Raw genomic sequence first — 218,314 nt, 5'->3', positions numbered from 1 at the left:
TATAGGAGCTTGTATGACCTTAACATAGGGTGGAATGATCTCAGAGGTGGGGACAAACTTTTTCTTGACAGGACCAGAGAGCCCATCTCTTTGCCTTTATGGTCCAGATCTCCACGACTCGACTCTGCTGTTGCAGCGAGAAGGCAGGTGGAGACGATCCATCAAGGGTCGGATGTGCTGCTGGGTTTCAATGAAACTTTGCGACCACAAACAGGCTGCCGCACCAGGGCTTGATTTGTTAACCCCTGTTCTGAAAGACTGGCCACCTCACTGCCTTGCCTTAGTGTCCATATATGAAGGGATTGCAGCAAAGTAGAGGGAAATCCACTCCACTTCCTAGCTGTGTATCCTTTTGGGCAAGTCGTTTCACCTCTCTTGAGTCTCAATTTCTTCTCTGAAAATTGGGGCTACGAATGCCTACCCTGGGGCCATTGAATGCCTACCCTGGGGCCATTGTGAATTAGGCCGGGTAAGCGCTGTAATGCTAGGTCTCTGCGCCCACTAGATGAAGGATTCCGCAGAGAGGCCCTGCAGGCAGGGAGCCAGCCTGTCTCATTTGCTTCTGAATTTGCATAATAGTTGCTCCATGATGACTTGCTCAATGAATGCGACTTTTAGGAAAACTGCAGTCAGTAGAGCTGAAAGGAGTGGTAAGGGTCAACGCCTTAGAGTTGACCTGACCCCACCCGTTGCTGCTCTTCAGGGAAACACAAACAAACAAATCAAAAGCCCGAAGCTGGTCCCGTGAGAGTCTTTTCTTTGAACCACCAACCGTCACAGTGCTCAGAAGTGAGAAAATCGCCACCAGCAGGGGCGCTCCCAGGCTCCTCGCCCCAGAAGTGGCTGCTAGGCTCAGGGGTGGGGGTGACACCTGGACCTCGGGCAACAAGCCGCTTCCCAGCACACCCACACACAAGACGTGTGAAGACGGCGGGGACTCCCCACGTCACCTAAAGCCCCCAATTGCCCAAAGAACCAGGGAGACCACAGAGGGGGTGCACGAATGCATCCCAGAGGGGCGCCGCCCTGCGCTGGCTCAAGGCTAGAGGGGGCAATAATGGCTGTTCGAAGGGGTTCACCGTGGTCCTTCCTTACACGGCAGGCTCCTTTGCTGCTTTCTGGCATGGTATTAAAACAGGACTTCCTGCTAGCCCACTGACTTCTGCAAACAGCTCTTCCTGGTGGCTCTCCTCTGTACTCAAAAGACACCCCTTTATTGCCTTGGCTTTGTTTTAATTACTCTGTGCAAATTCTGGGGGGCAAAATAAAATCTCAGAGACACGTTAGAGCTGGAGGAGAGAAGGGTTCCATCGTCACAAGGCTATATGATGTACTTTATTTGCAGAGTTCTGACAAAGATAGTGTCTAGCCAGGAAGAGAGTAAACTATGGGGTCAGAACTGGCTCTCAGAGTCCAGGAGTTGGGCGGGGCTCACCGAGTTCATCTAGCTTCCCTTTATGGATGAGGAAACTGGGGCCCAGAAAATGAAAAGACATTTCTCAAGATTGCAGCAGGATTTGGTGACAGCATCAGGACAGGTTTTCCACATCTAGACCAATGCTGTTTTTATTTTTATGTATTAAGTAAACTTTAAGTACAACATATCAAAAGTGTGCAGCTCCTATGTGTGTAGCCCACTTGACTTTTTACCAGTCACATCCAGAGACAGGATGTGACCCACCCCCCCCAAGACCTCCTTCCACTCTCCAGCTCACTAATGCCCCAAATGTTACCAGTTTCTACCTTCTATAGTCATAGGTTTGCTTTTAAAAAATTAAATTTGTAAAATGTCCCTTTTATAAATTAATATAAATTGAACCTTACAGTATATATTCTTTTGTATCTGACTTCTTATGCTTCCCCTCCCCAACTTCCTATTTTGAAAAATGTCAAGCTTACAGAAAAGTTACAAGTCAAATGGAACAAATGCCTATATATCCCTCTGGTAGACTGTGAAAATCACCCCAGGCTTTTGTCTGATCTCAGGCTGGCCCTTTGCAGTGTGGCAGTGTCGCTTCTCCCATCCAGAGGCAGAGGCATCCAGCCGGTGAATCGGTGCTGTCCCCAAGATGTGCTTTGACCAACAAATTGCAGCAGCAATGATGTGCCAGTGAGCATGGGGTTAGGCCTCAAGCTGCCTAACAGGCCTTCCCTCTCTCTCTCTGAGGTTTGCCGCTGCTGTGCGAATAAGCCAGGACTACCCTGTTGGATGAGAGACAGTCACTACTGTTGCCCCGGCAACAACCAGCCTACCTGAAGTGCAAATCACCTATCTTACCTACAGCTGATCACAGACACATGGAATGCTGGCCGAGATTAGCACTACCTACCACCCAGGTGAGCCCAACCTAAATACAATACCTAGCTAGGGAAATGATTGTTGTGTTTGGGAGTCGTTTGTCACACAGCAGAAGCTGCCCAAGACAACATTTCACCTCAAATACTTCAGCATGTAGCTCTTAAGAATAATTATCATACTCAGGGGCACAATAATATTATCTAATATATAGCCCATAATCAAATTTCCCTATAATATGCTTGGTAGCTATTTTTCCTATCCAGAACTCATGAAGGGTCACTCATTGTATTTCGTTTTTATTGTCAAGTGTTTTCATCATCTTCAGAATTGAGTAGTTCCCTTCCCCTCCCTCCTCACTCCCTCCCCTTTTTTTGGTCTTTCATGGTCATTAACATTTTAGAAAAGTCTAGGCTGGCTAATTTGGCAGAATGACCTTCCATTTATACTTAAATTGTTTCCCCATAATTGATTTAGATTATGCACTTTGGCGGATAGTATTGCGTTCTTCTTAGTGCATCACATCATGGGATCCATGATGTCGACTTGTGCCATTTTTGGGAATTCTGTTTCAAGATTTAGAGGTCCTGGATCATTTTTGAGAGGTTAGGCATCAAGAGTTTCTGATCAAGAATATGTTGGTGTGTTGGACATATTTTTCTTATGTGGAAAGAGAGAAAAAATGAGTTCATCTAATTTCCAGGGAGTCAACTCTACTTTGTCTCAAGTTGTTTGTCAACTTTGTCCAGAGCCCCCAAGGCACTGGGCTGTGACCATATTGGAGGGTGACTATCCTCAGGGTGAACTCTGTGAATCAGTTGTTTTGGTTGTTCTAATCAAGAGGCATCATTAATTCATTCTTAACAGTTTAGCCTCAAAGTCTTTTTTTTTTTTTTGGTCGCAAGCCAGACTCATGTAAGACAAAGGAGAAATAAATACATTTGTTACTAATCAAAATTGCCTTCAATGATTTAAAAATAATATATACTTTAGCTTTAGCTTTATGATGCATTTTTTTATATATAGAGAGAAGGAGGCTAAGCGTACCTTAGGGAAGTTGGAAAGAGCTCTATCAAATGAAATGTTAACTGGAAATGTTAACTCTCTTAACAACTAAAGAGTGGTTGAAATCATCTTTTCAACAGCTTCAGGTGAGGTCATATCTGAAAGGAAGCTAAAACTGGTTAATTTGCATTTACAAGTGAATTTAATGACGGCGATTCCTCATCAGAGGAAGATCAAACTGACACCTCTAAAATGCCACATCAGAGATGTCTCCACTCGAAATAGCTTTGTGACTGACTGGTTCTAACATCTTTAGTATAATAAACACAAGATCTCATCACCAGTGCTGTGGCCTAGGATTTCACAATGATTGAGGGTGTAGTGCCTCATTTGTGAGCCAGATGTGTCTAAACTGAAATCTGAAGATTCTCACTCGGTAAATTCTAAACAAGATGATGAAAGTTACATGAGAAATAGCCTTGTGGAGGAATAAGCATGAAGGAGCTGTTTATACATTTTTGGAGCTCAAATTTGGGGTGGTTGTTATTTTAAAAAGGTTGGGATTTTCCTTTATTTACCTGCTGTCTAACTTGATTCTGAAATTCTAGTTCAGTAAATAACTGTAGGCTCTTATCCATACTAAATGGCAAACAAATAATAGTGTTTTGGAATAAAGGTTTTTGTTGGGACCATGCAAGCCAACTAATACTTTAAAGAGATATTTTGCATATTCTACAAAGACTGGAAAATAGACTGTTCTCACGTTTGTGTGTGTGTGACTATAGATATATGAAGGAGAGATCAGGCATAGTGATAACTGAAAAAAGTTTATACTTGTATTAGTCAGGGAAAGTAATGCTGGCTGCTGTAACAATCTCCAAAAGCTCAATATCTTAACACAATGCCTGTATATGTAAGTCTTGAATACCACTTTGGTATTCAAAAGGAAGCCTTCCTTTGATTTAGGGGCCCAGCCTCCTTCTACTTAGTGGCTGTGAATTTTCTAGAATCTTCAGTTAGCCAACAATAGAAGAGAGAAAGAGTATGTGGAGTATTGCCCAGAAAGTTTTGAGGACCAGATCATACTCCACTGACCAGAACTCAGTCACATGACCACACACAAGAAAGGCTGGGAAGTGAAGATCCTTATATGTTTAGGAGGAAAATAAAATTTACATGTTAAACACATAGTATTATTTCCACATCAAACTATCTCTGCCAGAATACCTCTCATTATCATCAAAATGTGAAAATAAAAGATTTATAGTGCCATGGATGGACTAGAGTAAGGGTCAGCAAATTTCTTTCTAAAAGTCCAGTTAGTAAATATTTTCATATTAAGGATGTTATATATGTATTTATATAACCATTTAAAATATAACCATTTTACAATGTGAAAATCATTCTTCGCTTGTGGACCATACAAAAACAGACATTGGGCTGATTTGGCCTGCCAGCTATAGTTTGCTCACCCCTGGATGAGAGAAATTCTAAAAGGAAACATTTGATGCTTCAGGATTTTCCATTTCTCAGATTCCTTCCTAAGTTGACTTTGACTCTGGTTGAGACACTCAGATGAACATTTGTGGCAAATTATATGAGAATATGGAGTTCATTGTGATTATGGAGATTATGCAAACTAAAGCAACAGTTGCAGTTTTAGGAGATAGCATTTAAAATAAAAGACATTCACTACAAACCAAACTGAATAGGAAAAATTAGGTCATATTTCAGAATCTGGCAATCCCAATGTCACTTAAAAAGATTCCTTTCTGCAACATAATGCACGTTAAATCATGCCTTTTAATATTTTCTAGAGTCTTTATTAATTATTGAGATTCACACAGGATGTCTGTTTTCTTAATGAAGCGCTCACATGTTGCCTTTCTCGTCACTTCCTTCTCTCCTTGTTATGGAATAGTTAGCTTTACTGCGTATGGCAACACTGAATGGTGAGACTATTAATGAAAAGCTGGAGTCGTGGAAACGGCGTAGCCCAAGCCACCTATATTTTGTCTGATCATCTCTCCTGACTCATTGACTGGAATGGTGAGGGGTTAGGTTTTATATATTGTTCATGTCAAATGCCTACAGTAAATAAAAGGAAGCACACTGCTAAATGTGGTTCAGTGTATAAGATTTTACTAATGAAGAAATTTCTATTATTAATTTTAATTTCTTTATCATTATTTTTCTAAGAATAAAAGTAATATATTTTTACTGTCAAAATCATAGAAAACTAATTTTTTTTAGTAAAATTATTCAAGATTCTATCACCTCGAGATGACCATTGTTAACTTTTTGGTATAGTTCTATCTTGTTTATACACATACACACCCCACATTTGTATACACACCCAACACATACATATGTACACACACATATACGTAGCTTACATACATATAGACACATTTTTATGTGGTTTGGGGACATAACTATAATCACACCAAATACAATAATTAAAATTCTCTAAAAGAAAACTTTGGTTACAGCATATCTCTTATATGACTATATCATCTATTACCTCTATTTTTTGGACACTCAGGTGTTACAAAATTTTCTTAGTGAAAATGCCATCGAGAGGTACATATTCAACAAAATCTGTGCCTATATCAACAAGAAGATATGCTTAAAAATATTCACAGCAGCTTTATCCCTAATACCCCACAGTTAGAAACAATCCAAATGCGTATCAGTTTTAGAATGGATCAATGAAAATGAATGTTGATATGTTCCTATAATGGGATACTAATCATAAATTGAAAAGAACTCGAGGCTGCAACACTATGGATGAATCTCAGACATAATGTTGAGTGAAAAAATCAGGTACAAGAAACCTTCCTCTTTAAGGAGGCAGACTTGGCCCAGTGGTTAGGGCGTCTGTCTACCACATGGGAGGTCCACGGTTCAAACCCCAGGCCTCCTTGACCCGTGTGCAGCTGGCCCATGCGCAGTGCTGATGCGCGCAAGGAGTGCCCTGTCACGCAGGGGTGTCCCCCACGTAGGTGAGCCCCACGCGCAAGGAGTGCGCCCTATAAGGAGAGCCGCCCAGCGCGAAAGAAAGTGCAGCCTGCCCAGGAATGGTGCAGCACACACGGAGAGCTGACACAGCAAGATGACGCAACAAAAAGAAACCCATATTCCGGTGCCGCTGACAACAACAGAAGCAAAGAAGGCACAGCAAATAGACATAGAGAACAGACAACCCAGGTGGGAGAGGAGGGGAGGGGAGGGGAGGAGAGGGGAGGGGAGAGAAATAAATAAATCTTTAAAAAAAAAAAGAAAGAAACCTCCTTCTCCTTCTCCTTCAGTGTCAGTCCATTTATATGGTATTCAAGAACAGGCGAAACTAACCTAAGGTGATGAGGGATCAAAATAATGCTTTGAGGAGGGGTATAGATGGGCAAGGAGCGTGAGGAAGCTTTTCAGAGACTGAAAGTGTCCTATATCTTAATCTGGGCAGTGATTCCTATCTATGTAAAAATCAGGTGAGCTGTACACTCCAGATTTGTGCGCTAATTGTTACTACATGTATAACATAACTCAATAAACAAATAACAATGAAAATACTGTTGTGATCCCTCTTTGTAGACAGGTTTTGACCACGTCGCTAGGTTCCTTAGGATAGAGTAATTTCATACTTTCTAAAACTGTAATTTTAAAGCAGTTTATTTTTTTCTCAAAATCCATGATTCTTTTTCCTTTATGGTATATTCTCATAAGCCAAAGGCATAATTTTTTCTGATAATGCTAACTAATGTTTAGACTTATCAAAGAATGGTAATCAATTGTGGAGCCAGGACTAGAACCCCTGTATTGAAGGCAAATGTCAATTGAACCAAACATTTGAATATATGAAATCTGAGTTCAAAAGCCATGTAACTGAAGATGCTGTCCCATGAACACCAGTTATAAAAGGGATTTATAAGTGTTCTTTGCCTTATAAAATTTCCTAGTACAATGAAGTTTTGATACAATCAATAAGCAATCACTTTATGTTTACAAGGATGTTGCTAGTTTATAAGGAAAGATAATATGTGAGCTATGAATATGATTAAGCATTTTTCTGTTCATTTTTTTTTCATTAATAAGGAGACCTTCACTATGTCATTTAACTAATCTCTCTTCATTGGTGTGTCTTTTTGAACACTAGAGGAACAACTCAGTTAGCAATTGGAACTAGATGAGATAAAAGAATGTTTTAAGAATAATGTTTCCATAACTTGTTAAGCTCCCTTTTTCTTTTCTTTTTGTGAATTTGAAATAAAGTTTGTTAATATAAAAAAACACAGATAATATGCATCCCATAGTACATTAATTTGATATGTGAGTTTTCTGGGTATTAGGTTTCTGTTCTGATAATGCTGCTTAACAAAAACATCAAAATCTCAGTGGATTACAAGAACACATATTTTAATTCCCACTCACAAATCTGCTGGTCAGCTGTGGTTTGGCTGCCTTGGCTGGCTTAGGCTGGACTATGGTTTCAGGGCAGTTTCGGGTCTGCTCCCCATGTCTGCACTCTAGGATCCCAGCTACAAGAACAACTTCTTGGGGCTTCGTGGTGGAGGCAGAAGCCCAAGAGGCTGAGCTGCACATGCACATTTCAAGCTTCAGCTCAGGTCCCACCTACTTACATTCTATTGGCCAAAGCAAGTCCCATGGCCAAGCCCAAAGTCACGGTCAAGGGGAGTGGGGAGACTGGGGTGAGTACTTCCATCTGTATGAGTAACTATTGCTACATAACAGAACACCCTACAACATAGTTGCTTAAAACAATAACAGTTTAAATCAGATTCTAAGACCAGCCCAGGTTCAGAATGTGGACAAATAGGCTCCCTCTCTTGAGGGGAAGAGTTGCAAAGTCACATTGCAAAGGGTGCAGATAAAGGGAGGGGTGAAGAATTGTCAGTTGGGGTGGAAGGAGCATTTGGAAATTATTTCAACTTAATTAAATTTCAATTCGGCATTCCTTTAACAGAGATGCCACATGGAGGAGAGAGAGAAAAAAGTCATCACAAGATGATGGCATTTTTTTTGCCCACTTAGGATCACACTGAGATCTTTGAGAAGGTTATTTATTAGCATCTTATGACAGCAGAGGAAGTTCAAGCATAGTACTGTGTTTCTCTCCATATTTTCAATATTCAGCATTCAATTAACTGTAGTTAGAAACCACATGGTCTGAGAAATTGGTGCCCGAGTAAGTTTTGACAATGGATAAAATGTATTAATAGGATGGACATTTTATTTGCATTTTTCCTATTTTGCCCCTACCCCAAGATCTCTCACCCCACCCCCCACCCCCAACCCCCAGATGTCTGAATGGGGCCTGTAGTAGATCGTATTGTTCTTCCCAGTTCTTCAAGTGGAGTATTTACCCCTGCCCCACTGCTTTGGCTGGTGGCGAGTAGGTGGACGTGACAGGGTGTCCGTCCTAAAGCTGGATCTTCTGTCCTGGGGCAGCTGCTGTTCCAGGGGGCTATGAACAGACCTAGGGCCAAGAGCCCAGCCTAGGGCAGCCACCTCCCGCCTGCTCTCCAGACCCGGAGTAAATGATTCTTGTTTGAAGCCACTAAGTTTCAGGGCAATTGTTCAGCAACGATAGTGTGGAACTACTTAACTGATTCCTATTTCCAGGATAACGAGGCTGACTCTGGGTCACATTAACCAGCACAAACTTGAATAGCACAGTCCATACAAAATCTTGCAATTGGTAGACCATTCCCATCTACCTTCACAATTTTGCCACATCTACATATCCCTTCCACTAATATATTCTCTTTGACTTCCCAATAAATCATTTTGAGGACCATTTCTACCTATGCACATCCAAGCAATAATGTCCGTGGAATTGTTAAGCTTGATGGGCTACTGATATTTTTCATTTCTGTATCTGATCTGTATCTATGTATACTTACACACCATGGCAGTAATCATTGTATGAGTGCATTCATCAAATCCCAGATTTTATTCTGCGCATGCAGGAAGATTTCATTTCCCAGTTAGGTGGAGCCCCACGTGATGTGACTACGTTCTGGTTAAGAGGTGGTCTGATGTATTCCTTTCTAGATCTAATTCCTGAAATCCCCTGCACTATCTGCTCTCTCTCCCCCTTCCCCTCTCCACTTCTGTGCCTACACGCCCTTCCTACTTTCTCCCTCTCCTTCTTCTGTCTACAGGCTTGATGCATATAGTAGCGTTTAGGACTCCAAGGTCCTTGAAAATAGCAGAGGTAGTAGGCAGAAGGAGCCTTGATTTTAAAACAAACTTTTAGATAAGAGGCCACCCTACCTCCCACTCCACTCACCGCACTGGACTGAAACCAGTGTTCACTGTGTCAAGTCACTTAAGATGTTGATGTGTATTTTGTTTCAGAATTGAGCATTACCCTGACAAATAACAATGTATAGCCCTTAAAATTAGAATATATGCATCCATTTACTACCTTAAAATTATCTGGGAGTGGAGGTGTCTCAAGTAATTGGGCACCTCTCTCCCACCTGGGAGTTCCCAGGTTCGGTTGCCGGTGCCTCCTAAAGAGAAGCCAGATACAGAGAGCAGACAGTGAGTGCAAACAGCAAGGCGCAGGGGGCGGAAATAAATAAATAAAATAAATCTTTAAAGAAAACAACTCTCTCTGCGCACCACCTGTGATACATATACCACCCTGTGGAAACACTGCTGTGGTCCCTCTCCCCATTTTACAGCCAAGGAAAGTGAGCCCCAGAGAGGGAAAGTGCCACCCGCACGGGCACGGCGTAGAGCAGGCCGGCGGTGCTCCCAGTCACATCCAGAGCACAGGTTAGTGCTCCAGGCCTGCCGCCCCCGGCTTGTGAGGGGGCTGCTCCCGGCCCTGCCCTGGCCCCCTGGCTTGTCACTCAGGCACAGAGGCGGAGGGTGAGCTCCCGGGAGCACCTGTGCCTCCGCCCGACGGGGGTCCCCAGCCACGGGAGGGGAGCTGCCTGCACGCGGGTGTTGAACCCGGGGGCCACCCTTCGCCCGCTGACGGGCCGGCGCTGGCGGACGACCCTGGGCGTGCCCCGCGCAGCCCCCGGGACGACCCTCAGTGCCCACCCGCCCAGGCGCCCGCAGCGGAGACCCGGGCTCACCGCCCTCCGGGATGAAGCGGCACAGAGCGCGAGGGCGGGCGGGCGGGGGCCTGAAGGTGAGGAGGCGCGCCCAGGAGAAGAGTTCAGGCCAGAGACTCCTCCTTCGAGCAGCCCCTGCGTGGGAAGAGGCCCGGCGTGTGCCGGGCACGGAAACCAGGCGGCGGGGGAGCCCCGGCCGCGGCCCGGGTCCCCGTGGGAAGGCCCGCGTTTCCCCCGAGAGAGGCGCAAAGCCAGCAGGGGTCGGAAGCATAATCCGAGCAGGTGTACGTTCCCAGGGATTGCAGAGCAGGGCAGCCCCACCGCGGGACCTGCGCCCCAGCCTTTTTGGCCGGAAGCTGCGCAAGGGTCCCAACTGGGTCCGCTCACAAGCCTGTGGTGGGAGGCAGGGGCTGGGGGGGCCAGGGGTCTCAGCTCCTGGGCTGCTCGCCTGCCCCTGCCCTCTACAGCCCCTTTTCACCTCCCTTTATCCATCCAGTCCGAAAGGGCTGGTGGAGGCGACCCTGGCTGATTGAAGGTGTCCTCAAGTCTTTCTAAACAGTTGTATCTTGGACTGCCTGGTACCTCCTACCAAATCTAAAGTGGGTTTAACTAGCTGGGGAGAAAATACAAGCCCATGATTAAAAAGGCATTTTCTACACACTTCACCTCCCCAACAAATAAATATCTTTTTGCACAAAACCCCATTAAAATTAGGAAAGGAGGCCCCAGAAGTATTTCCATGCCCGGGGGAAGAATGCTATTACAAAGGTAGACAAAACAGGCCCTTTAAAAACCCCGAAAAGGCATCCTGTAAATGGTGGGGAAACTGTGAGCTCTAGATGTGATAGAGTAAAAAGAGTTCTGACAGCCAAAACAATCCAGGTTTCCAAGAAATCCCTGTCACCAGCTTGCCTTCAAAGCAGGGGAATTCTATTGCAAAAGCAATTGGGTCATTTAGAATCGGAAGTAACACGTCTCACAATTAAAATATAATTTTGGAAATCCAAAACCAATTGGTACCCGAAAGACTGATCAAGTCTGCCTTTAAATATAGAGATGCTTTAGTAATATTATTTGAGTTATTATATTCATGAGGATTCGGAGAAGCCTTAGGATGTTGTTAATAACGTGAGATGCTTTTGCAAAGCTGTTTTGTGTGAGCGATGTGATGAGCACTTGGATGAATACTTTTTTCCTCTGAGAGGTGTATTTATTATAATTTCAAAATGGATTTAAAGAGTTGCGTGAGAAATTGTTTCGAGAGGTGAATTTATCCTTACAGGGTTTTATTTCTTACTCTAAATCACCCAGCCCCATCTCTGCTCTGAAGTTTAAAAAGATGGTTTTGACCTGAAGAAGACTTAAATAAATGGAAGGACATCCTGTGTTCATGGATTGGAAGACTAAATATCATTAAGATGTCAATTCTAACCAAAGTGATTTATAGATTAAACGCAATACCAATAAAAATCCCAAGAGCCTTTTTGACAGAAATCGAAAAGTCAATAATCAAATTTATTTGGAAGGCTAAGAGGCCCTGAACAGCAAAAAATGTTAAAAAAAGAACAAAGTGAGAGGATTCTCACTTCCTAACTTTAAAGCGCATTACTTAGCTTAAGGGGTAAAAACAGCATGTTACTGGCTTAAGGACAGACAGATTGATGAATGTAACCGAATCGAGAACTCAGAAATTGACCTCCAAATTTACAGTCAAGAGATTTTTTAAAAAATTTATTGAAGCGTATCATTTACGTGAACATACATAAACAATAAGTGTATAGTAATAGTTGTGAACTTACCAAACAAACATATATAACATCATACAGGGCTCCTACACCTATCCCACCACCAACACGTTGCATTGTTCTTAAACATGTGTAACTAATGATTAAAAAGCATCCTCAAAATATTACTGCCACCCAAAGTATTTTTCCCCACAACACCCTATCATCATTATTATTTTTATATCATTTATATTTGAACATACAAAACAGTAAGTGTATAGTAAAAGTTGTGAACTTACAAAGCAAACAAACATAACATCATATAGGGGGCCCATACATCAACCCTCCACAAACACCTTGCATTGTCGTGAGATATTTGTTACAAATTATGAAAGAATATTGTCAAACTCTTACTACTAATTGCAACCCTTATCTTACATTCATTGTGTTTCCCCCCCAACCCACCCTATTATTATTTTTTAAATATATTTTTATGACAGAAGTTGTAAACTTACAAAACAATCATGAACATGTGAAGAATTCCCAAGCAACACTCCTCTATCAACACACAACACCATGGTAGAATATTTGTTAGTTTATGAGAGAATATCATTTGATTATTACCAGGTCCATAGTGTATATTTGGCACACATTTTCCATACTCCCCCATTATCAACACAGTTCATCTTTGGTATGTATTCAAGAATATTAGATTATTACTGCTAACCACAGTCCATAGGTCACTCCAGTTGTATTTTTCCCATGCTTCTCCACATTCCTACCACCCTATAATAGTGAGGTTTATTTGCTCTAGCTTACAAAGAACGCTCTTGCATCTGTACCATCAAACACAATTCTCATCCACCTCTGGGTTTACTGTGCTATTCAGTTCCTAGGTTATTCTCTAGCATTCTGTAAGTTGGCATTTACATCCCTAGACTACCATTTTCAGCTACATCCCCATTTATAAACAAGCTCTTACTCGCTATATGTTACCATCAACTCTGTATATTTCCACACTTTTACATGAAAGCTGATTAAAACTTCTACATACATTAAAAATCAGTAGTCCATCTCAGTCCTCCTCTTATTTCCTCTTAAGAATCCACTAGCTATTACCTGGTCTTGAAGATATTTTCCTACATTTTCTTCTAGAAGCTTTACAGTTCTTGCTTTTATATTTAGGTATTTGATTCATTTTGAGTTAATTTTGGGATAAAGTATGAGATAGGGGTTATCTTTCCTTCTTTTGACTATGGATATCCAGTTCTCTCAGCACCATTTGTTGCATGGACTATTCTGCCTGAGCTTGGTGGGTTTGATAGGCTAGTTAAAAATCACTTGACCATACAGATGAGGGGCTTTTTCTGAGCCATTAATTTGGTTCCATTGGTCTATGTGTCTGCCTTTATGACAGTACTATGTTGTTTTTACCTCAATAGCTAAGTAATATGATTTAAAGACCAGAAATGGGAGTCTTCCAACTTTGCTTTTCCTTTTTAAGATGTTTCTAGCTATTTAGGACCCCTTACCCTTCCAAACAAATATGGTGATTGTACTTTCCATTTATTTATAAAATACTGGTGGAATTTTTATTGGGATTGCATTGAATCTATATATCAATTTGAGTAGAATTGGCATCTTAATGATATTTAGTCTTCTAATCCATGAGCATGGCCTGTTCTTTCAATTATTTAGGCTTTTTAAAAAGTTAGCATTGAGTTGTGATTTCACAGTTGATTAAGTTTATTCCTGAATATTTGGGTTTTATCTGCCATATTTTATTTCCACTATTCTTTTGACACTTCTAGTTACTCTTATTGATATAATCTTCATTTCTAGACTCTCTTCCAGGCTTCTCTCTCCTGTCTTTTCTTTTCAGACTGTAGCACACCTTTAGTATTTCCTGCAAATCTGGTCTCTTGGTTACAAACTCTCTCAGTTTCTGTTTATCTGTGAATATTCTAAACTTGCCCTCATTTTGAAAGACAATATAGTGGGATATAAGATTTTTGCTGTAAGTTTTTCTCTTGCAGTATCTTGCAGTATCTTAAATATATCAACCCATTGTCTTCTTGGTTTCTGGTGAGAAATCAGCACTTAATCTTATTGGGTATCCCTTATATGTTATGCATTGTTCTTCTCTTGCTTCTCTCAGAATTCTCTCTTTGTCTTTGGCGTTTGACATTCTGATTAGTATGTGCCTCAGAGTTGGTCTCTTCTACTTCTGGGACACCCGTGATACATATGTTTGCACCTCTCTTGCTGTCATTTAGTTCCCTGAGACCTCGTTTATTTTTTTCCATTCTTTTCTTCATCTGTTCTTTTGTATGTTCACTTTCAGAGGCCATTTCTTCAAGCTCACCAGTCCTCTCTTCTGCCACCTCAAATCTGCTTTTATATGATTCCAATGTTTTTAAAATTTCATTGATTGCACCTTTCATTCCCATAAGATCTGCTATTTTTCTATGTATGCTTTCAAATTCTTCTTTGTGCTTATCCAATGTCTTATTAATATTCTTAATCTCTTTAGCCATCTCATTGAACTTATTAGGGGGATTTGTTTGAACATCTATGATTAGTTGTCTCAACTCCTTTATGTCATCTGGAGGCTTATCTTGTTCCTTTAATTGGGCCATATCTTCCTGTTTCTTGGTGTGGATTATACTTTTTTGTTGGTGTCTTGACATCTGGCTTTCTAGAATATTTATTCTGGGTGCAGTTTTTTCTTTACTTTAGGGCTTCCTGCCCTTTCTCCTTTGCTGGTTGTGTAGTAGGAGCCAAGGATGTAGTCGGTGCCATAAGCTGTGCAGGCTTAAGCTGCCCTCATTGCCCCAGGGGCCAATGAAGCTTCTCCCAAATTTCTCCTTTGACAGAGCCATGACTGTGTGGAATCATCCAAGTTGTGCAGGCCTAGGCTGTAGTTGCACAGAGAGACTGATGAAGCTTCCTACTCCTTTCTCCCCTGCCTGGGGTGGGGATGGAGTTGTAGGTGTGGGCAGCAGTCAATGCCATGTGGGTCCCAGTTGACTGCAGTTGTCCTGGGAGATCCAATTATTCAGTTTATGCCAGCCAAATGTACCTGCAGTTATCAGGACAGGCTGGTGCAGGGCCTGTTAGCTTCCTCCTTACTAGAGGTGGGACTGAAGCTTAGGCTAGAACTGCAGCCCAATCTGGATGAAAGAAACTGGTCTCTACCATCACTGTGATTTTCATTCAGTCTGGCTTCCCCTCATGCTGGAGGCAGAGTCAAAATGGCAGCTACTGGCCTCTTTCTGACTTGGATAGGTTCAAACTTTAGCTGTCCTAGGGTTATACTTTAGCCAGTTGAATTTACTCATCAGTACCTGCAGTTGGTGCCCAGTCATCTCTTCCTCCCCTGTTTTTGGGAAATGGAGCTTCCAATTCCAGCTGCAGAACAGCTCCTGAGGTGGTTTGTGCCTCCAGGGAGGATGGGTACCAGCCACTGTGGCGGCTTGAGTGCTCTACTTATGAATCTTCTCTGCAGATGGGCAGTCTCCTTCTTCTGTTCTTTCAAGGATGTTGCAGGATGCTCTTCTGGTCTCCTGGAGCCCCCAAACAGGTGCTTTAGATAGCTTTGGGTGTTTACTAACTGCCCTGTAGCAGTAGCTGACTCTAGGAGCTCCTTATTCTGCCACCATCTTGCTGGTTCCAGTCAAGTGATTTTTGACAAGGTTGTCAAGCCCTCCCAGCTGGGCAAGAACAGTCTATTCAACTAATGGTGTTGGGAGAACTGGATAGCCATATCCATAAGAAAGAAGACCCCTATCTCACACCTTATACAAAAATTAACTCGAAATGGATCAAGGACTTAAATAGAAAAACAACAACCATAAAACTCTTTGTAGCAGTTTGATATAATTGATGAATTCCAAAAAGAAATATTGTATTATGCTTATAATCTGATATGTACCTGGGCATGACTGAGTTATGATTAGGGTGTTGGTGGGTGGGACTCACAGATAAAAGGCACAGAGAAGAACAGAGTTGGGATTTCTGATGTTAAAGTTTGATGCTGAAGACCTGGGAAGTCAGCACCCAGAGGAAAGAGAAGCCAGCACCAGGAAGGAAGGAAGCTTGAACCCAGAGAAAAGCAAGCCCCAGGAACATAGGAACCCAGGAAGCCTGAACCCTCACAGACATCGGCAGCCGTCTTGCTCCAAATAGACTTTGGTGAGGGAAGTAACTTATGCTTTATGGCCTGGTATCTGTAAGCTCCTACCCCAAATAAACACCCTTTATAATGCCCAGCAGATTTCTGGTATTTTGCATCAGCACCCCTTTGGCTGACTAATATACTCCTAGAAGAAAATGTAGGAAAATATCTTCAAGATCTTGTGGTAGGCGGTAGTTTCTAAAACCTTATGCCCAAAGCATAAGCAACAAAAGAAAAAAGAGATAAATGGGACCTCCTCAAAATTCAACACTTGGGCACCTCAGAGGACTTTGAGGGTGAAAAGGCTGCCAACGCAATGGAAAAAAATATTTGGCAACCACATATCTGATAAGAGTTTAATATCCATGCTATATAAGGAGATCATACAACTCAAAAATAAAAAGACAAAGGGTCTGATTTAAAAATGGGCAAAAGACTTGAAAAGACAACTGTCCAAAGAAGAACTATAAATGGTGAAGAAACACTTGAAAAAATGTTCAATATCACTAGTGATTAGGGAAATGCAACTCAAAAGTACAATGATAGTACAAAATGTTAATATCAGACAAAAAACAATAACATTATACTAAGTGAAGGAGACCAGACACAGAGTACTACATATTGTGGGATTCCATTTATATAAAATGTAAATATAAATCAATTTATAAAGATGAAAGGAGATTAGTTGTTATGTAGGTCTGAGGAAGGAATGCTAAGGGATTTGGAGTCTTTCTTCTTGGAGTAATGAAATTTGTCTAAAATTTTTGAGATGATAAATGTACAACATTGTGATTATACTAAAAGCCATTGATTATGCACTTTGGATAGAATAGCCAGAAACAGCAGCTATGTACAGTGGGGGAAGCATACAGAGATTTAGAGGTGAGGAATTTTCTTGTTTGTCTGTTTTTTGTTTATTATTATTGAAATAATGAAAATGCTGTAATAACATTTGAAGTGATGAATGCACAACTATGTGATTATAGCAAATACCATTGATTGTATACTTTAGAGGAATTATATGCTTTATTGATGTGTATCAATAAAACTGATTTGTTTAAAAAAAATCTCTAGGTCTTGGAAGTGTTCCAGCAGACATTAATCAATGATTAATTAAAAAAAACAACAACGTATTGAAAGTTTCTTGTTTGTGGCACTGTCTTGAGTCTCTCTGGGTACCAAATAAAATGATCCAATCCTCAAGATGCTGTATTATTTTGGAGTATTAGAAAGAAACAACACCAACACCACCAACAAAATTTACAATGAGATATCATTTCACACCTATTAGACTGGCTGCTGTTAAAAAGTTGGAAAACTATAAATGTTGGGGAGGATGTGGAGAGATTGGAATGCTTATCCACTGTTGGTGGGAATATAGAATGGTACAGCCACTGTGGGGACTGTTTGGCAGTTCCTACGAAGTTGAAATATAGACTTGCCTTGTGACCTGACAATACCATTGCTAGGTATGTACACAGAACTGAGAGCAGTGACATGAATATATATATGCACACTGATGTTCGTAGAAGTGTTAATCGTGATAGCTAAAAGCTGGAAACAACCTAAGTGTCCATCAACTGATGAATGGATAAACAAATTGTGGAGTATACACATGATGGAATATTATGCAGCTGTAGGGAAGAAATGAAGTCGTGAAACATATGGCAATATGGATGAACCTAGAGGACATTATGTTGAGTGAAGCAAGCCAGACACAAAAGGACAAATACTGTATGATTGCCCTTTTATTAATTAAATATATTATGTGAAATATGAATATGGGTAGAATTACATATGTAAGACCATTTTTCTTTGAAGCTGAACAAATGTAAGTTAATACTACACAATGTTAATATCAGGCAAAAACCAAAACAAAATACCTTATACTAAGTGAAGGACACCAGACAGAATACTGCATATTGTATGATTCTAATTATATAAATCATAAATATAAATCAATTTATAAAGTGGAAAGGAGATTAATTGTTATGTAGGTCTGAGGAAGGAATGCTAAGGGGTTTGGAATTTTTTTTTTTTAAGATTTAAAAATTTTATTTATTTATTCCCCCTGCCTCCCTTATTGTTTGCACTTGCTGTCTGCTCTAAGCGTTCTGGGGTGGCGTGGGCCAACAGCTCTCCTTGGCAGTGTGGCCATCAGCTCTCCCCAGCCCCCTTGCCTTCATCATGAGGTCCTGGGAATTGAACCCAAGGCCTCTCATATAGTAGATGGGAGCCCAATCGCTTGAGCTGCATCTGCTTCCCTGAAGTCTTTCTTTCTGGAGTAATGAAATTTTTCTAAAATGTTTGAGATGATGAATGTACAACATTGTGATTATACACTTTGGATAGAATAGCTAGAAATAGCATCTGTGTACAGTGGGGGAAGAACAGGGAGATTGAGAGGTGAGGAATTTTCTTGCTTTTTTTTGCTTATTATTATTATTGAAATAAGGAAAATGCTCTAATAATGATTGAAGTGATGAACACATAAGTATGTGATTATAGCAAATACCATTGATTATACACTTTGGATCAATTGTATGCTTTATTAATATGTATCAATAAAATTGATTTGTTTAAAGAAAAAATATGCCTTTGGCATTACTTATTACTTTCTTTGCTTTCCATTTAGCAGATCTTGTGGTTTTTATCAGCATATAAACTATTATTATAACTTAAATCTCTACAAGTTTTAGCATGAAGAGAAATAGGCAATTGCTGTAAAAGGAATGATAAACTGAAAATTAAAAATGTCTACTGAATGTGTTAACTGAACCAAATCATTGGTTTTTCATATTATTTAATTCGTTGCTCTTCTATCCATAGTGGCACATTTGATTAAAATAGACCATGATTTTAAGTGCATTGAGGCAGTTGAAAATGCAAAAACTTCCCGGTATCTGAACAGGACTCTCAAGTTTGATGTGTGGACATTAAGATGGGTACTTGCATATGAAACAGATTAATATTTACATGTGTCTTCATGAAATTGCTGAATGCAGACGTTTTATTTCATTATTTATCTTAACTTTAGAAGAGAGGGTTCAAATCATGGCATTATCGATCTACTAAACTCTGTGCTCCAATTTTCCTCATAAAATGGGAATAATAATAGCATCTACTTTTAGTGTTTCTCTGTGTATTAATTCAGTTAATAAACACTCTAAACCAGTGACTGACTTGCAGAAACATTGGATATATCTAATTATATTCCCAGCTCAATAGCTGTTTATTATTGAATGCCATGGTAAAACCGAACTTTTTCCGAATTTCTAGAATTTCCTTAGCTCTAGGAGGCCAGCGGAACTCATTCAGCTCACATCCATTTGCAGCGTGCTGAAGCTGGTCACAGAGGCTTGTGAGAGACGGCTGGTAAATTTCCAGGAATTTTGTGAGCTGGTTTGGAACATGGCCATTATTAAGAATTAAAGTACATAAATTCACAGTTCAAGAAGTTATATTAAAAAGTAGTAAATACTCAAAACCTATCACTTGTTAATTATTTTCCTACCTTTTATGTTTACCTATGCTCTTGAACTTACTCATGTCTGTCCTAACTATGTGGTGGAAATTCTCTATAATGGTGTATTTCTATGCATCTCTTCCCTACTCTTCTTTCAGTGAGGTCATGCTGGTAGTTTGAAATCAATCAGCCATGAGGGCATATTTACTCCACAGAAATCAGTGAACATTACAAATCAGAGCTTTTTTCCCCAGGTTAAGTATTTTCAAATACATTGTTAGAGAGGAGAGGGGTGTATCTTCAAAAAGACATACTTTTTATTGTTTCATCCCAAGTTTTTCTTCTTTTTAAAGGTTTTGCAGATTATCATTACATCAGGAAAAACTGAACCCAGACTTGATATTTCTGATTACCCAGAATGAACATCTGCAGGCATTGTCTCTCTTTTTGCCTCTCTTTGTATATCAGCCTTTAAATACTTGACTTTTGGTAGCATATAAGTAGTGTGTTAGTAATTGTTGTGCTAATTGGCAGTTATAAATTTAGTAACAATGTTTAAAGATTTGTGCTAGTACAGGTAGGTACCTATGGCACAGAAAATCCAAAATGGCAGCCAATGAAGTACAACCTCCTTCAGCCATTCATTCAGGTAGACTGCTTACCTTTCCTCTCTCAGCCAACAGTACCACCACCCACCCAGTTCCTTACGTTTATCCTTTTCCCTCGCCCTTGACAGCCTATACATCAGCAAATTCTGCTGATTCTCTCCCTCCACAACAAATCTGGAACTTACCCAAATCTCATCCCCTGGGACAGCCCTGTCAGCCAGGCCTCCACCATCTTTCAACTGGGCTCCTGCAGTCAGCCCTCACCTTGACCTTCGCACTTTCGCTCTTTCCCTGCTCCAATCCCTTTCTCCCCATTGCCCTAAGAATGCCCTTTTATAAAATTTGTATTTATTTTTAATTTTTTCCTTTTATTTTAAAGAAGCTTTAGATTATATAAATGTTACATTGAAAATATAGGGGATTCCCATATACCGCCCCCACACACCTTCCTCCATTTACACTAGTTTTCATTAGTGTGGTACTAATAATAAGTAATTGTTATAATTGATGAACATATATTGAAGCATTACTATTACCATGGTCTATAGTTTATGTTATAGTTTATACTTTGCACCACACAATTTTATAGGTTTTGACAAAGTGTATAATGGCCTATAACCATCACTGCAATATTATGCAGAACAATTCTAATGTCCCCAAAATGACCCATGTTACACATATTTTCTCTCTCCCTCCCTCAGAACCTCTGGTGACCACTGTCTTTATATCAATGTTACAAGTTCATCCATTATTAGAATAATAATAATTCTATTTTGGTCCACAGTTGCATTCCCCACCTTATGCTTGTTCATTCCTCAGTCTTGAGGGTTTTGGGATGGTGATACCCACTCTACGTCTGACTTAGAGGGGGCTTAGATCTATGGGGCAGATGGAAGGGACTGTCTTGCTTACAGTTGCAGTTTCTCTGTTTTTTTGGGGGGGATGGTCATAGTCCATTATCATCCTTTCAGTAGTTGTCCCCAGTAAGTCTGATGAGCTGGAGAGTAGGTATTGGCTGCAACTCTTCTGAAATTCAGGGCTCAACTGGAATAGGAACAGCTGGAAGATTTAAGTCTCTGTGGCATATATTTAATGGGTATAGTGCTAATTATAGGTTCAAATAAAAACAGCAGAAAAACCATGTGTGGGAAGTTATAAATGAGTCTAACTCTGACACATTGGGGAGATAGGTTATCATATATTCCTAGGTAAGGCCCACTGATAGGGTGCCAATTTCCTGGGGTTGTCTGCCCTACCTAGAGTGCTCAATGTCTGGAACCCTCAGGAACACCCCTGCTTGAGGCACTGTTTACTGTGGCAGTCAGTGATATCCTCCTAAGATGTACAGAAGCGTAACCTCTGGAATTACCTCCCAACTCACTTTGAAATCTCTTAGCCATAAAAACTCATTTGTATTTAACATTTCCCCTTTTGGTCTAGGTCTTTTTCCAAATGCCTCACTAGGTGGTACTTGGTAACAATCCCTCGGTGCCAGAGAGGCTTTTCCCCTAGGCGCATGTCCCATGCTGGGGGGAAGGCAGTGAATTATATGCTAAGTTTTGGCTTAGAGAAAGGCCACATTTGAACAACAAGGAGGCTTTCAGGAGGTAACTCTTATATATTACTAGGCTACGTTTCAGTTTCACAGATAAAAGGTTCACAAATACAAACATCAATATCAAGGACCTGGTGTATTGGTCTTCCTCCTTAACTAGGCACTGTTCTTATACACTAGAGATTGTTGCCATTCTATTAGAGAATGTTATAGGACTCACTGGGATGGGAATTCAATTTTCCATCAGTTATATTGTGTTGGTCTCCACCCACTGAGACAACACCCCATGACCACATGAACACCTTCTATTCCATAGAGTCATGCCCCAGGTGCACCCCTCTGCACACATGCCCCCCCACCAACACCCTGCACCCATGATCCTCCCCTGCCATAGTTGCAACCCTTCTGTAATCCAAAACCTCTCCCCAGACAAAGCCATAATAATAATAATAATATTTAATTTAATTTAAAAAATAAATAAAAAATTTGCATTACACCTTTCATCACCATAAGATCTATCTTTTATGCATATTGACAGTTTCATCCATATGTTCCCCCAGGGTCTTTTTTTTTTTTTCTTCACTTTATATTCCAAGAAGTTTTAGGTTACAGGAAAAAGTCACATAGAAAATTTAGAGGATTTCCATTACCCACCTCCCCCCCACATCCTCCCTACCAATAACATCCTAGTTGACTATGGTACATTTGTTACAATTAATGAACAAATATCAAAGCATTGCTACTAACCATGGTCAGTCGTTTGCATTACAGTTTACATTTTGTACCACACACTTTATAGGTTCTGACAAAATGTATAATGGCCTGTATCTATCATTGTAAGATAATGCAAAACAATTCCAGTGCCCCCAAAACGCCCCACGTTCCACCCACTCTTCCCTTCCTCTCTCCTCAGAACCTATGGCTGCCACTAAGTTTGTTTTTGAAGAATAAAGTTCATAGTTGCATGCACTAATATTGAGGGCTTAACATGCTGGTCTGCCTTCTTTTATTAGGCCCTGCCTATGTGTTTGAGAGATTCTTGGCCCTCTATTTGAGAATGTAGCAGGACTCCCCAGATGGGAATTTAACATTCTCTTGTTTATTATGTGTCTTCACTGAGCTAACACCCTATGACAAGATGAACACATTCATGTAAGAATGATTTTTAAAACATGCAAATCAGATCATGTCACTCCCCAGATTAAAATCCTGCCACGATTGTGCATTGTGCTTAGAATAATAAGCAAGCTCCGTGCCCTGGCCGACAGGCTCTGCAGTGATCTGATTTCACCTCTTTGTGCCGCCACACCCCCAGTCACTCTCCTCCATCACCCCTTACTTCCATCGCATTGCTCTTCTGATGGTTCCTGAAACATACCCAACTCTTTTCTGTCTCCTGGCCTTTGCGTAAGCAGTTCTGGATCACCTGTTTGGATCAGCTTCTGGCACCCCATTCCCCAAAGCCCAGCTCCTTTTTTTTCTTCAGATGGTAGCTGTAATGTCACCTCCTCAAGAGGTCCTCCATCTTCTATTTATCTTTACCGCAGGTCTGTATTGTTTTCATTTACTGCATTTATCATCATTTGTAAATGTGTATTATTTGTTTGCTTACTTGTCTTTTGTCTGGTTCCCCACTAGACTGTCAGCTCCGTGGACTCAGGCCACGTGTGTCTTGTTTCTTCAGTGTGCTCACAGCCTAGCATAGCACAGGCTGGGCATGCAGTAATATTGATGGAATGAATAAATGAAGTGTGCCCATGAGGACTTCTTTTAAACCCAGAGTTCCATTTTGCTGTAACTACATGTTTCAAATGGTAATAAACACTGACTCTAATTTTTCTCTTTTGATGTGATAATAATTTGTTTGCCAACATGTCCATGCATTTCTTCCCACATTTATTTCTTTTTTTTTTTTTTAAAGATTTATTTATTTTATTTATTTAATTTCCCTCCCCTCCCCCGGTTGTCTGTTTTCTGTGTCTTTTTGCTGCGTCTTGTTTCTCTGTCCGCTTCTGTTGTCGTCAGCGGCAGGCACGGGAAGTGTGGGCGGCGCCATTCCTGGGCAGGCTGCTCCCTCCTTCGCGCTGGGCGGCTCTCCTTACGGGCGCACTCCTTGCGCGTGGGGCTCCCCTACGCGGGGGACACCCCTGTGTAGCACAGCACTCCTTGCGCACATCAGCACTGAGCATGGGCCAGCTCCACACGGGTCAAGGAGGCCTGGGGCTTGAACCGTGGACCTCCCACCACATTTATTTCTTTAATTGTCCTTTTACCTTTTGCCTGGACTATCTGTTGCCCTGCTACTCCCTTGTCGCCTGTGGGGTCCCATCTCCAAGGCACCCTTCTCCAGGAGTTTTTCCCTGGTCTTCCCAGATGTCTACGGCCTTTATTCCTCTATTTTTGCCTTCCTAAAGGCTCTTACCTCTCTGGATGTGACTGTAAACTTGACTCCACACTTTTCCTGAGCAGGGCCCAGACCCCTCCAACTCCATCGCTGGAGGAACCCAGCAGCCGGCTTTGTAAGTAGCCCTGCCCTCAATAAAAGTAGCTGAATTAATTCGTTTATGATTAAAAGCGGGTAAAATGAGTTACCCAAATGTTTCCAAACGTCCAAATTTGTCTTCATGGAGGAGAAAACTTGGAGTGACTAATGAAATGTCTTCCTTTTCATCTCTGTGACTTAGAATTGTTTAAATACAACCCTGGGGTTAGTTTCTTATCTGCCCAAACATATTCTTTTCCTTGATCAAACTGAAAATTTGCCTCTACCTAGTGCTTCCTCTTTAAGGAAAGGCTGCAAAACACTAAAAATACTAATATTGAATAATCAATATCATTAAGTGAAATTCCTGCTCAAAGGATTGGTCATCTCACTATGCTGGGATCAAAGGGCAGATGACCTGGATGCCAGCCTGATTTTTGCAGTGTGGTATTTTTGCAACCCTGTCTCCAAATTCCAAAGAAGGTCACACTGAAATGAGTAGGGTTTGTGATGACTCCATATTCTTAATTTAAAAGGCATTCATTGCTTAATGGGTACAGAGTTTCTGTTTGGGGAGATAAAAATGTTTTGGTAATGGATGGTCTTGATGGTAGCGCAATATTGTGGATGTAATTAATGCCACTGATTTGTACACTTGGGTGTGGTTAAAATGAGGAATGTTGTGTTGGTAGTGATATCACAATCAAAAACAAAAAAGAAAAGGCCTAGAGGAGAATATGCCTCTCCTTTAGGGTGTTAACTCATATCCTGGTTTTATTGTGACCTCGTGTAGGTCTATCCCATACACTGGTTGTGCAAAATATGGGTCTGTGAGCTTTCTGGAGGGATGGACATGATCTCTGTCTGGATGGGGCTGTGTATTACCCAGGTACATTCACTCTTTAGTTCTCAGATCCCACATCTAAGACCCGTGTGCCTCACTCTATGGATACTAAACATTAATCTAAAAGAGGGAACGCTCAATGAAAAAAGCGGTACTGGAGAAGAGTCAAGTAGGACAGAGTTTGATAAAGAACAAAATGAACAATAAAGAAAATAACAGGCAGTTCTCACACAGTGGGTCCCTAGAAGGGCGGCATCCACATGGCCTCGGAGCTTGTTAGAAATGAAGATTCCCAGGCCCCACCCCAGACCTACCAGCTCAGGAACTGCATTTTACCCAGATTCCCGAGGTGATTGGTGTGCACTTTCAAGTTGGAGAAGCACAGTACTCTTCTACCTGCATTGGTCCCTTTATGACCTCGACTGCTCTGCCTACCTGGTATTCTGGCTGAAATGTAGCCCCTTGCTCCCTGTCCCCCACCGAGCCTTGCAGGGCGTGCCCTCAGCTCCTGGCGCGGGCAGGAGCCTGTTTCCCAGCTCGGAGGCTGCCTGAATGCCCAGCGAAACCACTTAACTTCTGTGCGCTTCTGTTTACTCTTCTTTACAAAAGGCATAATGAGTGCTGGGCTACCCAGAGCTCAAATTAATTAATGTTTATAGAGCACTTCAAGCCTCGGGGATAAAAGGCTCTTTGAAAGTGCTTGTAATTATCATTACGGCTAATGAAGCTCACTCCTAGCTCTTCTGCTCACTGGGGGTGGGGGAGTGCAAAGTAACATAATCCAGATTAGGTGGGAGTTTAACCCAAAAGTCATTTCCTTCTTTTGGTCACTCGGTGGGTGTTTTCAACTGTATATTTAACTATAAATTGGATGAAGATGAATTAAGTCGAGTGGGTTTATGATAAAATAATTGAAACAAGTTCTAAAAGCAGTGCTTTTTTCCAACCTTGGACACTGTGTGCTCACTGTTTCCTTCCTTGGAAAATGGGATCTAAATGGTCAGATGGGAGGGGGGGCTTTTACTAGATGACTTGGAGCTTTATAATGATGGTTCCATTGATGTTGAAGTTTATTATTTCGTCTTGGGCTGACCACATTCCAAGAACATATTTAGTGCTAATTGCAGTAGAGGAGACATCCATAGTAGATTCTCGGCTCTAGGAAACTTTACAGTTTAAAGGGACACATGTTTCTCCAAGTGGTGGGTAGTCAACAACAGACAGTGTTCAAAGAGAGACTTCTTAATTTCACACAGATCATGGCATTTGGCACTGACGATTTTTAATTACTGTGTATTCACTTGCACGGGTTATGTCTCAGATTGTAATTGTTTGCTTAATTTTATTTTATTTTATTTTTTTAAGTTTTATTTTAACCTTATTTTGTACATTTAATGATTGAAAATATAAGCAATTAAAAACTAAAAAAACACAAATAAAAACATATTTCTTAATTAAATGTACTGGATATATATAAATTTTTTTTAAGATTTATTTTTTATTTCTCTTCCCTTCCCACCCCCCACCCCCCAAGTCTGCTCTCTGTGTCCATTAACTGTGTGTTCTTCTCTGTCCATTTGCGTTCTTGTCAGCACCACCAGGAATCTTTTTTTTTGTTTTGTTGGTTTTTGTTTTTTATTTTTTATTTTTCATTATTTACTATTATTATTTTTTAATGTTACATTAAAAAAATATGAGGTCTTGCTTAATTTTAGAGATGATAAAGGAAGCTGATGAAGGAAGTCAATGATGCAGCCCCAGGCCTTTTGGGGATTTGTTTTCAAATTATTTATTATTTGAGGTTGGGGAAACCAATTCATGTTTTATGTGAACCAGGAGAAACTTACTACTTTATCTCTTTTCAGTCATTTTGAAAAGGGAAACTTGAATTCGAAATGATCTTGTAAGGATAAACTCACATCTTCATTCGCTTCCATTGCAGCTGGATGAGGCTGTTTAGGTGTGAGAGTTACTGAATCGAGCCCCCGGGCTGGGGCTGGTTGAAGAAATGTCCAGCTCAGATCACGCTCAGATGAGGGAGAACCACCGAAACTAAGGCACAAGCAGCGGCTTGACTTGTACATCCCAAGAAATCTGTCACTGCCCTAACAGCTCCGGGCACAGGGCCCCCCTTCGCCTCCTCTGTGTCTCTGCAGGGGGTTTTAGGAGAGCCTCAGGGACGATCAACAATTGTGCACTGAAAAACGGAATCAGAGTCCTCGGAGCAAATACACAAGGTCAAGTATCAGCATAAACGTCAGATTCACGTAGAGGGCATTGGTTAAATAAGACGCATCTTGAGAATCTCCTTTGTACTGCTGGATGAAAAGGGGCCCTAGCGCCCTCAAGGGGCTTGTAAATTAAGTATAGAGACTCAATAAACGCCTTCGTGGCTGGCTCCTCCACTACAGGACGCTCTTTACGAGGGTGGGAGCTGGGTTGGTTTTATTTACTGGTGAGTCCTCGTGCACAGTAGAAGCACAATATGTATGCGTTGAATGCATGGCGGAAAGGAGGAAAAAAAGAAGGAAAGGAGGGAGGGAGAAAGGAAAGAAAAAAGGAAAGAAGGAAGAAAATTATATAAACGGTGCAAGTTGTTCAAATAAAAGCTGGTTACTGTGGGCAGGTTTTGGGAGGAGAGCGTCGAACAGGCATCGAAGGGCCAGATGGGCTTAGATAGTAAGACGTGAAGAGGAAGAAGCTCCCAGCGGAGAGCAGTAACAAGAATTAGGATGCAGGTAAGTATGAGGAGGCTTGTGGGATGAGATGGGAATCAAGGGCAAAAAAGGAGGAACAGAGCTAGCAGGGCCCACCGCAGGCATATTGGTATGAGGGAGAAAAGCAGAGTTGCTTTTTATCAGATCATGTGCATGTGATACCCAGAATTAATCAAAAACTGCAAAAAAATAACTGAATATGTATGGAAAATATCAAAACATTAGTCTTTTGATAAAGACCAGTGGAAAACCTCAAAGGACTTTTGCTATTATATTTAAATATTGTTTATATGTTTTTGCTATATGTATTTGTATATATAGATGGTGAGTTTGTTTTTAGGAGGTACCAGGGCTTGAACCCAGGACCTCGTACATGGGAAGCAGGCGCTCAACCACTGAGCTACATCTGTCCCCAGTGAGATTTGGATTTTTTTGTTTGTTTGTTTGTTTTTAAGAGGTGCTGGGGATTGAACCTGGGACCTTGTACATGGGAACTAGGTGTTCAGCCACTTGAGCTACGTCTGCTTCCCTAGATGGAGAGTTTTTGGTTTAATTTTTTGGATGGGCATACTTTCATGTGAGAATCATGAAAATCAAACTCTTCGTTTTTCTTCATGGCAACCAAAGTATTTTGCAGTGGGCATTTCTGAAACCAGGAAATAGAAACAGAAAGCCTTTCTGTAAATCATTGGCCAGGATAGATTGAATCCTAGGCTCTCTGTTCCAAACTATATACCTTCTCTATTCTTTATTCTAGCATAGTGAAGGGGGAAAGCACAATGCGTCACACAACTCATAGAGCACTGGGTTGCCGAATCTGTGATCCTGGCTTTCTCTACACAACAGAGCCCATTCTGTAGTAGAGTGTGCGGGCAAAGTAAGAAGGTTTTGACTTGGTCTGGACAAAGTCTTTGAGTCTTCAGACAAGTGTTGCTGCCTCCCTTCACCCCTCCTCCTAGCCTTTGTTATCTCCCTTTTCCAGCCGTTGCTATCCTTCCCGCCAGTCCCATCCACTTAGCCAACTCATAATCTGCCCCCTTTCTTAATCACCGCCTACTTCATAGCTGCCTGCACAGTTCCGCCTATCCACTACCGCCCCGTAGTTTACCCGCCCCAATTCCTACCCCTCCCTTGACCCGACCTTATATAATCAAGTGTATTTCTGCAATAAATTGGACTAGCTCATTCTCACAGGCTGTCTCCGTGGTTTTTACCGCGCGTCCCCCACGCCTGGAGAACCTAGGCCTACGCGTTGGCCTAGGGGCTCACCGCCGAGCCGTGGAAGCCTGCCCGGTCCTCGTAGGTTGCTAACTTAGAGTAGCAGCCCACAGCAGGGGTTGCTAACTTGGAATAGCAACACTCAGCTGGGGGCTCGCCCGGGATCCTTTCCTTCCACCGCCCTCCGGCCCCTCTCTGCTGCTGCTGCTGCTGTCTACTGGCGACCATTTCAGCTCTCCAGGTAGGGACCCCATCGCCGTCTTTTCTTCTCCCACTATGGGCACCTCTCTCTCCTCACACCATACCCCTCAGGTTCGGCTTTTAGCCGCCCTGCTTGATACCAATGGAGTCCGCGTTTCCCTAAAACAGCTCCAAAAATATTGGGACCTGCTACTCCCTCTTAATCCGTGGCTCGCCACCTGCCAGCTCTGGAGCCCAGACACATACTCTCGACTCATAGATCGAGTCACCTCCGCCATAGAGCATGAAAAGTGGTCTTTTCCGCACAGCCTGCTGCCTGCTCTAGTAGCCATATGCGCCTGCCTCCTTGGTGCACCGTCAGAAGCCATCCGAGACAAATCAGTTAAGCAACCCAATGACTATGAGCCCGATGATCCTGGCGACCCAAATTCTCTGTCTGACCAGCTTGCTGCCGCTCTCGAGCGCGAACCTCCCCGCCCGCGCTCCCCACGGCCCGCAGAAGCCGCTTCAGTAGCTCCTCAAAATAGCGGACTTTCTCCTTTTTCTTCCACCTCTGCCCAAAATGGCGCACTTCCGGCTTCTTCTTCACCTATGTCCGAGCCCGCCGGCGGGAACAAAGGCGCCTCCTCTCACCTTTACCCGCCCCTCCCTGTCTCGTCATCTTCCGGCCCTGCCCCGGACATAATGTCGCCGCCATCTTGGCCGGCCCCCGGAAATGACGTGACTTCGCCGCCATCTTGGCCGGTCCCCGGAAATGACGTGACTTCGCCGCCATCTTGGCCGGCCCCCGGAAATGACGTGACTTCGCCACCATCTTGGCCGGCGCCCAAAAATGACGTAACTACATCGCCATCTTGGCAGGCGCCTAAAAGTGACGTCGCCGCTCCGCCATCTTGTCCAGCGCCCAAAAATATCCCGCCGCCAGTTTGTTGCCGCCTTGACGCTGCTAAGCCATCATTCTCTCATCTGTTTCCCGCTACCGTTCATCCCTCGCCACCACCGTATGGCAGCAGCTCCCCACCTGCTTCTAGCGAAGCACATTCTCCCGCCCCCCAGCTATACCCGCTCAATCCGCTGCCCACTCAGCAACGCCCTCAGACTTGGCTTCCCTTCACAGCCGAAGAAGTTAAAACTCTTCGCAAAGCTGTTAAAGAAGACGGCATAGGTAGCCCATATGTCCAACAATTAATAGAAGAGTTAGGGGTTCAACTTGCTCTTCCTTATGACTGGATTTCTCTAGCCCGTTCCATCCTTCCGCCAGGCCAGTTCCTTGAATGGCGTGCTTACTATCAAGTAGCTGTTGATAAGCAAGTGGTAGAAAATGTCCAGGCAGGTATCCAAGATCCAGCTGACGCCTACACAGGAATTAACAACTATGCTGACCCTCGTTCTTATATAAACATAGATCCAGGGTTTTGGCACCGAGTAAAAGCTCTTGTCCAGCGATCGTTCTCTTTAGTTTCTACCAAGCAGTCCACCAAATTTGCGCAAATGCTTCAAGACTCGCAAGAAACCTTTCCAGCATTTGTCGCACGCGTTTTAGAAGCATGCCAGCGGAAAATTACTAACGAAGATGCTCAGTTTGTGTTAGCAAAAGAACTCATTCTCGATGGGTGCCTTGCACCCTTCCGGGCCGTTATTCTTCCTATCCGTGATAAGCCAATACATGAATGGGTATTGGCTTGTCGAGATATTGACCCACAGACTAAAGCACTTACTGCTGCCTTCGCTTCCGCCATGGCTGTGTCATCTGCCTCCACTTCTGCCTGCTTTCGATGCGGTCAGCCCGGTCATTTTGTCCGCGAGTGCCCTCAACAGGCAGCTCCCCGCCCTGCTGTAGCACTGCACAGACCAAGAGGCCCCCCCACACCATGCCCGCGCTGTGGCAAGGGGTATCACTGGGCCCGCGATTGCCGCTCATCGCAACGTATCTCCCAGCCTTTAAACTTCCAGCGGGGCAGGCCTCAGCCCCTCCCCCAAGAGGCCCTCCAGAGAGCTCCAAAACCTTAATGTGGACAATGCCTATCAAACGTCACCAAAAACCTTCCTTAGAGCTTAAAATAAACAGACAATGGCTTGAAGGGCTCTTAGACTCTGGTGCTGAAATCTCTTGTATTCCCTTTAAAATCGCCGCCTTCAATCATTAGCCCCTCGAAACCGGCCCTCAAGTCATCGGCGCCACGGGAGCTGCTACCTCCTGGAAAACCTCCCAGCCTCTGCATAGGAGCGACCGAGAAGGTCACGAAGGCCAGATTCGTCCACTCGTCCTTTCTTCAGTCCAAACCATCCTGTGGGGAAGAGATGTACTCAGCCAGCTAAAAGCTCGAATCACCACAGAAGCCTTCATAGCTGCGCCGCCCCTCCCCCCCCTTATAGGGGCCACTGCTCCCATCTCAAGACCTGACCCTATCCCTCTGGAATGGGACACAGAAGAGCCCATCTGGGTCGAGCAGTGGCCCTTGCCAACTCATAAACTGCAAGCTTTCTCTGCCCTCGTCGAAGAACAGCTACAAGCAGGGCATATTGAGCCGTCTACCAGTCCCTACAATTCGCCAGTCTTCGTCATCAGTAAAAAGAACACGAGCAAGTTCCGCCTCCTTCATGACCTTCGAGAAATTAACAAACATATTAAGCCAATGGGATCACCTCAGCCTGGTTGCCCACATCCCACTGCAGTCCCTCAGCATTTTTATGCAGCCACCATTGACATCAAAGATTGCTTTTTCTCCATTCCTCTTCACCCGCGAGACTGTCCACGATTTGCGTTTACAGTCCCGCGTACCAACAATCAAAGAGCAGCACTCCGATTCCAATGGCGAGTACTACCACAAGGCATGCGGAACAGTCCAACTATATGTCAGCTCTATGTCAATCATGCCATTGAGCCGCTATGCTCTAAATTCCATCCAGAGCACACATACATCATCCACTATATGGATGACCTCCTTTTAGCAGCAAGTTCTAACACACTTCTCAATAATTTACTCTCTGCAGTTACGACAAACCTTTCAAGTCTTGGATTAATAGTGCAACCTGACAAAGTCAACCCCCAGCCACCTTTCCAGTTCTTAGGCTTTCATTTTCATCAATATATTCGGCCCACCAGCCCGCAAATCCATGTTTCTGATCACATGACGCTGACTGAGCTCCAACGGCTTTGCGGACAAATCAATTGGCTTCGATCAGCACTCCCCATCACAACAGCGCAAATGCAACCCCTTTTCGAGCTCCTGCAGACTAAGTGCAGTCCATCCGCTGCAGTCGTTCGCCCCATCACCATCACCCCAGCTGCCAAAGAAGCCATCCAACAAGTAAATGCTGCACTCCAGCAATGCCGCCTAGAGCGATTCTCTCCCGATCTCCCAATCCTTGCCTTAGTTTTGCCAACACCAGTCACCCCAACGGGTCTCCTATGGCAAGATGGTCCTCTTCTTTTTCTACACACGTCAAAAAGTAAACTCCCGAAAATCTGCCCATTTACAAGGGCTTGGATCACATTAGCCACTGACTTAGTACTTCTCTCCATACAAATGTACGGCGTCCCGCCACACACCATCGTTTGGCCCTTTGATGCAAAAAAAGCTACCTCTCTCATCATGAATAATGCCCAAATGCAAAGCCTAATAGAATTCTTTCGTGGCTCTTTTGACAATCACTATCCGCATCATCCACTACTACAAGGGGTATCTCAATTAGCATTTTCCAACCCGTTCCATCCGCTGCCCGCAAGAAAGCCAATTCCTTTTGCCATCACTGCTTTCACCGATGCTTCAAAAAAGGCATTCGCTGCTGTCATATATACGCCAAGAGAACCTAAGCCACGACAATTGGTGTTTGCTAATGACTTTTCTGTCCAAACAGGTGAACTTTTAGCTGTCGCCGCAGTCCTCAATCTCTACCCAGACCAGCCTCTTAACATCTTCACAGACAGCTTATACACTTTACAAGTGTGTCGCAGCCTCCCGCTTGCTACTTTCCTACCCAGTGACTTAACTATTGACCAAGCACTCGCTTTTGTACAGCGACTGCTTGAAAAAAAGCAACAGACAAGCAAATCTGAAAATAATAGTACTGAGTGGAGTGTGAACTTTCCCATTCATCTTAATGGGGTTGTTGACTCTGAAGCTTAATTATATCACTTATATAACACGTTAACTATTTGATGGCAGTTATGGGACTCAGAGGCCAGCAATTTGTGGTGACTTCTAGACCAATGCAGTCTGTACGTTCAGTTTCTCAATCATTGCAATGATTGTTCACTAACCAAAAGGTCAGTTAAAAAGTCTTTTTGATCCCCATCACCTTAGTTACGGAGCCATTAGCTTCCTAATAACCTGCAAATCCTCTAGTCAGCTAGATCTGTGGTAGTAAGGTGGGCTGGTCATTCCTACCAGACGAACTAAATAGTCTTTCATTTCTGATTGAGAAATCATAAAGAAAACCACGAAATGTCATTAAGTAATGGCCATTGAGCAAGTTGTCTTTTTTTTTTTTTTTTAAGATTTGTTTATTTATTTCTCTCCCCTTCCCCCCTGTCCTGGTTGTCTGTTCTCTGTGTCTATTTGCTGCGTCGTCTTCTTTGTCCGCTGCTGTTGTTGTCAGCAGAATGGGAATCTGTGTTTCTTTTGTTGCATAATCTTGTTGTGTCAGCTCTCCGTGTGTGCGGTGCCATTCCTGGGCAGGCTGCACTTTCCTTCGTGCTGGGCGGCTCTCCTTACAGGGCACACCCCTGCGTGGCACGGCACTCCTTGCACGCATCAGCACTATGCATGGGCCAGCTCCACACGGGTCAAGGAGGCCCGGGGTTTGAACCTTGGACCTCCCATGTGGTAGACGGATGCCCTAACCACTGGGCCAAGTCTGCTTCCCCACGTTGTCTTTCTTTTGTGTGGCCACCCTCTCCTCTGCATCCAGGGAGCTGGTCTAGTCCATTGACCCCAGTGAACACTCGAGTGGGGCCAAGTGGGAGCTCACAGTGCACTCGTTCCTTTATTCCTTCATTGATTCATTTCCTAAAGTATGATTTCACTGCCAGCCAGACACTGGCATCAAGTAAACTTGGCTGACAAGATCTCTGGCCCTTACAATATGCAAGTAAACAATCTATATTGTATTTCGTCCTTATGATTGCTTATAATTTACTTATATCCAAGGAGTGATAATGTGCTGTGATGACAATAAACCGGGGCGCTGTAGTTGGAGTGAGGGACTCCTTTTGATCAGCAATGATCATTAGAAATAGGATGTGGGCCAGGTGAGCCACATAGGCAATTTTACATTTTCTGGTAGCCACATTTAAAAAAAGTAAAAAGAAGCAGGTGAAATTGACTTGGCCCAGTGGTTAGGGCATCCGTCTACCACATGGGAGGTCCAAGGTTCAAACCCCGGGCCTTCTTGACCCGTGTGGAGCTGGCCCATGTGCAGTGCTGATGTGCGCAAGGAGTGCCCTGCCACGCAGGGGTGTCCCCCGTGTAGGGGAGCCCCACACGCAAGGAGTGCGCCCCATAAGGAGAGCTGCCCAGAGCGAAAGAAAGTGCAGCCTGCCCAGGAATGGTGCCGCACACAAAGAGAGCTGACACAACAAGATGACATAACAAAAAGAAACCCATATTCCGGTGCCGCTGACAACAGCAGAAGCGGACAAAGACGACGCAACAAATAGACACAGAGAACAGACAACCGGGGTTGGGGGGGTGGGGAAGGGGAGAGAAATAAATAAATCTTTAAAAAATAATACATATGTAACTCAATACATTCAAAATATTGTAATTTAAATTTAAATTATAAAAAAATAATTAGATATCTTCCACTTAATTTTTGGACTCCGTCTCCAAAATCCTCATGGCACATCTCAATGTGGACTAGTCACATTTCAGGCCATCAGTGGCCACATGTGGCTAGTGGCTTCTGGGTTGCACAGTGCAGTGTTAATGGAGGAAGAAGGCTTTTCTTTCACTCAGATGATGAGAAGGAGCCAACCGTGCAGGGATATCCACAGCAGATAGAGGACCCTGCAAAGACCCTGAGGCATGGTCAGCTTCTAAACAAAATTTGAGTTCAATTGAATATTAAACAAAATAGAGCTAGACATTCACTTTGATACTGGTATGCAGCCCTTCTCAATGGCTTAAAACCAAATTATTCTCCCAAAACGCCTACAGAACACAACAGGCCAAATTTTCCCATGAGCCTACATGAAAAGATTCATTTAGTTCATTTTAAAAACTTGGTTACAAATTGAAGTGAACTTTTTTGATCTTTTAATAATGACTAAGTACACCTTGAAAATATTCTTTATTATTTTTTTGCTTTTATACACAGTCAAATTCATTACAGTCTAGTGTGTATTTTACTGATAAATATACTAATTGTAGGTTCTAGGTTCTAATAGCATTATCTATCTTCAGGACAGGTCTTTGTGCAAAATACATCTGGGGACCATTTCTGGTGTTTTATCTTTCTCTGGAGGCAGGCCATGTTTGACCCCTCAGTTAGCCCTGAACATAATGAATTAATTAGAAACAAAAGTACTCTTTGCATAGAAAATGAAAACTCACACGGAAATAACTTTAAAAGAATCACTGAGTCTATTTTAAAATAAAACGTCTGGAATCCACTTTTCAAGCCAAATAAGCGTTCGCATATTCATGTGATACTAGTTTGATGTCTGTCTTTGTTTGGATTCCCCCAGAAGCAGACCCTGAAACAAGAATGTGAGTATAAGGAGTTTATTTGAGAGATGCCTCTGTATCTCTTTTTCACATTACATGTGTATAAGAAAAGATGTAGCCCTGTAATTGCTGGCAGCCATCATGTGAGTATGAGGCAATCTAGCTTTAGGGTGAAGCTGATATCAAAGAGGGGGAAAATAAAGGTAGGAAAAAAAATTAGGGTCTTTGGAGATATTTGGTGACTTACTGGGTCAAGGAAATCTTTTCATTGTTTAAGAAAGCCATTTGGTTTGGGGTTTTTAACTACTGGTTTGGTGCTCTTGGAAATACACTAAGATGCCTTGTGTGGTCCTAGAATGAAGTAACTTAAACCTCTCAACAAAACCTAGAGAGATTTTACAACATTTGTACAACAGGTGCACCTAAATTATGTCTTGTCAACAGAGGTATATGTCCAAAATCCATGGAAGCGTAAATGCAGTGCAGTTTTGGTTTGTTTTCCTGGAAAGTTGAGCTTTGCTGTGGAGGATGTGTTACAAAATTACCCCTCCCCTCCCTCTGCCAGTGACAAGAGGGAATCTTTCTTAGATCTTTGCCTTGGAACATGGTGGAGTTCCTAGAGGTCAAGCCCATAAAAGTACAGGGACCCCTCAGCCTGCGGCTCCAGGAGCTTCTCACTCTCATGCTAGTCCACACTCAACCACCCGCAATTCATGAATGTTTTCACTGAAGAGCTCCCACCGGTGTGAGTTCCCATGGCTTCATCCCCGGGAAGCAGATCTCAGCTGTGCCTCTCTGGATTCACCCGTCTCTCCAGATTTTAGGGTAGTGGTTTGCTCTGTGACCTCCGTTCTCTGATGTGTCCAGGAAAGTCATTTATTTTTCAGTTTTTCATCTTTTTCATTTTGGAAGATGGGGTGATGATTTCCAAGCTCTTATGTCTCAGAGCTGAGACTGGAAGCCCACTTACCTCTCCTTTGAATCTCACTTTCTTCATCTGTAAAACTGAGTATGTTTTTAGCTATCTTGCAGTGCTGTTGTCATAGTTTTTGAGACAATAATCTATGAAGAAGAAATGTAAGACCTGTAGAAGGTGCGTGGTAAACTCTGAGGTTCTGTACTGAGATTTTAGAGGGGATTCCTTTGTCATAGAGAAACACAGCAGAATTGGGTCACACATATGTTTAACTCCCAAGAAATCAACTAGATGTGTTCAACAAAAATTCATAAATAAAATAGAGAGGAAATAAACAGCTTAAATGATTTAAATCAGTACAGTTCTTCCTACCATTCCATGTAGTAATCAGATCTCCTCATGTGAACATGAAGAAAAAGATACTTAAGGAATGGAATATAACACGCGCAAAGCTAGGGCTTAGTCTAGTTCAGCTAAGAGAGGTCACAAAGGGGGAGGACTACAGGTGACATTTGGCTGACATAGGCTTTAAACAAAGAACTTTATTGCTTTTAGACAGAACATGAGCTCTCCTTTGTCATAGTCCTCACTACTCCCTTGTGTGGACCAGGGAATGGGCCTAGAAAAACTTTTAGCAGAGGGATGCAGGTGCTGGAGCTGGGAAGGTTTTGGAATGTAGGGAAATGTCCACCAAGCTACAGGTAACCTCCAAAATAGGCCAAAGGAACACAAACAGGAAAACAACATCTGCTATAAGAAGGTACTAGAATGTAGAGATTAAAATAAGTCAGAGGATGTTATAACTCTTTTCTTAAATAGTACTGTGAACCGGTCTTCAATAAATGCTGATTGGCGGCGGACTTGGCCCAGTGGTTAGGGCATCCGTCTACCACATGGGAGGTCCAAGGTTCAAACCCTGGGCCTCCTTGATCCGTGTGGAGCTGGCCCATGCGCAGTGCTGATGCGCGCAAGGAGTGCCCTGCCACGCAGGGGTGTCCCCTGTGTAGGGGAGCCCCATGCGCAAGGAGTGCGCCCCGTAAGGAGAGCTGCCCAGTGCAACAGAAAGTGCAGCCTGCCCAGGAATGGCACCACCCACACAGAGAGCTGACACAACAAGATGACGCAACAAAAAGAAACACAGATTCCCGTGCCGCTGACAACAACAGAAGCGGACAAAGAAGAAGACGCAGCAAATAGACACAGAGAATAGACAACCGGGGTGGATGGGGGAGGGGAGAGAAATAAATGAATCTTTAAAAAGATGTTGATTAAGTTGAATCAGCTCATTGGGTTAATCTATGAGTGTGAACATCTTGTAGGTAGGGCCAGTAGTGGCTTATCTTTCTGTTCTCATGTCCTAATATTTAGTTCAGAGCCTGACACTCAGCTACTCAACAAATGTTTGTTGAGGGGGGCAATTCAGGAGGTTAGAGAACACTTGGTTCTTGGGGTCTGATAGAGAGGTAGAGTCTCCTGGCTTGGTGGCTTATGTCACTGTATTCCAATGGTCAAGCTGTTTGTCCTTAGTCTATTACCTCGTCTTTAACATTGGAATAGTGATGCCTGACTCAGACTTTATTTTAAGGACCAAATGAGTGCGCAAATGCTCACTGGCTGATCTAGAATTTCTATACTGGGGGGAGGTGGCACCAGTGGTCAAGGCAGACGGGAAAGCATTGACTAGATAGCACTTTGCATAAGACTGAGAAAACATCGACTGGGAGAGGGCTGGTGGGGATAATGGAGGAGCTAAAGAAGCCCCCCAAAACACTTCCTTGATGCTGCTACTCTACCTGATAAGTACCTGGAATAGAGCTTGGAAGGCATTTAATCAAATATAGATGTTGGATGAGGCCTTGTGAGAGTGCCCAGGTTTGGAAATACTGTTGCAATATTTCTCAGTATTTGTATCTTGTAATGTGTAATTGTTATTATAACACAGTGATGTGTCTCCTAAATCAGGAAACTTACAGTTCAAGGCAGCATTTACCTTTGAACGCTTTCTCCTATATTTTTCTCTGGTGCGTCTCTAGATCCTTGGGAATGGCAATCAACCCCTGGAATTAGGATTCAGAATGGGGTGGGGAGCCCAAACCCAAACCCTAGTTGAGGGATGTCTACAGGGAAGGTCCGACTTCCCACCCTGGACACAGAAAATGGCCAATGGTGTCCCCGTAGAATACAAACTCCATACGGGGCTGCAGGGGCACGCAGGGAGGATGGTGTGTTGGGGAAAGCAACAAACTTACCTGACACCACGGGATGAGGTTCAGTTCTGTCCGTGTCCTCACCCTGCTTGCTGCCAGGAAGGTGGCTGGCTGTGCTGCAGAACTTGTAGCAGGCTCCCGAGGGAAAACGGCTGTGGGGACGAGGCACCTCGTGGCCAGGGGCCCCTGTAAAATCCAGATGCTGATCCTGTGCTGGCGGCCACTCCATGCCTGAGAGCCAGGCTGCACGTGCACGGACCAGCATGCCCCTCGGGGGGACTCTGAGCAGAGGAGACCACGAACATTGTCTTCAGGGCTCAGTGTCCGGCCAGCGGAGGCTTCATACTGAGGCAGGAAGCAAGGAAGACCAAGTTCAAGAGTGAAGCTCTGAGTTATTCCAGCATGCTGTTTTTTTCCTCTAAGCTCACTTTATTTCCTAATTGTGAACAATTACGTATCTATGTGCATAATACATGCAAAATAAGTGTAATCGTACTACTTACCTCGAGAAAGTGGGTAATGGGTAGAGGCATCCTCAGCATGCATATAAATAAATATATTTAATTAGCTTTGTGAAAATATTTACACTTTCAACAATACATTTATGCAACATCATTTAACATTAAGTTGCTTAAACTAAATCTTAAATAAAAATCTTAAAAATACAACAAATAAAAAATCTTTTTGGAAATGGTTACCTTATTTCCAATATTTTGATTTTACAAACAATATTCTGATGAAAATCCTTGTTGCTAAATCTTTGTGACTTAATTCATTCTTAAGCTCTCTTTCACATTTTCTATCTCTCTCTCTCTGGGCTACATTCTGAATAATTTTCTAATGCTCTCATGTGCTGTGTCTAAGCTGCTGTTTAACCCATTGAGATTTTATTTGCAATTATCCTATTTTGACACTTCTAAAAGTTTGTTTTCCAATTCTGGTCCATCTTTTTTTCATATTTTCCATTCATTCTTTATGCCCTAAAAGTACTTTTCATAGTGTTGCTCTGAGAGGGTCTTTCTCCTTGTTTCTGGTGTCTGTTGCTTGAGTGGATTATTTCCCCATGAGTTTAGTCATTTTGGACTGAGCTCCTCTTCATTGGGCATCTTGCGTAAGAAGATGCCCCTTCAAAGAGATTTTCTGATGCCTCTCCTGCCAGGCGCGCAATGGGGATTACCAGCCCAGAACAATTTTTATGTTAATGTCTTGATGTGAGAATTCTAGTGTAAACCTGAATGCATGACCATGAGGCCACCAGACCTCCGGTCATGAATTCTTGGCCCAATTTTTCCCCCGTCGGTGCTCCTGGCCTCGCTTCTCATCTCTGTTTCTCGCATGGCATCAAAGCCCACACGTCTGTGCTGCTGAGACTAGAAAACGCTGCCCGAGAGCCGGCTCAGCCGTGAGAGCTTACGCTTGCAGGTTCCTCTTATTTTTCATTCCTGGCGATTTCCCTGACATTCTTGCAAGCTCAGCCGTGCATTTAAAAGGCTCTTACATTTTATCAAGTATTCCCACTTTGTAATGAGATGGTTTCCAGTTATGTCGACCATCATGTTGTCAGGAACTAAAGCTCCTAAGTGTGTCTTTAGTGTAAATTCTCAGAGATGGAATTGTAAATTCCACAGGGATGTTTTTAGTGCATCTCATACATTAAAATTTGTTAAATAATGTACAAAATTGAAAGCAGCCTGTCCTCTTTGGAATATCTTCTGTGTATAGTTCAAGAACACAATAACAAACAGGACAGCTCTTAAATTATTTTTCAAAGTATATTTTTATTTTTAAAGAAGTTTTAGATTATATAAATTTTACATAAAAAATATAGGGAATTCCCATATACCCCACCCCCTTCCCACTCCCTTTCCCCCCATTAACAAAATCTTTCATTAGTGTGGTACATTTGTTACAATTGATGAACACATTAAATTATTTCTTACCTCTTTGGCTAACTAAATCTGTGTTTTATCATTCTCTCTTTTATTTTGTTAAATTTTTATTAATTTTTTCCCAGAAGCAAAAACAGCAAGTTTTCAAGTGTGATGCTTATTCTTAGATTTTCATTTCTGGTACTTTCCCCCTTTAAATGGAACATCTGTTTCATCATGAACTTTGGAAGGAAAAATCCCAAACACCTGCACATGAATGCTCATGAAATTCTGGTGAACAAGAATTTTCCAAAAAGGATGCCCCTGAATTCTTCCTCCTCCCAGGTGAGGGCCTGCTATATATAAAGTCTATTTTCACCTCACCCCCGCATTTTCATGTTGCAGTCTGGATGGTGAAAACACATGAGGCCCTGCCCGGGGAGGAGGCAGGATGAATTGCTCGACCTTAAGCTGTCGGTGAAGAGGAGCTCTGAACAAGCTGCAAACCCTGAAAGGCTGTAACTGAGGAGGGGTGAGGCTCAGGGACCGTGCACCAGGGAAGACACAGATGGATAAACAAGCTATAAAGTGCACGATATTTTCTCTACTCCACCATTTCACTGAAGAGTTGACCCTGGGCTATTGCCCTGTGAAAGTGAAATTTTTTAAAGCGCCAACCCCAAACAAACCAGATTCCCAGAGGCTTGCCTTCCCCGTCCTGATGAAACCCAGGAGGGTCCCGAAGAGAGGTGTGACCTGAGAGGCAGAGGGAAGCTCACAGAGGCGAGAAACCCACCACCTCTTTCCTACCCTGAGAAGCATATGGGCTCTGTGCGCCCGCGGTTCCCAGCGTCCCACCGCCTGGGCAGCTGCATGGAGATGGACACCAGGCAACACTACCTCCTCCCGGCTGCCGGGGCTTCTAGAAGGTGCCTCGGCAGAAAGCATTCGGCTCTAACTGCCATCTTGCTCCCTGAACAGAGTTAAGGATGTCATTTCTGTGGAAATAGGTGAAGACTTCCGTAGGTGATGAGCTTGAGGTGGGATGAGAAGGGACTGGTGTTGCCCGCTGACCAGCGGCCGAGGGGGCCTGACTCTGGCTTCTGTGACTGGAGTCTGGAGGGTGTAAGTTAGGTTGGTGTGGGAGCAGAGCTGGGGGAGGAGGCTGGGTCTCTAGGAACTGAGATTCCAGGGGGTTATCCTAGGTACTCTGGTTTTTTATAGGTCTCTGGAGACTCCCTTTGGATTGTAGGATCAGGGTCTGCCAGCCCCCTCAGATATGTCCATAGCATCGGATGAGAGGCAGGCTTCCTCCATGCTCACTTTTCCTTCTCCACAAGCTGAAACCTGAACCCTTAACCACATACAAAAGGACAAACCTAGGGGTTGGTAGGGCCCCAGGATGGAAGGACCTGTGTCCCTGAAGCACCATGTGGAGGAGAGGGCTTGCCAATCTGGCCTTCTCTAAGAGCAAGCAATACAGAACCTTTTATTATAGCAGCTTAATCTACTTTAATAAAATATCACTCTGGGATTTCTTGTCATTGTACTCCTGGATTAAATCTACTCTTTCTTGGATATCACATCTTCCTTTTGCTTGGAAGTGTTTATTGGAGTATTTTGTTAATCCATTTTTTAAAAGATAAGTTACAAAGGAAGTAAACTTCCTGAATTTTTCACGTAAAGAACAAGTCTCCCTTCTGCCCTTTCTTGATTCAGTAGATTTTGCAGGACATAGAATTTCAGATTCAGAATGATTTTCCCTCTGATTTCTGAAGACATCGCTTCATTGTCTCCTAGCATCCAGTACTGCAAATGAGACATCCGCAATAGGAAAAGGGGCGGGGGATACAAACAAGAATTATGCAAAAGACAATCAGCCAGTGCACAAAAGAAAAAAAGCTTGTTACTACTAACCAAATAAATGGACATCAGACATTAAACAGTACCCATTTTTTCACTACCAGATTAAGAAAGATTATCGCAATAACAATACCCAACATTGATGGAGATGTGGAGAAACAGATGTTTTTATGTCCATGGATGGATGTGTAAATTAGTATGAACTTTCTAGAGGCCACGTTGGCAATATCTAGTATTAAAGTTTTTTTTTTTTTCCTAGTTGGAAATTTTTAAGCTCTTCTCTTTATCCTTGGTGTACTAAAATTTCATAAAGATGTATTTAGGTGAAAATCTATTTTTACTCATCAACTCAGCACTTAGTAGATGATTTCCATCTTCTGTTTTGCTTCATTCTCAGGGAAATAGCTCTATTAAGTATCTGATTATTTCCTGCTTCATTTTTCTTGTTGCTTTTTTCTTAACTTTTTATAGGATGGATATTGGTCCTCCTGTCATGGATACTCTGTATCTTTTAAATTTTCTCTCATGTTTTCTCTTTTTTGTCCTTTGTTTTATATTCTCTGAGAGAGATTTAATTTTTTTTCTTCTATGCTTTCTATTCAAACCAAATATTTGAATGTTAATTACTTTTAATTTTCATGACCTCTGGTTCCTTTTTTTTAATCAGTCTATTCTTGTTTTATGGATGTGTTATCTTCATACAGCCAAGCTGCCTATAAGTATCATATCATTTGTGACTATGATTTAATGATGCTTTATGTGTGTGGAGATGTTTTTAAATGACTTGTATAAATTGAATGGAATTCTTTTATGAATTTTCTGTTCCTGCCAATGAAAGCTTTTCCTTTTCATCTTTGTTACACATTTGGTGTTTCTGGATTTTCCCAAATACCCTGTGATCCTTGGTTTTCCATCCTTATTGACAATCATGGGCCATGTTGATTTACACGAATAGCTGGCATATTTCCTTTCTGACTATTATAAATAACCAATGCCTAGTCAAAAATCAATGTAATTCTCAAAAGAGTACTAATGTTCATTGTAGTAGAAATGGACCCACTTTAATAAAATATTTTAACTTCTTATGCACTGTTCATATGGCATGGACTAAATATATATACCAGGGTTATGGCCTCATCTATATATGAAATCTTTAATATATAGCTGATCCCACTTAGCATTGTCTTTTTAACAAAATCCCTTGCAAAACTAAACTTTGAAGTTTTGTCTATGAGTGTTTTAGAGTTTAAAATTCTTCAAAGCTCTTTATTTGGAAATGTTTTAGGGAAATTGGATTATATATTTTTAGCATCAACAAACTATTTTATCTATAGAAAAAAACCATTTCGGTATCAGTGTCTATCATTTATGACTATGATTAAATGATGCTATATGTGTGTGGAGGTGTTTTTAAAAGACTGGTATAAATTGAATGGAATTAGTATAGACTCTTAAAATAGTTGCATGACTTAACCACAATTATTTTCAAAATAGACAAATTATGGGGTAGACTTATCTTGTTGGGAAAACAGGTTATTTTTCCCTTCTAAAAAACTCACAAACTGATTGGCTGCATCAGCCTGTTGCAAATTTTCATTCAAAAGATGCCAGGATCTCTTTCTGTGCTACCCATTCATTTTTCACACTCTCATACAAAGCCTTATTCATTTTGGGGATCAAGCTATAGGATAAATCAAGCTCATCAAAGTGAAGCCATTACACTTTTTTCAGTCTTCCTTACACATTTGCTCCATGCATGCTTTGAATCTGGAAAAACATACTTAAGGGCTGGAGAAACAAAGAAGTAGCAATTTCCTTGCCTTATTCCTTGGCCCGTGATGAAGTGGAGAGCGTGATGTGGTGATTGGAGCCAGGCCTCCTCAGGCCATGGGCATTGCAGCAGACACAAACCTAATTAAGAAAGATCCTGAATAAACTTGTGTGAAAGCCAAAATCACTAGCTCCTTCAGTCAATATTTTTGATATAAAACTTAGCATCTGGGCTGAATAAACTGGAGCGCTGTTATATGCCAGAGTGGGGGGTGGGAATACCTTCTTGCTTCTATTCTGACTGTCTGTTGTTGGATATTTTATTGATTTGTGTTTGTGATAATTTCTCAGAGGTGTTGACTTGCAACTGTCAGATTTAAGCCTTTGTTTGGACCAAGGGATGCAACAAAAACAAGCAGTGCTACCTGTAGCCCAAACCGGCAGGGGTGTTAGTTGTCCCCAAATGTGTATACTGGTCTTGCTTGTTCTCTTATTCCCACTTAAATTACCACTGCTAAGAGAATTTGGTTGACATAACTTTTTAAGAAATTGGATGTGACAAGGAAGAGGGCAGGCATTCCAAGGAAAAAACCATACACTGTCAGAGTCTTGAAGTTCACTTTATGCTCTGTTCATCCCCTTACAACTTCAACCCTGTTGCCTTCCAAGACCAACTCACGGTTAATCTGGACAAGAGTACCCGGAAGTTAGCGTATGTTTGAGTTCTTAGCACAACGTCTGGCACATGGTGAGTTCCCCCAAAATGATTGCTTTATTACCTTTCAAGACACTTCACATCTGCTTTGGAAAGAATTTCTAGTTGTCATCCAGGGGATTTTCTTGAAGGTCTTGAGATAGGGAAAAGAGAAAGTTAACATTTGGCTCATTTGGATGTCTTTGTTATCCTGAAAGTTTGGACTTTAATAAATTGGAGAGAGGAAAGAATTAAGACATACTTTGCCTTTTAAAGAGACTCAGTGAAATATTTACCAATGAAATGATATGATTTTTGCAGGTATGCTCAAAGTCATCTGGTGGGAGGATGAGTGAGGTGGATGAGGGAATTGTTGATAAAGACTGACTGTGACTTGAATTGCTGCTATTTGAAGCTGGGTGGTAAGTACATGTGGGCTCATTATACTATTCTTTTTATATATTCTATGTTTTAAGTTTTCCTTTATAAGAAATTTTAAGTGGATGGATTAGGAATAACAATTTTGTTTTTAGGAGGTACCAGGGATTGAACCCAGGACTTTGTACATGGGAAGCAGATGCTAAACCACTTGAGCTACACCTATTCCCCTGAAATAACAATTTTAAGTGGATGGACTACTTTCAGTTAACTGCTAAATTCCTCCCTACACCCCACCCCAGTATCACCTTCATCAGAAAAGAGTTATATTGCCCAAGGTCACAGCCTGCCCCTTAACTCTGCCCTGGAGGCCTGGTAGCTTCTGTTCAGTGACTGACAGGAGGAAGATCTAAGGGCCTGGTGCCTTCCTCAGTCAGAGATCACGCTCCCGGGCCATCTCAGTGCCCCAGCTCCCCCGAGCTCAGGCCTTTGCTTTGCTAACACCGCAGCACAACTTCTCTGACCTTCACTTCTGGCCCTTCTCCCCAATCGTGGTATTGCACCGCAGTACACGGGCTCAGGGATGTGCTGGTAAATATTTGACAACCAGTTCTCCAGACCCCTGGTTTTTAGTGTTTGCCACTTTCCACGGTGTAAACATTCCCACCAGGGATGAGATTTCAAGCTAGAAATGTGATGTCCCTGAAAGACGGGAAGAGAGATCCATAGTCGGTTCCCATGAACCCGTGTGAGCCAGCTCCAGTCACCCTTTTCTGTTTTCCCCAGTGAACTTTCTAAATACAAATAGTTAGAAATACTCAAATCTTTTCTTTCCCCCCAGGGGAACCCAAATTAAATCACAAAACTATAGATTATTTTTACAGTCAATTTTCATGATTTGTTTATTAAAGCAGCTAACAATTCAGAATGTAGTGAAATTGGTCACCTCAAGTGTTTCAGTAAAACATATTGCACCCCCACTCACCACACCACCCGAGAGAGGTCCCAGGACAGGCCCCTTGTGAATTCCTCAATGTCACCCAGCTGGGCAGGGTGCTCTGAGGGAACAGACTCCAAGGATGTTTTTCTCTCTGTTTCGAGACCAGGAAACATTGCCAAGAAATCACTCCATGAATTTAAAGTACAATTATTATTGTTATATCATTATTGCTTTAAATCAACGTACATATTTACGAGAGCCAGGGTTTCATTATCTGAACCTTGATTTTTAAGTCAGAGTAAGCAACTTCTTTTCTACCCGTGAAGAACAATACAGAGGAGGATCACATGTCTGAAGATGTTTGAAGTGCATGTTTGAAGAACATTCACCCTGTTCAAGAGCTGTTGTATAAATAAATAAATAATCATGGAGTGAGTTTGTTTTTTGAAGGCTGGGAAGAAAAAAAAGAAACAAGACACCACATTTATCACCTTGTTCAAAGGAACAAAGTGATAAAAAGGAAAGGGGGCATCTTACAGGAAGTGATAAGAACTGGAGAAGGATAATTTTACCCAAATGAGCGGCAGACTATTCTTGGCAATATCGGGTCAATTTCTGTAGAAAGGGCAGGTACTTGGAAAATGGGAACATAATGTTCCATTAAGGAGAAAAGGCTGGCCATGAAATAATTCACTTTCCCAGTTATAAATCCCCTTGAATATCAAACGCGAATCAGACCTAGGTTACTGTTTTGTTATTAGAAACAACCCGTCTATCAACCCAAAAGATCTTCCAGTGATGGTTCTCAAATTTTTGCATGGATGAGAATTACAGATTTCTGGGCACTAAAGCTACTTTGATTTAGTGGTGCTCTGTTGTGCATTTTAAGAAGCTTCCTAGGTAAATTCTGAAGCCCATGGTTTCTGTCAAAGCAGAACTTCCTGAATGGCAATGTGCCCAAATGTCTAAGATGTGAGAAGAACAGGATTGAGTCTATCCCATTTTCCTATTATGCAAATATGTCTTCCTTACAAATGTCAGTTTGTAACCTCTATATTCTGCTTTCCTGTAGTTCATTTTCTAGAATAATGTTTTCCATCTATCTAACAATCAAACAGATTTCATCTTTATTCCTTTATACTTTTGCTTGTTCTGGAAAGGGAAGGGAGAAAAGAGTATGTGTGTTTGGGTGTGTGTGCAAGTTTGTGTGTACCTAGGACAGATGGAGGTACAGAACATTATAGTTCTGTTAGACAATGCTTCCCCAACAGAGTCAACCAAAGAGACATTTTTGGCTCTGGTATAGTTAGCAATACAACAATCCCTACTGAATCTAATATTATGATCTTATTTACCTAGCAGTGGAAGATTTTTTCTTTTAAAAATGAAAAATTCTCTTTATTCAAAATCACTACCTTAACCAATTCATTCTGTATGACATAAACCAGTCCCCTGGGTTCTTCCTAATATGATCAGGAAGCAATCCACTTGGCTTATAGTTGTTTTCATGAGTGTATATTTAACATAGACGCTGACAGACAGAAGTCTTTGTCCTGTATGTGGGACTATAATAAATTGCCCCGGGACTTTTGGATCTTGATGAAAAGGGAGAAAATTCCTCCATACTCCCCTGCCCCCAGGGGGGTCAGTAAATTAGTATCCCATGATGAATTAGACTCAAAACTTTCCACGAAACTAATAATGGGGGATATTCCTGCTAATGAAGACACCCTTCTAGGGGCTTAAAACCCAAAGGGTAGGTGTGAAAGTGTGTGTGAAGATCACGGACAGATCCAGAATGGAAGGGGGTCATTTACTGCCCGCTATACCTTGGGGAAAGCCCAGCTTTCCTGCTGCCCTCATTGCCTCCTGTTCCTTTTATAGAACTCATGACATTCCTGCATTTTGGAAAACCAGGACCAATTTCATTTAAATGCACGTGTCTTCCTTTCCTCTGTACATCTATACAGCATATATTTTCTTTGCACAAAATGATACTGCACCATTTCACTGAGAAGGATTGGAAGTTATCAAAATCAGTACTGTTTCTCCTTTTCCATTAATCTTTATAGCTCTTACACATTCATAATGCACTTTATCTTTGTGATTCCCTTTTAAATTGATGTACTTACTGGGGATTATAATTTCCCCATAAAACTTTCTGTGCAGACCAACTTTATCCTTTTCAAGGCTCTGAGCATTGCGGCACATTGCTCCACCCAGCACAGGCCTGCAGGTTAGGCTTCTATCCCAGCGCACGACATGAAAGCTATGTCCATCTGTGTCATGCAAAGCCAAGCCTCTCTTGAAGTGATTTGTTTACAGTGTCATTTGATGGAGTGGAATGTTCTGTAACTCATTCGAACTGCTACAGAAGCTTTGCTAAAAGGTCACCACTGCTCTTTAGAGTTTCCAAATCTGGGCACCATCTGGGAGCTTGTTAAAGATAAGGTTTTCCACTAGCTTTTTGCATACCAACTCGATCCAATTAGCAAAGGACTACTTTTCCAGAGAAGTTTGTGTTCATAAAGAGAGAGAGAGAGAGCGCAAGAAAGTGACAATGAATTGCCCAAGAGTGGCCAAGCCCACTTAGCACCAAATTGAAATGCATGTGCTAGGTGGCAGTAGTATTTAACAGATAGTCGAATAGAAATTGCTTTTATGTGTCCTTGAATCATTACAATTTCAAGTGTGGTCTTGGGTGTCAGCTCTCAAGGAAATTGAATCTCACCACTTAGTTAAAATTCAGGAGGAAAATGGCAAAACACTCCTTAAAGTAATCAGTGCTGTGCACGCTATATTCACTCCACATGGAACCAACAACGTTCAAGTCGTTATAACTTTACAGTTTTAGCCTAGGCCTGAAATTAGCTTATGCTTGCTTTCTGCCCCCTTCTTTATGAAACAAAAGTCTTGAATTTTCCAAACCTCAAAAGCTCAGCTGTAAAACTTGAGGAGACCAGCAAGAGGAACAGGGGAGTTTCCTTCAGAGATGTCTCAGTCTCTGCTGGCCAGCTTCGGCCCCTCCCTCGAAACATTAACTGTGTCTTTTGACACCTGTCCTCGGAAAAAATCCAAATGTGGCAAATAGTAGAAGCAACCTTTCTTTCCCCTCCTGCCCAGAACTTCTGGTGATAGAAACAAGCTCTAGCTGGGACTTTCATGGGTGGAATGAGGAAGTCGGTGTCTGCCCACCATGCTCAGCCACGTCTGAAGAGGAAATAAGTAAACAGGTAGTGAGATTTACTGAATTAAAAAGCAAAACCCTCTCTTTGGGTTGGAACCCCTGAAAGGGCCTGGACCAAAGAGGCTGCACAGTAGCAGCTAAAACCGAGGCTCACTGCCATTAAAAATCAAGTAGTGCGTGTATTTTTCTAATAGTATACTTGGGAGAGGAGAAACGTAAGTCTGGAACCATATTTGCATCTCTGCAGCTCCAAAACACAACAACGTCTTGCCTAGTTCAGTAAAGCAGGTCTGGAAACCAAGATTGTCCTTAGAAAGGAAGAAATCCATGTGTAACCCTTTTGAGGCAAAGTCTTTCTTGCAAAGTCGTTATGTTCCATTCTGGATGGGGACACCTAATCGCGTGTCTCCTTGTAGAATTCAGGGCGCGCAGACTTCCCCTGACGGGCATATCTAAAGGACAGTAGATCACCCAGCTCGTCCATGGCTTCTAAGACCTGCAATGAGATTGCCTTCCATCAGTTCTCTTTAAAGCCCCGAGTGGCTCTGCTCTAGACACCAGGGTAATTGTGAACTCCACAAAGACCTACAGTCTTGTTCTACTAGCTTCTTTAAGTTTAAAGGAAAGGAGCAAGATCCATATTGGTAGGTTATGGCTTATGAGCCCTTGAAGAATGTTAGATGCTAATACTTTTTTATTTTTTATTTTTAGGAGATACCAGGGATTGAACCCAGGGCCTTTTACATGCAAGGCAGGCACTCAGCCACAGAGCTGCACTCACTCTACAGATGCTAATTCACTTTATTTCATTTTCTTCAATGGTCTGACTCCACACTATGAATGTTTATTTTGTAGTTTGGGTGTGAGGAGAGGAAGAAAAGCATCTGATCCATGCTTACCCTTTAAGGTTTTATTTTGAAGTTTAATGACTTACATAACCTTGTGGAAGAAGAAGATAAAGTTGCAGATTACAACTAATGTTACGTCATCATGACATAGCAAACCAACCTGGCCAAGAACAGAATGGAACATTGGGGTAGCTGATGAGCATCCTCCTGTCTTCACCCAGGCTTAACCCTCCCTCTGCCAGCTTTAAAATACTCATCTCTATGTTCCATATATTAATAGAACTTAAAACCACAAGGGACCAAGAACTTATCCGTTTCATCCCCCTTACATTAGGCAGATAAATGTATTCCCCATTTTACAAAGGAAACAACTGGGGGCCAAAAAATAAAGAATGTAATGTTTTAGTCCTGGTATATCAGTGATCCTGTGGTATTGGAATTGTTTTTTAAACTTTCTCATCCTGTTTTTCTTAATTTGCCAAATGAGGAGGAAGAAAACATGAGAGTCTAATACTTTGCAAAAGGTCAAATGAGGGTTGTTCGTATGAGCATGGGTGACTAGTGGGCTTATGGACATTCTTCTTTGGTAAGTCTTTCTAACTAACATCAATCAAGATATTCACCAACATGGTAAGAGTGGTTTATTTATGGGTGAGAGGATTATGGGTGATTGAAATATTATTTTTCCTTCTCTGTATTTTCTAAATTTTCAACATCAAATTGAAGTACCAAGAAAAAGTAAGAAAAGTTATCTTTTGAATGACATCTTTCTGGAATGGTCTCTATTTGAGCACTGCTGAAGGTGGGGGAGAGGAAGCTCAGCAGTTTCTAATGTAGTGTACCTGCACATTCTGCCCCATATGTGAGACAGTTCATTGGAGGGTGTGGGAGGAAAATATTAGGATTTTTATTCATTTTTATTTCAGTCTTCTTAACATCTATGTTCATATCTATTATATAATATATGTGATCTTTTGTAATAGTGTGTAGAATTTATAAAGAGATTTATGTTAAAGCCCACTGACCAAAGACCACTGGAACACACCTGTAGTCCAAGTTAGGTTTATTTATTTTAGCTTGCTGCAGCAAGGGAGTACACACTCCAGAAGAATCATGGGGGTTTCAGTTATAGAGGGCTGGAGGGGCTTCTTGTAGCATTTGACCTTGTGCAAGAAACAATTCCAAGGACCTAGTTCTGGGTTGGATGCCATCAAGAAGTGGGGGCAATTCATTGATTGGGTATGTTACCAGATCTTATCTGGAAGGAGGGGGGATTTGAGTGAAGCTAGAGTTGTCACTGGTAAAGGAGCAGTCACTTGTGTTAGAAGAGGGAGGTGTTAGGTCACTTTGTGCTTGTGGAGTGGCTGCATCTCATCTCTGTCTTCTTCCAAATATGGTCGTGGGGTAGACTTGTCTAAATGTCATTTACATTCCGTGAGTGGTGTTTATGTTCAGTTTCTACCTTCATGCCCTGGCTGCTCCCCAGGGTCATTTTTCACTTTCTCTTATTTGTATATTAAGAGACATCTAAAAAAATGTTATTGATCTGGTGCACGAGCTCAGATGTGTAGAGGCAACTGTCTAGATGTCTCATGCTCCTTTCAGACCAAGGATTCCATAGGAATTGAGAGAATCACCAGGCCTGATACTGACAGAATTAGTGGCTCATGAGTACCTCAGTGCTGTTTGGATCTTTCACGCGCATGCACGCGCGCGCGCGCGCACACACACACACACACACACACACACACAGAACTCGGCCGTCTTGTCTACCCCTCTGTCACTTCTCCCCATGCTTCCGGTGTCCTTCTCTTCACTGTCTGCTTCCCTTGATATAGACACACTCAAGTCTTTCCCCATTCTCCAGGGCTTTTCTTAAATCTTTTTTTCTTGCCCTCACAGTCAAGCATCTTGAAAGACTTGCCTACTCTTTCTCATCACAAACTCGTTCCAATTAAAATGAAAAAAAAAATCATTTTAGAGAATCTGGAACATATAAAAGGGTATAAATAACAATAAATAACAAACGAGTTAGCTCATTTGTTAACCTGTCATTCAGTAAATTTTGGCTGTGTACTGACTTCACACTATACGCAGGTGTAAGTCTTGCGAATGTAATGGTGAGGCGGAAAGGTGTGGGCACTCTGTGTGTGCGCACAATTTGATCTCCACCTGTCTTCTTCACTTTCTTATTCCTTGTATTCTTACATCTCTTCCTGTGTCCTCCTAAAACTGCCCTCTCTGAGAAGCACGGAACCTCCTACTAATTGCTGATGGTTTCTTCTCATCTCTCATTTCACTTGAATTTTCTGAAGTTTTGGGGGACACCTTTGATGATCTGCCTCCTCCTTGGAATTTTCTCCTCTTTTCGTGTGTTTAGCATGGTGAGCCCACTTGCCTGACTTCTCTAGCTCTCTCAAAGTCTAGCTGTCTTCCCTGTTACTCCCCCAGCCATGCTGGGGGGCAGGTAATCTGTAGAAGTCCGCTTGGCCTGCTCACTTACACTTGTATCTGGACAGTCAAGTCTTCTACCATTGGCTATGCTAACCCTTCAGTTCCCACAGCCCTGCATGATCTTCTAAGCTCTAGAATCTGATTTTGTCCTTCATGGATAGCCCATGGATGTTCAATCTCAATGTGTCCAGAATGGAACTCATTTCATTCTCCTTCTCTCTGAAGATTTGCCCTTCCTTGTTTAATTGCTTGATCATCCTTCCATTCACTGGGGGTAGAAACCTTAAATTATATTCGGTTCCCCCTTTGCACATGTGCCCTGCATCAGATCATTTGCCAAGTCCTGGAAACTGTGCCTTTTTGTAATGCCTGTTAACAGATCCATTTCTTTTATTTCCACTGCCATGGACCTAGTCATCTTATTTTGTTCCAATAGCTCTATTTTAGGTCTCCTTCCTCTTGTCTCCAATCTATTTGTCATTGTAGTGACATGATTTTGTCACTCCCTGGGTCAGAATGTTTGGTTGCTGCTCCACAACCTTTATAAAAAAGGCCTAACTCAAAAGCACTTGTCCTGTGAACCTTCCCCATTATAAGAATTCATTCCACCTCCATACTTCTGCAATTGCCTATATTTCTTTTCCAAGATTTCCAGGCATTTAATGCCAAAGTAGCATATTACATTGGCTTTTGCATTTAATAGGAAGTAAATAGCACAACATTGAGTTACTCTGTCAGCCTTTTCTATGAAACAAAAATACTGACTTGACTCAAGTCTTCACTAAACTGATTTCCTTTTCTATCTGTTGAATTGACCATATGGTTGGGCATTGCTGACATGCCCTTGTTTTGTTTTTTTTTCCCCCTTGCAGTTTCATTAGTGTTATTTTTCTAAACCACCCAAGAGAAACCCAGGGCACCCCAATTGCTAGTTCAGTGAGAGAACTTGCTCAGAATCGAAGGTAGCAGCGCTGGAGACCCCAGAAGGGGCACTGTGGGCTGTGGCACACTCACCGTGTCCAACATCTCCCGGGTGTGTGATGCTGAAACACAAAAGCGAGCCCGAGCTTCTGTGAGGGGAGTTGCTGGAAATCCGACGACCACCACTCCAATTTTCTTCTTTAACATATGCCTCGCAAAAGCCCTAAAGGAAAGGCAAAAAAAAAAAAAAAAAAAGAAATGGGCAAACACAGAAAGGCTGGTGCATAGAGACAGCCTGTAGGATATAAGCCACATAACAGCTCTTAGATAAAGGGTAAAGCCTTTTAAAACTATGATTCCTTGCCCTTAACTACTTAAAAAAAAATTTTTTTTTTTTAATATTTATTTTACTTATTTCTGCCCGCTCCGGTTGTCTGTTCTCTGTGTCTATTTGCTGCGTCTTCTTTGTCTGCTTCTGTTGTCAGCAGCACGGGAATCCGTGTTTCCTTTTGTTGCATCATCTCGTGTCAGCTCTCCGTGTGTGCGGCACCATTCCTGGGCAGGCTGCACTTTCTTTTGCACTGGGCAGCTCTCCTTATGGGGTGCACTCCTTGCGCGTGGTGCTCCCCTACGCGGGGACACCCCTGCGTGGCAGGGCACTCCTTGCGCTCATCAGCACTGCACATGGGCCAGCTCCACACGGGTCAAGGAGGCCCGGGGTTTGAACCGCGGACCTCCCATGTGGTAGACGGATGCCCTAACCACTGGGCCAAGTCCGCCGCTGCCCTTAACTACTTTTAACGTCTTTATTTTCCAGAGCGAATCTCAGTAAAGGTTCTAGAATATCGAGCTCTCAGGTCAGTGACTTTCCTGTGCTGAGAGCCAATGTCAGATAAAAAGACACGTATCCCCAAAGTGAACCTTTCGGCGGCGCTGTAGCTCTCTGCAGGAAACCTTAATTACCGAGTGACTCTCCCCACTATGAGGTAAATGCCTCAGATCTGTTCTTAGCATGAAGAAGTTGCTGGTGTTTTATCTTAGGCTGGAAGCCTGACAGCACCACGGAAACTTCCAGGCCTAATTCAGGAAGGATGCTTGACCCAGACCTTGAGAGTCGGCCCGATGACCCACTCGTGCCTCTGGCTGTTGAGCAGCTTTCCCTTGCGTTTCCCCCTGCAGGATACATGGTATCCAATGATGCAAGACCCGCACAACACGCAGCTCCCTCGGCCCCCTGGCTCAGGCAAGACAAGAGTTGCTCTTTGATTTGGGGAGGTTACGAGGAGATCAAGCTTTTTAGCTGAGAAAGCTTGAAAACAGACGCTGTTCTTTCTTTTTCTTGATCACCCTATGGAAGGCTGCCCACGGAACTGCGCAGGGTGAGTGCTCATAATTGTCTGAGAAAAAAGAAAAGTGCTTTCATTGCTGGAGTACAAACCACCTGACCCATGATCTCAGGCCAGTTTTCAGGATTCCCAAGTGACCATTTTCACTGTCTGCATGTAGCTCTTTGTACCAAAGAAAGCAAGTTTTGCCAGGAATGTGTAGCAAAATATACGATTCTGTTGATTCGTTAGGCTAATCTGGAGCCTCCCTGGAGTACTTTTCACTTTAAAACTTACACTACTAAACCTAGCCTCCTTAAGTTAATGCATGTGATTGCCCTGAACTTTTTATATAATGAGCCTCTGAGTTTGTACTCCCCAAAGGAAAGCAGAGCTGGCGTAGGCTGAAAGAAACTGAACTATGTGAAATGATAACAACAATAATAAGCATTAGCTCTGCATTGCGTGGAACATCACAGCATCGCATGTCTTGCCATCTTCTAAGTGTGTGACAAGGACTGTGGAAGAAAATGCAAACCATGTGCCAAGGTGAATAAAATGCATTCTTGATTATTACATGCATGTTTTGTGGATGAAATCACATAATACTGAACTCTGCAGAAGAGTCCAGTGGTAGAGTTGCAACAGGATTTTGTTCAAAGGATAACTGGCTTGTGATTATATTTTCATATAGATGGAAATGTGGAGAAATCATGATTCTTTAATGAAATCCAAGATTTAAAAATTAGTAAATGAAAGAATTTGCTTATTTTTAAGATATATTCTATACATTTTATACATTCTATAATACAACTAACTTCCTGTTACAAAAGTTTTTCTATGTGCAAGCTTTCAATTTAAGAAATATCATAGAAGGAAACAAAGTTGGCAAAAGGGCAGAGATTCTTGTCAGCAACTCCTGCCAGTAGTAGTTATTTGTTGTGAGACTTTTTGTAATTCAGCTGTTCTAGGTTTCCTTTACCTAAAAAATTGCACTTTTTTCCTTTTAGTAACTGATACCTTTTGAGTCATCAAAGACAACAGTAAAGAGAGTTAAACTTTGACTCCGTGTGGCCTTTAATGAGATGTGCATGTTTTCTATGCACTAGAGCTTGGAAGCTGTGCTGTGGGCTGACAAGAATTCTGGCTTGGGAGGCAATGGGAGGCAAATGGGAGTGGGTTTGAATTCTGGGCTCTGCAATTTAAAACGTGTGTGACTTTAGAAAGTGGTTTGACTTTTTTGAATCATAGCGGCCTCATTTGTAAAAAAGGGATAAGGATCCCACTGTCAGCGGGTGATCCGCAGGGTCCAATGGCCAGACTTAGAATAAGATCAGCATTCAACAGCTAAAAATGAGCCTAGGTTGGAAGGAACTGGATAGTTCCTCATATTATCCAATGTCAAATGCAGCCTAACTGAAGCAGGGTATAAGCAGAATCTTTACATTTTTTCAGCTCTATTTTTATTACCATAACCACAGTTTGCAATAGAGCCATGCAACCATGTTGCACTAAGTCCAAACAATAATAATGGTCATAGTAGCAGTAATAAAAAAATAGTAATGATGATAATGCTACAACTGATCGAATGCTAACAGGACCCTTTACACTGTACTAGGTATCTCATGTATACTGTTACTATTGTTAATGGTAATAGCTAACGCTGAGTAGCTCCTATTTAAGAAGCATTGCTAAATGCTGTATAGACGACATCTTGTTTAACCTTCACAATGACCTTATGAAATAGGTGCTTCTATATCCCATGTAATAAATGAGAAAACTGAAGCTTTAGGAGACTGGGTAACTTGCCCAAGATGTCCCAGATGAGAATAGGCAGAGTCAAAATTCAGTTTGATTCTAAACAACTCACTGCATCATAGAGTGTGAGTTTTCCATGAAGCTCCCTCTCAGTTCTACTTTTTTTCACATGAGCTATTGTCTAGCCAGGTCTCCAGGCTTATAAAGGATCAGGGGGACATCCCTTCTCATTCTGTTAATGTACAACTGAAATTTTAAATTTAAGTGCATTTATTGTACCACTCATGGATTCTTCTTAATAGGTTTTGTTCATTTTTCCAACCCATTGAGATTTTCATTAGGTTTTGTCATTAAAATAGAAGCTACTCAGCACACTCCCTGCTGCCATCCCTCCAGCTCTGCACTTGACCCCATCGTGAGTTTATTTTTGGCACTTTCATTTGCTCTAAAGATAAAATATTAGGCATGAGTTAAGCATTGTCTTTCTTCCAGAACACACCATCTCCCAACCACTCTGAATCAATGTGGGTTTTATTTTGTGCCTTCCAAGTCAGATGGAAAAGGGTTTGAGGATTATCTGCCACTTAGAGTCATCATCACCACCCCATGCTGGCATCAGCACAGAGCAGTACTGCATGTCACATGTCTGGGGTTCCCTGTCTTCTTGGGCATGACATGAATTGTTTTCCTGACCCAGCTCTGGGAGCAACGTGCTGGCTGAGGGTGATGCTGTGGTAGGCTAGAAAACTCTCGTGTCTGTTTTTAACTGCTCCTTATAGTGCTGTGGTGAAAAGGTACAAGAGCAAACTCCAAAAGAGCAGTCTCTTCAGGACTTGTAGCTCAGTTCTACAAACCACTGAGTTCTCAACTACTTGGCCCAGGACCTTTTTTATTGGTGCTTTTCTGTTCTTCAAACACTCTGCCAATCTATCTGACTGTTAGAGAGTCAGATGGAAAGTTCCAGCAAGGGAGACATGTTGGTGGAGAGTCAGAATTTCTAGAAAAGTAGGGTTTCTGAAAACTGTTAGGGTGCATATTACTTTCCACCATGTGATTGGTCAGAGACATAAACATTTGACATTAAGAAAGGATTTTACCTACCTTCCTTTTAATAACAGAGACAATGAGTCTCTAGCAAGTTAGAGCAGTGCTCCTATTTATAGTATTCCAGGCCATAGCAAGGAAAGTCCTTTTGTTTTCCTTTATGAGATTGTTAATGCTCAGTTTCGGAATTGCAATCAGTGGGAATACAATCCAAAATAGGTTTGTTTATGGTAGAGGCATTAAAGGCTGGTGTTAAGAGCATGAGCTTTTGTATGAGACTAGGTTTGGGCTTACTAGGATGGCCCTGAGAATTCAATGGGAGAAAGCAGAGAGACTGGTAACGTTTTTCCATGTTGGGAGAAAGGGTCTTCAAAAGTTCTCCCTGAGAAAGATCTTAGCCTAAATGGAGGCTCAGGATAAATGTTCCATCACCCTTTATTTGCCTTTGAGGCCTAGTGGCACTAAGTGACTTGTCCAAATTCCCAGAGCCAGGAAATGATAGTGGGGACAGATATGGACCTTAGCACCTGGCTCCTTTCCCATGTGCCCCATGCAACAGGCCCCCTGATGGGTGGCAGGTGACTTCTGAGAAGCTCTACAAGTGAATTATGAACTCGTGGATCCATTCCAAGTGCACACTTCAGTGACATCACTGAAAGAGCCCCCTCACTCCAGGTCTCCTTGGGGCTCAGTTACTACTGAGAGCGACCGCTGGATACTTACGCAATTTTACCAGGCATGTACAGGAGCACGGGGATAATCGGAGAGCTCTCATTGCCATAAACGATGAACCCCATTTCCTTCAGTCTCTTTCTGAAGTATCTTGTGTTTTTTGTAAGTTGCTGTAGTCTCTGTAACCCTGAAAGGAGACAGGCATGAACTCCACCGAGTATTCCCTATTAACACCTACACCATGGCGCTCTGTCTGATAGCAGCAATGGATGGCATCTGCCCAGGTGACAGGTAGTGGCCAGGACCTCAGGAGAGACCAGAGCTGGCAGGAGACTGGCTGTGCCAAGTCAGAGGTCTCCAGGGCTCGGGGCGTCCAGAGACTCTTGCGGATCTTTCCCAAACTTTGACCCAAGCACTAAAATTCTTCCTTATCTTCCCCTCGTCTCTAATTCAATAAAGCACTTTTCCTTGCCCTTTCCCCCCATTAGGATCATAATTAGCCCCAATTTTTCTAGTAGAGGCAATTGAGAGGTTGAAAGCTTTTGGCAGTCTCATGGAGTGAAGGGGAGGAAGGAATCAAGGACTAGAGACCAGAGCTTGCCAAAGGAGAACTCCCTCCACTTTGGATGGGTGACCTGGAATACTGTTGCCAAGGAGTATACAACCCCAAAGGACACTTTCTTTATCCAATAATCTGATATTTTTCACTAGCCTCTCTCGCTCCCAAAAGACCCCAGGTCTTCCTTCTAGAGTTAACCTCTAGTCTTATCCTCTGTGACATCTTAATTGTGTTAACAATATATGAGAAGTAGTGGATATTAATGCAGTGAAATATCAACCAAAAAGCAGGATGTTGAATACTCCAAGTATTTATTCTTGTTTTCTCTTACCACCCTTTACCCAATCACAATTCACAAAGACCCCTTGCCAATTTTGCCAGCTCCCAGCAGGCAAGTTGTGATGGAAAAAGCATCTCGCTATTGTACTTCTCAGGAAACCTAACCTCTCAACCCCACCATCCTGGCCACAGCCAACGAATGGGAGGCATCTCTTACCCAAGGGCAGTCCATTTGGGTATCAGCCAGAGAGATATGAGGTACTCAATTAGAGGATCTTTGCCACAGAGATGATAAAACAAATTAAACCGTTTACACTTGCTGGTTGAATGTGGACGTGACAGATTTAGAGAGCACCAGCATTTGGTAGTAAGATTAGAAACTAAGAGACACAGAAGGAAAATCTAATAAGCAGAATCTTATTAGAGATAAGATTAATAAGTTGTTGGTCAGTAGAAACTATGGCAACTCATAAAAAAGAGAGGTGAGCAATGCAAGGTTAGTTGGTAGCAAGAGGAAGAGATAGAACCAGAGAAGAGCTTATAGTCTAGTGGTGGAGACTGATATTAAGTAATCACACAAATGAATGTAAAGTTGCAACTCAATAACTGCTGTAAAGTAGTGCTATGTGGTGTTACGAGAGCCCATATTAGGGAGATTAAACTAAATTTGAGGAGTCGATAAGTGATGAGTGAGTTGAGATTTGATGGGTGAACACGTGTTAACCAGGTAAGACCCGAAGGGAAGCACTCTAGACACAGGAAACAGGTGCAATCTGCCTGAGGCTGGTAGGAGAACAGAGTGGGTGAAAATCAGGAAGAAACCAGGTTGAGAACAGATGAATGGATAAACAAAATGTGGTATGCACATAAAATGGAATATCATTCAGCTGTAAAAAGGAATGAAGTTCTGATGCATGCGGCAATGCGGATGAACCTTGAAAACATCATGTTGAGTGAAATAAGCCAGACACAAAAGGACACATGTTGTATAATCTCACTGATATGAAATAATTAGAATAAGCAAATTTATAGAGTCAGAAACTAGAATACAGATTACTAGGGACTGGGGTAGGAGTAGGGAATGGGGAGTAATGCTTAATTGTACAGAGTTTCTGTTTGGAGTGATGGAAGCATTTTGGCAATGGATGGCAGTATTGGTAGCACAACATTATGAATGTAATTAACAACACTGAATTATATATTTGAATGTGATTAAAAGGGGAAGTTTTGGGTTGTATATGTTACCAGAAAATTTTTTTTTTAATTCATAGGACTGTACCCTAATGTAAAATAGGCTGTAGTGAATAGTACAATTATAGTAATATTCTTTCATCAATTGTAACAAAGTTACCACACTAATGCAAAGTGTTAAGAATAGAGGAGTAGATGAGAACTCTGCATTTTCTGCATGGTTTTTCTGTAAGCCTACAACATCTCTAATAAAATATATATATTAAAAGAGGCAAGATGTGGTTGAGTATGGGGCAAGATGAGACTGGAAAGATAGGTGGCTGTCAGATCACATAGGATGATACAGGCTGTTTTGAAATTTTGGTTTTGGAGATAGGGTGGGAAGCAGTATATGTGGGGGAAAGGGTGGCATTATCAGAATTGTATTTGGAAAAAATTACTCTGGTATCAGTATGGAGGGTAGATTGGGAAGGAACAAAGTGGAAAGAGAATCATGGTAGGAAGCTGATGTAGAAATCCAGGTGAGAAGATGGCTGCTTGACAGGGATGAAGGTGGTAAATATTGGTAGAAGTGACTGGATATGAGATACATTGAAGAGGTAACGTGTGTAAGATCTGGTGATTGATCAGATATGGACAGGGCAAGAAGGAGGGGTCAAGAACGACTCCCAAGTTTGTGGCTTGAAACAACTGGATGAAAGCTAATGCTATTCATGGTACCGGGCCACACGAAGAAGCTCAAATTTGGAGATCATGAAGTTTGTCTTGTACACGATGTTGACTTTGTGACATTTAAGTGGAATGTCAAATGGGCCTAAAGATCAGAGTCTGGAGGTGAGAATTTGTGGGCCATATCTATGTATGTGGTGACTGAAGTTCTGGGCATGGGTTATCCTATCTTAAAAATTAAAAAAAAAAAAAGAGGAGAGAGTAAGGGGCTGAATAATCCAACATTTAATTATTGGGAGGAAGATGATGAGCTTATAACAAAACAGGAGAATCCAGAGATGGAGGAGATAAACCAGGATTTGAATGGTGCTCTTTGAATTTATCAACATGGTGGTCATTGATAATCTTACTTTGGGGCCTCTGGATAAGACTTCAGTTTTAAAGAAACTTGTAGATGCAAGTATGGTTTACCTTAATTCAGAGATCCTTTCTTTCCCATCCACTTCCTTAAAAAAAAAAAAAAAGGATATGTTCTCCCCTAAATCTTCCAGATGTGCACCATACATACAAATAAGGGATATGGAGAGCTGTAGAATCATCTGTATAAATTTTGCTGCACAGACACTGTCTCCTTGGTGCTTAAAAAATGAATGACTTTGGAATGTGCTGATGTGTCCCTTGAAAACTTGTACATGTATAGAAAGCAGCCTATTTTAAGTACAGCACTAGAAATTAGGGAGGAGAATACCTGCTTTATTTATTTTTAATTCACCCGTCCATCAGAATTGCGCATTTAGGGAGATGAGAACATAAGGAGTAGAGGGACACCGTGGACAGGAGAAAGAAAAGACGGACGAGGCAGAGAAGATGTTTTACAGAAGGCGACTGAAGCAAAGGCACAGTAGCCATCCAGCCACCGAAATGAGTCCCGTATGTCTCTCCCCTGGTGCTTTTGGCTTCTTTTGTTGTCATTAGTTGCCCAAAGAACAGATGGCTTCATCAGGCTGGCCGGAGGATTCCTAAATGCTCGCCCTCAAAGACTAGCAGGATTTCCTGGTCTGGAGGTGCCTGAATGACTTAAATTGCTGTCCCAATGGTATTACCTCTGCACTTGCCTGCAATGACTCATCCATCCCTGGTGTGCCCAGCTACTTCACTGGCCCTGCCTGTCTCTTCTGCCTTGACCCACCCAAGTAACTGGATCATCGGTTAAAGTCACCACTTCACTGCTTCTAGGTCCTTTGGAGACTTGACCAAGCAGATCCTAATACTGATCCGAGGGGATGATTGTAAGAACTGAATGTTTTATTCTTCCTGTCTTGTCTCTCTTTGAACCATTCAGCACAGCAAGGCTGACAAGACATTATGGTACAGTTTGTGGTTTCCGTGTTCTCTCATGCAGGTCACCATAAATGCCTCTGGGGCCTTTTGAGTTGGTCAAGCTCCTTTCCATGACTGTATTGCTCAGTCCTTAAAATTAGAAACATCCTCCTAGTCTTGGAAGGGCCTGGGGGCAGAGGGGAATTTGTACACATAAAATGCTACTCATCTAGACAGGATGCGGGTTGTTGTATGAATTACATTGTGCTTTGAGATCCTTGCTTGGAGAGTGCTTTGTAAAAATGGAAGCAATTATTAGCACTTGTTCTTTCTCTCAGGTATAAGTGTGCCAGGCTGGCACCGGGGCACTGCTGCCACGTCACCTTCCTAAGGCTTTGATTAAATAGGTTCTGATCCTTCTTTCACATTTTAGAGGAGAGGTCTCCACTCAGGTAAATAAGCCAAAGGGCTGTTTTCTTATGCAGGATTCCAGATAGAATGCTCAATGTTTATTTAGCCACAATCTGGGTTCTCTGATAAGATTGTTGAGGGGAAAAGGAGTAGGCTTTGCAGTTAAATGGACCAGGAATCAAATTCCACAGGGACAACTTAAGACCTTAAAATCTCAGTTTTATCTGTAATTTACAGATAGATAAGCTTATCTCTTTGGGAGCAATAAAGAGGTTAATGCAATAAACTTGTAGAGTAGGAAGTGTTTGTACTGTGCCTGCCATGAGGTAGGCGCTCAAAAGGTTAATTAACTTTTCCCAGATGATGGTGGTCCTCAACCTCGGTGGTATCTCAGAATCATCTGGGAGCTTCATAAAATTCTAGTCCAGGCTGCACACAGACCAATTTAATTGGGACCTCTGGAGATGGCATCAGTTTTGGTTTTCATAGGGGATAGCCAAGGAGACTTGGATGTCTCAGAAACAGACAGCTTGTCAACATGGCAAGGCTATGGTGTCCACTTGTTTGGACCAACAGTGGCCTGGATGTTGCTGTGGAGGTATTTTGTAGATGGGATCAGCATCTACAACCAGTCCTTTGAGGTGAAGGAGAGGACCCTTGATGAGGTGGGCTGGCCTTTTCCAATCCGCTCTCAGGAGCAAAGAACTGAGGGTTTCAGAAGGAAGGAAGCCTGCCTCGAGAAGATGCCATCTGCTTCTCGCCAACTCTCCAGCCTGCTGGCCTTCCCTTTGGCTTTTGGACTCATGACTTGAACATCACTCTCACTGATATCTCTAGCCTCCGACTTGCCCTATAGATTTTGTACTTGCTGGTCCCACCATCTGGTGAGCCATTTCCTTAAATAAATCTGATAAATGTATTTTGTTTTCAACTAATCATGCTGTGTTTGGATATATACTTATGTTTGTGTATCCTGTTGGATCTGTTTCTCTGGACATCCATGACCATATGGTGATGTGGCGGCCACCATGCACTCCCACCCCCAAGCCACCACCTGCCCTGGATTAGGTGCCTGCTGATATCCTGGATGAGCTGGTTGGATGTTAAAAGTAAAAGATGAATACGTCTTAGCTCCTTCTTTGGCGGGGTTAATCCCAGCAGTTTACCGAGTGCTTGAGCTTTCGGAGAGTGGATTTTGTGGCAGTGACCTGCTCCCCTGACTGCTCCCTCACCTTGAGCTCAAGCCCACTCGCCACCTCAGCCCCCTCGTAGGGGTGGGTAAGCCGCATGTGGACCTGCCCAGGCCGACGAGCTGGATGCTGCTGTCTCATCAGCTCGGATTTCAAACTCTGCCTGCTGCAGGGATCTGCCAGGTTCACAGAGGCCACAAATATTTTAACCTTCCCTCCAATGCTCTTAAAACAAAAACAGCTGGGGCAGGGGAAGGAAAACAAATAAAACGCCGAGCATCTGACTACAAAGCATTGCAGTCCCCTAATACAAACAATGGTCTGTGGCATTGCCAAAATTAGGTTTGGGACAATTCAGTCTCCAGGGGGCCCGAAGGAATTATGGACGGTGGGGAATTGCAGAACGATCTGTCACAGTAAAAGAAGGAAAATTCCTTCTCCATGGACCCATTGGTGTGCAAAATAGGAGAAAGGCATTTCCCCTTGCAAGACTAAGCGAGAGAGGCAGAGCTGCCCACCTCAGGGGCCAGTGCCAGCGCCACGCTCCATTTTCCGCAGACTCTGCAAGCTCATTTTCTAACAGAGGAAACATGAATATACCCAGTTGCTGTGGTGTGACTTATTTTATTATTTCCCAAGCATAAAAATATGCATAGAGAGAGACACGCTGCTCACTCCCTCCTTAAATTATTTAGCATGCCACCGCCGTGGGAATACACACTGGACGATCGAAGCCCGTGCCCAGGCGGCGTTGCTTGGACAACGTGGGGCCTTTTCTTTGGAGATGGGAAGTTTCTTTCCATTAAAAATTTCTTACAATTTAAGAAGTTGCTCTTTCTGAAAAATGAACCCAGAGAAAATCAAATTGCCCTTACAGAGTGCTGGCAGCCATCAGGAATGCCGAATCCCCCTGCCCCTTCCCCTCTCCTGCCTCCCCTGCCCCCTTGGCGCCTCCTTCGGGCCTGGGCTCCTACCCGATGGGAAGGGGCAGGGCCGGGGGCGGTGGTGTTGGGAGAGAACTTGGGGTAAAGTTTCAACGCGGCAGCAGGAACCTGGCGTTTGTTATTTTAAGCATTGGACACCAGACAGGACGTTTTGTTTCTAGCACACTTTGGGGGGGCAAGAGATTGATCTCAGGAAAGATCAAGAGGCGATGGTGCAGCAAGCATCGCAGGGCTCGCTTGGCAGTGACAGCCTTCCCAGTGGGGTGGAGAAAACAGGGTTTGCAGTGGTTTGCCGAGAGGAACACACATTCTTATCAGGCACCAGTGCGCTGCCTTTTGATGTCTGGCTTCCAAGCCTGCAGCATGCTTTACAGTCACAGCCATGTGCTCTGAGGACTCCCCTGGCGACTTAGCCATGTCCTGGAAAAGCATGGGGGAGCAGACCCTGGGAGCCAGGGTGGCCGCCTAAGAGTGTGGCCGGAGCTCCGGAGCCTTGGGAGGAAACCTCTGCCTCCCCTCTCCACCCGCTGCCTGATGAACCATTAGAGACAAAACCCACAAGGAGTGGGTGTGGGTGGACTTTGCTGTGCTGCCATCTGAGCCAGGGTCTGTGTTTTGGGGCCCTTTCACGGATGAGGAAACTGAGGCTTAGAAATCGTTACCATGTTGCCCAGCTAACCCAGGAAGGGGCTGTGCCTAGGAGGCTGCTCAAGTCTTGGTAAACTCATTCGTGATGAGGTGTGAATTCAAGATTCATTTAATAGCAGCTTCACACATGAAAAGTGCTAACTGCATACAGGAACTGGGCCAGCTATAAGGGTAGGAATATAAGGTAAAAATCTTCCTAGTTTGAAAAGAAAGCATCTAGTAGACAAGGCAGATATCAAATAATATACAATTGAAAATATATCATAAGACAGATGTACCCAGAGTTAGCAGGTTTTTCACATGGCCCTCCTTCATGAATATTTTTAGAATGAGTGATAAGATTTAATGTTAATCTGCATTTAAATAGAGAAGAATATTTTAGTAATTCACCAGCTATAGAACATTATCCATTAAATAAGGTAAGTAGGGGAGGGTAGAAACCTTCTGAGAATCTTGTAAATCAGTGATTCTTAAGCAGGGGAACACACTAGAGTTTCCTGGGGGTTTTTTGTATTTCTCCCCTGTCCTGAGATTCTGCTCCAGTAGGATTAGGGTGGACCTTTTACAAAATCTCCTTGGGTAACTGTAGTATGCATCTCCACTGAAAAACTACTACTCTTAAAAAAAAAAGAAAAAAATTACAGATATCTTTCATTGTACTGTACTTCACAGATACTGTTTTTTATAAATTGAAGGTTTGTGGCAACTCTGTGTTGAGAAGTCTATTGGTGTCATTTTTCCAACAGCATGTGCTTATTTCATGTCTCAGTGTCACCTTGTGCTAATTCTCACAATATTTCAAACTTTTTCATTATTATTATATCTGTTATGGTGATTTGTGATCAGTGATCTTTAATGTTACTCTAGCATTGTTTTGGGCTGCCATAGACTGCACCCTTATAAGACAGCAAACTTAATTGGTAAACGAGTGTTTCTGACTGCTCCATTGACCAGCATTTCCCTGGTCTCTCTCCCTCTCCTAGGGCCTCCCTATTTGCTGAGACACAACAATATTGAAATTAGGCCAATTAATAACCGTACAATGGCCTCTAAGTTTCAAATGAAAGGAAGAGTTGCATGTCTCTCACTTTAAATAAAAAGCTAGAAACGATTAAGCTTAGTGAGGAAGGAATGACGAAAGCCAACCTAGGCCAAAAGCTAGGGCCCTTGCACCAAATAGCTGCCAGGGAATGCAAAGGAAAAGTTCTTGGAAGAAAGTAAAAGTGATACTCCAGTGGACACACAAATGATAAGAAAGCAAATTGGCCTTATTTCTGATATGGAGAAAGTTAGTGGTCTGGATTGAAGATCAAACCAGCCATAACATTCCTTAAGCCAAAACCCAATCCCATGCAAGGTCCTAACTCTTCAATTCTATGAAAGTTGAGAGAGTCAAGGAAGCTGTAGAAGAGAAATTTGAAGATATCAGTGGTTGGTTCATGAGGTTTAAGGAGAGAAGCCTTTTCCATCACATAAAAGTACAAGGTGAAGCAGCAAGTGCTGATGTAGAAGCTGCAGCAAGTTATCCTGGTCTAGCTAAGATAACCGATGATGGTGACTATACTAAACAACAGATTTAAATATAGATGAAACAGCCCTCTATTGGAAGAAGATGCCACCTAGGGCTTTCATAGCTAGAGAAGAAAAGGCAATACCTTGCTTCAAAGCTTTAAAGGACAGATTGACTCTTTTGTTAGGGGCTAATGCAGCTGGTGACTTTCATTTGACACAAATGTTCATTTACCAGTCCAAAAATCCTAGAGCTCTTAAGAATTATTCTAAATCTATTCTGTCAGTGCTCTATAAATGGAAGAAGAGTCTGGATTACAGCACATCTGTTTACAGCATCACTTACTGAATATTTTAAACCCACTGTTGAGACCTACTGTTCAAAAAAAAATTCCTTTCAAAATATATAAATGGAACAAGGGTCTGGATTACAGCACCTCTGTTTACAGCATCATTTACTGAATATTTTAAATCCACTGTTGAGACCTACTGTTCAAAAAAAATATTCCTTTCAAAATATTATTGTTCATTAATAATGCACCTGGTCACCCAAGAGCTCTAATGGAGATTTTCAATGTGATTAATATTGTTTTTATGCCTGCTAATACAGCATCCATTCTGAAGCCCATGGATCAAGGAGTCACTTCAACTTTAAAGTCTTATTATTTAAGAAATTACATCTTGTAAGCCTATAGCAGCCATAAATAATGATTCCTCTGGTGGATCTGGGCAAAGTAATTTGAAAACCTTCTGGAAAGGACTCATCATTCCCAATTCCATTAAGAACATCCATGATTCATGGGAAAGGACAAAATATCAACATTACCAAATGTTTGGAAGACATTGATTACAACCTTCATGGATGACTTTGAGGGGTTCAAGACTTTGGTGGAGGAAGTAACTGCAGATGTGGTGGAAAGAGCAATGAGAAGTGGAGTCAGAAGATGTGACTGAATTGTTGCAATCTCATGATAAAACTTTAACATCTGAGGAGTTGCTTCTTATGGATGAATAAAGAAAGTGTTTTCTTGAGATGGAATCTACTCCTGGTGAAGATACTGTGAACACGGTTGAAATGAGAACAAAGTATTTAGAATATGATGTCAATTTAGTTGATAAAGCAGTGGCACGGGTTGATTCTGATTCTGAAAAGTTCTAATGTGGGTAAGTGCTATCAAACAGCATCATGTGCTGCACAGAAATCTTTCCTGAAAGGAAGATGCAGCAGATTTCATTGTTGTCTTATTTTAGAAATTGCAACAGCCACCCCAACCTTCAGCAACTACCACCCTGATCAGTCAGCTGCCATCGACATTGAGGCAAGACCCTCTACCAATAAAAAGATTATGATTCCCTGAAGGATTAGATGATGGCTAGCAGTTTTAAACAATAAAGTATTTTTAAAATAAGGTTTATACATTTTCTAAAATACATACTGCTATTACACACTTAGACTACAGTATAGTGTAGATTTAAGTTCTAGATGTATTGGGAAACAAAAAAATTCCTGTGACTTACTTTATTGTGATATTTGCTTTATTGCAATGGTTTGGAACTGAACCCGCAACTTCTCCAAGGTATGCCTGTATATTGTGGTTGTTGATTTCACAAAAATAATAAGATTGATTTTACTTGAGGGCATCAGATAGAAATTTAGTCTCAAAGTATTTTGGTACCCAAAAGACATGTATGTCAGGTTCATTTGCCCCTTATTCTGTGAAGATGAGCCAGCCACTCATTATCTCAATTTGCTGATCTGTTAAATGGGGATAATGATATGTGTTCCACCTATTTCCCAGGATATTTGGGAGGATGTTTAATTTATTATATATTTATAAAGTACCTATTATGTGCAGGGGGCTGTTGGGTTCAGTAGAGAATAAAAAGATGGGTGTATCTACTATTTTCAAGGGGCTTATAGACTAGAAAAGATACTTGAATCATAATAGAAGGTAGAAAATTGACTGTGCCCACATGGAGGCATGGACGAAGTGCCCTGGGAGTTTGCAGCAAAGACCTAGATGTGTCATTTAACATGTTATGCATGTGTGTTTGGGGAAGGCATGGACAGAATGGATAATGCAATTACTTAGAATGGTTGGACTAAAGTCAGGGCAAGATCAGTCGTGTCAGATCATCAAGAGCCATGAATGTCATTCGATGAGTTAGGATTTTGATTGGGTAATGGGGAGCCATGGCAGCATTGGCAACAGAGGAATGATGTGTCCCAAGGTGGGTTAGTGGGATGAAGCTCATGGTATAGAGTTCATGGATTGTGATGAATGCAAAACAGGAGGTGGCAAGACAAGTGAGGAGGCCAGAGTGGTAACAAACATCCAAAGTAGGTGAGGAGGTATGAAAGGAACACCTCTTCCCCTTTGTGGCAAGGAGGCAAAGGAGGCAGCAAAGGAGAGGTCCTGGATGAGGGACAGGTGTTGGTTCCCATGTGGGGATTCTGGGAAATGACATACATAAAAGCAGACCCCAGAATGCTGCACCATCTGCAGCAGCTGATGATAGACGTCAAACCCCTGGGTTGCAAAATCTTTCCTAAATGGAAGATGCCCTGAAGGACCCTGAGGGAGAGGGGGCAGGGAAAGCACTGGGGGAGAGGCCAGGCTGTGGCAAGAGCAGGCCCATCCCCTTCTCTCCCTACCCACGCCCCTGTTCAAGGACACACCAGCCCAATTTCCTGGTGTCAAAATCAATTTTAGTATCTTGGGCAAGGTATTTCATGTTTCTGTAACTCAGGTTCTTCATCTGTAAAGTGGGGAGAATGATAATGATAATCCTAATGAGAGTGCCCATTTCCTATTGTTTTCATGAGGATTAAATATTAAGCACACAATAAGCCTTGTGAGTATTAATAAAATTTTAAAAATATATGTTTTATATAATGGACTTCCATTTACCTTTCATTTGAAAAACATTCTGTGGTTCAAAAATGTTGAAACCATCCATCTGAACCAAAGGCTGGACCCAATTACTTGGGTTTGCTCTCTCAGGCCGGGCCCCTCGGATGGAGGTAACTAACCAGCCTGGCTGTCCCCATCCCCTTTGCAGTCTTCACGAAGCCCAGAATATGTCCTCCAATAACTGCCTAGCTCTCAGTTAAACATTCGTCAAAACAATTTTTATTCTCAGTGGCAAAGTTGAAGCAGATGATCACTGGGAATCTAACTATGAAAAGCCCTCCTATTTTACAAAGAACCTAAAACTTTAGGGGCATTAACCCATAGTTAAGACCTAATCAGGTGGGTCCTTAAAAGAGACTTAGTTCTTCCTGAAGAAAGAATTCCGAAGAGAGTGAGTGGGGACTTGATGTGAGGGAGATTCTCCATCACTGGCTTTGAAAATGGAGGGAGATACATGGCCAAGAAAATGAGTGGCCCCTGGTTGCCAAGAGGAGGTCCAGATGACAGCCAACAAGGAAATGGGGGCCCTGGCCCTCTAATCACAGAGAACTGAACCCTGTGACAACCACATGAACTTGGAAGAGGACACTGGGCTCCACATGAGAATGCAGCTGGATTTTAGCCATGTGAGAACCTGAGCAGAGAATACCCTGTGGCCAGTCTCCTGGCCCAATGAAACTGGGAGGTAATAAATGAGTGTTGTTCTAAGCTGCTAAGTTCGTGCATTCTCTCTACCCAGAGCACACTCTGGGCTTCCCTAGGCACAAATCCACCTGCCTTAACCCTCCCTAAGGAGGGAGCTGATTTTCTCAACAAACTTCTGCAAACAAGAGGGGCTGGGGAGTGGCAGCCACTACATTTGGGGCCTTTGCGGCTTACCTGAAAATGAACCCATGATGGGGAAAATATTTCAGTGATCTACAAAGACAAATGTGGAACCCTGTCTCCCCTCACCTTGAAGACGTCACTGATGGAATTAAGTTCTTTCCTTCTCTGGGCTGAACCAATGTGGAATTCCAAGTGTGCAATGTCACAACTCCCCCATCTCAGGGTCCACCCACACATAGGAAATGAATGGAAAGAGTAAACTTCTATAGGATTCATGTTGTAAAAGGATACCTTGTAGGACAGGTGGAAGGAGGTAGCCACACGACCCCTCTGCCCTAATGCCATCTAAAAGACAAACAGAATCTCTTTATGTTCTTGCTTGGGAAATTTTTTAAGGCTGCAAAGCAATTTGCAGAATTTACCGAGCAGCCATAACATTCCACCCTTGGCTGACTCATAAGGTGAAATAAATGACAGGGCAGCAGGGTCTGGAACATTTTGTTAGCCATTTCTGCCTCATCAGGCAACCTTTCCCTCCCAGCTAGAGCTCAGTTTGTTGGCTTAATTTTGTGTTTATTGGATAAATCCAAGTTGTCCTACATGTACGTAAGCAGAAATAGGGCAGAGGGCCAATACTTGTCACTGGGCTTGCTAACCTCAACCTCAGGTTCGCACACACACACACACACACACACCAGGTAGAACTTTTGTACCCACCCCCAGCACAGGTGGTTCATCATGGAATGAGGCGGGACCTCTGTTGAAAGCCAGCAGAATGCAGCGCTCGCCATCTGTTTGGTATTAGCTATTGCTGAAATGCCAGTGGCCTGGAACCGTTTAGAAAACACAGCTCCCCGTGCCCTCTGTCTCTTTCTCTGCCTCTCTGTGTCTCCAGCTGGTAACCAAGTGGCAAATTTATTTAGGGAGCAGCAGCTAACTCCTACCTGAGCAATACCCAGGATCATCAATGTCGGGGCCCCTTGGATGAGCATTTGGGTGACTTTCTCTATAGACTGCTCTTGCATTCATTGAGGGAACTCAGAGGGACAGAACTAATGACGTTTTGCTGCTGGCTCCGAGGGGAGAAAAGACATGAGGGGAAGCCAGTTTTGTATTCGCGGAATTCTCTACTGCAGTAGGCACTGAGAAATGTGAGAAGATCTTTTAAAACCCATTGTCTAATTTTCTTGTTTTCATCGCTCCCGATCTCAGTCCTTTTTGGTTTTCATAGCCTTCCTCAGAGAAGAGATAGCATTCTGGGAGAAGCTAAATCTTGGCAAGAACAGCAGCGTGTAAGTGCTGCTAACATGGACCGGTCAGTGTATTTGCAGCCAAAGAAGCTTGCATTGAAGAAAATCAAGAGTTTACAAGAGAAATTCGTAGATGTACCCCAAGTCAAATATAAAGAGTAGGAAAGTGAGAAAATTCCTCTTTTGAGAGCTAATTGTCATCACCTAGTGGACTCCTTTCTTCCCCCACTCAAGGTCCTAAATCTTCCCATTTAGTCACTCCCATTTTTAAAACCTTTCAAACACAAGTGTAAAAATATGTGTGCCCTGTTCCAGGGACCAGAACAAAGGTCCAAGGTCACAGCTGGAAGGCTATAGTGCCATTTCTCAAGGCCGTGCTGGGTTAGAAGTAAGGGGCAACACCTCACCTGCCAATCTCATGATAAAATTTCACAAATGAGCAGGGGAATAAAAAAATGAATACAAAATGATTTTGAAATGACGGAGGCATGATTGTGTTTTTTCTGTGGCAGTGCCTTAACTGTCTCTCCAGAAGATAAAGAAAAGAAAGATGGTTGAGGTTCATAAATTAATGAATTTACCTGAAAGACTTTGAAATTTTATTCAACCCCTTCTAATAATTGAACATAAATGACATATGAAAGCCTTAGAAAGTTAAAAAATCCCAGATAAGTTACAAAATTAATGATCTGTGATAAGCTTACCAACATACATATAACCACAGAAACAAAAGCTTTTATGCTTCCAAAATTAGATGAATTACTTAAAATGATGTTGAAGGGGATCATATTTTCATGATACCTGAGCCTTGATGTGAGCGCTCTAGTTTTATTTCTCTACCTGGGCTCAGAATTCAACTTTCTCAATGGCTGGCTACCCCAGTCAGTCAAGGGTTGGCAGCTAATGTAGTGAAGGTCAGTGACTCCATTCCTGCTCCAGCCCTTTACTTTACTTTTAGTCTATGGTCAAAGAACCCAAGGGTGGTTGAGAGAAAGAGAGAGTTGTAGGTAACAGAATAAACACATCCAATTCAGAGAACTAATCTAAATATCCATGTGGTTACACTGCACTTTATAATTTTCAATAATGACACCATTTTCTGTCTCATCATATCCCCCTTTCCAAGAAAATGTCCTTAGTGTCTGTAAATGTGTTACAATCTCCAGCCATATACTTTCTTCCCTGTTGTGGCCCAACTCCCAGACCTGTTCCAATTTTATGTCCTTTTTTATTTCTTCTGGGGAAGCATTATTCTCAGGGTTTATCTTCTGCCTTCAGCAAGTGCCCATCATTGGGGAGTTAGCAAAATAATAATAATAATAATAATAATAATAATAATAATAATATCAGTACCTATCATGTACCTGAGGCTACATTCTGTGAAAAAGAAGCTAGAAGTAGTTTGTGGTCAAAGCCAGACTAGTACCCGTGAGAGACCCTGTAAAAGGAAGCGAGATCTGTCGTCAGTCCTTTGGACTTATTTATCTTTTGTTCTTAGCTACTTTTACTCTATTCCCAGTTGAGAGTTTATTTACAAAGACAATAAGGAAAGATCGGGAAACTGCCTAAAACATACGATGTCTTCCTGCATTGCATGTCCATCAGAAAGTCTGGGGAATGAATATCTGGAACTGAGACTAAGTATTGTGGCAAAGACAGGCTGGCTTTTCACCAAGCTCACTTCTTCCTAGGATAGTGAACCTCTTTTCCCAGGCTCCTTTGTAGCTAGGTAAGGTCATGTGACTGAGTTACGGGCAGTGGAATATGGCAGAAATGAAATGTGCCTTCCCAGGCATGGTCCATGGAAACACCATGCACATTCTGTTCCATGTTCTTTACCTCTTTACTCCTTTGGTAGCAACCTCAGAGCCACATGTTGAAGCTGGAGGAGCTACAGAATGAAAGGAGCCTGCATTCCTGGTCATCAGGAACGCCCATTCTGGGCTTTATACAAGCAAAAAACAAATGTCCATTGTATTAAGCCACTGATATGTTGATGTTTATCTGTTAAAGCAACTAATTTACCTTAATCAGCACTGGCCCTGTAAGGAAGAACATAATGGAAATCTTTCAAGGATTCAAAATCCTAAGTGCCCCTCCACCTTTCAGTGGCTATATAGTGTAAAGGGAAACCTTAATTTTTCTACTGGAGTTTCAGTTCCTCAACCTCCCGTTACTTGTCATCAAGTAATATCTACGAAAACATGTCGTTTCTTGATTGAAAAAGAGCATACATGCAAATCATCATTAAGATAGGGGAGGGGAGAGAGGGAGAATGGAAATGCTCTTTTGGATGCTTAAGAATCAAGTTACCCTTCTCTATTTTATAAACGAACTTCAACTCAGACAGAGAGGACTGGCTGGTGCCAGGACCTCTCTGTATAAAAAAGTAAAATGCACTTTTGAGTTTTGGATGGTGTCTCCATGGGAAATCTTCAGTGAGGGATTCAGTTAACTGCTTGGGTAATTAAAGGAGAAACTCTATTTTTGCTTCTGCTACTTGGGTTGCCTGAATTATCCAGCTTGCTCACCTCACCTCTATATTTGAAGGTGTCGAGAGAAACCTTAGCATATGTAATCTAAAACCATTCACTTATCAAAAGAATAGAAAAGAAACTCAAGATTTTGTCCAAGGCTTGCACCCATTCATGAATAATTAAGACTACAGCAACTGAAGCAAAACAATTCTATAGTCAGCCTCCAGAGAAATGATGTTATGATTGTCTACAAATGGTGATTAGAATTCAAGCCTCCTGTAATAAATCTGCTTAGCCCTAAACTAAGTTAGTCATACTGATTTGTTCACATCTTTGATGCTTTTTGATGCTTAAGGACAATTAATTAACTAATTACTCTCTCCGACAGTTGGGAGTGAGGCGTTGACTAATGTAAAAGGAACTAAAACTGCAGGAGACCAGAGGAGGGAAGGGTTCTTTTCTGACTGGGGCCATCGAGATAGGGTGCAGAAGGCTGAACAGGGGATAAGAAGATAAAGAAGTAGGTATAGTGTGATGTGGAGAAAGATAAGGTCCTCCCAGACAGAGGAAATAGCATTAGCATGCCTCAGGGAGGTGCAAATGCCTTGTGAATAGATGATGAGATGTGGCTAAAATTTACGCTGAATGGGCTCATTCATTCCCTGGACATTTGTGGATTGAGTTCCAGGACAGTGTCCCTGTCACCCAAAGCACCCATATGCCATTGCAGGAGACAGACATTAAATAAAGAGGCAGATACATAATTCCAGGTGGCAATAACTGCTATGAAGAAAAAAATGTAGGATAAGGGAGCAGAGTAAACCACCAGGAAAGGGGTGACTTTTTAGGGATGGTGGCTGGATAATGTCTCTCTGGGTTGGCGGCACCTGGCATGAACCCCCATTCTGAGCTCTTCTGAGACCAGTGGTCTTGTGGGCCTCAGGTTTGAACTCTGAGGCTGTTCTGAGAGATAAACTTTGGGCAGCAGAAGGCACAAGGACTCTTGTGTCCGGAGTAGGGGTCGGGGCAAGGAAGGGCTTTGCGGTGGAGGGAAGGCTGAAAGGCTCTGGAACATCAGGGATGGCCCCGATTGTTATCTTTAATTTTGTTTGTGGTGGCTTGGAATGATGCACCCCAGAAAAGCATGTTCTTAATTCGTTCTTGTGGGTGTGAATCCGTTGTAAATAGGACCTGTTGGTGACTTCAGTTACGGGGTGGCCCGAATGAGCCAGGAAGGGTCTTAATCTTGTTACTGGATGCCACAGAGAGAGAAGCCTGAGGGAGCAACCAGAGGCTGGAAGTCTATGGAGCCCAAAAAGAAGCCAGGAGAGACCACCATGTCATTGCCATGTGACAGAAAAGCCGAGGACCAAGGATCGCCAACAGCCAGTCTCAGAATGCCACAGTCTTTTGGGAGAAAGCATCAGCTTGCTGATGCCTTGATTTTGGACTTTTCCTAGCCTCAAAACCATGAGCCAATAAATTCCCATTGTTTATGCCAACCCATTACATGGTCTTTGTTTTAGCAGCCAAGAAACTAAAATATGGGGCTGAGAAAATTTTTACCACTGGTAACTTTGGATTTATTTGTTTTAAAACATGATCTGAACTAACAGAATAAATGACCCCTTTCCCTTGCTTATTCCTTTTTGTATAGAAACCAGTCTTCTTTAGCCCCTTGGATGTTCTCAATGAATAGAATCAAAGATTTTTGTAGTTAAGAGACAGAGCACTCAGTTTTAATTTTAGAAGAGGCAATGCTAGCATTAAATAGAGACACACTGTATTATTCCCAAGTGTAGATTTATAAAACATCACCTCCCAGTGCAGGAATGGAGAACCTTTCCCCAGAAGCCAATAATCAAAGGAAAAAAGAAGAGCAACCACATCAGGTAAGAGCCTTCATTCCTTATTCTTCTAAATGAAGTGTGTTATCTACGGGCTGAAAGTAACAAGTTCCTCACAGATGAAATGTTTTGAATACTTCCCAAACCATTTGAGACATAAGCCCTCAGAAGGATTTAGTGTGAGGAGGTCCTCTGTTGGTAACCATTTCTATTTAATATTTCCTCCTAGGACTTGGGTCATACTATTTTGACTTTTTAAAGAGCAAAGGGAAATCAGTTTGAGGAAGAAGTCCTTGAAGCAGAGCCATGACTGAGATGTTTAGCTCTCTCAGTTTCCCCAGCCTCCTCTTATTGGCCCTCTTGCCAATGTCCACCAAAACCTGGGTTTCCATACTGATAGGCTTGTTAAGCTTTCTTCATATTGAAAATGGAGGGCTGAGGTAATTATCTGAATAATATCTATGAGTTATAGATAATGGCCAAGGTGATTGGGAAAGGACGTAGTAAAACTAATTCTGTCCTCTTTTTGCAGCAATAATTCATGCATTCAGAACCCAGAAAACATGTTAAAAAGAGAAGACACTATTGTCATTCCATCTTGTCAAATATTTATATTTTTGAGAATCCTATATAGCTGATTGCCATATTTCTATGAAGATCAAAATTCATTATTCCATCTTAATTTAGCCTTTAGTCTCCCCAACTACAGAATTCCAGACATATGCCCTTTTCTACCCAGAGACTCCTGTTTAAAGGCAGAGAGAGACAAGTGTGACTTTAAAGAAAAATAGAGAATTATATTTTTCCTAACTTTATTGTTTAAATACAGGCGATTTTATTAGCAATGATGTAAGTGTATTCTACTGAAATTGGATATTCTACATTAGGAATTGGAATTCTGTATTTATTTTCTTTGTTAAGTAAATTTCCACTACTTGTTTCCTTTGTAGGGACTCTCTTGGCCACCCAGTTATACGTAAATTAAATACTTTCATGCATAGGATAGCAAACAAGTGGTTGTGATTCAGAAAGTTGGCGATTACCCCACCAGTCCAGCCCTGAAGTAACTGCAGGGAGAAGGCTGATTAAATCACAGACATTATTTTCCTATAGTTGTTTTGTTGAAATAAGAAATGAGCTAGTCAATGGAGTGATCCAAATTTAAGTACTGCCCTGCTAATTATAGCTAGAAACATTCCAAGAGTATTCTAGTCCTTTGTATTTAAAAAGACTGATGGTACACAAAATTTCTAAAATACCAAAGATTTAGATCTTCAGCTAAATGAGCCCATATGTCTAAAAGCTTCACATTGTAAGTGCTTGAGAAGAGATATCATTGCCATTTCATTTTCATATAAAATTGAAAGTATCAGATAGTGAAGAGATGCATCAGGCTGAGCATGTTCTTCAAGAAGCGTGTTGATATGATTTCAACACAGCACCATAAAGAATTTTAACAATCACAGCAGGAAAATAAGTAGCCAAAAAAGGGTGAAAATTATAGTGTAAAAATTCAAGCAGATCCCACAGATATTAAAGTAAAAAGAATTCTTTCCATTTATGAACTTGAAATATTTTATTATGAGTTATTCCCATAATAAACCACTTTTAGCCATGTTGCCCACTGGGGATCTCCCTTCTCACCAAATTAATTCCACCTATTGAAGATGCACTGAAGAGATAAAGAATTTAAGTAATTATTATGTATATCGGCTTGTGCACCCCAAGAGACATAAGCTATTAGGGAGATGATGGTAGCTCTGTCAGATGCCTACAATCAAGTCAAATATAATCAACATCAGGACCATGAATTTGTAGTAGTTTTACATACTTTAAAAAGTTAAATGAGAAGAGGATTGTGAAAAGATTGCAGAGTAGGGAGCTCCAGGACTCAGTTCTTCTACCAGAACAACTAATAACAGGCAGGAACTTCAGGAAACTGACTGAAACAACTGTTTTCAAACTCTGAAGGTCAGAATTATACTGTACAGCATCCAGGGAAGATCAGGAGAAAGAGGCTGATAGCTTGCTGTTTGATCTGTCCCCAGATTCAGATCTTTATGCAAAAACTAAAACTAAAACAAAACAAAAGAAAAACCTGTCCTAGATGTCATTAAGTGTTCTGGACACAAGCAACATTTTTCTTCTTTGTTAGAACCTTACCACGTCTCTCTGATTGGAACTATTTGCTTACTCTCCAAGATAAGCTGTATTTTATTTTACTATTAAAAAATTCAGTGTCTAACAACACTGTTCACATGGAATGAGGTTTTATCATAGCAACCATTTATTCTTAGTTTTAATGAAGTCACTTGACCAATGTTACTGTGTTTCTAGTAGCTGACCGTGATAAACACTGTTTAATGTTAAAAGAAATGAAAACTTTCTTCATCTTTTGTAATAAGGAGGAGGAGGAGGCGGAGGAGGAGGAGGAGAAAGAGCTAAAATTGAAGTTCTAACTGCACACCTGGAGAAAATAGAAAAATAACAGCAAACCAATCCCAATGCAAGCAGGAGGACAGAAATAACAAAGATTAGAGCAGAAATAAATGAAATTGAGAATAAATTACAATAGAAAACACTAACAAAACCAAAAGTAATTTCTTTGAAAAGATCAATAAAATTGACAAACCTTTAGTTAGACTGAAAAAGTAAAAGAGAGAGAACACAAATTCAGAAATGAGAGGGGGGACATTACTATGACCCCACAGAAATAAAAAGGATCATGAGAGGATACTATTAACAACTGTATGTCAAAAAGAACGACAACTTAGATGAAATGGACACATTCCTAGAAACACACTAACAACTTATACTTACTTTAGAAGAAACAGAAGACTGCAACTGAACAATTACAAGTAAAGATACTGAATCGGTCATCAAAAATGCCCTAATGAAGAAAAGCCCAGGACCAGATGGCTTCACAGGTGAATTCCACCAGTCATTCCCAGAATTAACACCAATCCTGACTAAACTCTTTCAAAAGCTGAAGAGGCGGGAAGACTCCCTAACTCATTCTATGAGGCTTGCATTATCCTAGCACAAACTCTAGGTGAAGATACTACAGGAGAACAAAAGTACAGACCAAATTCTCTTGTGAATATAAATGCAAAATCCTCAACAAAATACTAGCAAATTGAATCCAATAACACATTAAAATAATTATACACCCTGACCAGGTAGATTTTATCCCAGTTACACATCAGTGGTTCAACAGAAGGGAATCAATTAATGTAATATACCGCATTAAGAAAATGAAGGGGAAAAACCCACAGGATCATCTCCACTGACACAGAAAAGGCATCTGACAAAATTCAGCATCCTTGTGCTCACTTTGACAGCACATATATGAAAATTGGAATGATATAGAGAAGATTAGCATGGCCACTACACAAGGATGACACACAAATTCATGAAGTGCTCGATATTTTTTGACGATGTTCTTTCATAATCTGTAACAAATGTTTAAATGCAAGGTGTTGGGGGAGGGGAGATGTATGGGAATTCTGCACAGTATGCATAATTTTTTTGTAAGCTCACGACTTCTCTAATAAAATATATTTTGAAAATCCAGCACCCTTTCTTGTGAAAAACACTTAGAAAAATAGGAATAGAAGGAAATTTCCACAACATGATAGTAGGCATATATGAAAAAGCCACCTCTAACATCATCTTCAATGGTGAAAGACTTTAAGCTTTCTCTCTAAGATCTGGAACAAGACAAGGATGCCCATTGTCATCACTGTTATTCAACAATGTACTCTAAGTTCTAGCCAGATCAGTTAGGCAAGAAATAGAAATAAAAGGCATCAAAATTGGACAGGAAGAGATAAAAACTTTCATATGACATGATGCTATATATAAAGTTCTGAACAATCTTCAACAAAGCTACTAGAACAAATAAGTGAATTTGGCAAAATAATGGGGTACAAGATCAATATGCAAAAGTAAGGAATGTTTCTGTACATTACTAATGAACAATTGGAAGAGGAAATCAAGAAAAAAATTCCATTGACAATAGTGACTAAAAGAATTAGTATCTAGGAATAAATTCAATCAAGGAGGTAAAGGACCTATACATGGAAAACTACAAAACATTGCTAAAAGAAATGAAAGAAGACCTAAGTAAATGGAAGGCCATTCCATATTCATGGATTGGAAAACTAATTATTGTTGTTAATTCTATCCAAAATGATTTACAGATTCAACACAATCCCAATCAAAATTCTAGCTACCTACTTTGCAGAAATGGAAAAGCCAATTATTTGGAAGGGTGAGTGGTCCTAAATAACCAAAAATATCTTGAAAAAGAAGAATGAAGTTGGATGACTCCCACTTCCTGAATTTAAATCATATTACAAAGCTACAGTGGTCAAAACAGCATGGTTTTGGCATAAGAATAGGTCTATTGACCAATGAAATTAAATTGGAAGTTTAGAAATAAACCCTCACATCTCTGGCCAATTGATTTTTGACAAGGCTGTCAAGTCTCTGCAATTGGGAAAGAATAGTCTGTTCAACAAATGATCCTGGGAGAACTGGATATACACATGCAAAAGAAAGAAAGAGGACCCTTATCTCATAGCATATACAAAAATTAACTCAAAATGGCTCACTGATCTAAATATAAGAGCCAGGACTATAAAACTCCTGGAAAAAAATGTAGGGAAGCATCTTCAGGATCTTGTAACAGGCAATGGTTTCTTAGACTTCATACCCTAAGCACAAACAATGAAAGAAAAAAATAGATAAATGGGACCTCCTCAAAAGTAAAAACTTGCGCATCAAAAGACTTTGTCTCAAAAGTGAAAAGACAACCTACTCAATGGGAGAAGATATTTAGAAACCACATATCTGATAAGGGCTTAATATAATGAAATCCTACAACTCAACAATAAAAAGAAAAACAACTCAATTAAAAAGTGGACAAAAGACATGAATTGACATTTCTCCAAAGAGGATGTACAAAAGGCCAAGAAGCACATGAAAAGATGCTCAATATCACTAGCTATTAGGGAAGTGCAAATCAAAACCACAATGATATATCATTTTACACCCACTAAAATGGCTACTATTAAAAATCAGAAAACAAAACTACACATGTTGGAGAGGACATGGAGAAATAGGAACACTCATTCCCTGCTCTTGGTAATGCATAATGGTACAGCCACTGTGGAAGACGGTTGTATATTCCTCAGGAAGTTAAGTATAGAATTATAGGCAGTCCTACTACTAGGTATATACCTAGAAGAACTGAAAGCAGGGACTTGAACAGTTATTTGTACTCTGATGTTCATAGTGGCATTATTCACAATTGCTGAAAGACAGAAGCAACAAAAGTGTCCATCAACAGATGAATGGATAAACAAATTGTAGTATATACATACAATGGAATATTATTCAGCTATAAAAAGGAATGAAGCCCTGATGCATTGGACAACATGGATTAACTTTGAAGACATCACGTTGAGTGAAATAAGCCAGACACAAAAGGACAAATGTTGTATGATCTCACCAATTTGAAACAATTAAAATAAGCAAACTCATAAAATCAGAATCTAGAAGACAAGTTATCAGGAGACAGGGTGGGGATAGGGAATGGGAAGTTAAGGCTTAATAGGTACAGAATTCCTATATGGAATAATGGGAATATTTTGGTAGTGGATGGTGGTCATGGTAGCACAACATTGTCAACCTAATTAACTGCACTGAAATATATATCTGAATGTGATTGAAAAGGAAAATGTTAAGATTGTATATATGGTAACAGAATAAGAATTTTAAAAAATCCATTTAACTCCACCATAGAATGAACCCTAAGTTAGACCAAGGACTATAGTTATTGATACAATTATAAAAATGTATCATCAATTGTAACAAATGTTCCACACCAATGCAAGGTGTTAAAAAAGGGGTAGTATATGGGAATCCTGTATTTTATGCATGATTGTTCTGTAAATCAGCTACCTCCCTAATAAAAAGTTAAATGAAAGATCACCTATTACATAATTCCACTTATATGAAACATCTAGAATATATAAATCCATAGATACAGAGCATAGATTGGTGGTAGTCAGGGGACTTAGGGGAGGTGAAATGGGGAAGAAACTACTAAATGGGTACAAGGACTTTGGAGTGGGAAATGTTTTGGAACTAAATAGAGGTGACTGTATGATGTCTGAACATACTAAGTGCCACTGAATTGTCCACTAAAATTTTTATGTGTATTTCACTTCAATAAATTATTTTTTAAGTTATATGGAAGCACCGATTTAAAGGAAAGCCTGTCGTGAGGTACATATATTTCATGAGGGCAAAAAGCTCTTTGCCATTGTGATACCAAGCATTCACCAGTATTGAGTGGGAACATGTGAGATGCTTGCAGTAACTGAGTGAAGAGCATTGAAGAATTACGTGGGTTTAAAGAAGTGGATGAAAACATACAGAAGCTTTTCTGGATGTCGATGGCATCATAATTAGCAAGTAACTGTAATGAGCACAACTAGACACGTTCATAGGCAGGGATTCCCAGCATGGAGACTGCTGGATGTACAGCTTGAGCATCACCTGGGAGCTTGGTGGAAATGAACTTGCGTTTCTGAACCAGCAGCTCTGGAAGTTGTACCAACAAACTAGTTGACTCATCCCTTCAGGTGATTCTGATTTACTGTCACATTTGAAAATCACATTTCCTAAGAAGGGGAAGGAAACAGGTGAGGGCACTTGTGCAAAGGGAAAGTAAAACCCAAAAAAGAAGAGCATCTCTTCAATGAAGGGATGATGGTTCTCAAAGAGAGAGAATGCTGTCAAATGCTGCAGAGAGGTCAAGGTGAATCTGGCCAGACAAGAGGCAATCAAGTAAGTGGACAGGGGTGACCTTGATGGGGCAAAGGGGCAGAAGACAGACAAGAAGCTGAAAACTGAGGGGGAAATGAGGAGGTGGAATGGGGAGAATAGGGCAGTCACTTGAGAAGATTTGCTGTGATGGGAGGGATGAGATTCAGAGGCTGTTTGAAGAGGAAGAAAGGGTAAGGGAAGCTTTTCAGGATGAAGGAAATAAACAAATTCGTGACTGAGAGAGGGGGTCATTGCCTTTAGAAGGCAGAAAGGGAGAGAATAAAAAACAGGCTGTAAAGGAGAAAGGGTTATTCCTTTCCTGAGATAAAAGGAAAGGAGAGGAATTTCATCTGCTACCCAATATTTGTTGAGAACCTATGCTGGCCAGGCAATGTTCTTAGTGCAATGACTAAAATGGACAAAATAGTTGTTCTCTGCAGTTTACATTCTAGTGAGGGAAGACAGACCATAAGCAGACACATATGTAATTGGTCAGATGGTCTCAAATGCTATGGAGAAGACCAAAGCAAGGCGAGGGAGATTAGAGGGACAAGGAGGGAGTGCTACTGAGGATAGAGCCGCTCCCCAATTAAGTCGATTTTGAGCAGAGACCCCTGGAAGTGAGGGGGTGGACCATGAAGATTTGGTCAGGGTAGCAGTTCCAGAGGGGTCAGCATGTGCAAAGGTCCCTTGGCAGGAGCTGCTCTACATGTTCCAGGGGAAGCAAAGCGGCCAGCTACCTGGAGCGGATTGAGCAAGGGGAGGTGTGAGAAGATACAGAGGACCATGTCCTGATGGCCTGGTCCAGACTTTAAGATGGGAAATCAGTGGAAAAACCTGAGTGAGGGGTGACACGGCCTGAGTTATATTTTCAAAAAGATGATTCTGGCTGCTGTGTGGAGAACAGGACATAAAAAGGCCAGGGTACAAGTGGAGATAAAAGTCAGGCAGCTGTTGAAGGAATCCCGGTGAGAGCTGATGGAAGGTAGTGTTGGAGAAGGTGAGGAGAGACCAGATTCACGATACATGTCAAAGCAAATGTTGCAGGATTTGCTGGCAGAGGAGGTGTAAGAGAATTCAAGGGTGAGTAAAGGCTATTGGAAAAAATTGGAGGTGGGAAGGGAAGAAAGCAGAGAATTAAAATAATGGTTACTGTTAACATCAATTGGGTGTTTATTGTGTACCAGCCATCATATATATGATGCAACCTCAATTTTCTCTGTGAAAGGAAAGGTGACCCAGAGTTGGGGAAAGGGCAGGGGATTGGGTATGCATGACCAAGATTGGGAGTTCAAAGAGAATGTTGACTGCTTAGTTGAAAAACATGCTGCAAAGATGGAATTAAAAGAATGTTGAGACATCTGTTGATGATGCTTTCTTTTGGGTACTCATTTGTGTGCTGGTGCTGGGTCTAGATGAAGGAAAGGGCCAATCTGCAAACACTTTGGCTGCCTTCCAGAGTGATGCCAGTCACTGGTGATCCCTTTAGCTGCCACCTGGATATGGAACCACTTCCCAGTTCTATGAGATGAACATCCCTGTGATCTCATGTAGCAAAATCGCCCCCTGAAATCAAGCGGGCTGGTGGAGTGGAATCGAGGCAGGACCTGTTTATTAAGCCCAACAATGCGTTTGACGCCAGAGGAACACCAAATTAATCCAAGGTGTATTTCTTGCCTGACGGGTCTTATGGCATTGGTTTGGGGGACCACCCAATATCCATTAAGTCAAATCTCCACTTTGGGTTCACTGGATGGCACAGAGGGGACAGGCCAGGAGCTTCGAAGGCCTCAGTGCACGCGGAATATCCACATGGCCACTGCTGTCAGCACGTGTGCCCTCGTTGCACACGCCATGCGCTGCAGGGCAGTGGCTGTGTGTGGAAACCTTGTCATTTCCCTGGGGCCACTGTTTCTTCTTTGCACCTTGGCGTCCAGGAACACTGACCTGATTCCTGTGGCTTGCTTCTCTGCGAAGCCCTTGGCTTGGTCATGCAGATTAAAGTGAAGGTTTTCATCGAGGGACAGATCTGGCCAATGGCTCCCCAAATGCAACTGGAGCCAAGCCTTGCAAGGGCCCAGTCCAGCGGGGCTCCTCTTCCCTGGTCGCGAAGACAGCTCCTGCACCCCTAGGCTTGCTCTGAGTGTCGTGCAGACCTGGGGGAGCTAACGGCGTACTCCCAACCTGCCCTCTGCCTTTCTTTGCAACAGGCAGGCTTGGCAACGAGGCTGGCACGGTCACGAGCATGCCTTTGCATTCTTCACAAGATGTGTCGGCAGAACCACCTGAAACCCGGCCGAGGCGTCTGTCCGTCTTCTCTTTTACAACCTTCCTCTCCTTTGTTCATTCTTTTGAAAAGCAAACTGTCCTATCTTTTTCACTGGTTCTCCTATCTTCACTCTAGGAAAGCAGACCATACACAAAGAATTCTCTGGTTTTTTCCCTTCCTAACAAGGTAAATGGTCCTGCTGCATATTCAGTGTTAAACTCAGATACTAGTTCTGCTTTTCCCTCTGTAAGGTCAAATGGGGCTCGGTTAGTTTCTGCTAGTGTTGAAATGAATCACTTTATTGCTAGTGGTCAGAGAGGGAAAATTAGTCATATGTGTTCTTGTGTTGTTGTGAGAGTAGATAGAGTGAATGAGCTGTTTGTTATTATAATTTTTTCCCCTCCTAAAATGGGGAGTTAAAGATAACATAAAATGATTCTTTAATTATAAGGCTGAAAAAGAGAACCAAGGAGAATATCTCCCACCTCAAAAGAAGGAAAATTGTTGAGATGCCCATCCAAGGACAAATGATCATTATCTTTAAATGTGATTTTTCTGCAGATCTTCGACTGTGATTAAAGAGAGTTCTGTGTGATGAAGAGGCACACGGATCCAGAGGAAGGAAAGTAATTGTGAAGCTGGGTACATTTAGATCAACTAGTGCTGATAACATATACATTAAAAAGTTTAAGAAATTCATGAAAATCTATAACAAGACGAAGGCTAATTTTCAGAATAACATTTCTCTTGTTACTCATCTTTATAATTAGTGTAATTTGGGTCATTATAGGTCAATTTACTTAACTTGCATTCTAGGTTAAATCTCAGATAATTGATTTTCAACTAATAAGTGCATGAAATTCAATTAATGTAGCTTCGTATGAAGCCTGTGGTTCCAGGTCAGTGTTTTCACACAACCTAAGAGCTCATGAGGGAATGGGTACAGTTCTATTTCTAGCCTCAGTTTTATTTTTATTTATTTACTTATTTTTTACTTTTTAGGAGGTACTAGGGATTGAACCTGCGACCTTGTACATATGAAGCAGATACTCAACTACTGAGCTACACCCACTCTCCAGCTTCAGTTTTAAAAGGATGAAAGATACCTGCTTACCCAATATTCATGTGCTCCTTTTACTTTACCAGTGTTCTACGTTGGGTGTGACCATGGGACCCCTTTTGGCCAGTGTCAAGGTGACAAGAGTCACTTTCAGGCTGATGCTCCCTCTTTTTCTCCACCATGTGTTGAGATGGCCAAGCCTCAAGCCAGGAGCAGCTCAAGTCACCGTTCACATGAAGGAGAGCTGCCTCGAGAGTTGTCTGACTTACATTAAGTGTGGTGTGAGCAAGAAATAAACCTTGGTTATGTTAAGCCACTGAAATTTTCAGCGTTTAATTGTCTAGGTGGCATAACCTACCCTATCCTGACTAATACAGGACCATCAAAAGAATCCTTCTTATAGCATCCCTGAGAAGTGTTCCAAAGACTTCTTGACTATCCCAAGCTTCGTTGCAAATAATAGGAGATAAAATGATATAATGCTTACTATATATAATTCTGTCCATGCAAAATTTTAAGTCCTTTGCATAGATTAATCTACCTAATTCTCACAATAATATTAACTTAAGGATACTGCTATTTCCCCTATTTTATAGCTGAGGGAATGGAAGCAAAGAAAAGTTCAGTAACTTGCTCAGAGTGGAACAGGTAAGTTATTTCCGCAAAGCCACATAGCTCATAAGCAGTTTCACCAGGAGTCAAGCCGAGGCTGCAGGCTTTGGAATCTGTGCCCTTGAAACATTGCACTGTCTGCCTCCCTAGACTGGAGTCTCATTTCTTTTTCAGACCCAGGATTCAAATAGATATAGGATTATAAAACTCTCAAGATGAGCCTGCTGGAGGAAAAGCCCCTTGCAGGCCAGCTTCCCAGTTAGTAAAAGGAGGAGAGATTTACCCCGAGGGCTTTCAAACCAGTGTTCTGGGGAGTCTTAAGGGTCCAAGGGACTGACAGCTGTGGGGGTAGGCAGAGACCCACCGAACCAGCCCTGCAGATCTGTTTCATGTAGGATTTTTATGTGAATAAATTCAGAAAATTTCTTCTGTCCTAATAAAATTGGAAAATGCTGGGTCATCCCATACTTCTACTAAAAGAGTAGGCTTGAAAGGTTGTAAGAAACAGTGCAGGGCTTCACATCAGCTGGGGGTGGAGGTGGGGTAGCGGGGCATATAGCCCCGATAATTGGTCATGTCCATAAATGCACTCACTAGCTCTCCTGGTGGTAAGAACTGCTGTATTATCACTGTTTCCTCAAGCCCCACTGGTGTGACAGACAGTAGAAGCTCTATAAAATGTAATGAAAGATAGATGTGGAGTGCCAAGAGGCTCTGATGAAACAATTCTTCAAAGAGACGATGAAGTTCGTTTGGGTTGGGCAAGGTGGCACATGCTGGCTGAGGTGGCAGAAGTCGAGGCAATGCTAGGACGTTACCGTTTGTCTGCTTTGTCCATACCTCCTCCATGCCCTGTGGTGGATTCCCCACCTCCCGCTCCTCCCCCAGTGGAAAAAAGATAAAAATCAAAATACTAAATGGTCTAGTTTGTCTCAGGGAAACATAATTGACAACCCCACAGAAGCACAGGCAAATGCATACCACTGTTCGCTTCAGTTTCTTTTTATACCAGATATAACTCATTTTGGCATAGCCTGTGGTTTTGTTATTTCATTTTTATTTTTTCAATTAGAGAAGTCATGGGTTTACAGATTAATCATGTATAAAATACATGATTTCCATATACCTGCCTATTATTAACACCTTGCATTGGTGTGGAATATTTGTTACAATTGATGAAAACACACTTTTATAATGGTTCTGTTAACTATAGTCCACGGTTTAACTTCGGGTTCACTGCATGGTGCAGTTCCATGGATTTAAACATTTTTATTCCAGTACCATATATATAACCTAACATTTCCCCCTTTTAACTACATTCAGACATTTTAAACACAAAATTATCTAAGCTTGTCAATCGTATATAAGAGGCAAATTTGAAGGTTTTCTTTGCTAAAACAAAGGCTACTTTTGTGCCCATGGCAGTTCTAATACTCTTAGCACATAATTTGAATTGTGCATTGAGTTACATAAGACAAAGGTGTATATTTGAGTCAGCAGGAGATTGATGGGAAGAAAGGGAGAGAGAGAAAAAGAGAGAGAGAGAGGAGGCTCTGGGTAAGGAGCTCATGGGAGCTGTGCTCTTACCTTGCGTGGTCCCATCTAGTCCCATGATGAACTTAATCACGCTGATGATTTGCTCTGCTATCGGGGGACTCATGGATGTGGCATAAATAGCACTATGTGAATGAACCCGTAAATGATCCACAAGGTCCTTAAATAAAAGGGAAACCCCAAACAGAAAGCGAATAAATTTCAGTCTTGGTGTGGAGAAACACATCTTTCCCCATCCCCATCCATCACAGCAAAAGACATTTGATTCTAGCAGCTCAACAGATGAATGTGGCCTGTTTTTCATTGGGCATCAGTGGACTGTTTATTTTTTCCATCCCCTTATTCCCAGCCTCTCTCATGCAAGCCTAGAAGCCATATAAAGATACAAGGGAGGCTGCAAGTTTGGAATTGAAGTCTCTAAGACAAGACTGGAAGGAAAAAATTCTCGAAAATTTATTGAGCATCTCCTTATGTGCAAGGACTGGCTAGCACTAGGGTACTCAGAGAATACACAACGTGGTTCTTGCCTTTGAGAATATTATATAAGATTATGGCCATGGAAAAGTAATAGGAGAAAAACTAGCAGTGCATGAAAATTAGTCCAAGCCCCAGGTCTACAAGATTGGAGAGAAAAGAGTGAGGGCATGCTTAGCCAGAGTGTTTAGGGAAGGTTCCAGTGAGGAAGTAGAATTGATTAAATCTTGAAGAATGAACAGATAAAGAGGAAAAGCAAATCTAGAGGAAGGGGGTAGCAGAAGGGAAAGACTGAACAAGGTGCAGAGGCAGAAAAGCAGAACGCATGTATTATAGACTGCTTGCAAAAAATGTCTAATTCTTCTCCCAGTACCCATGTCCCTTCACAATCCAGCTTTGTGGGTCCTTCCATCAAGACATAGACAGAAAACCTTGTGATTTGCTTTGATCAATAGAATGTGGCACAAGTGATGGTGCTCTAGTTCTGAGCTGTGGGCTCAAGAGGCCCTGGCTGCCATGTCAACAAGCCTGAGCTGACCTCTTGGAGGTTGAGAGTCATGGGGAATGGAGAACAGCCATCCTAGCTGAGGCCATCCTAAGCAACTGGTCCCCAGCTGGCTCAGCAACTGACCACAGCACTAGCACAGGCCAGCTGAGCCCAGCACAAAGTAATGATGCACAAAATTATGTGCTAAATAGATGGTGCTGTTTATAGCCATTTAGATTTTGGGTGGTTTCTTACACAGCAAAAAACTATCTGATACAACATGTTTGGAGGGCAGCAAAGCACAGTTTGAATGGAAGTTAGTGGGAAATTAGACTGAAGAATAGCTTAGGATTAGATAAACTCCAGGGCAAAGAGGTTAGAGGTTTTGGAATTTTGTGGAGTGCTGACTCCCACTGAAATGCTGGTCTTCAGTTCAACATAGAGCAATTCTTCACCTGCATACTTTACTCTTTAGGCCCAACACAACATCCCAGATTAGTGGTTGAAAGCCCAAGAAGCTCCACTAGCCCAGCACCACCATGGGGCCACAGAGCTAGAATCTGGGTGCCCTGCAGAAAGCTAATGGCCTGATGATAGTTCTCTGTATGAGCAGTGGGATTTGTAACTGATCAGCCACCCTTTCATCTAGGGGTGATGAGAGAGCTTAGAATCCCACTTAGGTGTCTTTTCCAGTCATTCCAACATGAAGAAGTTCCAGGGGAGGCACCAGCCTCTGTTCTCCAAGGGGGATCCTCTGCTTTGGGCAGGCCCATCCTCACTTGCCTTTCTTCACTGACCACATCCATTTCCACCTACGAACCCAGGAATGCTGTACCCCTCACTACTTCATCTCTCTTGGGCTGTGGGTGGGGCATGATTGTTCACAAAGGTTTTAAGGATTCAGTTCATCTTCCTCAGTGAGATAAGTTGCCTGATTTACAGGGGGCGGGTGAGGGTTAAATCAGTGAAATGATGCCTCTACCTGACCCACACGAGGACCCCAGTAGCTCTCCATTTCTGTCCTTCTAGCCTTCTTCAATACATCCTCCATTCCAAATTCCCCCTTTCACTCTGCCTTCTTTCCTGCCTTCCTTTCTTCCCTCTTCTTTCTTCTTTCACCTCAAACTCTTCATTGTTTTGTTCTATTCCTTTCCTTCTATCCCTTTTCCTTCCTCCTCCTTTCTACTCTTTCCCTCCTTCCCTCTTTTCACTGTAAATCCTTCATTCTGAAGTCTTTTATCCTCTTCATTTCTATCCTCTTTCCCCACTCCCCTCACTTTTCCTCCCTCCCTCCCTTCCATCTTTCCTCCCAACAAGTGGGTACTGAGGATGTATTCTGGGCTATGTCCTGCCATGTGTGGGAGTCCAAGAGGGGAAGGAGATAGAAAGGGCCATAAGGCTAGTCTCCAGCATCCATTATCCCTTTGTGTAATTAAAACTAAGTTTCTGTCCATCTCATAAAAACAGTTGGATGCGTTTTCATCAAATATGAAGAATCTTTGTAGGGTGATGGCCTGACTTAAGGTATTGGCCACGTGGCATTCAAGAAGTTCACTTGGGGGCTCTGGGAGCACCTCAAAGAGTAGCTACAGCCAGCCAGACCTTCATAGCTCTATGTTCAGCACTATGTGAGGAGCAGCCACAGGGATTAAATTTCTCTGTTGAGAGGAAATGCCTCCCCAGAGGATGCTTGGGAAATCACACAGGAGAGAGGGGTGGGGCAGGAATCAGAACGGTGTACCTTCATGGGGAACTGTGTCAGGAAAAGGGTGTTCTGAGCAGGTGACCTGGACTTGAAGGATGGGTGGACTTAGGTAGATGGAGAGAAGGAAGAACTGCATGGACATGTGCTAAAATTAGGAATGCGAATGATAGTTATGGGCAAGGACTGGGGGAGTCAGTTAGGAGTAGAGCAAGAAGCTACTGCTTCCGCGACAAGGTGATGTCCGAGTCTTCCCTTGAAGGGAGGTACAAGCCAAGATTGATGATCTGATTGCTTGGGTTCAGTTCCTGGCTCTACCTCTTACTGCTGTGTGACCTTGGGCAAGATCCTAAACTTCTTTGTGCCTTAGTCTCCTTTTCTGAAAAATACGATGATAGTAATATGTACCTCAGAGTCATTGTGAGGGTTAAAGGAGTTAATACTCTGTGTGTTGTCTAGAAAAGTCCCTGGTACTTTGTGAACACCTCATGAAGTCAACAATTTTTGCAAATGGATTACCAGCTCAAAGATTCTTAGAACTGGGGGCACAAGGAGGGAGAGGGGGACAAAACACAAAGGTGCACAGAGCATCTTTATTACACCTCCATTTTTGCAGATGTTGGGGCACTAGGTTATGCCCCTACACATTGGTAGACCCAGATGTCAAATCAAAGATTTTAAGCCCAGCTCTTCCTCTATCCTTATTGGGGTAGCAAAGGAAGAAAAGAAAAAGGGAGGCATTATAAAGAAGGAGTTCTTGGGATTATGACATTGAAAAACAGACAGGGCTAGAAGTTAACATTATAGCCAATATTCACTGGCAGCTTGAGGGAACATTTTAAGAACTTTACATGTATTAACTCATTTAAACTTCAATATAATCCCATGAGGTGGGCACTATTTTCCCCCATTTTTATAGTTGAGGTCCCTGGGTCACAGAAAGGTTGAGAAAATTATCCATCCGAGAGCGGTAGAACAGGTACTTGGACACCAAGAGTCTGGTTCCAGAATCCCCTCACTTAACACTGAACTGTAACTTCTCCAGACAAGAAGATGAGCCGGTTTGGTGGGGAATGGGACACGGGACCTAGGGGGCAGAGAAGAGACCACTCAACCTCTACATGTCCTGCAGGAACCGTGAATTCCTGCAGTATTCAAGTCATATAGTATTAAACTATAAATAGATTCACAGTGCATCATTCTCAAAATGTTTCCAAAGTATAAGGGAGAGTACTAAGCTGCATTCTTAGGAACAAGTGTAGCAGTATCCATTTAGCCTTGGGGCATCTCTGACAAAGATGAGACAAAGAAATGAAACAAAGCTTGTCATGATCCCTAAAAGGGCTCTTCCCAATGTGACCAACCCCCAATTTTCCGTCACAGATTGAGAAAGTTCATAAAGGTAAGGTCACGAGTGTTGGTAGCTTCAGCAAGTACCTCATCTGGGAGTATCGTTCCCTTTTAATGCAAGGACTTGCCTGCAATCTCCTTTCTTTTAGAATGAGCCCACTTCCTCTCCAGTTAGGAGCTTGTGAATGGGGGCTAAGTTGCATGCCTGGTCAGAAAAGGGGGTTCTGTGGGTAACTTGTGGAGAGCATCCAGGGAAGACTTGATTACTGGTTGCTGTGCCCTCCTTTCCTTCTCCGGTCAGGCTCCACGGGGGCCCATAGGCTTCGGTCTTTTGCAAGGCGAGCCTGGGTTGTGTCTCCCTTCAGTGAGGGTTAGAGCTCTCCTCATCCAGTGGCCTCCAAGTCCATGTATAAGCTGAAAACCCTGGAGATTTTCTCTACCCAGAGGCCTGGAGTTCAAGGGAAAGGGTGGCTTTTCTGGAGGAATTCAGACAGGAGGCTTAGAATAAACATCTTGGCGTGCACTCCATGACCCCTATTTACTTCAAAGGGCTGTTAAGTACAGCCAGGGCCTGGCGCTGCGGGCAGAGCCAGCGTCTGCGGCCTTCCCTTGGTGTCTGCTCTGTGGCATCTGGGCCCAACACAACACACCCCGCCTTGGCGGCAACTCCACGTCCCTCCTCCAAAATTCCAGCCCCGGCCTGTTGTGAGGGCACCTTTGTGTCATTTGTTTACTCGTCTCTGGCTTCCCTGAGGAGGCTGGGAAGACCAGTAGTTAGCACCAGGCATGCAGAAATAACTCAGGATCCAGGATTAGAGAAAAGCTCCGGCCCCAGAAGCCAGTCTTAACTGTTGACCACTCATCCTTCATTTATCCAGCAAGTGGAGAAACGAAAAACATCAAAAACCACCTAAAACTAAAAATAAGAGACCTAACCCTCTTCCCTGGGACGGTCTTCATTGAAGCAGGTCACCGCCGGAGCTCTGACAGGTAGGGAGTAATCACCTGACATTTCACCTCACAGGAAGCTCCACACTGAACTGTTCACAGCTCATCCACAGTAGCTCCAAACGCACAGCGAACACAATAGCAAAAGCTGCTGGCACTTGAGAAAGACCACTGAAGCAGTTCCCCGGAGGTGGGGAGAGAAGGGCTTAGCCATGGAACTAACCTCCAATAAGCAGAGACAAATTTGTAGGACACTGTGTGAGAGGAAGGTCCTGGTCAAAACAAACTGCTGTCTGACGTAGTGTCGTACCACTAACCTATTGTTTTTCTCCCCTTGTTTGTTTCTAAATGTTTTTTCTTACGTGACACATATGGTTGCTATCAGTAATGTGTATAGAGAGCTCTGACCTTGCCCTACTCCAGGAATATTTCTAGAGCCTCCAAACACTGTTTTGCGAAACATAGTTCCTTTAATGCCAATATTATCATTTTAAAAAGGGAATTAAGTGCCAGATGTTAATGACTTTCCTAGCTTTCCGACCCAAGTGATTTTTTTTTTAAAGATTTATTTATTTATTTATTTCTCTCCCCTTCCCCCCCACCCTGTTGTCTGTTCTGTGTCTATTTGCTGCATCTTCTTTGTCCGCTTCTGTTGTCAGTGGCACGGGAATCTGTGTTTCTTTTTGCTGCATCATCTTGTGTCATTTCTCCGTGTGGGTGGCGCCATTCTTAGGCAGGCTGCACTTTCTTTGGCGCTGGGTGGCTCTCCTTACGGGGCGCACTCCTTGCGCGTGGGGCTCCCCGACGCGGGGGACAACCCTGTGTGGCACGGCACTCCTTGTGTGCATCAGCGCTGCGTATGGCCAGCTCCACACGGGTCAAGGAGGCCCGGGGTTTGAACTGTGGACCTCCCATGTGGTAGACGGATGCCCTAACCACTGGGCCAAGTCCGCTTCCTCAAGTGATTTTTTTAAAGATCTTAATATTTACTAAGAATTCCATGAATATAGTGAAATTGAAATTATTTAGGGCTTCAGAAAAATGTAAAGTTAGAGTGTGGGTATTTTTTCCTTTTTTTGGTTAATTTTGATGCTTTTATATTCATAGATATAGACTCCTGGATATTTTGCAGTATCCCCCAATTTGACATGTTTAAAATGAAAGTCTGAAAACTATACTCTAATATTTAAGTAGATAAATAGAAATATTTTAAAGACATAAATCTTCACTATTTTACCAACCCTATGTCCTTTCAGCTAAAAAGCATAGTTTAAGACAAACTCAAAGTGAAAATCCTTCACAAAATGTCTCTAAGTTTGGGAATGGGGTGGGAGGACCTATGATTTAAATTGAAGCAAAGATAAAGATCAAAACTTAGACTTATACAACTTAACCCTCAAGAACCAAGTGATTCTTAAAATTTAAAATGATAATTCTTCAATGGGAGCACTTTTTAACTATTACTGGTGATGATATTAATGCAATCCTATTTGAAAACCCAATTTGAAGCTAAATTATAGGGATTTTGTGCAGCACAACAGGAGCCGAGACACAAGCTTCATTAAATCATGGGCTTGTTAGGCTACAAAGCAGACATAGTTTATCAGGCTTTATCATCATCTTACCAAATCATTCCAGATGGATGTGTATCTAACTGCTTCATTTTAAAATCCTCACGCAACGACACATACAGTTTCTCAAACACCCTCCCGTCTCTTGCTCACCTTCCATGTCTAGAAAAATATCCTGTGTTTTCTAGGTTTTGCATCGTGCTCTTTTGGGGCAGTGTGTCTCGGAATAGGCTTCCCAGCCTCTGCCTACCACTCTCTAATTCGTGCTGCCATCTCGTGGTCAGTTCAGAAACTGCATGGTAACTTGGGGCGCAGAGGAGAAGGGGGAGGGGAAAAGAAGGAGGAGAGGAAGAGGAAGAGGATGAATGAGGAATGCTGCAGCGTCTCGGTTCAAGTACATGTGCGCATAATGAGGATTTTCAAAGGCAATAGAATGAATGGCTTTGTCTGTATGTTGATTAGTGTAAAAATAATTTTCACTGTTGCACAGTATCTATCCTAAGATAAGTTAAATAAGTTATATAGGTAAGAACAAACACACATTAAAAGTACTCTAACCGACTCCAGGACAGAGAGTATGGCAGAGACCCTTAATGAGCTAGTCCTTACTTCGGGCTAGCCTCGGGCCTTTGTTTAAAGAGCCTCTTAGTTGAAAGAACTCTTTAGGGGTAAATGTGACATCTACCAAATTTGACAACATTTCAAGGATCTGCCTGCTTCAGTTTATTCAGGTGCCTTTGGTTCAGGATACAGAGTTATGCTTGGTTAAAAATACTGTAGCTCAGAACTGCTGCTAAAGCAATCATAAAACCGCAAGCCGACAAGGCATGTAGCCTGGATAAGGGAGCCCCTAAATTTGAGGCCTCCTGATGCAACTGCTTCGACAGTCATGGAACACATTTAACCTTTTGCCAACTTTAGCTGACTTGTGTGAGATTGTGGGCATTCCCTGCGTTTTTAAGGGGAAGAAGGAACGAAAGCAGTGCTTTGAGCTCTGAAGAAAGCAGCGCTTACTGATGGGTAAAAACCAGTGGAAGCTCCAAACATTCCATGCATCTGTGCATCTCACAGCAGAGCGAGTGGCCAAAATGCAATCTGTTGTTTTAAACCTAAGCTTTCAATGACAGGACTGCTGAATGCTGCACTCCCTGCCTAACTGGTTTACCAGGAGCCAGAGCTCTGGTCCTGCGGATCACAGGGCGTTAGGAATTGAGAATTTCAGATAAGCCTTTGAGGCCACCTGCCTGTGCCGGCTTAGACGAGCTGCACCCTCCTAGGACAGCCACGCCTGCTTTCACACTGCCTCTGGGGCTGGGTGTGGGCTTGGGTGAGATCTTTGTCAGGATTACAATGACACTCTCTTATAATGGGGCGCAGATAACTGGCTCCTTTCTCCCTCAAGCTTGGGTGTGGGTATTTGATTTTCCTTTTCTCCTTCCCTTCCCTCCCCTTTCAAGTTTCTTTCAAACTTCTATTGACCTCTATGATCGCCTGGATGATACAAGGGCTTTGGAAAGACAGGGGTGACTCACTTAGTCTAATCGCATCTGATCAGAATTTTTAATGACCATAATAAGAAATTAGATGAGAAGATTGGACCTATGGCTTTTTCAAAATCTTGGGAGAAAATGATTTTGCACTGAAAAGCTTTTCAAAGTACCTCTCTGATCCTACCACTATCTTGATTAAAACTCTAAAAACCCACAGCTTGAAGCGCAGGGTCAACCTCCTTACCACCTGGACTTTGTTTATTGCTACCATTCCCGTTGGGTTTTACATGCCAGAAAAACAAACTACGCACAGTTCTCCTAATATCCCCTTATTACTTCTGCGGCTCTGGATACATTATTCCCTCTTTCTGAAAGGTGAAACACACCCCGCCCCCAATAATTTGTCTACAAGATTGATATTCATTCTAGAAGTCTTCCTAGATTCTACCCTGCCCTGCAGGGCTAGCGATCCCTCTCCTTGGTCCTTGTCTTTGTGCACAAAGCCAGCACAGCCTTTTTATTACAATGTGATTCATCCCATGTGAGTGCCCTCACGTGCTGGCCAGCAGCCAGGCCACGCAGTCAAGGCGCAGTGAACAGCAGCTCTCACGGACTCAGAGAAGAGCCAGGTGCTGCGCCCCCAGATGTTTCTGGAATCCCCCGCTTACCTTCTTTCCAGCTATGTAACCTCCGCTGGACCCGAAGCTTTTGGTGAAAGTGCCCATCAACACGTCAACATCTCTAGGGTCCATTCCAAAGTAATCCACGACCCCTCGTCCAGTGGGGCCCACGGTCCCAATGCTATGCGCCTCATCTATGTAGAGGTAGGCCTTGTATTTCTTCTTCAGAGCCACAACCTGGGGCAGATGCACGATGGACGCTTCCATGCTAGATCAGAAGCAGAAATGCTGGTAACTCCCACGGCCCCTCCTGGAAGCATTACATCAGACCCCCTTTTAATACATCGCAGCCCACGCAGGCAGCGGGGAGAGGGACCTGCACTTCCTATCTTCTGAAGGCATCTTTGATGCAGCTAAGGCCACCCTCTCAACCTTAGAAAGATTACTCTGGCATTTCCCTGCTACTTGAAAATAAAAACTACATTCAATGAATCTGAGTGCTTTGAGTTGTTATAGCCAATTCCCAAGTAAACAATGAGCTCACTGTATTGTTGATCCAATTTATTTGTAAAGCTGCTTAGTATAAATAGACTGACCATTTTGGTTTCTGGGTATTTGGGTAGATTGAGTTCTATTCATCTATGGTGATTCACCTTTAGAGGACTGCCAATTCTGTTTGGCCAGTTCATTCTGACATAAACGCTTGAATTGCTAAAGATTAAAAAATAGAATTAAAAACACTTGCACAAACTTACTTTTCCCATGTTAGTTAAAGGCCAGGGGTCCTTAACCTTTTGTGTCCCATGGACCCCTTTGCCAGTCAGGTGAAAACCATGGACCCCTTACTAAGTCCACATTCTAGTGTGTATTATTTAATAAATACATCATGCCCACACCAATACATCCCCACAAGAATAACATTTTTTTTCAATTCAAGCTTGTGGACCCCTGGTTAAGAACCCCTGCCTTAGGCCCTCCTGTTCAGTGCTCACTGGAAGTAAAAAGCTCCTTGGACACCTGGTAGAGTTGCCTCTCTCGTTCCTTTAGGGCAGGGTTTCTCCAATTTGAGGAGTGTCAGAGCCCCCTCAGGGCTTGTTAAAACACAGCTCTCTGGGTCCCTGCTCTAGAGAGTTTTGGTTCCAGGAGGTCTGTGGGATGGGCTGAGTATTTGCATTTCTAGCCAGCTTCCAAAGAGACACTGCTGTCGCTGACTGAGGACCCTACTTTGAGAACCACTGGAATAGATGAGCCCTTTGGTTTTATCCCTACATACTCAGTTTTCATGGTATTGTAAATTGCAAAAACACTTCAAGTCCTCCTGCAAAGGGAAAACTATGAATAAGTAAAATCAAAATGTCATATTCATGTGACCCTTCTGGCACTCAATGGACATAATACAACTTTTGAGTTGACTCAGTTCTCAGAACACTTTGTAAACTGTGTTTGTCTATACTGTACACAGTTTTGACTGCTTTGCCAGCAGGTTCTAGGAAGACACAGAGACTCACACACACAAAGGAACGAGTCAAACAATTCAAACAGCCTATCCATTTAATTCAAGAACTGATCAGTTGAATCTATGAGCTGAATATCTCCCCTCTTCCTAATTAATGTACTCATTAGATTAAAGTTAATGTATTAAAGAACATGTTTGTTAGGCCGATTCCATCAAAACCATCCAGCTGGTTGCACACATGATCATCGAAGGCAGCACTTGCGATTTTCACAAACTCCATTTGAATGGTTGAGTTTATTTTTGGATGATTTCAAGACCCAAGAGAGTCTTCTTCTCTTATGTGAGTTAATTCCAAGATTTTCTAGATTAGTCGCTTGTTAAAGTCAATTCTATTGAGGGGGAAGCAGCACAGCCCCTTAACCTTAGATGGTGGCTACACCACTTACTGTAAACTTGGGCCACTTATGTGGCATCCTCTGCCTCAGTTTCCTCTTATGTAAAATAAGGATGATGATAGGACCCACCTGAAGGGGGTGGCTGTAATGATGACTCAAAATAAAGTGCCTGACACTTCAAGAGCCCTCTGACCACTGTGGCTGTTCTCAGGTGGGGGCGCCCGAGATGAGAAATTGGGAGCACTGGACAATGTTCTGTGCTGAATCTGCTGGTAATGAGCCATGTGAGTGCCATTGCAGTTGACATCCATAATATATGACTTTCTGCCCTCAGAGTTCTAGAATGTTCTTCTCATCTTTAAAATATTATAAGTTGGCAATACAAATATCCTGACAACCCGACCCATCACAGATAGCCATTCTTTGTTCTGGAACTGGATTTGGCAGGAGCCAAGGTTAATGTTGAACAGAGTTTGCCTACACCCAGGCCAGCTCATTAGGCATTCCCCGGGTGCCCAGCCCTGGCCGAAGGAAGGAGCCCGCCCCACCTGGTTTGTATTTCTTCCTCTAAGATTAATGACTCCACCATCCTGCGCGTTCTGGAGTCACTGCAGGGCACACTGGGAGTCCGAGGGAGAACTTTGCTTTCAGAAAGGGTTCTATTCACAAGCACCAAGTTTTCATTTTCCCAGTTTTACCAAATTTGACTTGAACCTTTTCCTTTTCCTATAATGTGATGTTGAGTTCATTGTGTACATCGAAAGGCTGTCTGTGAAATTCCCCGTGAATTGCTGTCAAAAAGCACAGTGCCAAAAACAATAAAGGAAACAAGAACAGCTTTTTATTCTTTCTTCCTGGATGGAAGGTTGTGTTTTCCTTTTGACTCTAAGAGAAGAAAAACAACTAAAATACAACTGTGGGTACAGATAATTCCACAAGTTTAATTTGAAGTTCTGTGCAGGGGCTTGAATTATTCTTAAACCAGCAAGCACTGAATAATTCTTTATATCTTTTCTATTACATAATGTGTTAGCTAAGTGACAGAACTCCTTTTTATAATCTCCCTCTCACCACCTTCCCCTCCACACATAAACCATATTACCCACTGGCAGGATTTGGAATTAAAGCACTGGTTTGCCAATGTACATGGTGGAAAAATCTCCTAGGTGGGCCCAAGTTATCACGTAAGACAAGAAAAAAGAAGCTAAGACTAATTAAAAATAGACACTATCTTCTTATTCTTTGTCTTTGTTTCAACTAAGCAGGTATAGGATAGAGTTTACCACCCAAGTTTTTATCCTTAACTTATACTATTTAGGAGAGAACGGCTTAAGTTCTTGGAGTAAATGGCATTCTGAGAATCCAGCGTATATTTACATATGTAGCTTTTGGATGGGCTGGCTATTTTTTCTTGATTCATTTTATTTTAAAAGTTTGGGCTCCAGTCATACTAGTTCTTGTCCTAGGTCATTTGGGAAACCCTGTCCCAGTATACTTTCAAGTAATTTTGAGATTTCTCAAGCATGAAAGGCAAGAGGTCTAGACTTCTCAGAGACACAAAATTAGAAAAGTGGGACCTCAAAGCAATACTTAAAGGCAAGTACAGAGCAGAACACTAAAATAATAGTACTGTGCTTTTGAACAGGAAATCACGGAATCGGAATTTTCAACTTTAAGTTTCAATGCCCTTATTTCACAGGCGAAGAACCCGAGGGCTGAGTGGCTAAGGTCCCGTGGGTGGCCTGCTATGCCCCTGGTTTCCTTCATTGGATGTGGACCCACGGGCTGACCCTCGTGTGTCCCTGGAGCCTCTGTCCTGCAGGGCCTCGTGGTCTGAACGCCAGCTCTGCTTTCTCCCAGTACGTGTCCTGGCGCTAGTTAGCTGGGTTTCCAGCCCCAGGTTCTTCATCTCTACAATAACCACGGGGTTCCTGGGAAGCTTATTCAAGATCGCTTATGTAGAAAGCATTTAGCAAGGATCCACAGCAAATGCGAGCTCCTGCCTTGACACCTGTCCTCAGGTGAACGCAGGGCAAGCAGCTCTGCTACGCAGGCTGCTTCTTGTTTCCTGAGCCGCAACAGCTGGGCTTCCCGTGGGCCAGGCCTTCTGCCAAGCATGTGCTTACATGACCCATTTAATATTTATGCAAGAACAAGATGAGAGGCACATGGCTGTGGGATTCGAACTCAGGTCCCAGGCCTGCCTCCCGGGTGCCTCTACATATTACATATAAATAATAATTCCTAGATCACCTATACGTGGTGATATTACAAGGAGTATGATTATGATTTTTACTATTGCTGCCTTTGTGGATTTACTCTGATTTTCCAGTCTCGGTACCTGGTCTTCTTCTACCTTGACAGGTGCCTGAAACTTTCCTCTTCAGGTAACTCCTCTCTTCTGGAGTTAGCAAAAAACCGATTTATGTGAGGCTTTCGGTGGCCAGGGATCGACCCTCTGCCTACACTGGCTGACCACAGGCAAGAGGTGAAAACAATCTGGCAGAGAAAATCCTAAGTGGGTGGTGTGTCTTTAATACACCTCTAAAAAGTAGGAATACAACCGTGAGCTACTGATTTCACCTTTCTAACACTGGCCCTTTGGAAAATCGCACAGGAATTAATTTCCTTTTCTGGCCACAGTAGTGAATTAGGAAATCCATACGCAGTCTACTGTGCTGAGGTTTACCACTCCAAAAGTCCACTCTAGTCTGGTCTTACTTTATAGATGAGGAAACCGGGGCCCAGAAGGTTCTAAGGCCTGTCCAGGACAGAAGGACACAGCCTCCTGTCTATGAATGATGCTGTTTATGTCATGCTGTCTTTTTTTTTTTTTAATATACCAGTTATTTAATTAGTTTTTTTGCAAGTTTAGCAAGACTGCTGAGCAGGGGAGGTTAAGAGTACAGTATCTGGGAAGGAAGTTCCCCGGAAGGAGAGACGTCACTGTACACCTCTCAGGTGCATCGAGCCATTGCTGGAGTTGCCTCCAAAGTCGGCTTCCTGCAGTTCTCCCAGCCCAGTCCGCACACGCCACTGCCCCTCACAGCGTGGTCTCTGCCCTCTCCTGGAGCCGGGGCCTGCCTGCGGCTGGCTCGGACTCGCCGAGGGTGCCGGACGTGATGCTGTCCTGGACCTGGGCCAGGCCTTCAGAGCTGGACAGCTTTCCTGCATCCGCTGTCTTGGAAGCCAGCGCCGTGTGGCAGGGAAGCCCTGGCTGGACAAGGCATGAGGAGTGGCCGGATGCAGAGAAAGCCGCCGGGGAGAGGACAGGGCCAGCACCTAGAAGCTGGGGGGCAGCCAGCCCCGTGTGGCTGTCCTGGCCGTCCCCAAACTCCCAGCTCAGTGCACCGCTCAGGTGACCCCGGCCAAGGCCACATGGGGCAGAACTGCCCACTGGGTCCAGACCCCCCAGGGTCACAAGAAATACCCCTCATCGCCACCTCAGCCGCTGCACTTTGGGGCACCTGTTACCCAGCGACAGATGGCCTTCGGCCGCCACGGCTAGCGCGGCCCAGGCCATGGCTGAGACGTCTAGGCCGGCCCTCCTGCCCTCCTGAGCTCATGGCTCGCCCCCCAGGCAGGGCCGCCAACAAGCCCTGGGAATTCTCCACGGCAAAAGGCCGGCGGCCCTCGTTGTGTCAGCCACGAGCCAAGGAACTTGCTCTTGGTGGAGCCCGTTTGGTTCTTCTGCGCGTGGACTCTGTGTATCCTGCCTGGAGGGGGCTCGCCTTCTTCCCCCAGCTGGCCCCCCCTCCACTCAGCCCGGCTGAGGGGCCTTGGTTCAGGTCACACAAGGAGGAAACTGGCGTGAGGCGGCAGCGAGCCCAGAGTCAACATGCGGTTATTTCCCCTCAAAGCAGCAAGTTCAGGGCCAGCAGGTGGTGAGCTGTGCTGGACCAGGGGTCCTTCTCCTCTGCACTCCCGACATTTGGAGCTGGGGGCTTCCTCCAGGTGGGAGGTCGCCCTGTGCTTGGAGCAGGTTTGGTCTCTAGCACCCCTCCCCCACCCCCCCAGATTCCAGCAGCACCCCCCCTCAGCAGGAACTAAACATTGCCACATACCCCTGGGGTGGGAGTGCAGGGCAGGACCGCCCCAGCTGAGAACCAGTTCTGAGTGATCTCTAGGAGTTCGTAAAAGGGACACAGGCTCAGGGCCGCCCTGAGCAGGTACTTACTGCTGGTGCAGGAAGCAGGCCCCTAGGAGCTCAAGAAGACCAACCGTGCCGCCCCACGTCGCACCGGGGCCACCTGGATGCCAGCCGCTGGGCGGTGACACCAGCGTTAAAAGGAAAACTAGAACAGCTCCGGCTTATCAGCTTTGCGGTCGCTGTTGTCACTTTAAAGCGGAGGGACTTCACTTCTTTTTACCAGAAGGGATGGAGACACATTTCCTCTGCTGCTTGATATGCATTCATCCTGCGTAAAGGCCGCAGCTCAGGGACTAGCCGGCTAACAGCAGCTCCTTCGGCAGCCACGCTGCTTGGAGTTGAGAAGTTAAACAGGCCCTCATTGCCGTCCTGTGACTATTTTTTCACTTTTCTATAATTCTCCCAGAAGGAAACAGTTGCCTTGATTCCGCTCACATCAGGGCTGGTTGTGTGGTAATGGGACGAGGGCACCCAATAGAAGAAATAGAAGGTAGAAGAGATGTGATGTGGGGACATTTTTGGGACCTGGAGTTGTCCTAAATGATATTTCAGGGACAGATGTTGGACTTTATATATCCTGCCATAACCCACTGAATGTACTGGAGGAGAGTGTGAACTACAATGTAAACTATTATCCATGTGGTGCAGCAGTGCCCCAAAGTGTGTTCACCGAGTGCGGTGAGTGTGCCGCAACAATGAGGGAGGTTGTTGGTGTGGGAGGAGTGGGGTGGGGGGGTGGGGGTATACAGGAATCTCATATTCTTTAGTGTAACTTTTTTTTGTGATGTATATATCTTTAAAAAAAATCCGATTTACAAAAATGATGTGATGGGGGTGGGGAGTGGGTTATATGGGAACCTCTTATGTTTCTTGTTTTTTAATGCTTTTTTAAATGTAACATTCCTTGTGAGCTATTAACTTTAATTAAAAAAAAAATAAAAAAAAAAGAAGAAATACTCGGGCGCAGTTTCCACAACGGTCATCACTCTAACGTCAGAAATGGTCATCATCTCAAACTGAAGCAAACTCAGGCATGGCCTGTGGGGTCACGGGCGGCTCCTGGGGCGCAGTGGCTGGCCGCCTGCTCAGCTCAGTTAAAAGCCCAGGAAACCTCAGGACTGAGGTCGCCTCCCATGCTAAGACCCCCTCTAGCCCCCCGCCCCCCGCTCGACCGCCTTGCAGGTTAGTCCCACCTTTTGAGGATGCCTCTGTGCCCTGGTGTCTCTCCGCCACCTCTGGCTGCCCCAGCCTTTTGGAGCTCTCAGGGGGCTGGCTTGCTTCTTGCCTTGAGGCCTGGCGGTCTGCAGCACGGCCTGCCCAGGTGCTCCTCTGGCCAGAGGCGCTGGAAACTGCAGCAGCCAGAGGGAGCAGAAGGCGTCACTGCAAGCTGGCAGCGCCCGCGAGGGCACTTCTGAGGATGTCTGCCCCAGCTTGCCAGCCTCCGGGCTCCTCTGCCCACGAGCCAGCAGCTTACATCGGTGAATCGCCCCAGACCCCCGTATGTAACTCACTTCTCACTTAGGCGAGGGCAGCCTTTCTCCATTTATCAGCTTTGGTGGGCCTCCGAGTATTAAAATCTCTCTGGTCATTTCATACCTGTAGACCCCCTCCACCAGGATGAGAATCTTTCTCCAAGCTCTGCGGTTTCGAGGCTGGCCGTAGATGACAGCTTCTCTCAGGAGCACCTCCAGGTTTTTCATGTCTTAAATAATAGCAAAAAAAAGACACTGAGTTATGAGAAGATTTTTTTTTTCTTCCTTATTTTCCTTCTCCAGAAGGCTTCAGATACTTCAGGCTCAAGCTCAGACCAGAACTTTAAAAGAGAAGCAGAGGACAACCTGACTCTGAGCACACTTGGAGAGAGAGCAAGCTCTATTATTATTATTATTTTTTGTAAAATGGAATTCTGGCAAGATGAAGAGTTGGGATTCATCTCTGTCCATCTTGGCTCCATAGGCAGAGGCACATGGTTTCCCAGGCTCCTAAAAGGCTCTCCTCTCCTCCTATGGAGACTGACGTCCTGCGTGAGACGTGCATCTTTTAGGAGCAGCCTTGGTGCCAGGTTAAAATGAACTCTGGGAGCTACGAGGAAGCCATACACGCCAACCGCGTAGACGTGAGTGTGAGAAGGGCAGTGGAGTGAGCCCGGGTCAGCACTGCCGGCGGCCGTCTCCTTACAGCCTGGGACTGCCCTTTCCACAGCCACGACCTCAGAGGTTTCAAACCTTTTAGGAAGTGAGACAATTATCGTTCCTCTGCAAATTATCTGGGGACCTCTGGACTCAATAATAGTAGCTCACAATTATCGAGCCCTTTCTGGGTGCCAGGCCCCCTTTGAAGCATATTCTTTGTAATTATTTATTTCACCCTCATGGCAACCCTATGGAGGAGGTAGCGGTAGTTTCCACATTTGTATATTCAGGGAACTGAGGCATAGAGAGGTTTGGCAAACTGCCTGAGGTCTACAATCATGAACAGCAGATCTGGAATCTGAACCCACCCAGTCTTGGACTGGGGCCCACATTTGCAACCACTGCCTTTTACTGCCTCGTGTGAGAGACATTTTCCCTTCTCAAACTCTCTGGTTATGTAGAACAAGGAAGGGTGAATGTCCAGCAAAATATTCTGGTTAACTTTTAATGATAAATCTAATTAGTAGTGGCTTTTAGTTTAACTGGGATGATTTACAGATAACTAGGCTTGAGTTGAGAGACCTTTTGGTGTTGAGAACATTTGGAAGGATTGCCTCCCAACCCAGCTGTGTTTCTTGCTTTGTCTCAAATCTCTAAAAGCTAGAGAGAGAGAAGGCAGGGCTTCAGGAGCATGTTTTTATAGACTCATTACATTTTTACGAGATTTCTTTACACCTCCTAAGCTTTCTATTTCTGAGAATCTGAAGCGGAATTACTTTAGATCTAGAATCCAGTCCTAACTTGAACACTTGGGGATGCAAATGAGCTGTTGGTAATGTTTTTGTCATGTAATGTTCACTAGGAATTAGAAATGATAAGATGTTCACAGAAGGAGAAATCTAGCAAAGATGAGTTTAAAACTGCACAGTCAGTATTGTTTTTTTCATTTAAACATTTATTGACGTATATCACTCACACATGAACTTACATAAACAATAAGTGTAAAGAGAATTTGTGAAATTACAAAACAAACATGCATATCATACAGGGCTCCTATACATCACCCCACCACCAACACCTTGCATTGTTGTGAAACATCTGTTACAAACTATGAAAGAGCATCATCAAAATATTACTACTAACTATAGCCCATATCTTATATTTGGTGTATTTTCCCAATCTACTCGATTATCAACACCCTTTATTAATAATATATATTTGTTTAGTTTGAGAGCATGTTCTCATATTTGTTCTGTTAATCACAGCCCATCTTTCACCACTGGATTCCCTGCGTTATACAGCCCCATGCTTTGTACAATCCACTCAGAGTGTACACTCAGTGGCTTTCATTTTCATAACAGCGCTGTGCTGCCATCACCTCAGCCAAGTTTTGAATGTTATCATTACTCTGAAAGGAAACATCCCATGCCCCCTTATCCCACTATTGTTGTCCCTTAGAACTGATACAATGTCTTCTTTGCCACTGATGTACAAATATTTCAATATTACTGTTAACTATTGTCCATAAATTACATTAGTTATAATTTTCCCATATATCACCATATTCTTAACACTTTGTAAAAGAACTTTCTGATATTTATATTATTAACCACAACCTTCATCTACCACCAAAATCATTATGTTATACAGTCCCCCTCTAGGCTCCTTTCGATTGAGGATTTACATCCACACACTACCCCTTTTAGCCACAGTCACATTTGTAAATCAGCAGTGTTAGTTATGCTCACTATAATGTGTTACCATCAACTCTATTCATTTCTACACTTTTATAATAAACCTTATTAAAGAGTCTACATACATTAAGCATCAGCTCCCATTCACAATCCACATTCTTTCTCCTAGTTATCTCTACTCTAGAGTTTACCTCCATGAGTTTACTCATCAAATCTAGTTCATATTAGTGAGACCATACAATATTTATCTTTTGCATCTGACTTACTTCACTCAACATAATATCCTCAAGGTTCATCCATGTTATCATATGCCTCCCAATTTCATTTCTTCTTACAGCTAAATAGTATTCCATTGTATGTATATACATCTTATTTATCCTTTCATCGATTGATGGATACTTGGGCTGTTTCCATATTTTAGCAATTGTGAATAATGCTGTTGTGAACATTGGTGTGTAGATGTTGGTTTGCGTCCTTGCTTTCACTTCTTCTGAATATATTTCCAGTAACAGAATTGCTGGATCATAAGGCAGTTCTACATTTGTTTCTTGCAGTACCCCCAAACTGTCTTCCACAGAGACTGCACCCTTCTACATTCCCACCAACAGTGAAGGGGTGTTCCTATTTCTCTGCATCCTCACCAGCATTTGTAGTATTGTTGTGGTTTATTTATTTTTTTAATAATGGTGTGAAATGGTATCTTGTTGTAGTTTGGATCTGCATTTCCTTAATAGCTAGTGATGTTGAATATTTTTTCATGTGATCTTTGGCCAGTTGTAGTTCCTCTTTGGAAAAGTGTCTATTCAAATCCTTTGCCCATTTTAAAATTGTGTTTCTTGTCTTTTTATCATTGATTATATGATCTGTTTATATGATACAGAAATTGAACCCTTATCAGATATGTGGTTTCCGAATATTTTCTCCCTTAGAGTATGCTGCCTTTTTACCTTCTTGACAGAGTCTTTTGAAGAACAAAAGTATTTAATTTTGAGGAGGTCCCATTTATCTATCTTTTCTTTTGTTGCTCATGCTTTGGATATACGGTTCAAGAAACTGCTATCTACCATGAGATCTTGAAGATGTTTCCCTACATTTTCTCCTAGGAATTTTATGGTTATAGCTTTTATATTTAGGTCTTTGGTCCATTTTGAGTTAATTTTTGTATGAGATGTGAGACAGGGGTCCTCTTTCTTTCTTCTGGATATGGATATCCAGTTCTCCCAGCAGCATTTGTTGAATAGACTGTTCTGGCCCAGCTGGGTGGGCTTGACAGGCTTGTCAAAAATCACTTATGAGGGTCTGTTTCTGAGTTCTTGCTTTGGTTTCATTGGTCAACCTGTCTGTCTTTATGCCCGTACCATGCTGTTTTTACCACTCTAGCTAAGTAATACACTTTAAAGTCAGGAAGTGAGAGTCCTCCAACTTCGTTCTTTTTATAGACATTTTTGGCTATTTGGAGTTCCTAACCCTTCCAAATAAATGTGATAATTGGCCTTTCTATTTCTGCAAAAAAGGCTGGTGGGATTTTTAGTCAATGTTAGTTTTGACTATGGCAAACAAGTTCTCGAGAAGCAGATAGTCACTGGTTTATCACTGGTCTAGGCTCAGGCCAGCCCAAATCCTTGGTGTCAATGGAGAGCGTCTCAACTGTGCTTTCAGCACCCAGTCTGTGGTTTGCTCTGTCTGAGGGATCCCTCAAAGCTGGGTCAATTCGTCAGTGGTGTATTCAGGTCTCTGCCCTGCTCCACCCAATGAGGCCACAGGGCTTTGTTTGAAATAGAGTTGTGAATGACCTCATAGTTTGTGGAGATACATTTGAGCAAACCACATTCAAATAAAGGCATTCTCATGAATTACAGTGGAATAGGATAAACATGAATTTGATAGCTCAATACAGAACCTCTTTACCTGAAAGGCCCCTGGTTAGAATCATGCCTCTCTAGCTGTCCCCACTAGTGACTGGCTCTTGGGTCTTGGCATTCAGAAAAAATGTATGAGGTGTGAATAGGGGTGCTGAGTTCTAGACATCTCTCTTAGATTTCTAAGCATTAGTGATAATAAACTCTTTGACAGTCTTTGACCTGATTAAGAAAACTGATCATATACAAAACAAAGGAAGGGAATAGTTCCCTATTCAAATATGTAAGTATTAAAAATATCACCCATTTAGGATGCTGTGAATAATATGACATAATGGGAAAGAACCAAATGACCCAAAAAGTGTCACTTTTAGGGAAGCGATATGGCTCAAGGGATAGAGCGTCCGCCTACCATATAGGAGGTCCAGAGTTCAGTACCCAGGGTCTCCTGGCCCGTGTGGTGAGCTGGCCCATGTGCAGTGCTGCCATGCCCAAGGAGTGCTGTGCCATGCAGGGTGTCCCCTGCATAGGGGAGCCCCATGCGCAAGAAGTGCACCCCACAAAGAGAGCTGCCCCGTGCGATAAAAGCGCAGCCCACCCAGGAGTGGTGCCACATACATGGAGAGCTGACGCAGCAAGACAGAAAGAGACAAGGTTCCCAGTGCTGCCTGACAAGGATGCAAGTGAACACAGAAGAACACACAGTGAATGGATGCAGAGAGCAGACAACAGGGTGGGAGGGAGGGAAGGGGAGAGAAATAAATAAAAATAAAACTTAAAAAAATAGTGTCACTTTTCTTTTTTTAATAATGAGCCACAAACGAATTTTTTAGTTATGTCGACTTTGATGTGGCATTAATCCATTTCACCACGGGATTTGTGGAAGAAGACATGGAAGAGACAGTATGTCTTTATATTTTTCATGCCAAAGTTTTTTTCCCATCTGCAAAACAGGCATAATAATAGTCCTGGAATCAGTATTACACCCTGCTCATAAAACATTACCTAATTGCTAAATTTTACTAGACTCTGTTAAGTCTTTATCCTATTTGACATGTGGGCAGCACTTGACATTGCTAAACACACACCTTTGTGTTTTAAACTTCAGGGCACCATACTTCCTGGGTTTCTTTCCTCTCCCTCTTGCCACTCTTTCCAGTATACTTTGAGGGAACCATTTCCTCTTTTCTTTTTCGGTGTTCCCCCAAAATCCTTTTCTTTTTTTTCTCATTTACACACCAGTCATGGATCTCAATCTTTAACATGAATATGTATTATCTGGGGGAACTCCCTCTCCCTGGGATGGATCCCTTATCTGTTTGCTTGTTGTTTTCTTGTTGTTTGCTCTCATTGTCTGCTCATTGCTTTTGTGTGTGTGTGTGTTTTGGCTTGTCTGCTTGTTGTCTTCTTTAGGAGGCACTGGGAATGGAACCTGGGACCTTCCATGTGGGAGATGGGTGCTCAACTACTCAAGCCACATCTGCTCCCCGCTCATTTTTTTTTTGTTGCTGTTTTTAAAAATTATCACCACCCCTCCCCCCGATGACTCTCTCACCTGTATGCTCATTGTCTGCTCATGATCTTTTTAAGAGGCACCAGGAACTGAACCCAGGACCTCCATGTGGGAGGCAAGTGTCCAACCACTTGAGCCACTTCTGCTCCCTGATGGTTGCGGCATCTGCTGCTTGCAGTGTTTGCTGGTTGCAGCATCTGCTTGTTGCAGCACCTGTGGCATCTGCTGGTTGTGACAACTGCTTGTTGTGGTGTCTTGCTGGTTGTGGCATCTGCTCATTGTAGTGTCTGTTCATCTTCTTTATGAGGCACTGGGAACCAAACCTGGGACCTCCCATGTGGGAATTGGGTGCTTGAGCCACATCCATTCCCCTGCTCATTTTTGCTTGTTGTCTGCTTGTTGTTTTTGCTTTTTGATTGGTCATTGATTTTGCTCCTTGTCTGCTCCTTGTTTATTTGTCTTCTTTAGGAGGCACCAGGAAACAAACCTTGGACCTTCCATGTGGGAGGCAGATGCCCGACTGCTTAAGCCACATCTGCTCCCAACTTTTTTTTAAAGGAATTACAAGGGTTTGAAACTGGGACCTTGTACATGGGAAGCAGGTGCTCAACCACCGAGCTACACTCACTCCCCTGGGGAATTTTTAAAATGCTGATTCTCATCAGAGCTTCTGAATCCACTAGTATGAGGTGGGGCTCTGAAATTTGCATGTTTGGGGTCTTGGGACTCCTGAATCCATAACTCAAAGCCAGACCACTATTTTGAACTCCATAATTATTTCCCTCCCCCCTCCCCCTCCCCCTTGCTCACCCTCCTGTTTTTGCTGTCTATGTCCATTCGCTGTGTGATTTCTATATCTATTTTTCTTTTTGTCTTCTCCTCTCGTCTTTCTCCTCTAGGATTCACCAGGATTTGATCCTGGGGATCTCTGATGTGGAGAGAGGTTCCCTGTCTATTGCACCACCTCAGTTCCTGGTCTCTGCTGCACTTCACCTTGACTGTCCCTTTTGTCTCTCTTTTTGTTGCATCATCATCCTGCTGCGTGACTCACTTGCACAGGCACTGGCTCATTGCGCAGGCACTCAAGCAGGACTCAACTCACCATGCGGATGCTTGGCTCACCACGCAGGCACTGGTGCAGGCACTCAGCTCACCATGTGGGCACTCATCTCATTGTGTGGGCACTCAGCTTGCCACATGGGCACTTGTGTGGGCACTTGGCTCACCACATGAGCAATCGGCTTGCTGCATGAGCACCCATGTGGGCACTCGGCTTGTCATGTGGGCCCTCAACTCTCCACGTGGGCACTTGGCTCACCGTGTGGCCATTTGGCTCACCATGTGGGCAGTGGCTTGCCACATGGGCATGCTTTCTCTTTTTCTTTTTTACCACGAGGCCCCAGGTATCAAACCCTGGTCCTCCCATATGGTAGGTGGAGGCCTGATCACTTAAGCCACATCTGCTTGCCCAACCACTTTTTTAGACAAATCCATACGTACCCCAAATTCAGCCTCTCCAAGTTGGAACTTGAGGTATTCTGTGTGGTTGGCCCCATTTCCTACCCCTTCTGTCTCTGAATCCTTAGCCCTGTGACTTCACAGTCCTTCTCACTAAAGGGGAGGAGTATATTTTCCCTGCTCCTTGACTTGGATTCCAGTCAAGGGACTTGCTTTGGTCCACAGAACGCATAGAGGAGATAATAAGCTAGTTCCAGGCTTCCGCCTTGTGAGGCCTCAGATATTTCTGCTTCCCCTTTTGTGTTTCTGATATTGCCATAGAAAGAACATGCTCAGGCCAGCATGTGCCCAGGAAAGGATGAGAGACATGCAGGGCATGCCTACCCCAGGCCACCTGCTGTCATAAGTGAGAAGTAGATGCTTACTGCTGTGTGCCCCTGATGAGTTTTGTTTTTTCTTTTGTCACTGAAAACAAATTTTTTTATTGCCTTTTTAAAAAAGATACATAGATCACATAGAATGTTAATTTAAAAATATAAGAGGTTCCCCTATACCCTACTCTCCAACCGTCTCCATTACTCCCACATCAACAACCTCTTTCATTGGTGTTGCACATTCATTGCATTTGGTGAATACATGTTGGAGCACTGCTGCACCACTTGGATTATAGTTTACATTGTAGTTTACACTCTCCCCCAGTCCATTCAGAGGGTTATGACAGGATATATAATGTCCTGCATCTGTCCCTGCAGTATCATTCAGGTCAACCCCAAGTCCTGAAAATGCCCCCATATCACATCTCTTCTTTCCTCTCCCTGCCTTCAGCAACTTCCACGGCCACTGTCTCCACATCAATAATAAAATTTATTCCATTGCTAGAGTTACAATAATTCTATAGTAGCTGTTTTTCAAAAAATTTTATTTTATTTACTTTATTTATCCCCTCCCCCAGATGGTTTTCTCCTCTGTCTGCTCATTGTTTGCTCACTTTCTCCAGGGGACACCAGGAACCGAATCCAGGACCTCCCACATGGGAGGCGAGTGCCCAACAGCTTGAGCCCCATCCACTCCCCGTGGGCTGCAGTGTCTGCTGGCGTGTGGCATCCGCTTGTTGTGGCAGGGGCAGCATCTAGCTCATCTTCTTTATGGAGGCACCAGGACCTGAACCGGAACCTCCCATGTGGTAGGTGGTGCCCAAGGGATTGAACCATATCCACTTCCCGTCCCTGAGGTTTTGAGGTTGTTACAGCAATACAGCCCCCAAATGCCCTTCCTGATCTAGCCCCTGCCTGTCTTTCTGACACAGTTTCTCAACATTCCCCCACCCACAGCCTCCCGACACTCCCACGTGCTTTCTCCCTCTGGTCTGGCTGGATACCTCTCACTCACCACTCAGACCCCAACTCAAACTCTTCCGGCTTTCTCCGTGGTGTCCCTGATGACTTATCAGTTCTTCCTTTAAGAACTCATCATCTTGCTCATTACTTGCTTTCATCCTTCTCCTCCATGTTAGAGGACCTTATCTTATTCACGCTTATCTTCCTGGTCCGAGTGCACAATGTTTGTGCAAAATAAATGTTTGATGGTTGATTCACTTTTCTTTCGGTAGAGAAAGAATATAGATAGGAAACAGGAAAGGGAATGAGATGTTCAGATCTAAGAATTATTAGAAAGGATAACTGCCTCATGTTTTCAGTAATACTCCTCTCATTAACTTTTTTTAAACCTTCTGAGAGTTCCTTTAATAATATTCCTTTACCTTTTTTAAACCTCCATGTGCTTTAGTGACACTCCATTACTGGCCACTAGATGGCAGTCAAGGAAACCAAAAGCAACTTCCTTGTCGGGAGCACGCGGGGGAGACTCTGTAGGGGCTTCTCTTTCATCTTTGCTGTCTGCCAGGTTCCTAGGATGTGGAAGGAACCTGTGATTGGTGGAAGGAACCTATTATCTACCACCGGCCCATTAGACACTGGGTGGAATAGAGGCCATGATGTAAGCATTCCTGTTGAGTGTTTTCCCTTCTGGGAGTGAGAATTTGTAAGTTTTTGTACAGCAGCAACTGATGGTAAGGGTCAGTCCAGTGCCATCGCAAGAAATGCAAACACGTGAACTAAATTAGCAGTCATTTCAAAATGAATATTCAAGGATCCCGAAAAATATGTAAATCCAGAGGCAGTTGTATTGACTTTGCATCATAAGGTCGTACATATTAAAGGATTAGTCCAGGATTAAGTTTAAAACACAAACCACTAATCCTGAAGGGAAGTTTCTCTCTGACCTTCTCATAACAAGCAGGGCATGAAAACAAGCCTTTAAATGGTCATGTTGTGTTTTATACATTTTGCAGATGGACTAGAAGAATTCCAGGCCCTTCCACAGCAGGGAACGAACCCATTGCGCTCCACTTGACTGGAGACTTCCACTGGGAGAGGCTTTTTTGGTGGAACTTCACAAAACACCCAGTGTCCACACACCATGCTCCTTGAGCGAAGGGAAAACAATCCAGAGTATTCCGCGTGCAGAACACGCACACACCGAATCACAGACACTAGACAGGAAATGACCCCCGCCGACCTCATGCAAGGTGGATTTTGGGCCAGTGTTAGCGTCAGGTCGTTTCCTCTCTGGGTTTAGGGTCTTGCTCTACAATGCTCTGACTGTGGATTACAGACCCGTAGAATTCAGGGAACTGTGATTTATGTTCTCCAGGCGTGCAGGATTCTATCGTTTCAGCAAGCCACATGCTAGCAATCGTGGTGTTTACTAAGGCACTTACATTAGCCTTATGGTCGTTCCCACAGCACTGCCGAGAAGTAGGAAAGAACCATCAGGTGTTTGTGTGTTGCAGACGAGCCAGCTAATGCTAGAAGGTCTGTAAAACAACTACAGGCTCTTGTTGGTTTGTAAGACAATTCTGAGACCGGGAAACGGAAATGAAAGAATAAATTTGGTGCTACCAAGGTGCACATTCACAGAGCTGTTGTACAATGTTGTTATAAGGCTATAATGACATACCATGGATGTGTAATCACTGCAGATATGAGCATTAACAAATCACACCCAGAGTCTGCCTCACAACCACAACTGGCCTATGAAAGCCCTGAGGGGAGTGAGCTGGAGTGGCCTTGGATGAACACATCAAGCTAGTCCTACCTAATGTTCTGGTTGCTAGAACAAAGCAGTTCTGGTCTTTCCTAAGCATGGCTAAGTGGATTATTGGTTTCCTGAGTACCTGGAATAATCCAACTGTTGGCTTAAAATACAATCAGGCTTAGTTACCAAATTCACTTTGACGGCTTGAAGCTGTGCCTGCCTTTAAATTCAAAGCCCTGATAATATCTTTGAGCCTTCTGGACCTGGGAATGCTCCAGGTAGGGTCCCTTGTTACCTAAGGAAGCAGGTATCTTCCCAGAAGGGTAGGTTGGGCATAGTTTAAAGAGTGTGATCCAGAAGATAAGAATCAGACACTTGGCTTCATTCTTGTTTTGCTCTGCAGTGACAGCACAGCTCCATCTGCCCATCCTCCTCCTCCTCTCTTGTGCAGTGGCGCCTTTACTAAAGGCCCAGATTTCACAAGACACCATCCCTAGCTGCCCCATTCTTCAGTGCTCATGCCCTCCTTGGGGGTCCAGAACCAGTGCTGGGGGTGGCAAGTCAACCTCCACTTCCCATGTGCTTTCTTATTTCTCCCTTGTCATTCAGCACTCCGTGAAATCTCAATCCAGCTGCATTTGGAGACAACCTGTGTGGTGCCCTACTCCACTGGCTTCTTGCCAAAAATAGTTTCATGCCTGTACATGGTAAGCACTCCACAGATGATTCTTAAGTGAAAGGATGGGTGGATGAGGAATGAATGCTATTTTTTTTTATTGTTTCAAACTCCTTTCTCCCCATCTTTATCCCTACTCCTTTTGTCCCTTCTCATACACCCAATTTTATCCTTTATGATTGTGTTAGTCCTCCAAAGGGCTGCCTATGCCAAGAAATCTGCTGGCTTTTAAAAGGTATTTATCTGAGGTACAAGCTTACAGTTGCAAGGTCATAAAAAGTCCAACTCAAGGCTGCTTTCTCGCCAAAGTCAGCTGCCTTGTGGTGAGGCAAGATGGCAGGCGATCTCTGCTGGGTTTTGGACTTTCTCTCTGGGCCTCCTCTTCCTCTTGAGGCTCCATGGACCCAGCTTCTTCTGATCTCAGTTGCAGGCTGGCACAGGGCTTGTCTCTCAGGGCTTCCTAGATCAGTCTCAACTCTCTTCCCAAGGTCAGTTGTAAGTTAGCAGGCAAACAGTCCATCTCTCCCTGGGGCTTTAGCTGTTTGAACTGCCTTCTTTCTATCACATAGCAGGATCAAAAATGACAAAGTTCTCTTCTCTGTGTGTCTTCTTGAGTCAATGTCATTTCTATCAGACCCAACAAGGAGGCAGGGACTCAACCCAAGTCATACCATCTGACCAAGTCAAATCTAAAAGCCCTAATCTTAACAGGTAAGCGAATCAAAGCCCCTCAGCTGAATTTAATGCAATCAAAGGGTATCACACTCATAGGAATAGATTAGTTTACAAGCACAGTATTTTCTCTTTTCGGGATTCAGTCAAAATGTAAAAAATGTAAAGTAGTAAGCAATAGGTAATTAAACATCTGTAAATGATGGTAAATCCTTTTAAGTTGGGGAGGGGCTGCCCCCTTACTTAGCCTTTGGGGCAAAACAGAATGACAAACTTTGGAAAGAAAAGCAAATATTTCACTCAAAGTCCCAGTTATGGAGTCTCTCCTCTAGGAGATCACTTAGGGCATTTCTGGTGCATGGAAAGTTTGGTGCTTTCAAGTTTTACAAAGCAGTTTGGGCCCATGCTTTGGTTCTGGTTTTCTTGATGGTTCTGTAAATATGTGGGCAGGTGTCACATGGTCTTTGGTAGATCAAAGAAGCAAGGTGATCTTGGGAGACTGCAAAAGGCAGCTGGGAAGCAGAGGATCTGGGCTGGGACTGAGGGTGAGGCCACTTAGGGGCAGGGCCTGCTGCCCTAGGGGCTCATGCCAGCAACCTCTGAGTTGGGGGCCATGAGAAGAGTGCTGTGGCTTGAATTGTGTGCCACCAACCCACTTTTTTCTTTTTTTAAACCACCCTGAATTCTTGGCCTCTGCAGCTTTCTGACCTCATGGCAACCCTCCTAGCTGAAGAGACTGCTCCTCTGCTCCGTGACTAGCTTGAGAAGGCCTTTTTGACTCACTCCAAGACTGTGAACTTGCCTAAAACAGGCTACTGAAAGTGTGGTCCTGCCCAGCAGCACCCCAGAGCTCCTGGGAGCTTCTTAGAAATGCGGTTTCAGGTGTCCCCCAGGGCCCTGAATCAGAATCTGCATTTTAACAAGATCCTCGGGTGACTCATGTGCATATTACAGTTTGAGAAACTGTTGCTCTAGAGTTTAGATCAGATGTAATTATCAACAAAGTGGGCAGATTATGGAAGCAAATCTGATGCTCCCAAATCTCAGAAAGAATATGTCCACCTTTCCAGAGAACTAAAGCTTTTCAGTGTTGGAGATCCCAGGATGACCCAGGGTAGCCACATGCTCAGCCAGCCCCACAAGATGTGCTTACAAAGGCATACAAGCACCCACATGGGCTCTTGACCTTTACTTCAAAAGGCACCAGAATCGTGGAGGAGAACAATCTTGTTAGTCCCTTGTTGGGGCTGACTCCATATCTCAGGCTGTGAAATGGGTTAGAGAGTCTGTTTGGTGGCAACCAACCGAGTCTGGGTTGTGTCACAAAAACAACCCAAGAACTGACCATCTGTCTCACTGGAGCTGCCCAAACAGAATATGCAAGGAAGTCGTCTTAGCTGTTAGGTCCCACAGCTGGGGACTGCCTATGCCTGGGACAGCTGGTTTTAGTTAGTGGTTGCAGAGTGGTAGCAAATGCTGTACGTGCCCTGCTTCTATCCCTGCAGCCCAGCCCTGTACTGAAAACACTGGCAATTTTTTGTCCAAGAGCTTTTTTCTGGCTGTGGGAGCAGACACAGCCTGAACACACAGGTTTCAACCCAACAGTGAGACCTGGGTAAATGCCCCGGCTCTCTCATGCCCCAGGTGGAACGACTCTGAGGTATGTCTACATTGGCTCCCGGAATTTCCCAATGGGATTGAGTTCCAGTTGTCTACTGTGGAAATCTGCTTGACAGCTCACAGTTTCTTGGTTGCTTTCTCTTCTGTCTCCTTTCTGCTCACCTATAGGTGCTTCCTGAGATCACTTCCTAAATAAGTAACTGGTGCTCAAATTCTGGGAGAACCACACCAAGAGAACAGACCTGGGTTTGAATTTTAACTCCAACGTCTATTATCTGCATTTAGTCACTCTGAGGATCAGTTTTCTCTTTTAATAAAATGGGATGATAATGATAATTATGTTTTCAGATGTTTGTTAAAATTAAATAAACTAATTATGGAAAGGCCTTAATGTTGTACCTGGCACCAATAAATGCTGAATAATGGATGTATGATCTCATTTTTAGTCCATATTTGCTAATCAGGAACAGTTAATCCTTGATGACAAAGGATGCTGGTACCCAGCCTTTTTTTTTTTTTTTTTTCAGGTACCGGGGCTGGGGATTGAACCCGGGACCTTGTATGTGGGAAGCTGGTGCTCAACCACTCAGCTACTTTGGCCCCCAGTGCCCCGTTTTGAATTTAGCTAAACGTGTACTCCTGAGTCCTGTACTCCTGAGTCATATACTTTTCCTTAGGGAGTAGTTTTTAGACGTTCTGATTTTGTTCCTTTTCAGAACTTTTCTTCTGTTTATTCTTCTCAGCTCCTCATTCTAATTTCATAGGAAATAGACAGAGAGAAATGATAAATAGCTTGAAGCTAGCAGCCAAGCTTGTTCACACAGGATTCAGAGTTTATTATGTTGGTCTGAGTAGGTTTAACAGTACTTTAGGTATATTTTCCCATTCAAAACTCAGAAATCCAGAGGTCCGGGCTGTGACACTGAACTGCGCAGACACCTTCCTGTGCTTCCTGACGCACGCATGTCTTAGCAATCCTCAATTACCTGACCACAGGCTGATTTTCCAGGCTCTGCTCTGATCGTTCAGTCCCACACAATCCACATTGGACTTCTTGCTTCTCTCTTCACACTCCAGATTCTTTCTTGTCCTTGAAATATCCCTTTCCTCATCCCCAATTAGAATTTTCTCAGTCCTTCAAAGTGTACTGCAAATACCATCCTTTCATGTACTCTGCATTCTTCTGGGTCATCATAATGTTTTCTGCTGTCCCTTAGTGGCATTGATGATGGCAATGATGAGGATGATAATAATAATTTCAGTAGTTTCCATTTCCAGGAACTTTACATGCCTCTGCTTACATATTTGAATCAGCTATTAAAAATATCCTTATTTTTGGAATAAGCAAGTTTTTTTTTTTGCTATCTTAATGATATTTATTTATTTTTTTATTGATTTTGTAAAAATATTACATTAAAAAAATATGAGGTCCCATTCAACCCCACCACCCCCACCGCACCCCTCCCCCCCCCCAGCAACACTCACTCCCATCATTATGACACATCCATTGCATTTGGTAAGTACATCTAAGCAAGTTGGTATACCAGAAACTTATTTGCCTAGGACCATATGCTGAAAAGCTATGGAATGGGTACACAAAAGCTTGGGTTAAAGCCCATACTTTCTAAAATAGCAAATCAATTGTTTTAGTTTTATATACTCTATCTGATAAAAATGATATTTTAGGTATAATTTGCTTACTCAGAAATGTATATCTCTTAAGTGTACAATTCAATGAGTTAAAAAAAAAAAAGGTAATCATTACCCCAATCAAGATCTCAAAAAATTCCATCACTCTAGAAGTTCTTTCATGCCTCTTCCAATTAACTCTTTTACAACTATTGCCAGGGATTGTTATAATTTCTATCACTATAGATTAATTTTGCCTGATTTTAAAATTTGTGATATGTGGACTCATATAATACATACTCTTTTGTATCTGTTATATTTTAATAAAAATAATGTTTCTTGGGATTCATTTGTGTTGTATTTATCAGTTTATTTTATGAGTATGCTCCAATTTTTCTCACATTCCCTGTTGATGGACATTTGGGTTGTTTCCAGCCTGTTTGGTTATTAAAGGTGCTATGAGCATTCTTGTGTACATCTTTTTGTGGACATATGCATTCATTTCTCTCGGTTAATTACCAATGTATGAAATTGCTGGGTCATAGTATAGGTTTATGTCTAGCTTTATAAGAATTTTCAAAGAGTTTTCCAAAGAAAACTCTGCCATGTCACACTCACCAGCAATGGGTATGAGTTCTAGGTGGTCCATACTTTCACCAACATTTGTTATTTTATTTTTTTTTAAGATTTATTTATTTCTCTCCCCTTCTGCTCCCCCCTCCAATTGTCTGCTCTGTGTCCATTCGCTGTGTGTTCTTCTATGACCACTTCTATCCTTATCAGTGACACTAGGAATCTGTTTCTTTTTGTTGCATCATCTTGTGTCAGCTCTCTGTGTGTGCAGCGCCATTCTTGGGCAGGCTACACTTTCTTTTTGCGCTGGGCGGCTCTCCGTATGCAGCGCACTCTTTGTGTGTGGGACTCCCCTATGTGGGGGACACCCCTGCATGGCAGGGCACTCCTTGTGCACATCAGCACTGTGTATGGCCAGCTCCACACGGGCCAAGGAGGCCCGGGGTTTGAACCACAGACCTCCCGTGTGGTAGGCGGACACCCTATCCATTGGGCCAAGTCCACTACCCCATTTGTTAAAGAACATTTTAGCTATTCTAGTGGATTTGAGAATTACCATGGCTAACGTCTGTACTCTTAACCACTGCCTAATATCACCTGGGCCTTTTTCTCTCTAACCCATGATACTGTAACTTGACTACACATCTGTCTCTCCTACAAAATGGTAGGCTCTTGCATAGCTATTACCTTATTATCTTTATAATCCTCCCAAGGCCTAAAATGGTGCTTGACTCAAAAGAGGTACTCAATAAATGCTTGATAAATTGTGGTTTAGAATAATTTCTCTGCATTTTTTACAACCTTTGCCAACTTTAGATGAGGGGTATTAAAGTGTGTTAGCTTTGGTGAAAGGAAGAGTGGGGATGGTTAATACCGCAGTGTGTGTCGGGCAAAATCCAGGGACAATCTAGAATAAGAGAGATTAGGGAACAAGATTCAATGTCCTATATCCCTGATTATGCATCAGAATCATATGGAAGCTCTGAGAGAATGCAGATATCTGGTATCTACCTCCAGATTTTGGTTTCAAGTCTAGAATTTGGCCCAGTCACTGATCTTTCATGGAGTTTTCTAGATGCCTCTTTTGTGCAACTAAGGTCATGAGTCACTGTTCCCAGTAGGGTGGAGTGATGAAATGAGAGGTTAACTTTCATAACAATCTAAATCTAGATAATAAACTGGATATGTCTGCCTCAGGAAGCAGGATTGTGATGTCTAAGCATATTCATGGGTGGAACTACAGCTGAATAATTGTGAATTATCTCTTTTACTCTTTCCCAGGTAGACAGAACCTTTGATCACTTCTCACCTCTCAAGATAAAGAATCAAAAGGCATAACACACTTGTGCTAAAACCAAAGGCATTTTCTGTGGTTTCTTAATGAACTTACTTCTTGAACCCCTAACATATGTCTACTTCAGAAAGGAATTCTCACACTGCCAAAGGAATTTGAATCTAGATGTGACAGTCAATGAGAAATTAAAGAGAACTAGAGGAATTTAGCTTAGTATACCGACGACTAAAGTCAAGATTAAGTGTTGGATGCAAAATTAATAAATGTCGTCAAAGCATTTCGAATTAAATTGAGCTAGATGTCAGAGTTGAGCTGTAAGTCTGAGGGGTCCTCAGTCTGGTTCATCCAGACAGCATGGTCCTGAACTCCATGCTAAAATATTCTCTGTCATACAGCTGCTGGAGGTATCTAAGTAAAGGCATAACTAGATCTTACCCCACTCAGAGAGAACAGATTTTTTATTAGAATAACTCTAGGTTGGGAAGGGGGTTCACGTTAGGACAGTCCCATGCCTTTGCTTTCCTCCCGCATGGGACAATTGTTCTTCGGTTTCAGATTGCTGGGGGGAGGACAGAACAGATCTGGAACAACTTTTCCTCACTCCTCCATCACAATTCTCCTCATTTAATCCTTGTTACCTCCTTGGAGGACAGAGGGTGGTGTGTCAAGGAAGAGGAACAGGAGAAAGTGGAGGAGATGGGAAAGCAGGAGAGTAATGTGGTGAGAATGAAGAAAGTGAAAGCAAGTGTGTTTGCATGTGTGTAGAGATGGGAAAATTAGCAAGCATGAACATTAGAATTTGAGTTTGAATTAGGAGGATTCTTACACATCACATAGTTCAGCACCCTCCTTTAACAGGTGAGGAAAATGAGTGTAAGGAAGACAAAAGGATTTACACAAAGTGGCACACTGCATCGGGGACAGAGCTGGATGACAGAGCTCAGATGTCCACCACCACGACCTTCAAAGTGCTTCCTAATCTGTGCCGCCTCCTTGACCCTCTAAGAATAAACAGCCTCTCCCTCCACCTCACCACCCAACCACACAACTGAGCCTAAGCATGTATTTCAATAGGGCTGAATAGATGGTACCTCTGTGTGAGCATCCTTGGGTGAGGCCAGTGAAAGGAGACTTTATGCTCAGGAACAAGATGACTTTTTACCTGACTAGAACATAAAACATAACAAGTCTTCAAACTTTCCCAAGGTGGAATTATAGAAAGGGGCAAGTCACAACACTTCTGATAATTAAATGGCAGTCCAAAGAACTCAGCCGTGTCTTCAGAAGCTGCTCTTAAGGACCACTGATAATATAATAAAAGGCGAAAGTGTTTGGGTTACACTTAGCAACCTGGAGTTTCAAAACACTTGAGCCATTTGTTCTGGGTCACCAGAGGTTAACAAGCCAATAGTCATGATAAACATAATTCTGTTTCAGTAGGCTAAGTTTCCAGTTTGAAATCCAGAGCAAAGCCCCACCAGTCATCTTCACTTTCAAGAGCAAGTTGGTTATGTGTTGACTAGACACATTGGTACTCACTGTTGTGCTTGAAGGTCCTTATGGTGGCACCTGAGAGCCGTGCCCCAAGAACGAGAGATGCATGGTTCAATTCATCACTCAAAATGAGGCATCCCTGTGCAGAAAACAAGCACACAAAACACAAAGCAATAAAACAAGGGGAAAACAATCACAGGAGCGCGAAGACCCTCTAAGATCTATAACACAGATTCCTCAATCCATCCTTAGCTGTAAATGGTCAAGAGATTAACTTGGTTTCTATATGGATAAAATCCTGTGTAGCAATTAGCTGATGGGCATGGAAATTGTTTACAGGGATGACATCTTTACTGAAACTTTTACATGTAGTCTTCTGCTGAGAAGCTCATCCAAGAGCACGGCTGAGCACCAGCTAGAGTCTAAAGATTGATGCTGGACTGGAAAACTGATTGACTGGCACACTTGCTGTGGGTCTTTGGCCCTACGCTGGATTATACCATTGGTACACTACTTCTAGAAGACATGGTCTTTTCTACAGGGCATTTCCAGTTATTGTTTTCTTCTTCACATTCTCTCCTGAATTAACATTATACACTTAGAGAAGTTCACTGCTGCACTGTTAAAAACTTTGGCTTTGGAAAGCACACCTGACAATTCAGGCTGAGGTAAGTAGAAAAGTTCAGTCTAATGTACTGTTTATAAATCATTGTTTAGAAAATGACTTTTCTGATTATACTTAAAATTTTCAAAATTATGAAATGAGGCAGCCATTTTAAAAATGCAGAGAGAAATTTTAGTGGACTTATAATTTGTCATCCGTGGCCACTCTGAAACTTTGAACTCTCCCTTCTATTTTGGTCATTTCACATGTGATATGTCTACACTTTTTAAGGCAAAAGCCAGCAAACCCCCCACATTTCCAGACTCCTGTTGCCAACGTACCAGGGGTCTGGGTTTCACCATTCACCCTTGGGTGAGAATTGATTTCCTAAGTGAACAATGTGAAGAGACAGCTGTGCACGGTTGTTGAGTGCTATGCAAGTACTGCAGTGGAGGCAGCTGGTTCGTGGTGCTGCTGTTTCAGGTTCATCAATTCACCAAGTGTTCATATTTTGAAGCCTCTCTGTCTCTGTCTGTCTGTATGTCTCTCCCTCTCCCTGAATAATTTTTTTTGGTGAAACATTTGAGAGTCAGTTGTAAACCTCATGACAGCTCATCCCCAAATCCTCCTTTATCCTTGTATGTCCTAAGAACAAGGACCTTTGCCTTCTAAATCACAATGCAATGACCAGACCCAAGGGATCTTAACACTCATACAACACCATCATTGAAGTTCAAATTCAGTTTCCCCTAACTGTCCTAATAATTTCTTTTATTGCGTTTGTCTTTCCTTCCTTCTATTTTTCAAGATGTAGAATCCAATCAAAGACCAAACATTGCATTTTGTTATTGAGTTGGGTTTTTTTGAGAAACAAAAATCTGATTATTGTTCTTGCTCCTTAAAAATGAATCAACCAACTCCTCATTTCTCTCAGGGTGAATTTCGAATACTTTAGCATGATTTATATCACAAGACTTTTGTGTTTTAGTCCCTGCCTTCATCTCTGGCCTAGAAAAATGGAATGGTTTTCCTAAACCATCATCAGGGATGGATTTTGACCCCTATCTAGGGCTGCACTTCCATACCTAGGTCTATAATGATGAAGAGATTTGCTGGATTAAGCTGGTACATTTATTCAAGAGGCTGGATACCCAGTCAGTTTTTCCTAAGAAATAATAGTCCTACTTATAGCTAAGGACCTGTTCAGCATTATAGTTCTTAGGAATAAGAGAGCAGAAGACAATGATGTTAACAAATTCTCACCTTTCCAACTAGTGCAGGAATATTCATTGAATTAGTTGCAAAGCCCATCCCAAAGACCATAGCTGCTTCCACATTCAGGAACTTAGCCAGAAGGTCCTCCAACTCTTTATGCTTATCCAAGGTACCTATTATTGAAATGATATAGTGAATGAGTCTTGTCTTTTCAAAAAACCTAAGACTGAAACTAATCCTAGTATATACCCACCACCAAACGTTATGTACAGGAGTATTCAGAGCAGGAATAATTGCAATAGCTCTAATCTAGAAACAACCTGGACATTCATCTAGATAGAATGGATAAATACGCTTTGGTATATTTATATAATGGAATCTGCCACAGCAGTGAGAATGAACAGACTACTGCCACACACAACATGGATGAAGCTCACAAAATTGATGTTGAGCTGAAGGGCCAGGAACTTTAAAAGGACAGACTGTATAAGTCCATTTATGTCAAGCTTGGGAACAAAATCCATTGTTTTGGAAGTAAGGATAGTGGATTATTTGCGGGGAGGGAAAAGGAGGGTTTTGAGATTCTGGAAATGTTTGGTTTCTTGATCTGGGTGCTGGTTACATAAGTACATTAGTTCTGTGAAAATTCTTTATATCTACAAACCTATTATTGGTGCATTTTTCTATATTTATTGTATAATGGAATAAAATTCACAAAAGCATCACAATTCCTTTCTGTCTCCCACCCTCCATCCCACAAGCCATTAATTAAATTATGGCCCCCTCAGAGGTTCCCCATGCCTAAATACAAGGAGATCCCATGACTTCCATATACACAAATAATACAAGTTGCAATTTATTGAACTGTTAGAAGGTATTGCATACTATGCTGAGCCCATTATTTAGGTTATCTCATTCTTAAGAGCCTAATAAGGCAGGTATTTGTTTTATTTAATTTTAGTTAACTTATACTTAAATTTAAACTGAAGCACTATAAAATATTTTCCAGTAAACGTCACTTTATTATTTTGGTGGGGTTATATTTCACCATAACCATTGAGAATTTAGTGTCCTGATTGAGATATTCTGTAAATGTAAAATGCACACCATCTTCTGAAGGCTTAGTACAAAAGAAAACATGCAAAATACCTCATTTTTAATATTGATTACATGTTTAAATGATTACATTTAGGATATATTGGGTTAATAAAAATGTATTGTTAAATTAATTCTACCTATTTCTTTTTTTTTTCAATTTGACTACTAGAAAATTTAAATTTATATGTTTCTTCACAAATGTTTTCTCCTTTATTTTTAAAGTTTTAGATTACATAATGTTACATCAAAAATAGAGGATTCACATATACCCCACGCTTTTCCCCATTAACAACAACTTTCATTAGTGTGGTCCATACAATACAATATGAACACATATTGAACATACCTTTCTTGCATTACATTTTTGTTTGACAGTGCTGCTCTTAGCAGAATAGAAAAATGGGCCAGTAGAGAAAGGCTGTAATTTGCAACCACAGAATGCAGGCACTGTGGCTGAGAAGCCAGTTAGAGGAATACTGTCAGCAAGTTCAGGACAATTATAGGCATGCTTCTTTTAGCCCAAGGACCAACTTACTTCACACCACTGAATGTGGTTTCAGAATTTAATTTAAATTGATTGATTAACTTCCTTACTATTCTAAAATGGGTGTAAGGTTGAACTTGAAGCATTGGGTGGTTGAGTCAAAGTTTTATTTTGCAGTTAATATCCAAGAGAACATTTGGTGGTAAACCCTTGCCCCTTATGGGTGGCTCTGTTATATAACACTGGCCAGTGACTTCTCCTTCTCAAACCAGAATATGCTTGTCCCCAAAGTTCTCAGAAGCCATAGAATACAACCATTTTATAAGGAGAGTCAGTTGTACTCAAGATTGTGGGGTGGAGTTAAAAATTTAAATTGTAATTTAAAACTTTCTATTATCAAAGATTAGATATTATCAAACATTATCACAGAGCAGAAAGAGAAACTGAAATTTAAAGGTAAAACACGAGTGTGTAATCACTTGTTAGATTTGCTTTTGCTAATAGAGACGGCGCCAAAGGGAGTGGTACCATGAACAGGTAGTGAAGAGGCCACCTGCCTGGGTATGAGGAGACTTGAGTTCTGGTGCCAGCTCTTCCACAATCTAGTTAGGTGGTGCTGGCTACTGCTCATTACACTTTCTGGAGGGAATGGAAGAGGTGCTCTTTTTAAAAAACATATTTTTTATTTATTTTTAAAAGATACTTAGATTACATAAAATGTTACATAAAAAAGGGGGGAGGGTTCCCATATGCCCCACTTCCCACACCTCCCACTTTTCCCCACATTAACAGCATCCTTCATTAGTGTGGTATATTCATTGCAATTGATGAACACATTTTGAAGCATTGCCACTAAGCATGGATTATAGTTTACATTGAAGTTTATACTCTTTCCCATCCAATTCTGTAGGTTATGGCAGGATGTATAATGGCCTGTATCTGTCATTGCAATGTCATTCAGATCAATTCCAAGTCCTGAAAATGCCCCCATATTACACTTCTTTTTCCCTTTCCCTGACTTCAGCACCTTCAGTGGCATCTGTCTCCACATCCATGATATAATTTCTTCCATTGCTAGAATCACAATAAGTCTGTAGTAGAATACCAGTAAGTCCACTCTAGTCCATATTTTATTCCCCAATCCTGAGAATTTGGGAATGGTGATGCTCACTCTACCTCTGAGAGGGGGCTTCAATTCCATAAGGCTGATGGACAGGAATCTCTTGCTTGCAGTTGTAGACTCTCTTGATTCCTTGGTGTGGTGGTTGTCCATCCTCATCTCCTTGTTGGTTGTCCTGGGACAGTAGGTTTTGCAACTCTGCTGAGGCTCAGGGCTCAGCTGGAACATGGACAGCCCAGAGATTCAAGTCTCTTGGACGTACGCAAACAAACTCTAGCACCAACTATAGGTTCAAATAAAAGGGAGAGAAGAGGCATGTGTAGAGAAATCACGAGAGTCCAACTCTGTCACACTCGGGTGCACAAACTCCAAAGTAGGGCCCACTGGCAAGGAAGAGTTGCTCTTTTAAGCTTCCCTGATATTGCAAATGCTCTTTCCTACTTGCTCTTCAAGGTTCATCCAAAATGTCATCTTTTCTCTGATGCTTTTCTCCATGTCTCCAGGCAAAATTAGCCCTTTTCTCTTGAGATTGCATAACCTCATCACATAATGATTATAATACTTATTAAGTTGAACTGAGGATGTTCATAGGGGCAGTGTTTTCTACTAGAGTCCCCTTGAGGTACAGATACTTGTGTGAAATTTTATCTTGGCAACCAGAGCACAGTACTGACACTTAGCTGGTGCTTGTAGAGTTGTATGCTGTCATTTGATAGAGAATGAAGCTGGGACTGTGGTATCAGCTGGCACTCAAAAAACTGTGCAATGCCAGAACAACAAGGCAACTGGGCAGTGAACATCAGCTTGAGAACACTCATACCTGAAGAAGATCTCTAGCATGGTTGGAGGGCATCCAGCCCTTGACAACTTGATAAGTTTTCTCACGAGCCTTCCTGCCCAGAGGGTCAGGGGACAACTGTGTCCTGGCCCAGTTACCCAGATGTGCATGAGTGGGATTTAATGATGAATCTCCCTGTAGATGTCTTCTCCACCCTTGAGGTTTCCAAATTTGGCACTCCAGAGGTTAATCCATAACAGTTGTGACACTAAAAGTCCTCCTCATACATGTAATTATTTTTCCGGATTGTTTAATAAATTGCAAATAAGATGTCCTATTTATTCCTAAATGTTTCAATGTGAATTTCCTTAAAAGAAGGAATTCTCTTATGGCACAGCAGTACTATTATCATTGATACAATACTATTATTTACTGTACAGATCTAATTCAGATTAAACTCTGTCACTTTTAAAACCCACCTCTAAATTGAAAAGGTAGGAGGAAGTGCAGTGAAGGAACATGTAATGACTGCCCACTAATGTGCTATAATTATTTAATTCAAGCCTCACATCCACTTTATAAGATATCCTAATTCTTCACCAATGAAGAAATAGACATGGAGAAGAAAAGACATCACTTACCTAAAGGAGACAAAATTAATCAGTGTAGAACAAGGAGCAAACAATGTGCCCTCCTACCATGCTGAACATATTTTAGGCCTCACCTCAATTATTCATCATACAACTATTATTACTCCAACTAAAGCTTGAGAGTTTGGGTCACCTGCCCAAGATCACAGAGTTGGTAAGTCTACAGCCAAGTTTTAAACTAAGTATATGTGACTCTAGAGAAGGTGCCCTTCATCATTATTCTGTGGTGCATTCCAAAGCAGTTAAGAGCATGGCAGCTGTGAGCCTATAGGTTGCCAAACATCCATACGTTTTTAAATATATAGAGATTTGGTGTTATGGACATCATAGGATAATTTATTGAAATATTAACTTGTGCATGTCCTCCTTAAGTCATTTTTCTTCCATCCTAAGTAGGTTAGCCACTATTGAGCCCTTTGCTTCTGGGGAGGTTCATGGTACAGGGCCCAAAGTAGAAATTGCACATAACGTGTTTCCTTGTCTTTGGAAACACTTACACAGGTTGAAAGGATTATACTAGTGCACTCAAAGGAGAGGAATAATAGTATCTGGGAAGCAAAACAAGGAATGGGGGTTTGGTCAAGATTAGGGTCAATGGATACATTCACATCACTTGATGGTAGTTGCCTGGGGACAGCTATGAGCTGCATGAGGATGGCTTGAATGCTAGATACTGGGATTTCTATCCTCACCAAAGACTCTTTAGCATGAGATAGAGCTGGGCTGCTGAATCACAAGGGAATGTGTTCACTGAAATGGTAGGCCACTAAGCATTGACCAGCCTGTTCTGAAGACCAAAGACAGGGAACATCCCCAAAATGTGGGAGCTGTATAATACCCCAGAACCTTTGCTCCATCTTGAATAATGGGAACCCCAACTCAGGCTGAAAGTCGAACAGCAGGATGAGCTGGAATCAAATTTAAGTGTTAAAAATAAAACCTGAATACTTCTGCATACTTTTTTATTAACTTATCTACATGACATTGGGAAAGTTAGAGAGATTTCTGCGTTTTTGTATGCTCTTTCATAAAAGAAGTTAGACTAAATATTAGCATCTTTACCAACACTCAGTTCTGTCATTCTATTACAGTTTTCTCTATTTTTTACTTCTGTTAAGTGATGGAGAGTCTAGAAATGGCTTATGATATGATGGCTAGACTCTATACTGTACCTAGGATGGAAATTAATATATAAGGCCATGTTTTCTTTTATTTCAAGCTCTTCATTGGCAAAGTTATTCTATTACATCTTGGATTATTGAAAGATAAACTATACAGTTTTTCCCACATATCTTTGCCCTATAGCATGATGACAGACATGAAATAATTCTAAAGAAATAAGGGAAGCCTGGGCAAATTCCTGGACTCCTCAACTCAAGAATTCTCATCTCAACTAGTGAACTGCAGGTGGAAAATCAGGTCAAACATTTAGAAGGAACCCAGGTGCCAAGAAGACCAGAAGTGACTTTGGTTCTACTGCTAGATCTTACTCTTTTGAATTACCAAGAGGGCTCAAAATAAATCATTTATTTATTCTGACAAGTAATTCTTTTGCCATTCCAAATGTTCCTTTTCCCATGGAGAATCACCTGAATGTGGGAAGTTAGTGGTAGACATTGTTATGTCCTTGATCTTCCTCAAGTTTTCAGTGGCTTTAAAAGATATATGCAGGTGCTGATGTCAAAGAAATTGAATCTGCATCTTTAGTATATTTGGATGCAGCAAGACTTTTAGCCTATATGAAGTAAAGGAGACTAAAAGCCAGTGTACACTGCTGCACACTGGATTGGGAAATCTGGACCACTGCCCTGAAATCTAGAGGAGTCTTCTGCCCAGATTGTTGTAATGGCAAGTACTTGTCTAGATCAGTACACTTCCCATATAGGCTCAGATAGTCTAAACATTTTAGACTCTGTAGGTCATATGGTCTCTGTTGCCACCATTCATCTCTGCCCTTGTAATGCGAAAGACAGTACAAACTTAAATGGGCGTGACTGGGTTCCAACGGGACTTTACTGATGGACACAGAGATTGGAATTTCATATAATTTGCATGTGTCACAAACTATAATATTCTGATTTTTTGTTGACCATTTAAGGCCATAAAAAACTGTTCTTAACTTGTAGGCAACTCAAAAGGGGAGTAGATTGGATTAGTTTGCTGATCCTGACCCAGATGTTCTTTGCTTTTAGCTACGAGCTATACTGAGCTATTCAGGGACACAAAGGAGAACTGGTGTCTCATCTTGACTTCAACCTATTGAACGTTGGCTGGAAGCCATTAAGCGTTTTCTAGACTACATTTGTCTCATCGATAGAATTGTATTGGGGTGGGGAGAGGAAAAGTAGTAGAGTCATAAATTCTATTAATTTCAATTCTGTTTAATCAACCTAGATAATACCTTGCTGGCAAGTACTACACCTATGTAAAGTTACTGGCATATCTTCTTTTTTTTTTTTTTTACAGTGGCATGAAGTTTATTTTCTTATCCAGTGATATATGGGATCCCACACTGTTTTTATTTTTAAATTATTCTTTTTTAATTATTTTTTTATTTTTAAAGAAGCTTTAGATTACATAAATGTTACATAAAAAATACAGGAGATTCCCATATGCTCCATTTCCTCCCCCTCAAACACTTATCTAAATTAACAGCATCCTTCTTCAGTGTGGCATGTCTTCTTGAATCATCATACTTCTTTGGCTTTGTTGAACCTATGGGCCAAGTTCTACAATTGCAAAATATCCTTTTTAGTTGAAATTTGGTTATGCTGTAATTTCTATCACTTAAGAGAAAGGCAGTCACGTTGTCAGAACTCTACCAGGTCTCAGGAAATTGCCAAAAGGCTCTCAGAAACCAAGATACATTCCCATTTTTCCTACACTTAACTCCTCTGAAAGGCCCCTTTCCCTTATTAAATACTTTTAAAGGGAAATAAAGAGGTTTGGGAGAAATGCAAAATAACTCATTAATCAAATTTACAGTAATTTGGTCTAAGATGAGCTGGCACTGTTTATGAAGAAGTGTTTTGCCATGTAAATTAAGAAGGTAAAATTAATTGAAGGGATGTTTATAGCCTACTTAATGGGACCCACTCCTTTGAAAACATGCTTATAGCTCTAATTTGCATAAAAATTTATTCAAAATATTTTTGGAAAGCATGATTTCTATCAGCAGCAATTTTGTAGCAACCACTCATTCCTATAGGAAATGCAAGGTATTGGTGGTGGCGTGAAGTATGAGAGCCTGTGTGATGTCATGCATACTTGTTTTGTGAGTTCACAACTTTTACTATACACTTATTGTTTATGTGTGTTTATGTATGAGTGATATATTTCAATAAATTTTTAAATAAAAAAATGCTTTACTTCAGACATTTTTCAAGTTCAAGCTGGCCCCTCTTTCAATTTTTCATGTTCATGAGACTGCACATTCCCTAGATACTGCTACAAATCACAGAGCCAAGTATTTGAGAAAGAAACACAGGAAGAACCTTGAAAATGTGAAGTAATGACAGCAGGAAACTTACCAGGAAGATCAGCAGTAGGAGTGGAGGGTGGGGTAGGAACAATCTAATGATTAAGGACAATGTTCTCAAAATGTGGAAAATAAAAAGAGAAATTTCAGCAAATTTACCCTTTACTGCTAATATGAAAGTCACACCTGAAACTTGAGAATGGAAAAGAATTTTGTATTACATCCACTTGCAAGGATTTTGAAGTCAATGTGTCCCTTCTGATGGGTTGAAGATGGGAAATATTGGGAGGCCACTTTTCAGAACTGCATTATAATTTGAATGAATGATCTCAACTAGGATTTCTTTGGGAGATGTATGTATCCTGTTCAGATATTGCTGATGAGACACAAACATGAGGCACTTCTTTTCAAAGGAAGAACAATCTCCAAGTACAGATAAGCTTTCATTGGCACAAGAATTAGTCTCCTGGCAATCTATGAGTTTGTTTTCTTAGAAGTGAACTTCTGATGAACAACTGCAGGGTGAAACCTTTGGCAACACAAAGGGTTTATAGTTTATATATACGCAAATAATAGACACATACCACACACCCCTGTTCTTATCCATCAGATCTTGGAAAGAACGACCGAGAAACCACGTATCTTTGTAGAGTGAAAGTGGTGTGGGGAAGAACAGAAACAAAAGTTTTCCAATGTTTTCTCTGAGTTTGTCTTTCTACGGAAGACCCACAGATGTGTGTCCAGAGATCAAAACCTACTTACTTTGCTGATTTTCTGGGATGTCTGTTATCTACTTTCCATTTATTTATTTATCGATTCTGTGTCTCAGGCATATGTGGTGCTTCCTCCACACAGAGTCAAAAGACTGCTGCATTTTGGAAGAGTATTTGGCTAATTCGATCAGGAAGGTAGCCATGCTGAATAGTTTGCAGTGGTTTCAATGTATGGTCACCAGAACCACAGCAACTTGTTTAAAACACAAATTCTCCAGTCCTATTCAAGACCTACCGAACTAGAACACTCCATACATGGGGCCAGCAACCTATGCTTTTAGAAGTCCTAGGTGATTCTAATAAATGCTAAAGTTTGAGAACCTCTGGATTAGACTAAAGAATACACACAGCCTGAGGCACAGCCCCTCCAGTAGACCAGAAAAACCAGTCAACTGCAGTATCTTGGAAGTGCCAGAACTCTTTTTATAAGACTGTGCGCAGAAAACTGACTTAATTTTAGGCTCCTGTTCACTTTTAAGAAAATAATTAGCCTAAGAAATATGAGATCATTCTGGAAAAGTTAGAAAATACTACCACGGGAAGAAGCAAAATAAAATGTAGCCACTTTTTCTTGATACAAATCTTCATGTATAATACATTTTGAAAATGGATTAATAATACACGTTCTGTTCTGTAACGTATTATTCTCTTAATAATACATTTTTCACTTTACAGAGGAAGAAATGGAGGACAACGGAAGGCATGTAGCTTGTCCTAGGCCGTAGCTAAGAGAAGGAGGAAGTAGGACTTGAACCTAAGTAGTTCCATCCCAGAATCTTTGCTCTCAGCGGTGCTAAGCTGCTACGTTATGATTGTGAATGGCTGAATAATAGATGTTGAACAAATTCACCAAATATATTTAACCAATTTCCTGTTGTTACACACTTTTTTTTACAATTTTTACTATTATCCACATTGCAATGATTATTCTTTAATATACATCTTTGAACGTGTATTCACATTTTTATTAAGAAGAGCCCCTAAAAACAGAATCACTGGTTAAATGACTTTGCAGATGATACATTTTCAAACTGCTCTCCAGTTTACTCTACCTACAGTATATAAGGGTGCCCTTCTCTCCACAACTTTGAAAGTGCTATATATTACTTTTTTTTTTTTTTTTTAATTATGCCATTTAGGAGAAAATGGTATCTTGGTACTTTTTCATTCTTGGGTCACTAATGAACCTAGTATTTTCTATTTTCACTGGACACTTGTAATTATTTTTTGAATTGCCTGTTGGCTTGCTGGATCCATTTTTATTTTATGTAAATTTTCATCAAATGAAAGCACATATAGAAAAAGGAAGAAATCATAACCTCTGTGGAGTTTCGTAAAGTGAACACATCCATATAACCAGGATCAAGATAAAACACAGAACATGACCAGTGTCCTGGAAATCTTCTGGAACCCCATGCTGGTCAAACATGCTGGTCACCATCTCCCTCCCCACAAAGGTAACCTCTATACGGGGCATTCTCAGTGGGGGTGACAGCACCCCTCAAAGATGTGAAATTGGTTCTTTGGGGTCAATGAAAATATCTTGCTCTGTTATGTATGAAGCACAGCTGTGCATATATTGCATAAACAGAAATTCAGGATGTCATACATGGGAAGCAGGCACTCAACCACTGAGTTACATCTGCTCCCCAATGACAGTTGGTTTTTTTTGTTTGTCTGTTTTTGTTTTTAGCAGATACCAGATATTGAACCCAGGGCCTCATACATGGGAAGCAGGTGCTCAACCACTTGAGCTATGTCTGCTCTCCAATCTTTGACTTTTAACTGTGTTAACATTGCTTTTGGTGTACAGAAGTTTAAATAACTTTATTTTGTTGGGTCTTTTCCCTTAAGGTTTCTGGGAGTGCCCACCCTGGTTGCCAGAATGTGAGGCCATTCCAGTAGATGACTGTCTGAATCAGGCTTGAGAAATGTAAAAGGCAGACAGCTGTGGCTGGCGGTTGGTTTGGAAGTGTGCTGCGGCTGCCATACGTAGTAGGTAAGGGCGCAGGTTTTCCATGGACTTGGGGTGGTTCCTGGGGCATGGGGTTCACCCATGAGGGCATCCTGCCAGGTGAGGTGAACTCAACTGAAAAAGACTGGAGTTCCTCACCGGTTGTACAATGGAGCAGGTTGGTCGTAAATGAAAGTTACAGAAGAAGAATTGCCTGCATGAAGGGCCCTTGCCAAGCAACACAAACACACAAGTGCGTTCTGTATCTGACTTTTTAGGTTAGTTTTAATTCTGTTCATTTGTTCATTCATTTATTCATTCAGCCGTTTTAAATTTTATTTATATAGTTATTGTCATTGGTGATTGTTCCAGGTTTTTATTGTCTTTTTCATTTCAGTCTCAAATACATTTGCAATTTATCTAGGTGTAACGTACCTAGATGTAAGGTGTGAGGTAGGAATCTGACTATTCCCCCATATGATCAGTGAGTTTCATCACGATACAAATTATGATCCTTTTCCCATTTATTTGAAATACTGTTCTTAGCCTATAAAAACGAGTGTGTAGAATTGTGTCTGTTTCTAAACTTTCAGTTTAGTCCTACCTAAAAATGTCAGTGGGATCATGTTCAATATGAGTATTAATTTGGTGAAGAATTAAAGAATTATGGTCTCTCTTTCCATTTTTTAAAGTCTTCTTTTAGGTCTTTTATGAAAGTTTTATAGTTTTCTTCAAATAGGTCCAATATTTTAAAAAAATAAGGTTATTCCCTAGGCTTTTGTTATATTTACTCATATTTACAATGATATAATTTTCCCCAGTATATTATTTTATGGATGATTGTTGATTATTGATCTTACTTTATGAGTTTTAAAAATTGATTATTAAATCTATCATTATTTCTAATAGTTTGTAGATCATTTAAATATGTAAAACAGAAGAAAATGAACCAAAACTCGGTTTTAAGTGACTCAGAGGAGAGGCTCTAAGTCCTACCTCCTCCTACCTCCTCAACTCTGTGATGCCCCAGGAATGGTTCCTTCAGGAGTCTCCCTTGTTTTCTATGATCACAGTTTGAAAATCAGAAAGGTAAACATTAGAGCATCTGTAAATAATGGTTATTTTACCTCTTCCTTTGTTATACATACATCTCTGTATCTCTTATTCTGTCATATGGGAGTTGTTTAATGTTTAAAAAAGAATGAATAATTATAGTGTCTAGTACTTCCAAAGGTTATTAAAAATGATGGTAATCTTTTTCATCTTCATATTTTTCCTGACTCGAAAGTATTTCTAGTGTTTTACCACAAAGATTAGTTTGCAGTTCATTTGTTTGAGGTAGATATTTTTCTTATTATGTTCAGGAGTCTCTTATTTTCATTTTATTTAAAACATTAGGAGGAAGGGATATGGAATTTTACAAATGCTTAAGCAGCATCTGTCAAGATAATTATGTTTACTTCTTTGAGCTTTCACTATTATGAATTATTAATATCTACCTGATAATTGAACTATCCTTACAGTCCTTCAATAGGATTCATATAGTCCTGTTATTTGAATACACTATTGGATTTTCAGTGCCAGTTTCTTATATAACACTTTTGCTGTAAATAATATTATTTATAATTTACCTTCTATTAAGTGTTTGTTTGTCAAATTTGGGCATTAAGGCGTGCTTGCTCAGCAGTTCTTATCTCCAGCTGCTGGTCAGAATTACCTCTAGTAACATTAAAAATCCAGATGCCTCGGCCCAGGAGAAATTTCTCTAATTTTTGAAAGCCTGCTTTTATCTTTAAGAATGCAATACTTTGCCTTTCTTTTATTCCTTGCTACTTAGGTTGTTTAGTGTATTAGTTTCATTCTTGTTTAGCTAAGGAAGACAACATACATCGCTCTGGACCCACAACTGGCCACATCCCATAGTAGTCTTATAATTATTTTCTGAATATGATGTAAATATAATTTAATTTCCCCTTTGCTTCAAGTCATTTAGGAGAGAGGTTTAAGACTTGCAAGAGATTTTTTTAAAAGAAAAGTTTGTTTCTAGTTTTGTTATTAATGTATAGTCTTCACTATCGGTGCAGTTTCTACTTTTTTAATTTAATGAGGTTTTCTTTGTGGCCTAATAGTTTTTGTAAAAATTCATGGCTGTTTACAAAGATGAAGTATTTAGGTAATATCATTTTCAGGTTCAGCATTTGTTACATAACTATCATTCACCCTCAACAATTATATTGCTAGCATCCCCCTGTGTTGGTTTATTTATTTATTTATTTATTTATTTTTGGCTTCATCAGGGTTGTGAGGCATTTTAGTCTCCTATCACTTTCATTTTTAGCCTCTCTTGCTTTTATTTCTAATCAGTCTGTGGAATGTTAAATCAACCCACATGATCATTAAAGCCTGACTTAATTTAATATCCCGCTAATTTCTAGTACAGAAAAATCAGCAGCTACAAATCTCTCTGCTACTACGTTATTTGATGCCTAGAAGATATGAGAGTTTTATCTTTATTATGGGCTGACTAATCCCTTTGTTCTGTTTAATGATTTATAACTTAGGCGTAATAACTTCTGCTTTCTTTTTTTGTTCATGTTTGCACTATAAATAATGGCCATTTATTTATTTGCTTTTAAGTTTCAGCTTATTCTTTACTTGAAGCTTAATTCATGTGAAAGAAGAACCAGCAATTAGGCATTTACTCACTTCTGTGGTTGCTGCAATATGTCTTCCATTGTTACACCAACATACTCACAGAGACAGCTTCTACTTACAGAAAAACTGATTACTTCTTTCAGATAAAAAAATTCAAGATTCAATGTGAAAATTTCTCCCACAGTTGACATAGTACTGATTTTTCTTTGGTGTTTAACATTGAGATATCATAAACAATTTGTATATAATTCTCAACTTCAGTGCTGAAAATCTAAAAATCCATAAAGTAGCTTTATAAATTCTTTGGCAAACAGTTATTCTAGTGACTTTTTAGGTAAAAATTTGGGGGTAAACAGCCTTAACAAGATGCAGATCTCTAAACATTTTGATGAACTGTTAGGTCTAGAGTTCGCTAATGAAAGCTGTTAGGTCTAGAGTTCACAACTTAATATACAATCCATGACTCAAAATTTTCTAAGTTTTCATAGCACATTGACAAAGTTATTAGGGAAAATTGAACTGTCACTACCAAAGATGTCACAGATAGCACACAATTTGAAAGACACAGCCAAGCTCAAGGATGTATTCTAACGAAATCAACACGACTCTAGAAGATGTGAATTCAAAACATTTAGGACATGTTAAATGCTTTACTATGACTGCGAATTAGCATTTCATTCTGGCTCATATTTAGGATTAAAAAAGTGCACGTCTTACGGAGCGGGTGTAGCTCAGTGGTTGAACACCTGCTTCCTGTGTATGAGGTCCTGGGTTCAATCCCAGGTACCTCCTAAAAACCAAACAAAAATGAAAATGCACGTCTTCCCCTCCCTCCCTCAACCCCATCATCCTGTGGAATGGTCAGTTGACCTACGACCGGCAAACCCTCCCTTTGTACCACATTCCCACAATTTCTAGTTGCATAGAAAAATATTCACTTCATTCTTAAAAAACAGCATTTACCCATTTGTACATATCTGTCTGGAGACATAGCCTATCTTATCTTTCCACATTTCACCCTTTGGAATAGTTTTAATTTTTTTTTTTTTAATTACTACAGTTGAATTTGGGTTTTTGGCTAAATCTCAGCCTTCTCTTTTAATAGGCAAATATGTCTTTGTTACACGTATTTTTTGTAGGTTTTCTATCTTTTTACTATGTTTTAAGTGCTTACTCTCAGTTTCCTTTTTTGTAAGATGATTTGCACCCTCCCCCCCCCCAATAAAAACATTGGAAACTATTTTTAAAAGCTCTGGGAAATGACTTTGAAGTGTTTAAACATTCTTCAGATTTTACTTTTAGTCTCTCAAGAAGCTATTTTGGTTACTAAAAATTGTTAATCCTTTACCTTTCCAGTTTTCCTCGTTAATCCTTTGGCGCTATTTAGCATTTTCTTAAGACTACAGGTTCCAAAGTTACTTGTGTTTCTTAGAACATACCGCTTCCAAAACCATGCTGCTCCTAACAATTGTGTGCTTTAAGATTATTAATGCTGCCAATTACTTTCAAACGTCTCCTGTTTGTTCATGTCCTTATTTTTCCAAGGCTCACCTACATCCTTGAGTCAGGTCCTTCAACTGCCTACAATTAGAGTCTTTCACTGTTTACTCAGAAACTAGTCGAGCTCCTCTCCTTAGCTCCCGCGCTGGCAGCTGCACGGAGCGCGCCGACAGGAAGTGGCCGGCACGTCGGGAGGAAGCGGAGCCGGGCTTAGGCCGCGGGCCTCCCAGCGGGGCTGCAGCTCCGCCCTGCTGTCTGGGGTGTGAAGAGGCTGCGGGGTCGGGGACCGAGTTCCATCCTGGCCTCGCCTGCAGGCCCCCCTGGCCGGGGCCAGCTTCCTCCCCTAGGCTTCCGCGGGTGTGACCGAGGCTGCTCGGCCCGCTGAGTAGGCACCACCCGCTCCCGTCGGGGTCGCCTGCCGCCCTGGGCTCGGGTGCCCAGTGCCGCAGGACACGCGCAAGATGGCCCTGACGCGTGGCCCTCGGGCCCGCGGGCGTTTTCTCCGTCCCTGCCCGTATCGGAATGACGGGGCACCCCGGGCCACCCGCTTCTTCTGAGCGGAGGGGACCCTTGTTCCCGGGCCTCGTTGCGTCTGCAGGCCTCAGGCCGCAGGAGGAAAATGGGCGAGGGGTTTGCCTTAAGCCCTGGGGGCCACCGCTCCTGCGCTCTGGAGCCCAGCGTCTCCTCAGTGGGTGGCTAAAATCTACCCCGTTCTCCTGAGCTGGGAAAGCCACACCCTGCCCTGCACCGACTGGTTTTCTCTGGGACGCCTCTGGGGTGCCTTACTCATCCACGGTTAATCGCTTTCTAGCAGGTTTACTCCTGATGTTGGGACACGCCTAGAACGGGCCTGCGTGAGCCTGCGCGAGTCTCCTGCGCGTTTGCTGCTGCGGGAGGAAAAGCCGGGGCGCGGCGGGCGGGGGTCAGCGTGGTTGGTGAACCGCCCTGGGAGGGCACGTCCCCAGACGCCGTGATCCCCAGGTCCTCCTTCAGGGACACGGGCGCCACCAGCCCCGCTGGCTCCAGGACAGGGATTGTGAGGAACGAAGGAGAAGCTCTGTCAGGAAACGGCGCGCCTGGTACCGCCGAGGGCCCTCCGGGTGGAGGCGGCTTCCCAGGCTGAGAGGAGCGGAAGTTTCCTTCTCAAAGATTTCGCTCCTCTGCCTAAGTGAAAAATGTCCTAGCTCCAAGAGACAGAAACAGGCAGTCTCTTCCACCCTGCCCAGGCATCCACTCACTCAACAGCTTTTCATCAAGAGTCTACTCTGGGAGGGGGACAGCTCTGGCTGCTGAGGCACAGCTCTCAACAAGCCTGGCCCCCCCCTGGCGAAGCGAGTATTTCTGGGGGTGAAGATGGAGGAATAAAATACGCATTCGAGTGAATTTACTGATATTCTACTAAGGAACTGTTGTGCCTAGTAATGGAAGAAACTGCACCATTGATCTGGAGAAAGTGGCCATGGTAGTTGCTGAGGGCAGGGAGAGGGAAGAAGAGATGAGATGTGGGGGCATTTTCGGGACTTGGGGTTGTCCTCAATGATATTGCAGGGACAGATGCTGGACACTGTATGTCCAGCCATAGCCCACTGAATGGACTGGGGGAGAGTGTGAACTACAGTGTAAACTATGATCCATGTGGTACAGCAGTGCTCCAGGGTGTATTCACCAAATGCAGGGAATGTGCCACAGTGATGAGGGAGGTTGTTGATGTGGGGTGAGGGGGGTGGGGGAGATATGGGAACCTCTTATATTTTTTTAATGTAACATTTTTTATTGTATGTAACGTCTCATATGCTCTATTAACTTTTTAAAAAAGATAATTGAAAAAGCAAGATGGTTTTAGCTAGTAGTAGGCACCATCATGAAAAATGGGATAAAGTCACAGAAGAGGACCGGGCGGGCGAGGCACAATGGTTCTTTTTAATAATCTGCTCTGGAAAAAAATCCATATTCATTTAAATTCTGGAGGATTGAATGTATGATTAATAAAACTGCCCTGTACCACAATAATGCTTGAAATTTCTAAAAGACTTTCCTTTTTTTGCACTTTATAAGAGATTTAAATTACACAATGTAGATAAGATCTAAAGTTAACATTAAGCCTCAAGGAATCTGAGGCCCAATTGGACAAAACAGTGAATGGGGAGTGTACCTACCCATTTCGCATCTGGTGCTGGCCACACCCGCGCCGTAAGTTTCTAAGACATCCTTTACAGACCGCATGGACTCATTGTACTTGGTTGTGACCCCGAGGAAGTTATAGGAGCCCATGTTGATGGCATCTTTGATGATTCTTCCAGTAAACCTGCAAGGACGAGGACAGCTGAGCACAAAGCACTTTCTCATTTAATATCAGCATAGAACCCTGGCAAAAACGCTCAAAAAAGAGAGGTCACATATTTTCTTTTTTTTTTTTTTTTTCAACTTGCACTGTTGTCACCACAAAATACGCCCGAGGAAAGAAAATTCCTATGAAAGTATGGCTTTGGCAAAACATTGGAGAAAATAATCCAAAGCTGTGGATTATTTCTTTGCCCTGATTTTCCTTGGATGCTTGCTTTCATGACACCCACACTCTGGTTTAATTTCCAGCAAGAGCCACAGTTCTTGCCATCTCCTCTGGCAAGAAGGAAGAGGGTGCAATTTGCCCATAAAGCTGAAAGGCCTCTCTCTAGCTGGCTGTGTCAGATCTGACATCTTTTGACACAGCCTCTGATTTTAATTGCAATATAAACAAGCCACTCTTGGCAACTTAGCTACTGGGAGTTGTTCCACTGGCATGAGGAGGGCTTGCAAAGCCAGAATGGTATTAACAGAAGAACAGCTGGTTGCAAGGCTAGGTGTTTTCAGAGCCATAATCTGCTGCCGGGCTAGTGGTTCCTTGACAAAGGCTTTCCCCCACCCTGCACTGAGTCACTCCAAGTGGCTGTCTCACCTAAATGTCCAATTGTAGTCATCTGATACCCTCTCCAGTAAGTCAAACTTCGCATCCGGGGCACTGCAGATGGGCCGGTTCCAATTGTCTCTTATTCGCATGTAAATATTCCGCTTGTAAAAATTCTCAAAGTCTTGATACAGCGGCACAAAATCCTGTTACGACACAGGCAGAAGGTTAGCTTTAGTCTCTCATTTTTATTTTTTAATTTTGTTTTTCACTTGCAATTGAAGGCTGGGAGTAAACCTGGAAGAGCCATACAAATTACCATTGGTTAACAATTTTTGAGCAAGACAAGGGTTAAGAGGTAAGGGGGCAGGTAGAGTACACAAACAATTCTGAGAAAGTTCCACCCCCCAAAAACTTAGCCTTCATCAGGAGAAGTAGAAATGAAGTAAATAAAGGTAGTAAAAGTAACAGGGCAATGAAAGATGAGTCCCAAAGCGAGTGGTGGGGACAACAAATTGCTACCATGTTCCTAAGGAAGAATCCCAGCTGAAGCACTACAACAGGTGGTGACATCCAACGTAGTTTAGCTGGTTAAGATGATTAGGATGTCAGTTTGGCCTTAACTATTGTGAGCACGAATATCTCCACTCATTGTGTTTTCTGAAATGTGGATGAACTTGAACTGTGGGGCCTGTTGTGCTAAAACTGCCCTTGGCAGGCAGCTGAATGGCCAGGGGCTGGATGCCACGCCGGGCAGCTGGAGCAGGCACCTGCCCTCTTTGCAGCTGGGCCAACAGCACTGTGTTGTTGCATAAAGTGTCATCCGTCCCGAGGGATTTGCAATCTGGTTTATGCTCCAAGAAATATAGACCTATATAATTGTGTTCTCTATCTTCTAATGGTGAATTTAAGGCAAGAAAATGGCAAACATCACGGCTATGGTCTGAGCAGAGAACTCTGGGCAGTCACCAAGTTAGTGCGGGAAGGAGGGCCCCATCTGGCTGGAGGAATCAAGGCGGCTTCCCAAAGGAGGGGCTTAGGAGATGGGCCCTGAAGGTGGATGGGGGTCGTTACGGGCTGCCTGGGAGGACACTCAGGGTGAACGGGGCCAGTGTACTGGAAAGTGGGGGACCTCTGAGAGGAGCAAGTAAGAATAGGACATGAGGCAGATCCTGTCACCGTCACTCAGAACCTGGCAAGGCTCCCACCTCACAGTGAGCCAAGGCCTGACGTGGGCTCGTGTGGGCGGGCTCCCATTATCTCTGAGAGCTCATCTCTGACCACTCCTGGCTGGGTGGGTGACTCTGCAAACCTTAGCACCGAGACAGGCATCTTAAGGGTCCGTGTGACAAGACCGGAATTTACACCGGCAATTACTGAGGCAATGAAGAGCTGCTGAGAAGTCCGGCAGGAAATCTTTGCACCCCTTTCCCTGGTGAAATGAGTAGGTTTCCTGAGGGAAGGCAGAGGACCGTGGGGACCTGGCCCCACTCGCCCGAGCCGGTCCTTCCAGAGGTAAATCCAGTGAAGCTGCAAGTTTTGTGGCTGGAGGGTACATTCAGGCCACAGTCCTTTCTGTCACTGCGGTGACAATGGCATCATTTCTTGGGGAAAAATTGTGATTACTTGTGGGAAAGAATGTTCATAACCACATACCCGGGGACTCTTTCTTGCATATGAATTTGAGGCACTATTCGGAGGATGGTTGGGCAGTTCTGATGGTTACTTTGTAAGGTGAACCTCTTCTACTAAATGCATTTGCTCTCAGCGTAATTTCCTGATGTACATTTTATTATGGTTTAAAGCTGAAAGGTTATGATAGTCAGCCATGCCCTTTCATGTCCTCACGGGGAATTGTACATATTTTCGAGTGCAAAGAGATTGAATAATTCTAGAAAACTCTTTTCCAAATTATTTCCTCTTTGGTTCATTAACATTTTGTTTTTGGACTGTTTACTGCTTCATGGATTATCCTATATCCCAAAATGTTGTTTGGTTCCCTCTCATTTTAATTCTTAAAAGCCTCATTTGAAATGATATTGCCTATGGGAAACGGACTTGGCCCAGTGGTTAGGGCGTCCGTCTACCATATGGGAGGTCCGCAGTTCAAACCCCGGGCCTCCTTGACCCGTGTGGAGCTGGCCCATGCGTAGTGCTGATGCGCGCAAGGAGTGCCGCCCCATGCAGGGGTGTCCCTCGCGTAGGGGAGCCCCAGGCGCAAGGAGTGTGTCCTGTAGGGAGAGCCGCCCAGCGTGAAAGAAAGTGCAGCCTGCCCAGGAATGGCGCCGCCCACACTTCCCGTGCAGCTGAGGACAACAGAAGTGGACAAAGCAACAAGACCCAGCAAACAGACACAGAGAACAGACAACTGGGGCGGGGAGCGGAATTAAATAGATAAATAAATCTTAAAAAAAAAAAAAAAAAAAAAAAAAAGAAATGATACTGCCTAAACTCATCCAATCAAGAGAAAAGTAAGTAGTTCTGTAAGTAATAATTGTAGACGGAGTGGAATTATAGTTTTATGAGAAATAAAGTAACAGTTCTAGGACAGAAGGAGGAAAGAACCAACCTATCCGGTCTGTAAAATTAAAACAGAAATTAATTTCAGGGAATGGTTGAGTACCTGCTTCCCATATACAAGGTCCCAGTTTTGATCCCCGTTACCTCCTAAAACAAAACAAACAAATGAAAAAACCACCGCTCGTTGGGGAGCAGATGTAGCTCAGTGATCGAGTACCTACTTCCCATATATGAAGTCCTGGGTTCAATCCCCAGCATCTCCTAAAAAAAATGAATTTCAAACATGGAGCCACAAGATGCACAAGTTAACAGGGGTGGAGGGGACATAGAGATGGCACAATTCAAAACCAGAGAGGTGAGAGACTTGAACTCATCAGCCTTCTGCCTCCTCACTCACCCTCACAGCCACTTCAGAGGGGCATCAGGTTGACTCCTGACCCAGCTTGTCCTGGACTCTGTATTCTGTCTACACCAGTGATGACAAAGAACATGACCCGCAAGATGGAAAACTTGGGGTAAAAGACTGCCAGCATATGGAGGAAGGCCCACTAGTCCTCAGGACTTTGGTGTTGATGGGATTAACACTACCCATGACTTGCCCATGCTCTGCCTCAGAGAATAGCCATGACCCCTCAGAGCCTGAGAGAGGTGGGAGAAGCCTTCCTCCTGCTCAAACTTTCTGCCTCCTGGCTCAGAGATCCAGAGTTGGTACCTGTGAGGCAATGCTCATATAGCCCTTTGTTGAGATAGTTGCTCTGAGGGAACAGACAGGAATTTTGACCTACTCTGGGGTCAGGAAAGACTACCTGTTAAGGAATGATCTTCAAATGCAATACAAATTTTATACATGAGGAATTGAAACGCCCCTGAAAAAAGGAAGGCAGATCTTTTTCACTACTCAGGACTGTTTCTCTGTGGCAGAAGTGGGCACTAACCCAGATCTGAAACACAAGCTTGGCAAGCTGATGCAACAAGAGACACATGGAGGAAAACATAATGAAAGACCCAGCAAAGCAGGGAGCAGAGGTAGCTCAAATGATTAGGTACCTCCCTCCCACATGGGAAGTCCAGGGTTCAGTTCCTGGTGCCTCCTTTAAAAAAGAAGACAAACGGACACAGCAAGTGCAAACAACAAGGGGGTGGGGAGAAACAAATAAATAAAATAAATCTTAAAAAAAAAAATGCATGTGGGATTGGCAGGTGGCACTGAGGGCCACATCTGGACTAATGGTCCTGATTTCAAAGCGAGACTGGTCAGCATGGTGGGTGTATTAAGTTGACAGGGTGTCAAGGACCACAGATAGGAGGAAAGAAAACAGGGTATAAGGAAGTGTAGGAGAATGAAAAGAGGCAAAAATCAAGGGCTTGCAGTTTTGAGGGACATGAAAGGATGAGAGAAGTTGGAGCAGTGCTGGAGGGAGTAAACTGGCCACTACAAAGCCTGGGGAAGACAAGGTGATTCCAATGTACAACCAAGGTAGAGAGGTGCTGAGCTAGTATTAGTAGCCCTCAAATTGCTACTTAATCTGCAACAGTTAAGTTCCCAGGGCCACCCCAATAAGTCACAGGTGGGCTTGGACCACCACTTGTAGTCCTCTTGTAGTCCTGAGAACAGGAGAGCTGTGCAGGGATGGGCACCAGGACCCCCGAAAGCAGGTGACAACAGGACTTCAAATACAGCACCTCTAGGTTAGCAGGGTTTCTCAAATTTCCATGTGGGTTGGCTTTTTTTTTTTTTAAGATTTATTTTTTGTTTGTCCCCTCCTTCCCCCAGATAGTTCTCTCATCTGTCTGCTCATTGTTTGCTCGCCTTCTAGAGGAGGCACCAGAAACTGGACTTGGGACCTCCCACACAAGAAGGGAGTGCCCAACGAGCTGAGCCACATCCACTCCCTAGCGATGGAAGAACTTTTATCATTGATGTGGAGGCAGTGACCACTGGGGGTTCTGAGGGGAGGGAGAGAGAAACATGGGTGTAATAAGGGGGCATTTTCAGGACATTGGCACTGTCCTGAATGACTTTGAAATGAAAAACATAGGCCATTATAGAGCTTGTCATAACTTATGATATTGTGTGGGAAGAGAGTTTAAACTATAATGTAAGCTATAATCCACACTTAGTGGCAATTCTCCAATATGTGCCCATCAATTGTAACAAATGTACCACACTAATGAAGGATGTTGTTACTGTGGGAAAGTGTGGGAGGGACAGGGAGTGGGGCATATGGGAATCCCCTACATTTAAAAAGTAACATTTATGCAATATAAGTGTCTGTAAAAAAAAATTTTTTTTTTCACAGTACATTAAAAATTTCTTTTCCATGTTCATCCACATGACCTGAAGATGGGTAAACTATTCTGCTTCCACAGCTCTGGGCTGGGGTGAGATGCTGCAGTTCTAACAAGCTCCCAGGTGAGACTGTGACAAGGCACACGTGTGGTTCCTGGACCAGCAGCATTGGCACCACCTGAGAGCTTGTTAGAAATGCAGGATGCTGGCCCCACCCCAAAGCTATTAAAGCAGAATCTGCATTTTAACTCGATCCCCAGATAACATGTGTACTAAGTAAAATTCGAGAAACACTGCTCTAAGACCTCGATTTGCAACTTTGGCTGCACAGGAGAGTCACCTGGGAAGGTTTTATAACTCCAGCTGTCCAAACTGCACCCCAAACCAATTAAATCTGAATTTCCCTGCTTGTGAAACCCAGGTATTAGTACTTGTTAAATCTTCCCAGGTGACTTTAATGTGTCACCAAGGCTGAGAAGCCCTGGTCTAGCATTATGGTCCCTCGAACCCCAGCTAATTTGTTACCTTCCTAGGAATACCCTGAAAAAGCTCCCTGAGCTTGGACCCAGCCAGTCCCAACAGGAAGACAAGTGCTTGGTCTGTTTGCTTTGGACAAAACCACATCTCATACCCAGTGACCTTAAAGGACTCTTGCCATCAGTTTACTTGGGAAAGTTGCTCTGGGCTAATCCTGTCCTTAAATCAGGATGCAAAATATGAGCACAGAAAGGTAAGTTTTAATACATGCAAACATTTGGATAGTTGTCTTAAAATTCTCTACACCTACAACTTGCTGAACACTTTTTGTTACATGTGGGAGTAAAAATGTTTGGGGAAGGGACAAAGATGTCTGGGATTTACTTGTAGGGGGACTGGGGAGCCTCTGGACGTAATGCAAGCACTGAAATGCAGCGGAAACGTTTCTTAACAGGCCAGTGCTGAGTGGGTGGGGTCTGGTGGAACCAACTGGATATTGGAAACGAGGACTTGCGATGTGAACCTCTAGAAAGGACTGTGCCTGAAGCTTTCTGAGTCTCTGATGATTCTTGACATCAATTTGGTTATATTTACTGACATCTGCTTCTGGATTTTGCAATGTTGTACTGTTACGTCACTGAGAAAATAATTTATCCAAAGAAATGGCAGGGGAATGGATGTGACTCAAATGGTTGACTGCCTGCTTCCCACAGGGGAGGGCCCAGGTTCTGTTCCCGGTGCCTCCTAAAAACAAACAAGCAACAAGCAAACACATGATGGTGCCAAGAGCTGATGTGGTTCAGTGGTTGAGAGCTGGCTTCCCACATATGAGGTCCCGAGTTCAATCCCTGGCCCTTGGTAGCTCAAAAAAAAAATCGCAGTTCAACTCAAGTTGCCTTTGCTAAAAAGAAAAAAAAAAGGATTTTGGTGGCCAAAATGAAGAGTTAAAAAGGAGAAGCTAAACAAAACAGTTCAACCTTGCATCCACTTATATTGTCCTTTTTTTATGGCTGGTGTCTCCTGATTATTAGCCTGGGCCTGTGAATTTTTTCATGCTCTCTTGGAAGGGGGTTGTGATTTTTCTTTCCCCTTAATACTGAAATGATGCAGATAAAGGGGACTCTCAGAGCCCTTCATGGTTTGGGATCTACTTCAGGGCGTTTGGGCCAGAAATCAAAAGAAGGAAGAAGCAAATAGAGATTCTAACGTTGGGGCAACATTTTAGTTTGAATGGATGGTTTGGTCTGAGAGAAGTCCTCCTAGTGAGATAAAATTCTTACTTTTGACTAAGAAAAAAATGCAGCTGCTGTGCTCCATCCCCACTTCGTGGAGGCCCCCTCTTTGGGTGACTTTCCTTGTGCTGGGTTTTCTTGTGGGACAGACCCTTCTGCGTGCCTACTGCCAGAGCTGAGCATAGAGTAATGCCCATTCCTTCTAGAAAGGACTGGGGGCCCTTGAAAAGTAGCACAACCTATGGCGCAAGTAAGAGAAATTTAAGACATGTCTCTGCTTATTAGCAGAAAGGAAGAATTATGCCCAAAGTGTGGGGGTGGGGGTGGAAAGTAGTGTTAATAAAGGGATAAAGCGGCAGCCTGAGATAGTCCATCCACAGGAAAATGGTGATTGGAGCTAACAGTAACCTGTTACTCTGTAGGGCTCGAAATCCTGAAGGAGGCTTAAAAGGGACAAAGAAAGGGGTGCTGCATCAAAGGCGTCCCTACTGAGGTGAGGCAATTGACTGATGTGTGCCATCTCACAGAGGACAAAGAGGATGCACACCATTGGCCCTGTAGAGAAATGGTAGGACTGATTATTTCATTCAGTGCCTTCCTGCCCTGGGTAGATAGAGTCATTCTTGTAGCAATAGTGACAAGTGGTTTGCCACGCACACCCCACCTTTAGGACAAAGCGCCCTCCCAGCTGCTGGGAGCACTGGGGGCTGGCCGTCTGGAGGATTGCCTGGGGCTATAGGGAGCTGCTTGGCCCAATCCCTGTCCTCCCAGGTGGCAACCCCCATCACGGCAGGAGTCCAATCCCCTACCCTTTTCCTTCAACTCAGTGAATGAATCTGAAGGGCCATTCCCCCTCCCCAACTCCCAGGGGGTTGGCTGGGGCTTTCATCGTGACCGCTTCACATCCAGTTCCCCTGCCCTTTGCGGCATCATGGCTGGTTCCTTTCTGGGCAAGGTTGATCTGCTTCTTCACTCTCTCACAAATGTTTACCCCACAATGAAGCCCCAATAACCTCCTGGACTCAAGCTTCTACCTCACAGCCTGCCTCCTGAGAACCAACCTGCAAAAAGTGCTTTTCTTAATTTTCTATTTGAAAGGTAAGAAATGCTTCAGGAAAACCAAAAACACTAGCTTGCTGGATTGATGCAGCAAAAATATTGAAACTCACATTAGAAAACTGATGACATCTCTGAAACCTAAGCTTGCCAGGGATGCCACACCTGAGAAATTGCCATTAGTCACTCTTAGTCCCAGTCAACAAGCTGAGTGTGTTGATTTATCATGCACCAGTTACTTCCACCTGGTGAGCAGGCAGTTTGGTGCTAAGAGCCTCTAGAACAGTCCAGATGGTGTTGGGAAGGACCATGAAGTACAGGAGGTGATAAAACTCCTTGTGAGACTGGACCAGGGGAACTGGCTTTTTTACCCCAATTTTCCAGTTTCATCATCAGCTCTCCTAGGATCAAAGAAACCCGCAACTTTCACTGGAGCATGCTGGGTTGTGTCCTCTATTTAACTATTTCTATATCCATCCCCATTCAAGAACCTTTATATTCTTAAGGCTGTCCATGGCCATCTTTTTGCCGATATCAGTCCACTCTCTTGTGATTGGGTAGTACTGCCATCCACGTGTCCGACCAGACTAGGAATCTGGGATTTCCTGTTTCCTCCCTTTATCTTATTTTCCTTCTACTTAACCACCAAGATTTGTTGATTCCACTTCCTAAATATCTCTAGAATCGGCCCCCTTTTCTGTATTCCACCTACCTCTTCCTTACTTGCAGCACGAATTGTCTCTTTTCTAAATTCTTAATTTAAGAGTTTTCTTTGTCACTTTGCTACTAGTTTTTGAATTAGAATTTCATCTTTAACATTCACAGAATTCTCTGAAGTTCTTCTCTTCTCACCCTTTCTTTCTTTCTCTATAGATTCTCCTTGGGGGATCTTGTCTACTACTGTGGCATTAATTCTAGTCGATACACTGAAGATATGCAGCAGATGCCACCATACCCATTGGAGACTTCTCCTGAGCTCCAGGCATCAATATCTAGCAGCCATCCAGTGCTTCCAACTCAATTTGTCCAAAAATAAACCAACCACCTTTCCCCTCCAGCTGGCTCTTCCCTCTCCACTCCCCATCTAATACTCCAGAGCCTAAGGCACAAACCTGGGCATGGTCTTTGTTCTGTCCATCTCCCTAATCGCCTTGTCAAATTAACCATTCAATATCCCTAACTCCACCTCTTAAGTATCTCTTAATCTCCTATCACCATTCCTATTGTCACTACTCTGTTCTCAGCCCTATAATCTCACTTAGATTTTTTTTTTTTAAGAAGGTGATTTCTGCATCAGCTTCTTAACTGGGCTTTGGTCTCTATGCTGTCCTCCTGTGATCCCTTTTTTCATAGGACAGGGAGCATAAGCTTGCCAGTCTTCAAATCTGCATTCCTCTGCCTGAAATCCTTCAATGCCTTCCCATTGTTCTTATAATAAACATTCTTGGTTTATAAAAACCCCTTATTGTCTTGCTCCTACTTGCCTCTCAAACAGTCTTTCTCCCCACACACTCCCACTCACAATGCTCCATCCTTGGAATTCCTTAGTTCCTAGAATGAAATGCTCTCTGACCTCTGGGCAGTCTCAGACCCTGTTCCCTTTCCCCGAAGACTCCTTTTGCCACCCCTTCTTGCCTCGCCCTTTGCCTTCCTACTTACTGTTCAGTCTTCAGATCTCTAACGTTTTCTTCCTCCCACAACCTTTCACCCAAGTTCAGGTTAGAAGTTTCTCTCCATCTTGCTCATCACCTCTTTAACTTGGCACTACTGTGCCTCTTACCAAATTCTATTACGATTGCTTGTTTCATGGTTCCCTACCCAAGGAAAAGGGACCATGTCTGCCTTGGCTACTTTTGCATCCCTGAATCATAGTGAAGTGCCTGGCACAAAATACATGCACAAAAGAAGAATGTGGCTTAATTAACAAACTAATGCCTTGGCACAAGCAGTTTCCTCTTCTGAGAATGTCTTCCTGTTGCACCCTATTTTAATTGGCAAACTCCTGCTCCCCGTCCAAGTCCTAGCACAGTGCTTTCCCAACTCCCTAAAGGAATCACAGGGAGCAGTTCCCTGTGTTCCCACATCACCCTCCACCCCATCATCACTTTTTATCACATGATTTGCTTGTCAGTCTGCTTGCACATCAGGCTTCAGATTCTCTGAGGACAGGACCTGTCTTTTTTTCTATGCATATTTCACACCAATGACCTGGTGTAGAACATGTGCTCACATGCTTGCTAAAGGTAGGGAGGATTGTAACAGTAAAATTGGGGCTGGTTTACTTCTGGAGATGCTCCCCTTGACTTATGCTAATTTGAAGAGAAGCATCCCAAACTATTTGTTCGTGGGCACATCACTGTCATAAGTGCTTATTTTACCATGAATAGTGATGACTAAATTATATCATTTTATGTCCCCTGGTTACATTCTAAGCAATGTTCTTTGCTTCAAAATATTCAAGGCTCTATCACATGGACTTGGGCATGGGCCCACAATGACATTGTTCAAAAGCAATTTTTTTTTTTTTTTGGAAAAAAGGGGTGCATGGCATCATGAATCCTTTGAACACCATTTGAAAAACATATTAGAATACAGGTCTTTGCAGATCTCTCAATGCTTCCTAGGTTGTCCTATTAGCTCCGTGTGAAAAGGGGACGATGAAGATTTTTATAGTTTAAGTAATGAGAATATCTAGAACCCTGGTTCTAAACTGGGGGTCATTTGCACCCCAAGGAATCTTTCCCAATGTCGGGAGGCATTTTGGGTTGTCACGATGAGGGTAGAGCTCCTCCTCGCATCTAGTGGGTAAAAGCCAGGGATGCAGTTGAATATCCTACGATGCCCAGGACAGGTCTCCACTCTAAGGAATTATCGGATCTAAAATGTCAGCTGAAATTGAGAAATTCTAACCTAGAGGAAATAAAAACCTCACATTTCACGTAGACATACTTTTGAATTCCAGGATAGAATGTATATAACACTCAACTTGCAACCAGACAAACAGGGTACAGTCCCACCCATATATACTTGCTCTTATATTTCATCTTTAAGGAAGAATTTTAACATCTCTCATGAGGTTGTTAGAAAAATTACATATGATAATGTTTGGGAGAAACCTTAGTTCAGTGCCTAGCAAATAGTAGTTAGTCAATAAATATTGGTAGACAGTAAGTCCATAAGCACACATAGGGTGGAGATGAATGGAATTTAGCCTGTGTTGTAAATAGGCATCAAAAAAGAGAATAAGCAGCAGACTTGGCCCAGTGGTTAGGGCATCCGTCTACCACTTGGGAGGTCCGTGGTTCAAACCCCAGGCCTACTTGATCCACATGTTCAGTGCTGATGCGCGCAAGGAGTGCCGTGCCATGCAGGGGTGTCCCCCGCATAGGGGAGCCCCACGCGCAAGGAGTGCGCCCTGTAAGGAAAGCCACCCAGCGCGAAAGAAAGTGCAGCCTGCCCAGGAATGGCGCCGCCCACACGGAGAGCTGACACAGCAAGATGACGCAACAAAAAGAAACACAGATTCCCGTGCCACTGACGACAACAGAAGCGGACAAAGAAGATGCAGCAAATGGACACAGAGAACAGACAACCAGGGTGTGGGCAGGGAGGGGGAAGGGGAGAGAAACAAGTAAATAAATCTTTAAAAAAAAATAAAGAGAATAGGCATCCATTAAGATCCAAGGAAGAGCACATACGTACTTTTTGTTGTTCTCGCTCTGTGGCTGAGTTGCATTTTTCAAATCCATAGTTTCTCAAAAAATCTCTGAAATAGCCAAACAGGGTTCCAATTCCATAACCCAAGTAAGTGAAAACCATAACGTGAAGAGGTGGTTCCTCGAAGGATTCAACCATTAGCTCATCATAAAAATGTGGCTGCCTATTTTCCTGAAAACACAAAAGAAAACCCAAGGTTATCACCCTCCAATTACAAATTGTACAATGATATTTAAAAATTTGGAATTTCAACTTTTATATTTGCAAAAGCCTATTTAAAGTTGTAAAAGCTGCTTGGAGAAAATTGGAATTTGATAGTTGAGGAGGGTAATTAGAAATGTAAATTATTTTACAATCCCCAAATCAAGAATCATTCAGATAAAAATTTTCAATAGATGCTAAAACCATTTGATGAAAGTTGATGAGGAACAGTGTTTGCAAGGTGTTTAAGTACAACTCCATAGCTTACTAATCACAGACCTGGGGCCACTTTTTTGCCAGGTGATCAAATTTATATCATGAATGGTGGGGCAACCTACATATGTTCCAACTGTGATGTAATATTCAATGCACAGTATCATTTATAAAATACTATTGCCAAAACCACTTAACCTGAATTTAGTCAAACTCTTACGTCTGAATTTCTTCAAACTCTTGCATCTAACTCCTAGTTTACAAGAAATATAGGGGATAGAGGAGCATATGAATGATTTCATGTGAAAATAATTAGATTATCCAGATGTAGAACTTCCTATATGACACATTCTGGTCTTTTAAGAAAAAGTTAATCTTCATAAAAGAAAAGAAGGATAGGGGAGGAGACTTGAGAGTCATAACATCCAAATGCACTGTAAGCTCCTTCACAGGATTCTCCTTTTCGTGTTTGCTGTTTTATTTTATTTTTATTTCTCTCCCCTCTGCCTCACCCTTCCCCCCGCTACCCTGGTTGTCTATTCTCTGTGACTATTTGCTGCGTGTTCTTCTTTGTCTGCTTCTGTTGTTGTCAGTGGCATGGGAATCTGTGTTTCTTTTTGTTGTGTCATCTTGCTGTCAGCTCTCTGTGTGTGCAATGCCATTTGTGGGCAGGCTGAACTTTCTTTCGCGCTGGGCAGCTCTCCTTATGGGGCGCACCCCTTGCGTGTAGGGCTCCCCTACATGGGGACACCCCTGCATGGCAGGGCACTCCTTGCGCGCATCAGCACTGCGCACGGGCCAGCTCCACATGGGTCAAGGAGGCCCGGGGTTTGAGCTGTGCACCTCCCATGTGGTAGACAGACACCCTAACCACTGGGCCAAGTCTGCTTCCCATGTTTGCTGCTTTTAAACAGGTGTATAAGAGACATATTAAGTGCTGCTGTGGAAAGTCAAATGTGGACCATGTCATATATGAAGGAATTGTTAATATTGTTAGTGAAAGCAGTATTACAGTTATGTAGGAGAATGGTTTAATCTTTGGAAATACAACATGAAGTATTAAGGGATAAACTATTAAAAAGCTGCAATTTTCTTTCAACTGGTTCATCAAACATTAAAGATACAAATGAAGTGATTTGGGGAAATTATTAACAACTATTGAATCTACATAGAGGTTATACGGGTATTCTATCTATATAGTTATATCCAAATATATTTACTTACTGTATATTTGAAATTTTTCATAATAAAAAATAAAATATTTTTCTTTAGGTGTCAACAAACCAGTGGAAAGTTTATTTGCACATAGTAACTCAATGATCAGTGGATTAATGAATAAATTATTTCAATGCTAACATTTAAATGAGTTTTTGTCTTTAGTAATTATTTATACACTCATTAGTTCATTCAACAAATATTATTCATACCCTAATATGCAATCCATGAATTCCCTATTACCCAATGAAATGACCCACAAGAAGTGCTTTTATGTGATTCCAATAGGAAGCACATAACTTTTAATGATTTACAAAAAATTGCTTAAATGTCTACTAATGGTTAATGTATTTAGCTTACATACATATATTTAGAATTTTATATAAAACAAAATGTTGAAGAGAAATACTGTTTTTGCTTCTCTCATAGTCTTTATCATTACAAAGTTTCTTATATTTAGGTCTTTGATCTATTTTGAATTGATTTTTTTTCTTTTGCTAAATGGTGTGAGGTAGGGGTCTGCCCTCATTCTTTTGAATATGATTATCCAGTTTTCAAAGTACCATTTGTTGAAGAAACTCTTCTTTCTCCACTCATTGAACTTGGCATCTTTATAAAAAAATCACATGGCCAAAGGTGTGAGAGTTTATTTTGGAACTCCCAAATTAATTCAACTGGAGTATATGTCTGTCCTTGTACCAGTATCATGCTGTATGGTTAATGTGGCTTTGTGATAAGTTTTAAAATTGGGAAGTGTAAGACCTCCAGCTTCATTTTGCATTTCTAAGATGGTTTTGGCTATTAAGGGCAGCACACCCTTACATATGAATTTGATGATTGGCTTCTCCATTTTGGTAAAGAAGTCTGTTGGAATTTTGATTGGAATTGTGTTGAATCTATATATCACTTTGAGTATAATTGATATTTTAATATTTAGTATTTCAATCCAGGTACATGGAATGTCCTTTCATTTAAATAGGTCATCTTTAATTTCTTTTTGAAATGTTCTGTAGTTTTCCATGTACAAGTCCTTTGCATCCTTGGTGAAGTTTATTATTTCATATTTGATTCTTTGTTAGTATTATAAATGGATTTTTTGATTTCTTCTTCATATTATTTGTTGCCAGTGTATAGAAACAGCATAGATTTTTGTGTTTTGATCTTGTACCCCACTACTTTGCTGAATTCATTTATTAGTTCCAGTAGCTTTGTTGTGGATCTTTCAGAATTCTCTATGTATAGGATCGTGTGGTCTGCAGATAGGGAAAGCTTTAATTCTTCCTTCCCTATTTGTATGTCTTATTTCTTTTTCTTGCCTAACTGCTCTGGCTAGAACTTCCAGTACAATGTTGAAAAACAGTGGTGACAGTGGTCATCCTAGTCTTGTTCCAGATCTTAAAGGGAAAAAAGGATGCTGAATTTTGTCAAATGCCTTTTCTGCATCAGTTGAGATGATCATTTTTATTCTGTTCGGAGTATGTTGCTCTCTTGGACATGTATATTTGTCTTTCATCAGAGTTGGGAAATTTCCAGCCATTATTCCTTTAAATATTCTTTCTGTTCCTTTTACCTTCTATTTTCCTTCTGGGACACCCATGACATGTATGTTTATATGCTTCGTGTCATCATTCAAATCCTTGAGACATTGCTCTTTTTTCCTATTCATTTCTCTATCTGTTCTTCTAACTGTATGATATTGACTGTCCTGTCTTCTAGTACACTGATTTTTTTCTTCTGCCTGCTCAAATCTGTTGTATGGCTCCAGTGTATTTTAATCTTCATTATTGTGCCTTTCATCCCCATACTTTACATATTTCTTGTTAAACTTTCAAATTCTTTATGCTCACACATTGTCTCCTTAATATCCTTTAGCTCTGTATTCATTTCTTGTTTCATCTCATTGAATTGATTTAGGAGCTTTGTTTGAGCTTCTTTGATTAGTTGTTCCAAATTCTGTTTCCTCTGAAGTTTCAATTTGTTCCCTTGATTGAGCCATATATTCCTGTTACTTTAGTATGACTTAAATTTTTTTGCTGATGTTTGGGCATCTGATTATTGTGATGTGTTACCTCTGAAGGTCAGTTTCTCTCTCCTGTCTAGGGTTTTATTATTGATTGTCTTTGTGTTTAGACTCTTCTTTGACACTTGGTCCAACTTATTCTGAGTCTTTAGAGTTGCCATGTTCTGATTTTCTCAGTTCTTCTTCATCTGTTTGTTGCCTTGAATATGTGGTACAATTGTTTCACTGCCAGGAGAAAGCTTCTGTTCCTCTCTTGCTTCTCTAGGAATCTTGATCTGTTCTGTTTGTGTTTGTGCAGTGTTTTCTCCCCGGTTCCTGTGATTTGTTTAAACTTTCTCTCTCACTCAGTGTCCCCTTTTTCCTTACACTATTCAGTATTGGGACCTGTCCTGTCTTACAGCAGCTCAATCCCCCTTCTTTTATTCCTCTGAGGCTTTTCTGCCTCTGGTTTCTTCCCTCAGGGACCCAGGTGGGGTTAATCCAGGAAGGTGAGTTAATCCAGGAAGGTGAGTTAATCCAGAAAGGTCTGTTTGGTGTTTAGGTGGTCCAGAGAACAGAGACTGTACTGAGTAAGTGCACCTCTTGCCAACAGTTCTGCCACCTCTTTCTCTCCCCCTCCCCCTGAAGGCCTTTTTTTTTTAGGTACAAATTGCCAATTCCAGTTCCTATTGTAGGAGAGGAATGAGAAGAGGCATTGCCCTTTTCAGTTAAGCTAAAGAAGATGAAAACAGATAAGGTTTCTTGAAGGGATGTCTGGTTTTCCCTCCCCATGGCAATAGGTATTTGGGCCAGAGTTAGAGGGAACAGCTGACTTTGACATAGATACTACTTAGCCTTTTCTCTTCAAGAGGTATTTCAGGCCACCCAATGACTGGCATTCATGTGTCCTGTCAGGTGCTTCTGGTGAGCTGGTACTTTCTTGGGTAGCTGGCTTCATTCAGGATTAGTGCACCAAGCTGGAAGTTCCTTTAACTTTAATAGTTGTGGGAATGATTAGAATTACAGGGCAAAGTTCCTTACATTTTGGCTTTAATTTAGAATGAGGCTTTTTTTCTTGCCAAATTTTGATCAGAACCTAGTTTGCAGGTCCTGGGTGAGGAAAGGTTCTTTAACTCAGTTATAGTTTCTAGTAAGTTTTTACCTTAAGGTGAATTGGGTACCTTTATTAACTAAGTCACAAGAATTTTATCAGTCACAACTTTGTGAAGTTTCTCTGCTTTTCTAGCAATTAAATAAATTCCACTTGTGATTATACATTAAATCTGCTCGCAAGGCAGTATTGACATTTAAAGATATATCTTTAGGTTACCTTTCCCCATTATTCATTTGTAACAGGTAAACCCCAAATCTGATTTCCTAGGCACAGGCAAACAGACAAAGTTAGACACAGATTTCAAAGTTGAACACAAAGTTAAGTACAGATTAACACAGAAGAGAGAATTTTATACCTTTAGCATTTCTAGGAACTCTTTGGTCTTAACTGAGGGCAATGAGGTTTCTTATCTTCCAGGAGAGGTTTAGTAACCTGTCTGGATCTTGATCTCTATTTACACATTTTATAGGCACAACTGAATTTAAACTGAGGAGTTTAAGGTTGATTTCCTCATTTCTTTAATGAGTCACAACATGAGGTTTCTGGGCCTGAGATCTATTTTTTCTTACACTGGTTTAATTGGAATTCAGAGTCCTATATAGAGGCTGCTTATGGCTATACTGTTGTTACATAGACCAGCAGTAGGCAGAATTTCCCGATTCTTGAGAAGATACTCTTATGGGGAATTTACTGGTAGGCTAGAGACTATGCCCATTATTCTAGGAAGAATGAAGAAGTACTTTTTAGTCAATTGATCTGGCATCTCAGAGTCTAGTCTGACTAAAATATTCACCACTCTACATAATTTGGAGCTGATGCTCTGTCCCAGTGCCCTGAGAATTTCAATTTTCAGAGCCTTCCTGGCCTATAGGCATCCCTGTGGGTGACCTAGGTCCTGGGGGATATCTGATGCTTCCTGCTGTCAGTGCACCCAAGCCAGGTTGGTGGGAGATGTTCTGAGCAGTTATCCCAAATCAAAACACCTGAGATGTGTGTCTCCAGGGATATTTGACTGCCCTCTGAACAGAAGGGCCCAAGGAATGGGGGTCTTTCAGAGTTTACTGCTCTGGTTTTTGGCACCTCTGACATTTCAGGGTCTGAGACTGACTGAATGATTACCCAAACAGAAGTTTCTGAGTTAAATCTTAGGAAATATTTGGTTGCTCTCTGACTCCCACCACCCCAGGACTCACAGAGCCAGGGCTCTGCTACTGGGCATTCTCAGGGCTGTTCAGGACTTGGGAGACAGGCTGGACGGATCTTGGGGTGGAACAGCTTTCAACCTGAAGCTCTAAGCCAAATATTGTTCATTCCTTGGAGAAGGGGCAAAGAGCTTCTTCATTTTCTTACAGAGGATCTTAAAGCCATTTTAGTTTTATGACTTTACCATCTAGGAGTTTCCCACTTAAACCAGCCATTAAGCCCACCCCACTGCAACCCTCCCATGTCTCAGCTGGGGGCCCCAGGGGCTGGGGCTGGTGTGGGTGATAGTGCAGGCAGCACAGCAGCCTTGGGGTGTGGGCATGGGGTTGCTGCTCAGGGCCATCGGGCCACTAGCTGTGGGCTGCTTGCTGTCAGGGGTGGTCGCTGGGGCCACATGACAGCCTGCACACCCGGGCACGCCACGGCAGCGGGGCCTGGGCTGGGCACAGCCTGAGGGGTGTGGAGGCAGGGCCATGTCTGGGTGGTAGGGACGCTCAGCCACTGCCTGCTGCTGGTTGTGGTGAGCGGGGCCCACGCGCGCGGGGCCAGGGGTGGCGGCAGGGCAGCAGCGTAGGACATGAGCATGAGGCGCAGCTGTGATGTTTATGTGCTGTTGGTGTGGGAGCTGCGCGCTGCATGGCGCCTGGTCGAGATTCTGCTGCTGGGCGTAGGAGGGACTGGTCCACCTTCCTCAAGCAGATGCATACCATCCATGCCCATCAATTTGACCAGAAGGAAACCATCTTCAACAACATTCTCAAGGGCTCAAAAGTTCTTGTTGATGCATGAGACAAGCTCAATATTCTTTGGCAGAAAATGAAAAGCATGGGATATTCTTAATGGCCTTTGAGAACAAAGCAGAGCTGCCGGTGGAGCCTGCCACCTTCCAGCTCTACACACCTGCTCTGAGTGCTCTCTGGAGGGATTCTGGCATCAGGGAACCCTTCAGCCAGAGGAGTGAGTTTCAGCTGGGTGAATCAGTGAAGTACTTCCTGGATAACTTGGACCAGATTGCCCAGCGGAATTATTTTCCTAGTAAGCAAGACATCTTGCTGGCTAAGAAAGCCATCAAAGGAATGGTAGAACATGACTTCTTGAATTTAAAAATCCCCTTTAAGATGGTGGACTTGGGGGGCCAGTGGTCTCAGTGCCAGAAGTGGTTCCAGTGTTTTGATGGAATCATGTCGATCCTGTCCATGGCCTCCTCTAGTGAATACGAGCAGGTCCTCATGGAGGGCAGGTGCACCAACCTGCTGGTGGAATCCATGAACATCTTTGAGACCATTGTAAACAACAAGCTCTTCTTCAAATTTCCATAATCCTCTTCCTCAACAAGATTGACCTCCTGATAGAGAAGGTAAAGATGGTCAGCATCAAGAAGCACTTCCCAGAATTCAAGGGTGATCCCCACAGGTTGGAGGACATACAGCGCTACTTAGTCAGTGTTTTGACAGAAAAAGACAAAACCGTAGTAAGCCATTCTTCCACCACTTCACCACCGCCATGGACATGAAGAACCTCTGCTTTGTGCTTCATACAATCCTGCAAGAAGTCTGAAAGATAATATGTTGCAATGAAAGAGAAAGCCTCCTTACTTTTGTCATCCTCAGCAGCCTAAGTGGCTATTGGTCAGAATTCCTGGTGCAGATTGTCTCTATGGTCCTTGAGTGGGTCCCTGGGATCCATGCCAGTGGTCACCTGGCTCTGGGGCGCTGGAAAGCCAGGCAGCTAGAAGAGCAATAAACTCCTGGTTGGCTCATGAAATATGTCACTGGACTTTGTCTAGGTTCTTGACTTTGAAAGCCAGAGTGTGATGAAGCTTAGCAGTTAAACATAGGCAGAGCTGTCTTCAAAGTTCATTGATTCTGCACTCCTTTGGGTTTCTCTTTTCTGTTCAGAAAGAGAATGCTTCTTTTCCTTCTATTGGCTTGATAATCTTCTGGTCTATTTCTGTTGGATCCCAAAATCTTGATGGTAGGAAATCCCTGAATACCATATTGACCTTCTAGGGACTGATGTTTATCTGGATCAACTGCACCAACTTTTATAACATCTTTTAAGGTGGTCAATATATTTTTCCATGCTGGTGTTAATCTTTGGCAGTGGTCACACCGAGCAGCAGATGAGCCATGCCAAGTTCACTGGTCGCACCACAAACCCACTCTGCCACCACCTCGGCTCCCCTGGGGGTCCTTTTGTATGTGGCAATTCTCAGTATCTGGTGTTCCAACATATGTCTCTGTGGACTTGTGTCCCTGTGTGTGGATACACATGGGTTCTAATGCACTGCTGAGAGTAGACCTAGAGTCTGCATCTGTGCCAGGAGGGACCCAGGCCGTGCTGCCTCTGAGATTCCCAATCTGCATGGGACAGAGTGAGGGGGAGGGCTCCAGACTGGCAGGTCAGGGAAGGAAATCTACCTGATCTTGGAGGTTATTTTTCTTTGATTCAGCATTTGTGGAGTTCGTCTCCAGTACCTATCTTCTCCAGAGTTCTAGGCAAGTGGGGTTTGTCCTTTTAGTAGTTGATTTTGAGGGGAGACTTTTCCAGGGGATATCTTATGTCACCATGTTGATGACATCACTGGCAGGGTAATTTTAGATTACCACCCTTAAGGGTAGGTAAAACTTAAATCAGCTCTTTGCTCAATAGAATCATCTACTTTTAGACTAAAACATTTGAGTGTATGATTAATTCCCCAGTTGCCATTTTTTTCTCTTCAAAATACTTTGGAATGTCAGTCTTATGTGGTTGAAATCATAGGGATGATAAAGTACCAAAGAATGATGTGAGTACGCAGTTCTATATTATTTGGAAGAGTATTCAATGCTTTAAAGCTGACTGGAGATTTTATCATCAACAGCCTTGTACTGTGTGTTTTATGGATATGAATGTTTATAAATGCTATATGAAACCTCTATCTCAGTGTAGAACATCTCATCACAAATAGTTGAATTGCTTCTAAGAATATGTCATCTGATTCAAATGTGCACAGGCATGTTCAGTAAATCTATTTGGACATAAGAACCTTCCAGAACAATTTTCAGATTCTTATGATACCTGGCATAATTAACCTTTAACCTTTTGGCAGTTTACTGTCAGACGCCATTTAAGACCCAATGCTGGTTTCATTCCTAAAAATGTCAGGTTGGACGATCTCTTTGTGACATCTTTATTATACTGTCCATACAGTTACCACAATATTTTAAAAATATCTTTTACTTTTTGTCCTTTTATTTATCACTTGTAGAATAATAGCTTTCATTATTTCTCAGTCAAGCCTTACAAATATTTCAAATATTTCAACCCTATTGAACAGGGTGGAAAGGACTGGCTAACTCACCAAATCCATTTCCCTTTCTTCCTCTTCATGGTTGGGCTACATTTCCCAGAATCCCTGAAGACAAATATGGACATTTGAATGAATTGTGACCATTGTGACATGGGTGGAAATGAAATGTACCACCTCCAGGTTGGGCCCATAAAAGCCACTCTCATGATCCCTTTTTTTCTCTCTTCTTCCTCTTGCTAACTAGATGTTGATGGCCAAGGCTACCTTGGAAGCCACATATTTAAGTTTGTGGAGTTGGGGAGCAGATGTGGCTCAAGCAATTGAGCACCTGATTCCTATATGGGAGGTCCTGGGTTCGGTTTCCAGTGCCTCCTAAAAACAGAAAAATAAACAACAAGCGAACAATGAAAAAAACAACTCAGAGGAGCTGATGTGGTTTAGTGGTTTAACACTGGCTTCCCACATATGACGTTCTGGATTTAATCCCTGGCCCTGGTTTGCAGAGTCTTTGTTAGCTTGGTTCTCTGAATAACTATGTGGAGCAAAATCCCTAAAACTACCAATTTCAGCCATACCTTGAGGATATGGGTTCCAAACCACCATGATACAGCAAATATCTCAATAAAAGCAAGTCACATGAATTTTTTGGTTTCCCAGTACATATAAAGTTACATTTGTATACTGTTATCATCTATTAAATGTGCAAAGAATTATGTCTAAGAAAACAATGTACATACCTTAATTTAAATATTTTATTGCTAAAAAATGCTAACCATCAGCTGGAATTTCAGGGAGCCATACTCTTTTTTGCTGGTAGAAGGTATTGCCTCAGTGTTGATGGCAGCTGACTGATCAGCATGGTGGTTGCTAAAGGATAGGGTGAATTCTCTGTAGCATCTGATGCTGTCTGACACGATTTTACCCATAGCAAAACTTCTTTGAAAATTGAAGTCAATCCTCTGAAACCCTACAGCTGCTTTATCAATTAAGTTTATATCGTATTCTAAATTATTTGTCATTTCAACAATATCCACAGCATCCTCACCAAGAGTAAATTCCATCACAAGAAACAAAGTTCTTTGCTCATCCATAAGAAGTAACTCCTCATCTGTTCACCTTCTATGAGATTGCAGCATTTTAGTCATATCTTTAGGCTCTACTTATAATTCTAGTTCTTTTATTATTTTCACTACATCTGCAGTTACTTCCTCCACTGAAGTCTTGAACCCCTCAAAGTCAGTCATGAAGGTTGGAATCAACTTCTTTCAAACTCCAGTGAATGTTAATATTTTGACCTCCTCCTGTGAATTGTGAATGTTCTTAATGGCTTCTAGAATGGTGAATTCTTTCCAGAGGTTTTCAATTGATTTTGCCAGACTTATCAGAGGAATCACTATCTATGGCAGCTTAGCCTTACAAAATATATTTCTTAAACAATATGACTTGAAAATTAAAATGATTCCTTGATCCATGGGTTGTAGAATGGATGTTGTGTTAGCAGGCATGAAAACAGCATTAATCTCATTGCACTGCTCCATCAGAGCTCTTGAGTAATCAGGTGCATTGCCAATTTGCAGTAATATTTTCAAATGACCTGTTTGTCCTGAACAGTAGGTCTTACCAGTGAACTTAAAATATTCAGTAAACTATGTTATAAAGAGATGGATGTCATGCAGGCTTTGTTCTTCCATTTGCAGAGCACAGGCAGAATAGATTTAGCATTACTCTTAAGGGGCCTAGGATTTTCAGGATGGTAATTTTCAGGATGGTAAATGAGCATTGACTTCAAGTGAAAATCACCAGCTGCATTCGCCCCTAACAAGAGAGTCAGCCTGTCCTTCAAAGCTCTGAAGCCAGGCATTGACTGCTACTCTCTAGCTATGAAAGTCCCAGATGCATCTTCTTCCAGTAGAACACTGTTTTGTCTACCCTAAAAATTTGTTAATTAGGGTAGCTACCTTCATCCGCAGATCTTCTGGGTAACTTGCTGCTGCTTCTATATCATCACTAGTTGCATCACCTTGCATTTTGATGTCATAGAGATGGCATCTTTCTTTAAACCTAATGAACCAATGTCTGCTAGCTTCAAACTTGTCTTCTGCAGCTTCCTCATCTCTCTAAGCCTTCATAGAATTGAAGAGAGTTAGGGCTTTGCTCTGGATTAGGCTTTGGCTTAAGGAAATGTTGATTTGATCTTCTATCCTGACCTTTAAAACTTACTCCATATCAGCAATAAGGCTATTTTGTTTTCTTATCATTTGTGTGTCCACTGGAATAACACTTTTAATTTCCTTCAAGAACCTTTCTTTGGCATTCACAACTTGGCTAACTATTTGGTACATAAGGCCTAGCTTTTGGCCTATCTTGGCTTTCAACATGTTTATCTCACTAAGCTCAATCATTTCTAGCTTTAGATTTAAAGTGAGACACACATGACCCTTCTTTCTACTAGGACACTTACAGGTCATTGCAGTATTATTAATTGTCTTAATTTCAATATTATTGTGTCACAGGGAATAGGGTGGCCCAAGGAGAGGAAGAGGGACACGAAATGATCGGTCAACAGAGCTGTCCGGACACACAAAATGTTTACTGATTAAGTTTAATGTTTTACATAGGTTATAGGTATGGTTCATGGCACCCGAAAACAATTATAATAGTAACATCAAAGATCACCATAATAGATATAATAATAATGAAAATGTTTGAAATATTGCAAGAATGACCAAACTGTGACACAAAGTGAGCATGTGCTGTTGGAAAATGGCACTGATAGACATGCTCAACTCAGTGTTGCTATAAACCTTCAATTTGTAGAAAATGCAATGTATCTGTGAAGCACAATGAAGCACAAGCACAATACAGGGAGTTTTGTCCATTGGATTAGTGAGAGAGACACTTGTATTGGGTTATACCAGTGAGATTTGGTTGTTCACTTATTGACACCCAGTATTATCTTAATGAATACATGTTATTAAAATTTTGTTGATATCCTTTCATTTCTAACCCTCCTTTAGGATGGTTTTACCGAATTCTGAGAACCAAGTGACCTCCCCAACGAAAGTTCTATTTTGGGGCCTGCCCTGGGGTTGTCCAAGTTCCAATTAGATTTCTGGGAAATTTAAGGCAGAAAATTAACCTGGTCAAAGATTCAACCTTGGTCTGCTGAGCATCTCCTTGTGTTAGGTAGTGCACGGTGCAAAAATGTACATTATAAGAGTTAGACTTCGGTGACCCCAGAGATAGAGAGAGAGGTTTATAACCTTATAAACATGGAATTTTTTTGAGGGAGCAAGTTTTCTATACATTAGCTACTTCAGCTCTTTCTTGAGAGTTGTGATTTGTCAAAATGAAAGAAGCAGACATGCCTGATAACTTGGCTTCCCATCACCTTTGCTTTGCTTTTCGCCACCTAAGAAATTAGCTAACAATCAACCCCAGGCCAAGGGGAGAGCCACAGGCTTCTGCAGGGAATAAAAAACTGGCATGGTGAGTGAAGCAGTCACAGAAAAGCAGAATTACTTTCTGGGGTCTAAAAGGACTTCCTTGCCCAGTGCACACCGAGTATCTAGTGTAGGAATGCGGGAAGGAGGGAGAACCAGTGTTGGAAAAGGTCAGGAGAAGAGATGATGATCTCCCAGGACAGGTGGTCCAACATGGGTGGGTGGAAATAGGGGAGAGAGTCTGGCAGACATTTGGCTGGACCTTACTTGTCACATACTTGGAGATGGGATGTAGAAAGCCCACTGACATTGAAGAATGGACGACCTGCTAGTCCAGGACAAGCCAGACTTGCCCTTGCAGGCCATGGTGGAAAAAAGATGTGGCTTTTTGGGGAGATGACCCCTTGTCAGAACCACAGGAAGAATGTGGGGCAGAGATATCTGTAACCTGTATTGCAACAATGGGATGGCAGTTGGCAGCTCCGAAGTCAAGTGGGCGTAATTCAACTGTGGGGCAATGCTGTAATCTTTTACTACCTTGCCAGTCTTCTGATTGAATTCTGATGTTTTTATGACTAGTGGAATCACTTGAGAAACAGTTTTTATCAAGTTACTGTGGTAAACAAGAAGAAACAATGCACTAGCAGTTTTAAATCACTGAGGATAATTACCGCCTTTTACTTTCTTGATCAGTTATGAAATGCCATGTGAGAGAAGTGTTTTGTCTCTGGGATGCTCAGAGGCTTTTGTGGACATGATCTTATTCACATGACATATCTAAGAGGTAGATGGTAGATAACTATAATGGAATTAGAGTTATCTTCATCAAGAAGGGAGACATGAGGCTATTAAGCAACTTGCCTAAGACTATAAATGAGGAAAAGTGTTTTGCAACCACCACTTCCTTCTCATCCCAGAACATTTTCATCACCCCTAAAGAAAACCTGGTAAACATTAAGCAGTCACTCCCTATGTCCTGACAACCACCAATCTGCTCTCTCCCTCTATGGGTTTCCTCATTCTGGATTTCTCATATAAATGGAATCAAACAATGTGGGCCATTGTATCGGACTTCTTTTACTCAGCACAGTGTTTCCAAGATTCATCCATCTTGTAGCATGTATCAGAGCTTCATTCCTGTAATATTCCATTCTATGGACGTAAGATAATGTGTTTACCCATTCATCAGTTGGTGGATACTTGGTCGTTTCCACCTTTTGGCTCTTGTGAGTAATGCTGCCATGAACATTTGTGTATGCCACTGCCTGTCTTTGAAAATTGTTATTGGAACACAGCTGCACATATTTATGTTTTGTCTATGGCTACTTTCCTGCTGTAACCACAGAGTGGAGCAGTTGTGACAGAGACTGGCCAGAAAAGCCAAAAATATTTACTATCTGGCCTACTGAGGCATAAATTTGCCCATCCCTGGTCCAGATGGAAATATAGACCAAGGAAAAGTACTTATAAAAAGGGAGGTGAAAAAAAATAAGCATTTTGTGTGAGTGGATAAAATGAGGATCTAACTTAGTTCGGGAGAGTGGAAAGTCTTCCCCCAAGAAGACGGGGTTACAACGAGAGCAGAAGAATCACAGGTGTGTCCCCAGAAGAAGGAAGAGAGCAGAGGGGAGAAGGCCCGGCATGGCTGGGGCACTGAGCGGGCAAGGGTGGGCACTGCTGAGTGTCAGCTCCAGGAGGGCGGGGGCTCTGGTGGGTGTGGCCCCCCGCCCAGCACAATGTCTGACTTCCCAAGCCTGCACATTGGTATTTTCTTTCAGGCTCGGCAGGTCAGAAAGGGCTCATAAACCAAGGGAAGGCCTGGAGCCTTGCTCTTCAGAATAAGGGAGGACTGGCGGGTTTTAAGCAAATGGTGACCTCATCAGAGATGTGTCCTCTCCCGGCTGCGGGGAGAAGGGATTTTCAGGGAGCTGGTGCCTGCGATTCTTGGTTAGTAATGTTAAAGTCTCTTCTGCTTCCATCATGGAAGATTTGGTGAAGCAAACTTGTTCAGGTGATTCTGTAATTTTAGCCTTAGGATCAGAAATGAAGGGGAAACAGTGTCCTCAACTGTACCGGACTGAACTGACAACAGAGTGCTCTTTGGCATTAGGGCATGTGAGCTGTGAGGCATTTTCCAACAGCCAGGTAGACAGTGACTCATCCTTGAGTTATTAGGAGCAATTTGGCTCCTGTAAGTACATAAAATGTGCCAAGAGTCCCTACACTAAGCTTGGATTGCAAACTATAATTTTTTTCTGTCATCCAAATTGGACCAATTTTTGCTTGTATCCTGGATGCAGAACTACTGCAGCTGGGCCCCTCCCCAGCGTCCTGCCCACTGAGGCCAGATGAAACATTGCCTGCCATTCAACAACAGGCTGAAGCAGAAAGCCTGCCTAGCCCAGAAGGAGAGCGATTTGCCAAGGACGCCACTGCTGCGCCCTTGTCTGCGTGTTTAAGAGTTGGTGTGCAGTGACACGGAACCATTCTCCTTGCTTCTCTCCTTTCCCACCTGTCACACCATAAAGCCATGTCCATTTTATGCATAGCAAAGGGCAGTCTAGGAACCTATAACTTGATTCATCATTTGCTTGCCTTTGGAAACAGAATGTGTCCTTAAGAGAAAATGCTTAGTTGAGTGTATAGATTCCTTGGTTAAAATCTTTTGCTCTTTCATAGAAGGCAGCACGTGTCATTTTCTTTTCCATGAAATCCTTTGATCTTTGGAAAAATAAGTATATTGTCTCCAAACCTATTCACTGAGAATATAACACTACAACAGTTTTTTCTTTCTTCCCGTAAAATTCGCTCATATACATGGTCACAGCTTTAATGATCTGATTAAATTTTCTTATCACGTGGCATATAATGTAGGAAAATGACCTCTTCCAGGGAAAGGCTAACCTTGACTAATTTTTAACCTGTACTCCTGATCAACCTGTACTCCTGATCAATAAATGCCTAGTGGACCCAGGCACTTATTTTCAGGTATGACAGTTTCTGAGCCCAAAGCAATGGGTAGGTTCAAGGCAAGAGTTATCTGAATGGGGTATCAAGGTTGTAGTAACTTTTTTTTGAGGTATGGGGCATTGAATCTGGAACCTTGTATGTGGGAAGCTGGCGCTCAACCACTGAGCCACATCAGCTCCCCTGAGTTGGTTTTTTTGTCTGTTTGCTTTTTGTTTTGTTTTTAGGAGGCACCGGGAACTGAACCTGGGACCTTCCATGTAGGAAGCAGGCGCTCAACCGCTTGAGCCACATCCACTCCCTAGGTTGTAATAACTCTTCAAACATCAGCTTTGTTGATTATTCCTACAGGCCACCACATAAAGTACTGTTAGCCTTGTCCCAGCCTATAGGTATCTGATTCAGGTGTCTTGCTAAGACTTTACCACCAAGGAGGCATGGCCCCTTAGAGAAAAAGTCAGGCCTCTTGTCATAAGCTGGAAAACCAAATCCTGAGGTTCATCAATTGTGGGAATTTCACAAAGGCCCCGAGCATTTGTGTGGGTTAACAAAAAAGTGTTAGCGCCAAGTGCTCCTATGGGGTTTGCTCTTTGTTGTGTAGTGGGAAAGGAATGTTGTGCAGAGTTGCTGGGGACTGGCAGTGGGCATAGGTGTGTCTTGCTGTGGATGGGGCATCTTGGATCTTGGGCAAGAGGCTTCACCTGTTTGAGTCTCGGTTGTCTCATACCTAGAACAAAACCCATCTAGTCCCATTAGCAGTAACAGGGTGTGTGTTTCACAAGGTTGTGTCCCAGGCCTGAATTTCAGATGATGGTGAAGAAGAGAAGTATTGAGGAAGAATCTAGTTTTTAAGGGAGGAGGAGCCAGTAATTGCTGTAGACTTTGGCTTTGACAGACTACAGAGTCAGTGGGGGAAAATCATTCCACTCTGTTCTTTCTATCCTTCTGTGGTTTAGTTTAACCATTCCCAAATGCCAGTCATAGAAAGATGAAGATATTTTCTAAAATTTTCACTGACTTATGGTGAAATGTGAAAAAAGTATGCATTTGTATACATGTGCCATATGTACACACGTCTGTGTTATATAATAGTATACACATCTTTCTTAGAGACTTTCCTTTAATTAGACATTATGTCCTCATTATCTTCTGGGATTGATACATAATTTCTGTTGTGGAATTATGAATGATGGTGATAGATAATTGGTTATGATTTTTTGAATCACGGCAAAATAAGCAGGCATACTAGGCTTGGTCACTTCCTATTTTGTGAAGATTTTATAGGTCTAAGAGATTCTAAAATCTTGGATGCCCTGAGCTGAACCAGAGTCATCAGCTCTCCGAGCTTTCACACTTTGTGAACAGAAACTTCAGATTTGACAGGTCAATGGGTTTTCAGGATCTGGAGAGTAAGATAACATGCTGATCTGAGATCTGAGATCAGTCCTGCCATTATTATTCTAATACACAAGGAGGGCTGGAGCCCACTTTCTTCAGCATTAATTAAACATGCTATGCTGCAAGAACCTAAGGTCCCCATATGTGTCATCCATGTGATTGCTTCAGGCAAACTCAGCAAAGGAACCAAGGAGCAAACTGACTCCTAGAACCTTGCTGGGTCTGGAAGCAAACATTCATATGCTACACACACACACACACACACACACACATATATGTGTGTTTTTTTTAACCCCCCAGAGATTGCTTCCTTGTCTGACTGCTCACTGTATGCACTTGCTGTGTGCTTGTCTTCTTTAGGAGGCCCTGGGAACTGAACCTGGAACCTCTCATGTGGAAGCAGGTGCCCAAATGCTTGAGCCACATCCACTACCTGGTTGTGTCAGCTCATTGCATTAGCTCATTTTCTTTAGGAGGTATGGGGAACAGTACCTGGAACCTCCCATGTGGGAGGTGGGCACCCAACTGCTTGAGCCACATCTGCTCCTATATGCCATATTTTTTAAAATGGAGTTGAAGTTGGTACAGGACTCAGGAGGTAATTCTGAGTAATACACATGCTATATACTAGAAGGACTGAAGACAGAGTCAAAGGCTCTTTAAAGAAAAATTAATAGGATGCTCTGATGAGTGCTGTGCCATGTAAAATCACGTTGCTCCCTGGTTAAGATTTTTACGATAAAAGCCAACATTATTCTTTAAGACTTTTAGCATTGTGTTTTGTTTTTGTTTTTTTAATTTACCAAGACTTTCACAAGTGTAATAACTGAGATGGCACTTTTTTTTTTTTTTTTTGCTGTGAATTAAGTCAGGGCTTCTTTCAGAAGTTTTATCCACTTCCTATTTTTATAAGTAGCAGTGATGGAGTTTCATGGTCCAAATAAGGGCTTGACAAATGCCTACTGCAGCCAGTCCTTCAAGACATCCCTGAACTTAGAGTCAGAGCATCCATCGTTATTTGGGGTCTTGGTTTCTTGCTTTTTCTGAGCTCCAATTTTCTCATGCCTAAGGGCTGGTCAGTAGCACTCGTTCTGTCCATTTCATACCATGGCTGTCAGGGTGTGTTTTAGAGTGCTAGGTTGCCGACAGGCAATATTCCAGAAATGGGCTGGCTTTTTACAATGGGAATGTGTGGAATGTATTAGTTTACAAGCTTACAGTTTTGAGGCCGTGAACATGGCCAAATGAAGGTATCATCAAGACAATGCCTTCTTACTGAAGGCTAGATGCTGGTGATCCTGGACTCCTTTGTCATAAGGCAAGGCACATGGTGGCATCTGCTGGTCTCTCCCTTCTCTTCCAGGTTTTGTTGCTTCCAGCTCTGGCTTCTGTGGCATCCTCTCTCAGTATTCATCCCATTTATAAAGGACTCTAGTAAGAGGATTTAGACCCATTTCAGGCCACACCATAACTGAAGTGACCTAATCCAAAGCTCCAGCCCACCATAGGGTCACACCTACAGGAATGGGCCAAGTTTAAGAACACGATTTTCTGGGATTCAGACCATCTCAAACTTCCACAGGGTCCAAAAAATTCCTAGATGTGAGTGTGATCATTGCAGTTGATGTCAAAATTAAAGGGATAAAGAACTGGCTATGTGTTAAAAAAAAGAAAATTATTTCCTTTGGGTTCCTTAGAAGCAATCCCTGAATAAAGGATTCAGGTGCAAGTGGTTCATTTGGAAGGTGGTCCCAGGAAGCACTGATAGAGGAGGGAGGATGAAATAGGGAACAGGGAAACGGACTAGGCCCAGTGGTTAGGGCATCCGTCTACCCCACGGTCCTTGACTCTTGTGGAGCTGGCCCATGCGCAGTGCTGATGTGCGCAAGGAGAGCTGCGCCATGCAGGAGTGTCCCCCACACAGGGGAGCCCCACGCGCAAGGAGTGCGCCACATAAGGAGAGCCGCCCAGCGTGAAACAAAGTACAGCCTGCCTAAGAATGGTGCCACCCACACGGAGAGCTGACATAAGATGACGCAACAAAAAGAAACACAGATTCCCGTGCCGCTGACAACAACAGAAGTGGACAAAGAAACAAGATGCAGCAAATAGACACAGAGAACAGACAACCGGGGTGGGGGAAGAAGGGGAGAGAAATAAATAAATCTTAAAAAGAAAAAAGAAAGAAATAGGGAACAAAGAAACCAACACAGGGTGAGTTGTCCAGTCAGTTCCCAGCATGGGTACCTGGAGCTCAATTCTCCCTCGGAGGTGGTGCAGAACTACCTCGGTAATTCCACCAAGGGCCGAGGGAGCTGGGGTCTGGATCCTCCAGCTCCCCTCGGCAATGGTTGGGGGCTGCTCCTGGGCTGTGAATTCTCTAGCACCTCCTGTCTGCTGTACACTAGGATGAAACAGGCTCCGGAGGCCAGAGAAGGCCTTCAGGTAAAAGGCAGTGTTGGCTTCTGGAAGGCAGGCTGCATGCGGGGGGAATGGTAAGAGTCGGGAGGGACGTCACGTGCGGCCAGGTGTGGATGCACAGAGCGTGGCCGCCTGGGAACCGCGTTCAAGTATCCTGCTTTGGGACGCAGTGGGATTTAGGGAGTTTCCTCTGTCCACAGCAGTGCAGGTGAAATTTGTCCCTGCAGGTTCCCAGCCTGCCAAGGAACTCCTGGAGAGGAAACGCTCAGAGCTCAGCAAAGGAGGAGGGATATCTAAAGATGAAGCCTTAGAAACTCTATGGATGATAAGCAGAGAATGACTCTTAACTATCCCTAGACCAGCTGGTACACCTGAGACAGGCAAGAAGTGGACAGCACTGGAGTTTCTCGAGCAGGGGCTTGCCCGGGGGGTGGAGTGCCCTTCCCTAAAACGACAGAAACATGGGTGTGTCTGGTGTTGGAAAAACACAATTATGTATGCAACTGGCAGCAGATACCAGAAGGTCTTGGAGCAGTGGCAGGTGAAGCAGTTTTTACCGATACAGAGGGAGGTTTTAGGTGGACAGTGTGGTGGACCTTGCTTTCAGCATCTCCTCTTAGAGCAGGACACCAGATAGCTTCGGAGGCGTTCCCGCTGGGAGCGATGCTTTCCCGTCTCTAGGATTCTTGTTGCCGTGATTTCCCAGAACTTTCAGCACCACCTTACCTCCTTCCAGACCACTCAGTGCTTCGCTTAGTCCTGCTTTTCCTTTTGGTCATGGCCTAAATGACCTTCAACTCGGAACTTGGTCATTGAGCAGTCCAGCCCAGCAAATGACCAGTCTTGCAAATGACCACAGATTATCTGTAATTTTAACCAATTGGATGAGAACAAAGTGGTAGAAATCAGGCCTCGCTGCTTCTTGCTTTAGGGGAAAGTTGGTGACCCACTGCTACAATAGGTTAATCTGAGGAAAGCCGAGTTACCACTTATACAATGGCAACATTATATAAATCCCCAAGTCAGAAGGCATCCCCCGTACTGTTTCAAATCCATCTCATGGATTTATGCTGTTGCTACTACATGTTCACTGCCAACAGAGTCTTCCTTGAACTCCTGGAAACAGTCACGAGAATCAGAAGAAGTAAAGAAATACAAGATTAATCTCAAAGTATGCAAATGTATTGATGCCTTGAGGACCAACGTGTACAACTGTAGACTCATTACCCTAAAATATAAATACATCCTCTGGCATGAATGAATCAGATATGTACTGACAGGAATGGGAAAAATAATTAAGGAATCTGATTCTCTGAAAAAGTTCTCTTAAAGCACTGTTCTACAATTTTATTTTTTTCATTTTCTGTAATGTTCAGTAGAGATGACATATGTATTGTGGTTCATAAATGTGGAAAGCTGGTCTCATGTGGCAAATCTGAATTTATCATTCAGAATGCCTGCCCCTTTGACAATTGCCTAGAAACTCTTGTTCTCCATTTTAAATGAAACTTTGATAGCTCTTTCAACTGGCAGATTTTATTATTTTAAAAGCAGAGATAGCACCATGAGTCAGTATATCATTATATTCAGTTTTATGGGTAAGATATAAATTTTAACTGACCAAACTGATTTTAGTAACCTCTATCCTAAAAACCTAGTCATTTGTTTAATTTTCTATACTGTTTAATTATATTAAAGGAAGGGCTTTGGAGCCATATCTTCCAGAATAGGTTGATAAACTCACAATTATTTATTCCTACATTTTTGAAACCTAGTATGATCCATTCTAGAATTTTAGGTGCATTAATGTTTTCCTTTAAATAACTGTAACCTTATCTGAAAATATTTTTCATTCTTAAAATTAAATATTGAAGTCTAGTTAAATGCATGCTGAAGGGCTTGGGGGTAAAATGTAACAATTCTACAGCTTTACTTTGAAATACATAAAATATATGGAGTGCTGGATGGAGGGAGGGATAATTAGACATGTAATAAGACAAATATATCAAAATGTTAATTATAGGATATAGGGGTGTGCATATGCATACTTACTGTAGAATTCTTTCTACTTCTCTACAATTTTGAAAATGTTCACAATAAAATGTGAGAGGAAAGTTTAAAAAAAGAAAAAGAAGCAATATTTTGTCTAATCATAAAGAACACAGCCCTGAGACCTGACTCCCCTATTAACTGGAGGTGTAATCTTAGGCAGATTCACTTAACTTTTAATTCAGTTTCCATAAAAAGGGGGGGATAGGAACTGTAACTTATAAGATCATTGTAAGAATCAGATGAGTAATTTGTAAAGGTCTTAGAAAGTGGCACAACTTAAAAGTTTGTTAAATAAAATTTAAAATATCATCTCATAAATGAGGTTATTGGTGGGAAAAGAGATCATATTATCTTTCTTGGTCATTCAACTCTGAGAATGCAGAGTTTTATTAATACCAGATGACAGGCCTATAACAGCCTTGGTGCATTAGTAATTTTCCCTCTAATCCCAGGCACATTTTTTCTTCTGTTAAGAGACAGCAAGAAGCACTGAGTTGAAATCAATAATATTTAATTGCTGTTTTTATTTTCTTCAATAAGTTCCATTTGCCTAAAGCATGTTTCCTGCCCTCAGGTTTAAGATATTTTACACATAATATCTAGATATCAAATATAAGCAGGTCACACCAAGTAGTCTAGTGATTTAGTGATTTCTAAAAGGAGGCCAATGGATGGTAGCCATGTTCTTCTACAATGGTTAGGAAACCTGTAAATTAATTAACAAGAAGTTATATACTCTGAAGTCTCCAAAGAATCCTGTATATCATATGAGTAGGGCTATTTTGGTCTTTTAAGGAGCTAGACATGTGGGCAGCAAATGGTAATTTAAATAAACAGGTGAAATGAGATCAGTCTCTGGTGATTCTTATTCATTCCACAAACATTATTGAACAACTACTATATGCAGACTCTGGTCTAGGGGCTAGAGAGACAGCAGTGAACAAGACAGAAATCTCTGCCCATGGGGAGATCATCCTCTAAAGGCAAAGGCAGACAACAGGCACAAAATAAATTAATGTGTGTGTGTGGTGTTAAGCGCTAAAGAAAAACACTTCAGCAGGAAAGGGGGCAGGAAGGGAGGAAGTTTGCAATTTTGTGAGCCTGTCTCACAGAGAAGATAACATCTGAATAAAGATCTAGAGGAAGGGAGAGAGCAAGCCAGGTGGATATCTGCAGAAAGAAGTTTCCAGGCTAAGGGAAGGGGAGATGCAAATCTCCTTCACCATTCCAGCCTGTTTCAGGAATGGTGACAAGTCTAGTGTGGCTGGAACAAAGTGAGCACAGGGAAAAGTAGCAGGAAGGGATCTGAGAGGACCAGGTTGGGGGTCTAACAGCCATTATGAGGACTTTGGCTTTTTTTCTGGATGAATTGAGAGCCATGGAATGGATATGAGTAGGAGAGTATCATCTATGGATTACAGTTCAACAGGATCACACTGGTTGCTGTTGAGAATGGTCTTGTGGATAATGGGGGTTGGAGGGGATGGCAAGGGTGGAAGCAGGTTATGATGGAAACACGGTCACCAATCCTTTGAGACTCCTACCACTGAGAGGTGGGCTTGGTCCCTTCCCCTTGAATCTGAGTCAACCTTGTGACTGCTTCCACCAATACAGTAGGGTAGAATGAAGCTGTGTGATGGGGATAGCTTATAAAAGTCCCTGTGACTTCTACGTGTGCACTAGAAGACCTGCTCTTGGAACCAACAAGGCTGCAGAGATCCAGGTAGCAGAAGGGCCACAGTCCCAGCTGAGTGCCAAGCATCTTGGAGATGGATCCTCCAGATACCACTGTTCCAACACCAGGCATATGAGTCACCCCCAGATGAGGCTCCAGGCATGGAGCAGGAGAAGAACTCTCCTCACTTAGTCTTTTCTGAATTCCTGACAGGTAGAATCCATTAGCATAATAAAATTATTGTTTTTTTGGTGTCACTTCATGTTGGGCTGGGTTTATGATACAATAATAGATAACTGGAACTCATGGAGAAGAGAGGGGCACCTATAATAAGTCAGGGAAGAGATAGTGGTAGCTGGGACCAGGGTGGCTGCTATGGGGTGAATGAGGAGTGCTCAGATTATAGATTTTGAAAGTAGGATCCATGGATTTGTTGACAGATTGAATGTAGAATGAAAGATAAAAATCATGAATGACTTCAAGGTTTTTGGTTTGAGCCAAAGGTAGGATAGAATTGCCATTTACTGAGATGGGATAGACTGTGAGGGGGGGGGCAGGTTTGGGGGCCAGAGGTAAATATCAGGAGCTTAGTTTTATAACATAATGTAAGTTTGAGATGCCTATTGATTATTCAAGTCAAAAGATCAGGTAGGGGAAGATGAAGAGTTAGAGAGGCAGAGAGATTACTTTTCTCCCAGAAAAAAAAAAAAAAAGCTAGAAGACAGACAGAGACTGCCTAGAGGACTGCTCTGGGGCTTAGGACATCAGAGGAGGATAAGTTGCCACCCAGAAGAAAGAGGGGCAAAGAAAAGGAATCTCAGCTGGCTGGGAAAATCCAGTGAGTAAAGCTGCAACAGCAGCAGCTTATGCCCATCTCCCCACCCTTGGAGCAAACAGAATTCTGTGGACTGCAAGCAGCTGTGGACTTCAGTGGCTGTGGGCTGATAGGGTAGCAGAAGTTCTCTTCCCCAGGAAAGGGGAGAGGGAGGGATACAACCTACAGCAATTTAAGCTATGGCAGTGACCTTGTCTACTGCCTTGGAGGGGTTGTGTACTTTCAGTCTGGTTGGGGCCATGACATTATTTGCCCTGACAGCTTGCAGGGCAGACTTCTCAAACACCCTCCCTACTGTCCTGGACTGGTTGCTAAGGAGGCAGAGGGAGGAAGAGTGAAACTGGCCAAGGGAGAAGAACAACTTCTGAGAAAATTTGTTTGTGAGGCTTGGCCAGCCTAGGAATTAGCAAAAAAATTACAAGCCATAGGAAGAAAAAGGAAACTATGACTCAGACAATGGAATAAATCAAAGTTCTAGACAAGACACAGGACTTGAAACAGCTAGTGAAGTTCATACAAATCTCCTAAATCAAATAATGGAGTTGAAGGACTACATGGCAAAAGAAAAAAAAAAATTAAGATACTGGGTGAGCACAAAAGAAAATCTGAACCTTGGATAGAAAAATAAAAGAGCTTATGGGAATGAAAGACACAATAAGTGAAATTAAAAATACAATAGAGGCACACAACAGCAGATTTGAAATCCTAGAAGAAAGAATAAGTGATGTAGAGGAAAGAACAACTGAAATGGAAGAGAAGGAAGAACAGAGAGAGAAAAGAATGGAAAAAATTTAGCAGAGGCTCAGGGAGTTGAATGATAACATGAAGCACACCAACATCTATGTTATGAGAGTTCTAGAAGGAGATGAGAAGGGAAAAGGGGCAGAATGAATATTTGAAGAAATAATGGCTGAAAATTTCTCAATTCTCATGAAAGACATGGATATACATATTGAGGAAGCACAGTGTACTCCACTTAGAATAAATCCAAATACATCGACCACAAGACACATAATAGTCAGAATGTCAAATACCAAAGAAATAGAGAAAATTCTGGAAGCAGCAAAAAGAAAACGTCATATACAAGGGACATCCAATAAGATTTAGTGAGGATTTCTCTTCAGAAATCATGTTGCCAAGAAGGCAGTGGTATGATATTATTAAGGCACTGAAAGAGAAAAACAGCTAGCCAAGAATTCTTTATCTGGCAAAACTGTCCTTCAAATATGATGGTGAGTTTAAAATAGTCACAGATAAAGAGAAACTAAGAGTTTGCAAACAAGAATCCAGCTCTGCAGGAAACACCAAAGGGAGTTCTGCAGCCAGAAAAGACAAGAGAGAAAGAAAGGCTTGGAGGAGAGTGTAGAACTGAAGACTATCAGAAAGGGTAACCAAAAGGGTAAAAAGATGAACAAAAATAAGATATGATATATGAAAGCCAAAGGATAAAATAGTTGAAGTAAATAATGCCTTTACAGTAATAACATTGCATGTTAATGGATTTAACTCCCCAATCAAAAGACATAGACTGACAGAATGGATAAGAAATCATGAGCCATCCATATGTTGTCTGTAGGAGACTTCCCTTAGACCAAAACACACAAAAGACTGAAAGTGAAAGACTGGAAAAAGATATTTCACACAAATAGTAAACAAAAGAGAGCAGGGATAGTTATACTGGTGTCATATAAAACTGACTCTGAATGCAAAAAAGTGATGAGATGTAGAAGGACATTATATATTAATAAAAGGGGCAATCTACCAGGAAGGAGTAACAGACATGAGTAGCTATGCACCTAATTAGGATGCTCCAAAATGCATGAGGCAAACTCTGGCAAAAGTGAAAGGAGAGGTAGACTTTTCTACAATACTGAAGACTTCAACATGCCACTCACATCAATAGGACAGAAAAACTAGACAGAAAATCAACAAGGAAATAGAGAACTTGACAGAAGATCAATAAGGAAACAGAGAACTTAAACAATATGGTAAACGAGCTGGACCTGGCAGACATATACAGAACATTGTACCCCAAATCAGCAGGTTATCACTCTTCTCAAGAGCTCATGGATCTCTCTCCAGGTTAGACCAAATGTTGGGTCACAACAGAGCTCTCTCAATAAATTTAAAAATATTGAAATTATGCAATGCACCTTCTCTGATTATAATGGAATGAAACTGGAAAAGTGGAAAATTCACAAAGGTATGAAGGCTAAACAACACACTCCTAAACAATCAGTGGGTCAAAGAAGAAATTGCAAGAGAAATTAGTAGATATCTTGAGATGAATGAAAACGGGAATACAACTTATCAAAACATATGGGATGTGGTGAAGGCAGTGCTGAGAAGGAAATTTATAGCCCTAAACGCCTATATTAAAAAAGAAGAAAGAGCTAAAACCAAAGACCTAATTGAACAACTGGTGAAATTAGAAAAAGGACAGCAAACCTATCCCAAAGTAAGCAGAAAGAAGGAAATAGAAAAGGTTAGAGAAAAAAATTAAAATGAAATGAAATTGAGAACAACAACAACAAAAAAGAAAATCAATAAAACCAAAAGCTGGTTCTTTGAGAAGATCAATAAAACTGAAAAACCCTTAGCAAGAATAATAAAGAAAAAGACTAAAAATAAAAAAAGATATGCAAATATATAAAATTAGAAATGAAAGTGGGGAAGGCATTATGACTGACCACCACAGAAATAAAAAGGATTATGAGAGGATATTATGAGAATCAGCATGCCAACAAATTAGACAACTTAGACAAAATGGACAAATTCTTAGAAATGCACAAATAAACTATATTGACTCTACAAGAAATACAAGAACTCAACAAACCAATCACATTTAAAGAGATTGAATCAGTCATCAAAAATCTTTCTACAAAGTCCAGGACCAGAGGACTTTAAAGGTGAATTCTGCCAAACATTTCAAGAAGAATTAATACTAGTTCTGTTTAAACTCTTTCAGAATATTGAAAAGGAGAAAATTACCTAAAACATTCTATGAAGCCAATGCCACCCTAATACGAAAGCCAGATAAAGATATCAGAAAAGAAAAATTACAATCCCATCTAATGAACATAGATGCAAAAATTCTCAACAAAATACTTGAAAATCTATTCCAACAGCATATGAAAAGAATTATACACCACTATCATGTGGGTTTTACTCCTGATATACCAGGGTGGTTCAACATAAGAAAATCAATTAATTTAACACATCACATTAACAAATTGAGGGGAAAAAAAAACACATGATCATCTCAATCAATGCAGAAAAGACATTTGACAAAATTCAGCCTCATTTCTTGATAAAAACACTTCAAAAAATAGGTATAGAAGGAAAGTTCTTTAACATAATGAAGGGCATATAGGAAAATCCCACAGCCAACATAGTACTCAATGGGGAGAGGCTGAAAGCTGTCCCTCTAAGATAAGCAACAAGACAAGGATGCCTATCATCACCACTGTTATTCAGTGTTGTACCAGAAGTTCTAACTAGAGAAAATATGGAAAAGAAATAAAAGGCATCTTAACTGGAAAAGAGGAGGTAAACTTCTGACTATTCGCAGATGACATGATCCTATATTTAGAAAATCCCAAAATATCTACAACAAAGCTACTAGAGCTAGTAAATGAGTTCAGCAAAGAGGCAGAATGCAAGATCATGTAAAAGTCAGTAGTGTTTCTACACACTAATAATGAGCAAGTTTAGGAGGAAATCAAGAGAAAATATTCCATTTATAATAGCAACAAAAAGACTCAAATATCCAGGACTTAATTTAATCAGGAATATAAAGGACCCATATTCAGAAAACTACAAAACACTGCTAAAAGAGATCATAGAAGACCTAAACAAATGAAAGAATTCCATGTGCATTGATTGGAAGACTAAACATTGTGGAGATGTCATTTCTACCCAAATTGATTCATAGATTCAATGCAATACCAATCAAAATGTCAACAGTTTACTTTACAGAAAGAGAAGTCAATTACCAAATTTATTTGGAAGGGAAGGGTGGTCCCAAATAGTCAAAAACATCTTTAAAAAAGAAGAGCAAAGCTGGAGAACTCACTTTCTGACCTTGAATTGTATTATAAAGCTACAGTGGTCAAAACAGCATGGAATTGTCTTAAAATGGAAACAGTGATCAATGGAACTGAACTGAGAGTTCAGAAATAGACCCACACCTCTATGGTCAACTGATTTTTGAAAAGTCTACCAAGACTACTTTTCTGTGACAGAATAGCCTCTTCAACAAATAGTGCTGGCAGAACGGGATATACATAACCAAAAGAATGACAGAGGACCCTTATCTCACTCCCTATGTAAGAATCAACTCAAAATGGACCAAAGACCTAAACATAAAAGCCAAGACCATAAAACTCCTAGAACAGGGGTTCTCAACAAGGGGTCAATGAGCTTGAATTTACACTCAAAAAATATTGTTTTTCTGGGGTGTGTTGGTATAGATGTGATATATTTATTAAATAATTCACAGTATAGTATGGACTTAGTAAGGGGTTCATGGAGTAAAATAGGTTAGGAACCCTTGTCCTGGAAGATAGCATAGGGAAACATTTACAAGACCTTGTATTAGATGGGGGTCTCTTAACCCTTGTACCCAAAGCACGAAGAACAAAAGGAAAAAAATAAATAAATGGGACTTCCTCAAAATTAAACACTTCTGCACATCAAAGGACTGTGTGAACAGGGTAAAAGGGCAGCCTACTCAATGGGAGAAAATATTTTTAAATCACATATCCGATAAAGGTCTAATATCTATGTGTAGCAGTTTGATATGCTTTGTGAATTCCAAAAATAGATATTGGATTATGTTTGTAAACTGATCTGTACCCGGGTGTGATTAAATTATGATTAGGGCTTTGACTGGGCACATCAGTAGGATGCTGAGTCCCTGCACTGTTGAGGGGTGGGGACTCACAGATAAAACTACACGGCAGAGCAGAGGAGTTAGTTGGAGTTTTGATGTGGGGGTTTTGATGTGGGAGTTTTGAGCTGGAGCCCAAGAAGTAAGCACACAGAAAAGCAGAGCAGCTGATCTCAGAAAGAAACAAGTCCCATGGAGAGAGACAGAGTCAGTCACCTGGTAGTCTATAGCTGGCCTTGCTGAGACCTGGGAAGAGAGGAACTCAGGAAGCCTGAACCCTGGCAGAAGTCGGCAGCCATCTTGCTCTAACATGTGGCAATAGACTTTGGTGAGGGAAGTAACTTATGCCTTATTGCCTGGTAACTGTAAGCTTCTACCCCAAATAAATATCCTTTATAAAAACCAACCACTTTCTGGTATTTTAAATCATCACCCCTTTAGCTGACTAATACACCATCATATATAAAGAAATAATACAACTCAACAATAAAAAAAACAAATGGCCTGATGAAAAATCGTCAAAAAACATGAATAGACTTTTTCTAAAGAAGAAATACAAATAACAACAACAACAACACAAAACCCACACACGTGAAAAAATGTTTGTCACTGAAAACTAGGGAAATGCAGATCAAAGCTACAATGAGATATCATTTCACACCTACTAGAATGGCCACTATTAGAAAAACAGAAAGCTACAAAATGTTAGAGAGGATGTGGAGAGATAAGAATGCTCATTCCCTTTTGGTGGGAATGTAGGATGGTACAGTGGAAGTCTGTTTGACAGTTCCTAAGGAATTTACATATAAATCTACAATGTGACCTGGCAATACTGCTACTACATATACCCAGAAGTACTGAGAGCCATGACATGAACAGACATCTGCACATCCATGTTAGTAGTGAAATTATTCACAGTTGCCAAAAGATGGAAACAACCCAGGTATCCATCAACTGACAAATGGATAAACAAACTGTGGTATATTCACACGATGGACCATTATTCAGCTGTAAGAAGAAATAAAGTTCTGAAGCAGATGACAACATGGATGAACTCAGGGGACATTATGTTGAGTGAAGCAAGCCAGGCACAAAAAGACAAATATCAAATTATTTTGCTATTATGAAGTAAATATAATGAGCAAATTCATGGAGTTAATAGCTAGAATATAAGTCACCAGAGTGTTTAGAGGATGGAAAGCTGAGATGTAATCTGTGCTGAATTGGTAAGAAGTTGTTTGTAGATGTTTGGAAATGAGTAGAAATGGTGAAAGCACATCACATGATTTATAATTAGTAGCACTAACATATGGGTATGATATATATATATCACTATGATATATACACATCCCTATGATATATATATATATCGTAAGTTTATGCTTACACTTGCACTTACATATATATTTTATATATATATAATATCTGCATATTATGTATATATTATATATCTGCATATTAGTATATTATATATACTACCAGGCTAGGTTAGGTCATCACAAGAGTCGTGCAGTTAGAAAATAGAAGTGGCCTAAGGACTGTCTTTGGGTTGCTCCATTGTTTAAAAGACAAGGCAATGAAAATCAACCAGGAATAGAAACTACAAAGGAACAGCTAGTAAAATAGGAGGAAAATAAAAAGTATCATGTTCTGGAAGCCAAGTGAAGAAAGTGTTTTAAGGAGGAGTAAGTGATTATTTGTGTTTAAATGCTGCTAACAGGCCAGGTAAAAAGAAGACTGAGAAGTCACCATGGAATGCAGGAATGCAAAGTTTTAGGACTATCATTTACTGAGCACTTATTATCTGCCAAGCATTGTTCTGAACATAATAGAACATATGTTCATAATAGAACAGTCAGGAATAACTAATGGCTAAGAGGATAATCATGGTTAGCAAGTAGCCTTTCCCTTGGGCACTGTTTGAATGTCCAGTTACACCAGATCCAGGGAACAAGCATGGTTGCCGGGTTTTATGAATATGTTCTAACAGAAGGGCTCTATGTCTTCCCAGGATATTTGGAAGATTGGGTTTGGCCAATAAAACATTGCAGTTCTACGATATTTTGGTGAACCCATTGGGACCTAATATTTGAAATCAGGGTAGTCCAGGAAATCTAGTCTATGTGGTCACTATAATAGCTCCTCAAATCTCAAACCAGGACCAGATGTTAATATACCAACTTAAGAATGTGAAGATGGAAGACTCATCTACAGCTTTTTATTATTAGAGAAATGGTGACTTTACAGAACCATCATGTACATAAAATTTCCCCTTTTAGCCACATCGAAATATATAATTCAGTGGTGCTAACTGCATTCACAATGTTGCGCTACCATCACCACCATCCATTACCAATTTTTTAAATTGTTCCAAATAGAAACTATATATTTTAAACCTAAACTCTCTATTCCCTATTCTCACCTCATCCTGGTACCCTATATTCTAGATTCTGACTCTATGAGTTTGCTTATTTTAATTATTTCATATTAGTGATATTGTACAATATTTGTCTTTTTTGTATCTGGCTAATTTCACTCAATATGATATCTTTAGGTTTCATCCATGTTGTGTCATGTATCAGAACTTCAGTCCTTTGTGTGTATACACCACATTTTGTTTACACATTCATTAGTTTGTGGATACTTGGGCAATTGTGAAAAATGGTGCTATGAACATTGGTGCAAAATATCTTTTTGAGTCCCTGCTTTCAATTCTTTGGGGTATATATCTGAAGTGAGATTGCCAGGTCATATGGTAATTATACACTTAACTTTCTGAGGAAATGTCCAACAGTTTTCCGCAGATGGTGCATCATTTTATATTTTATATTTTCTCCTCTGTAAAATGGGCATGATGTAACTACTTCATGGGCCTGCTGGGAAGGTACGTAAGGCTTCCATATGGAATGCCTAGCCTGGACCTTATATGTAACACAGGATTGATACATTTTTTTCTTTTATTTTCTCTGAACTTCTGTTTCTTAGTATTGCACTGCTCATTTCTTCTCAAATCTCAAATTGTTCTCATTTGTTCTCAAGAGAGGACAGCTCTTGTCCTTTGATAGTCTTTTAATTTTATTATAAGCTTTCTCCTAACAGCTAGTTTGCAAATTTCTTATTTATCTTCTTATGTCCTAAGGATAACATTCTTAATAAATATTGGTGAAAGACTTAATGAATGAGTGAAAGATAGACAAACAACTACCATGTGACGACTCACTGAACGTGGTAACGTTACACCATCCAGGGTCAGGAATGCAGTAGATGCTGAACTAGAAAAACTCTAATCCAAGGATATTTTTTTTTTTCTAGCAAAGACAAGATTAGGGAAAAGGTTACAAATTTTCCTCCATCCTACAGGATCAATTTAATAGAAGAAAATGCAGCTCTCATTGTGCTGAAACATCACCTCCAGGGTAATGCAGCATTAACAGCAAAAAAACAAAAACAAAACCAGAAGGTCTACCTCACTAGGTTCAGTTCTTCCTAATAAAAAGCTAAGGTCAGATCAAATATAATAAGTGCACATACAAAAGCATCTGTCTCTTACCGGGACTTGCTCAAGAGGCAGTAGAACAAATTCTTAAGACAATAGTGTTCTGTTACTGACTGAGTCCTCCTCTGTCAGAAGTAAGAGGTAGGATGACACACCAGAAGGGAACAAAGAAGTGGACTTGGTCTGTGATGAAATCCAGTTATTAGCACATCCTCAAAGCATGTGGAGTTTAAAGGTGAAAATAAGGCCACCTGGTCAAACACCCAAAAAGCTCCCGCAAAGAACTCGGGATGGCTTCTGAACTGGAAGCGCTCTGGCCTCCTTGCCTCCTGGAGGCTGGGGTACTGAGCCGAGATTCCGGCGCCAGCATGTTGAAAGCAGGGTTTGTTGGAACCAAGGGAAGTCCCGAGTGACTGCCTGATGGTAATCTGCGTATCGGATCTTAATGCCCTTTTTTCGACAGGTATTTCTAGGGGCCCCCCGTTTAAAGCACAGATAAATGCATTGCTCTATGGTTGCAAATGAGCAGGAAGAGAAAGGGTTGGAGGGCTCTTGGGAGGAGCAAGTGGGATTTGAGATGCTGCTCCACAGGACCTTAGGGTGGCCAGAATGTTTGAAGACCACGGGCTTGGGATATTTGTAAGCCGTGGGCTTGCTTTTATCAACAGGCATTTAAAAAAAAAATCAAGACCTAGTTTGATAGTGGACCCAAAAGTAAAATGGACTAAAAGTAGAGGCTGAGGGTGATGGCAGTACAGACAACTTCATTCCTGTAATGGAAGCGGGGATAGGCCCCTGCCTGCCCTATTACACTAGGCTCCCAGCGCAGTTTATTCGTAATCATGCTTTAAAGCTAGAGTTGAGGCTCTCAAAGGAAGTCATTTTCAGCTTAGCATCACCTAACTATACCTGAACCAACAGGATCTGGAAGGCCCTTCGAAAAGAGCTGTCAGCAAACACTCAGCAGCCCTGACATTTTCTGCTGCTTTTAGGAAGCTTCACTGTCCAAGGATAATTTAAGTCTTCCAGGAGCACGTAGTAATGGACTTAGGATCCTGATTTTCCTTCTTGTTTAGGGGTGGTTGTATCCTCCCACCTACGTTTCTAACCTCAGACACTGGAATGTGGTTATAAAGCCAAGAGAAAGTAAAGAGAGAGAAGAACCATTTTGAAGGCACCTCTGTCCTAATTAGACCTGTCGGGGTCAAACTGGCCCAGAAGGCAAGGAGGAATGTGGTATAGTCATTTTAGGGGCAAGGAACATCTTGGGTATTGGTTCGAATCAACACTTAGTGACTGATAAAGGGCAGATAATGAATGTAAATTGTGTCTTGTGGTATAACTGATGGGAGTTGAGAGCTTTCTCTTACTGAGCCGGGTTTCGTGTGCTCGGCTGGGAGAGGCCAGGTCTGAGGTTTCTGGTAGACACTGCCCGGTTAAGCTAATGCCTTTGGTTAAGAGAGGCTACGTTTTGGGACCAAGGCCATTTCACACACAAACTCCAGAGCGGCCCTCAGCTCTTCCACCTGAACACACCCCTTCATCTACTGACTGGAGGGCTGGCCCCAGCCAGCCTCCCCGCTCCTGGGACCTTACAACAATTTGACCTTCGCTCTGGGTGGATGCTGGCTCTCCGGGATGAACGAATGATGGAGGATTACATGGGGCTCCCTGGACAACTTTTCATTTTCTGTCAGTGAAGCTACTTGCTTGCTCCTGAAGCTGGTGAGCTCACCCGGCTGCTCAGAACAGAGCGCCAGGGCCTCATATAAGGAACGGAGCAGCAAGATTTGGAGAACTGCTTTTCCCCCACAAGTGTTCAGCAGACACAGGCTCCCTTTTGTATAAACTGATATCTTTCTTGAGTTCTTTCTCCTCCCTATTAAACATTCTGTTACAACTGGAGAAGAAAAAAGCATCCAATGGGAGAACAATTAAATGTCTGTTTTAAGATTCTGTTTTCACGTGTAACAACAAGCCACACTTTCTCAAGTGTCTTGGAAAGGAATGTTTGAGTGGTCAAATTACAAAGAACTGCAACTTAAAGTCGAGACATGAGCTATGAAATGTTCCACTAAGCACCAAAAGTTATTCACCTTTCAACCAGCGAGACATTTGTCACGAACCAGGCGAAAACGCCGTCTACACCACATCAAGTCCACACCATTTACTTTCCTCTGCTTCCTATGAAGCACGCTGAACATAACATGCTGTGGCTTCTTGCCAGACTGAAATTTAGCTGCAGAGTTTGAGTTTTCACAACTCTGCCCCAGAAAAAGTGCTAGAGAGAAAACAAAAGTGCTTTATGCATGTTTTTATTTTAGGGAGTTTAAGGCAATGGGGATCTGTGAGTTTCTTCTATTAATAGATATTATCGATGCATAATAGGTGCAAAGAGAAGAAATTCTCTGTTTAATCCACACCTAAGATTTTTGGCAGCCAAGCATTTGGAACTACCCGAACTGGAGCCCAAACACAAACCACTTTGTAAATGTAACCTTGAGTTGGGACCGCTTCAGACAGCTTTACGAGGAGATACTGAAATATTTAGCGCATTCAGAATACATTGGGTGGTGGGGGGGGGGGTCGGGGAGCAGGGGTCTCTTACCTGGGCTGCTTTCACAATCCCGTTCTTTCTGCAGTCTCCCCTCGGCGGGCCTGCGTTCCCCTTCTCGCGAACGCTGCGAGGCCCGTGGCAAGCTGCAGTCCCACCTGCGGCCCCAGCCATTCCTGGGAAATGATGAATCCTGGCAAGTGGCAGGTTTCCCCCAGAGGTTCTCGGCCGGCCAGGTTCAGCTTTCGAGCTGGTGAGGGGACGGACTGAAATACTTCAGGGCTGAGCCTCTGAAGGAATCCTACTAATCAGGCCTTTCTAGAAGAAGAGCACGGCTATCTTCTTGCCAAATCTTTGAAGTGGAAAACAAACAGTTGCCTTTCCACTCCTCACCTCCACCAAGTCAGAATGAGGACTCCAGGGCAACAGACCTGCTTCCAAAATTACAAAGGAGAGGGCTCAGGCCAGCAGCTACTGGGGCCTGAGGAAACCAGTGGCAAGCTGTGAGGAGGAGGGTTGGGAGGTGGAGACTCTTTTAAAGATACACCCCGGGTCCACAGTGCAGTCACACACAGTCTTCTAAATATGGTCAGTTCTGAATTGGCATCCTCCCCTCCCTGCCGCCTCATACAGTTAAGTACAGTTTTGCATGGAAACCAAGTTTAAAAGCCAACTTTTCTTTTTTGCTGAAGAATGAACAATCTCAACCCACCTATGCATTCCAAGCAGCAGTACAAAGAGGGATAAGAAGTCTGGGAAGTACACTGTTTGGTTTCTAGTCATAGCTGCATTACCTTGATCAAGTGGCCTTTGCCCTCTTCTTGCCTCAGTTTCCCTACCTCTTAAAAGAGACAAAGCATCTTTGGCGGGTGACTCGTGTCTGATGGGGTAGTAAAACAATGGGACTGTGGCTTGGGTTTGTTGCTGACACAAGGCAGCTGACACAAGGTGTCACGAGGCAGGTGTTGACCAGGGAACCTGAGTCCAGAGATGCCTCCGGTTTACTCATTAACTCTCGACACAGCAGATGACACTTCAGTTTCCTCCTATCACCATCAGATGTCAGTGGGGTGATGTGGACTGTGAAGAGTGTCAATTATTTACACCCTGTTTGTGTCTTACACGGTCCCCCAGGTGGAAATTTTTTTTTCCCTCTCTTTTCTAATGCTTTTTTATTAAAAAAAAAATGCTTTAGATTACATAAACATTACATAAAAAATATAGGGGATTCCCATATGCCCCTAGCCCTCCCACACTTTCCCACATTAACAACATCCTTCATTAGTGTGGCACATTTGTTATAACTGATGAACACATAGTGGAGCATTGCCACTAAGTGTGAATTATACTTTACGTTTCTTTACCATCAGGCCCTTAGTCCAGAAACCTGTTTATGGGTCACTGGGCAAAACAGCAGCAAAACCCAGAAATGGCCCCTGTTGCCAGAGCCACATTTCCTGGTGCTCAGATCCCCTGGGCAAGGTTCAGTTACCCTCCAGAATAATGTGGCTGGCAGGAGAGGCACTGCTAATGCTTCTCCTAGTCATGATTTGCATGTGAGGGCACCTTTTTCCTAGCCTGAGGAGAGATGAAAGAGTAAGGTGAGGTCCTGGGCCAAGGGGCCTGATGGCGTTTATTGCAAGTGGGTCTGCTCTGGTTTGAGTCTCAAGCTCAGAATTTTATTTCATCTTCCTTAATCTTTGTCACCAGGGAAGAACTAGCCTTCCACGGGTCTCTCTCTTTCAAGGCTGTGACACTGGGATTTGGGAGCTAAACCCGTATGTTTATTTCCTTTAAGGACTTAAGCAAAGGAGAGATGAAGAGGTAGGAGGGGCATTGGCTACTGTTGGCATGGCTGCCTCATGCTACTTAGAAAGATGAGTTTGAGAAATCATGTCTTGGCTGAGCTCTGTTGATAAGTACAAAGTTATTTTTTGAATAATCATTTTTGATACTAAATTTTGAATATTAGCTGTTTTTTCTCCTCCTCCTCTTCCTCTTTTTCTCATTTTCCCTTTAAACTTACCTGTAACTTTCCTCATTCTCCTCTTTTCCTTTTTATTTTTATTTTCTTTTTTCAAGAGGGCAAATCTCAAAACACAGGCTGAAACCTGCTTTAAAGTTTTACTAATCCTAACTGCTGAAGTTAGATAATCATGCATGGAACTTTAGGAAATACCTACTACCTGCTCTAACTCTTGAAGCTTTTCTAATTTACCTACCATATTGGAATATGTATGTGTGAATTGCTGTGTGCATCGACATCTTAATGTGCCAGCCATCTGGCACCAGGCACTGCTGATGCGTATAGGTGCCTGTTGTTCCACATCATCTCCAATCAGAACAATGGGGAAGTCTGAGGGAGGGAGCAGTTGTTTTGGGTTTAAGGTTAGGAATCAACGCCTAAACACAGAATAAATATTGTGCAAGATTTGGTGACTCTGAAAAATTAGGCATATTTCAGATCAACTTCTACATAGCAGGTTATTTGCTAGGTCTTTGGATAAAACAATGAACAAGACACATGGTTGCCACCCTTGCCAGCAACAGCAGGGCAGTGGTCTGCTTTACGTCCTGCTATTATCCTCCAGCAGTAGTGTCTGCTCGAGTCCTGGTAGTTGCAATTACCCTCAGAAAGTCCCAAGCAAAGAATAGATTGCTTCTCCCACACAATGGTGCCTCAGCCCTTTGCGTGCCTATGGAATGGAGCCTGGAGGAACAAAAATCCCAAACTTGTCCTGGGTTGATATTCAAATCGCTGAACTGGGTATTTCTTAAAGTATTCCGGAGCCACTCCTGTCATCCGGCTGTCCCAGATGCTCGGGGATGGACTCCTCAAAGCCATTCTTTTTTTTTTTTTAATGTGTTTTTTATTTACTTTTAACAGCTACTTAGATTACATAAATGTTACGTAAAAAAAATATAAGGGATTTCCTTGTGCCCCGCTCCCTACACTTTCCCCTTTTCCGCACATTAACAACTTCTTTCATTGGCGTGGTACATTCATTGCAATTGACCAACACATTTTGGAGCATTGCACTTACCATGGCTTATAGTTTACATTGTAGTTTACACTTTCTCCCCCTCCATCTGTAGGTTATGGCAAGATATATAATGGCCTGTATCTGTCATTGCAATGTCATTCAGGACAATTCCAAGTCCTGACAATGCCCATGTTACACCTCTTTTTTTCCCTCTCCTTGACTTCAGCACCTCCAGTAGCCACTGTCTCCACATCAATGGTATAATTTCTTCCATTGCTAGAATCACAATAAGTCTATAGGAGAACACAGGTAAGTCCACTCTAGTCCATGTTTTATTCCCTAATCCTGAGGATTCTGGGATGGTGATGACTATTCCCCCTCTAATTGAGAGGGGGTCAAAGTCATTCTATTTGGGGGGCAGGTACCAGATTAATCACAAAGACATTTTTATTTTTGTCAATATTATTTTATTTTCTTTAGAGTGTACTTTTTACATAGCAATGATGCTTTTTAAAAAAAGATTTATTTATTTATTTATTTCTCTCCGCTCACCCCCCCCCCCCCCGCACCCGGTTGTCTGTTTTCTGTGTCTATTTGCTGCATGTTCTTTTGTCTGCTTCTGTTGTTGTTATCTTGTTGTGTCAGCTCTCCATGTGTGCAGCACCATCATTCCTGGGCAGGCTGCACTTTCTTTCGCGCTGGCCGGCTCTCCTTACGGGGCACACTCCTTGCACGTGGGGCTTCCCTACGTGGGGGACACCCCTACGCAGGGGACACCCCTATGCGGGGGACACTCCTGCGTGGCAGGGCACTCCTTGCACGCATCAGTGCTGCATATGGGCCAGCTCCACACGGGTCAAGGATGCGGGGGGTTTGAACCGTGGACCTCCCATGTGGTAGACAGATGCCCTAACCACTGGGCCAAGTCTGCCGACGCTTAGCAATGACTCTTAAGTAGTTTTAAAATTAATATTTGTCACATTAAAGTTACAAATTTGAAAACTTAGTTAAGTTCAAGCTATATATCCTACAATTTTGTATGAAACAAAATCAATGATTTTCATGATTAATAACAACTTTATATTGCACACATCAGGTCAACAAAATTCTCCTCAAATAAACAGTACCATTTATAAGCTAAAATACATAAAATTTAGTTTAATTAAATGCCTTTAATCTTTAAAACATAAAAGCAATTTCATATCTTTTCTTTTAAATGCTTCAAGTGGCCATTGGGGAAAGCTTCTAGCCAACAAGCAAAACTTTGCCATGCACAAAAATAACTAATAAATTTAATAAATTTAAATAACTTGGAATGGCAAATCAAGTCCTCTTAAATATCCCAGTACTGCTTATAAATTAAATTGTGTTATGTATTATAACTTTATTCAGAAGACTACCATGTGCAAGCATCTTCAATATCATAGATTCTTTAACTCATCCACATAGATTATTCCTAAACTTAACAGAGTATCAATATTATATGTTTGATATGCTTTATCATCTCCCTACTGACTTGAAGCTTTTCAGGTTTGATAACCTGAGTGAGGGGCTCAAGGTCGTGTAATCCCGGAAGCTAAACTGCTGCTCCTATCTGCCACCACTGCAGTCAACAGGGAGTTCCAGATCACCTGCTTATTTGGATGGGCAGAATTCCTCAGCCCCCCACCCCTGTCCCCCACTAATCCCTTCACTGTTTTCTACATGTTTACCAGCTTTTTTTTTTCTATTTTCTTTTTATATTAGAGAAGTTGTAGTTTTTAAAACAGAAAATGCAAAAAAATAAAGAGGTCCCATATACCTCCCTGCACAGCCATTGTTTTCCCTATTTACACTTTGCATTAGAGTGGTAGCTTTATAACAATTGATGAAAGAATATTATTATTGTAATATTGATTATACTCCATGATTTGCATCAGACTTTTACATCTCTTTATTGCATTGTTCAGCCCTATACTGTTGTGTTTTACTTTTTAAAATATATATTTCTTATTTATTTTTAAAAGATACATAAAGCGCACAAAGTGTTACATTAAAAAAAATATATAGGGGAATCCCATATGCCCCACTCCCCACACATGCCCACTTTTCCCACATTAACAACTTCTTTCATTGGGGTGGTACATACATTGCAATTGATGAATACATTTGGGAGCACTGCTACACAACATGGATTATAGCTTACATTGTAGTTTACACTCTCTCTCAGTATTCTAGTGACATACACAACCTAAGATTTCCCCTTAAAACCACATTAAAATATACAAATCACTATGTTTTGCTACCACCACCACCCATTACCAAAACTTTCCCATTATCCCAAATAGAAATCTGTACCAATTAAGCGTGAAATCGCCATTCCCCATACACATCCTAGCCCCTGATAATCTGTGTTCTAGTTTCTGACTCTTATTTGCTTATTTGCTTATTTTAATTGTTTTTGCTTGAATTTGCTTATTTTAATTGTTTCATATTGGCGAGATGATAAAGTATTCTTTTTCCCATTGCGAAAAGTGTCTTTCCAGACTTCTTGAATGCAGAGACTGGCTGGGAAGCATTTGTGTAGTCTGTCTCCCAGTTTACTAGGCAATTTATTTGGTCTTCAAGCATGGCTGGGTCTTTTAGGGCCCTGCTGGGCAGGAGGTGACTTAAGTAGCCAAACCAATTCCAGATGCTTGAAGGACAAACCTGACCCGAAGTGGCCTGATCCCAAAGTTAAGTCCTGAGGTGATTCTGGCATCTTGGGATGGAGAAATTTCTAAGCTGCCAAGGGTTTGTGGCTGAGCCGTTTTGCCATTGACAGTAGGAGCTTCAGCAGGGTGGCTCCTCGAAAATACCAGCACTTAGCCTGCTGGAGGGTGGAATCTCCCCCACCGCAGCATTTGTAAATACAGGGCCTGGAAATCACAGCCCTGAATTCAGCTGTGTAAAAAATGTAACTTTTCCTGAGAATTTAATTTCAGTTTGGGGCCTCCACCCCATCCCACCACGGTGGCTGAGACTCTCTTAGCTGGTCTAGTTGTGGGGGGCGTTGGTGGAAGCAGGCTGCTCTGGGTACAGCAGGCCGAGCGTTCGGTCGTTGAGTTACGCTGAGGAGAATCTTCTCGCTCGGTCCTCCTGCCCGCTGCAGCTCTGCTGGCTTGTCTCTCGGCTTCCTCTGTGCCACGTGGGAAGGCCAGGGAGCTTGCTCTGCTCCCTTCCCGCAAGCCCAGGGACCTGGGACCCCTGCAGGGCGGCCTTGGGCCCTGTCCACCTGGGTTCCCTCTGCTGGTTTGTTCTCTCTCCAGGGACTTTCCACCTCTAAGGGGCACGGCCTGGGAAGGAGGGAGAGGCTCCTTCTCTTGGCCCTGGGTGCACCTTTGCTCTTGTCACTCCCCTTCGGATTGCCCTCCTCACCCCTAGAGGCCTCTCCCTTCCGTTTCCCCAGGAAGGCCCCTCTCTCGTCAAACCTACTGCTATCAGCATGGCTTAGAGTGTTCTGTATTCCCCCAAGAGTTTCACTTTTGGAATACAGAAGTTGGAAAAGGCTTTTGTTGTGTCGTGTTGTTTTGTTTTATTCCTCTGCCTTCTGCTTTGTAACTTCTACCGCCTGGTTCGATGAGAACAGAACAGCTTATGGGCTAGGATGAAGGGGGAGGGGAAGAGTGACAACGCGGTCAGTCAACACATTAGAATAATATTCTGCAACATTCTCTACCTACCTACTATCCTTGCAACGTAGAAACATATATATACAAAAAGCAAGCAAGCAAATGTATCGTTCCACTACAACACTTGACTTGGGATGTGTGCGAGCTTAGGCATTTCAAATTGTTCCCTTTTAACTGCAGATAACAAGTATTGAGTTATACTGTAGGTAATTTTGTAACAAAAAATTGTCTGATTTGGAAATGGGCAAGATATTACCAAGTGTCCTTTCAGTGGCAAGGCAGGACAACGTCTAATGAACCATCAGGGAGATCGTTTGATTTGATAGGAGTGTGTGCTTCTTGATTGATTTTCTATTGAGCGCTTTATAATTCTGTAGAGATAGAAGTTAATGTGTAGAAAACAGAGCAATGCAAATGAATTTTGACAGGTGAGATACAACTGATTTCTGCTAATTTGAAAATATAATTCCCAACATTATATTGTAATGCCATAGAGTACACTATCCAGTTTTACAGCTATTGGAAACTTCATTCCTGCTTCCCTGTCCTCTCTCCCACCCCCTCCTCATTCATCCATCTACATATGTCTGTTCTTCAAATTCTCCTTTGACCCAGTCTGATCATGTTACTGTTGATTAATTAATACACTGAATTAATATGTTGAATACAATCTTTGCCATGTTCATTTTATATTTGAAAATTAAGTCTTTTTAAAAAATTTTTATTGAAGTATATCATTCATACATGAACACACATAAACAATAAGTGTATGGTAAAGATTGCAAACTTACAAAATAAATATACGTAACATCACACAGGGGTTTCATACATCACCCCTCCACCCACTCTTTGCATTGGTGTGAAACATTTGTTATAAACTATGCTACAGCATTGTCAAAATATTACTACCAACTATATTCCTTATCTTATATTTGGTGTATTTTTTCCCCCAACCCATACTATTTTTTAAATGTATTTTTGTTACAGATATTGTGAACTTGCAAAATGATCTACAGATGTGCAGATTTCCCATACAACTCCACACCCTGGTGGAATATTTGTTACAGATTATGAGATAATATCATCAGACAATTACCACCAATCATGGTCCATAGCATACATTTAACACACTTTTTCCATACACCTCCATTATCATCAACACAGTATAACTTGGCATTAATGTAAGAATATTACAGTACTGCATTAACCATGGTCTATAGGACACACCAGTTATAGTTTTCCCATGTTTCTCCATATTCCCATCACCCTGCAATAGTGATGTACATCTGCTCTAGCTAACAGAAGGATTCTCTTGCATTTGTACCCTTAACCACAATTCTCAACCACTTCTTGGCTCACTGTGTTATTCAGTCCCTAGATTATTCTTTAGCTTTCTTTCTATTGACATTTACTTCCCCAGACTACCTTTTCCCATCACAATCCCATTTATAAACCAGTTGTTACTCACTACAATGTGTTACTATCAACTCTATCCATCTCCACACTTTCACAGTCAAGTTAATGAAAGCATCCATAGTTCTTCTCAACCCTTCTCTTATCTTCTTATAACCTATACTCTAGGTTTTAATTCCATGTGTTTACTATTTGTATTTAGTTCATATATATTTTTAAAAATTTCTCTCCCCTCCTCCCCCCCATTGTCTGTTCTCTGTGTCTATTTGCTGTGTGTTCTTTTTTGCCCACTTCTGTTGTTGTCAGTGGCACGGGAATCTGTGTTTCTTTTTGTTGTGTCATCTTGTTGTGTCAGCTCTCCATGTGTGTGGCACCATTCCTGGGAACTGAACTTTCTTTCACACTGGGCAGCTCTCCTTAAGGGGTGCAGTCCTTGCATGTGGGGATCCCCTATGCGGGACACGCCTGAATGGAAGGGCACTCCTTCCGCGCATCAGCACTGTGTGTGGGCCAGCTCCCCACATTCGTCAAGGAGGCCCAGAGTTTGAACCGCGGACCTCCCATGTGGTAGACAGATGCCCTAACCACTGGGCCAAGTCTGCTTCCTATTTAGTTCATATTAATGAGACCATGCAATATTTGTCCTTTTGTGTCTGGCTTAGTTCACTTAGTGTAATGTCTTTAAAACTCATTCATGTTATCGCATATGTCCCAGTTTCATTTCTTCTTATTTCAGCATAATATTCCATTGGATGTACGTAACACATTTTGTTTATCCACTCATTGGTGGATGGACACTTGGGTTGTTTCCATCTTTTGGCAATTGTGAACAATGCTGCTATGAACATGGGTGTGCAGATGTTTGTTCGTGTCATAGTTTTTAGTTCTTCTGGATATATTTCTAATAGAGGAATTGCTGGATCATATGGCAGTTCTATATTTAGTTTCCTGAGGAACTGCCGAACTGTCTTCCACAGAGGCTGCGCCATTTTACACTCCCACCAACAGTGAAGGAGTGTTCCTATTTCTCCACATCCTCTCCAGCACTTATTGTCTGTTTTTTAAATAATGGCTATTCTATGTGGTGTTAGATGATATCTCATTGTTGTTTTAATTTGCATTTCCCTAATAGCTAGTGATATGGAATATTTTTTTCATGTGCTTTTTGGCAATTTGTATTTCCTCTTTGGTAAATGTCTATTTAAATCTTTTGCCCATTTTTAAATTGGATTGCTTGCTCTTTTATGTTGAGTTGTATGATCTCTTTATATAGAATTGAAATTAAACCCTTATCAGATAAGTGGTTTCCAAATACTTTCTCCCATTGACTGGGCTGCCTTTTCACCTTCTTTATGAAGTCCTTTGAATCACAGAAATGTTTAAGTTTGAAGAGGTCCTGTTTATCCATGTTTTCTTTTATTGCTCGTGCTTTTGGTGTAAGGTTTAAGAATCTACCACCTACCACCAGGTCTTGAAGTTGTTTCCCGACTTTTTCTTCTGGGAGTTTTATTGTACTTCCTTTTATATTTAGGTCTTTGATTCATTTTGAGTTAATTTTTGTATAAGGTGTGAGGTAGGGGTCTTCTTTCTTTCTTTTGGCTATAGCTATCCAGTTCTTCCAACACCATTTATTGAATAAACTCTTCTGCCCCAACTGGAAGGGCTTCACAGGCTTGTCAAAAATCACTTGGCTGTAGATGTGAGGGTCTGTTTTTGAAGCATCAATTTGGTTCCATTGGTCTATGTGTCTATCTTTATGTCAATACCATGCTGTTTTTTTACCACTGTAGCTAGGTAATATGAAAATCAAATATTTTAAGTTTTGAAAATTACAATTTTGTCACTTGTTATATAAGCTATCTCTATGGTATCTAAACTGCCATGTCTATCCTCTCATTGACTCATAAAAAATGTGCCAGATAATTTCTCTGGGATTGTCTACATTTCATTGAGTCTTCACAATAATAGTCAACAAAGTTTTGATTTTACACATTAAGAATTTAGGTTAAGAGAATGGTTCATTTAATTATGAGTCTCAGATAATAAAAAGTACTACATAGAGCTGGTTTATAGTACTAACTAGAGCTGGGTTTTGAGTCAATGTCTAGTTTCTTTAAACCCTGTATGCCTCCACTGCATTTTGGACCAGTTTAGAGTAAAAGTTGATGAGAACCATCCAGTTCTCCTGTAAAGCAAAAGGATTGGAAGAACTTATGGTCTTCATTTTAAGCCTTTTCAAGGAAAAGCAAACTGTTAACTTTGGAGGTGTAAATTAAAGGGCACGTTTGGTAAGAAGTCAAGATTGATCGGCCAATAACTTTTGCATCTCTACTATGGAGAAGGTAGCCAGTAGGGCAGCGGATAGTGATTGTCAGTTACATCACGGAATATGTGACAATCGCAAGGCTAAAATCAGCAATGTAGTTGTGGAGGCAAGGCAAGGACATGTGAAATAAAAAGTGCCCATAGATTAAAAGATCTAAGAAGCAATTTTTCAGAAAAATAATAGAGAAGACATCACAATTAATCTTAATGAGTAGTCAAATGTATTATTCCTTTCCTTGGTGGAAAGAGAAAAGCCTAGGAAAAAATGTTTTATATCAGCTTGGTATAGAGGTTCAAAATTGGTTGGTCCATCTTGTTTATTTTCCTTTTTATCCCCTCTCCAAACCACAAGGAAGCAGTGATGCAAAGTCAAATGGTACCTGCAGTGGGGGTATGTTTTCTATAATGCCTATAAAATTTCTTGCCTTTCTTCAGACTGGCTTGTATTTGTACATTTTTTTCTGGCCCTGAACTCTTGATTCATGACACTTTGCAGAGCTGCTGTAAACATTTTCTCTTGACTTTTCAGACATAGCAAATCCATCAAACGATTCAGACTCTGGGATGGACTAGCTACATAATTTGCAGGGCATGGTGCAAAATGACGATGTGGACTCCTGTTTCACATGGTATTAGCTCTCTCCAGAGGGGACATCAGCGTGTTAAACCACATGCAGGCCCCTTCTAAGCGCAGGCCCTGTGAGATCCCGGTTTGCATGCCAGGCCCTGGAGGCATTCCTCTTCTGGAAGAAACCAGAGCTGGCTGGCTGGATCTTCACTGTTTAAAGGCCAGAGGAGCAACGTCAGGATAATTCAATGCACTGCATAGCAGCCAACAAGGATAGGTAGTCTCCCCCTCTCTGCTTCTTGCCCAAGGCCCACCCCAACGTTAGATGAAGTGTGTCTTACTAGTCAGAGCTATCCCAGTCCCCGAGTTACTGAACTCCAGTTTTTCTATGGTGTGAAAACCCTTTAAGGTGTGACTGCCCTGTACCATCAGCCCCTATCATGTTGTTGATGTTCCTGGAAGGAAAGCACCATTTACACCACAACCTCAGCTGGCTTCGCCAGGCCCTGCAGTCCTTCACTTCACCCACTGGGCATAAAAATGGCTTGGGAGGCTGTATGGAAAAATAGACTGGTAAGAGAGGGGAATTGTAGACTTGGATACTAAAATTTTGCTGTCGTATTGAATACACCATTTCCATTGCATGCATTTAAATATAAAGTACTTTTAAAAATGTGTGCACAAATCCTAAGCAGATATCTTAATGAAATGTTATGGGCTGCACACACATGGGTGAAGAACAGGACATTGTTCAGTCCCCAGCACTTTCCTTTGTCACAACTGTCCTGACTTCTATCAGCAGACATTCGTTTTGCCTCTTTTGACCTTTATCTCAGTGGAATCACACTGGATGCCCTTTTTTGCATCTGGCTCTTTTTGTTCAATGAGATTTTCCATATTACTGCATATAATTGTAATTTGCCCATTCGTATTGCTATATAGAGTTCATTTGGTATAATTTTAACATTATTACTACCAGTATTATATTGTTTCCCTTTTTCCCAAATCTTTTCTCAGATATGAACACACACACACACTACCATGAATTTAGTCTACTCTGAATTGAGGTGAGAAAGGAAGGGTTGTATATTAACTGGGTTTTGACTTCCCAGTAGCCACAATGGTTTATGTTTCCAGAGATATTATTTGACACATTTAATTGCATCTTTTCTTCCAAATGCCTTTTTTTTTTTTTTTTTTAAATTTCCCATGAGTGAGCTAACACACATAAGCTTAGCTGGTGACATACCAAATCTTTGTTCAACTCATTTTTCCTCTCTGGAAACATGACAACTTTCCCTCATTCAGTTTTCTACTGAGTGGCTTCTATTATAGTTCTTGCTATGTTACTACAATGAGCATGAAGAGAACATAGGCATATAGTGACATGGAAAAATTCGTGGAAATGAACCACAGATAGAATGTGCATCAATTGTACATTTGTATGGTTTAAATGTAAGTTTATGTCATCGAACATTTTCTTCTTATGTTTTTGAAATTTCCCAGATTGAATTTTATTCTTTTAACTTTTCATTTAATGGTTTTAAGATAGAACATATTTACAATTCATTCATTTAATGTATGCAATTCATTGTTTGTTTTTTTAAAGTATTCACAGAGTTGTAAAACCATCAATCCTTTTCTATCTCTACAGATCTGCCTAGTCTGGATATTTCATTAAAATGGAGTCATACAATATGTGAGTTTTGTTACTCTTTTCTTTTATTTAGCATGATGTTTTCAAGGTCCATCCATGTTGTAGCATGTATCAGAACATAATACTTTTTTAGGGCCAAATATTCCAATATATGCATATGCTACAATATGTTTATCCATTCATCAGTTGATGGACATACAGATTGTTTCCACTTTTTGTTTACTATGAATAAGGTGGCTATGAACAATCATATATAAGTTTTTGTGTGACCATATGTTTGCATTTCTCTTGGGTATATAATGAGGAGCAGAATTGCTAGGTCATATGGCTATGCAATGTTTAACCTTTTGAGGAACAGAACAGCCAAAGCGTTTTCTGAAGTGGATGTACCATTTTATGTGCTCACTAGCAATGTATGAGTACTCTAATTTCTCCACATCCTCACCAATACTTGTTATTCTGGGTCATTGTGACATTGGGATGTCATTGTGATTGACTTGCATTTCTCTGATGGCTTATGACTTTGAACATCTTTTCATGTGCTTATTGACCATTTGTATATATTCTTTGAGGGAAATGTCTATTCAGATTCTTTGCCTATATTTAAAGATGGGATTTTTTGCCTTTTTATAACTGAATTTTATGGGGGATTTATATATGACTTCATTATTTTATTATTATTATTATTATTAGAGAAGTTTTTGGTTTACAGAACAATCATGCATCAAATACAGGATTGCCATCTATCACCCTATATAAACACCTTGCATTAGTGTGGTACACTTGTTACAATTATGGAAGCATAGTTTTATAATTATATTATTAACTATAGTTCATGGTTTAACTTAGGGTTCACTGCTTGTGTTATATATGTCCTTGGATTATTTTTAAAATTTTCATTCTATTATGATATATACAGCCTAACATTTCCCCTTTTAACCATGTTTAGTTATATTATTCAATGCTGTTAATTACTTTCACAATATTTTGCTACCATCACCACCATCATTACCAAACATATCCATTATTCCAGATAGGAGCACTGTACATTTTAAGCCTTAACTCCCTATTCCATATCCCCATCCCATTCTCTAGTAACCTATATTCTAGATTCTGTCTGGGTAAATTTTCTTATTCTAAGTATTTCATATCAGTGGGATCATACAATATTTTTCCTTTTGTGTCTGACATTTCACTCAACAATATTCTTCAAGGTTCATCCATGTTGTCACATGTATCAGAACTTCCTTTTTATGGCTGAATAATATTCCATTGTATGTGTATATTACATTTGGTTTATCCATATATAGGTTACTGGGGAGGTGAGCTGTTTCTATCTTCTGGCAATTGTGAATAAATGTGAATTATGCTGCTATGAACACCAGTGTGCAAGTATCTGTATGAGTTCCTGCTTTCAATTTTTTTTGATATGTAACTATTGAAGTGGAATTGTGGGATCACATAGTAATTCTATACTTAACTTTCTGAGGAAGAACCAAACTGACTTCCACAGCAGTGGAAGCACTTTACATTCTCACCAGCAATGAATGAGTGCCCCTTTATCTCCACATCCTCTCTAACACTTGTAATTTTCTGGTCTTTTTTAATAGTAACAATTCTATTGGCTGAGAAATGGTATCTCATTGTGGCTTTGATTTTCATTTTGATTTTCATTTTCACTTCTCTAATGGCTAATAATATTGATCATCTTTTCAGGTGCTTTCTGGCCATTTGTATATCTTCTTCAGAGAGATTTCTATCCAAGTCTGTGCCCATTTTTTAATTAGGTTGTTTGTCTTTTTATTGTTGAGTTGAAGGATTTCTTTATATATTTTGGATATTAAACCTTTATTGGGGATGTGGTCTCCAAATATTTTCTCCCATTGTGTAGGTTGTTGTTTTAGTCTCATGACAAAGTCCTTTGAGGCACAAAAGATTTAGTTTTTATGAGGTCCCATTTATTATATTTTCTTTTGTTGCTTGTGCTTTGTGTGTAAAGTCTAAGAGACCATTGTCTAACACAAAGTCCTGAAGATACTTCCCTTTGTTTTCTTCTAGGAGTTTGATGGTTCTGACTCTTATATTTAGGTCTTTGATCTATTTTGAGTTGGATTTTGTATATTGTATGAAAGAGTTTCTCCTTCATTCTTTTGCAAATGGCGGTCCAACTTTCCAAGCACCATTTGTTGAAGAGACTATTCTTTCCCAGTTAAGAGGCCTTTATCTCTTGTCAAAAACTTGTTGGCAGACAACCAGCAAGATGGTTATAAGAGGTAAGATGTAAGATGTAAGATGGTTGTGGAGTAAGGAGCTCCTACAGTCAGCTCCTTCTACAGGGCAGTTAGTAAACACCCAGAGCTCTCTGGAGCTAGCTGAAGCACCTGTTTGGGGGCTCCAGGAGAGCAGAAGAGCATTCTGCAACATCCTTGGAGGAATGGAAGGAGGAGACTGCCCGTCTGCAGAGAAAACTCATAAGTGGAGCGCTCCACGCCCCAGAGGTGGGTGCCCATCCTCCACTGGAGGCACAACAGCCTTGGAAGCTGTTCTGCGGCTGGAATGGAAAGCTCCACTTCCCCAAAACGGGGGAGGAAGAGGTGGTTGAGCACCAACTTCAGCTACTGATGAATAAATTCAGTGGGCCACAGTATAATCCTGAGAAAAGCTAAGATTTGAGTCTGTCCAAGTCAGAAAGAGGCTGGAGCCGCCATCTTAACTCTGTGCCTGGCACGAGGAGAAGCGGGGTGGACTGAAGATCCCAGTGCTGGTAGGGACCGACGTCTTCCCATCCAGGTCAGAAATCAGGTCTAGCCTAGGCCCCAGCACCACCTACAGTAGGGGGTAAGCTGCGGGGACTGTGCCAGCCTCTCCAGGAAATTACCAGCCAAGCCGCAGAGGCAGGTGATTGTCCTACTCTGGTGGTGTGACCCGCCCCAGGAGCTAGTCTGTGGCTGGAATTGGAAACTCCATGTCCCAAAAAGGGCAGGAGGAGACGGCTGGCTGCTGATTTTGGCTACTGATTAGTAGACTCGGCTGCCTAAGGTATAACCCTGGGAACAGCTGGGGTGTGAATCTGTCCACATTGGAAAAAGGCCGTTGGCCACTGTTTTGACTCTGCCCCCAGCCAGAGGGAAAGCCAGGACCGAAAATCTCAGTGACAGCAGGAACCAGTTTCTTTCACCCAGATTGGCCTACAGCCCTAGGCTAGCCTTCAGCACAGAGGAGATTAGTAAATCTTTCACTACCCTATCCAGGTAACTGTAGGTTACCTGGTACATTTGACTGGTACAAACTGAATAATAGGAAGTCTACTGGGGCAACTGTCGTCATCTAGGACCCGCGCTGTATAGATTGCTGCCCACACCTGCAGCTCCATCCCCGCCCCAGGAAGGGGAGAAAGGGGCATGAAGCTTCATCATTCTCTCTGGGCAACTACAGTCTAGGCCTACTCCACTTGGATTATTCCACACAGCTGTGACACTTTCCCTACCTCTGGCAAAGGAGAAAGTTGGGAGAAGCTTCATAGGTCCCAGGGGCAATGACGGCAGCTTGTGCTCCACAGCTTATAGCACCAATTACATCCTTGTGCTTCTACTGCACAACCAGCAAGGAAGAAAGGGCAGGAAGCCCTAAACTAAACAGAAAAACTGCACCTAGAATAAATACTCTAATAATCCAGACGCCAAGACACCAACAAAAAATTAGAACCCACACCAAGAAACAGGAAGATATGGCCCAGTTAAAGGAACAAGATAAGCCTCCATATGACATAAAGGAGTTGAGACAACTAATCATAGATGTTCAAACAAATCTCCTTAATAAATTCAATGAGATTGCTAAAGAGATTAAGGATATTAAGAAGACTTTGGATGAGCACAAAGAAGAATTTGAAAGCATACATAGAAAAATAGCAGGTCTTATGGAAATGAAAGGCACAATAAATGAAATTTAAAAAACATTGGAATCATATAATAACAGATTTGAGGAGGCAGAAGAAAGGATTGGTGAGCTTGAAGAAATGGCCTCTGAAAGTGAACATACAAAAGAAAAAATGAAGAAAAGAATGGAAAAAACTGAACAAAGTCTCAGGGAACTAAATGACAGCAAAATGTGTGCAAACATATGTGTCATGGGTGTCCCAGAAGGAGAAGAGAAAGGAAAAGGGGCAGAAGAAATATTTGAAGAAATAATGGTAGAAAATTTCCCAGCCCTAATGAAGGACATAGATTTCCATGTCCAAGAAGCACAACGTACTCCCATTCAAAAAAATCCGAACAGATCAATTCTGAGACACATACTAACCTGAATGTCAAATGCCAAAGACAGAGAGAATTCTGAGAACAGCAAGAGAAAAGCAATGCATAATATATAAGGGATACCCAATAAGATTAAGTGCTGATTTCTCACCAGAAACCACAGAGTCAAGAAGACAGTGGTCTGATATATTTAAGATGCTACAAGAGGAAAACTTCCAGCCAAGAATCTTATATCCAGCAAGACTGTCTTTCAAAAATGAGGGCAAGATTAGATTATTCACAGATAAACAAAAACTGAAAGGATTTCTAAGCAAGAGACCAGAGTTTCAGGAAATACTAAAGGATGTGCTACAGCCTGAAAAGAAAAGACAGGAGAGAGAGGCCTGGAAGAGAGTCTAGAAATGAAGAGTAACTAAAAGTGTCAAAAGAGTAGTGAAAATAAAATATGACAGATAAAACTCAAATAGACAGGAATAAACTTAACCAATGATGTAAGGCATTTGTATTCAGAAAACTGCAACCCAATGTTAAAAGAAACATAAAAAGGCCTGCATAACTGGAAGAGCAATTCCAAACTCATGAATTGGAAGACTAAATATCATTAAGATGTCAGTTCTACTCAAATTGATATACAAATTCAATGCAATCTTTGATAAATATTCCACCAACATTTAAAAAAATGAAAACAAGATTATCAAATTTATTTGGAATGGTAAGGGGTTTTGAATAGCCAGAAACATCATAAAAAGGAAAAGCAAACACTCATCTCTAGACTTTAAATCATATTACCTAACTATAGTGGTAAAAAGAGCATGGTACTGGCATAAAGACAGACTCATAGACCAATGGAACCAAACTGATGGTTCAGAAACAGACCCTCACATGTATGGTCAAGTAATTTTTGACTAGCCTGTCAAACCCACACAGCATGGGCAGAACAGTCCACTCAACAAATGGTGCTGAAAGAACTGAATATCCATAGCAGAAAGAAAGAAAGAAAGAGGACTGCTATGTCATACCTAATCCAAAAATTAACTCAAAATGGATCAAAAACCTAAAAATAAAAGCAAGAACCATAAAATTTCTAGAAGAAATTGTAGGAAAATATCTTCAAGACGTGGTAGTAGCTGGTGGAGTTAAGAGGAGAACTGAGATGGACTATTGATGTTTAATGTATATAGAAGTTTTAATTAGTTTTGCTGTAAAAGTGTGGAAACCTATAGAGTGGATGGTAACAAATAGTAACAACTAGTTTATAAATGGGGATGTGGCTGAACATGGTAATCTAGGGATATAAATGCCAACTGACAGAATACTGGAGAATAATCTAGGACCTGAATAGCATAGTAAACCAAGAGGTAGATGAGAATTGTGGTTGATGGTACAGATGCAATAGTATCCTTTGTGAGCTTGAGCAAACATACATCACTACAGCAGGGTGTTGGGAATGCATGGGGAGAATAGACCTGGAGTGATCTATGGACTGTGGTTAGCAGTTATAATATTCTTGCATCTAAGCAAAAGATGTACTGTGTTGATAATGAGGCAGTATAGAAAATGTTAGCTATATGTACACTATGGATGTGGTAACAATCAGATGATATTATCTTATATGTAACAAATGTTCCACCAGTGTGGCGTGTTGATAGAGGAGTGTTGTTTGGGAATTCAGCACCTGCACATGATTGTTTTTATAAGTTTACAACTTCTGTCCTAAAAAAATATATTTGAAAAACAATAATAGGGTGGGTTGGGGGAAAAATACTCCAAATATAAGATAAGGACAATAATTAGTAGTAAGATTTTGACAATATTCTTTCATAATTGTAACAAACATCTCATGACAATGCAAGGTGTTGGTGGAGAGTTGATGTATGGGACCACTGTATGATGTTATGCATGTTTGCTTTGTAAGTTCACAACTTTTTCTATATACCTAATTGTTTACATATGTTCATATATAATTGATATAAAGATAATAGGGAGGGTTGGGGGAAAATACTTTGGTCAGTAGTAATAGTTTGACAATGTGCCTTAATCATTAGTTAAAAAGATTTAACAGCAAGCAAGGTGTTGGTGGTAGGGTGAGTTATGATGGTCTTGTATGGTGTTATATGTGTTTGATTTGTAAGTTCGCAACTATTGTTATGCACTTATTGTTTATGTATGTTTGTGTGTGGTGATATATTTTAATAAATTAATTAACACAAAACAAAACAAAACCAAACCAGTTGGCCATATATGTGAGGGTTGAGTTCTGAGCTCTCAGTTCAATTCCATTGGTCTATACATTTGTCCTTGTACCAGTACCATACTGTTTTGATTATTCTGGCTTTGTAATAGGTTTTAAGATCAGGAAGTATGAGTCCTCCAACTTAGTTCTTCTTTTCAAGATGACTTTGGCTATTCATGGCCCCTTTCCCTTTCATACAAATTTGATCTTTTTTTCATTTCTGAAAAGAAGATTGTTGGACTTTTGATTGGGGTTGCAATGAATCTATAAATTTCTTTGAGTAGAATTGACATCTTAATGATATTTAGTCTTCAAATCCCTGAACATGGAATGTCCTTCCATTTATTTAGGTCTTCTTTGATTACTTTTCACAATTTTTTGGTAGTTCTTTGTGTACATTTTTTTTACATCCTTGCTTATATTTATTTCTAGATATTTGATTCTTTTAGTTTTTATTGTAAATGGAATTTTTTTCATGATTTCTTCTTCTGATTGTTCATTGCTTGTATATAGAAACACTACTGATCTTTCTTTTTATAATTGAGTTTTAAAAAATGTTTTCTTTCTCTAAGTTTCTTATAAGATATAGGGTGTTCAGATATTTTCTTTTTCTCCATGGTATCATTTATAGCACAAAAGTTTTAATTTTGTTGAAGTTGAACTTGCCTGTTTGTCACTTGTGCTTTTGGTGCCATTGTACTTTCTTCTTCAATAAGAATTTAAAGCATTTTTGAATTGCTTATGCTTAAGATTCATTGTATATTTCCCCAGGAACTTGATATATTTACTATCTTTTTAGGGAAGAATCTCTGATGGCAATCCAGTCAATGATTTTTCCCACATCTCTGTGAGGTTGCATTCTTATTTGTTGCCTAGGCAGAGTTCAAATTCATTTTTTTCTAAAATAAAATGGAAGTTTATTTAACAAAATAAATAAGGGTATTAGGAGATGCAGGGCCTTGGAATCACTGGAAAATGTTTTGTGACTGATTGGCATCTGGTTATCTTGGCAACCCAAATAAGAGGACCTTAAGGTAATTAGTCTACTATTAGGGACTTATTGATTCTGGGCCCCAGGCTGGGTTAAGCATTGTAGGATGCTGGTGAGCAGTACAGGAGAGCTGTTTTGTTAAGATTCATATACACTAGCTGGAGGAAACACATCTAAAACACAGGAAGCAATTCATGTACCATCATTTTAATTCCCAGAACAGTTGAGCACTATTCAAGAAAGTCCTCAATAAATATTTGTCAAATTAATATAAAAATAATATAGAGTCAGACACTCAATTTTATGGATTATAATAGGGCTGTGATCATGGGCAAGCCACGGCATCCATCTGAAAACTTAGCTCAGAGAGATGTTAGGCAGAGGGAATGAGACACTGCCTATGCAGTTTGCATTGTAATTGGCAAGACTCATACCTCGGAATGCAGGAACATACAGAGGTTGCACAGAGAAGAGGGTAAGAACATGGACTTGGGAATGAAACCCATCTGGGCTAGAATTTAGTAGCTGTGGGCCTTTGGACAAGTTCTCATTTGTAAAACCTACTTTGAGATCATCATGTGGGTTTTTAAAAATAAGGTAATATAGACAAAGGACTCAACAAAGGAGGATCTTTTAAGAGAAGGAAGCTACAGGTGCAAACCACAAAAGTATGTAATTCTCCCAGGATGAGAATATGTGTTGGGCACTAACACAAGTGCAGGTTTGGGGATATCTTAGAGAGGAACTAAAAACAAGAAAAGGACGTAAATCAGGCCTTTGAAGGACTTTAAGAGACAACTCTTTTGTCTGAGTCTCATCTCAGGCCAGAGAAAAGCAACTTGCTACTTTGGAAAAAGTCCTGGTATGGAGGCCTGGGTTTAGGTCTACCCCTGGCACTAATTAGCTGTATGCCTTAGATCAGCCATTGAACGTCTTTGGGCCTTATCACCATATAAGTTCCTCAACATTAAGTTTATTCTGAGAAACATTAAGCTCCAAGTTATTAGATGGAGTTGTTCTGACAGTGCTACTCTCAGACCAATGCTGAAGTTTAGAAACCAAGCTTGGTTTGGCTATCTGGAACTGGGGCCAGCTTTCTGACTCCCATAGACTTAGTGCTTTGGAGCATCCTTGATGGCTTATGTGGCAAAATGGGTGAGCGTAGAGAGATATCCAACTCCAGGCCAAAGTGGTGCTTGGCAACACATTCCAAATTGCTCACGTCTGCTTGCAACCAAACTGACAGTCCCATGAAACTTCCGCAGTCCATTTCTTGAACTTTTTATTGGCATATGCATTGTAATTCATCTCTAAATGAGGATAATAATGCTTAGCTCAGAGGGAGGTCAGGCAGGGGGAATGTATAAATACATATAAAAAAGTGCTCAAAGTGTAAGTGTCCTGCTCTTTTAGTTGTCTCATTACACCAGATGAATCAGTCCCCAAATCAAGAAGCAGAACATGACCTGGCCCCAGAATCCCACTTGCATCTTCTCTAGTCATTACCTTTCCCCCAAAAGATAATCACTGATGTAAAAAAAAAAAAAAAAAACAACTTGTTAAAATTAAAGATTACTATGTTCAAGAGATCTCTAAATGCCATTCAGCCATTCAAGTCTACTCTTTTGCTTGTGCCTAGATAAGTAGGTACAGCACTTTAGAAATTAATTTGGTAATATGTCTTAAGATCTGTTAACACATTTATGTTTTGTTCTTGAAAATTTGTCCAAAGGAAAATTTGCTCAGATAGGATCATTTTATATTCATGAACATTTTTATTTGACAGGTATCTTTAATTATTAAACTAAAAAGTAACTTAGCTATCCAGCAATAGGTGAATCATTAAGTAAAATATAGATATAAACTATGAAACATTAAGCAATCAGTTAAAAGGAAGACTCTAAAACAAGGAAAGTACTTATGTTTGTAGAAAGTTAAAGGTCAATGATTTTCCCAAAGCATTTGAATACTCACCAATAATTTCTTTGACATAACACACTTCTCAGTGTAGAATTACTACTAACTAGATTATTTCATCTCATACAAAGTGGTATACGAACTACAAATGATTCCACTTGGGTAGTTTCATGAATCTAAGCATTGCTAAAATAAACATAAGATCAATTATGAATGTTTAAAGAATGCTCATTTTTAGTGCATATATGACCTTTTAAATTCTTGATTTCTTTAAAAAGTGTAATTATATAGCATCTTTAATTTTTTCAGTACATATAATGTTTTTCCAAATATTGTCCAAGGCAACTTTGTGGGAAAAGTGAAGGCGTAAAAAACCTTTCATGATTTCTGACATCTACACATATGGGGGCTTTGCTTTCAGTTAGTAAAATGCCACCAGCCCTTCCTCTGTTCAGGCGATCAGGAAGAGGCAGAAACTGTGACAGCACCCAGAGGCAGCTTCTGGCATTCCCTGATTCTCAGTCCTTTACACCTGCTCGACTTGCTTTGCTGGCAGGATGGGCCACCCATCAGTGTTGTCCCCAGCAACCACCTGCTTTGGTGAAAGATGAGTTCTAAGTTCTCCCACAGTGTTGCATCAGGGCAATGAAGAAAGTGGAGGATGGGCTTCTTGGATGCATCAAAATTGGGTGTCTGACACCCAGGATGGATCAAGCTTGATGCTCCTTAGTTGTTGGTTCTCTTGCCAAAGATCACCTGATAAAGGGCTTATGCAGTCAGCCAATGGGCTAACCGAGCATCTTGAAAGTGGGCCAGACCTTGTCACCTACAGGCACAAATGCAGTTCATGTTTTTAACCTACTTTTGTTTTTCAGTATCTACTAATCAGGTGAGAATGCCAATGTGTGTTTTTAGCCTCTTTATCCTTCAGGCCATATGGCAAGGACTTATGGTATATATTATACTAAGAAAAACAGGATTTACTGCCTCAATCTTGGGGAACATTAGGTCTAAATGCCCTTCTCCTGGCTCCACCAAATATCCCAGGTGGACTGTCTCTAGCTATGAGAAGTCTTTGCTCCCAAAGTTTGTTTGTAAATTACTTTGGAATTCAGCATTATGTTTTTCTCAGAGAAACACTATTTTAGGTTTTGAGAGAGAATCTTTCTAAATGAGCCAATTTAATATTTTTTTACCGATTTATATTTTTAAAGAAGGATAATCATAATAAAATAGAAATATGTTTGCATTATGATTTCTCACTTTATGTGATGATATCTTATAACCATCCTATGAGGGAGAGAAAGGCAGACATTTTTAATCTTATTTTACAAATTGGGAAGTTGAGCTTTGAGAGGTTAAGCTACTTCCTCAAGAACTCACCCAGTGAATGTTGGTGAACACAGTTTTACGTGGGTGTCTGAGAAGTAGTCTCCCCTGCTCCAGACCACACGGGCAGGGAGGACATTTCTGAGTACTAGTTAGCTGTTAATTCTATCTCCATGAGGCCTAGAACGTCCCTCATTTATTAATAAACTCTCCAACAGTGCCTTGAATTGGAGTAACTCCCCTATGTCTTTTTCAGACATATGGGCTATTTGTAATTTGTGTTGGAAACTACCTGAATAAACATACTCACAAAGCAAAAAAAAAAAAAAAAAAAGGAATAAATAAATGTCTTGTATTCACTCAAACATACCCATATTTAGAATTGTATAAAAGCTAACCTTAAACAGGATATAAAAAAGAGAACAGTCATAGAGGTACCTTCTATGTAGATTGCTTAAAGGCGAACAGATATGCTTCAACTTTAATAGATGGAACAAATTATGGCTTCTAGAACCTCTTCTCTGATGATAGCTCAGAGCTACAGAAATTTCTGTTCCTTCTCTTTGGAATCCACTGATATTGTTCCACCTAATAGAATTATTGTTCTCATCTTGACTGGTTCTTTTTGTGAGGATGAATTCATGTGGCAATACAAAAGGAAGAGGCAGGAGGAAATTTAAGAAGAAGGATGAAAATATAATTTCTCAAGTTATGGAATTCCAACAAATACATTTTATTCAAGGGAAAAAAGCACAGGTTTTCCCTTACCTAACCTGTATTTTCAAGGATGCACCAGCTTGGGAATAAATCAATCTCATGACAATGGCTATCAAACAGTATTTTTCTGGCTCCTGTCCCCCACCTTTCTCAAAGAATGAGAACTTCTCTCAAATTCCTCCGAATGTTTTTGGAGCCCCCTGCAGTTTTCTCATGTGAATTCTGCAAATAAAAAATCCCCTTGTTTTGTCTCCCCTTGTCCTTGTGCTAATGTCTCCCCACTTGTCTGATGTCACTGGCACTGCCCAGTGCTGGCCAATATCCTCACAAGGCACCTGGGCCACAATGAAGAGGATGTGGACATTTGTGCTGATGCCAGTTTCTGGACCTGCTGGCTCCAGTGCAGCAGGGCGAAATGTCCTCTCCAGATCTCAGGGAAACCTCATGAATGAAGCAGGGTTTCATTTTCCGTTTGCTCTTTTATGAGTGTCCATCCTCTCTTAGGCCTCAAGTATCCTGAGAGGCTGAACTGAAGTGCCATCTGCCACACTGCCACTCTCCTTTGTCTCTGCTTCATTATGCCAGAAACAAAGTTGCTGCTTGGGCTTTCCCAGGTCTCCAGGAAAATCTGCCTCAGTGGTCCTGCTTCACTAGTCCTCTGTGTTTGTTTCCTAGAACTTCGGTAACAAAGTGTCACAAACTGGGTGGTTTAACTGAAATTTATTGTCTCACAGTTCTGGAGCTGGAAGTCTGAACTCCAGGTGTCAGCAGGCCACGTCCTCTGAAACCTGAAGGGAGGGTCCTTCCTTGCCTCTTCCAGCTCCATGGTTGGCTGGCCATTTTGGCATTCCCAGGTTTTGTAGCTGCATCACACCATCATCACCTAGCCTAATTTCCTGTGTGTCTGTCTGTCTCTTTGTCTAGATTTCCCTCTTCTTATAAAGACATCACTCATATTGGATTAAAGTGGGCCTAATCCAGTTTGGACTCATCTTAACTAATAATGTCTTCAAAGATCCCATTTCCAAATAGGACTGCATTCATGAGACCAGGGATTAGGACTTGAACATGACTTTTTGTAGAATGCCAGTTAACCCTGAATGCCCTCCAAACATGTCCAGAAACATTCAAGTCCTTAGACAAATGCAGTTTAGACTCAAACTGGGCCCCTTCCTACACAGACTAGATTTTTAGCCCTTGGAGGTTTTCCAATATCCACAGGCAGACTTCCTCCGGTCATAAATAAACCAAAAGAAAAGTCCAAGTAGAGGCTACCCCCACCCTGGTTAATGGAGAGTAGCCTGTGGAGGCATCAAGGACAATAGTTAGGGCTCCTGATAAACCAATTCTTGAAGAGTAGATTGATCAGCAGAGAGGTCAAGGATCCCTTGGAGGAATCAGTGATGTCCTGGGAGCCACCTGGGTGCCTCTTCTGGCCATTTCTAGAACAAGTGTGGGAAGATTTCATTGTGCCCTTCAGCATTTCACGTTTTTGTTGTAGGCTCACTGTCTTGTCAGGGAGAGGAGAGAGAAAAGGGTTTTCTTTTACGTTTTTTCCTTAACCTCCTGGTTTCCCCAAGGAGGTCTGATTTCATTTGTGAGTCGATATCTGTTTAGGCAGGAGTGCCCTTGGATTTCACTTGCAGAGCAGAGAGAAGAGAAACTTGTGCGTATGGAGCAAGCATTCCCACCTGAGGCAGAAATGACTTTTGCTGTCTGAAGCCTGGAGAGCCTAGTGTACCTTTTAGATGCCGTATCACTCCAAAGCCTGCCTTTTTCTGAAGAATACTATGCTGAATCCTCAACTGGGCCATCAAGTCTTGTCTCTCCAACCTAATGGCATTGCTATATACACAAGGAAATATTTCTTTGGATTCCTCAGGCCTTACTATTTAAAAACAACCCTCAGACTTCCTTCCCTTAATACTCAATTTGATTCATCCAGCTGCTTGCCATATGTACATTCATAGATAATATCAGACTTACGTTACTGCATCTAAATCCTAAGCATTTTGACCCTTCTTGATCCAAATATCATACCCTAGGTCTGGAATTGGCTTCTCTGAGCTGATGTATCCTTTTCTCACCCACTGTATGAACTTCCTGGGAGACACATAGTAACTTTTCCACAAAGTGCTGAATGAATGAATGGGCCTCAGTTTATTCATCTATGAAGTAAGGAGGTTGGATTAGCCTATTCTGAGGTACCATTCAGCCCAAACATTCTTAGTGTCTTTAAATATATACCCTTATAGCTGCACAGGGTACTGTTATTAGGATGCTAACATGTACTGACATTTAATATCATAGAAAGAGAACTTCACTCTACCCAGAATTGGCTTTGGGATAAAAAGTTTACCTTTGAAAAAGTACAATGATATTTTCAGAAAATTCATTAGGAAAATTAATGAAAAGATAATGAATTTTATTTTAGTATTGAAATGACTGAAGCTTGTTTCAAATCTTTCATGCATTAAAAATGTCTAAACCACTTCATCCGATTATTCTCAGCATGGATGAATTGGTGCCTTGGACAGTTATTTAAAATCTTCCAATGAGAAAAATTATATAAATGTGTTAGAGACAGATACAGGCCATTACATATTTTGTCAAAACTTATAAAATTGTACAATGCAAAGTATAAGCCATAATGTACAGACTATGATTAATAGAAATGCTTCAGTATTTGTCCATCAACTGTGACCACACAAAGGTAAAGTGTTATTAATTGGGGAAAATGTGAAGGGGGGTAGATACATGGGAATCCCCTATTTTTTTTAAAGGAAGTACCAGGGAATGAACCCAAGACCTTCTATATACAAAGCAGGTACTGAACCACTGAGCTATACGTGTTCCACTCCCCTATATTTTATTTTTATTTTTTGAATTTATTCAATTATATCACTCATGTAAATATACATAAACAATAAGTGTACAGTAATAGTTGTGAACTTACAAAACAAACATACATAACATCATACAGTGCTCTCATACCCCACCCTAACCAATACCTTGCATTGTTGTGAAACATTTTTAACTAATTAAAATTAAAGATTTTATTTTACAGATTAAAGAGCATCCTCAAAATAAAATTAATAACCAAAAGTATCTTACATTTGGTGTATTTCCCCCAAATCCAGCTTATTATTATTACTATATCAATTATACATGAACATACATAAACAATAAGTGTGTAATAAAAGTTATGAACTTATAAAACAAGGATGCATAACATCATACGGGGTCCCATACATCAACCCACCACCATCACCTTTCATTGTTGTGAGATATTTGTTACAAATTATGAAAGAATATTTTCAAAATCTTATTACTAACTATTGTCCTTATCTTACATTTTGTGTATTTCCCCCCAACTCACCCTATTATTATTTTTAAAATATATTTTTTTATGACAGAAGATGTTAACTTATAAAACAATCATGCATGTGTGTAGAATTCCCATACAACGTCTCTTTATCAACACATCATACTATGGTAGAACATTTGTTACAGATTATGAGATAATATCAGATTATTACCATGTCTGTAGCGTACATTTGGCACACATTTTCCATACTTATCAGCACAGTACATCTTTGGCATAGATGCATAAATTTTACATTATTACTGTTAACCACAGTCCATAGGTCACTCTAGTTGTATTTTTTCCATGCTTCTCCACATTCAAACCACCGTGTAATAGTGATGTACATCTGCTCTAACTCACAAAAGACACTCTTGCATTTGTACCATCAACCACAATTCTCATCTACCTCTGAGTTTACTGTGTTAGTCCCTAGGTTATTCTCTAGCTTTCTTTCAATTGGCATTTACATTCCCTAGCCTACCCTTTTCAGTCACATTCCAATTTATAAATTAGTTGTTACTATAAGGTGCTACCATCGACTCTATATATTTCCACACTTTTACAGTAAAGTTAACTAAAACTTCTGCATACATTAAACATCAGTAGTCCTTCTCAGCCCTCCTCTTATCTCCTTAAGAATCCACCACCTATCACCAGGCCTTGAAGATATTTTTCTATATTTTCTTCTAAAAGCTTTATGTTTCTTGCTTTTATTTAGGTTTTTGATCCATTTTGAGTTAATTTTTGTATAAGGTGTGAGAGAGGCAGCCTTTTTCCTTCTTTTGGCTATGGATATCCAGTTCTCTTAGCACCATTTGTTGAATGAACTGTTCTGTCAAAGCTGGGTGGGTTTGATAGGCTAGTCAAAAATCACTGAACCATACATGTGAGGGTCTGTTTCTGAACTATCAGTTTGATTCTACTGGTCTATGTGTCTGTCTTTATGCCAGTACCATGCTGTTTTTACCACTGTAGCCAGGTAATATGCTTTAAAGTCCAATAGTGAGAGTCCTCCAACATCACTTTTCCTTTTTATGGTGTTTCTGGCTATTTAGGATCCCTTACCCTTCAAATATATTTGATAATCATGTTTTTAAAATGCTGGTAGAATTTTTATCAGGATTGCATTGAATCTGTATATCAATTTGAGTTGAATTGACATCATAATGATATTTAGTTTTCCAATCTGTGAACAAGGAGTGTTCTTCCAATTATTTAGATCTTTTTTGATATCTTTTAACAATTTATTGTAGTTTTCTGAATACAAGTGCTTTACATCTTTGGTTAAATTTATTCCAAAATATTTCAGTTTTATCTGCCATATTTTACTTTCACCACTCTTTTGACACTTTTACTGATATAATCTTCATTTCTAGACTCTCTTCTAGGCCTTTCTCTCCTGTCTTTTCTTTTTAGACTGTAGCACAACTTTAGTATTTCCTGCGAAGCCAGTTTCTTGGTTATAAAACTTTCTCAGTTTCTGATTATCTGTGAATATTCTAAACTCACCCTCATTTTTGAAAGACAATCTTGATGAATATAAGATTCTTAGCTGGAAGTTTTTCTCTTGCAGTATCTTAAATATATCCTATCTTTGTCTTCTTGCCTCCATGGTTTCTGATGAGAAATCAGCACTTAATCTTATTGGGTATCCCTTATATGCTAGGCATTGCTTTTCTCTTGCTGCTTTCAGAATTCTCTCTTTGGTTTTGGCATTTGACATTCTGATTAGTATGTGTCTTGGAGTTGATCTATTCAGACTTATTTAAATGGGAGTATGTTGTGCTTCTTGGACATGGATATCTACATCCTTCAATAGGGTTAAGAAATTTTC

At 41.7% G+C, this 218,314-nt stretch overlaps 1 protein-coding gene, 1 non-coding gene and 1 pseudogene across 2 annotated transcripts; 2 read left to right on the top strand and 1 right to left on the bottom strand.

Moving 5' to 3' along the window:
• Positions 1–46,626: 46,626 nt before the first annotated feature.
• On the bottom strand, positions 46,627–189,590 carry SPTLC3 (serine palmitoyltransferase long chain base subunit 3). Its single transcript, XM_058287568.2, has 12 exons — positions 189,131–189,590; positions 154,093–154,278; positions 142,867–143,021; positions 142,088–142,236; positions 125,490–125,614; positions 123,668–123,761; positions 105,509–105,614; positions 97,960–98,179; positions 89,303–89,429; positions 58,952–59,087; positions 54,195–54,324; positions 46,627–50,374 (listed from the first exon to the last, which is right to left on the bottom strand). The coding sequence occupies exons 1-12, from the start codon at positions 189,248–189,250 to the stop codon at positions 50,273–50,275; spliced, it is 1,650 nt and encodes a 549-aa protein (XP_058143551.1). The 5' UTR covers positions 189,251–189,590; the 3' UTR covers positions 46,627–50,272.
• On the top strand, positions 80,263–80,369 carry LOC111759624 (U6 spliceosomal RNA). The gene has a single exon (XR_002793546.1). It is a non-coding gene; the product is annotated as a U6 spliceosomal RNA (small nuclear RNA).
• LOC139437541 (guanine nucleotide-binding protein subunit alpha-12 pseudogene) lies at positions 160,630–161,609 on the top strand (annotated as a pseudogene).
• Positions 189,591–218,314: the final 28,724 nt, after the last annotated feature.

Source organism: Dasypus novemcinctus, chromosome 24 (assembly GCF_030445035.2).
Source record: "Dasypus novemcinctus isolate mDasNov1 chromosome 24, mDasNov1.1.hap2, whole genome shotgun sequence".
NCBI lineage: Eukaryota > Metazoa > Chordata > Mammalia > Cingulata > Dasypodidae > Dasypus > Dasypus novemcinctus.
Note: the sequence above shows the minus strand (reverse complement) of the source record. Positions and strands in the feature narration are given on the sequence as shown.

What these genes read in the sequence shown, in the direction of transcription:
- SPTLC3 (XM_058287568.2), bottom strand. Translation starts at nt 189,250, where the DNA reads ATGGCTGGGGCCGCAGGTGGGACTGCAGCTTGCCACGGGCCTCGCAGC. An exon ending in CAGCACCAGATGCGAAATGG is followed by an intron (nt 125,615 to 142,087) that starts GTAGGTACACTC and finishes TTTCAATAATAG; the next exon opens with GTACCTTGGATAAGCATAAA. An exon ending in CCCGGGAGATGTTGGACACG is followed by an intron (nt 50,375 to 54,194) that starts GTGAGTGTGCCA and finishes ATCTCATTGCAG; the next exon opens with GTCTTAGAAGCCATGGACGA.